At 48.0% G+C, this 225,330-nt stretch overlaps 65 protein-coding genes across 65 annotated transcripts in view; 27 read left to right on the forward strand and 38 right to left on the reverse strand.

Annotated features, from left to right (window-relative positions):
• MYCFIDRAFT_83405 (uncharacterized protein) overlaps positions 1-889 on the reverse strand; it is a gene marked incomplete at both ends in the record, with an annotated part of 2,420 nt that extends 1,531 nt beyond the window's left edge. The window contains 2 exons of the mRNA XM_007924691.1: positions 84-567; positions 617-889. Of these exons, the coding sequence (XP_007922882.1) occupies positions 84-567; positions 617-889 (757 nt within the window). The remainder of the gene's footprint in view (positions 1-83; positions 568-616) is intronic.
• A 1,494-nt stretch (positions 890-2,383) lies between these two features.
• On the forward strand, positions 2,384-3,538 carry MYCFIDRAFT_88750 (uncharacterized protein). Its single transcript, XM_007924787.1, has 3 exons — positions 2,384-2,526; positions 2,585-3,331; positions 3,384-3,538. The coding sequence occupies exons 1-3, from the start codon at positions 2,398-2,400 to the stop codon at positions 3,420-3,422; spliced, it is 915 nt and encodes a 304-aa protein (XP_007922978.1). The 5' UTR covers positions 2,384-2,397; the 3' UTR covers positions 3,423-3,538.
• A 105-nt stretch (positions 3,539-3,643) lies between these two features.
• MYCFIDRAFT_130331 (uncharacterized protein) lies at positions 3,644-5,490 on the reverse strand (the record flags this gene model as incomplete). Its single annotated transcript, XM_007924788.1, has 3 exons — positions 3,644-4,739; positions 4,797-5,357; positions 5,411-5,490. 3 exons carry the CDS (start codon positions 5,488-5,490, stop codon positions 3,644-3,646), a joined length of 1,737 nt encoding a protein of 578 aa, XP_007922979.1.
• Positions 5,491-6,526: 1,036 nt separating this feature from the next.
• On the reverse strand, positions 6,527-8,885 carry MYCFIDRAFT_60209 (uncharacterized protein; the record flags this gene model as incomplete). Its single annotated transcript, XM_007924465.1, has 2 exons — positions 6,527-8,387; positions 8,440-8,885. 2 exons carry the CDS (start codon positions 8,883-8,885, stop codon positions 6,665-6,667), a joined length of 2,169 nt encoding a protein of 722 aa, XP_007922656.1. The 3' UTR covers positions 6,527-6,664.
• Positions 8,886-9,225: 340 nt separating this feature from the next.
• On the forward strand, positions 9,226-10,447 carry MYCFIDRAFT_60212 (uncharacterized protein). Its single transcript, XM_007924466.1, has 3 exons — positions 9,226-9,410; positions 9,466-9,549; positions 9,609-10,447. The coding sequence occupies exons 1-3, from the start codon at positions 9,356-9,358 to the stop codon at positions 10,277-10,279; spliced, it is 810 nt and encodes a 269-aa protein (XP_007922657.1). The 5' UTR covers positions 9,226-9,355; the 3' UTR covers positions 10,280-10,447.
• A 1,044-nt stretch (positions 10,448-11,491) lies between these two features.
• On the reverse strand, positions 11,492-12,580 carry MYCFIDRAFT_65188 (uncharacterized protein; the record flags this gene model as incomplete). Its single annotated transcript, XM_007924508.1, has 1 exon — positions 11,492-12,580. The coding sequence occupies one exon, from the start codon at positions 12,578-12,580 to the stop codon at positions 11,492-11,494; it is 1,089 nt and encodes a 362-aa protein (XP_007922699.1).
• A 474-nt stretch (positions 12,581-13,054) lies between these two features.
• Positions 13,055-14,497, forward strand: MYCFIDRAFT_130638 (uncharacterized protein; the record flags this gene model as incomplete). Its single annotated transcript, XM_007924789.1, has 2 exons — positions 13,055-14,264; positions 14,301-14,497. The coding sequence occupies 2 exons, from the start codon at positions 13,055-13,057 to the stop codon at positions 14,495-14,497; spliced, it is 1,407 nt and encodes a 468-aa protein (XP_007922980.1).
• Positions 14,498-15,335: 838 nt separating this feature from the next.
• MYCFIDRAFT_17742 (uncharacterized protein) lies at positions 15,336-16,073 on the reverse strand (the record flags this gene model as incomplete). The annotated part of the gene is made up of 4 exons (XM_007924128.1): positions 15,336-15,517; positions 15,584-15,683; positions 15,739-15,869; positions 15,929-16,073. Coding segments are annotated over 4 exons (558 nt in total), but the record flags the coding sequence as incomplete, so codon positions are not given.
• Positions 16,074-27,429: 11,356 nt separating this feature from the next.
• On the reverse strand, positions 27,430-28,303 carry MYCFIDRAFT_171268 (uncharacterized protein; the record flags this gene model as incomplete). Its single annotated transcript, XM_007924790.1, has 11 exons — positions 27,430-27,464; positions 27,520-27,635; positions 27,668-27,706; positions 27,739-27,774; positions 27,808-27,849; positions 27,883-27,918; positions 27,952-27,987; positions 28,021-28,056; positions 28,090-28,194; positions 28,228-28,255; positions 28,297-28,303. 11 exons carry the CDS (start codon positions 28,301-28,303, stop codon positions 27,430-27,432), a joined length of 516 nt encoding a protein of 171 aa, XP_007922981.1.
• Positions 28,304-28,340: 37 nt separating this feature from the next.
• Positions 28,341-29,186, forward strand: MYCFIDRAFT_171269 (uncharacterized protein; the record flags this gene model as incomplete). The annotated part of the gene is made up of 4 exons (XM_007924791.1): positions 28,341-28,369; positions 28,398-28,422; positions 28,456-28,642; positions 28,666-29,186. The coding sequence occupies 4 exons, from the start codon at positions 28,341-28,343 to the stop codon at positions 29,184-29,186; spliced, it is 762 nt and encodes a 253-aa protein (XP_007922982.1).
• Positions 29,187-37,763: 8,577 nt separating this feature from the next.
• MYCFIDRAFT_171270 (uncharacterized protein) lies at positions 37,764-49,918 on the reverse strand (the record flags this gene model as incomplete). Its single annotated transcript, XM_007924792.1, has 6 exons — positions 37,764-37,794; positions 37,837-37,898; positions 37,947-37,966; positions 45,557-45,567; positions 49,809-49,832; positions 49,875-49,918. The coding sequence occupies 6 exons, from the start codon at positions 49,916-49,918 to the stop codon at positions 37,764-37,766; spliced, it is 192 nt and encodes a 63-aa protein (XP_007922983.1).
• Positions 49,919-53,727: 3,809 nt separating this feature from the next.
• Positions 53,728-55,178, reverse strand: MYCFIDRAFT_1104 (glycoside hydrolase family 67 protein; the record flags this gene model as incomplete). Its single annotated transcript, XM_007924102.2, has 2 exons — positions 53,728-54,633; positions 54,699-55,178. Coding segments are annotated over 2 exons (1,386 nt in total), but the record flags the coding sequence as incomplete, so codon positions are not given.
• Positions 55,179-55,918: 740 nt separating this feature from the next.
• MYCFIDRAFT_88754 (uncharacterized protein) lies at positions 55,919-57,103 on the forward strand. The gene is made up of 3 exons (XM_007924793.1): positions 55,919-56,141; positions 56,206-56,566; positions 56,628-57,103. The coding sequence occupies exons 1-3, from the start codon at positions 55,934-55,936 to the stop codon at positions 56,938-56,940; spliced, it is 882 nt and encodes a 293-aa protein (XP_007922984.1). The 5' UTR covers positions 55,919-55,933; the 3' UTR covers positions 56,941-57,103.
• A 1,266-nt stretch (positions 57,104-58,369) lies between these two features.
• Positions 58,370-60,699, reverse strand: MYCFIDRAFT_171273 (uncharacterized protein; the record flags this gene model as incomplete). The annotated part of the gene is made up of 21 exons (XM_007924794.1): positions 58,370-58,404; positions 58,442-58,557; positions 58,615-58,632; positions 58,660-58,751; positions 58,778-58,897; positions 58,938-59,028; positions 59,061-59,068; positions 59,118-59,146; positions 59,173-59,259; positions 59,301-59,366; positions 59,427-59,448; positions 59,483-59,563; positions 59,602-59,767; positions 59,803-59,863; positions 59,929-59,963; positions 59,990-60,097; positions 60,147-60,189; positions 60,219-60,378; positions 60,411-60,420; positions 60,452-60,643; positions 60,689-60,699. 21 exons carry the CDS (start codon positions 60,697-60,699, stop codon positions 58,370-58,372), a joined length of 1,551 nt encoding a protein of 516 aa, XP_007922985.1.
• A 1,061-nt stretch (positions 60,700-61,760) lies between these two features.
• On the forward strand, positions 61,761-62,507 carry MYCFIDRAFT_132813 (uncharacterized protein; the record flags this gene model as incomplete). Its single annotated transcript, XM_007924795.1, has 2 exons — positions 61,761-62,043; positions 62,122-62,507. The coding sequence occupies 2 exons, from the start codon at positions 61,761-61,763 to the stop codon at positions 62,505-62,507; spliced, it is 669 nt and encodes a 222-aa protein (XP_007922986.1).
• Positions 62,508-63,048: 541 nt separating this feature from the next.
• On the forward strand, positions 63,049-64,521 carry MYCFIDRAFT_171275 (uncharacterized protein; the record flags this gene model as incomplete). Its single annotated transcript, XM_007924796.1, has 9 exons — positions 63,049-63,085; positions 63,127-63,244; positions 63,274-63,322; positions 63,370-63,475; positions 63,532-63,662; positions 63,724-64,106; positions 64,162-64,252; positions 64,279-64,411; positions 64,445-64,521. 9 exons carry the CDS (start codon positions 63,049-63,051, stop codon positions 64,519-64,521), a joined length of 1,125 nt encoding a protein of 374 aa, XP_007922987.1.
• Positions 64,522-65,290: 769 nt separating this feature from the next.
• MYCFIDRAFT_88756 (uncharacterized protein) lies at positions 65,291-66,527 on the reverse strand. The gene is made up of 2 exons (XM_007924797.1): positions 65,580-66,527; positions 65,291-65,531 (listed from the first exon to the last, which is right to left on the reverse strand). Exon 1 carries the CDS (start codon positions 66,514-66,516, stop codon positions 65,593-65,595), a length of 924 nt encoding a protein of 307 aa, XP_007922988.1. The 5' UTR covers positions 66,517-66,527; the 3' UTR covers positions 65,291-65,531; positions 65,580-65,592.
• Positions 66,528-67,215: 688 nt separating this feature from the next.
• MYCFIDRAFT_202092 (uncharacterized protein) lies at positions 67,216-69,041 on the reverse strand (the record flags this gene model as incomplete). The annotated part of the gene is made up of 4 exons (XM_007924798.1): positions 68,798-69,041; positions 68,679-68,728; positions 68,399-68,622; positions 67,216-68,340 (listed from the first exon to the last, which is right to left on the reverse strand). Exons 1-4 carry the CDS (start codon positions 68,884-68,886, stop codon positions 67,216-67,218), a joined length of 1,488 nt encoding a protein of 495 aa, XP_007922989.1. The 5' UTR covers positions 68,887-69,041.
• A 658-nt stretch (positions 69,042-69,699) lies between these two features.
• MYCFIDRAFT_42664 (uncharacterized protein) lies at positions 69,700-75,564 on the forward strand (the record flags this gene model as incomplete). Its single annotated transcript, XM_007924287.1, has 1 exon — positions 69,700-75,564. The coding sequence occupies one exon, from the start codon at positions 69,700-69,702 to the stop codon at positions 75,562-75,564; it is 5,865 nt and encodes a 1,954-aa protein (XP_007922478.1).
• A 219-nt stretch (positions 75,565-75,783) lies between these two features.
• On the reverse strand, positions 75,784-76,467 carry MYCFIDRAFT_210207 (uncharacterized protein). Its single transcript, XM_007924799.1, has one exon. The coding sequence runs from the start codon at positions 76,247-76,249 to the stop codon at positions 76,031-76,033; it is 219 nt and encodes a 72-aa protein (XP_007922990.1). The 5' UTR covers positions 76,250-76,467; the 3' UTR covers positions 75,784-76,030.
• Positions 76,468-79,463: 2,996 nt separating this feature from the next.
• MYCFIDRAFT_60220 (uncharacterized protein) lies at positions 79,464-81,024 on the reverse strand. The gene has a single exon (XM_007924467.1). The coding sequence runs from the start codon at positions 80,981-80,983 to the stop codon at positions 79,736-79,738; it is 1,248 nt and encodes a 415-aa protein (XP_007922658.1). The 5' UTR covers positions 80,984-81,024; the 3' UTR covers positions 79,464-79,735.
• Positions 81,025-81,233: 209 nt separating this feature from the next.
• MYCFIDRAFT_202095 (uncharacterized protein) lies at positions 81,234-83,966 on the forward strand (the record flags this gene model as incomplete). Its single annotated transcript, XM_007924800.1, has 2 exons — positions 81,234-81,293; positions 81,506-83,966. The coding sequence occupies 2 exons, from the start codon at positions 81,234-81,236 to the stop codon at positions 83,843-83,845; spliced, it is 2,400 nt and encodes a 799-aa protein (XP_007922991.1). The 3' UTR covers positions 83,846-83,966.
• A 7-nt stretch (positions 83,967-83,973) lies between these two features.
• On the reverse strand, positions 83,974-85,139 carry MYCFIDRAFT_42900 (uncharacterized protein; the record flags this gene model as incomplete). Its single annotated transcript, XM_007924294.1, has 2 exons — positions 83,974-84,876; positions 84,933-85,139. The coding sequence occupies 2 exons, from the start codon at positions 85,137-85,139 to the stop codon at positions 83,974-83,976; spliced, it is 1,110 nt and encodes a 369-aa protein (XP_007922485.1).
• Positions 85,140-85,837: 698 nt separating this feature from the next.
• Positions 85,838-87,453, forward strand: MYCFIDRAFT_132716 (uncharacterized protein; the record flags this gene model as incomplete). Its single annotated transcript, XM_007924801.1, has 2 exons — positions 85,838-86,170; positions 86,224-87,453. 2 exons carry the CDS (start codon positions 85,838-85,840, stop codon positions 87,451-87,453), a joined length of 1,563 nt encoding a protein of 520 aa, XP_007922992.1.
• MYCFIDRAFT_60226 (uncharacterized protein) lies at positions 86,785-90,688 on the reverse strand. Its single transcript, XM_007924468.1, has 5 exons — positions 89,580-90,688; positions 88,610-89,210; positions 88,316-88,561; positions 88,224-88,267; positions 86,785-88,164 (listed from the first exon to the last, which is right to left on the reverse strand). The coding sequence occupies exons 1-5, from the start codon at positions 90,678-90,680 to the stop codon at positions 87,538-87,540; spliced, it is 2,619 nt and encodes an 872-aa protein (XP_007922659.1). The 5' UTR covers positions 90,681-90,688; the 3' UTR covers positions 86,785-87,537.
• Positions 90,689-91,065: 377 nt separating this feature from the next.
• MYCFIDRAFT_10740 (glycoside hydrolase family 92 protein) lies at positions 91,066-93,488 on the reverse strand (the record flags this gene model as incomplete). Its single annotated transcript, XM_007924118.1, has 3 exons — positions 91,066-92,903; positions 93,045-93,294; positions 93,369-93,488. Coding segments are annotated over 3 exons (2,208 nt in total), but the record flags the coding sequence as incomplete, so codon positions are not given.
• A 452-nt stretch (positions 93,489-93,940) lies between these two features.
• Positions 93,941-96,430, reverse strand: MYCFIDRAFT_60228 (uncharacterized protein). Its single transcript, XM_007924469.1, has one exon. It carries the CDS (start codon positions 96,349-96,351, stop codon positions 93,997-93,999), a length of 2,355 nt encoding a protein of 784 aa, XP_007922660.1. The 5' UTR covers positions 96,352-96,430; the 3' UTR covers positions 93,941-93,996.
• A 413-nt stretch (positions 96,431-96,843) lies between these two features.
• Positions 96,844-98,718, reverse strand: MYCFIDRAFT_210209 (uncharacterized protein). Its single transcript, XM_007924802.1, has 3 exons — positions 98,593-98,718; positions 97,437-98,353; positions 96,844-97,381 (listed from the first exon to the last, which is right to left on the reverse strand). Exons 2-3 carry the CDS (start codon positions 98,254-98,256, stop codon positions 97,296-97,298), a joined length of 906 nt encoding a protein of 301 aa, XP_007922993.1. The 5' UTR covers positions 98,257-98,353; positions 98,593-98,718; the 3' UTR covers positions 96,844-97,295.
• Positions 98,719-101,331: 2,613 nt separating this feature from the next.
• On the reverse strand, positions 101,332-104,389 carry MYCFIDRAFT_72444 (uncharacterized protein; the record flags this gene model as incomplete). The annotated part of the gene is made up of 3 exons (XM_007924545.1): positions 104,268-104,389; positions 104,067-104,209; positions 101,332-104,010 (listed from the first exon to the last, which is right to left on the reverse strand). Exons 1-3 carry the CDS (start codon positions 104,335-104,337, stop codon positions 101,332-101,334), a joined length of 2,892 nt encoding a protein of 963 aa, XP_007922736.1. The 5' UTR covers positions 104,338-104,389.
• A 202-nt stretch (positions 104,390-104,591) lies between these two features.
• On the forward strand, positions 104,592-110,099 carry MYCFIDRAFT_202100 (uncharacterized protein; the record flags this gene model as incomplete). Its single annotated transcript, XM_007924803.1, has 1 exon — positions 104,592-110,099. Exon 1 carries the CDS (start codon positions 104,886-104,888, stop codon positions 110,097-110,099), a length of 5,214 nt encoding a protein of 1,737 aa, XP_007922994.1. The 5' UTR covers positions 104,592-104,885.
• A 403-nt stretch (positions 110,100-110,502) lies between these two features.
• On the forward strand, positions 110,503-112,059 carry MYCFIDRAFT_108693 (uncharacterized protein; the record flags this gene model as incomplete). Its single annotated transcript, XM_007924804.1, has 2 exons — positions 110,503-111,912; positions 111,949-112,059. Coding segments are annotated over 2 exons (1,521 nt in total), but the record flags the coding sequence as incomplete, so codon positions are not given.
• Positions 112,060-112,313: 254 nt separating this feature from the next.
• MYCFIDRAFT_171287 (uncharacterized protein) lies at positions 112,314-113,986 on the reverse strand (the record flags this gene model as incomplete). The annotated part of the gene is made up of 5 exons (XM_007924805.1): positions 112,314-112,358; positions 112,385-113,337; positions 113,363-113,381; positions 113,417-113,789; positions 113,844-113,986. 5 exons carry the CDS (start codon positions 113,984-113,986, stop codon positions 112,314-112,316), a joined length of 1,533 nt encoding a protein of 510 aa, XP_007922996.1.
• Positions 113,987-114,008: 22 nt separating this feature from the next.
• Positions 114,009-116,354, forward strand: MYCFIDRAFT_206490 (uncharacterized protein; the record flags this gene model as incomplete). Its single annotated transcript, XM_007924806.1, has 5 exons — positions 114,009-114,019; positions 114,065-114,235; positions 114,270-114,528; positions 114,559-114,623; positions 114,653-116,354. The coding sequence occupies 5 exons, from the start codon at positions 114,009-114,011 to the stop codon at positions 116,352-116,354; spliced, it is 2,208 nt and encodes a 735-aa protein (XP_007922997.1).
• A 338-nt stretch (positions 116,355-116,692) lies between these two features.
• Positions 116,693-117,814, reverse strand: MYCFIDRAFT_83433 (uncharacterized protein; the record flags this gene model as incomplete). The annotated part of the gene is made up of 4 exons (XM_007924692.1): positions 116,693-116,703; positions 116,841-117,352; positions 117,408-117,479; positions 117,537-117,814. The coding sequence occupies 4 exons, from the start codon at positions 117,812-117,814 to the stop codon at positions 116,693-116,695; spliced, it is 873 nt and encodes a 290-aa protein (XP_007922883.1).
• A 469-nt stretch (positions 117,815-118,283) lies between these two features.
• MYCFIDRAFT_9581 (uncharacterized protein) lies at positions 118,284-118,753 on the reverse strand (the record flags this gene model as incomplete). The annotated part of the gene is made up of 4 exons (XM_007924116.1): positions 118,284-118,389; positions 118,443-118,563; positions 118,616-118,637; positions 118,679-118,753. Coding segments are annotated over 4 exons (324 nt in total), but the record flags the coding sequence as incomplete, so codon positions are not given.
• A 900-nt stretch (positions 118,754-119,653) lies between these two features.
• On the forward strand, positions 119,654-122,398 carry MYCFIDRAFT_206491 (uncharacterized protein; the record flags this gene model as incomplete). The annotated part of the gene is made up of 8 exons (XM_007924807.1): positions 119,654-120,661; positions 120,698-121,771; positions 121,814-121,842; positions 121,870-121,992; positions 122,049-122,189; positions 122,228-122,299; positions 122,334-122,348; positions 122,374-122,398. The coding sequence occupies 8 exons, from the start codon at positions 119,654-119,656 to the stop codon at positions 122,396-122,398; spliced, it is 2,487 nt and encodes an 828-aa protein (XP_007922998.1).
• A 280-nt stretch (positions 122,399-122,678) lies between these two features.
• MYCFIDRAFT_3920 (uncharacterized protein) lies at positions 122,679-123,518 on the reverse strand (the record flags this gene model as incomplete). Its single annotated transcript, XM_007924105.2, has 1 exon — positions 122,679-123,518. A coding segment is annotated over one exon (840 nt), but the record flags the coding sequence as incomplete, so codon positions are not given.
• Positions 123,519-123,888: 370 nt separating this feature from the next.
• Positions 123,889-125,174, reverse strand: MYCFIDRAFT_60241 (uncharacterized protein). Its single transcript, XM_007924470.1, has 5 exons — positions 125,132-125,174; positions 124,738-124,794; positions 124,566-124,664; positions 124,271-124,504; positions 123,889-124,219 (listed from the first exon to the last, which is right to left on the reverse strand). Exons 1-5 carry the CDS (start codon positions 125,137-125,139, stop codon positions 124,036-124,038), a joined length of 582 nt encoding a protein of 193 aa, XP_007922661.1. The 5' UTR covers positions 125,140-125,174; the 3' UTR covers positions 123,889-124,035.
• Positions 125,175-125,389: 215 nt separating this feature from the next.
• On the forward strand, positions 125,390-126,493 carry MYCFIDRAFT_88767 (uncharacterized protein). The gene is made up of 4 exons (XM_007924808.1): positions 125,390-125,406; positions 125,466-125,523; positions 125,625-125,740; positions 125,843-126,493. The coding sequence occupies exons 2-4, from the start codon at positions 125,484-125,486 to the stop codon at positions 126,167-126,169; spliced, it is 483 nt and encodes a 160-aa protein (XP_007922999.1). The 5' UTR covers positions 125,390-125,406; positions 125,466-125,483; the 3' UTR covers positions 126,170-126,493.
• A 55-nt stretch (positions 126,494-126,548) lies between these two features.
• MYCFIDRAFT_171292 (uncharacterized protein) lies at positions 126,549-128,231 on the forward strand (the record flags this gene model as incomplete). Its single annotated transcript, XM_007924809.1, has 3 exons — positions 126,549-128,085; positions 128,125-128,182; positions 128,216-128,231. 3 exons carry the CDS (start codon positions 126,549-126,551, stop codon positions 128,229-128,231), a joined length of 1,611 nt encoding a protein of 536 aa, XP_007923000.1.
• A 34-nt stretch (positions 128,232-128,265) lies between these two features.
• Positions 128,266-130,965, reverse strand: MYCFIDRAFT_171293 (uncharacterized protein; the record flags this gene model as incomplete). Its single annotated transcript, XM_007924810.1, has 17 exons — positions 128,266-128,349; positions 128,385-128,538; positions 128,599-128,628; positions 128,659-128,772; positions 128,807-128,896; positions 128,925-129,082; positions 129,106-129,165; positions 129,222-129,252; positions 129,285-129,311; positions 129,343-129,357; positions 129,407-130,066; positions 130,098-130,171; positions 130,251-130,363; positions 130,391-130,651; positions 130,689-130,764; positions 130,799-130,912; positions 130,948-130,965. 17 exons carry the CDS (start codon positions 130,963-130,965, stop codon positions 128,266-128,268), a joined length of 2,079 nt encoding a protein of 692 aa, XP_007923001.1.
• Positions 130,966-131,012: 47 nt separating this feature from the next.
• On the forward strand, positions 131,013-132,514 carry MYCFIDRAFT_186010 (uncharacterized protein; the record flags this gene model as incomplete). Its single annotated transcript, XM_007924811.1, has 3 exons — positions 131,013-131,162; positions 131,214-132,135; positions 132,189-132,514. 3 exons carry the CDS (start codon positions 131,013-131,015, stop codon positions 132,512-132,514), a joined length of 1,398 nt encoding a protein of 465 aa, XP_007923002.1.
• A 28,323-nt stretch (positions 132,515-160,837) lies between these two features.
• Positions 160,838-164,725, reverse strand: MYCFIDRAFT_42966 (uncharacterized protein; the record flags this gene model as incomplete). Its single annotated transcript, XM_007924297.1, has 1 exon — positions 160,838-164,725. One exon carries the CDS (start codon positions 164,723-164,725, stop codon positions 160,838-160,840), a length of 3,888 nt encoding a protein of 1,295 aa, XP_007922488.1.
• A 1,506-nt stretch (positions 164,726-166,231) lies between these two features.
• On the forward strand, positions 166,232-167,706 carry MYCFIDRAFT_210212 (uncharacterized protein). The gene is made up of 3 exons (XM_007924812.1): positions 166,232-166,271; positions 166,321-167,196; positions 167,255-167,706. The coding sequence occupies exons 2-3, from the start codon at positions 166,405-166,407 to the stop codon at positions 167,549-167,551; spliced, it is 1,089 nt and encodes a 362-aa protein (XP_007923003.1). The 5' UTR covers positions 166,232-166,271; positions 166,321-166,404; the 3' UTR covers positions 167,552-167,706.
• Positions 167,707-168,528: 822 nt separating this feature from the next.
• Positions 168,529-170,226, reverse strand: MYCFIDRAFT_60252 (uncharacterized protein; the record flags this gene model as incomplete). Its single annotated transcript, XM_007924471.1, has 3 exons — positions 168,529-169,005; positions 169,060-169,846; positions 169,959-170,226. 3 exons carry the CDS (start codon positions 170,224-170,226, stop codon positions 168,618-168,620), a joined length of 1,443 nt encoding a protein of 480 aa, XP_007922662.1. The 3' UTR covers positions 168,529-168,617.
• A 76-nt stretch (positions 170,227-170,302) lies between these two features.
• MYCFIDRAFT_171299 (uncharacterized protein) lies at positions 170,303-170,739 on the forward strand (the record flags this gene model as incomplete). Its single annotated transcript, XM_007924813.1, has 3 exons — positions 170,303-170,628; positions 170,657-170,690; positions 170,719-170,739. 3 exons carry the CDS (start codon positions 170,303-170,305, stop codon positions 170,737-170,739), a joined length of 381 nt encoding a protein of 126 aa, XP_007923004.1.
• Positions 170,740-184,478: 13,739 nt separating this feature from the next.
• MYCFIDRAFT_60255 (uncharacterized protein) lies at positions 184,479-185,560 on the forward strand (the record flags this gene model as incomplete). The annotated part of the gene is made up of 2 exons (XM_007924472.1): positions 184,479-184,574; positions 184,632-185,560. The coding sequence occupies 2 exons, from the start codon at positions 184,479-184,481 to the stop codon at positions 185,286-185,288; spliced, it is 753 nt and encodes a 250-aa protein (XP_007922663.1). The 3' UTR covers positions 185,289-185,560.
• A 683-nt stretch (positions 185,561-186,243) lies between these two features.
• MYCFIDRAFT_16922 (uncharacterized protein) lies at positions 186,244-187,107 on the reverse strand (the record flags this gene model as incomplete). The annotated part of the gene is made up of 4 exons (XM_007924127.1): positions 186,244-186,384; positions 186,434-186,668; positions 186,721-186,922; positions 186,975-187,107. Coding segments are annotated over 4 exons (711 nt in total), but the record flags the coding sequence as incomplete, so codon positions are not given.
• A 2,962-nt stretch (positions 187,108-190,069) lies between these two features.
• Positions 190,070-192,432, forward strand: MYCFIDRAFT_213832 (uncharacterized protein; the record flags this gene model as incomplete). The annotated part of the gene is made up of 4 exons (XM_007924814.1): positions 190,070-190,573; positions 190,627-190,978; positions 191,144-191,311; positions 191,382-192,432. The coding sequence occupies 4 exons, from the start codon at positions 190,070-190,072 to the stop codon at positions 192,095-192,097; spliced, it is 1,740 nt and encodes a 579-aa protein (XP_007923005.1). The 3' UTR covers positions 192,098-192,432.
• A 31-nt stretch (positions 192,433-192,463) lies between these two features.
• MYCFIDRAFT_53414 (uncharacterized protein) lies at positions 192,464-193,694 on the reverse strand. The gene is made up of 4 exons (XM_007924391.1): positions 193,479-193,694; positions 193,321-193,374; positions 192,776-193,272; positions 192,464-192,701 (listed from the first exon to the last, which is right to left on the reverse strand). The coding sequence occupies exons 1-4, from the start codon at positions 193,530-193,532 to the stop codon at positions 192,668-192,670; spliced, it is 639 nt and encodes a 212-aa protein (XP_007922582.1). The 5' UTR covers positions 193,533-193,694; the 3' UTR covers positions 192,464-192,667.
• Positions 193,695-193,868: 174 nt separating this feature from the next.
• Positions 193,869-194,913, forward strand: MYCFIDRAFT_65200 (uncharacterized protein; the record flags this gene model as incomplete). The annotated part of the gene is made up of 2 exons (XM_007924509.1): positions 193,869-193,904; positions 193,960-194,913. The coding sequence occupies 2 exons, from the start codon at positions 193,869-193,871 to the stop codon at positions 194,911-194,913; spliced, it is 990 nt and encodes a 329-aa protein (XP_007922700.1).
• A 104-nt stretch (positions 194,914-195,017) lies between these two features.
• Positions 195,018-196,081, reverse strand: MYCFIDRAFT_210214 (uncharacterized protein). The gene has a single exon (XM_007924815.1). It carries the CDS (start codon positions 195,610-195,612, stop codon positions 195,217-195,219), a length of 396 nt encoding a protein of 131 aa, XP_007923006.1. The 5' UTR covers positions 195,613-196,081; the 3' UTR covers positions 195,018-195,216.
• Positions 196,082-196,608: 527 nt separating this feature from the next.
• On the reverse strand, positions 196,609-198,370 carry MYCFIDRAFT_213835 (dehydrogenase kinase). The gene has a single exon (XM_007924816.1). It carries the CDS (start codon positions 198,084-198,086, stop codon positions 196,665-196,667), a length of 1,422 nt encoding a protein of 473 aa, XP_007923007.1. The 5' UTR covers positions 198,087-198,370; the 3' UTR covers positions 196,609-196,664.
• Positions 198,371-199,024: 654 nt separating this feature from the next.
• MYCFIDRAFT_213836 (uncharacterized protein) lies at positions 199,025-201,565 on the forward strand (the record flags this gene model as incomplete). The annotated part of the gene is made up of 3 exons (XM_007924817.1): positions 199,025-200,045; positions 200,662-200,690; positions 200,884-201,565. The coding sequence occupies 3 exons, from the start codon at positions 199,025-199,027 to the stop codon at positions 200,899-200,901; spliced, it is 1,068 nt and encodes a 355-aa protein (XP_007923008.1). The 3' UTR covers positions 200,902-201,565.
• On the forward strand, positions 200,763-202,638 carry MYCFIDRAFT_213837 (uncharacterized protein; the record flags this gene model as incomplete). The annotated part of the gene is made up of 3 exons (XM_007924818.1): positions 200,763-201,754; positions 202,420-202,487; positions 202,601-202,638. Exons 1-3 carry the CDS (start codon positions 201,345-201,347, stop codon positions 202,636-202,638), a joined length of 516 nt encoding a protein of 171 aa, XP_007923009.1. The 5' UTR covers positions 200,763-201,344.
• A 340-nt stretch (positions 202,639-202,978) lies between these two features.
• MYCFIDRAFT_42802 (uncharacterized protein) lies at positions 202,979-205,087 on the reverse strand (the record flags this gene model as incomplete). Its single annotated transcript, XM_007924291.1, has 3 exons — positions 202,979-203,850; positions 203,998-204,335; positions 204,417-205,087. 3 exons carry the CDS (start codon positions 205,085-205,087, stop codon positions 202,979-202,981), a joined length of 1,881 nt encoding a protein of 626 aa, XP_007922482.1.
• Positions 205,088-205,428: 341 nt separating this feature from the next.
• On the reverse strand, positions 205,429-206,401 carry MYCFIDRAFT_110418 (uncharacterized protein; the record flags this gene model as incomplete). Its single annotated transcript, XM_007924819.2, has 2 exons — positions 205,429-206,111; positions 206,161-206,401. Coding segments are annotated over 2 exons (924 nt in total), but the record flags the coding sequence as incomplete, so codon positions are not given.
• A 368-nt stretch (positions 206,402-206,769) lies between these two features.
• Positions 206,770-208,739, reverse strand: MYCFIDRAFT_171310 (uncharacterized protein; the record flags this gene model as incomplete). The annotated part of the gene is made up of 2 exons (XM_007924820.1): positions 206,770-206,951; positions 206,981-208,739. 2 exons carry the CDS (start codon positions 208,737-208,739, stop codon positions 206,770-206,772), a joined length of 1,941 nt encoding a protein of 646 aa, XP_007923011.1.
• Positions 208,740-209,037: 298 nt separating this feature from the next.
• Positions 209,038-211,080, forward strand: MYCFIDRAFT_42760 (uncharacterized protein; the record flags this gene model as incomplete). Its single annotated transcript, XM_007924290.1, has 2 exons — positions 209,038-210,846; positions 210,904-211,080. 2 exons carry the CDS (start codon positions 209,038-209,040, stop codon positions 211,078-211,080), a joined length of 1,986 nt encoding a protein of 661 aa, XP_007922481.1.
• A 16-nt stretch (positions 211,081-211,096) lies between these two features.
• On the reverse strand, positions 211,097-211,959 carry MYCFIDRAFT_42954 (uncharacterized protein; the record flags this gene model as incomplete). The annotated part of the gene is made up of 2 exons (XM_007924296.1): positions 211,097-211,277; positions 211,361-211,959. The coding sequence occupies 2 exons, from the start codon at positions 211,957-211,959 to the stop codon at positions 211,097-211,099; spliced, it is 780 nt and encodes a 259-aa protein (XP_007922487.1).
• Positions 211,960-212,347: 388 nt separating this feature from the next.
• MYCFIDRAFT_161054 (uncharacterized protein) lies at positions 212,348-213,934 on the forward strand. Its single transcript, XM_007924821.1, has one exon. The coding sequence runs from the start codon at positions 212,431-212,433 to the stop codon at positions 213,889-213,891; it is 1,461 nt and encodes a 486-aa protein (XP_007923012.1). The 5' UTR covers positions 212,348-212,430; the 3' UTR covers positions 213,892-213,934.
• Positions 213,935-215,411: 1,477 nt separating this feature from the next.
• MYCFIDRAFT_83458 (uncharacterized protein) lies at positions 215,412-220,190 on the reverse strand (the record flags this gene model as incomplete). Its single annotated transcript, XM_007924693.1, has 3 exons — positions 215,412-219,827; positions 219,943-220,023; positions 220,104-220,190. Coding segments are annotated over 3 exons (4,584 nt in total), but the record flags the coding sequence as incomplete, so codon positions are not given.
• Positions 220,177-221,122, reverse strand: MYCFIDRAFT_60259 (uncharacterized protein). Its single transcript, XM_007924473.1, has 3 exons — positions 221,018-221,122; positions 220,479-220,888; positions 220,177-220,421 (listed from the first exon to the last, which is right to left on the reverse strand). The coding sequence occupies exons 1-3, from the start codon at positions 221,030-221,032 to the stop codon at positions 220,337-220,339; spliced, it is 510 nt and encodes a 169-aa protein (XP_007922664.1). The 5' UTR covers positions 221,033-221,122; the 3' UTR covers positions 220,177-220,336.
• Positions 221,123-221,298: 176 nt separating this feature from the next.
• Positions 221,299-222,291, forward strand: MYCFIDRAFT_71048 (uncharacterized protein). Its single transcript, XM_007924527.1, has 2 exons — positions 221,299-221,676; positions 221,916-222,291. Exons 1-2 carry the CDS (start codon positions 221,544-221,546, stop codon positions 222,173-222,175), a joined length of 393 nt encoding a protein of 130 aa, XP_007922718.1. The 5' UTR covers positions 221,299-221,543; the 3' UTR covers positions 222,176-222,291.
• Positions 222,292-222,965: 674 nt separating this feature from the next.
• MYCFIDRAFT_171316 (uncharacterized protein) lies at positions 222,966-225,317 on the reverse strand (the record flags this gene model as incomplete). Its single annotated transcript, XM_007924822.1, has 7 exons — positions 222,966-223,215; positions 223,287-223,410; positions 223,447-223,525; positions 223,563-224,457; positions 224,507-225,070; positions 225,122-225,238; positions 225,262-225,317. 7 exons carry the CDS (start codon positions 225,315-225,317, stop codon positions 222,966-222,968), a joined length of 2,085 nt encoding a protein of 694 aa, XP_007923013.1.
• Positions 225,318-225,330: the final 13 nt, after the last annotated feature.

The following is a 225,330-nucleotide window of genomic DNA, read 5'->3' on the forward strand; positions in this document are numbered from 1 at the left end:
CTTTCTGGTCACGCCTACTCTTCTTCGTATCGGCCTTGTCCAGTGGATTGACAGTGGCCGGAGAGGGTGTAGGAGTGGTGTACTACGCCATCCTTTGCCTCTCTTCACAGCACCATTCATATCATTTCCGTTTCTTGACACTTCAGAATTCATCACCGGAGGTGGGTTTGCAAATTCTGATGCTGGATTTCCGGCCGTCTGCTTCTTAGCCTTCTGGCCTCTCCGCACCTTCTTCTTGGCCCCATTCTCTTGCGACACAATATCTTCTGCTACAATTGGGACAGCTCCGGGTAGCGCCGACCCTGTTGCCGCCGCGGAGAGCTTCTGCGCAACATTGGCCTTGACGAGATCTGCTATAAATGGCGAACCAGGACTTGGAAGGTTGGCGGCTGCTTTGGCAAGCATGGCTTTCACAGGGGTTTCCAGTTCGCTCGGCTTCGATGGTCGTCTCTTTTGCTGCACTGGCGATGCTGATCCATAGCTCACGATGGCGGGATCGACGAATGCTGCTTTGGTGGGTGGAGCTTCTGGCAGCTCAGCGACTGGCGGTGGGGCTTGTCGATAGGCCTGCGAAGCGGTTAGCTTGGAAGACACTCTTGTAGGGAGTGAGACTGACATTTTGTGGGATGGGAGCTTGCGCAAATTCCGGTTGTATTCGAGGAGGCGGTGGAGGCTGCTGCGGAGGAGGAATGGCGCTCGTTTGGGTGACTTCCAAGTCCTCAATGGCGGTCGCTTGAAGAGTCCAGGTCTGCCATCGCGTGCCTGAACTTGGAAAGTACACGTTCTGCAGTGTAAGATGGGAGCCGGCGACGATGGATTGCAAGACTCCACAGACAACTTGGCCGTTCTTCAATTTGATCCAGACGGTGCTTCCGACAACGTCACCCATTCTGGCGCGTCCCGTCGAGGCAGTGTTGGTGATATTGATATCGATGCTGTGTCAAACTTTCAAAAGGACACGACTGTCACTATCACGCACCTCTTGGCTTGGCCTCGAGCGTTGTTGGTTTGGTGAAGCTTTCTCAAAATAGACTTGCATGTGATTTAAGCTTTTCCTCGCACAGAACTAAAGTGGGTCCTGCTGCCGACTTCTGTGCTACAACGCGACGCAAATACCACACAGTATCGATACAATGAACGCGTTGTTTGTGACGGAGCGAATCTCCACTCTCGTGGCTCCTGCGCCGGTGACATGGAAAATCTGGCGCGAAGAAGACCGACAAATGTCACAAATGACGGCCGCGGTGAAGGCCAGGACAAAATTTCTACCACCAACCTCTGATCACTTTTTGGCTTCATCTATCAAGTCGGTATACCGAGCTTAGAGCCAGCTCACACCTGCTCATGACGCCAATCATGCTTAGGCAATGGAGTTGTAATACAAATACAATGCCACCTTTAGCAGGAGACTCATCACGTCATCCTGAACCCTCGATTAGTCCTTGATAACTATCCGTGGCTCTCGTTCCTGCCGCCCACCCTTCGGGTAGTTATAAGCTATCTTATAATTTCCACTTTCTCGACAAGTTATAGCACAATATCACTATAAAGCTATTAGACTAGTACATTGGCGCTAGACTAAGCAAACAAGACCTATAGAATATACTAAACACCTCTATATATAATATTAACTACTAGGTAGTATTATAAGTCTACTATATTACTATATTTACTTACTATTTCTAGGCAATAGTAAGGAAACCTATTATATAGATCTAGCACGTTATAAAGAAGGATATTATTAGTAATAACGTATAGTAGATATATAGGAATATCTAGGCCTATAAGCTTACGCCTATAGTAGTATTTAATAAGGGCTATTTACTAAGTAGGCTTTATCTTTACGTTTAGTACTTGTCGCTATATAAGTGTACTACGACTACTACGACGACCTATAGCGCTTAGATATTAGAAACGAAGCTTCTAATAGTTAACGTACTTATTAGTAGACTATTATTTAATATTAGATATATAATCGTTATAGTCTTAGTAGAAGGATATTATCTTGTCTAAAACCGCCTAGATCCGGTTCTCTTCGTACGTATAGGGCGTTATTTTTGCGATAGGGCGACGACTTAGAGTATATATACTAGCGGTATTACGGACTCGAGGTATTATTAGAAATTCGATAGATATATATAGAAGCGATTAGGAAAGCGAAATAGTACATATAATAGTTATACAGTAATATTATAATATAACTTGTCGAGAAAGTGGAAATTATAAGGTGGCTTATAACCACCTCGAAGAGGTAGCGGCAGGGACGGAAGCCACGGCCAGCAGTACAAATACCCATTAGATTCCAGATCATCAGCGATTGATCAATAAGAAGGCTCTTTGTCAACCCAGACACTTTATCTGAATATTCTACAGCATCACATCTTGAAAATAGACACAATGCCAGCTAACAAGATCGAAGAGATCTTCAACGTCAATGGTCTCGTAGCCGTCATCACCGGCGGTGGAAGTGGCCTGGGTCTGTATGCAGCAAGGGCTCTCGACGCCAACGGAGCAAAAGCAGTCTACGTTCGTGCCTTCTCACACCCACTCCAGACCTCATTCGATCAACTAACGCCTGTTCCAGATTATCGGCCGGCGAGAACAAAACCTCAAAGACGCAGCCAAGACGGGCGTAAACGGAACAATCAAACCCATAGTCGGAGACGTCACAGACAAGAACTCTCTCCTCAAAGTCGTCGAACAAGTCCGAAAAGAACAAGGCTTTATAAACCTCCTCTTCGCAAACGCCGGCATCATGGGTCCATTGCATAAACACGTAATCGCAAACGGCAACAAGCCTTCAATCAAAGAATTCCAAGAAGCGATGCTGGCGCCAGATATCAACGAATACACTCAAGCCCAACACGTCAACAACTCCGGAGTCTTCTACACATCCATGGCCTTCCTCGACCTCCTGGACGCAGGCAACAAGCAGAAAAACGTGCCACAAGATTCGCAAATCTTGGTGACTTCGTCCATCGCGGGGTTTAGCAGATTTCTGGCTTCGTCGTTTGCATACAGTACTTCGAAAGCGGCCGTGACACATCTTGTCAAGATGCTGAGTACGACTTTTGCGCGGCTGGGGTTTCGGATTCGTGTTAATCTTATCGCGCCGGGGCTTTATCCTAGTGAAATGACGGAGGGCATGACTTCGAAGTTGGCTCGTCATGCTGGTGTTGAGGGACACGAGGGCGCGCACGAGGGTGCTCATGTTTTGGATCTGGATAGATCTCCTGCTGGGAGGACGGGGAGTGAAGAGGATTTTGCTGGGACTGTGCTGTATATGGTATCAAGAGCGGGTGCGTATTTGAATGGCGAGACTCTGGTCACTGTGAGTGGATTTGCTGTTGCGTGGTTCCGCTTGGTTACTGACCGTTTCGCAGGATGGTGGTCGGCTTGCACAACTACCAGGAGTTTACTAGTGCTTCTGTCGTCTCCTTCTATTGCCATGCAGACATAGAACCGCATCACATATATTCGCATCCACATTTAGCTCGAGCCGTGCGAAATGGAGTGACATCAATCAGTAGTATTACACAAGTCCCTACCACTAGTGAGGCTCATCAATACCTATACATCCCAATATACCCATACCATAACATAACCTCATCAACCAAATCGCTTTCTCATCTTTTCCCCATCTTCACCTCCCCCGTCCCGCACTTCTACTCCGCCTGGGACTCTCCTCACTCCTCGTCGGCACAAACGGAGCCGGAGCCGAATCCTCACTACAACTCCCATCAACAACACTCTTCTCCATCTTCCCACTTGAACTATTCCTGAGCGTCGTACTATCACCCTCGGAATCCTTAACCTCCTCCCCAAACCTCACATGCCGCTGATGCCATTCCGAAGCCTCATAATCATAAGGTTCCTCACTATCCTTGCCATACCACAACGGCTCATTGGCCGCGATTTTCTTAACGTCGAACCACGGCCGCGGCGAAGAGTTCGCGGTGTGGAAAATGTAATCGATTTCTTCGAGACAGCGCAGAGAAGTTTCTGGGTACAGGAAGTAGATTGTAGGGAGGATGACGGCGTTGGTGGAGACGAAGATGAGGTAAGTTTTCCAAGTGGAGGTGGTGAAAGCTATGGGGGCGATGAGGACGACCAGCCAGTTGGCGAGCCAGTTAGCGCCTGTGGAGAGGGCGTTGGCAGGTCCGCGGATTCGGAGAGGGACGATTTCGGCTTGGTAGAGCCAGGACATTCCTTGCCATCCGATGGCCCAGCACATGCAGAAGAGGAAGACGAAAGCTGTGCCGGCGTCGAGGGATGCGCGGCTGTTGATGCGGAGCATGATGGTGAGGATGATCATACAGAAGAGCATTCCTGCTGTGCCGAAAAGGAGGAGGGCTCGGCGGCCGCAAATTCTGTCGATGCACCATACTGCTACGAAGGAGGCGAGGAAGAGACATGTCCCTGCTCCAGCTGCGAGGAGGCGGGATTTCCAGCCTATCCAGAGGTATTGGTTCATGAACATGGCAGCGTAGTATTGTGTCATGAAGTTGATTCCACCCAATTGTTGGCTCAGCTGTAGGACAACTGCGAGCACGACACGGTGGAAGTCGCGGTAATCGCCCATGTGGAAGAGGCTGGGGAAGGATGCTTTGGCCATTTCGACGACGGCGTCTTTGATTTGGAGGAATTCTTGATGGACTTCGTACGTGTCTGAGTGCATGTCGTTCAGTGCGGAGAGGACCTTCAATGCTTCGTTCTCTCTGCCCTGAAGGATGAGCCACCTATGTATCCATGTCAGCGTTTGACGAAACACAAGCTCTGTTGCGGTCAAATCTCACCTCGGAGACTCTGGCATAAACCACACCAGCGCTGCCGCCACGACAATCATGAAGATTTGCAAAGCAAGCGGTACTCTCCAGCTGGCTGAATTAGGATCAAGCCAGGAGAAAGCGAAATCCATCCAGTAAGCTGAGGTAAGGCCAGCCGCAATACTTGCTCCAGCGGTAAGCATCAAAAGTGTCCCTCTGCGGTGAGCTTTTGTGCACTCAGCCTGCCAAGCTGGCATCATGGTACAATTCAACCCAATCCCCAATCCAGCAATCAATCTGCCCACGAGGAATTGACCCCATACAAAAGACGAACATTGTATAACCTCGCCGATCAAGAGCAAAGCCAGGCCAGCGCAGACCAACTTCTTCCGCCCAAGCCCATCGCCAACGAATACGGCGGCCATGGCAGAAATGAAGGCTCCCAGGTTCCATGCTGATATAGTGAGTCCCATGAGATTCGTTGCCAAAATGTTGCCGGGTTTGTCGATGATATCTATGTCCGGAAATTCTCGCATGAAGCCAGGCATTGTGATCCAGCCTCCCATAAGGCCCTGATCATAGCCATACAGGCTGCAACAATAGTCAATGCTGTACTCACAAGGCACCCAAACAGCACGTCTTACAAGAAACATAGAGCCGCTACAACTCCAATGGCGTTCGACAGCGGCTGTCCTCGCAGGCCCAGGTACTCCTGCTTGAACATGAGGTTCTTCGTTGCAGACATGCTTGCGACTCCAATCCAGCTCGGGACGAGTTTTCGAAAAAGTCGTCGTCAGGACTGATCAAGAGCAAGATGTATGTACAGTACGGAAAGAGACAGGCGAGAGAAGGGGAAATGTGCATCCTGCCACCCACCGTTATACTGACAGCATTAGAGTGTGCTCAATGCCAACGGCTCACAGTGATCTTCGCTGTTGACACTGCAGTTGACTGTTGCTCTGCTCTCGGTAGCTGAAAAAGTGACGTCGAGGGCTGAAGAGAAGGTTTTGCTCCAGAAAGCCACTCACAAAAGGGGACGTGATTGTCACAACGCATCCGGATGCACTGTTCGGGTTCCTGCCTTTCCCATCCGTCTCTTTCTATTGGAAGATGCATGTATATAAAGCTGGTAGACAATGTCATGCTGTTCTGTTGCTGGTTGTATGCGCAGGGGCTCCTGTAAGATGTCATCCTGCACGAAAGCTCTCAGCGGGATCGACCCGACCTCGAAATCGGACATGTGAAGCCGGTGCGGTGATTGGAAGCTTTGGGACAGAATGATCCTCCCGAGTCCTCCCCACGTACTGTACAGCTCCGTGTAGTAGTATGGTATGCTCGTTTCTGTACCCTTCCAAACTCCCCAGCCATTGCCAGCTCCATCTACGGAGTGCATTATATGCAATTCCTTCTTCCGTTAGGTAACAATTTGCTTGCCATCGGATGCTGCGAGTGTCGAGCTCAGCTTGTCAAGCACAAAAGAGTTGGATGAATGATGATGCGCGGAGTCAGGTACCAGAGCCGATTGGTGTCGATCTTTAGGAGTGCTTTGACCTGCGTCTCGGCGCGCCAGCCGGACAATCCGCCATCGTGTGGAATGTTGGATAGATAGTGAATAGACGATGCAACAGATTCCCAAAGAAGAGGGTGTTCTGGTGCATGATGATTCAATGCAGGCGGGAAGTCTGAAGCATCGTGCGCAAGCGAGCGATATGACGTGCCAAGACTTACAGGGAAGGGACTGAAGGTATGTAATGCGGTCGGTATTGGCGCCTCTTGTGGGCTGTACGTCTTCTAAACATTCATATATCATGCTGCATAAACATATGTCTGTCCGCGCGTGCGGTACTAAGAAGGAATCAGATGTATAGACAATGACGTGCATCACCAGCAACCGTCTATCAAAAGCCTCGCCTCGCATTTGCCGTGCTCATTAAGGTGATCTTCTGCTTCTTCCTGCCTTTCTTACCACCAGAGGTAGGCTTGACGTTAACATTGAGGCCATCCATGGACTCGGCAAGCGCCTGCTGTTCTGGGCCGTCGAGAAGATCCTTCTCCCAGCCTTGCAACCAGCCATCTTCCTGCTGTCTGAATTGGTCGTCAGTAGGGAGACCCTGAAGATCTGCATCAGAAGAGGCAACAGCACTTGTGCCCCACACTGTTCGATTCACATTGGGCGATGTTGATGGGGACGCCAGCGATGTGAAGCCAGGACGACCAGCATTATTCGGGAAGGGTGGTGATCCTGGAATGGCAACTCCTTCCGCTATGCTTGCTGGCAGCGCAGGAGAGAAGAATGCGTCGTTCTCGGTGATGGAAGGTCTTCTTCGCTGGCGTAGATGTGCCAGCTCCCTCTCCGAAGCTTTCTCGATCCGGATTCGATCTTTCTCCTCCCGTGCTTCCTTTTCGTCGTTGCGCTTTCGTCTTCGCTCAAGCATTGGCCTGAATTCCTCGAGAACCTGCGCACTGACTACATCTCGCCAGTCGCACTCCAGGAAGCCGACCTCACAACCGTATGGGAGGTGTCCGAGGTACTTGACGCGCTTTCTCAAATCATCATCGACGACATGTCCACTGGACACGCGTTCTACACGCGGAAGGATGCTGGACGGGAAAGCATTGTACGTGCCAAATGCGGTCTTCAGTATCCTTATGTCCAGCGGCGAAAGATAGTAGTGTAAAAGTCCATGGTAGAACAGATATTCGTTGGGCTGAGGTTTCTCGAATTGTCGTCGTCGCATCTCGTGCAATGTTCGCGGCACATTAGGGCTGCTTGAAGGTTGTACATCGCCGGGCTCTGTCGTTTCCGCAGATAGACCAGAAGGACCTGCTGCGCTCTGCCTTTGCAGGTACATTTCCGGAACGCCCTCGTCGTTGGCATTAAACTCTATCGGCGGCCTGTCTGGTATAGGCTCTGTTGGCGGATCTGGTTTCTGCGGCTGCGCAGGCGGATTGCCAATACCGGCGACTTTGTCCTTGGATTCTTTAAGCATCCGTATAGCTCTGCCAGTCCACTCCGCGTCTTCCCCGAACATCAGCTCATCTTCCTTTTCCATTTTTTCGATGGCAGCGATAGCCTCGTCGTATTGCTGTATCATGTAATTTTCACTGCCCTTCATTACTCTCGCGTAATCCATCACTTCGGCTGCGAAGTACCAAGGTATTGCCTCTCCTTTCGCGACCACCTCTCCGCTCTCACGAGGCATGGCGAGTGTGCTGCCAGGCTTCCTCTTGACCAATCGTAACACAAAGTCGCCACCTTCACGTGGCTGATCATTCTCCTGGCCGTCGTACCACCGGACAGGTCTGGTCTCTGATACATAGATGCTGTCCCAGCAGATTGGACACTTCTTCCATCGCGCCCTCTTCTCCGGTGGTGGGTTCGTCGCGTCCTCGGAATGCATGTATCTGATCAAGCAGGAAGAGCAGAAGATGTGACCACATTTGGCCATGCGAGGCGCGGTCGGCTCGCCTAGGCAGATCGGGCAAGATGCATTCTGCGTCTTTCCTGAGGCGATAATTTGAAGGACGTTGTTCCAGTCCAGATGCACATCGGCGTCGGCAGCCTGAGCAGAGTAGTCGCCTCTCGGATCGACAATGAAGCGATAGTTGGCATGTATGTATCTGCGCATGTTAGACTCCGGCCTGATCTTCATGTCAAACCAGGCATGCTTACCTGGCCTTGTCTACAGCATGATAGCCACTCCCCATGCCCCATGACGCATTATGCCTCTGCTGTCTCCTGGGCCCATTGTAGCTGTGTCTGTGAAAGCGATCCTGAGCATTCGGCCGCGGTGGCAAAGCAAATTGCATAAGATGCGTGATGCTCTGCTGGCCGCGCCGTCCGTGTGGGTTCTGCATGCTGTATAGCTCCGCATCGGCATCCTCATCCAACGCCTTGAACTTCTTCCCCTGTTTATGCTTCGGCTTGCTAATTTGATTGCTACGCGGTGCTGGAGAAGAGCGCTGTCCTGACGCGCCGCCGAGCCGTTTGCCTGCTGGGGAATCGGAGAAGAACTGCTGCGTCGATGAAAGCGCAGGACTGATCTGGCTCTGCGCAGCGAGCGACTGAGACTTAGACACCGAAGCTGCTGCTTTATTGCTGACGGGAGTGTTGGACATCTCGATTGCTAGGGAAGTAGTTGGCTGTGTTTACGCTCCGATAGCCAGTCAAGGCGTCGGCGGCGTTGCTGCTGGTGCGAGCGCAGCGGATTGTCTGAGCCGAGCGAGGGGCTTCTTGGTATAGTGGGAATTGGTATGCGGTCGTGTAGTCGGTCTCGGTGGTGGTAGACAACCCATAGAGGGAGTCGACGAGCAAGAGAAAGGGAGCGCAGCGATGATGCGAGTGAGTCGACTGAGAGCGTGGCGGGGTGTTGGCGGCCGGGAACTGCCGAGATTCAGGGCATCAAGACATCGTGCTCCAACGCAGCTTCCTCTTTCGATGCCACAACCTTGATGACATATCAGCTACCATTGAGCTAGCACGTGAAGACTCAAAGCTCACTGGACCACGAGCTACACTCAAGGACAGCACGCTTGTGGTCTGACTTTCTCATCACTCGCCACAACCCCGGCAACATCGCAAACTCAAGATGTTGATAACAGAGTCGTACAAAGATGTGCCAACCCAGCATGGCGGCGATATGCGTGAGATGACATTCGACATGCATAACAGCCTGCTCAGAGGCTGATAAAAAGGTAGGTGTCTTCATCTTCCATCCTACCATACCAAACTACCCCAAGGCAAAATTTCCCGGTGTCGTGGTTTTCTCCGAGATCTACCAAGGTAAGTTCCCAGACCGTCCAGTGAAGGGCACAGCTCTAGGTACTGATGAGGCTTCTCAGTGACGGGCCCAGTGCAGCGCTTCGCCCGTCAGATTGCTTCTCATGGCTACATTGTAGCTGCGCCATCCAGCTATCACGAATTCACTGGCCCAGAGCCATTGGCCTATGATGGACCAGGAACTGATAAGGGAAACGACTGGAAAGTGGCCAAGAAGGTGTCCGCTTACGATGAAGATGCCACGCTCTCGATCGACATCCTGGTGGGCTTGGAGACCTGCAATGGGCGCATTGGAGCGACCGGCATGTGCCTTGGTGGTCATCTTGCCTTCCGTGCTGCATTCGACAAGCGTGTTCGAGCCGCAGTCTGCTACTTCGCCACTGACATTCATTCCAAGACTCTCGGAGAGGGCAAGAACGATGACTCTTTGGACCGCGTGAAGGACATCAAGGGTGAACTGGTCATGATCTTCGGAAAGCGTGACACGCACGTCCCGCCAGCTGGCCGAGATCTCATCCGTAAGACGTTGCACGACGCTGGTGTGGTATTCTCATTCTATGAGCCGGCCTGGGCGCAGCATGCATTCATTCGAGACGAGCTAAGCAAAGGCCGCTACGATCCGGCGCTTGCGGGCATATGCTTCGAGATGCTGCTTGAGCTGTTCAATCGAAGCTTGACAGGGGACTTGGGTCCTATGGTGAGCGAGACTGGTGAAGTTGAGGACGTATGCTAGACAAAAAGATGCTCTACTTCTGCGGCGGCAATGTCTTCGAGAACCTCTGGCTACATCTCATGGAAGAGCTTTGATCTGCGAAAACTAGAGCCCAAGTCTCCTGCAAGCACAATTCGCTATGACCATAGGTATGAGCCCTCACAGCAATGCTGAATCACTCGCTTCGCCACATCAAATTAACGATATCGCCTTCCCTGACTTTCAATTTTGCGCGCTTCTCGCTAACCTTGCCTCCCATCACCCTTTATGAACATCCTATACACGTTCACAGTAATGATAAATCCCAGCATAACTCCCACCACGAGCGCGAAGAAGTTTGCGGCACGCTGATAAGAACGCGCACTGAAAGTCTCCTGCGGCTTCCACAGAAGTCAGCAACAAGCCAACGAAGAGAAAGAATCACCATATGCAACTTACAACCACCGTCTCCGCCTCCGACTCCGCACCCACAGATTCCGCGCTCTCATCATCAATTCCCTGCAAGCTGTCAAAACCTCCTACTACCACGGAGTGAAAATAAAATCGCAACATACATCAGCCGTGCGCAAATCCCACTGAGAATGCGAACTATTATAATCACGAAAGACATCTCCATGCAACTTTTCAATTCTGATCCCAGCACCACTGTTCACAGTATTATTGAAGACGTGGTTCGGCGTCTGAGCTGCAGTTGTGCGATCGGTGACAAGGTTGATGTAGTTGACTGTCTGGATGAATGAGATGCAATGGGAGAAGGGGAGATTAGTGTTACGGACGCGTTGCTGTTCGCGGTCGGTCATGATGTCTTTGCGTTCTGGCTTGGTTTTGTTTTCTGAGTTGGTTGAAGGGGTCATGTAGATTGAGAACCGGCAGATGATGGGAAGTCTAGAGAGGTGGAGGGTGATTTTTGAAAGGTGGTTCGGGGAATGTCTCTAATGTATGTAATAAAGACAAGGCTGGCAATGATTGCGCTCAGGTACTGCTAAAGAGGCATTGTTCCAGATTGCGCATCTCGTTGGTTCTCGAGCAATCCTTTCCATCTGCTCGGATGGAAGGTCCTTCGAGAGTCACGCAGACGTCCACTGTATCTCTAATGTACGCGCAGGACCCAGCATGCATCTCGGCCGGCAATACAACGAAATGTGAGGTTGAGGTAAGCATTGCTGCCGCGGCTGCCCTTTCGCCTCCAGCGGTCTGCTCACTGCTCTATGTGCCTCGTATTTTTCTAGCCATTTATTCTTCTTGTGAAGACTGGCTCAGACGTCTAGGGTCACCATTCTTGATCATATGTGTGTGAAGTCTCGCCACTTCAGGCACAATCAAGCTTTCAATCTCAAGGGCTGGCTCGTTTGATTCTCCATCAGCGCCAGGCGTCCTGCTCGTGATGCTCTTACTCCTCCTATTTTGCGGCACTCTGATCCATTTTTCCCCACCGCCCGCAGATACAAACAGAACTTCGTACTTGCGAGTGTTGAGAATGTTCCCAATGACCAGATGGTGTGCGTACTTGTCCAGTGCAGTCTTTGCTTTGATTGAGAGCAGATTTGGGTCTGTCTCAAGTTTGAAGCTGATGATCATTGCTCGCGGTGCCCACTCATCGACCAGCGACTTCAAGAACTTTGGAACAGGGTCGAGATCAATGACCAGAGATTTGCCTTCCATATGTGCGGCCGGCTGGCGTCCGCGAAGCTGCTCATCATGCGGCGCATCGCCATTGAGATCTTTCTTTTGCCAGAAATCTTCCGAAGACTGAATCTTGTGCTCGACCATTCTGTCTGCCGGCACGAAGAAATCCGAGACGGCTGCTGCAAGGTAGAAAAGCGCATTGGCGCCAAGAGGCTGTAGAAGCATTGCAAATTCTCGCAAGAGCCACAAATAGTCATTGACGGTGACGAATGGCAGAAGCAATAGTGTGTTCTCTTTCTTGGCTGTCCGGTACCGCTTCAAGACCGAAGCCATTTCTTGCTGATAGTTATTCTGCACAGTGACCGGACCATCTTCGGAGTAGGACATGTAGTCCAGGAAGCAATTCGTGCTATGGCTGTAATGTCTTGAATATGGAAGCAAGGAGAATTGACGATGCAGGAAGATGACTGCATAACCATTCTCGAGGAAGTATTCGGCACTGGTGGCTCCACGAGTTCCAGCAGAGAAATTGTCGATGAATCTGACAGTCTGATTCTCCAGCGGAACGGTCGTGCCTCCAGATGTCACCAACGCCACTCTTCTGCCTTTATCGACATGCTGTTGTATGAAGGCACGTGTCTGCTGCGAATGCCGGTCCAAGTCGTGCGGCTTGGGGTTCTTATCGAAGTACTCCATTTCTGGCGATCCTCGAGCAAAGTGTCCGTTGGTGAAGAGTGGCATGTGACAGCTTGTCTCTGGGGTGCTATGACTGGTAGCGTGCCTGGCGAGCAAGGGGTTTGTTGTTGTAGTGTGAACGTTGGTCGAGCGATGTCAAGTCGAGCTTTACGCGGAGGCCGATGACATTGGACTTCAGTATAGCAGTCAGCCCGGCTGCATGTGCGCGGGCTGAGCGAGACAGATGATGAACGGGTGTTCCATTACGCCGAAATCGAAGATCGAGACATGTGGGCTGCTTCCGAGACAGATCGCGGTAGAGTGATCGATACTACAGCGATGGACACAGTCTGGCGTTCCTTCTTTAGACCTATCACTCCCTCGGCCGAAGTTCGACCGATCCTCCGCTGCTGCCTGAGGCCTTGCCATCGGCTTGCACTTTCTCGACCTTCGATTGCTGGTATGCAACTGTAGTCCACGTCCACCGTAGCAAAGATGCCGCCAAATCCTGCCAAGGGCGCGACGGAGAAGCCGAAGAGTAACGATCGCAACGAGTATATTCCGTCTTTTATCGCCAAGAAACCCTTCTATATCGACGACAACACTGCCTCCGATGCCGATTACCTCGAGCATCAGCGTCTGCAGTCGCAGAAAGATGGCGATACTCTTGCGAAAGCGGAGTGGTACAACCGTGGATCCAATAAGGGTCCCGCCGCGACCAAATATCGCAAAGGCGCATGTGAAAACTGTGGATCGATGAGCCACAAGGAGAAGGACTGTCTGCAGCGAAAACGAAAAGCCGGAGCAAAGTGGACGGGCAAGGGCATCGCCGCAGACGAGGAAGTAAAAGATGTCAAATTGGGTTGGGATGCGAAGAGAGACCGCTGGAATGGATTCGAGGCAGACGAGTACAAAACGGTGGTAGAGGAGTACCAGGAATTGGAAGAGATGAAGAAGCTCGCGGAAGGAAAGACTGGCGGGGATGGCGATGAGCAGGATGGCGAGGGCGCAAAGTATGAGGAAGAAGCAGATATGGGGCGGAAGGTGGCGACTTCATCAAGAAATCTGCGGTTGCGAGAAGACACAGCCAAGTACCTCGTGAATCTAGATCTCGAAAGCGCCAAATATGATCCCAAGACCAGAAGTATGATCGATTCTGGGGGTGGTGATCCGAGTTCGTTAGACGCAGAAGACGGTTTTTCCAGAGCAAGCGGCGATGCGGCAGAGTTTGAGCGAGCACAGAGGTATGCGTGGGAAACGCAGGAACGCAACGCTCCAGACAAGATTCACATGCAAGCGAACCCAACAGAAGCCCTGCTCATACGAAAACGCAAGGCCGAGGAGGAAGCGCAGAAGACAGAAGCCAAGAGGAAGGCATTGGCAGACAAATATGGCGATCAATCATCGATCTCGAAACCCAAGACTGCTCTTGCGGCTGTGAGCAACGAGCGATACGTAGAATATGACGAGCGGGGCCGGATCAAAGGTGAAGCACAAAAGAAAGAGAAGAGCATGTATCCTGAGGATGTCTTTATTCAAAACCATACATCGGTCTGGGGCAGTTGGTGGAAGGACTTCAAGTGGGGCTACGCATGCTGTCATAGCACAGTGAAGAACTCTTTCTGTACTGGTGAAGAGGGCAAGAAAGCTGCAGAAGAAGCCGAAAATTTCTCGAGAGGACTCAATCTACCGTCAGCTGAGGAGAGTGGAAACGCGAAGCTTATCGACAACGGTGAGGCAGCTACTCGACAAGAGGAGCACGTTCCCAACAGCGTTGACCGGCCAGAGAAGCAAAATCTGGACGAGAGCAGAAGAAGGCTAGAAGAGCTCAAGACTGGCGTGACAGAAGAGCAAATGGAGAAGTGGAGGAGGGAGAAAACAAATCAAAACGACCCTATGGCAAAAATTCTAGGGAAGGATGAATTACTAGAGGTCTAAATTCCTTGCATATCTCGAGTCTCTAGCCAGGCAGTACCGAAGTGCTCGAGCATGTCTGGCTAACTCAATACAATCAATCATAAAGTCTCCCTCCCTTCCTTCCGCACACACACACTCTCTCTCTCTCTAACCCCACGGATTTCAATTTTCAAAGCTGACTTCTCCTCATCATCATCTTCGCAAAACTCTCCCTCTGCGTCGACATCCAAACCGATGCCTGATCTTTCTCCGTCTCGGCGATATCTTGTTGTCGTCTGCTTCGCATCATCTCCTCAAACCTCGCTCCTTGATCTGAAATCCAGGTGTCTGCTTGAGATTTTTGAGCTTGGGCGATGAGATTTTGATGTTGAGGGAATTGAGCTGGAAGGCAAAGGGAAAGGGAAAGTGTTAGTTCGTTAGTTACTGTATCAGGGATAGGAGGGAGGGAGGGATGTATATTTACCGTTGATCGGGGAGGGAGGGTTCATTGTTGGTGGAGTAGGAGGTTTGCTTCGGATTGGGATTTGGAATGATGTAGACGTGGTTGGCGCGTCGCAGGTTGGGATGTCTGAGGAATTGGATGCAGGTGTCATGGCTAGCTAGCTACAGCGCGATTTCCTGTGATATTGGAAGAGAAGGGGAGTAGAAGAGAAGGAAGTCGCAAATGGATTATTTATTTATAAGCCTCGCAAGAAAAAAAAACAAAAGGAAATGTTTGCTAATCTCCTTCACTGACACCAGCACATTCGAAATCTTCTAAGCTGTTCACCGTCATCATTCACGGAATCTCGCTCCACACAGTAGTAGTACCACCCATCTTCTTCTTCGGCGGCTGCAAAACATCCTTGGGAACCTTCTCAGGCATCTGTCTTTCTTCAGCCCATCTCCTAACATCCTCAAAATTCCTGCAGATGTGTTTGGTATTGAAATCTACGAAAGGTTCAGGAGAATGATTTCCGTGCGGTTGCCACCAGATTTGTCCCATGACGCCGATATCGACTGTGCACATGAGTTGCTGGCGTAAGATGTCGAGGCAGTGGGCTAGAAGTGAAGATTAGCTAGCTGGGGGGAATAAGGAATTTTTGATGGATTATGGTGAAGACTGACTGGAGTGTTTTTTGACGATGAAGGGTTCGTTTTTGAAGGCGCCTTGGCCGAGGGATTGGTAGTAAGGATAGTTCCAATGGAGAGTCTGGCGGAGCAGGTTCTGTTGAAGAAGGAGTCGGCATTCAAGTATGTAAATTGGACAAGGGGATACCCACGAGACAGTGCAGGTGATGCAGTCCCTCGATATTAGCGGGATAACCTCCTCCGTATTTTTCTTTGAGTTGCACTTGATCTGAGTCCATACCAATTGACTCGGCGATGTAGGAAGGGATGATAATTGCGTGATCTACAAGATTTGCATGTCAGTAGTTGAACACACTGGGAGACGAAAAAATTCGATCTTACAATCTACCCCTAACTCTTTCCACGCGGCATCGACTTCCGGTCCAGCATCTGCCCGATAGACATTCTCTTTAAGCAAAGAGCCATTGAACTGGACCTCCGTCCACTGGATAGCGAAGTCGCGAAGTATGGGCGAAGGCCTCGAGATGGTCTTGATGATCTCCTGGTTCGTGATCTTGCTGGGTTGAAGATGACTTGCAAGATTGAAACCCAGCAAGAAAGATAAGCAGCAGATGATGAGTACAAAAGCCACTTTCGTTTTCGATTGGCGCAAACGATCGCAACTGCATTTTCGCTTTTCCGAACGCTCGAGATGCGACGTTTCGAGCTCTGAATTCTTCTCCATATCAGCATACACCATAGTCGATGGTCGTGCCCAATCCCACTCCTGTCTTGAAACAACCCGACAAGAAGTCGTTGTTATTGTTATGAAGGCCTTGTTATAGAGGTTCTTGTTGCTAAGAGGTCATTTGGTTGCTAGGTGAAAAGTGGGTCTGTAGATGAAGACTCGAGGAAGCGGCTGATTGGAGGCAGTCCCACTCTGCATGCACCCTCCTAAGTGCGTCTCCAACTCCCTTCATCGTCATCCTCCACGTCCATCCTCGAGGCTGAAGCAGTAAGTAGCAAACAAGCTCCGTCTCACCGCATTCAGTGCAACATCTCGTTTCTCGAACCACCGAGTCGGTCCAGTGATACAAATGTGGCGTACGGTACTGTTGTGCACGTCCGAACCAGGATGAACTTGTCCTACTACACGAACGTCTGGTCTGTTTCGAAGGACCGCCAGGATCGCACGATAGCCCTGCTCTGCACTTGAAAGGTTTTGTTTGCTTGGGCAGCATGGCGGAGCTAAGAGTATAAGTTGGGAGAGTTGACCTCGAGAAGGAATCCACCCATCACCGTCGAAGTCAAGATGAAGGGATTGGGAATTGCGCTGGTATTGACTGGCTCGGCTTTCGCTTTGCCCGTTCTTGTCGTGAGGCGAGGCGATCCTATGCCTGCGACGAATGATGCTTACAGTGAGTACGTGGAAACTCGCAGCAATGATGGATGCTGATATGCATGCTTTAGTCGAATACTACACTGTGAGTATGAAAGTCTTCCGTCGGTTGTATGGAGTACTTACATTGCGGCCATGTTAGTACCAGGATTATGGCAGCTACCAATTGACTGGCTACGGCGATTATCCTTCCTATACTCCACCAGCCAGCACGCCACCAGCAACGAAGGAGGATGCCAAAACGGAGAAGGGAGCGAAAGAGTAAAGATGGAGCAGCTTGGAATCAAGTTCTCGAAGGATTCTTTGTATGCCCTGTACAGATTAGTCTACCACTCCAGGGGGTAAGAGCACCACATAATCCAGAGGGGCAAATTCGATCCCACTTGGCTGTCCCACGATTTTCAGCACATCGCCTTTCTTGACCGCGACTCCATAAAATGTGATCCTGGTCGCAGAGTGTCCGTCGATGTAAATTGAAGGAGTATGTCCAAGCTTCCCCGTGTCAACGATATCCGCAGCTGGACTAAAGCTCATCATCCTGGTCTCCGACGAAGCCCGCACCGCCCTCATCCGAATCGTCGAGCATAACAGAATCTTCCTCTATAGCCTTCTTTGCTCGCATCTTATTAACCTTCGTACCGAAGGATCTTAGAGCCGCATTGCCTAGCTCTTCTTTATCTAGTATCTGATACTCGATCTATACGCTATACGAGTAGTATCGAACTATTCTTACTTTGCGCTTCTAGCCTACCCGATTCTCCCTCGTCTTCGCCTATTTACTCGCTGCTAGGTTCTAGTTAAGGTCGGCTATAAGTAACAAGTTCGCTTCGACTATATTATAGCTACGCTTAGCTATACTTACAGAGCAGACGAGAATGTCTACGCCCGACGTCTAGGACCGATTGAACTCTACGATTAGTTGTAATCGCTAGCTAGCGTCCTTCGGTACCCTTAAGTTAAACAGCTACGACTTTAGACTAGCCTTCTTATACGCCTAGATAGAAGTGTTAGTATATTGCTTTAGCTCTTATTTACGAAGGCAGAGCTTACTAGATTGATAGTGTAAGCTACTGCGTTAGAATAGCTTATTACTACGGCCTTACGGCCCTTATTATCTTTAACGGTGTTAGCCGTCTGCTTCTTAAGCTCCGCGATAATGTCCTTAATACGTAGGCTTTCTATAAGCTCGTTAAGGAAGTAAGTATATAGGTCTATATCGGGCTTAAAAAGCTAGCCGAAAGACTCAATCTCCTTTATAGTAAATTCTATTTCCTACTCCTTAGTAGATACCGGCGCGTAGCCTTTGCGCTCTAGATCATTGTTCCTTACCTTAATAAACTTGTTAAGGGCCTTGCTGCAGTTCTTCCGTACCTAGTCGGTTATTCGAGTCGGCAAGGTAAGGCCGCGCTTATCTTTAGATAGTAGAGGCGATAGGGTAGTTCGAATTCGTGTCCTATAAGAGCCGAGGAAAAACTGCCTCTACGCAACCGCCTTAGCGTTAATCTTTCCTAAACGGATCTTCTAGTTAATGCTCCGCTTTAGCTTTTCTACCTAATCATTCAATTCGTTAATTATATCCTAAGGTAGCTTAATGTTCTTTAGCTTCTTATCTGCATTATCTAATAGTCGCATCTTCTGTTCGGGCTTTGTTACGTTAAACGGCTAGACCGATTTATATGTCCGCAGTATAAGAAAGTGCCTTAATACTAGCATAAGTAAGTTAGCTATTAGGATTTCAGGCTCCTTAATAGAACCCTTTTTCTAATGCTCTCCGCCTAAAGCTTTCTCGTAGCGATTAATTATCCTCTTAAAGCCCTCGCCTAGAGGCTTACTTCTAAACTCGTTCTATGCTTTAAAGTCCTTCTAGTAGTTAGGGTCGGATCGCCCCCTGTTATTACGGCGAGCTAAGGCGTCGAAGACTCTAAACTATTCAATTATCGGCTTCTACGTTCTAGCGATTAGGGTGCCTATTACGAAATACACCGCACATTTCGTGTTATAGTTTACGCTTAGCTTACGAAGCGTACTTATGCTGTTCGTATATATTCTATACTCCTCGTTAGCCTCGTCTACTACGATAGCTCTAACTAGTAGAGTGTTGTAGGCCGCGGTTTTGAAATCAGTCGAGCTATTTGCGTAAGGCCTGCCCTCTTAGGTCCTCCTAAACTATACGGTCGAGACAGAGAAATTCTAGTTCTCGTAGAATACGTAGAAACGACCCTTTAGCACGAATACGAGCTTCTTATACAGACCGAGGGGCGCCTTAGTAATGATTGGATTTTACGTAGAGCCCGGACAGTTAACTCCCTTCCGGTACTTATCTACTTTAGGAGTCGCAACGCGATTAGGCGTAAAGCGCATTACGTCTCCCCTTTTGAAGAGCTTAACACTATCTATTTCCTCTTTCGCATTATCTATATTAGGCGGGTTAAAGTTGTATAGTTCAATGCCTAGCTCCTTAAAGTCCGTATAAGCTAGGAATTTCTTTATAGTATCGGGTTTCAAACCGGCAGTTAGGCACAGAATTATAATGCCCTTACGAAGCCTAAAACTACGCTATAGGTCGCGCTGCTTACATCTATAGGGGATAGAAAACTTATTCGCAGATAGGCATTTCGAATTTTCCGTACCCCGTAGAAGGTGTTTCTCTAGATTATCTGTGAAAAACGAAGATTAAAAGTTGCTCTATAGTTTTGCCGAGACCTATAATGTCGCCTAAGATTCCTCCGGCTTCTCGAGTATACTGCGGTCGGCAGAACATAAGCTAAGCAGCTCCGAACACTTAGTAGGCGTATAGCTTTGTCTTAAAGCCCGGTAGGGCGATAGGTGTTTCGGGATCTACGAAAAGTTCAGGCGACAGACGCAGACAGAGGCAGATGCGTTTAACGTGCTCGTGCGTTATCTGCTCTAGCTCGGCAGTATAACTCTAGTTAAGATCCCCTGCCTAGGTTCGCTTAATACGGTCGAGGAGCTCTTTATAGGTCTAACTTAGAACATAAGGGGTCGCCTCTGTCTACTCCTCTAGGTCGTCCGGCTCCGGAGTGTACGTATCTGCATTAACTATAGGCTAAGCGCGTCTAGCAGTCCTGCTATTCCTTATAGGCTCCGAGTTAGTATTAGAGTCGAGCGGCCTAGTACGAGCATAAGGATCTCGTATACGTTTACTAGCATCTAACCCTCTTCCGTTTCTCGTTAGACTATTATCGAGACCTTTACTCGATCTATATAGTTACATCGACATGTTATCTATAGAACGCTAAGAACCTAAAGGATATAGATAACTTTCTCGGGAAGTGACGATCCTAGGCAAAGCTCCCGGCGCGGCAGTGTCTGTAGTCGACTCTTAACTATTTTCCTTAAGTCCAGAACCTTAAGTATTCTCTTAAGCATTCTCTTAAGCATTCTCTTAACTATTCTCTTGACCATTTTCCTTGAGTCTAGAACCTTGAGCATTCTCTTAAGCATTCTCTTAAGCATTCTCTTAAGCATTCTCTTAAGCATTCTCTTAACTATTTTCCTTGAGTCTAGAACCTTAAGCATTCTCTTTAGGATTCTATTGAGCATTCTCTTAAGGATTCTGTTAAGGATTCTCTTAAGGATTCTCTTAAGGATTCTCTTAAGGATTCTCTTAAGCATTCTCTTAAGCATTCTCTTAAGGATTCTCTTAAGGATTCTCTTAAGCATTCTCTTAAGGCGTAGAAGGCACGGCTAGAGCATTCGGCGCGGTAGTAGTTGCAGTCGACGTATAACTGTTTGTATTAAGTCTAGAACCTTGAGCCTACTATAAAGATACCGGCGTAGGGGCAGGCGGTAACTTAAGATCTCTAAGCTTAACAACCTTCGGTAGAGCTCTACCGAATAGAACAGGGCGCTTATCGTTAGGCGACGGTGTCGATGCCCTCGATAATAGAGGGATACTAAATGCGGCGCTACGTAAGAGTTCGCTAGCTTAGAGACCTAACCGCTGTCGGCGCTGCTTATAACGACGCTCCTATATCTCTAGGCTGAATAGTAGCTTCTCTCTTAGCTATAAGTCTTCCGACTCTACTAAAGCTATAGTAGCTATAGCGATCGGACTGCTCGCATTCGTTTTCCGCTTCTTCTCGATATACCTATTAATATCTCGGCTAAATATCGCGCGAGCCTTATTGTCGAATTTCTTGTTTGCCTACTCGACAAAATCTAGCTCGTATTCTTATAGCTCTAGTTAGTAGCCGATAAACAGCAGTATTTTAACACCCGCGGCGCCGTATCTGCCGGCTGTGCTGTATTTAGTAACGGCAGCTTCGAACTTACCGTTATCGGTGATCTTATTCGTATCGTCCTCGCCTAGGTTTACTACTGCGATTACGATATCTAACTAGTCGGTGATGTGAAACTTAGACCTCAACTAATCCTCTAGGAGGTTATACGACAAATCTAGGTATAACAATCGATAATCACCTTTATAAACAAATTTCTTTAGAGTCGTAGAGGGCGCTTGCCTAAGATATCCTACCTATAGTATCGAAAATAGTTAGCCGAATAGCTATACGATAAGCACTATGTCTAACCGATCGACTACGGCTAGCGTAATAGTATAGGTATTCCTAGCCTAGGGCGTCTAGAGTCTTCTAGTAGATGCAGGGAATGTAGATCCCGGCTGCTGTATTTGCAATTTTCGACTAGTAGCAAAGTCTCGACTACCCTAATCCTAGACGCTGTTTACATCCCCGCCGCTAGGGTTTGCTTCTATTGGAAGGACTTCACTCGCCGCCTTATTGTTTGATATTGTCTTTAATGAGCTCGCTGACAATAGTATAGGTCTTAGGCGGCGGCTAGATAATAGCGTAGGTGTTTAAGTAGGCTCGCGCTTAGGCGTGTCTTTATTAGTCTATTATTGCTTAATGAAGACAGACTATCCTTTGCGGATCTTAGAGTCCGATACACCTAGACTAATAGCGCTGCTTAGGTAGCGGAGGCAAAATTCTACGGCGGCGCGATGCTACTCCTTCTTGTTATTATTATCCTTCTAAGGGCCCTAATTTCTTATATAGCGATTAAGAATTTTCTGTTCGTCCCCTTTTAGGCTCCCGTCCGGGAGACCCTACTAATCGTAGACGTAACGCTTTGCTATACTATTTCCTACTATATAGTCGGAATGATTTGCGGGTAGCGCGTCGTTATTAGGAACAAATAACTATGCGACGAGTGTATCGATTTCGTCCTCTATAAAGTAACGGCGCTAAGGTGTTAGAGCTAGTAGTAGCGGCGTCGCAGCGGGCTCCGCTATAGTAGCGGCGGCCGTAGTATGCGGTTGTTAAAGCGAAGGTATAGTTGTCGCGGTTGTAGCGACCCGGTATTGTTTTAAGTTTCTAAATTAGCGAGGTAAGCTTTCGTCAATTTAGCATCTACGCAAGTAAAGCCGCTGCGAAACCGTTTGCTTAGTGACAGGGGTTCGCATTGCATATGCGCGCTAGCAGGACCGTAATCTATAGTAGCTAGCTGCTCCCTGCCTCTTATTTAATACCGTCCCTTACACTACTAAGAACTATTGCGAATAAATGCTAACTGTAGCTGCAAGTATTTCAGACCTTTAATGTTACTCCTTACCTATTCTAAATACCAAGTCTATATCGCAACTAGGCACTCGATGTTTTACGTATCTATCTTTCGCTATAGTAGTAGTTCTTATAGTACGGTGCTTCCTTAATTGCGCGGTAGACAATCGTACAAGGTCGGCACTACATCCTTTGTCGTAAAACAATACTTTGCGATTATAGATTGCTCTTTTATCCGACACAATGTGATTAAGAACTATATGTCTAATAAATACTAGCCGATCTCCTTTAAAGTCGCAGCCCTCCTCTCGGCACTCGAGATAGTCTAGTCTACGCTGTATAACAAGAAGGTTTATCTGCGTACGGGCTTTATTGTATTTAGTATCTCCTATAACTCCTATCTATAATGGATCTAGATAGGGAGGGTTATAGCGACAGTCCTTTCCTTTACGAGAGCGACCCTTTCTATTGTAACAGTACTTCCGATCTACATTTTCGCTGTAACTCTCTCTTATAATGTAGAATGGATTCCTATAACAATTGTTCCTACATAGGTGTAATTGCTTATAATAATCCTAGACTTCATTAGCTATATATAGGGACAGCCCTATCTGCATTACCTTAGCTATTAGAGCGGTTAGCGAGTGAAACCCGCTATAAATGCATTTCAGGTCGAGGGGCTATATATAGAAGTTATACAGCGAGAAGACTAATCTGTTACCTATAGTCTGCTTAGCGGCTGTCCCGTCCCTCCTAAGTAGTAGCATACAACCAAATTCGTAATAGAAGGTTTGGATCTTTTCGAAGTCGGCCTCTATAATCGTATACTCTCTACGCTATTGCAGATTAAGGCCCAGATTAGTAAAGTATTGCTAGGTAAAGCTTCTACAGCGCTATTGTACGATGTCTTGTAAGAACATCTATGTTATACACTTCGGTATATTAGTTATTATTGCGAAGTCTTCTACGGATATCTCGCGTAGCGCTAATGTGTCAATATGCTTACGTCGCTCGTGCTATAGAGAATGTTCCGTAGGTGCAGTAATTGTAGCGACACTATCCCCCTTAGCCTAATTGGTATACGCCTTTAGATTGGAGCGATAAGCTTACGTAGGTGCAATTGATGCCCGAGCGAGTACTTAAGCGACTATATCGGATAATGCTTGAGTAGACTAACGCCCGCCTATAGTAGTGCGATTACGACTAGGAGCGATAGGCACGCTCGTCGGCACATTTAGTATATTGCTAGCTATAGCAGATATTCTATAAGCAGGTTGAGAGGGGTTTACCGCGGGTTTTCGTATTAGCTTCTACGGCGGGGTTTCCTAGATCTGATCTAGCGAGCTGTATAGAATCTCTAGCAAGGTACTATAGTTAGACGAGGCAATAATACCTAGGATGTTGGGTAGAAGTGCTAATAGGCTCTGTATCTCGTATATTACAAATCTCTTCTGCTTCTTTATAGGAGGTGTCTGCAATTCGCCCTAAATCTCTGCATCGCGTTTCGTACCTCGTGTATCTATATAAGATTGCTACTGTACCTAGCGTAGCATATAAGGCTAGTTATCATTTCGACCTATTATACTAGCTCGTAGTCTACCGCTAGTTTGCTCGGCGTTAATGTTAGCGGTATGCGTATCTTAGAGTAGCTTAGGAGTCGTAGATTCTAGGCTATTATTAGCAACTAGAGCAACTCCCGTAAGATAGATAAGATCCTCTCTCGTTGTTCTTACTCTCCCGTACCTTCGGAGTACTCTTATAGCGGATACAAAATTCGATAGCGAGAATTAGGCGGTATAGTTGCACTTTAAGAGCCTCGTAAGCTCGCTAAGCTATACGTACTTGTCCTTGCATCGCTCTAAGATATCGATAATCGTATATATAAGAGCTATAGCGGGTTTATGTTTTGTTATTAGAGAGGCTACATCGGAGCCCCGATATAACTCTGTATTAGGTCGAGGTAGAGAGACGGGCTCCGTATCGTCTAGCGATCGCTTCGGCTGCTAACCGTAAGCAGATACTAGAGAGTCTCTGCTATGTATACTAATATCGCGGCGTCTGTTATTATAAGGACTTAGTGTATAGGTAATCTAAGAGGGGCTATCTCGCTCTCTAGATATTGTATAGTAAGCAGCTAACGTACTGCCTTAAGGAGCATTAGGATCTTAACGAGTATCAAAGTCTTAACTAGTATTAAAGTCTAGAGGAGCATTAAAGCCTAGAGGAGCTAGCAAATCTTGACCGGCATTAAAGTCTTAACCGGCATTAAAGTCTTAACTAGCATCAAAGTCTAGAGGAGCATTAAAGCCTAGAGGAGCATTAAAGCCTAGAGGAGCTAGCAAATCTTAACCGGCATTAAAGTCTTGACTAGCATTAAAGTCTAGAGGAGCTAGCAAATCTTAACGAGCATCAAAGTCTTAACTAGCTACTAAACGTCGAGGAAGCTGCGAATATCGAGGAGCTAACAAGTCTTAAGGAGCAGTAACGTCTTAGGAGTGCTCTGAATTTTAGTAGCGCTTCGACTGCTAGAGAGGAAGCTGCTCTTTTCTCGCCGGTCTTAGCGCCTACTCTGTTCTAGACGGTCTCGGCGCCTACTGTTTTCTCGACGGCCTCGGCTCCTGCTCTTCCTCTTCCTCGGTATCGAAGCCGTACCATTCTAGGTATTCTTCTGCTACCGCAGTACTAACATTCCTACGAATAGGTGCGCCAAAGTTTATACTGCGTAACTAAGTAGGCTAGGAAGGTTCTAACTCTTAAGCTCGTTGCTTTAGTTCGGTAAATAGAGGTAGCGTATTACCCTATACGTCGATAGCAAGGCTAGTCTTCCGTATATTAGTAAGCGGGTATGCTAACTCCCTAAGTGCTACTAACCTTCTTTCCGCTAGTACGTATGCTTCCCGTCTGTAACGTACGTAACTTTGCAGTAGCTTTCGAAAGTGACTCCTTAAGGTATTTGAGGCTCGCGAACTTATCCTTTAGATCGTCGTAACGTGCTAACTAAATTCCACTGTCGATCTATTGCGCGAGTTCTATTTCTGTAAGTGGGTACTAACCAGCACTAGGAATATGCTGTCCGTAGGCTCTGACTTACTCTCGGAGCTTAGCGATATCCTACGCGAGCTAATAGCTACGGATGAAACGACGTCTCGTTAATCTCCTCTAGCTCGCAAACGGCGTAGAAGTTATTGTCGGTAGTTGCGGTTGTAATCCTCCGAAGGATCAGTTTAGAGATTCGTACCTAGTAATACTGCTAGCGGCGGAGTGTACGAAGTCTAATCACGATTCTGCTTAGTTTGGTATAATCATCCGAGGTGTATCTACTTGCGCTTGCCTTATTGTCTATTGCCGCCGCCGCTATTGCCTCTATTTTTAGATTACTACTAAAAGTCCTACTATTAAACAGCCGCCGCATTCTTCTAGTAAGAATCGCCGGTCGTTAGTAAATACGCCTACTTACTAGTTACTAGGTTATAATATATTAATTAGCGGCGACTACTATAGTATATATTATCGTAGGTCTAACGGCTACGGTATAGGCACATTCGCGACGACTATTAAATAGCAAAGACCGCTTAGTATAGTAGGTATAAATAGAAAGCGCTATTAGTAAAAGACTTAGTATATAACGTCTATTAAACTACCGTTATCTAAGGAATATATACTATATTAATAAGTGCCGTCGTCTATATCGTACGTATTCTAAAGTACTAAGTTAGTAACCTATATAGGCTTAAATTGCAATAGCGGAAATAGCTTAGGTAATAGCGGAGAATAATAGTAACTATTTCTATACTAATTAGTATAGAGACTAGTCGCTATATACTCTATTATACGTTAGGTCGCTACGTCTAGCGTAAATGGGCCCCTTACTAGCGGCGGTCGTTATAGGTAGTAAGGTTATTACTATAGGTAGACTATCTCTTAAACGCGACTACTAATTAATAGTAATACGCCTATATCTAGATTAATCTACGCCTATTATATAGTAAATAAGATACTATCTTTATATCGCTATTAATAATACTAGAGATATTATTATAGCTATACTATCGCCGATAGGCGTATATATTTAGTATAATACTACCTAGTAGTATCGTCTCGATAGGTTAGTAATATTTAGTATAATACTATCTAGTAATATCGTCTCGATAGGCTAATAATAGGCACGCTAGTACTAATATTTCCGCCCTCCTAATCTTTAGCCTTCTAATAGTAGTCGTAAGTAATATTCCTAATAAGACTATAAATTAGAAGATAGCGGTCCTTTAGTATAGTACTAGCAATACTACTAACTTTCTCGTTATTACTATCTTTAATAGGATTGTTACTATCTATAAGCTACTTACTATAAGTCTTTAGCGAGTTAATATTACTATTAAAGCCTTTAGGGTCGAAGAAACGGTTAGTATAGTAGTAATCTACCTACTTCGCGGTTATACTATCGCTTAGAATCTCTTAATTATATAGTTATACTAGGTATAGCGATACGGCTAGTACTACTACTTCTAATAGAAGTACTAGTATATATTAGGGAATTAGTTATTAAGTTATAACTAATATCGTATCTAGTTTAGAAGACCTAAATTAGCCCTCTTCTAAGCTAGTCGATATTGCTTAGTAATAGCCGTTTAAAGGTAGTATAGAAGTTTATAGAAGCGCTTATAATAGTACTATAAAATAGCTATTATAATATAGTAGTATAGCAGTACTATATTCTAGGTATAGGCTGCCCTAAGGTGTGCCTAGTTGCAGTATAGGACGAAATTCTATAAATATTAAAGTTTAGGTATAGGAAAATTAAATAAAATATAGCTAGTATAGAGTAGCTTAATTAATATACACTTTTTAATATTAGTTAATCTAAGATTAAAGCTATAGCAGATAGATTTCAAATTATTGTAAGGATATACTAAAAGTATATCGGGGTTTGTTATTAGAAACGTCGGGCCGCGGCAGTCGCACTGCTACTTGCGCGCTTCCGTTCCCGCCTCCGCTCCCGCTAATACCTTTCTTTCTTTCCTTCTTCCTCGCCCCGAATACTGTCTATACAGCACTAGACTCCTTATGGATCTTACTGAAAGTCGTGCCTAGCACGCTCAAATTATGCCCTGCATATACCCGGCCTAACTCCTCATAGATCTCGCTAATAAAAGAAGTCGTGCCCAGCACGCTCAAATCATGCCCTGCATGTACCGGCCTGACTCCTCATGGATCTCGCTGAAAGTCGTGCCTACTAGCACGCTCAAATCATGCCCTGCATGTACCGGCCTAACTCCTCATGGATCTTACTGAAAGTCGTGCCTAGTACGCTTAAACCATGCCCTGCATGTACTCGGCCTGACTCCTCGTAGATCTCGCTGTTGCTGAAAGTCGTGCCTAGCACGCTTAAACCATGCCCTGCATATACTCGGCCTAACTCCTCATGGATCTTGCTGAAAGTCGTGCCTAGCACGCTCAAACTATGCCCTGCATGTACTCGGCCTAACTCCTTATAGATCTTGCTGAAAGTCGTGCCCAGCACGCTTAAATCATGCCCTGCATATACTCGGCCTGACTCCTTATGGATCTTGCTGAAAGTCGTGCCCAGCACGCTCAAACCATGCCCTGCATGTACTCGGCCTGACTCCTCATGGATCTTGCTGAAAGTCGTGCCTAGCACGCTCAAATTATGCCCTACATATACTCGGCCTGACTCCTCATGGATCTTGCTGAAAGTCGTGCCTAGCACGCTCAAACCATGCCCTGTATATACTCGGCCTAACTCCTCATGGATCTTGCTGAAAGTCGTGCCTAGCACGCTCAAATCATGCCCTGCATATACTCGGCCTAACTCCTCATGGATCTTGCTGAAAGTCGTGCCTAGCACGCTCGAATCATGCCCTGCATGTACCCGCTTGACTCCTCGTGGATCTTGCGTAGGCCGCGCGAATAGCAGGCACCTTCACGCGGTACGCGGTGTGAGTAGCGAAAGCGAAACTGAGACCTGCTAGCTTACACAGCGAACATGGCTTCCGTGTTCACTGAACTTTACTCGGAGTTACATCAGCAAAAATCTCAAAATTCTTGGACCCTCAAAGTTCTTGGACCCTCAACATTCTTGGACCTTCAAAGTTCTTAGACCTTCAAAGTTCTTGGACCCTCAAAATTCTTGGACCCTCAAAGTTCTTGACCCTCAAAGTTCTTAACCCTCAAAATTCTAGACCCTCAAAATTCTAGACCCTCAAAATTCTTGGAGCCTCAAAGTTCTTGGAGCCTCAAAATTCTTGGAGCCTCAAAGTTCTTGGAGCCTCAAAGTTCTTGGAGCCTCAAAATTCTTGGAGCCTCAAAATTCTTGGAGCCTCAAAATTCTTGGAGCCTCAAAATTCTTAGAGCCTCAAAATTCTTGGAGCCTCAAAATTCTTGGACCTTCAAAGTTCTTGGACCCTCAAAGTTCTTGACCCTCAAAATTCTAGACCCTCAAAATTCTAGACCCTCAAAATTCTTGGAGCCTCAAAATTCTTGGACCCTCAAAATCTTGGACCCTCAAAATTCTTGGACCCTCAAAATCTTGGACCCTCAAAATTCTTGGACCCTCAAAATTCTTGGACCCTCAAAATTCTTGGACCCTCAAAATTCTTGGACCCTCAAAATTCTTGGACCCTCAAAATTCTTGGACCCTCAAAATTCTTGGACCCTCAAAATTCTTGGACCCTCAAAATTCTTGGACCCTCAAAATTCTTGACCTTTATGGCCTTGCCTCGTACATTGCTCTGTAATAGAAGACCGAGACTAGTAGGACTAAGGGCACGCAGAGCACATAGAAAAATGAACAAGACCCACTTTTCCCGACCCCTATTACTACCACTTTTCTTTCGCTCTCCTATATCTTATTAACCTTTATACTAGGGGATTCTAGACCCCTATTGCCTAGCTCCTCTTTCACTAATATCTAATGCTCGATCTGTATACTATAGGGGTAATATCGAGCTATTCTTACCAAGCGCTTTTGGTTTTCCTAAGTCGCCTTAGCACTTACCTACTAACCCCTATAATGCCCTAGTTAAGGTCCGCTACAATTATCGGGTTCGCTTAGATTACGTTACGAACACGCCTAGCTATATATATAGAGCAGACGAGAATGTCTACGCCCGACGTCTAGGACCGATTGAACTCTACGATCACTTATAATCGCTAGTTAGTATCCTTCGGCACCCTAGAGTTAAAAAGCTGCGACTTTAGACTAGCCTTCTTATACGCCTAGATAGAAGTGTTAGTATATTGCTTTAGCTCTTATTTACGAAGGCAGAGCTTACTAGATTACTAGTATAAGCTACTGCGTTAGAATAGCTTATCACTACGGCCTTACGGCCCTTATTATCTTTAACGGTGTTAGCCGCCTGCTTCTTAAGCTCCGAGATAATGTCCTTAATACGTAGGCTTTCTATAAGCTCATTAAGGAAGTAAGTATATAGGTCCTTATCGGGCTTAGTTAGCTAGTAGAAACCCTTAATCTCCTTTATCGTAAATTCTATTTCCTACTCCTTAGTAGATAATAGCCCGTAGCCTTTAGCCTTTACGTCCTTGTTCTCTTTGTCGATAAACCTAGTAAGGGCATCGTAGTAGTTCGTCTGCACCTAGTCGCTTATACGAGTCGGTAAGGTAAGGCCGCTTCTGTCTTTAGATAGCAGAGTCGACAGGGTAGTTCTAATTCGTATCCTATAAGAGCTATAGGAATTTGATTCTTCCAAAACCCCTAGTAATGTTTATGTCTAAATCGATCCCCTAGGCAATGTTTCACTCTAGCTTCTGTATCCGTGTAGTTAGTTCATCGATGTTATCTCGACGTAGCTAGGTATTTATAAGGTCCTCCGCTATATCCTCTAAGGGTTACTTCTTCTATTAGGGTTTTGTTGCGTTAGATAGCTAGGCAGATTTGCATATCCGCAGTATAAGAAGGTCCCTCAACACTAGCATAGGTAATTTAGCTATTAGGATTTCAGGTTCCCTAAGGGAATTATTTTCTTTAAGGCTCTCCGCCTAAAACTTACTCGTAGCGACCGATTATCCTCTTAAAGCCCTCGCCTAGACTCTTACCTCTAAACTCGTTGCATGCTTCAACTTCTTTTCCTAGGTAGGAATCTTAGACTCTCCTTATTGCTACAACGACCTAAGATGTCGAAGACTCTAAACTATTTAACTATTAGCCTCTACGTTCTAGCGATTAGGGTGCCTATTACGAAATACACTACACATTTCGTATTACAGTTCCCGCTTAGCTTGTGAAGCGTACTTATACTGTTCGTGTATATTCTAAATTCCTCGTTAGCCTCGTCTACTACGATAGCTCTAACTAGAAGAGTGTTGTAGGTCGCGGTTTTCGAATTAGTCGAGCTATTTGCGTAAGGCCTGCCCTCTTAGGTCCTCCTAAGCTATACGGTCGTAATAGAGAAATTCCAGTTCTCGTAGGATATATAGAAACTACCCTTTAGTACGAATACGAGCTTCTTATATAGACCGAGGGGCGCCTTAGTAATAATTGGATTTTGCGGAGAGCCCGGATAGTTAATTCCTTTCGGGTACTTATCTACCTTAGGAGTACGGACGCGATCAGCCCTAAAGCCTATTACGTCTGCCTTTTAAAGAGCTTAACACTATCCATTTCCTCTTTCGCATTATCTATATTAGGCGGGCCGAAGCCGTACAGTCTAATGCCTAGCTCCTCGAAGTTCGTATAAGTAAGGAATTTCCCTATAGCGTCGGGTTTTAATACGACAGTTAGGCATAGAGCTACAATGCCTCTACGAAGCCTGAAACTACGCTATAGGTCGCGCTGCTCATATCTATAGGGGATAGAGAACTTATTCGCAGATAGGCATTCCGAATTTTCCGTACCCTATAGAAGGTATGCCTCTCTGTTATTTTCTTCTAATCGTAGTCTTCAAGTATATCGGCAATCTGCCTATCGAAAACGAAGACTATAAGTTGCTCTATAGTCTTGCCGAGACCTATAATGTCGCCTAAGATTCCCTAGGCTTCTCGAGTATACTGCGGTCGGCAGAACATAAGCTAAGCAGCTTTAGGCATATACTAGGCGTACAGCTTTACCTCGAAGCCCGGTAGGGGAATACGTATACACAGATATGCGAAAAGATACGGTACTAGTTATAGGCATAGGCAGATATATTTGATGTACGGTCCCTTTATCTGCTCTAGCTCGGTAGTATAACTCTAGTTGAGATCCCCTACCTAGGTTTGCTTAATACGGTCGAGGAGCTCTTTATAGGTCTAACTTAGAATATAAGGGGTCGCCTCTGCCTACTCCTCTAGGTCGTCCGGCTCCGGATTGCCCGTATCTACATTAACCCTAGACCGAGCGCGTCTAGCAGTCCTGCTATTCCTTATAGGCTCCGAGTTAGTATTAGAGTCGAGCGGCCTAGCACGAGCATAACGATCTCGTATACGTTTACCGCTATCTAACCCTCTTCCGTTTCTCGTTAGACTATTATTAAGACCTTTACTTAATCTATATATTTAGATAACTTTCTCGAGGAGCGAAGATCCCGGGTAGAGCTCCCGGCGCGGCAGTGTCTGCAGTCGACTCTTAACTATTTTCCTTAAGTCCGGAACTTTAAGCATTCTTTTAAGGCGTAGAGGTTACGGCTAAAGCATTCGATGCGGCAGTGTTTGCAGTCGACCCTTAACTATTTTCCTTAAGTCTAGAACATTAAGCATTCTCTTAAGCATTCTCTTTAGGATTCTCTTAAGCATTCTCTTTAGGATTCTCTTAAGCATTCTCTTTAGGATTCTATTAAGCATTCTCTTAAGGATTCTATTAAGCATTCTCTTAAGCATTCTCTTAAGTATTCTGTTAAGCATTCTCTTAAGCATTCTCTTAAGCATTCTCTTAAGCATTCTCTTAAGGCGTAGAGGGTACGGCTAGAGCATTCGGCGCGGTAGTAGTTGCAGTCGACGTATAACTGTTTACATTAAGTCTAGAACCTTAAGCCTGCTATAAAGATACCGGCGTAGGGGCAGGCGGTAACTCAAGATCTCTAAGGTCAACAACCTTCGGTAGAACTCTACCGGATAGAATAGGAGGCTTATCGTTAGGCGACGGTATCGATGCCCTCGATTGCGAGCCGGTATACTGCTATCGTAAAGCTTGCGATATCTCTAGATTGAATAGTAGCTTCTCTCTTAGCTATAAGTCTTCCGACTCTACTAAAGCTATAGCAGCTATAGCGATCGGACTGCTCGCATTCGTTTTCCGCTTCTTCTCGATATGCCTATTAATGTCTCGGCTAAATGTCGCGCGAGCCTTGTTATCGAATTTCTTGTTTACCTACTCGATAAAATCTGTCTCGTATTCTTATAGCTCCGCCTCCTAACCGATAAACAGCAGAATTTTAATAGTAGCGGTATCGTATCTGCTATACTTAGAGACGGCGGCTTCGAACTCACCGTTATCGGTAATCTTATTCGTATCGTCCTCGCCTAGGTTTACTACTGCTATTACGATGTCTAACTAGTTAGTAATATGAAACTTAGACTCTAACTAACACTAGAGGCTGTTATGCGACAAATTTGCGTATAGCGATCTACGATTATACAAAGGCATAAATGTCTTAGGAGTCGTGGAAGGCGCTTACCTAAGATTTGCTACCTCTGGCATCGCAAATAGTCTATAGAATAGCTGTGCGACAAGCACTATGTCTAACCGATCGACTACGGCTAGCGTAATAGTATAGGTATTCCCAGCCTAGTACGTCTTGTGTCTTCTAATAGATGCGATAAACATCGATCCTATTTATAGTATTAGGATTTTTCGACTAGTAGCAAAGTCTTAACTACCCTAATCCTATACGCTCTCTATATCCCGCCGCTAGGGGTTGCTTCTATTAGAAGGACTTCACTCGCCGCCTTGTTATTTAATGTTGTCTTTAATACGCTCGCTAGCAATATTGTAGGTCTTAGGCGGCGGCTAGACGATAGCGCAGGTGTTTAAGTAGGCTCGCGCTTAAGTATATCTTTAGGACCTGCCTATTGCTTGATAAAGACAGACTACCCTTTGCGGATATTGAATTACGATATACCTAGACTGACAGCGCTGCTTAGGTAGCGGAGGCAAAATTCTACGGCGGCGCGATGCTGCTCCTTCTTGTTATTATTATCCTTCTAAGGGCCCCAATTTCTTATATAGCGATTGAGGACTTTCGCTTCCTTTATAGGCTTGTTTTGCTAACCTGTAGAATCCTATTAGCTGTAAGCGTATGTAATGCTTTGTCGTGCTATTTCCTACTATGTAGTCGGAATAATTTGCGGGTAGCGCGTCGTTATTAGGAACAAATAACTATACGACGAATATGTCGACATCGTCCTCCGTAAAGTTATAGCGCTTAGCTATTGCAGCTAGTAGCGGCGTAACAGTATCCTGATTAGAGCTACTAACTTGTAAGAAGCTGCGACTAAAAGTTCTTGCCCTACCTAACTTTCACTTCAAATTTTCACTTAAAGTTTCTTCCCCTTACTCAAACCTTTTGCTCAAAGTTTCTTTCCCCTCACTCAAACTTTTTACTTAAAGCTTTTCCCCTTACTCAAAACTTTTACTTAAAATTTTTTCCCCTTACTCAAAACTTTTACTTAAAATTTTTTCCCCTTACTCAAAACTTTTTACTTAAAGCTTTTCCCCTTACTCAAACTTTTTACTTAAAGCTTTTCCCCTCACTTAAAACTTTTTGCTCAAAGCTTTTCCCCTTACTCAAAACTTTTTACTTAAAGCTTTTCCCCTTACTCAAAACTTTTACTTATTATGGTTTTTTTTTTGTTTCGCCTTACTTCAAACTTTTACTCAAAGTTCTTTTTTTTTCGCCTTACTGCTAATAACCACTACGAACAGATCCTTATCACAACTATAAGCATTTTAGACCTTTAATGTTACTCCTCACCCTTTCTAAATACTAAGTCTACCTCGCAATTAGGCTCTCGATGTTTTCTGTATACACTAGTAGTACGTACTGTAAAGTGCTTCCTCAACTGCTCGGTAGACAATCGTACAAGGTTGATACTGTATCCTCTGTCGTATAATAATACTTTGCGATTATATATTGCTCTTTTATCCGACATAATGTAATTAAGAACTATATATCGAATAAATGCTAGCCGATCTCCTTTAAAGCGGCAACCCTCCTCTCGGCACTCGAGGTACGGAGTAGTCTAGTCTATACTATGCAACAATAAGGTTGAATTGCGTATAGACATTATTGCGTTCGTTATCCCCTATGCATAATAGGCCTAGATAGGGAGTGTTATAGCGATAGTCCTTTCCTTTACGAGAGCGACCCTTGCTATTGTGATAGTACTTCCGATCTAAGTTTTCGGGCTGACTCTCTCTGAAAATGTAGAATAGATTGCTATAAGAATTGTTTCTATACAGGTATAAAGAGATATATTGAAAATGCGACAAATACATATTAGATTGGGTAACTATAGCTAGAAAGCATACTACGAATACAGTTGCTACCTGCAGCTTAAAATATGTATAGAGGCTTCCCCGTTAGCTTTCAATAGTAGCATAAAACCAAATTCGTAATAGAAGGTCTAGGAGCGGTTAGCGAGTGTAAACTGCTACAAATGCATCTTAGGTCGAACGCCTATATGTTGAAGTTATAAAACGAGAAAATTCCGGAATTGCTTGTAAAGCGTTTGCCGGCTTCCCGTCCCTTTTGAGTAGTAGTATACAGCCAAATTCGTAACAGAAGGTTTGGATCTTTTCGAAGTCGGCATCTGCAATCGCATGCTTACTACGATATTGCAGATTAAGGCCTAATCTAGAGAGGTGATATCCGAGGTACTATACCTATAGAGCGCGGTACCGGGAGGGATAGACGGGTCGCTAATTCATGTCTTCGCCGAAGAGCGTTACATTATCTGCAGAGGGTACGAAGGGCCTTGCAGTATAACTACGTCGCTCGTACTGTCGAGAATGTTCCGTAGGTGTAGTAATTGTAGCGACACTATCGCCCCTAGCCCGGTCGTAATGCATCTTTTGCTTAGAGTAGTAAGCTTGTATAGATACAATTGATGCCCGAGCGGATGCCCGAGCGGCTGCGCCGAAGGATAGTTAAGCGGACTAATACCCGCCGATAGTAATACGATCGCGGCCGGGAGCGATATACAAGCTCGTTAGCATATCTAGTATATTACCAACTGTAGCAGATGTTCTGTAAGCAGTTCGAAAGGGTTTTACTATAGGCTTTCGTACTAGCCTCCGCGGCGCAGGTTATAGGACTCTAAAGATATAAGGGTTAGTTATAGACTACTCTAAGTTTTTTATTAACGGAGGAACGTAGGTAGCTCTATAGAGAGAGGAAGTATACGGGCCGCTATTATTCTCGTTATGCGGCTAGAATAGGGATAACAGACTCACGTCGTAAAGCCAATCCTAGATAGCGCTATCCTATTTATACTTCTTTGTAGGAGGTATCTGCAATTCGCTATAAGTATCTACATCGCGTTTCCTACCTCGTGCCGTTATATAAGACCACTGCTATTATAAGCGTAGAATGTAAGGCTAGTTATCATTTCGAACCCTTATGCTAGCTTGTAGTCTGCCGCTAACTTGCTCGGCGTATGTATTAGCGATACGTAGTCTCTAGAATAACGGGGGCGGCTAGAATTCTAGACTATTATTAGCAACTAGAGCAACTCCCGTAAGATAGATAGGATCCTCTCTCGTTGTTCTTACTATCCTATACTTTTAGAGTATTTTTATAGCGGATACAAAATTCGATAGCGAGAATTCGGCGGTATAGTTGCACTTCAAGAAGCTCGTAAGCTTACCGAGCTGTATATGCTTATCCTTATATCGCTCTAATATATCGGTGATCGCATATATAAGAGCTATAACGGGATTACGTTTTGTTATTAGAGAGGCTATATCGGAACTAAGATATAACTCTATATCGGGTCGAGTTAGGGAGACGGGTTCTACACCGTCTAGCGATCGCTTCGGCTACTAACCGCGAGCAGATACTAGAGAGGGTCCGTTACGAGGACTGGAGGTGAATAGTAGGCGTCGAGAAAGTTCATCTCGCACCCTAGATATTAGGAGGTAAGCAGCTAACGTACTGCTATAAGGAGTTAGCAAATCTCGACGAGCATTAAAGTCTTAACGAGCTGCTAAAGGTCGAGGAGGCTACAAATCTTAACGAGCATTAAAGTCTTAACGAGCATCAAAGTATTAACGAGCTGCTAAACGTCGGGGAGGCTGCAAATCTTAAGCAGCTAGCAAATCTTAACGAGCATTAAAGTCTTAACGAGCATCGAAGTCTTAACGAGCTCCTAAACGTCGGGGAGGCTACAAATCTTAAGCAGCTAGCAAATCTTGACGAGCATTAAAGTCTTAACTAGCATCAAAGTCTTAACGAGCTCCTAAACGTCGGGGAGGCTGCAAATCTTAAGCAGCTGGCAAATCTTAACGAGTATCAAAGTCTTAACTAGTATCAAAGTCTTAACGAGCTCCTAAACGTCGGGGAGGCTACAAATCTTAAGCAGCTAGCAAATCTTAACGAGCATCAAAGTCTTAAGGAGCTAACAAGTCTTAAGGAGCTAATAAGTCTTAATAAGCTAACAAGTCTTAAGGAGCAGTAGAGTCTTAATAAGCTAACAAGTCTTAAGGAGCAGCAGAGTCTTAGGAGTGCTCTAACTCTTAGTAGCGCTTCGACTGCTAGAGAGGAAGCTACTCTTTTCTCGACGGCCTTAGCGCCTGCTCTTTTCTCGACGGCCTTAACGCCTGCTCTTTTCTCGATAGCCTTAACGCCTGCTCTTTTCTCGACGGCCTCGGTGCCTACTCTTCCTCTTTATCGGTATCGGGGCCGTGCCATTCTAGGTATTCTTCTGCTACCGCAGCACCAACATTCTTATAAATGGGTGCGCTAAAGTTTGTACTATGTAACTAAGTAGGCTAGGAAGGTTCTAACTCTTAAGCTCGTTGCTTTAGTTCGGTGGATAGAGGTAGTGTATTACCCTATACGTCGATAGCAGGGCTAGTCTTCCGTATATTAGTAAGCGGGTATACTAGTTCCCTAAGTGCTACTAACCTTCTTTGCGCTAGTACGTGTGCTTCCCGTCTGTAACGTGCGTAACTTCGCAGTAGCTTTAGAAAGTGACTGCTTTAGAGCCTCAATGTAACGTATAGTATCCTTAAACTAACCGGCCTTGTTCTAGTCATTTCTGTAGTTTGTAGCCTCGCGCTAGTTGCGTTCTAGAATTGGAACATTAAGGCTAAATAACTGTTGCTCGATGTTGTCTACTTGTTGCTTTAGGCGGTCGGCCTTTGCCCTCTAGCGCTCCTTTGTCCGTCGATTGTGTGTAGCTTAGTCTCCTGCCATTACGAGCAGCCGTTAGGGGTTATGCGTAGGGTAGTATTGAAGATCTGTATACAGATGGTGCCTCCCTAAGGTGTGTCTGCATACTAGCAACTCGCGCTAATTAGCTGAACCACTTTTGCCCTAGGCCCGCCCCCTCACTTCGAGTTGCTAGCAACTCCCCTAATAAATTTAATTGAAATGTGCTTCAAATTCAAAAGGGCTTTAGGAATTTAGTAATTTCAACTAAGGTCGCTAGCGACAACTAAATAAAGCTAAAGTTAATATATAGTATAGCTATTACGCTAGGTTCGGGGTATATCTACTTACTCTTATTCTTATTATCTATTACTACTATATCTACCGCTACTATATCTACTACCGCTACCGCTACTAAAGGTCCTACTATTAAATACTCGTTACTATTCTTTTAATAGAAATTAGTAGTCTCTAATAAAAATAGACGCTCTCTTATAACTAAGTTATAATATATTAATTAGCGACTACTATAGTATATACTATTAGAGGCCTAACGGCTACGGCGTATATATATTAGCAGCGACTATTAAGCAACGAAGACCGCTCGGTATAATAGGTATATATAGAAGTTGCTAATAGTAAAGTAGTATAGTATCTAAATGTTAGGACTAAAAAGGTTATACGTAATTAGTATATAACCGGGCTCGAGTAAAGCTAGGGTCTCGATGCCTTAGGCAGGGCTTAGCGCTTAGTAGTAGGCTAACTTGCCTACCTTCCTCCCTCTCCTTTTAGCTCCTTATTAAATACTACCTATACCTACTACTACCCTATCTACCTACTAACATACCCTTCTTATATAGTATTCGATCTACCTTTTAAGGGTAGTAGCTAGATAGTCCTTATTTCAAGCTTTTAGCGGTATAGCTACGAAAACTATCGATTTAACTATATTACGCCTAAAGGATAGGACCTATACGTACTATTCTATTAAAACAACTATACTAATTATTAAGCAAGGCCTTCTATACGGCCTATTATACTAAGTTAATCGCACTAAGCCGATATCTACTAATTCCGCTATATTCGTATCTTAGAGGCTAATAATACATTATTAGTATCGCCCCTTATAATAGCTAGTTTATTACGAAACAATAACCGCGGAGCCGCTAGTAGCGCTCGCCGCTAGCAATAATAACTCTAGCGGCATAGTGCCTACTAAAGTGCCTACTAAAGAGCCTACCGGAGAGCCTACTAAAGGAGAACCTACAATTCTAGGTAACGACCTAGAATTGCCTATTAACGACATTCTTAATAACATTGTTAATCGTCGATATAGCTAACTAGCCTTTAGTCCTTAGCTAGTAGCGAGACTTTAAGAAGCTACCTAAAATAGGCTCGCTACTCTACGTTAAGAATAATAGCTAAAGGACAACCTCCTCGAACTTCGCCGCCTTTAGGAAGCTCTAATAACTAAACTAATAGTAGGGCCTTCCTTACTAACTATTTAAAAGAAGAATACTAAACTTAAGGATTATACTATATTCGATAGCTCTAGTCGAAAACAATATAACGACTATATTCGTAACTGCGAGCTTAACTAGCGTAATATACCGAGAGCGCTACTAGATAACTATTCCTTAGTTGTCTATACTATATAGTATATTAATAGAGACCTAAAACGCACCTAGGACGACTATTTTAATTCCCTCGATAATTAGACCGCTATTTAGTAGCAAACCTATAAAACTATTATACTAGACACCCTTAGAAACCCTATACTAAGGCAACAACATACTTAGGACCTATATCTTCGAGCTAAGCAAAAGACTAATTAATCGGCTCGCTTATTTAAGGCCTATTTAAAGACCCTCGAGGATAACCTTCCGGCTAAGACTAATTCTATATAGATCTCGGAGATACGCCTAAAGCTTAGATAGGAGCTTATCCTCGAATTGGACCGTCGCCGTATATTCGAGCAAGCTAATCTAACGCGCATTTAATTCATAGTCGAAGTGGAAACAGCCGAACGGGCTGTTTAGCTCTAACAACGACTAGAATCGAGGATCCGACTAGCTAGTACTAACCGTAGCAACCGTAGCTACGGAGGAAACTAAGGTTCCTACTAGGACAATAATACTAATAGTAGGAATAGTAATAACGACCGTAGAAGAGGCTATAGCCGGCGGCTATATAGAGGAGGCCGCGATAGGGGCTATAGAAGGGGCTTATATCCCTATAATACTAACCGCTCTACTAATAATAATAATAGCTACGGTAGTCTACTAACCGGATTGAAGTGCTTCAATTGTAATAGTACTAGCTATCTACTAGGCTAATGCGACAAACCTAAGGACTAGGCCCGAATTAACCGTGCTTCCGCTAAATACCGAAAGTACCTCTTAGCGGCTAACGCTACCCCTATAGGCTAACCTTCGAAAAAAGAGTAAGCGCCGCACTAACTATTAGCCTTGTGCGGCGTAAGACTATCGATATTGTGCTAGCTATTACACGTACCTATCTCGTATCGGACTCGCATAGCACTAATTATAAAACTAAGGTTATGCTAGACCTAGGAAATTTAGTTAGTGCCCTTATTAGCTATTACCTAGCTAAGTAATTAGACCTTCGACAACTGCCTAGGACTAACCTGCTAACCCTTGCTTGGTTTAATAACGCTCGGCACTTAACCTATAGGGCCTACTATATTCCTATAGTTCTAAAGGACGACCTCGGAAATAAACGTCTACTAGACTTTACTGCCTACGTAGTAGATATAGATAACCTATATAGGGGAGCTACTATTATTATTAGCAACCCTATTCTTAAGCACTATGCTATCGCTATAGACTTAGGCAGTTAATAATAGCGAGTTAGAATCGCTAGGAAAGAGGATATTAAGTATATCGACGTTAGCGAGTGCCCTAACGATATTAGGGTCCTATTTATTAGCAACCTAATACTAGCCTCCGCCTTAGCCGACCTAATAGTCGACCTATTAGGCGATAACGATAAGCCTGTGCCTCCTAATAGTATAGACCCTAATTAGCTTGCTCGAATACTATAGCCTATTCGAGAGACCTATATTAATATATTTAAATACTACCTAGTATCGACATTGCCTATATTTAAAGAGACTAATTATAAGATTAATATTATAGAGGGCAAAGAGGTCCCCTTTAGGCCCCTCTATAACCTTAGTAAGCGTAAGCTTGCTATATTACGTAAGTACCTAGAGGAAAACCTAGCTAATAGTCGGATACGGTATAGTAATAGCCCTACTAGTGCCCCTATCCTGTTCGTACTAAAGAAGGATAGTAGCCTACGCCTATATATCGATTATCGTAGGCTTAATACTGTTACTATTAAGGACCGCTGCCTACTTCCGCTTATTAATAAGACCCTCGACCGCCTTTCTAGTACCTACTACTATACTATACTAGACATTAAGGATACGTACTATCGTATCCGCATCCGTAAGAGTAATAAATAGAAGACAGCCTTTCGCACTCGTTATAGCTATTTTAAGTACTTAGTTATACTATTTAGGCTAGCTAATACCTCTGCTATATTCTAGTCCTATATTAATCGGGCCCTATTAGGCCTATTAGACTACCTCTATATAGTTTACCTAGACGATATCCTAGTTTATACACATTTACCTAACATTGTAGAGTACTAGGCTACTATACGTAAGGTCCTCGACCGCCTATAAGCCTATAGCTTATACTACAAGCCTTCTAAATGCACCTTTGCTGCTAAGGAGGTAGCCTTCCTTAGCTTCCTCGTATCGACTAAGGGTGTTAAGGCTAATCCTAACCGGATTAAGACTATTACTAAGTAGCTAACACCTACTAGTATTAAGGAGCTTTAATTGTTCCTCGGCTTCGCTAATTTCTATCGTCGCTTTATTAAGAGCTATTTATAGCATGTAATGCCCCTAACTAAGCTTACTAAAACTAAGACTAACCTAACTAGAGAGTTCAAATAGACTAATAGAGCATAAGCCGCTTTTAACGGTTTAAAGCAATGCTTTACTAAAGTCCCCCTACTATACTATTTCGTACTAAGCAAACTAATCCGTATTAAGACTAACGCTTTATAGTTTGCTATTTTAGCTATTATGTCTTAGCAGTCGGACAAAGACTACTATTAGCACCCGATTGCCTTTTTCTTATAAAAAATAATCGATATAGAGCGTCGCTACGAGACCTACGAGTAAGAGCTCTTAGCAATCGTAGAAGCCTTTAAGTACTAGCGCTACTATCTTAATAGTGCATAGCATACTATTTAGGTCTATATAGACTATAACAACCTACGTAGCATTACTAAGGTTATAAGGGTTATAGGTCGATAGGCTAGATAGGCCGTCTACCTCGCTAGGTTCGATTTTAATATATTATATCGGCTAGGCGTAAGTAACCCTACTAATAGCCTATCGAGGCGACCTAATTACGATAGCGAGACTTAGTACATTAATTCATTGTTTCTAACCCTATAGTATAAGATTGCTATAGCCCGTATTATTAATAAGCAAGCGTAGGATAAGCGGACTTCCGGACCCTGCGGCAGCAATAAATACTATAGCAGAGTTGTCGTTCTTCTAGTATACGTTACGCTTGCGCTTTCGCGCGGTCTCTAGCGTCTCTAAGGGCTTATTAGTAGGAGGGACGGCCGGTATACGCTTAGTATCCTTACGTAGAACGTGCAAGTCTATTTCCTTAGCGATGCTATTATATAGGCCTATAACCTTAGCTATATACTTAGTAGTCTCGTATATAGTATCTAGCGTAGCGTTTAGTATACTATATTATCTTTTCTATAAGCTCTCTAATATCGATCGAGCTATCTTCGTAGCAAGCGTCTAGATCGGAGGTATACTCGCTTAGATATTAGTCTATTACCTCTTATAGGCTACTAATCTCGGCTTCGGTAGTATAGCCGATACTACTCCTAAGAACTAATAGCGAATCGGCTAGAACTAAGGCCGCGGTTAGGATTGTATTAGTAGTGTTATATAGGAAATTATCGGCGAGAAGTACTATATTCTACTTGCCCGTTTATAGTGCGACCTAGGCTACTATATAGTTTTATATAGCCGATACTAGTATTATATCTCTAGTAGCCTTTATTTGTATTATAAGATCGTTATAGTTCTTTATATAGTTAGAGAGTATCGCCTAGTTAACTATAAGTTAGAGGCGACCTATAGCGCTACTTAGGGTAAAAGGCGGTAGGGTTAGTAGAGGTAGTAACTTTAGATTAACGCGCTTAAGGCAGCCCGCTATAGTAGCGACTAGCTTATCGTTAGACTCTAGCGGCAGTTACGGTATATCGTAATCGTTACTAGTAGTACGCGTATCGGATATACGTAGTTAAGCGCGTAGTAGCTTCTTAGGCTATTTATTAATATAGTTACTTTACAGCCCGCTATTTTAGCTACGCAGTAGTACGGCCTAAGGTAGAATCTTACCGAAAGTAACAGCGTTAGTAGTGTCGTTCTCTTCTAGCTTAGAGGAATTATCTAGGACTAGGAAAAAAGATACTAAATTCTAAGTCTCGTCGACGTTATACTAATAAGCGCTCTTATTCTAATCTACGAGCGAATTAGTAATATTACCGCTTATTATATTAGGTACGAAGCCGTTAGGGACTAGTCTCTTATCTATTATCTTCTTAGGCTAATTCTTTATAATTTCTACTAATACCGTAAAGCCTACTAGTAGGTTGCTTATAATCTTATCTATATAGGCCTTAAATAGGGCGCTAATATAGTCCTTATCTCTAAAGTACGGCTAGACGATCGCGTCCTAACCGACGGCAATCTTCTTATTAAGACTAAGTATAGGGATTTTCTTAGCTTTAGCCTTAGCGTAGCTTATATAGTTACGATATCCTACTAGTACCTATAGGTAGCTATACGATTTATAGGTAACTATAACGTCCGATATCTTAGCTAGCTCGATAAGATCGGCGGTATAACCTTCTCTTTATAGGGAATAGACGCCGTAGACGTATATATAGCGCTAGTAGTAATCCTCGGTGTCCTAGGTAACTTCGGCCGGTTCGCCGAGCTAGCGGCGTTATAGTAATAGGAGCCCTTAAGCGTTAAATATCGTCGACTAGTAACGCTAAAGCTACTCGTTACTTATTAGACCGGCGACTTTTATATATAATATATATTAATATATAAACGTATTAGTTACTTATTTATACGTTTTCTAGTAGGAAATAGAGAGTAGTTAGTTAGCCTATAATAGGGTCGAATAGGAACTAGTAGGCTAGGGCGTTAGTAAGATTAGCCTTACTGCCTTTATCCTAAGGAATTCTCGTGCTTACCTCGTAGTTAGCGTATCGCTAGCGATAGATAATATCTAAGCTATTATCGGCGTAAGTATATAGAGCTAGTTATCTATTGCCTATAATTGCGATAATATTAGTAAAGGGAAGCGTTTCTCTTATTATCGAGTAGTTTGCTAAGGTATTTAGTATATAGTGCGCTACGCTACTACCCTTTAAGTTAAACTTAAGTGCTAGATTACTAATATATATGCCCTGTCTATTAGGCGTCTAAAGCTTCGATCCTATAGAGTAGACGATATATATACCGAATTTAACGTTACTAAAGTATTTAATGCGAGCGTATAACTACTTATAAGTTATCGGCTTCCGGAATAATAATAAAGAGGAACCTAATGCCTATACTCTCCGCCTTCGCGAAGATATTACGTAGCTAGCGGTTATTAAAGCCGCGATTCTATATAATAAGGATCTCTAGTAGGATTTCCTTAGAATCCTACGTAGGCTTTATACGTTAGCCTATATTAATGCCGTATAACTTTATAGACTATTCTACTTCGTTAATTAACTTTTTAGGAGCAAGTATATCGCCGGTTAGGTTCCTAAGTAGCGTATTGCCTCGATTGCCCTTATAGTTAATTATTAGATCCGACTACTTATTAATCTTCTAAGTCTAGTAAACTTAACGCTCTATAAGTTCTAGGAGCCCTTCTATAGCGTAATAGGTTTCGAATTCGAACTAGAACTATAGCTTACGCGAGGAGTATCTAGGACACGGCCGGATACTATAATTATACTAGTACCTACTAAGAAGCTAAATAGCGTTACGAAGTTAACTAAGGATTACTAGTAGGATCGGCAAGACGGAAGAGTCGTAGACTATTCTCTTTAGTACTAAGAGTTCCGGTAATAGATATAGTATTAGGATTTAGAAATCTAGCTACAAATTTAAGTATAAAGTATAGGCAATCCTTAGTTCGCGCGTATAATTTAGTAGACGGCTAAGCCGATTACGCGATATCGAAGGGCATTCTACTACGCGAAGAAATAATAGCTAGTAGGAGGCTAATCGTTAATATCTTTTAGTACGTAGTATAAGCACCCGCACTAAAACGCTACTAGTAATAGGAAGATACCTCTAAACTTGCTATCTAACGTTAAGAAATCGAGGAGATAGCCGTCGGAATTAAGGGCTCTACGTATATATAATTAAATAAGGTTATACTTAGCTTAAGAATTAGTATAGTCGGGTAGGTCGTACTCGTTTACTAGATACTCTTACTTTTCGATATTGTCTAGCGCGCGAAAGATAGAGTAGTCTAATTTAAGGCTACCGTCTAGAATACGAAAGGAGATAATATCCTTATCGTACTTACGCTCCTAAAGATAGACCCCGTAGTAGTTCGGGTTAGGTTGGTTTAGTTTGCTAAGCCGAAATTCTAGTTTAGTTTAGTTTAGTTTGCTAAGAAACCGGTGTACGGACTGGTTTGCCGGCCACGTGCTAGCTATAGACAAAAACCTATCCTAAAACACGTCTAAACAGCCTAAAACATAGATGCAATCGTGTAGCGTATATAATATAGGGCCCCCGGGCCCGATCCGAGGTCGTCGTATACCGTTATATATCGTCGCAGTTTCCTTAGAAACTAGCTTAGACTAGCGGGGTAAAAAACCAAACCGGAACCAAACCGGAGGGGTACCGCTAAGAAACTAAACTATATATGTTCTATAGTTCGCAAACCGAACTACTACGGGGTCTACCTAAAGAGTAGCGTTAGCGTTATATACTAGCTAGCTAGTAAGATAATATAGTTCGGCTAGGATCTATATACGATTATCGTAATATAATAGCTTTAAATAGAGTAGATATAGCTTTAGACGCGCCTAAATATACTCGACTTGCTAATCGTCGGGCTTATTTAGGCAGAAAACCTATAGTAAGGCGCTATACTAATTAAGTTTAAACGAAGCCTAAAAGATCTACTATACTCTATCGTAGTAACGGTTGCCGTAGAATTCCTTATTGCCTTAAACTCCTAAAAACCGAACCTTAGCTACTAAGGCGTTATACTCTTCCGCTTCTTTAAGCTACTAAATATACGTAGCTTCTAGTACTATCTCCGATTATCCGACGAATCCGCGTACTTTTAATTCGTCGATTATACGCTAATATTTAGTAAATTCGAAGTTGTGCTAGAACTAATACGCCTAAGGTCGAGGACCGGGACCTAGTAGTAAGATCTTAATAATTCTTATTATCGGCGTACCTAGTAGTAGTTTTAATCGCGTTTACTAGAATATAGAGGGGGCTATAGTAGAAGCCGTCTTTAGCGCTAATATAGGATATAGCGATATAGGTTATAGGCGAGAACGCGAGGATACTAGTTAAGGGCGAGATCGTAAAGCTAGTAGAGATTACGACTATAGGAGAGTCGCTTAAGATTATAGTTATAATATAGGTAATAGTAACCTTAGCGGTAAAGCTTGTCGCTATAATAGCGAAGGCAGCTATAGAGACTATAGAGGTAAGGTTAGTTGCTCTAGTAACTTCGGTAATTACGGTAAACGCGGAGATAAAGATAATTGTCTTATTAATAATAAGATTGCTAGTAAAGCTTGTAATGCTAATATACGTTCTATCTACAGGCTATTAGCTAGTAAACGCCTAGCTAGCTCGGAGTCCGATAGTCGAGCGCGTACTTCCTTAAGGGCGTCGTAAAGTGTCTTACGAGCGCCTTTATATCTAACTTTTAACGACTTTAGTATATTTAGGCCTATATCCTCTATAGGATTATACTACTTATAGTATATATAATACGCGTCGCCCTCTACGTAGTCGCGTAGGTAAGCGTAGTTAGGCCGGTAGCGCTAGATATATTCCCGTTTAATAGCGTTAATAGGCTCCTCGCTTTTAGATATAAAATCCTACTTATAGAGATATAGATTCTACGTCTATACTAGGTCGTCGCGCTAGATTATATCGATCTTCTAGAAGATTTAGTAGCTAAGAAGGGAAGACATCCCTTACTAGGTGCCGTCGAATAGGTAGGTAGCTAATATTATACTCTAATTACGCTTAGTTATAAGAGACTCGACGGGGGTTCTTTATCCTACTTTTATAAAGAAATAGATTAGATTCGCCGCTACGATAACTACTAGTATACACACTCACAAGCAGGCAAAAGTCGTATCGCGTAGTAATACGAGTACAAGATTAGAGAGGATTAGCCTCGAGTTCGCGATTAGGCGTCGCTATACTACGTTAAAATATCTATAGGTACGCTAGTATTATACGATCTAGGTTCGTTAGGATAGGCCGTAAGATAGTTCTCTATTTCTATACGATCGGCGTTATTTACTACGTCTAGCTCCTTATTCCCTTAGTCGTTCTACGGCTCGATACTATTAGCCTCTTTATCTATACTATCTCGCTTTATATCCTTTTACTCCTTTTCTAGCTCGCTACTATCGGCTCCTTTATTACCGCTATCTTCTTTCTACTCTTCTTATAGCTCGTTACCGTCGCGATTCTCTTCGGTTATATTCTATTTTATATCTTCTCGAACCTCCTTTTTCTAATATAAAATACAGGGGGACGGGATTCTCTTTTATAATACTAATAGGCCTCGTCGCCTTTATTAGTTAATAATAGTAGTTCGCGTACTACTATTTTAACTAGAAAACCGTTAGCGACTATTAGCTACGCTCTAAAGCCGTCTATCTATATTAGTAGGCTAGACCTCTTTATAATATATACTTTAATATAATTATAAGGAAGTAACGCGTATATAGATACTAGATATAAGACTTAGTAGGTTCGATAGGGAGCTAAGTCTATCTACGTAAATCTAAATAGTTTTATATAGTACGCTAAGCGCTAATAAGCGGGTTAGTATACCTAATGCCTAGGGCTAGTATCTTTTACCTAGGGCGTAGCCCTTTATATTATCCCTATTCTCTCCCTCCTCTTTCTTAGAAATAGAATACTTATTACGCTATTATATTCGACCTTAGATACGTACTTATCTAAGCTTTCTAAAGTAACGCGACTATAGTTTCCTTTCCTATACTAGAGATCTCTACTACTTTCTATTAGGATCGCCTTTCCCTAGACTTTAACTTCTATAGTTTCGTTTACAACTTCTAAGTCGATTACTTTTATCTACTAACTGCCCTCTAAACCGCGCTATAACTGCCCTTTTATAAGCTTTACTTCTAGCTATACCTTTCTATCTTTTATCGACTCTTACTTCTATATTAGCTTCTAGTAGTATTAATATTTTCTTCTTTTCCTTTCTTTTTCTTTTCTTTCTATATCCCCTACTACTACTACTACTACTACTACTACTACTACTACTACTACTACTACTACTACTACTACTACTACTACTACTACTACTACTACTACTACTACTACTACTACTACTACTACTACTACTACTACTACTACTACTACTACTACTACTACTACTACTACTACTACTACTACTACTACTACTACTACTACTACTACTACTACTACTACTACTACTACTACTACTACTACTATAGTAAGGTACTACTCTATCCTCTTACGACTTCCTTTATAAAATTAACTCTTTTAGATAGTTTAGAAACGAATCTGTTATATAGGTTAATATTAAAGTCTCCTAGCCGGTTGAGTAGGACCGGATCCCCTTCGAATAAGTCTAGCATAATAACGTAGTAACTATTTGCGGCGAATTAGTCGGCGATAAGTTAGGCGTTAAGGAATTTATAGCCGATAACATCGGTAAGGATAAGAATTGCGGTAGAGGATTTAGGGCCGACGATATAGGTTAAGACTTTTTGTTTTTTTATATTATTAGATTAAGGTGTTAAAGAGGGTATAGAGGGAGGGTCTTACTATTACCGATGTTCTCGAGCTTTCCTTTCGCCTCGCCCTCGTGCTTAACGCTAATAGTGTAGCATTTTCCTAGTAGGTTAGAAGACATATTAGGGAACTTAGAACTCCTAGTATTATTATTACGGGGGGATGGAGTTGTAGAGGATATATAATAGAGAAAGGTGCAAACAGGACTAGAGCATCTCTAGACATTTAGCGCGTGTTTTCGGTAGAACTAAACCTACGAGCCGCGTAGTATAACGAAAAGAAAAAAATGAACCGTCTTCCCTATTAGCGTAGTGTAAAAGGTAATAACTAAATTCCTATTAAGACCTCGAAATTGTTAATTAGAGCAAGTCGACACCGTCGTATTAGCCTCGTTCTTAAACCTGTTCCGGGCTATCTAAAACAGGAAACCTGTTAGTAGAATTCTTTAGAATCCTTCGATACTATAGACTGTCGCTTTTCTAGTCGGCGTCGTTATATCCTGTTATAGATTTTTCTTCCCCCTAGGTTGTTTACTAGACGTCGCTTATATTAGCTCGACGAAATAATGTTTACGTACGTATCGCTATCGTCGATCCTATCGCCGCTATCGGTGCTATTACTAAGAAGGGTAGTAGTAGGTAGAGCAAGTTTATAGCACGACGGCACAAACTATTACGCACAGCGCAGTTAATTACTTACGTAATACTGCATTGTCGGCGGTCAAATTGGCTTCGGTGACTTTATATACTAAGAAGTTATATAACAGTTATATAACTAAGCTAGCGTTACACAAACTCGGACCGTAAGAGAGAGGTCGCCGATTGACGTCGGCTCGCCGGAGATAGGCGTTAAGATAGCATTAGGTAGGCACGGTCCGTTCGAATGTTGTCTTTTACTTAATGTAAACTGTGTTGTATTCAGAAGAAGGGCTAATTACAGAAAGCCCAAAGATGAAGTGTGCATAGTTGCAGCCTTAGGCATTATGCACGTAATAGCCTATATATATACTCTTTAAGTCACCCCCTTATCGCGTACATATAGCCAAACAAACAAACCAAACAAAGGGGTATTAGGTATAGAAACAACTAGACTACTCTTAGGCTATTATAACAAAGCAATTAAACAAATACAAGCAGTTGAACTAGACAATAAACCTATATCTTCTATCTATTTAGTACTTAGTAGCAGGCTAAGCGGCGCTCTTAATAGTAGCCTTACAATCTACTAAGTTTAACTACTAAACAAAGAGACTATGCTTAAGCTTGTTAAGTAGCTTAGTAAAGCTATTAGCAATTTGGTCGTAAGTGCTAATCTATATAATAGTAACCGTGCTATTAGTAATCTTCTCCCGAATATAGTATACCCTAGCATCTGTATGCTTAGTATAGCTATTAGTTATAGACTTCGCGTTAGTAATAGCAATTGCTAACTCATTGTCCTTATATAGGATAATAGGCTTAATAGAGCCCTTATAACCTATTTCCTCTAATATACGTATTAAGGGTACGGCTTCCTTAGCGGTAGTAGTAAGCTAAACATACTTAGCTTTAGTAGATAACAAAGTAACTAAGGCCTATCGGCTAGACTTGTATAGAAGTAGTCCGCCTACTAGTATAAAGTAGAAGCTACTAGTAGAGCGGCGAGTAACTAGATTATTAGCCTATAAGGCGTTATAGTAACTAGCAAAGTTTAGTTTATAGTTGTACGTGCCTCGAAAGTATATACCGCGGCTAGAAGTGCCGACTAGGTACTTAATTAGCTATAGCAGAGCGTAATAGTGTTCTTTAGTTAGACTAGTAATAAATCGTAACAATAGGCTAGTAGTGTAGCATATATCTAGTCGAGTAATTATTACAGGCTATAGAGCCTCTCTAATGCCTTCCTAGTACTTAGCCTTAAAAGCAGTACTAGCTATATAGCTATTAGGTGCACGCTAAATGCTAGTCTTAACATAGCGTAGTGCTATTAGAGTAGCAGGCGCTATACGGCCCTATATACCGTACTTTTCACTAAGCCGGTTTAGATAGGCGTCCTATATAATATAAATAGTACGGTCCTTGCGGTTGCGAATAATGCGCATACCGAGATAGTAGTAAAGATTACTAAGCTCGCGCATATTAAATCGATCCTTAAGCAACTAAGCGACGGCCTATAGAGCTAATAGACTGTATGCAATAATAATTATATTATCTACGTGGATAACGATAATAGAGTTGCTAATAGTGTGTTTGAATAAACACATATTACTTATTATAGGGATGAAGTTAAGGCTCTTTAGGTACTTGCGGAGCTCTTTATACTGTAGTATAGGCGATTGCTTGAGTCTGTATAGGGCCTTCTTAAGCAGGCAAACTATGCCCTTGCCTCTACTACGATCCTTAAAGCCGTATAGCTGCTTAACGCAGATCTTGTAGTTGTCGCTAATTATAGCGTTTAAGAAGGCAGTAAGAATATCAAACTGCTAAGCCTCCAAATTATAATAGGCAATAAGACTAAACAAGGCTCGGAGAGTAGACGGCTTAGTAACGGCAGTATAGGTGTTATTATAGTCCTTACCCTCAACCTAAGTAAAACCCTTAACAACCTAGCGCGCCTTAAAGCGGCTAACCTCGCTATTAGCATTGCGCTTAATAGTAAACACCTATCTGCTATAGACCACCTTGCGGCTATTTAGAACCTCTAGCTTAGAAATATAGATCTAGGTAATGTTGTCTATAAGTAACTTATACTTAGCCTTATAGGCTTCCTTCTACTATAGCTAGTATAGTAATTCCTTAGCGTCCTTAAAGCTCTTTAGAATAGGAATAGTCTCTTTAGGCTTATTAGACTGTTCGGCAATATAGCAGGAGGCTATAAAGCCCTTTATATAGGCTATCGGCATGTTAGCTAGTTAGCGGCGCGCCTTGCGTTAAACACCGGCATTAGCTAGGTACCTACGTAAGAGGTTACGAGCTAACTTGTTACTTCGGGTCTTGCGCGTAGAACGATTACTAACAGCCTTAGCAGGTCGCTTAAACTTAGGCAACTACCCTAGCTCGCCCTTCTTAGCGTAAGGATCGTACGCTAGTTCTTCCTTAGCTAACTAAAAGCTATCTTTATTACTTAAAGGCGGTTAAACAGCTAGTAGGTTATCGTCGAGTAGCAACGGACTAGCGACCTTATTAGTTACCTCTATATCCTAAGTAGGCTCGTCTAGAGGCTCTTCTTACTAGGCTAGAAGCTGCTAGACTATACTAGCGGCTTCCTATAGTAACGGTGCCTCGTTGCTTGTAGAATTGAATAGAGCCGGCATAATAGACTCGAGTGTAACAAACTCGTTCTTAGCTAGGTTATTAGGATTGGCGTATAGGTTTATGCCCTCTAGAAGCAATAGCTCGCTAGCTGTCTTAATAAACTAGACATCCTTTAATAGAATAACCTTGTGCTAGTCTACCTCCGTTTAGGCCTTTATACATTAAGGATTACGTTCCGCGGTAGTAGTAGCGGAATAGATTAGCACACGTAATACAGTCAAATTTAGGGTTCTTTTACCGACTTCCGATCTACTAATTATATACTACTCCACCTAATCCTTTGCCTAAAGGCCTAAAGCTAAACCGCTGATTTTTATCGTAGATTCCGCTATTAAAACACGATCTCGCTATACCAACGAAGACTAGCATATCTAATACGCAGAGGTTGTAGCGCTGCTATTTCCGAATATAGCGATTCAAAAATCAAGTCTCTACGACGTGTATACGTTAAGTTACACTAATTCAGCCGAGCCTACTTCTGTAGCTATCCGCCTACCTAAACATACCGATTCTTAACATATCGTTTAAGGGTATACGGACCTACGGCGGAGCCTGTGCAATACTTAAACTTTGGAGCTACGTGCTGCTTATAACGTGTTTAAGAGATAAAGTAGTAGTAAAGAGATAGATACTCGAGGCCGAAGGATTAGTTTGCCCTACTAGATTGCGGCGACCGTTTAGGTTAGAATACAGATCAAATAGATACGCGGAGGTTGTAGACAGTACTAGAAAGGTGGACCTCCTACGCTTTGTTAATATATAAGAGCGTCGTTTGTCTAATAGTAAAGCATATAGGGGTAGGTAAACAAGTTAGTCGAGAGCAGCAATTTACGTTTATCGATAATAACTTTAGCATTTCTAAAGCGACTAGCTTATTAAAATAGCGGATATTCTTAATCGCTAAATTATCTAGGTCCCGTCTCTATAAAGTGCTATACTGCGACTAATAGTTGTTAAGCTATATAGCCTATTCGACATAAAATATAGTAGTAGTAACGCAACCTGTACCCGCTAGCAACGGTTTAGCTTTAGGCGCTTCGCTAGAATGAGATCTCGAATAGCGCTAAACCTAATATAGTATAGTATAGAAATGGAAGTTACGAGTAGCACACACACACGAATTTAACTACGAAGCGCCTAAATAGAGGTAGGTGCTAGTTAGGAAGATAAATTATATATTTTCCTAAGTCTACTAAGTCCTTAGCATAGCTAACTAGCTTGCTAACAAGGCCTCTACTATCTATCTTCTTTCTACGAGCAACTCCGTAATTATATGCAATAGTAGTATAGCTATAGGCACGAAGATGCTAAAGACGTAGCTGCTTTCGAGACTAATTAAGCTCCCTAGCTACAATAGTATAGGGGCTAAGACCTTCCAAGGTTCTAGGAGTGATATTAAGGACCTATATAGCAGTAGTGACTGTATACGGCTACAGGGCCTTTAGCAAATTGGCATAAAGCATTATCTTTCTCGCAGTCGTATATACGATATAATTGCTAGAGATGACTCCCGAGCCAAGTTGAGTTCATCCCAACATTGACCACAGCCGCGGAACCGCCTAGATGTCTTCCTAGGTACTTGCCGGTGAAGACATCCTTCGTAAGCGATGTATCATTGTTGAGTCGCAAGTCAAAGTCGGTGATTGTCTTCCACAAGGGCGGCAGGTAAACCAAATGACACTGCTGACCAAGGTATTCTTGTGCTACCTGCAGCTCGATGGCGGTGCTGGTTTTGAGTAGGTTGGCGAAAAGAGGTGACACTGGTTCTCTGACTTGGAAGTCAATAGGACCGAACTTGATCTGAACAACAACGTTGTCATCGAAGTCGCCATCGAGAGGTTTGAAGAAGTCAACGGCCGCTTTGGCTCGATCCGCCTTCCAGTCCGATTCGTTCAATTGGTTATAGACGAAAGCTCTGAACATGAGTACTCCTCCGTGGGGTTTCAGAGCTCGAGCGAACATATTTGCGCCCTCGGCAAGAGTTCGGTTGTAATGCAGTGGACCCGGTTGTCCTTCTGAATTCGCCTTGACCAGATAGCCAGCCATGTCTGGAATACGGTGGTATATCTGATCTGTCACGTTGTGCCAAAAGGCAATGACTTTTTCATCCAGCGGGTCGTACGTATCGGTGACAGTCAGATTTGCGGGTGATGCAAAGTAAAGAGACAAGCCAAGTTGGATGCCATAGGGTCTGAACACATCAGCAATCCGTCCAAGGCCTTCGATGTTGTCTGGTTTCAAGGTTGTGTAATTTGCATTGACATTGTTGACCACCACAGCATTGACACGGATGGAGGCTAGAAGCCGTGCGTATTCTGCTGCTCGTGTGAGATCTGATCTAACATGGCCGTTTTCAAAGAAAATGGACTTTCCCGCGAAACCACGCTCGATTGAGGAGTCCAGCTAGAAGCCGAGAGCAATAATGTTAGCATAGCTTTGGGCAAAAGTAGACTGGTGAAGTTTCTCACGTTGTCCCATTCGTTCGTCCATCGTATTGGGGCTGCCGGGTTCGTGATGTACTCGACATTCGAAAAGTTGCCTTGCGCAAGCATTGACAAGTATTCGAATGCGCCGTATAACGCTCCTCGCTCATTCCGTCCAAGAATGCGAACATGGTGGTCCTGAACGCTGAGTGAGAAGCCATCTTCAATAAGATTGAAATGGGGGTCTTGTCCGTGAAATGTGTTCATATATTGATCGACCGTGCCAACAACAATGCCGGATCCGAGTTCAATCGCTGCTGCATTGGTGGCGACCTTTTTGCCGAATATCTGTAGTAGTCCTCGTTGCAGTTCCTGTCCAGCGGTATACACAGGGCTGCCCTGAGTTCTATTGAGAACAAGGATGCTAGATGGTAAGCTGTTGTGATGGTATTCATGAGGCAGTGGAGCATATCGGAGCCAAGCCTGTAGGCCATCCTCTGCGGCGACCAAGGCAAGCAGAGAGAGCCACCAAAGCATATCCACTGTAGATTTCAGACAGACAGCCACGAATACGAAGCAACAGCAACAGGCTCATCTCTGCCTTTTCATTAAAACAGCAGCCCTACGCAACTCCTGCGGTTGGCAATGCCGATGTTGGCATCGAATTCAGCCTATAGCCATTTCCGGGCGGAGAAGATGGTTCATCACGGCAAACAGCGAGAGTTTTTGGCGATTCCGCCCATTGTAGAGGCAAACGGCGGGAATGTGCAGTAACGGCTAGCGGACATGTTGAGAAAAGAGGAGGAGCATCGGAGTTTTGAGACGCGTGTGGATAATGTCAATACAATGCCCAATATGAAAGTCCTCAACGACGTTTTCGACCCACGAACACGATGGCACTACTTGACAGAGGACAGAGAAGCATTGTGGGCAAGATTCTGCGAGAAGAGATGGGCAGGTCGTTGACGGACCTGGCAAGGTTGCGTGTCTGAGATGCAAGAGCCTGTATAAGGGATGAGATGGGTGATTGAATGAACGAGAACGGCACCATTTGAGGCCACAAGTATATCATATCCCGAAGAGAGCGATCACAGTTTCGAGATGGAAGCTGCGCACATAGCGGGAGAAGTGACTCCACAGCGCCTGCGAAGGAAGGACTTGCATCGTTCTGTCAAACGGCTCCGGGCAGTAGTCGCTATCGGCCTCTTCGTAACCTGCCATTATCCGCAAAGCCTCATTGCTGAACTTTGCCAGCACGCCTTCCAGAGCCGCCTCTCATCATGGCCCATGACGACTTGAACCGACTGGTGATGACGCTGTTGGCACTATCTTCTGGCCTTGAAGGTACACTCGCGAGCCAGATCAGGACCGAAATCGCCAAGATTCCGGCAGCACTGTACAGCGAACGCAACGAGACCGACAAGAGCATCGCAGCATTGAAGAATCAGACGAGAGAAGTCGAAAAGATGATGGAGAATCTGCGCCGAGGTACGATGTCTTCCCATTGATCATCTCGTAGCGGTACATCTTCCCTGACATTCCACTCACATAGAGAACGAGCACCTGAAGGAAGCTTATACACTGCTGGAGATGCCAATGGCTCACGTGCAGCCGGAGCTCCAGACTGCAAACACACCACATGCAGATACAATCTCCGCGAGGGGCTTCAAAGGCGGGTCGTGTCCGCCGAGCGAAGAGCGACGCCCGCCAGAAGCCCGAGCAAGCATCCGCAAGCGATTCTCGACGGGCTTCCACTCGAATGGCGATCACGAGAGTGAATGTAATGATCGCATCTCAGGAGCTCGCGACGAGAACATCCTGCCAACGCCATCTGGTAAAAGAGTATGGGTGGGTGGACTGGCCCGTGAGACGGACGAAGGAGCGCTGAGGGAGTTTTTTGACGACTTTGAGTGGTGGGACAACCGCCCGAGATGCGAACATTGCTAATGTTCTCGGCGCTAACCTCGATTGCAGCGTCTCTATCGCATTCCATACCACAAGTTCGAAAAACAGAATTGCCTTCGTCATCCTTCCCACAGCTGCCGAAGCTTCGCGGGCTGTCCGACAACTCCACAACAAACGCCTTCTCGATCGCATAGTGTCAGTGAAGCATGCGATTCCGAAAACCAACCCTTCCTCTGAAGATGCTGACTGCTCTGACGTGCCCGGGGAAGGCGACTTTCACTTTCGGGGTCGATCTTCTACCAATGCCGTAGAGCTTTTTCCCAGATTGGGGGCGCGATCACAGGACAATCCCGCCAAGCGAGCGAAAATTTCGCCAGCTTGATTGCGAACACTGGAAAGACAATCATGTGATGCGTGAAAGAGCCATAATACAGAGAGCTTAACATGGCTTCCGAGATTATCCACCACTGCAGGCAGAATTGATCTGGCTACGAGATGGTATAGACTTAGACGTAGAATGGCGAGAATTTACCACACTACTCAACATGTTCCTTGGCGTGTAGTCGACTCCAAATTCTCCAATTTCCATGGAGGGACGGTCATCGTAATCTCCTATGACGTAATCTTTGAATTGATCGAATTTTCATCCACAGTCCAAATGCTGGAGTCGATCACTCAACTCGACGATATACGGCATTTGCTGTGTGTGCTGAATGATAAGACGTGCACTGAAGAAAGAGAACCGTAGAATACTGATCTGCTTGTAGGCGGAAACCTTCGAAAAATTCTACGTGTGCCCGACTGGAATGGAACCGTTGTGGCAAAAAAAGAAAAAGAAAATCTTCGAAATTTGGAGGAGGCGGATTTGCTGTGTTTGACAGTTCCGGCTACAAGCAGATTCGAGCCTCCGGAACTGAGTACTGATTAAAAAGTCAGTCAAGGCCTCTGCAAAGGCGATGACTTGTTCTTGTGGTATACAAAAAGAGGTTGTTACATTTGATCAAAAAATGATCTATAGGTTCTATTCTGCCCGGAGTTAGTAAAGCCACGGACTCCTATTCTATTATTCTAACTGACCGGATACCGGGAGTCGAACCCGGCGCTGTCCGGTAACTCTGATTGCTCAATGAAAGCGGACGATGTTAGCTGGCAGGGGGTCAGCATGAGTCCGACTGTTGACATTATCGATGTAATGGGTACTAGGAGACTAACCCGATACACCTGCTCAACGGTTAGCCGTTGCTCATAAGTGAATGGACAGGAAGACGAGCCATATCCGATTGCCTGATTGGCTGGTGATGAGCATGGATGAGCTCTACAATAATATATACATAATACGTTATGCTCATATCGGATATTTTCGGCCCGACTCTGCCCCCGATCCTTTCCCTCACTTGCTCCACTTGTCGACTTCATCGCAACGCCATCAGGTTTTCTTCGATGGTAGAAAGGTCGCTCACATCTGGGAACAGGTCTTGATTGCTAGCCGTCCGGCATCATTCAAAACCATACCAGGGCTGTTTTCACTCATCACCTAAAGGGCTCGCGAATTCTACAACCCTGCAAGTTTCTCTTGCAATCTGGACATCTAGCAGTTCTTGCTCGGGAAAGAAAACTTGTATAAAACTGGAATGGCTCAGAAAGACTTTAAAGAGCTGTCGATCTGCATAGCCGCTCTGCATCTGGTCCACAAGCAGACCGAAAACAATATTCAATCAATTGCATAGCCGGCGCCACCGAGCGCGACGAGAGCAGTCATTGCAAAACCCGGACTTCCTTTATGAATTCAGCGCATTCTCGGCTGTATCGGGCTACTCTTGCTCAGATAGACCGGCTCGATGGACGTCTAGAAAATCCAGGTCCCAGTCTCCTTAGGCTGTGACTCGAAATGTTACGAACTCCAATCAGCATGCTACGACAGGAATGATACTGCAGCAACTTGGGTCCAAAGACGACAGCGGTCTGGCCAAGGAATTCGGGTATTGGACCATCTATCAGGCTTGGTTCTTGCGGCCATGCAGGCAATTCCGAAGTATCTATAGAGTCTCGGCTGCACAAGGTCGATAGGCTTGAGCTCAAAATTCGAATGGCTTCTTAAGACTCCTTGGAAGCTGTGCTCAATATGTGCTTCAGCTTAGGATAGAGTCCTGCTAATGCTAGACCGGGCGAACGTTGTGGAACATGACTGACTTCCTTGGAGCACACCCAGGAGAGACCACATGAGACTTCCCAGAGAAGTATTTCGGGCAAATGAAGGTCAAGGCCGTACCAATGGCAGTCTCCTCCATCGAAGCGGAAGCCATATTACGGATGTCACTCTTGGGACAGCATAATTGCACCTATCGAGTGCTCACAGATGTTCTCCCTCTATAGTGTGACTCGTACAATCGGATCCAGTCTGGACCTCGCGACTGTCGAGATGTTGCACGAGCCGGAATGAGGCTCCAAGTCTGGGAGAGCACAAGTGCATCTATGAAGTGTTTACGGAAGTCCTCCCTCTACGGCGTGATCTGAACAGTTGGAACCGGCGCAAACCTAACGAACGTAGACATATCACACGAGTCGCAAAGCAGGCCCTAAAACTTTTACTAAGTGCATCTCATGGTGTGCCCACGAACGTCTCCCTCCATGGAAAGCACTCGTAAGACTGGATCCAGTTTGAACCTCCCGACTGTGGATATATCATCAGACTCGGAGCCAACTCACCGAACCATTCCACAGGTGCATTGCTAGAGTGCTCACTCTCGCCTCGCTCCCTAAGCTGATACGTCCAGCTGGATCCAGTCCAAACCTCGCCCCCGTGGAAAACTCATACGACTCGGAGCGAAGCAACTGAAGCGTTCCACTATTCTAGCTCTAGGGGTGCACAAGTGACCTCCTGAATGTTCACCTACCTAGGCATAGCTCTTCGAGATCTTGAATACGAAGGAGCTCAGTTCAAACATCGAGTCTTCAGGGACACTACGCGGCCTAGAGCGAGATGGCCGAACCCTCTGATTATACTTCTCCGAGGAGTGTATACGTGCACTTACGAATCGCTCACGCTGATGTCGCTCGCAGAATTTTCGCTAGGATCTGGGTCCTGCTCAAACCTCCGGACCATAGAGACACCACGCGACGTAGAACGAAACCACATCCAGCAAAGATGCCACAGACGGTGAGCGATGCGCAGAGACTCGCCTGGTCTGACATCTAGGCACCTCTCCAACCTGTGTCTGTCTGCTAAAAGCTCAGAATGCTTCACGATATCACACTGAGCACGATAACAGCGAGAGGCACGTAGGTGGACCACAGCGCAATCTTCACTATGGCAATATCGCGCAAAAAGAGGCAGGAATGCGTCGGCAAGACCCGCTAGCGTGATTCTCACGAGGATCTAAAAATTTCCTTTCCTCACACTTCGTTCTACCCTTTGCGCACCACAACACCACCCGGCGCCGACCAAGGTCGCTTTGCCACAACAAGCACGCCAACCCGCCTGTCTACATTCTCTGAACACCCGATCAAGACCGTTTCCTCGAACCGCTCTTAGCACGGCGCTGAGCTAACCGACTTCAGCGGGTTAGAAGACGATGAAGACGACCTCACTCCAGACGACTTACTCGTTCAGGCAGCTCAGGAGCAGACCGCACTTTTGATCGCGATCGACTCCGGCGACACGACAGCACAGACCTGCCAGCTGAACATCCCGGTAGAGATCGACGCGCGAGGAAATACGAAGTACTCCGTCTACTCTGTCCGGCTTGGCAAGACCCTGACCGGCTTGATGGAGCTTAGAAAAATCGACATGACGCCCCAGGACTACCAAATCCTGCACGGGCTGTCGGTGGAGACATTGCACGATGCAATGACGCTGGATGAGCTAAAGCACCAAGTTTCAGCGGATCATCCACCCACCATCGAGCAGCTTCTCGGCGCCTTGCCACCAGTTACAGTTGTATGGCATGCTGGTGACTACCTCATGTTCATCCTGCCAGATCTGGAAGCCGTTTGAGGAGGAAGTCGCAACTTCAGATTCTGACTCTGATTCCATAACTTTAGAGTCTGGCCACACTGTGACTTTCGCATTTGACCACAGGGAATTCCTTTAAGCGGTTCAGCCACACGAGTCGCGAATAGCCTAAGCTCACCTGGAGTCCATCTGCCTCCTCGATACCTTGGAATGTCTAATGGCGCTGAGCGAGCTTGACATGACATACACGCACTACGAAATTCTGCACGGCCTTTCGGTGACTACCTGGCACGAAGCACTGTCGGCCATCATCTTTGATCAGACGAAGCACCTTCTATCAAGTCTTCGACCTCCCACGGTAGCCCAGCTTCTTGCAGAATTGCCATCGGTCGAAGGCGAGTGGCGTGCTGGTGACTACCTGATGTTCATCTTACCCGACACCGACACGGAGAGGAGTGCGAACTTCATGGACCGGTTCGTGAACTCAGAAGGTGATGTCGACGCCGATCAAGATTTGAACACCGATTTCCCCGTGCGTTCGCAGCAACACAGCACAGGCCGGAGGCAGCGGCGAGCGTGAATGGCGTAAGCTCACCTTGTTGTGGATCAGTCAGCACTGCCAAGTGCCAAGGCCTAATTTCCCGTTGATATATGTGGCCTCTGGCTCAGACAGAAGCTTGTTTCCTTTCCTCATGCAATTCTATAGTCAATCAATCAATGACTTGTTCTGCTCAGCTCAATCACAACACACCTACACCTATACCTTGCCTGGCGCCTCCATCGCTCTCGAACGTCAGAGCCAGCAGGGTGTTTTCCGGATATATCAATATCAGCACAAATCTGGGAAGAACATACGGCTGGGAACGTACACAGATGGTGGCCAAGGCGCCTTCTAAGCTAAGGGTGTAATTGGTAACGCAGCTGCCAATCTAGACACCGCGCGCCGAAATTATTTTTCCTTGCAAGATAATGGTAATGATCTTGGTCGGGAACTACAATCGGATGAATGATATAGCTCAGTGAATGAAGTATGTACGTCTTCATATAGCTAGCATCGGTGTTCTGACTGTGTCTGTATGCAGTCCTGTCCTCTTTCCGTTCACTCATATTTCAATTTCCCATTAAGTATTCGGGTATAGCGCTTCCTTAGCCGAAATCGGCCTGTGACTAATCTCACTCGCGGCATTCAAGTTTCAAGCATCACCTTCACCAAACAAACCCACCTTCCAGTCCAACCAATATCTCCCACAATGGGTCAATTCTACGAAATCATCCCGGAAAACATCTACTCATGGATTCTGCAACAACAAATGCTCTGGGTGTCGACTGCCCCGCTGTCAGCAAAGGGCCACATCAATGTCTCACCGAAAGGCGGCCAGTACTTCGGACTCGTCGATCACAAGACTTTCTGGTATATGGATTTGAGTGGGAGTGGCTGTGAGACCATCTCGCATTTGAGAGAAAATGGAAGGATTACGGTCATGTTTAATGAATTTAAGGGGTCGCCTAGGATTGTGAGGTTATGGGGATACGGTGAGAAGATGAAGACGAGAATGGGGAGTTTTTCTTTTGCTGCCAGTACATGTGGCTGACTGATGATCGATTTGCAAGGTCGCATTCTGGAGCGCGAAACGACAGAGTTTAATGACTTTGTCGCACGAGAATCTATCACGACTATTCCCGCCACGAGGTCGATCATTGTTGTGGACGTGCATCAAGTCGGATCGTCGTGCGGCTACAGTGTTCCGTTGTACGAGTTTAAGGATTATAGGAAGACTCTGAACCAGGTGTTTGAGAAGCGAAAGGAGAAGTTTGATGGTGGGAAGAAGGAGGAGTCGATGGAGAGGTATTGGGCTTATAAGAATGCTTGGTCGATGGATGGTTTGCCTGGGATGCAGGCGGGGTTGGAGTGTGGAGTGAGGGAGGGGGTTGAGCCGATTGAGAAGATGGTGAGTTTATATGTTATGTTTTCTGTGGTTGGGGAGAAGCACGACTGACTGACTGTGGGTTGTAGATCGGTCCTTTCGCTCCTGCTGCTCCTTTCGGGCCTAAATCGCTTAAGCTCGGCAACCAGATTCGGTATCAGATGGCTAAGTTGAGCACGACTCGGATCCAGCTCCAGAGCGTGCTGCTGATTGTGCTGCTGGCTTTTGTGATGGGTATGAGTGTTGCGACGTACGGGCCTGGGATAATCGCATGGCAGAGGAGCAAGATGAGCAGAGTAATGATGTGAGGTCAAAAAGTCAATGCAGTCGAAGTGGAGTCTTCCTACTACGGGAAGTCTGTCTTGCTCAGGGGAAAGTAGTTGGTATTTGGCGTTGGACTTGAAGTGTGTATGTCGATGTTCCGATGTTCGATTGCTAAATATTCTACGCTGCAGCGCGTGTGCACGGACCATGGTTCTTTCAAGTTCTGGAGGCCATGCTGATGATGATGAAGCATAACTCCTTGAGACGATAATACGAGATTCATAACTTGCGGAGTGTTCTTTCCAGCATATATAAGAGCAAGGAGTTCAGTGCTACTTCGTTTGTGGTGATGGTAATGGTGATGAAGAGCGCCTATGAAACCTCGGGTTCGAAGAGCTGCTGGAATGAAACGGGCATGTGAATGAAGTCAATCACGGCATACCGGTATCAAGCCAGCCCCTCTGCTCTCACAAGCTGGCATTACTTACTGCCTCTCGCTGGAAGCGCGAATCTGGCGATACTGGTCGATATATTGCGCAAAATATGTTCGGGACCTTTCACCATCCGGCTCGAGCAAATTCGAACGAACGACATACGTATCACCGTGGCGCAGTCGCGTGATGGTCTGGGATTGCGATGGAATCTACGGCTGCGAGAATGCCTCACATAGAACCTTCTCTGCGTCATCCTCCCCGCTTGCCATGCAGCTCAAGTCACGGCCAGAGCTCTAGACAGCTTCGAGCTTCTTCGGGAAGAACCACGGCCAGGGATCATTCGTGCATGAAGCCGACGGCAGCTGCTATAGTCTAGGTTGCACTTTGGCCTTGGCGAGTTCTTTCCGTGGCTGACCATACAGTAGAATACCCTAGCCGACCCGCTGACAGAGGCTTACTGCATGCCTCGATCCCTTGGGAGAGCAACACTGATACGCTCGTCTTCTCCCGCGCTTCTGTTTCTGCTCGCGTACAATCAATCCTTTGCCCACAAATAAACGAACGACATCTCGGCCATGGCAACTATCGAGCCTCCTCACAACACACAATCAGGACTAGAAGTCGATGGTCTATTGAGAGCCCAAAGTCCTGTCAAAGACAAGAAGCCCGCCCTCGAACGACACATATCTCATATCCCTCAAGACGACGAGGAAGACAACGCGGCGGCCGATGATCACTTGAAGCCTGAGGGAGGTTTTGCGAACAGGATCAAGAACAAACTCAAGAAGACCGTCTCGCGCGAATCACGAGGGGACCATTGCGACGAAAAGACTCGTCCAACCTCACCTCGAAAAGGCCATACTCGCTCAAGCTCCGGACTTGAAGTATCGGGTGTGATGCGCTTTGACCCTGATCATGAGGAGCCTGAGGATGAGCATTCCAACAAGCCAAGTCTGATTCGGAAGCTCACCAAGTCACCACGGCAAGACGAGCAAGCACGGAAACCGAAAGCTCCATCGAAACTTGAGCGCACGATTTCTTCCATTCCGCATGACGATTATGACAGCGATGGCGAAGGACCGATTTAAAGGAGCGGAAGCAGAGGTCGAAAATCAGGTAGTTTTGGGCAACGAACGCAATGCAAGCTTCACTTTTTGTCGCATCTGAAAGCGTCGTCGGTCGACATCTCTCTCTCTCTCTCTTGGGCTATCATTTCGTGTATTGATCTCACGCCGTTCATGGACGCCACAGATCGGATGGCAGCAAAGCTTGATATCTGTGGAGAGCAGTCTCGGGGACGGTGTTTTTGAGTGATAGATTTTGTAAGACTGCTAATTGGGGTTCAAGCACCGCTTTATCAAACCCTGACAGAAATCACAGATGAGTGAAGAATTCTCGGCCGAGCTACTATACAGTCTATACCGAGATCCAAGCCCGACTATCTAATATACTTTATAGTTGTAGTAAGCGTTTATTCCGAGTATTAGAATATCTATCTTCTATATAAGCGTTCGTAGTAAAAGAAACAGCTAAAATGCTATCTTAGAGCCTTTTTATATAATATAACTACTCCCTTTAGGATCTTTTCCTTTACCTAGGCCGCATTCTTAGTTACTTAGCGATAGCGAGCTCTTAAACTTAAGCGGGCCGAGGATATAGGTAATATAAATATCTATACGTACTTTTATATACTTAAAAGCTTATAATAGCGATCTACGAATAATACCGCTCGAACTTAGGTTCTTAAGATTAGAGCTCTTAAAAGACATTATAGTTAAAATCTCGTAAAGGGAATAGGAGGACCGGGGAGGCCGATCGTAAGACCTTATACCTAAAGGTACTAGGGAACGACTTTAGTTAACCTCTTTTCTACTAAGAATTTTAGTAAAATAGATAGAATTCAGTAGTAGTAGCTCGATGTCTAGTACCGGTAGAGGTCCCTTTATCTCGACGCTCGAGAAAGAAAAGAAAAGTACGCCCTAGATATATTTCTCTATTAAATTTTGTTTCCTCGTATATACCTAAGTCGTTACTTGAAAACTTGAAACGGGATAGAGAGATTTAAGCAGTAGGAGTAGGAAAGCTGCAGACATTCTTGCCTCATAGATCTGAATTTTAAATAGTAAGAGGCTTTTTCTTTTGCCTTAAAAGAAGTTTGTTGCCGCTTTTTGTCCCTTCCCAGAAGTCCATCCATGATTGTTGAGGCATGATCATCAAGGAAAAGCCCCCTTCGCTCTGCCTTTACGCCTCCCAGCAGCCAGCATGATTGAAAAGTTCTTTCTTTCCCCTACTTTGAAGTCCAGAGTAATGCCGTTTCGTTTGCCAGCCGCTCCAAATACGACTTGTAGAGCAGTGTGTCGCAGTTGCTAATGTGTTCTGTGGTCGCACTCGAAGTCATCTGGGGAAATATTAGAGCTTGAATGTCCTCGCTGTGGGTACCACTTACTACACAACTTCAATTATTCTTCACGGAGATACGCGTTGGCTCGCTTGCGGAAGGCTTGGCGGAAAGCCTGCAGCTTCTCTCTGTCCTGACGCTTCTCTTCAACTTGCTCCACATCCTCAAGACGATAGCGCTTTTCCCTCCTGAGCTGTATGATGTCGAGTGCGCGCCATTTCCGACCCTTCGCTCTGTTTGTAGCCTGAGCCACCAACAAAAGGCCTCTGACAGCGTGGTCCAAAACCTCTGCCCATGAGGACACATCTTCGCGATCCTGTGCCTCGGAGCGCAGCACCTCCAGTACAAAGCTGTCGCTCAAGTACATCCTCCGCAATCCATCAGCACCAAAGAGAGCGCGCAGCGCCTGATCAAATGTCGTTAGGGAGCACGCTCTCAGGCGAATCATGGTGAGGTGCTTCAAATTTGCACCGATCGTCTTCGCAAACGAGCGGGCAATGGGATAGCTTTTAATGTCAAAGCAATTGGAGCCGTATGCGATGGGGGTTGCCTCTGCATTGATTTCCTTGTTGACGAGCAGGAGACTGAATGGGCTTGGCTCTCCACCCACCCACTTTGCTTCTTGTTCTTCCCACTTCAGACCCTTGTGCCACGGCGATTTGTCCGTTCTCTTGAAACCCTTCGTGACACACTTTTGCCGGCTGCGGCGAAAGTCCGACGACCACCAGTTGTGCGTGTCTAGAGTGACGCAGCCTGTCTCTCCCAAGATCAGGACATAGCCGTAGATCCTGACTTTCAACTCAGTGGGAAGATCTGAGAAGCGAAATGGTTGTTCTGGGCAGGCTTTGCTGAAATTCGGAACAATCTCGAGAAGCGTACGTCCTTTGAGCGTGCCATGTGGAACAAGGATCGTGTTGAGGCGGAATTTGTCGTTGTATGCGCCTTCTCGCTCGCAGAATTGCTTCGCAACCTCTTCTGGACTCATCGCTCCTGCTGCTGAGGCGTGTCCGTGTTGAACGTCCAGTCAACGTGAAGCGCGAGCTGCTGCTGTGCTGTCTTACCAGAGGCCGTCGCATGTATGCGGTATGAAGAAGATGAAGTCCGACTTGCAGTGGATAGTCGCGTGTGTTTTTGGTGTTTGTGATGGAGTTCTTGTTGGAAGGTGTGGACGGTTCTTAAATTAGGACGTTTGCGCAGCAGATTGAGTGACGTGTAATGATTCAACGACCAAGTGAGGTAGTTGAGGCATGATATGAAACTTACTTGGGCCCCTCAGTTGAATGCGGTGAGATCGGAAGTCACGCCAGGTGCGTCGTGTATGGCCTGCCCGAGCACATTTCTAAAGTGAAGTTGTTTTCAATGTCCGCAAGGCGGCCGAGGGAAGAAATGCATCGCGCTCTTTTGATACAACATGGCTATCGAATGCAGTAGTAAAGGAAATGTATGCAGATCCCATCCCGCTCACTCCTTTCCCGCTGCGATCCCTATCGCTCAAAACGAAGCAGCCACGAGAAGCACTTTCCTCGCAGACGTGGTGTTGTCGCTCACTGTACACAAAAATGCAATCACCTGTCCTGTCTTCATCGGCTCAGCTTGGTGGAAGCTCGTCACGGCTCGCTGCTGATCCGGCCCTCTATAGCCTGTCGTATATTGCAGCTGGGTCCAATGTCTTTCCATAGTCGTCTTATAGGAGAAGCTCCAGTGGATTCTCGATGACCTTCTTCAACTCTCTCATAAACTCACCGCCAACGGCACCATCCACAACCTTGTGGTCAAAAGAAGCAGTAAGGACGATTTGATCGTCGAACTCAACTGCTTCGGTGCCATCCTCGAGCTCCTTTGGCACTGCAACCTTCTTTACTGCTCCGACGGCGAGGATAGTGGCTTGTGGTGGGTTGATGACGGCGGTAAATCGGTCGATGGCATCATTCATGCCCATGTTCGAGATGGTGATGGTGCCACCCTGGTATTCTTCTGGCTTGAGTTTTCCGTCTCTTGCCCTCTTCCCAAGATCCTTGATTGTAGAAGAGACGGCTTCAAGGCCAGTGCCTGTCACGTTCTTCACAATCGGTGTCATAAGGCCGACTGGGGTGGCAACGGCAACCGAGACATCGACAGCGTTGTGCTGGCGGATGAAGACCTTGCCGTTCTCCTCACGCCATGAGCTGTTGGCGGCTGGGACCTTGCGGGCGGCATATGCGAGAGCCTTGACGAGGAAGTCGTTGACTGAGAGCTTGTACTTGCCATCGGCGGAGGCATTAAGAGCGGCGCGGAGCTTCATGAGCTTGGTGACGGAGACCGAGGATGCCACGAAGTAGTGTGGGTTCTGGTTCATGGATTGTGTCAGGCGGGAGGCGATGGTCTTGCGCATGCTTGTGGCTTCGATATCTTCGTAGGATGCGGCAGCTCCAGCGCCGGCGATTGCAGAGGCACCAGCAGATGGCTTAGCGTTCTCGACGTCCTTTCGTGTGATGCTGCCACCTGGGCCGGTACCCTTGATGTCCTTGAGCGAGACGCCCTTCTCGAGAGCAAGCTTGGCGATCGCTGGACCAACGACCGGGCCACGTTCAAGCACTGGCTGTAATCGCTCACCTGAGGATTCCGATTCGTGTGACTTTGGTGCTTCACTTCCCTTTGATGCTGGTGGTGCGGTGCCGGAGCTAGAGTCTGCTGGCTCCGAAGACTCAGCGGCCTCTTGGCCACCCTGCTTCTTGCTCTCAGATGGAGCCTTGTCACCACCAGCATCCTCGACGGAGAAATCGGCGAAAGCCTCAACATCGCCGGCGTCCTCAACCAAAACGGCAATTGGCTGTATCCATTTCATCAGCATTGCCCGAGCGTGATTTCAGCTGCTCGTTTCCACTCACATTGCCCACTGCCACATCCTTCTCACCCGAATCCTTCAGAATCTTTGCAAGTACACCCTCTTCTTGAAACTCGAAGTCCATCTGTGCCTTGTCGGTCTCAATCTCCACCAGGACATCACCGGGCGAGAGTGTGTCACCAGGCTTCTTCTGCCATGCGCCAATGTTTCCTGCTGTCATCGTTGGCGAGAGCGCCGGCATTGAGATGAGCGTATGTGATGGGTAAGCTGCGCATAGCGTTAGATACCAATGCCTTTTCTCGATTCTCATCGGAATTACGAACATTTGGAGGCATAGTATCTGGCGAGGGCGGAGAGGGCGGGTATTCTGCTTCTGAAGGCGGGCAATGTATCAGCTCTTGTCCCATCCAATGCCTCGTTATATCCATAGAGCACCACTCACGCAACAGTCGGCTGTGATCTGAGCTGTGTCCATGCGCGTCTGGTCGCAGCACCTCTCGAGGCGCGCGAAAGCACCGAAGCGGCTGACATTGTGGTTGATGTGTCCGGGGCCTGAGTTGCTTGTCGGGGTCAGGTAAGGCCAATGTCACGGCAACGACGCTCCAACGCCGCGCAATGAATGCCTGGGGGTGGTCTCAAGGACGATGAGGAGGGAAAGGAGTGATGGGGTCGTTGCGGGCTTTGGTGAGAGACGTTGAACAGCTTTCTCTGAAAATAGTCTACGGAGGGATTGAGCTCAGTCCTCCGCTTTCCGCTTTCCGACCATGCAGTCGCCGGCCGTTCTCTCACTCTCGCTACTCGCAATCGCAATCGCAATCGGACAGCCACATCGCTATTCTATGCTTGTAGCCTAAGCGTAAACTCTCATAGATATCGCGTGGCATTTCGTGGCTGTTTGACTTTTTGACATTGCCCAGGCGTGGCGTGGCTGCTGGCCTAAGGACAAAGCTGTAATGTAGTTGTGTCCCTTGTACCAAAGACTATAGCTTCGACGCCAACTGTGCACACCACCACTACCTGCATCGCATCGCATCGGTTGTTTGTACGATGCTGCGAGCGTAGAATGTAGTGCCTACAGTGCTGATCAGGTGATGCGACTGCCGCCTCATACACAACACTACCTCTGACCACCATTGGAAATTTGGCATGGCCGAGCCAGCGCCAGCACCAGCGCCAGCGGCCTCTTCGGGAATGCCATCCACCCATCACGAGGACAACAGCACATTCGATGCCGACTACTCGGTGGCGATGGAGGACAACTCGGAAGTCGTAGAGCAGAATGAAGATGCTGTTGCACAGAATGGATCTGCATCTCAAGAAGTTGAGGCAGAAGAGTCTGAGGTGATGGTAAAGGAGCATCCTCCGCCAGCTGTCGACAATGATACGCATTCGACGCACCATGCCACCACAACGCCTCCCAGCGAGCCCAATGCACAGAGTGCACCAGCGAGTGCGGTATCGCCGCCTCCGACGAGCACTGCGATCCCAGACTCACCAGCGACTCGTTCCACAGCAGCTACTGCTATCCGCCCACGATCAGATTCTCAATCAACCACTGCGACTACCGCAACCCGCGCATCCACTCGATCGACCAGGAGTAGCATGGTATTTGTCGTTGCTGCATTAGAAAGTATCGCAGCTTCTAAAGATGCACGCAAGCGGAAGGTGCTGGCAGACTCGACACAGCGGGCCCTGTCAGCCATCCGAAGTGCTCAAGGAGATGCTACGCAGATCGACCCAGAAGTTATGTTTGCGCCTCTGAACCTGGCCACCGAGGCTTCAACAGTTTCAGTAGTAACGACAGCTCTGGACTGTATAGGAAAGCTGATTAGCTATTCCTACTTCTCTACGCCAGCTGTGTCGGAGGCGCAGAGCGAATCTGCAGAGGACAGACAAAGGCCGCCGCTTATTGAGAGGGCCATTGACACGATATGCGATTGCTTCCAAGGCGAAGCCACTCCTGCCGAAGTGCAGATGCAGATTATCAAGAGCTTGTTGGCTGCTATTCTCAATGACAAGATTGTGGTACATGGCGCAGGATTGCTTAAGAGCGTACGTCAGACATATAACATCTTCTTGCTGAGTAAAAGCAGTGCCAACCAGCAGATCGCTCAAGGCACTTTGATGCAAATGGTCGGTACGGTCTTCGAGCGTGTCAAGGTCAGACTTGCGAGCAAGGCTTCGCGGTCATCTACAAGTCTCAAGACGAATGGCGCTGAAGCTGCTTCCGATGTGTCGTCCGTTGTGGGAAGTGACGAAACACCATCACTTGCTGGTGCTCCTCAGACGCCAGATATCGAGAGGGATGAACCAAAGATGACTTTGCAGACATTCGAGACACGTAAATCTTTCGACGACACGAGGATAAACGATACCGCTCCAACTATGGTCACGAAGAACAAGAAGGCCAGCAAACGGCCTTCAACTTCCGGTTCTGGTGCCGATGTGCCATCTATCACCGTGCAGGGGGAAGGGAGTGACGCGCTATCCGAAGATGACGAGGAAGATGAAATCTACATCAAAGACGCATTCTTAATCTTCCGCGCCATGTGCAAGCTATCGACCAAGCCATTGCGAATAGAGGATGCGGTCGATATAAAATCGCAGGGAATGCGATCAAAGCTTTTGAGCTTGCACATCGTCCACAGTGTTCTCTTCAACCACTCCGTCATCTTCACATCTCCGCACGCAACCATACGAAGCTCTTCAAACGGTGATCCGACTGGTTTCACGCAGGCGATCAAGCAGTATCTTTGCTTGAGCCTTAGCCGAAACGGTGCGAGCAGTATCAGCAAGGTTTTTGAAGTGGCTTCGGAAATCTTCTGGCTGATGACAAAAAACCTGCGTTCGCAAATGAAGCGAGAATTGGAGGTCTTCTTGAAGGAGATATACATCGCTATACTGGACAAGCGGCAAGCTCCAGGGTGGCAGAAATCATACATCATTCAGCATATTTTCGGTCGCATCGGACAGGATCCTCGAGCGCTGGTAGAGATTTATCTGAATTATGACTGTGACCGCCAAGCTATTGACAATATGTATCAGCGCATGGTAGAGCATGTCAGTCGACTAGCAAGTCAACCGGTACCTGTTAGCGGACTTCAGCAACAAGCTTACCTGGAGAGCGTGGCGAGGCAAAACAGCAGTCTCTCCAATGACTGGCGTGAAAGAGGGACACTCCCACCAAGCTTGACAACTGCGAGCATGACACAACCGCATGAGTCTGAGCAAGCCTTCCCTCAAGAATATGCTATGAAGATGCAAGGACTAGAGGCGTTGGTAGAGACTCTGCGAAGTATGGTGAATTGGGGTCAACAGACACCCGCAGAAGTAGCTGCGAGCACCCTGGCTGACGTTGATGCACGGTTCTCACTGGATGACCAACAGCGAGAAAGCTTAGACACCAGGGCAATGGAATCTGCAGGCCCAAGTGGCGCGTCAACTGACGGCATTCCAATGACACCTCGAGAGTTCGATACACCAGTTGCGGAAGACGATCCAGAAGAGCTTGAAAAGATCAAGCAGCGAAAGACAGCACTCAATGAGGCTATACGCGCGTTCAATTTCAAGCCGAAAAGAGGCATCAAGATGCTCATCGCGAAAGGCTTCATCCTCTCCGAAGATGCACAAGACATTGCGAAATTCTTCTTCAACAACGAGCGTGTGAACAAGAAATCTCTTGGTGAATTCCTTGGAGAGGGTGATGAAGAGAACATCAAGATCATGCACGCTTTTGTAGACCAGATGGATTTCACACGCACCCGATTTGTGGATGCCCTGCGCAGGTTCTTGCAGGCATTTCGTCTCCCAGGCGAGGCTCAGAAGATCGACAGACTGATGCTCAAGTTTGCCGAAAGATACACCACCGGCAACCCGAATGCATTCGCGAATGCCGACACTGCATATGTACTTGCATACAGTGTGATCATGCTCAACACTGATCAACATTCTGCACAGGTGAAGAAACGCATGACTGTTGAAGACTTCATCAAGAACAATCGTGGCATCAATGACAACGCAGACTTGCCTGATGAGTATCTGCAAGGAATCTTTGACGAGATCGCACACAATGAGATCGTGCTAGATACTGAGCGGGAACAGGCTGCTAATCTTGGCCAACTACCACAACAGCCTACTGGACTTGTCGGTACCTTGGCAAATGTCGGCCGTGACCTCCAGAGAGAAGCATATGCGCAGGCAAGTGAAGAAATGAGCAATCGCACAGAACAGCTTTTTAAGAATCTGCTTCGGGCACAGAAACGAGCCGGAGGTGCAGCAGCCGCTGTGAGCAAAGGCAAATTCTTGATTGCCAGCTCCTACAAGCACGTTGGACCCATGTTCGAAGTGACTTGGATGAGCTTTCTGACCGCGCTTTCGGGCTCGGCACAGGAGACCCAAACCCTCGAGACAATACGTCTTTGCATGGAAGGCCAAAAGCTTGCGGTGCGCATTGCATGCCTGTTTGACCTCGAAGACCCAAGACAAGCTTTCGTTTCAAGCTTGAGCAGGAGCACGAACTTGTACAACTTGTCCGAGATGAAGGCCAAGAACATGGAAGCGCTACGAGCCTTGATCGACATTGCTTACAGCGAGGGCAACCACCTGAAAGAGAGCTGGCGAGACATACTCACCTGCATCTCACAGCTTGACCGATTCCAGCTCATCTCGAGCGGTGTCGAGGAAGGCGCGATACCTGACGTGATGCGAGCGCAAGGAGTGCCGCAGAGTCCACAGGTCAACGGAGCTGGACGAAAGAGCTTGCAAGTCAGCAGGCGGCCGACGACTCGGACTACTCCCAGTGGTGCATATCAAGCCGATATTGTTGAAGAGACAAGGGGTGCAGACATGGTCCGCAGTGTCGACCGCATCTTCACGAACACAGCCAACATGTCAGGTGATGCGATTGTGCATTTCGTGCGCGCTCTGACGCAAGTCAGCTGGCAGGAAATCCAATCTTCCGGCCTCTCAGACCAACCACGAACATACAGCTTGAATAAGCTTGTCGAGATCTCAAGCTACAACATGACCCGTGTGAGGTTCGAGTGGACAAATATCTGGCAAATCCTTGGACAGCACTTCATCGATGTCGGATGCCACAACAATACACACGTCGTGCACTTCGCACTCAACAGCTTACGACAGCTCAGTATGCGCTTCATGGAGATTGAGGAGCTCCCCGGTTTCAAGTTCCAGAAGGACTTCCTCAAGCCTTTCGAGCTGATCCTTAGCAATGCCTCACAGGTTGCTGTCAAGGATCTGGTACTGCGCTGCCTCATCCAAATGATACAGGCTCGCGGAGACATGATCCGATCTGGGTGGAGGACCATGTTTGGCGTCTTCACAGTCGCCGCCAAGGAACCATACGAGAGCATTGTCAATCTTGCCTTTGACAATGTAACGCAAGTGTACAATGAGCGATTCGGCGTTGTGGTGTCGCAAGGCGCTTTCGCTGATCTGGTCGTATGCTTGACAGAGTTCAGCAAGAACATGAAGTTCCAGAAGAAGAGTTTGCAAGCCATCGAGACGTTAAAGTCTTCCGTGCCGAAGATGCTCAGAACACCGGAGTGTCCTCTTTCACTGAAAGCACCAGGCTCGAAGGATGCTCCTCAAGCCGAGAACATCCCTAAGCAACCCATTCGCCAGACACAAGAAGAGCAGTACTGGTTGCCTGTACTGTTCGCTTTCCATGATGTGCTCATGACTGGCGAGGATCTCGAGGTCCGCTCACGAGCACTCAATTACCTCTTCGATACCTTGACCAAGTATGGAGGCGACTTTCCAAAAGACTTCTGGGACACTCTTTGGAGACAGCAATTATATCCCATCTTCATGGTGCTGCAAGATCGCAAGGCCATCAGTCACGAAGCCGTTAACCATGAGGAGCTGTCGGTATGGCTGTCGACCACATTGATTCAAGCACTGCGAAATATGATCAGCTTGTTCACACACTTCTTTGAGAGCCTGGAATATATGCTGGATCGCTTCCTGGACCTGCTTGCGCTCTGCATCTGCCAGGAGAATGATACCTTGGCCAGGATTGGCAGCAATTGCCTTCAGCAGCTGATTCTTCAAAATGTCAAGAAATTCACACCACAGCACTGGGAGAAGATCGTTCGCGCATTTGTCGATCTGTTCAACAGGACAGAAGCCAAGGAGCTGTTCTCAGCTGCAACGTCGAGCAATTATTCCAAGGACAATTCGTATTCCCACGAAAGTCCATCGCGACCGAGAGGCATATCGACTGCCGATGATGCTTCGATTGCAGAGAACACGAACGCCTTGAAGATTAACGGTTTGTCCGAGGATGATGACACAGCTACCACGAATGGCGACGGGCACGTTGAGACGTCTTCGTTGTCACTGTCTTCCGACCACGATCGTAGCCCATCACCGGCCCAGACACCTCGCAACAAGCGAACAGAACTTGAAGACTTCAGCAACGTGCAGTCCAAGCAGCAAGCGCCAATTGTCGTGACAGCCGCGCGAAGACGATACTTCAACCAAATCATCACAAAATGCGTCCTTCAGCTCCTGATGATCGAGACGGTATCCGAGCTCTTCAACAACGACGCAGTCTACTCCTCCATCCCATCCCACCTCTTGCTCCGCCTCATGAAGCTCCTCAAAACCTCATACCACTTCGCCAAGCGTTTCAACGAAGACCGCGACCTCCGCACGCGCCTCTTCCGCGAAGGCTTCATGAAACAACCGCCCAACCTCCTCAAACAAGAAAGCGGATCCGCCAGCGTCTACGTGCTCATCCTCCTCCGCATGTACGCCGACCAATCCCCCGAACGCGCCGCTTCCCGCCCCGAAACCGAATCGGCCCTCATCCCCCTCTGCACCGACATCATCGCCTCCTACATCTCGCTCGACGAAGAAACGCAGCAACGCAACATCGTCACCTGGCGTCCCGTCGTCATCGACGTTTTGGAAGGTTATGTCGCGTTCCCTGACGCAGAGTTTGAGAAGCACGTTGAAGTTTTCTCGCCGCTTGCTGTCGGGCTTATGAATCGTGATATGGGGCCGGAATTGCAGAGGGCTGTCCAAGGGCTTTGGCAGAGGGTTTGTGAGGTTCGACTGGGGTTGAGATTGGATGAGGCGCTTTTGCCGGTGCAGACGCCGAGTAGTCCTAGGGCTGTTAATGTTTTTGGGACGAGGAGGGGGAGTCGGGGGTCGGTTGTTAGGGTGGTTGGTGGGAAATCGTAAGGAACTATAAATGCTCGTGGTGAAGGGTAGTAGGTAGTATGTATGGTGTGGGGGTAGAGTTGTTGTGGAAATGCAAATTTTTTTTTGCAAATTTTGATCTTTTTTGCGTTCTTCTATCTTATGTTCGGTCACGGGTCACTCGGTCAGGTCCTTGCTGTGAGGGGGTGTGGCTCAGGCTGCCATTGACGCCAAGACAAACGACATTGGAAGAACTTGACTCTCGCTCCAAATTCCTTTCTTGGGGGGGGGGGGGGGGGGGTTTCCAAAAACGGCCTTCGGATGGGTTTAAAGCCAGGCTGGAACGAGACCAGAGACATTTCTCGAGCCAGACATTCATGGTATATTCTAATTTCCGAGACATGGGCGCGAGGAAAGAAGTCTATTTTTTCTTTCAGGCTGTAATGAATGTAAGTCGTGAGCGAGACATTCCATCAATTGCCGAGACATCTCACTCCCTCTACTCTCATCAGTTCCGACGGGTTTGGTGTGATGGTCGTATTTTCGAGTCATCCAATGTGTCGAAGCGCATGAAGGTTGCTATAGGGAGATGATCGGAGCGGATTCCAGCATAACACTCGCTGTGGCGCGTTCCAGAAGGCAAGTGAAAATAGCTCTTTGAGGCTGCAGATGAGGGTGGTGGTTGTTGTTGTAGTACTGAGGAGATTGGCGAGACGTCGCACAGCATCGTAATAGGAGAGATGTGAGATGTTGTCTCACGTCACATCCGGGACAACGCACGCTTACTTACACCCGAGCTGGTTTTTGCGGCTTGCGGCTTGCAATGGGTGGTACTGTACCGCAGCTTTTATGACATGGAAGGGCTTCGAGAAGTCTTCGAATCTTGACGCGTCTTGAGGAAGTGGTGAGGGGCTGCATTGTTGTGTTGGTGAGGACGGAAAGAGCGGCGGGCTTGACTCGCAGATGTGGTCTCGTTGCCGGCAAGTTGTGTTCGATGAACTGCTATATGCGATTTAGGAGGTATAAGATCTCGGTCGTTTCGCTCGGAGGCAGTACAGTACCGAGGCTGCGGCTCTGACGTGTAGATCGTCAGTGGACAGCACAGCGCGGTGGTGATGCTCTGCGTCGGCATGCTGTATCAACGATTAACACATATGCAGGCGCAGACGATTCTGATGTGTAGCAGCCTTATTGGTCTCTTGAACTGGTTTCAGAATTGAGTTTCCTGTTGACGCGATCTTCCCTGTTCTTATTGAGGAGCACGCGCAGCTGAAGTGCAAGGATCCCTAGGGGTATCGGCGTTGCTATGCATTATTATTCGCGGTAGAGACATCGAGAGGCGTGTCGTTCCGCGCATCACATCGGAAGGTGCTGTAGCATTCATTCATTGTGATGGCACGACCGGCGAAGATGCCGCCGCTCAAGTCCGGTGCAGCGCGAAGGCCATTGTTGTTCGCTGCGTCGCGTGGCTGGCTGTCGAGTGAGATGTCGCAGGCGCGCAGAGGAGTGCTTTGCGGCGGGAGACTCGAGGTTGGGAGCGTTGCTAGACGCCCCGCCCCTTGCACCAATCACATGCGAAGACGGGCAGGATGCGGCGCCACCAAGGCTTGTTTGACTTCACCACTTCTCCATCGCGCAGTCGCAGTCGCCGCAGTCGCTACGCCCAGTGAACGCCTGCCACGCCTGCCACGCCTGCCACGCCTGCCACGCCCGGCGTCCAGCCATTGAGATGCGGGACACGCCAAGTCCGAGCGCTCCTCATTCGCCGCTCGGTGAATGAGAGGGAGGGGAGGGCGGCGTGCTGCGACTGCGAGGCGTGCCAGGCCAGGTTTCAGAAGCGGCTGCCCGCGGCCGTTCTGGTGCGAGGAGCAGCAGGTGCAAGTTCTTTCTTGAATCTCGCCGACGAAATGAGATGGACGCGGCCAGAAGACGTGAGCGTCGGGCTGGCGAGCATGTGACACCACAACTGTGCCTCTCTGGACCCCATTCGCTCGACCGGCTGCTACTTCTTCCTTGCATGCTGCATCTGCAAACTATCTTTCGCTCTACACCCGAACCGTTCCTTTTTAATTATCCGACGACTCTTCTTTCTGCTGGATACTCGTTGCTTCTTCTTTTCCAATCAATCTTCATATGCACAGTGCCGTGTAACCATACACTTTTACCGTCTCTTTCGTTTCGGTGGGTGGCTCGAATTTGTCTTCATGACATCTTGAATCGACGTCAATGAGCCTCTTCGTTGACGGAGATGGACATTTGCGAGGCTGGCTGGCCGCCTTGCTATGCTGCTGGGCCGCGGTAGGCGACGACGAGTACGAATTGGAGAAGAAAAACACAAAAGGTTTGTGGAGCGCGTGGCATGACATTATTCAACACTGACACCGCTCTAGCCAAAATTTCACGCCCAACTATATATAATGATCAACCTACACAACTTGAAATGATGTCGCCGCACGCGTCTAGAAACCATCCAACTTGGGAGCACGCAGGATTCACAGAGGAGGATCGCGTGCGACCAATAACCGAACGACCGCCTTCCATCAAACCATTGGACTTTGGAGACTCTTCGTTGATGGGCAAAGTGTCCCTACATGGCCGAAGGAAGAGCTCGACGACCTTACTCAACTTTCACAACTCCGCAAAACGGAACTCATCCAAGTCATTGGCAAGAACAAGCATAGGCCAACCGACAAATTTCCGTCGCCTCGAGTATACCGAGAAGCAACGTCGTTCGTTGAAGCCACTGCAACTTGAGCCAGTGGTATTGAGAGGAGATGTCCTTGCCATCCCATCCGATCACGACACCGCTGTCCGGCATGACGCCTCGAAGTCTTTAGATGTGGATTACTGTCTGGCCACTGCTGCCAAAAGATCATCCTATCGCGAAACTCGAGAAACACCTTTCGAGAGATGTCAACAAATGAGTGCTACAGCGAAGCGAGATCAATCTCCAACGACCACGAAAGACGAGAAGAGTCTCCAATCAACCCTCTCCACCAAATCCTCTTCCAGCTCAATGTACTCTCTCCGTCGCCAGCCCTTCGAAAGCAGCACTTCCAACACGCCATCCTCATCCCGCCCATCGACCGAAAGAACACGTCTCAAGCGGAAAAGATCCAATCCAACCACCCGCATCCCCTCATCCGAGAGCAACGACCTCGACAAAGAAATTCTCGAACTCAACACAATCGTCGAAGAACGCCGAGCCGAATCCACCCGGCCCCTCAGTCCAGAAGCAACCCAACACGTCCCTGCCATCGCACCCTCAATGACCGTACGCGCAAGATCTGAAACTCTGACAGACATCGGCTCCGCTTTCTCCCGTCCTCTCCACCTCAACACAGATTGTCCGACCACAACCATTGCGGAAACTTTCTCCTCTCCTGTCAAGTCCCGCTTATCAAGACCCTTCACCAACATGCCGGATTCCCATCTAGAGACGGTTGGGGTTGTTATTAGAAGGCCCTCTTCGAGGGTTACGGGCTGGCTTACGAATCTTTGGTCTTCTTCTTCTTCTTCTTCCCACATTCCGGATGAAAATCCCGCGCCTCACCAACAACCTTTCTCCTCCTCCTCATCCTCCTCTGCACATTCCCGTCATCGTGCCCTTTCATCATCCGAAACAACTTCTTCGAGTTCCCTCTACTGCACTTCGTCGATGAGTACGACCACTTCCTACGTGTATTCTAAACCCTCTGTGACTCCGCCTTTCACGGCTTGTACGTCGGAGGAGAGGGAGAGGGAGAAAGTTTGGTTGAATTTGAGTCCGAGTCGGGTTGGGTTGGCGTTGTGAATTGATATTTGATTTGGTTTTTGTACATATATATAGAGATACCCTTAGCATTGACAGGGAGGGAGGGAGGGAGGGATGTATGAGTAGGGAAAGGAGGAGGTGAGGTGTAGGTGAAGAAGATAGATGGAGAGAAAATGATCTCGCGCGTCATTTTGAGGAGAAGAAGAGATATTTCTTTTTCTTTCCCCCCTGTCAAGTTCCGAATATTTTATTTTTTTCCATGTTGCTATCTATGTCTTGCCATCGGTCGGGGTTTGACCATGTTTCTTCTTCTTCTTCTTCTTCTTCTTCTTCTTCAAGTTTCCCTGCCCTTTTCATATACCATACCATACCCATGAGTTGAATCATTCCTTTCCCGTCTCCCCAACCAAAAACTCCTCGCTAAATCTCAAAACTTTTTCCTCAAAGTTTTTTTTCCTCTCACGCCTTCGCATATTCTTGCAAATACGCAGTCAACTTCTCCGCCGCAGCTACAGGCACAGCGTTGTAGTTGCTAATTCTGATTCCACCAACGCTACGATGACCTTTCAGTCCCATCAGACCTTTCGCTTCGGCGCCCTTGAGGAAAGCCTTCTCTGCGTCAGCGTCGCCGCCTTTTACGCGGAAGCAGATGTTCATTCTGCTGCGAATGCTCTTGTCTGGGACGACCTGGTAGACTTTCTCATTCTGGTCCAGCGCTTCGTACAGCATTTTGGCCTTCTGGTTTGACTCGGTCGCTTGGCCGGCGATGCGTGGACCATTCCCGGCTGGGTGGATTTTAAGCAGTCTCTCCATTACTTGGCCTGCGATCCAGACGTCGAAGATGGGGAGAGTGTTGTATAGGCTGTTGTTCTTTGCAATCGTGGGCCAGTCCAATACAACAGGTCCATTGGGCAAACCAAGTCTGCGCAGAAGATCGGGCTTGGCATATTCTGCATGAGGTGGGAGGAAGGCATTGGAGACAATGGCGATGGTGATCCCTGTTGTCCCGATGTTCTTCTGAGCACCTCCAAAAATCGCGGCGTGCTTGCTGACCTCCACAGGTCGTGAGAGGAAGTTGGAACTCATATCTGCCACCAAGTTCTTGCCAGAAGGTGTTGACTGAAACTCGACTCCATCGACCGTCTCGTTATCGCAGTAGTAAGTGAACGCAGGCTCGCCACTGCTATGGCTCCACGTCGACTGCTCTGCAATAACGCCAAATTTTCCATCTCGGTGCTTCCTCGAATCGCTGACAATGTTCACATGATCCTGTCCCACCAACCGGGCAGCTTCTTGCGATGCCTTTAGAGACCAAGATCCGGTCACCAAGTAGTCCAATTTCAGCTGTTCCTTGACGACCAGTGCAAGTTTCGCCTCATCACCACCCACAGCTTTGAGTTGCTTAGCCACCCAGACAGAGACCAAGTTATAGACAACAGCACTGAATTCTCCCGACCCGCCACCTTGCAGGAAAAGAATCTGGTATCCCTCTGGTCCTTCGGATTCAGGGATTTCGAGGAGCTGTCTCAGGGCTTTCTGTGCGTTTGCCAGCACCTCGTTCGCATCGGCACTTCGATGCGAGATTTCGGTGATTCCGATGCCAGTGTCTTTGTAGTTTAGGATGACTTTTGATGCCTCTTCCAAGACTGGAGTTGGCAGCGGCGCCGGGCCTGCTCCGAAGTAGTGGATGTCGTCTCGTGAGGGCATTTTGGATGTGGAACTTGACCGAGTGTTTGGAGGAATTGTCGTGGTTTGTTTGTTGACAAGTTTTCGTCTCTCAATGACTGTGATGAAAGTGGGGCGATGTCGGAGCTTGGCAGATTCTGGTGAAACACGATTACTCCCTCGCGCGCCATTGGCTCCGTATTTACATCATTCTAATCATTTGGCAGGCGCTCTTCCGTGGATATATTGAGGATTCAACGAGCATAGAAACGCCTTGGAGCAGATCGCCGCAATGGCGGCATTGAGAGCCGGTGCAGGGAGAAGTCTGCAACGCCTACTTCGAGCACGCAGCGTGAGCGGGAAACGCGAAGGGAAATGGAAAAGAAAGTCTCCGTGCTAAGAAATGTTCAGAATGGCATCGCATCTTCTCGACAATCGATATTCGCCTCGCGGACCAGCTCGGCAACAGCCACACCAACTCTCACACATCTCCACCACCGCCCGCGGTATGTCTCGACTACTCGACGCACGCGAGCAGAACTACGCGAAGCCTTTCCTTCCCAGCTCGACAATGCGCCTCCAGACTTTCTGAATAAGCCATCGACGGCGCCAACGACCCCTCAGACGCTCACCGAGAAGATCGTGCAAAGATACTCGCAAGGGCTGCCGGACGGAAAGTTCGTCAAGGCGGGCGACTATGTCACGCTTAGTCCGCACCATTGTATGACCCACGACAACTCATGGCCTGTGGCGACCAAGTTCATGAGTATTGGCGCGACCAAAATCCACAACAACAAGCAGATTGTAATGACGCTGGACCATGATGTTCAGAACAAGAGCGAGAACAATCTGAAGAAGTACGAGAAGATTCAGTCGTTTGCAGAGCAGCAGGGAGTCGACTTTTACCCAGCAGGACGTGGTATCGGGCACCAGATCATGGTCGAAGAAGGCTATGCCTGGCCAGGAACTATGGCGGTCGCGAGTGACAGTCATTCGAACATGTACGGAGGTGTGGCTTGTCTTGGTACGCCGGTAGTCCGCACAGATGCTGCTAGTATCTGGGCGACAGGCAAGACGTGGTGGCAGATTCCTCCCATCGCCAAAGTCACTTTTGCGGGTATCCTTCCTGAAGGTGTCACGGGAAAGGATGTGATCGTGGCGCTTGCTGGTCTTTTCAACAATGATGAGGTCCTCAACCACGCCATTGAATTTACTGGTTCAACGGACACCATGCGAAGTCTGCAGGTCGATGACAGACTAGCAATTGCGAACATGACCACTGAGTGGGGAGCTCTGTCGGGACTGTTCCCGATTGACGATGTTCTCAAAGGCTGGTTGCGATACAAGGCCACTGAAGCAAGCATGTACCGAGAGCCGTCGCCCACAGCTAGTCCCACTACTGATAGATTCAACCATGAGAGGCTTGACGAGCTCTTCGCCAACCCATTGAAGGCCGATGCAGGAGCGACATACTCCAAAGAACTCTTTCTGGACTTGTCGACGCTCTGCCCCTACGTTTCCGGCCCGAACTCGGTCAAGGTTGCTACTCCGCTGAACGAGCTGGAGGCGCAAGACATCAAGGTCAACAAGGCTTATCTCGTGTCTTGCACAAACTCTCGACGCAGTGATATCAGCGCTGCTGCTAAGGTGTTCAAGCAGTTGGCTGACAAGGACGGCAAGGTACCCAAGATCGCTGATGGCGTGAAGTTCTACATTGCTGCAGCTTCACTTCCCGAACAGCGCGCTGCAGAAGAGCAAGGCGACTGGCAAGCGCTGCTTGAGGCTGGTGCGGAACCTCTACCGTCTGGATGTGGTCCATGCATTGGTCTTGGAACTGGTCTGCTCGAACCTGGCGAAGTCGGCGTATCCGCAAGTAACAGAAACTTTAAAGGTCGGATGGGAAGTACAGATGCCAAAGCCTACCTTGCAAGTCCGGAGGTCGTTGCTGCTTCTGCACTGCACGGCAAGATTGCTGGCCCCGGCTGGTACGAGAAACCCGAAGGCTGGTCTGGCGTCAGACGTGGTGAGGGTGATGGTGTCGCCGATGAGCACCGCATGATTAGTATTGAAGATGCCCTTGACAAGATCATTGCACAGGCTGAGGAGGCTATCAAGGACGGCGAACAGAGATTGGCACAGGAGGCTGGAGAGGGCACTTCTCAATCGGGCTTTGCTACTCCTCCAGGAGAAAAACGTTCTAGCGGCCTCACTGAGATCCTACCAGGCTTTCCCGACAAAGTAACAGGTGAGATTGTATGGTGCGATGGCGACAATGTCAACACCGATGGCATCTATCCTGGCAAGTACACGTACGACGATGCATTCTCATCAGACCCGGCCAAAATGGCGACCGTGGTCATGGAGAACTTTGACAAGGACTTCGCCAACATCGCCAAGCCAGGTGACATTCTGGTCTCGGGTTTCAATTTTGGCTGCGGATCTTCCAGAGAACAAGCGGCAACCGCAATCCTCGCAAAAGGCATCCCACTAGCTGTTGCCGGCAGTTTCGGCAATATCTTCAGCCGGAACTCGATCAATAATGCTTTGATGGGTGTCGAAGTGCCCAAATTGGTCGAAAGACTTCGAGCGACTTTCAACAACGATACATCTGCTGCAACTGGTCAAGCGGGAAAGGCACCTATCACAGAGCCCAGCAAGAACGCTGACAGCCTCGATTCTCCTCCACCTGCTCCAGTAAGCAAGACTGAGAAGAAGCTCACGATCCGGACTGGCTGGACGTTTACCTGGGATGTCAGAAGAAGTCAAGTTGTCATCCAAGAAGGCGAGGGTGGCGAGACCTGGACACAGAAGGTCGGCGAGCTGCCTCCAAATGTGCAAGACATTATTGCCAAGGGTGGTCTTGAGAAATGGGTCCAGGCTCAAATCTCGAATGCTTTGCAGTAAACATCTCGTCGCATCTTGTCAGCAAGGAATGGGAGGAAAAGTTGAATGATACCCAGGATCAGAGCAGTTCAGTGTACATATAATTACATGTCATGTAAAGTTACCGATACTCACAATCAGCATCAGCATCACTCATTATCACTATCCATCAACTCGGCCAACTCTGCCTCTTCCTCCGCCGTCAGCATACTCCCACCCCCCTTCTTCTCCTCCTCTCCCTCCTTCCCCACCTCCTCCTGAAACCTCCTCATATCCCCCCTCTCCAAACTCCACCTCCTCACCGTCCCATCAATACTAACACTCACAACCTCCTTTTCCTTCTCCCTCTTCACCAAAGCAGTCACCTCCTCAAAATGCCCCTGATACCTACAAACCAACTCCCCACTCGCAATTTCCCAAACCCTGACATCCTCATCCCTACACGCCGTCACCACCAACCCAAGATTTTCAAAAATTACCACATCTCGGACGAAATCTGGGTGTTGGAGGACAGTATCTGCTTCGAAATTCCGGCTCCGCACGAGATGTTTGCAGGTTTTGTCTGCGGAGGCGGTCCAGAGGCCTTCGCCGTCGTGGTCCCAGTGCAGGGCGTAGATGGAGGTTTCGTGGGGACGGAGTGGGGGGTTTTCTTCCGAGGGAGAGAGGAGATCCCAACGGCGGATTTCGCGGTCGCTGCTTGCTGTGACGAGGATGGAAGGGTTTAGGGGATCAAGGGTTAGGGAAGTTAGGGCGGCTTTTGTGGGGTTGGAGAGTTTTTGGAGGAGCTGGCCGGAGGAGATGGACCAGAGGATTATTTTTGCGTCGGCGGAGCCGGATATCAGGATGGGGTCGTTGTTGAGGGTTGTGGTGCAGAGGCATTTTATGAAGTCGGTGTGGGATTCCAGGGTTTTGGTTTTGGAGGGATTGGAGAGGGGGATTGAGTAGATTGTTTTGTCCCAGGAGCCGGCGAAGAGGGTGTTTGTAGTTGGGCAGATTGCGAGGCTGGTTATTGGGGCTTGACTTGCGTTGAAGATGCGTTGGACTTTTTTGTCCTGTTGGAGGTTAATGTCTTGCGGTCAGAATGAAGGGTGGATATCTTCGTACACACTTCCAGGTTTAGGCGCTTCACTTCTCCCGCTGCTTCGGCGACATACACGGCATTGTCGTCTTGAGGATCGGCGATGGCATACAAGATCTTTGACGGAAGCTTGATGGGGTCGCCATGCTTGTTCTTCGATTTGGCTGCTTTTCGTTCCGATGTAGCAAGTGCTTGTGTAGTTTGGAAGTAGTGGCCAGGATCGTTGGACCTCGACATGGTGTTGGATGGAAGATCGGATATACTGAGTGTTCACCAAATTCGAACATTGGTGTTGTCTTGGAGCAAGTCGGGGACAAAGTCAATCTTGCGGCCAAAGTTCTGGAAACGATCTGGCGAAACTCTATGAACTTGCCAAGCAGCGAATCAATTGGCTTGGACAAGCATCTCCTCAACCTTCCTTCTGACATGCACCCATGTCCACCACACCATGGCGTCTGGCACATCTGTTCAATGACAGGTTACACGACAGCCTGAGAACCAACGCCACACAACACGACATCATCGACATGCTCGGTATCAAGACACTGCATGGAGAATGCCCGCTGCCCGCATGCGCACCCGCTTCCTCGGCAAACACGCACAGCTGACGCAGGAATGGTGGCTCTCCGGCAAAAAATCTTGGCTTCTGATTGCACATGCAGTAGCGGCAGCCATGAATGGAGCCGCTGCCCACGCGACGACCGTGCTGTGGGTGGAGCGTACTAAGCGTAGGCGAGGTGTAAGACGTGACCTGATTCTTTTGCAATGCGCTTTCACTTCTCCTCCACCCGCCTTTGCGCAGAAGAATCCCCTCTCGTAGGATGGCATCGCCTACGTCGTCATCGTCCTCGGCGCAGCCAGCACATATTTCGGAAGATGTCACAACCAAGACCAACGTCTCGAGGACGTCGAAAGAGCTGGCAGCGTTTGATCGAATGGTCGATGATGGCGAGGACTTGGACTATCATGGCCATCTCAAGTCGTCGCGGCAGGGGGACCGAGGCTTTACGAAGAATGATCGGCAGGATATGAAGAGGATGGGGAAAGAGCAGGAATTGAGGAGAAACTTCAGAGGCCTGTCGACAATCGCTTTTACTGTCATTCTACAAGGAACGTGGGAAGTGCTGTTGGCGGCGTCTTATCAAGGCATGTACAGTGGTGGGCTGGCGGGCTTGTTCTGGTCATACATTTGGACGTTTATCGGCTTCTCGCTTGTCGTTGTCAGCTTGGCTGAGATGGCGTCAATGGCACCGACTAGTGGAGGACAGGTGAGTTGTTTACGTGCCTATATACTGACGGCTTGTGCTGACTGTGCTTGTAGTATCACTGGGTATCTGAGTTTGCTCCTCCCAAGTATCAGAAACTCCTCTCCTACTTCACCGGTTGGATGTCAACCCTCTCATGGCAGGCAGGAACAGCTTCTGGACCTTTTCTGGTGGGCACGCTCATACAAAGTCTGGCATACATCAACCACCCCGAATATAGCGCGACTAACTGGCAAGGCACTCTCTGCGTGTGGGCCATTACTCTGATCGTACTTCTCGGCAACGTCTATGGAGGAAATGCCATGCCAGTCTTTCAAAATCTGATGCTCATATTGCACGTTTTCGGATTCCTCACCATCATAGTCTGCATCTGGGTCCTGGCACCACGAAACTCCGCAGAAGTGGTCTTCACTCAATTCTACAACGGCGGCAACTGGTCTTCGATGGGCCTCGCTCTTATGGTTGGCCAGATTTCCGCCATCTACGCTTGCATTTGTAGCGATGCTGCGGCACACATGTCAGAAGAGATCAAAGACGCAGGCCGCACAGTCCCGAAAGCGATGATAGGCTCCTACGTCCTAAACGGTGGCCTCGGAATCGTCTTTCTGGTAACATTCCTCTTCAGCGTCGTAGATCTCGAAGGCGCTCTCAACGACGAAACCGGCTACCCATTCCTCTACGTCTTCAAAAACGCCTTCTCCCTCCCCGCCGTCAACGCCCTCGCCTCAATCGTCATAATCCTAATCTTCGCCGGAACCCTCTCCTACAACCTCAGCACATCCCGCCAAACCTGGTCTTTCGCCCGTGACCAAGGCCTCCCCTTCTCGAATTGGCTCGCAAAAGTCAACGTCAACCTCGAAGTCCCCGCGAACTCCGTCATCTTCACCTGCGGCTTTACCATCGTCCTCTCCTTCATCAACTTCGGCTCCGACGTGGCTTTCAACGCCATCATATCCCTAAACCTCGTCTCCCTGATGATCACATATCAGATCTCCATCGCTTGCGTTCTATATCGACGCATCTACCAACCGGAACTTCTCCCCAAAGCGAGATGGAGTTTGGGGAAATGGGGTGTTGCGATTAATTCTGGGGGTTTGGCGTATAGTACTTTTTGCTTCTTTTGGTGTTTCTGGCCGAATGTGTATCAGCCCAGTTTGGTGGATTTCAATTGGAGTGTGTTGATGTTCATTGTTGTGGCGATAATCGCGGCGATTGATTGGGTTCTCAGGGCGCGACATGTGTATAAAGGACCAGTCGTACTTGTCGAGGGATGGAGGGAGCAGTAGTAGTAGTAGTAAGAGGTCTCTCTGTGATGTGTATTATGGATGTTGCATTTCAGCGAGCATTGTACGCATGAGTTCTTTTTTTTTTTAAGTATACACACTCTCCGTAATAGAATTAACCTGCAACCCCCTCTCAGCAAGTTCCGCCCCCTCCAAAAACCTGAGAGGCATCCAAACCAAATGCCCCCGAATCTTATCCAGTTCCTGCCTCACCACCTCCACCGGTTGAAATTCATCAAACACATGTCCAGCTTTCCTCGACCCCTTGGATCCCAGAAACTTATCATACTCCTCAAAAGTCTTGACGTTATCGTCCGGGTCGGCGTGGAAAATGTGGCGAAAGACTTTCGTGTTGATGGTGGCGTTCTGCGTCCACATTTCCCAGAGCGAGTCCGAGAGCGGGTCTTGGATGAATTCGTCCCATTCGTCGTTGTGGTACCAGTCGTTGTCGGCGTCGCCGGGGGGTTGGGCGTTGATGTCGTTTTCGGCGTCGAGGGGGTGGGGTGGTAGGAGGCCGAGATGTTCGCGCCAGAGCATGCGGCGGAGAGTGGCGGCGTGGTGGCCGGCTGTGAATTCTTCGCCGTTCATGCGGGATGGAAGGGGTAGCGTGTCTTCCATGACGATACTGAGCTCGGAATCGTGGAAGCCGATTTGACTTCGGTCGTTGATGTTGGATGAGCCGCAGATGGCGATTCGGTCGTCTGCAATGAGGAGCTGGGGTGGGTTAGCTTGCATAACATAACCAATGCCGATGTCGCCGCGCGCGCACTCACCTTGCTGTGGATGTAAAGCTCTTCTTGCACAAAGTTCTCCAGCTCTTGCTGCCGAGCATCTTCACTCTCCTCATCGTCGCCATCTTTGCTACCATCTTCCTTACGACCGGCATACTGCTCCTCGCTCGGCTTCTTCTGGCCCAGCAAAGCATCATGAGCGATACTGTCCTGACTCTGGACATGATCGTCCATGTTTTGGTGCTGGTGTTCCTCAAATCTTCGCTTCTTGTCTGCGAGTACAGTAGCGTCGTCATTTTCATCTTCTGGATGAATTTTGTCTTTCTCGTCAAGGTCCAAAGACGTTCGTCTTCCTTTGTTGAACAGGGCCTTAAAACCACCTTCCATGGCGGTCTTTCGAGCGCCGACATTGGCGCTACCCTCCAGACTTTCACTTGCATGGACGCCCTCAGGCATGATCTCCTCGGCCTGAGCGCGCTGAACCTCCTGATATGTGACACCGCTCTTCTGCTCCTGTTCTTTGAGCTTAGGTGTCTTGTTGAGACGGTCATAAGAGCGCAGGTTGAAGCAGTACATGTACTGAGTTGGGTCGACGCCTGCAGCCTTTACCTTGCCGAAGATACTTTCGTCTCCACGACAGATTGACTTGTACTGGTAGTCCATGATGGCCCGGGTACCAGCTGCGGCGTTGTCTCGTAGATCACCAGCGAAACCGGGAATAGCAGGAATCACGATGATGACCCGGAACTTTCGGTTCTCCTTGGCCGCTGAGATGATGGCATCCGCAATGGCTCCACCAATTTGGTTGTGAATCGGCGCCTGGTTTGGACCAGTCGCAGTGATGAAGAATTGGTTCTCGATGTAAACATAGTGTTTTGCTTCCCTAATGACCTGGCAGTATGCGTTTTGAATGCTTTGCTCGGCGAGAATACCAGATGACCAATCGGCAGATGATCGTACCAATTGAGCATGAACCGTGCCTTGTGAGGTGACTATACCATGATCGACCTTATCGGAAGGTCCGTAACCCTTGCTCTTCTCAGCCATACCACCTGAAGCAGTAGTTGTGCCCTCCTTCTTCGGATCATTGCCAGTGACTTTGGCGTTCTCTTGATGTTGGGGCTTCAAGTGATCTTTGACAGCTTCTTGCTCGCCGCTGTGATGCGGCATGTGAACTCCATGTTCTCGCAGCTGCTTCTCAAGGCCGTGACCAAACCCATGCTGGTGTTTTGTATAACCATGCTCGTCAACTTCTTCCTGAGCATCTAGAAATTCTTCAGATTCGTCCTCCGCGATTGGCTGCTGTTCTGCGCCGCCCTCAGACGGTGGGTGCTGTCGTGTCTTGCCCTGTCTCGGATTGCCTCGCTTGTTCTGTAGCGGCGATAGTGGATGGCGTACGTAGTCTCCGACCGGATGCTTAGGTCTCTGCACACCGATGAGGTCCTCGTCTTCGCCGGTGCGTCCTGTCAGAGTAAGCCAGTCGTATCTTTCATCGCGCTTGTACTTGTCACGCTTGCAAAAATTCCATCGCAGGACAAAATGCTCGGCGATATCGTAAATGCAAGGTCCAATGACGCCCATAGCCACATCATGCCATGGCATCCTACCATAATCCGCTTTCGAGACCTCATTGCTCTTCCAATCTTGCACACTCTGGAAGTCCATGATGCGATTGTTGTTGAAGTCTTGACCCGGGAACATCTCATTCTGCACACCAGCTGGATGTGCGTCGGCAAGCACATGCTGGCGGTTGTCCCATCGACCGAAGCAAAGATCCAGACCTCCAATGAATGCAAGATCGTAGTCGATTACGATGAACTTTTCATGATGAGCCCAATAGAACGTCATATCAGAAGCATTCTCCAGGACGTTGTGGTCGGGATGTCGCATGAGTCTGATATTGCCATGTCCCGGAGTTCCTTCGGGGCATAGCGCCATCAGAGCCTTCTTGGTATGCTCGGAATTGCATGTCAACGCGTGTTGAACCTCTCGGTAGACGATGACATAGATTTTGACGCCTCTCTCTGCAGCACGCTTGAGCACGTTGTCCAATCGCCATTGCTGGTTGTGGTAGGGTGGTCTTCTCAAGAAGAGTTCCGGGCTCAGCCACCAGTCTTCGATGTAGATGGTTTCCTTGGCTCGCTCCAGTGCCACCGATACGGCATGGAAGTAGTCGCGTCCGTCAATGTACCACTTGATCAGATTGCCATCTCGCTCAGGCGCAAAGCTTTGAAAGCGATGGCGCTCGGCAATCTTTGTTCGCTTGGCATCAGTCCTCTGTTCGTGTTCCTCATCGTGCCGGTGATTTGTGTTGACCAGATTCTGAAACTTTCCCAGGCGATGCTTCAGATGGATGGCAGAGACCTTGGCATCGTGAAGCTTTGTATCTTTCAGCTTTTCACGCAGCTTTGCAAAAGTGCCTCCCTTCTCATGATCCTCGCCATCCAGATGCTTCTTCTGCTCTTCCGCGCTGCCAACATCGGAGGTCTTACCAACCATGCTTGCGGAAGAGCTGGGCCGAAGCAATGTGCAATGTTATCAGAGCGACAGGACGTGGTCGTTTTGATCGCACGGCATAGAGTTTTAGTGACACTGCCAGGATAATTCCTGATGTTCCCTGCAAATTCGGCATCCCCGCCATCGGTGACCTCATAGCGGGGCCAAAAGGATCACCAAGATTGAGTTTCAGCACAAGTTCGGTATCCCAGATCCGAAGAAGAAACTCCACGCACGCACCATGCGATGCGAGCCATTCATTGCCTGGCCTTCTTCCGTTCTTCTTATCTGGACAGCGAGGTTGTACCTGCCTGCAGCAACGACACATATTCCGTGATGAAGGGCTCGGATGTGATGTCCTTCACTCAGAATCCAAAGCCACTGCGGTCATCCCCCACTGCTGTCCCTGCTCCGACATGTCAAACTCAATTCTTTCCGCCGTCAAAATTTGCCCATGTCTCAGCACAGGCTTCTTAACCGCCTTACCATCGACTTTCAACCCCTTCACATACGGCTTCGTAGGGGCGCCAGGCGCAGAAATCGTAAGCGTATGCTCCTCGCCACCGATCCCACCCGTGGCAGCTCCGGAAGGGAATCGAATGGTGAGTTTCTCGAAAAACGGGGCACCGACGATGTACTCATCCGAAGCAGGGTTGACCGGATAGAAGCCCATTGCCGAGAAAATGTACCACGCGCTCATCTGGCCCAAGTCTTCGTTGCCGGAGAGTCCGGCGGCGGTAGCGTTGTAGTTCTGAGCGGCAATATCGCGGACGAGGGTAGCGGTCATGCCAGGATATCCGATTGCCGAGTACAGGTACGGGGCATGGTGCGAAGGCTCGTTGCTATGATCGTTGTGGCCGCCGCCGAAATATTCGTCGAGTTTGCTTCGCATCTTTGCGCGGCTGCCCATTAGCTTGGCAAGGCCTAGGGGATCGTGCATGACATTGAATGTGTAGATCCAGTCATCACCTTCAGCCCAGCCTTGTTCGCTGCCTGCCCACGTGCCGTTGTCATTCTTCGCTTCCATGAACCCGGTCTCGGAATTGTAGATGTTACGGTAATTCATGCTTCGCTTGTGCAGCTCTGCAGCGGTCTTCTCATCACCAGCATGCTGCGCGACGATCGCAGCCGCGTGGTCATCGAACGCATAGTCGAGAGTCCTGCTAGCACTTTCACTCCACCTATCATTTGCGACATAGCCTTTGCTCAGGTACGTCGTCAGTCCTGCTCGTACCTCGTCAGGAGTGTATGCTTCTCGATCGTAATAGAGCAGCTCCGTGTCGTTGATGGGCGGCTCATAGGCATTCTTCTTCACGCCCTCCCAAGCCTTCTTGACATCGAAATCTTTGAATCCTCTGGCAAGTGCATTTGCAAGCACTGCATCAACATGCGTTCCGATCATGATGTTTGTCTCTACCACATTGGCCCACATCGGCAACCGGCCAGCCCAATCATAGATCTTGACGAGAGATCGCATCATAGAATTGACACGCTCTGGCGCGAACATGGTGAGTAAGCTGTGTTCCGCGCGAAACGTGTCCCAGATTGACCAGGACTGGTAATACGAATCTGCTTCCGAATGAACACTATCCGTGTACCCGCTATAATACGTCCTTTTGCCCTGGCCTTTCGAAAATGGCTCCGAGAAATCGGAAGGATATTGCAGAGCATGGAAAAGGCCAGTATACCAAATCGTCCGTTGATCATGATCCCCATCAGTCTTATTGACTCCTTCAATCGTCACTCGTCCAAGCTTCTCAAGCCAAGCGTTCTTCAAATCGTCCACAGCTTGTGCGAAAGTCACCCGTGCCGGCGCCTCAATCTCAAGATTCGCTCTAGCCTGCTCGATACTGACGAAAGAAACCCCCGTCCGGACTTCAACATATCTCGTCCCTTTCGCAAATTTGACATAAGCTCCTAGCACATCTCCTTTCCCCTCGACCTTGCCGTCATGTTTTTGCTCTGCATTCGCAACTCCAAACGACTCAAAAGGCTCCGAGAATCGTGAAACAAAATACCCAGAGAATCCATCGGCACGAAGAGGACCTAGAGCGGAATCTTGTCGTTGCGGATTGCTGCCAGAAATTTCTTGACTTTTTTCATCCACAAAGATACTGCCGGTCCAGTTCTTACGAGTAGCTTGAACGAATACGTAAGGCTGGTCTGAGCCTGCATTGCTGAAATCTACCAGTAGCCGTCCAACGTGGGAAGTAGCTGTCATTGCCACTTTAATGAGACCAGGTCCTGGATTCGCATGCGTGTAGGAAGTCGGCGCAACGGGCACATCTCTTCGAATCCTCCCATTCGCGCCAGCTTGCACAACATCTGGAACATCTCCCGCCCCTCCAGGCACAGGCGAAAAAATACTCTCCGTCAAATTCCAATCCCCTTCAACAGCAACCGCCTCCATCTCCACCTCATAAACATGCGGCGTACTAACCTCATCCCTCTTAAAAAACCTCCTCCCCCTCTTCACAAACCCCGTTTCCACCTCTCCAACCCCAGGGCAAATCACAACCTGTCCAGACTCCCCCATCCAAATCGCAGGCTGATGCGTCGCTTGAAAACCATGGATATATCCATCCATCTCATGATACGGACATTGACTGATAAAATTCTTCACGCATTGAAATCAGCAGTCCACCTCATCATCACACAACCTTGCATTACAACTCAATGTATCTTACTTACCTCCCTCGTCTGCGCCACCCACCTCGTCATACCAAAAGGCATCCCAACACTAGGAATCATGCCTCCATTTCCATTCGGCGTAATCCCAAAGGTTCCGATTTTGGGATTTACGAATTTTAAAACTCCAACGTTATCGTGGTATTGATTTCCCGGTACCGCAGCAGTCGTGGCAGAATCAAAGAAATATGAATGTAGAAAATACACGCTTGAGAAGAACATGATGGCGTAAGATGTCAGACGAAGAAGTCTGGTGGAGGAAGAAGACATTGAATGCATTTTCCTTCTTCTTCTTCTTCTATGATTGGAATGGCCTGCTGTGGTGGTAGAGGAAGGCGAAGGATCATCCGTTGCGGGGAGGTGCAGCAGGGTAACATCGTCGTGGCATCCTGCAGAAGTGGCGTGGCACACAGTGCAAAGATGCGACTGTCTGTCGGCGAATGTGTCGCGATGTGGAGGAGATGGAAGAAATGATGATGAAATTTGGAGAGCGATGATGGAGGATTATCGAGGAAGAAGACGTCTACAGGCAAGATTGTAGAATACAGCGCCGGGATGGCCTTGGCATGGCCTGACAGGGTTCCGTCAGCAATACATTCATCTCAGTACATACAGCAGCAGTATACTGCTTTTAGAACAGCCCGTCCTCTATCTGTTTCAAATCTAAACATCTACAAGCACCACCGTCACAAAGCTGAACCATATTTCTCTCAGGCGGGAGGTCTTTCAGCAGCGCATTACGGTTTCTCAGCCACTCGCTGTTCGATCCGCCTCCAATACGGAGGATGGTGTAGTTGGGTCGCACGGTCTCGCGAGCCTTCTTCAAAGCTGCTTCCGCCGCATCGCCCTCGCCAACGATCATGAGGCCTTTCATTCCCAGCTTTGATGCCACAACGCTCGACAGCATGCCGCTAAACAAGCCAGGATGCTGCTCGATTTCGACTTCGAAGCACGCCACGACTCGTCGACCCATCTTCTCGTATTCCGCGTCATTGAGCAAAGACCCCAAGCGGAACAAGTTCGCAGCACTAACCCCGTTGACGCTTGGCTCGGCATTATCCATTGCATCTTTGGTCCGGATGAGAATGTCAGGTTGATCGGCTGGTGTCGAGAAGAAGCCATACTTCAAATCATCCCAGAACAGCTTGTTTTGGGTCTTCTGTAGAGTTTCGGCGAACTCAAGCCACCGGCTGTCGAACGTGGCCTCATAGAGATCAAGCAATCCGGAAACGAAGAAGGCGTAATCGTCAGCGAATCCTTGAGTTTCTCCGGGCCCTTCGCGATACACTCTCTTGAGAGTGCCGGTTGCCGGATCGAATAAATGCTCTTGTATGCACGTGACCGCTCTGACCGCGCTGGACAAATAACGCGTTGCCTGAGCCGGCGCACTTGATTGCAAGACAGCACTCGTACGCGCAAGACCACCAATAGCTAACCCGTTCCAAGATGTCACGATTTTGTCGTCCAGTGCAGGCCTGGGCCGAGTCTTTTCCCGATGCGCAAGCAGTTTCTGTCTACCATCCAGAATCATTTGTTTCACTTCATCCTCGGGCAGTCCAAGCTCCTTGGCTAGATCCGGAATGTCGTATTGTACGCACAGTGTATTCTGCCCCGCGAGCTCGCCTTGCGCATCAGATCGCTGATCGATGTTGCCCTCAGGACGGACATTCCAGTACTTGGCGCAAATATCGACTTGAGCATCACCCAGCACCTGTTTGAACTCGTCAAAGGTCCAGACATAGTACGCGCCTTCGCGCTTTTCTTTATCGGAGACGGTAGGTGAAGAGTCTGCATCCTCGGCGGAACAAATGCCCCCGAGCGGAGACTGCATTGGGGGGCTCGTCAAATAGGTGGCGATGTCAATGGCAGTTTCCAGGAACAAGGGCGATTTTGTCAATAGATAAGCGTCCAGATACACAGGTAGCAACTGAGCATTATCGTAAAGCATTTTCTCGAAATGCGGCAGGCTCCAGTCCCGTGTGACCGAGTATCTCGCGAATCCGTGGCCAATCTGATCTTTGATACCGCCCTTCGCCATCGCCGCAAGGGTATTCACGGCCATTGCGCGCGCCTCTACGCACTCCTTTTCCCCAACAATCTCGCGCACCACACTTGGATAGGCTGCAACTCTGAGCAGAGGACGAATATGCACCGGAGTCGGGAATTTAGGCGCTCCTCCAAAGCCATGGTGCTTGGGATCGTAACGCATCTTGTAGTGCTGGAAGGCATCATCGAGCAAATCCAGCTCCAGTTCGTCTTCATCGTCTGTGCGACCGTTCTTACCGCCAATGCTGCCTTCTTGCGCAAATTCGCGAAGCTGTCTGGTGATCTCTTTACCACTCTGTCTTACTCTAGCTTCTTGCTCTTTCCAAGTTGTTGCGATCTTGATCAAAATATCCTCAAAGCCTCCCGCTGCCTGCAATCTCTCGCTCTTAGGACCAGGCCAGTATGTGCCTCCAAATACGGGTTCGAGATCGGGAGTGACAAAAACATTCATAGGCCAACCGCCGCCGCCATTGGTAGCCTGGAGAAAGTCCATGTACTGCCTGTCAATGTCCGGACGCTCTTCACGATCAATTTTCACAGGGATGAAATTTTCGTTCAGCAATCGTGAAATACGCGGGTCGTCGAAGCTCTCATGGGCCATGACATGACACCAATGGCATGCGGAATATCCGATAGAGACGAAGAGCAGTCGGTTGGTCTTTCGCGCCAGCTCGAGCGTTTCTGGATTCCACAGTTGCCATGCAGTGGGATTGTCCTTGTGGCTCCTCACATACGGGCTCTTGCTCTCGCCGCAGCGGTTTGTGAGCGAGAGCGCCCTGTCGAGAGCGGGCGGACTGGCCATCGTGGAATATGCGGGTTGATGTCTGGGTGCTATCGAGAAGCGATTTGTGCGACTGGCATAGTTCGACTTCGCAAAGAGCAAGGACCTAGGAAGCGCAAGACCTCTGCTCCCGAGTGTTCGGCGCAATGCAAAGAGCATCCACCAAGATCATTCAGTTATGTAAAAAGAGATGGCTTGACCTACCATCTGTCGCGTGGAAGCGTGAAGAAAATCTCTGCCTCAACGCCGAAGCTGCAGCATTTTCGCTCGCCATTCTGTAGCTTTCCGTAACTCGAGACCGAAAGAATGTGCTTGACGGCTCGCGTGAGGGGGCGCATGACAAGATAACCTTAAAGCGACTGCGCTCCTCATCAGGCTCAACCTGCTTTGTTGACGTGATCTTGTCGTCTGCGAAGACTGAACGATGTTGTTCGTATGGGGGCCATGGAGCGGACTCGCTCTTCTATTGGTTCTTGAGGCAGGGTAGTCCACTGGCCACGGTACCTCATCTCATAGAACCGTAAATTAAATGACCATCACAAGGCTTCAAGGCTTTAATCAAAAGATACGAGCCTCTAGCACGCTACAAACGAGGCCGTCGAATGCATAGGTTGATATACTTACATCTCGCAAGCACAGTGAAGGTAAAGTCTTGGACGCGCGGCGCCATCAGACGCAATCGTGAACCATTTATTTCATTTGGGAGCGTGACTGTCATTGATCGAATCGAAGCTTTGGGAGTGCCACAAACCATCCCTCCCCTACACTGAAAGAGGAAACTATGCACAAAGAAGCAGAGGGGTAATAAAGCCAATGAGCCATCAGGCCTCTCGTCTCATCTCGGTCTCTGTCCAGCAGATGCAGCGAGCTATCCCGGAAGATATGCAAGAGCGCTCTGTCGGGTATGACAGACAGAGAACAGTGGTTAGGAAGGCAAGATGTGCTCTGGGCGCCTCAACGAGTGTAAATGCCGGATTCCGCACTCAAATCAAACGCCACCGATGCACGCATTTCCTGGAAGACCATCGCTCTCGGTCGCGTCGTAAGTTCTGCAAGGGTCCCATGCGGACTGTAGAATGGAGATGCTGTCAAATGCGAGAAATCTATGACGAGCCGCCGTAGTTCCACTGAACAGAAGGCATGCCCTTTGGCTTTGGCACGTTCGTAGCATACTCGCCGGCGTAGTTGCCTGTGAGAAGTCAGTATTCAATCACGGTAGTTCATCTGAGATGGGGAGTTCTTACCTGGGCTCTTGTAGTTGCAGACGGTGAAGTATGGAGAGACGCCGCTTCCGGTGTTGGCAAGACCGTTGGGGCAGTGGTGAGTGGCGCAGGCAACGTGTGTAGTACCCTTCCAAACGATCTGAGAGAAGTGACCCCACTTTTCGAAATCGGTCATGTCTGGATTGTCCTTGCCGTACTGGCTGGCGAAGTATGGCTCTTCACCGTTGTAGAAAAGGTCGGTAATGATAGCGGAAACATTGGCTGGCTCAACGCCAGCAGCAATGTTCTGACCGTAGCCACCGCCGTTGACCTGGGTGTTATGGGCGTAGACGCAGCTCTGGGCAATTAGCAGAGCGGTGTTGTACAGGTCGTCCGACCACTGGACGTCTGGGCAGGAGTGGTTGGCACGGTGCAGGTTGTGGTGGTAGACAACCAGGCCGTTGTAATCGGTTGGGGCAGCACCAGTGCCAGCGTTTGTGGCAGGTGAAGACGGCTGGGAGGATGGGGCACCGTAAGTTGGAGGAGCCTGTTGAGTTGGTGTAGTCGAGGTTGATGGCTGAGGTGTCGGGGTGGGTTCCGGTTGCTGCTGAACAGTCGTGTATGCAACCGATGGGTGCCAGTTGTTGTGGTGGCCGTAATGCTGAGGAGCTGGTGCAGAAGAAGACGAAGACGAAGACGAAGGGGTCGGCTCGGCTGGAGGGGCGTAGCCAGCGAAGACGGTGACAATGTCCGTCACATAGACGACGTCGTAGGCAGTTTGGACGACTGCACGCTTCTCGTTGTTGAATGGGACGGCGAGCGCACCAGCGGCGAAGGCGGCGAGGGCAATTGAGGATCGCATCTTCCAAACGAGTGATGATTGATGACGGGTTGGTGTGGTGTGGAAGTTTGTTGCTTTGTTCGGGGATCGCAGATCCGTGAGACCGTTGGTTTAATGACTGTCGCAAGGTGAATGTTAGCCGCTGTCTTGCCTGCAGACAAAGCTGTCACAAATGAGGGTGATGGTAGTGGTGAAGGAATGTGGTGGAGTGTAGTGCAGTGTGATGCCAGCGTCAGTGCCTGTACTTATGTAGGTAGCGCTGACGGTGCAATGCGACGCTGACTGCCAAGTGAGGGAGGCGGCGGCAATGAGGGCGCCTGTGAAGGTGTTGTCGTCTGATTGCTTGCAGAGACTCACCTGACGATGCTCCTCGCAGAGGGCTGGGCTGGGCGGGTGGAGGGTGCAGTGGTGTGCGACTGCGTGGCGCGTGTTGATATTCTCAGAAAGAACGTGGTGCAGAGACTGGCTGCTGTCGGTGGTGACGGTGTTGTGAGTCGGGGAGAAGTCGCTGAAGAGACGGACGAGGATGGTGGTGGTGGTTTTGATTAGATGCGCAGGGTTGCGTGAGGAAGGAGCCGAACTAAAAGCAGGGGCGGCTGCCCGAAACAGCCGTTGGCGCGCTTGCTCGCACTTGTCACTTGTGACGGTTAGCTTGCTTGGTCTTTGTCGGATTGGCCAGAGGCGTGAAATATGGCTCGGGAGCAGAGAACGGCGGTGTTTGTTCACTTTGTTGCAGCACTTTGTAGTCTATAAATGTCATTGTACGTTGTGAAAGCGGGCATTGCTGCAGATTCGCCTGCCCAGACAATCACTGGAATGCGTGCGCTGACGCCATGTCTTGACTCTTGACATTCGACCTCTTTCTGCGTCGAAACGTTTGTGCGATTACGAGATGCTGTATTCATATGATAGTTCTATACTGCGCTGGCGGTTTCATGGCGCTTCTGGCTTCCGGGTACCTTGCATACCCCCCGCATCGACCAGTAACCGATGAGCGCCACGTAGTAGCGTCACCGTCACTGTCAATCAGGGGTGATGTGATCAGCAGTAGGCCAATCATCCAAGCCGATGAGCCGATGCGCGCGAGCCGATTCTTCGCGCGCATCATCAGAAACGCTGCCACACATTTCTCACACCTGCACCTGCCACAGCCTGCAAGCGGGCAATAATTAGTCGTATCTCGGTATGCCTCCCTCGCCAACCTCATCACGCGGGAAACAGGAAGAGAAATCCGAACGAAAAAGAAGCACGCAACTACCCACAGCGAAGATTGCGTGGGGATGTTTTGTGTCGCAGTCATCCCAGGCGACGATCGCCGCTGAATCACACGTGCGCCGTGTGATCCGTACCAGTGCTCCTGATGAGCTGCTTCGACGTTCCTTCGTGAATAATAATAATAAGAATCAGGGCGAGTCGTCCCGGCGCTAACGTTAAGATAGTTCTACCCTTATACCACGCGACCTGAGAATGGCGTTTCCACGGCGCCTGTTCCGATCGTGGCCATGACGGAAGACAGCGGGGACGAAAAGTCTTCTGCATCTAGGCCTGACGTCGTGTCTCATCAAGGGGAACCCAACAATTTCTGCATGCTGCCGCAAGTCGCACGTCGTTTCACCATTGTGAAGTCCTACTGCTTGTCACACTCAGCGCCGGGCTTGACACGAGTGCGAACGAGGTCTGGGAGGTTCAGCTAAGTAATGCATACTCAATTCTGATTAAGAGCACATCGGAAGCACAACGCGACAGCGCTTCTCTTGTTGACAGCCTGCGACCACAATCACGAACTTCCGAGAGGGTTGTGCGCAGTGCCACCCACCAGAGAAACGGAATCGTGCATTGCAGATGACTTTCTCCGCAAGGAGGCACACGTGTTCGCAGTCCAGACTACTATCACGGTGCATCGAAACAGATCACATCCGTGGGCCAACCACAAGAGGAAATGCATGTTTCGCCACGGACCAGATTTGCTCGCCTCGCCTCGCCTCACCAATATCACCTCAGAGCTCATGCTGTCTTCGCCAGTGGCAGACCAAAGAACACCCTTCTGGGCCATCGCACGAAAATATTGATTTCTGACGTGAATGCAGCGAGACCGTCTCCACCTTGCTGCCATGCGACCGTCGCCAACGCACCCCATCCTCAAGCATGCCTGCGCTGGGAATTGCGGAGGTGCATGCTGTACAGTATGCAGCCATCCTCAGAAACACGCTACATGTGCGACAAAACTTGCACCACCGCTCGAACAACAACCGTATATTCTAGACAACACCGAGGTCTACATACAGCATCCAACTGACGATTTTGCCTAGCCGCCTACTACTACCAACTAGCAACTGTCTAACTTCAATCATCATCAATAATACCCTTCTCATCAACGTGAAGATCTTAGCAACCGCAAAGCAGAGAATCTTAACAACCATCGTCCGTTGACCATAGTTCGGCACTTGTCAACGCTCTGATAGTTCTAAGGTATTGCCAAAAATTTCGTATCATTATGCCGCGGCGTATATAGGAAGCCAAGCCTAGATAGAATAGTGATCTATCCGTAGTTCTTCTACCCGAAGAAGGTGATCGATAGCTCATTTCTTTCTTTTTTTTTCTCGCCAAAAACATGTCTTACTCTTATGATGATCGTGAGTAGATGAGGAAGTCTTGTCTGTGCTCGCCATGCAGAACGGTTAAAGAAAAAAATCCTTCCCAACTTCTCCACGCATCATTCGTGATTCAAACATGTCTCGGATGCTCCAGCAACGCCTTCCAACGCTAGGAGAAAGAAGGAATTTCTACAGTAGTAGTAGTTCAGAAACGAAGAAAAGAGAAACGGAAGTTCCAAGTTTCAGACGTTCCCTTCGCTCTCGCGCGCTTTTGATTGGAGAGGCTTTTCATGTACTATCTAGAAAAACCTCCACCGGTTCACAACCGCGAAAACGAATTCAGCCCTTCATCATCACTGGTATCATCATCACCGTTCCATCACATTCACACTACCTACGCTACCCCTTGAATTCCCTCGGCGCCAAGCCAAAACACGAAATGCCACATGTTCTCCATGTTTCAGCTCCCGCTTTCCACATGGCCCCCAGCATTATTCAGCCTTCACCCCTGCATGACGCTCTGCAGCGCCGCTTTGCCTTGGTCATCGAGTTTCTCGTTCACGAAGCGCCCAATGCGTCCCGAATGCCTCTGATCAGCTTCTCGCAGAGTCGTTCCGACCCAGGCTTTCACATCTTGGACCTCTGGCCAAGGGTCCTGGGTAGGACGCTTGCAGGTGTTTAATTGGGTGAAAGCTGCTCCAAAGCCGAGCTCGTCGACGTCGCGGTCTTCGATGACGTTGTCGTCGGCTGCAGGTGGGAGTGGTGGGTTGATGAGGAGTTTGAGAAGTGCTTCGCAAGTGATAGTCCAGCCGCGTTTGGCGTATCGATCCGCGAACGCTTGCGAGTCGGCTAGTGTGCGAGTGAGAGATATGCATGCAGTCTTGCGATCGTATGGTCGGGCCAGCTTTTGTGTATCTGGAAGGATGATTGAGGTGTAGACGGGCGTGAAGACGTTGTCTTGCACCTTGTCCGATACGGCGATGAAGAAGTCAGCACCGAGTCCCTTGTCTTGAAGAGCCGATACTAAGTGGTAAAAGCGCACGAAGCGCAGAGTGAAGTGCTCGTTCTTGGAGTTCTGAAGGCGATAGAACATGAGCTTGAGTATCTCGACCCAGTAACTCTCCAGCGCCGTCGACGAGAAGTTCTTCACGACTTCTTCGATGAGATCCATGGCATGACCTTCGTAAGCTTTACTGCCGACGAGCTTTTGGAAGATGATGAGAATGGCTTGTGTCTGGTTTGCAGCAGCCATTTGCTCGGCTCCTTTGGGTATCATAGTGGTAAGGAGGCGTGTCAAAGCTGGCACATTGCCTTTGCTTTCCCACATACTTGGAGTGAGCACAGGTGCAACGAGCTGCTGGAAGTTGTTGGAGAGTGTTGGTGAAGTATTGGTCGCAACGATTTGTGCATACAGCTGGAAGATGTATGGTGTGAACTCTTCGACTGAGCCTTGCAAGACTTCCATAAAGACTGGGAACAGACTCTGCTCAATCTTGTCTGGTTGCACTGGTCCACCGAACCGAATCGTTGCACCAATACTTTCGAAGTGGTAATAGCAGAATCCTGGATTTGAAGGGTTGTGTCGAATGACCTTGGTGATGTTGACCAGATTTAAGAGTATGAGGTCGAGAATTTGGTTCAGACCGTCTCGAATGACGATGAGCACTCTCATGACACACTTCATCAAGAATTCATTCTCTTGTACCTTCTCCGGCTTTGTGTCCTGGGTGATGAGTTTGAACAGATGTGTGAGCAGGTCCTTGGACAGCGGAAGAATGCGGTCTTGTGGGATAATTGGCTGCTTCTGGTCGTTGGTTAGGTATAGTGCTCGATCCACGGCAACGGCTGCGTATGTGTAGACGACGTAGTTGGATGAGTTGAGGTGCTGGACTAGCAGAGGAAATGCTGCTTGCCACTGCTGGGCCGAAAGAATGCTTCGGAAAATGTACAGGTACTTGATAGCATCCACCTTGAGTAGAGGTTCGGCATTCGCATTCGTCAGGTCCTCGGCGATATTTGTTTGGAAGAAGTCGATCACGTTGACATGCGGGTTGACGCTCAGCACACCCTTCGCAGCTGTGGCGGCCCCTTTCGCAGCAATGGAGGAGAACAAGTGCACTGCGGTGTCTTTGGACTTCCAATTCGCGCTCCTATCCTTGGCATATTCGGACAGGAAGTGGTTCACATAGCGCGTGACCACATCGGTCACCAGCTTTTCGAATTGCTCCATGAGTTTGCGCAAGAAGTTGGTGGCAGCTCGCCGTCGAGTGTCTTCATCTGAGCCTTCCAGGTCGCGTCGGATGTACTCGATCGGTTCATCTTCGAATGTCTCGATGTCGGACTCTCGTAAGGACAGATTGGGGATAACGACCTTTTCTGTGACTTGACCTAGAACGTCGGCGTTGTTGAAGTTTTCTGCATGCTCTCGTATGCTTGCAACACTTGTCAAGAATTCCAACGCTCGGCTGACGACCAAATCATACTTTGCTTCGGGGCCGATGTTGGTGAGCAGCGTCCATGACGTGCCAATAAATTGTGTCAGGTGCGGTTTGAACTCCTCGTCGTATTTCCTCGTGTACAACACCAAGACCTTGAACACGCCAGCTCTTACATGCTCTAATGGACCTGCTTCGGCATCATCATCCGTGTTCAGCGCAGCGTTTTCGTAGGTGAGGTATTTGTGCAGAAGTCCAGATATGGCACCGAGCGACTCTTCGAATTGCGGGGGCATGTCGTGGGTGGAGAGATCGTAGACGAGCTTCATGATCAGGTCGAGCGTGGCATAGTGTGCCTTGAGCACTTCTGGGTTGCTCTGGTTCTGAGTGATCTGGCTGTCGGTGTGTTGCCATAGCTGCAGGAAGGGAGCGGCGAATTTGGAGAGGACGTGGTTGATCTCGGTGTAAAGCTCGTCTGATCGATAGAGAGGTTCCCATCGCTTGAAGATGGAGTGTGCGACTTGAAGTACGCCATTATTCACAGTGGCATTGTCTGGAGTCAGTCGCGAGACCAAATCGTCCACGAGGGTGTCCCATCGTTCCCAGAAATCGCTGTCTGCAATGACGCTGATAGCATCACCGAGCTGCGCCTGGATAGTGGGTGGGACTCTGACCATGAGCCCAATCAATTCGCTCTTGATAGTCGTGACTTCGCTGTCTGGTAGCTTGTGGCGGCCATCTTCGTCCTGCTTGCCACATCAGCCGTGTCCTCCACCAGAAGTTTGTTCGTCTGTTGACGTGCCACCCAATTTCGCCGCACAAAGTTCTTGAAGAATAATGCGCTCGCGAGTCTCGTCTGTTGAGGGAAAGTGTCGGCGGCGACTATCTGTAGAAGAGCGAGCGAGAACCCTGGTTTCGTCTCTTCGGCCTTGAGCGACTGTTCGGCTGGTCGTCAGTTAGCAGCTTAACATTTCTATTTGAGCAACGGCTTGGTCCTTCTCACCTTGCCGATTCTGTCGAGGATCTAGAGATGCCGAGAGTAAGTCGGCGACAGACTGAAGACTGACCGACATGGCGAGTGTCAGCGCAGTGGCGGAGGGCGTAGGGAAAGAGTGAGAAAGAGTGAATTGTCTCTGTTTGTGGTTGCTTAGAGAAACACAGACAGAGCTTGGACCTGCACGATGGGGGTCAAGCTTTCGTTTCGGCCCGCACACGCGATGCTAATGCGATCGAGGAAAGGATCCCTGGACGTGGAGTCGACCTGGCGCGTTCACATAACGAAGTAACGAAGTCATCCTATTCCTTCACTTTCCCCAGACGTCGAGAGAAAGCCTCATTCACGGCCTGCAAGCCTGAATATCTTCCAGGCATCCGTTCCTTTGACCACTCGAAGCTTCTTGCAGAGGCGCAGTTGGAACTCACGAAAGAAAGGCCAGCAGGCAGCTCAGCCTTCGCCTTCGCGTCCGCCACCTACCTACTAGTAGCTTCTCCCTCATCGAGAATCACCTACGTTAGAGTCCACATCGATCGCCACATCTAGCAACCGCGTGCTACGCAAACATATCAACTTGCTCACGATGAGCTGATCTATCCTCCCCTCGCACGACGAACATCCTAAGTCATGGCGGCTTCCACGAATCTTTCGGCGCTGCGAGCGCAGACGATGCAGGGGGAAGACGAGGAGGCCGTGACAGTGAACACGCGAGCCTTGATCGATAAAGTGCTCGCTCGGTATTCGGGAGAATGGACAACATTGCGTGAACTGATCCAAAATGCTGCCGATGCTCAAGCGCGGAAAGTCAGGATCCAGTTCGAGACACTCCCTTCTGCGACAGTGCCCCTACCGCAGAGTAATGATTCGTCTGAGCTGCTCAAGCACACTCTACTACATCACACGGTCAAGACCTTAATCGTGTCGAACGATGGCGAGCACTTCAAGGAGACCGACTGGCAGCGCTTGAAGCGCATCGCAGAAGGCAATCCAGATGAGACCAAGATCGGTGCTTTTGGTGTAGGCTTCTACTCCGTATTTGCCGATTGTGAATCTCCATTCGTGACATCCGGCAAGGAGACTATGGCCTTTTATTGGAAGAAAGATAGCCTGTTCACACGACGAGGAAAGCTGCCGGACAGCGAAATACAAGGTACTACCTTTCTGCTGGACTACCGGAGTCAGACTACGCCTGTGCCACAGCTACTTAGCTTATGCCAGTTTCTAGCGACCAGTCTCACCTTTGTCGGGCTCGAGTCAATCGAACTGCATCTGGATCAGTGGAACATCCTTACACTTACCAAGAAGATGGCCCCTGCAGCAGCTGTGAAGATTCCAAGCGACGTCAATCCGAAAACGAAAGACGGTCTGATGAAAATCAGCGACGTCGAGTACCAAAGTGCACAAATAGATGCTAGGTGGATGAATGTGGTTGGGTGGAATCGTAAGACGACATCTGCAAGCCTCTCGTCACAGCAGCAACAGCAGAATGAATCTGGCGGTTCCAGCTTAAGAAGCTTCTTCGGCAGGTTCACGAGTGCAGCTACAAACACAACTGTGCGCAAGGCACAACGAGAGGAGGAGGTCTTCCAGCAGACCATTCTAGACGATTTGGCAGGCTCTAGCTCTGCGACTGTATTCCTGCGAGTGAGCACTGTCAACATCTTGACTACTGTCAGCAGGCAATTGTCACAGGAACTGGAGCGAGCTACCAAGAAGCCGCCACCAAAGAAGACCCGCATTTCAATCCTGACATCTTCCTACGATGAATCTACAGCTTCAATGAGCACCTCTGCGGGCAGCTCTTCCAAGAGAGCGACGGATATCTTTGCGTCTGTATTGCCTTCGAAGAGTGGCAAGATCTTCATAGGCTTCCCGACAGCTCAGACGACTGGTCTTCTTGCGCACATTTCCGCTCCAAGTGTCATCCCAACAGTCGAGCGTGAAAGTATAGACTTGAATGCACGATATGTCCGAGACTGGAACATCGAAATGCTGCGCGTAGCTGGTATTGCCTGCCGCATAGCTTACACGGGCGACATGGCCGAGCTCAAGGCAAGAATCGATCGCACCAGAACTGCGGATGGACGCAAGAAGGTCACTATGGAAGACATCACATCAGCCATGCCAGCTGCTGCACATGTGTATCGACAGTACAATTATGCAGAGTCGACGCCATCCTCCAAAGTCGGTCAGTACATTGAAGAAGCCTTCTGGACCTGCAACACACAAGCCAGCATAGATGTTTTGTCGACAAGAGGAGTTCTGCCAAGCCAACAAGTACGTATTGCTACTGAGGAACTCAGCTTTGTGGACGGCATCCCTGTGGTGCCCGACGAATTAATGGAGAAAGGTCACGAATTCATCAGCAAGCTTCGGGACTATGGCCTGCTTTCCGATATCACAACAAGTGACATCAAGAAGGAGCTGGAGGCACAGGCACTTACCGAGAAGCAAGTCCAGGAGCTCGTGAAATGGTCATGTACAAAGGTATCCCGACAAGAGATGGACGCTGGTGCCGTTCAGCTTCTATTTGACGGCACAGTCGCCAGCATCGATGAGCAATTCGTCGGCACGTCCTCAAGTCCAGTGCTGCAACTTGGTCAAATCAGCAATTTTGTCAACGCCGCAAAGATACCATCTGATATGCCTACGCCGCCACAGACGATTCCATTCAGACTTACCAAAGGTCTGTCGCCTTCACAGCTCGAGTCGATCGGCTGGGATGAACTGCAGATCGTTCCATGGGTGCGATGGATCATTGAGAGCGACGGCCAAGGCTTCGGACAGGGGATTAGCTTGACGAATTCGCCTACTGTCGCGTCGCAAGTGCTCCCGGTGGTCTCGAAATCTTGGGAAGCGCTATCGCAGTCATCTAAACAATCTATACAAGAGCTTTTCATCCCCCGCACCGTCATCCCAACGAAGCTTGGCATGCGAAGGCCACCGCAGGCATACTTTGGAAACGTCAAGCTATTTGACGACTTGCCGACCATCACTGGCCTTCAAGGAGTCAAGGAGAAATTCTTGGGCTCGCTAGGTGTGCGAAAGACCGTTGAGCTGAATGTCGTCTTTGACAGGCTCATGGCCAAGTCCGCTCTTGGTTCCACTACCGAGGAAGGCAAATGGAGCCATGTCGACCTTATCAAATATCTGCTCAGCGTCAAGGACGATATACCACCTGAGGATATCAAGCGTCTACAACAAACACCAATCTGCCCTGCCGAGACACTGTCAGCCGACCAAGTCGACAAAGGCAAGTTGTACCGCGTTTCAGATCTGCTTGAGCCCAATGAGGCCATCAGAAAGCTTGGACTTCCTATTCTGCAGTGGCCAGGCCAGTATCGTGCCAATGGCCCTGAAGGCAGATTCTTGCGATTGCTGGGGTTGAAGCCGTTCCCTTCGGTCCCAGACCTTGTCGGCATCCTGGCACAGGCTCCAGCGGGGGGCGCGCTTCAGGAGAGCACTATCAACTACTGGATTGTTCACGAGTACCAGCATGGGTACAACAAGTATCCAGTAGCAGAGATAGACGTCGCATTCCTGCCCGTCCAGCCTTTTGCAGGCGAGGGATCCAATCTTGTTGCCAAGCCCAAGCAGTGTTATGCCAATCCGAAATGTGCTATCCTACGATTTCGCACTTTGAAAGACTACCTGCAAGCACATCACACAACGTTTGGAGTCGCTCTGGATCCGCCAATGGAAGCATGCGTCGAACGCTTGATCAAAGGACCACCAACGAACTTTGAATCAGCCCAAACACTGTTTGGCTACTTCGCCAACCGACTTGGTGAGATAGGACCCAATGGACACTTGGCTGAACGACTAGGCAACGCACCAATAGTGCCGGTCGTTGATCGGAAGCTTGGAGAGAAAGCCGGTCAAGCTCGCTTTGTACCGCCACGCGCAGTATTCCTCGGCCAGAGTGATACGTATGGCGACATTTTCGACTTTGTCAACTTTGGCCCTGAAGCCAACTCGTTCCTCCTGCGTATCGGCGCGAAGCATGAGCCTAGCGCATCTGAGCTTGCAGCTATGCTTGTCCAGCAGCCGGCTCGCCTGCTGGAGACTCTGGGCGCTGAAAAATACCTCATGCTGCTGCGAAAGATTGCGGAGAGTGCTGCCAATCTGAAGAAAGATAAGACACTTTGGAGCCGGCTCAAGAATTCTCCTTGCTTGCTTGCTGTGAAGCGCGTTCGAGCTGGTGAGAAGTATGTTGACGAGAAGCGAGAGCACGATGATGAAGAGGTGACGATTGATGAGTACTCCCTTGCCAGAGCATCAGACATGATTGTCATTGACGACATCGTTCTTTATCGACTTTTCCAAGCCCACCTGCTTGCAGCGCCCGAGGAAGAAGGTCTCGAAAGCTTGTATCAATCACTTGAAACGCCACGGGTGAGCCAGTTGGTCGATAATGATCAGCGAATGGGGTCGCTTCTACGTGACCAGTCCGCTGCTGGCACTTTGAAGAAATTGCTCGTAGAGCGCTGCCGGCTGTTCCTTGACGATCATCGCGCAGACGACATTAGGCATGATGCCACGTGGTTGGAGAAGAACGTTTCCATTCAGGTTGTTGAGTTCCTCCAGATTACGAGAAGACTGAAAGGGTACCGTTTGCACTACACAGAAAAGAAGACCGCTCTACTGCACAGAGAAAGTAAGCGCGATGCCATCCTCTATGTGACTGCTCGATACGATCTTTACGAGGTCAGCCGAGCCATAATGGGCTTGCTTTTGAAGAGGTCCAAGCAGCAGGACTTCCTAGCACTCGAAATGATACTGGAGAGCGACCTTCGTAGACTGAAGACGAAAGGATACAACGTCGACCGGATCTTGCGCCAAAAGGCAGCGGAGTCACGCATCGCAGAGTCAGAGAGACAGAAGCGCGTGGAAGAACAGAGGAGGCTTGCAGAAGCCGAAGCAGCCTCGATGGCACAACAAGCTCCCGCTGCAAGGGCCACCACAGCACCGCCGTTAGATCCCACTCCGGCCTCTCCAGAAAGGGCGCTGTCGATGCCAGGTGCCTTCGATTCGCCGGAACAGAGACCCAGCTCATCAGGTCGCGGCAAGAAGTCGACTGGCTTGTTTGACAGCATCCGAAATCAGCTCGGCTTGACTACTAGCTCACAAGCAAGCAATCAAATGCAGCATCTCCTGGCTGGCGGTCGGCCCTCGATCGATGCGCCCCCACCATACCAGGCTAACGATGCAGTTGGCGGCCGCAGCAGCATCACTCCTGGCACTGAACGCGTGACGTCCTCACGCGACACACAGGCCAATCTCGACTCAGCCATCAAGGCTTGCCGCGAGTACAATTCTTCGTCGGTTTTTAGCCTGCCAGAAACCAAGGAGATCAAGGAGACGCCTTCATACTGCGACAGCAAGCCTGGCCACGATCTGGAATACATTGCAGAGCTCAGCAATGGTGTCAAGCTATACCTGTCGCGCAATCACCCAGACCCGAATGCGTTCTTGCAGAAGTGTCGCGAGGCACTCGCCATGTTTGTCTTCACGCTTTCCGAGGTGGCAAACATTTTCGACTTGCCGCCACAGACGGTGAATGTCTTTCACGATGAGACCGGTGCCAGCATCGCGTTCAACAGCAGCGGATCGATATTCTGCAACTTGCGTTACTTCATGCAGTTGCACATGGGGGGCATGACTACTGCAGAGGGCAAGATCGATGCTCTTGCGTACTGGTGGATCACACTTTGCCACGAACTGGCACACAATCTCGCCCAGGCTCACGACCAACAGCACAGCTATTATACCGAGAGCTTTGCGACGCACTATTTCAAGCGCATGCTGTGGCTTTGCGGGAAAGTCATGACACAAGGTTAGGAATTTGATGGCGAAGACGGCGGCGCAGAGCAGCGCCCTCCCTCGCCTTTCGATACATCGCGCAGGCGGTCGCGCTTCCGGCGGAGGAGCACACTGCGGCGTGTAATGGAGGGAAGCCAGTAATTTAATTTGCATGGCGTAGGAGCTGACATGGTGTTGGCGTTGCTTTGGACGAATTACGATAGGATAGAGGGCTCCACGGCTCAGTCACGAAATGTACTACATGTAGATACCCCTAGAATTGTACATCATTCTGATCGTCCCCGAAGAATGTTGCCTCTCAATATCATCAGTGATTCATGCCTTTCAGCCTGACGTCCACTGTGGCTTCACGATTGTGGACGTGGCGGAGCAAACTTTCCATCTCATCTTTCAACTTCGACGTCGCCTCGCTGCTCCCACCATGTCACTCTATCATGAGGCCGCCGAGATCCTCAATACCGCGAACAAGAGCGGAGGATCGCTGAAGTCTCTGGTGTTCGGCAAGAAGAGCTGGAAGAGCGACCCGAAAGCACTTTTCGCACTCACGGCTGAGACTGCCAAATGGAGCGACATTTTATCCGACGTGCTGGAGAAGAGCGGCGTGCTCAAGGCGGAGAAGACACTGACGCCGACACTGGCCCTTCTGCTCGTCCACGACCTTTTCTTGAGCAAGAAAGGCATCGCCCTGCCGCCATCTCATGGCCTCCATTCAGCCACCAGCCGTCACAAAGTGCGCCTTTCTGCCGAGTTGACGAAAGCAAGACTGCGACGTGGATTCAGCACTCTAGACGGCCTGCGAAAACATGTTGATGCTCAAGCGGCCCGTGGACAGCGGCATGGCAGTGATGGTGGACCTCCTGCTCGCCACCCTCGATGGATGCGGATCAATACTCTGAAGACGACTCTACACGACGAGCTCAACCACGGCACTTTTTCAAACTACACACAAGTCGCAACATTGCAAGAAATCATCCAAGCACATCCCGAACTGCGGGCAGTCCATATCGACAAGCACATCCCAAATCTTCTGGCCGTCGCAAGTCCGGATGATCCGACAACGTTCAAGGCGTACAGGACTGGAAAACTCATCTTGCAGGAGAAGGCTTCCTGCTTTCCGGCATGTCTGCTCGACCCGAGGCCTGGTGACAGCAAAGCCATCGATGCATGTGCGGCACCTGGAAACAAGACCACACATCTGGCTGCCATCTTGGGAGAGAACAGTCGCGTCATTGCATGTGAGAAGGATGCCGAGCGGTCAAAGACGCTGGCCAAAATGGTTCAACTGGCTGGAGCAGATGGTATCGTCGATGTGAAGGCAAAGCAGAACTTCACCACCCTTGATCCGAATTCTGCAGAGTGTGCTGATGTGACTGACCTTCTCCTGGATCCCAGCTGCTCGGGAAGCGGCATTTTTGGAAGAGATGAAGCTTCAATCACAGTCCACTTGCCATCTGCTGCGAATGACGAAGCTGCTCCTAAAGGCAAGAAGCGAAAACGCGGAAGCGAGCGGAAAGCTGAAGCAAACCCCCACGAACAAGATGCCATCGTGGAGGAGACAGTTGACGAGGACCCCGTCGACGCAGCGAAACTCAAAGACCGTCTCCGAAACCTCTCAGCCTTCCAACTCCGTATCGTGCAACACGCAATGTCCTTCCCATCAGCCCGACGCATCACATACTCCACATGCTCCCTGCACGCCGAAGAAAACGAGCACGTCGTCATCAACGCCCTCCTCTCCGACATCGCAGCAGCGCAAGGCTGGAAGGTTTTGAAGCGCGAGCAGCAAGTGGAAGGCATGCGGAAATGGCACAAGAGAGGTTGTGAGGATTTTGTAAAATCCGCGATCGCATCGGAGACGGCTCGGGAGTGTGATGTTGATGTGAAGACTGTGGCGGAAGCTTGTATTCGGTGTGAGAAGGGGGGAGAGGATGGGACGATGGGGTTTTTTGTTGTGGGGTTTGTGAGGAATGGTGAGGGGTGGGAAGATTTCGAGGAGGAGGAGGAGTGGAGTGGTTTTAGTGATGGATGATGAGACATAGACCACCCAATTTGACCATTTTTTTTTCTGGCTGAGCGAGGCTGAATGGTGGCCTACCCGGTATGTTTTGTTTGTGATGGGACACGAGTAAAGGTGATATTTCCTACCCAAGCATACAATAGCTTTCCAAAGTCCGCAGAGCAAAATCCCAGCGTTCTGTACCCCCTAGTGTCCAAGAGAACGAACAAAAGACTCTAGCACCCCACACCTCCAGAACCCACTACTGCTTCATCTTCACCCTCTGAACAACACACTCAAACCCAACTTCCCCAGCAGACCGAGCAGGTTTCGAACTCTGAAATAAAATCTTTCTCCCCAGTTCCCCTTCCCCCTCCTCCTCCTTCACTTCCTCAAACACCGGCTCCCCGGGAATCATCCAACACTCCCTCCCCAACACCTCCAACCTCTTCCTCAACCTTTCCAAATCATTCCTCAACACACTCTCCTCATACCTCTCCCTCTCCCGCACCCACTCCTCGGAAATCAAATCCCCCATTGTCGCCTGACTCGCCTCCAACCCCGATTTCGTCGCTTCCTCTCTCCCCTCCCGATAACGTCTCAGATGGATATGTACGCAAGCCGCACACACGAATTTCTGCGTCGTGATTTTTCGGAGGGCGAATCTTGAAAGTTCGGCTTTGAAGTCTCGCGCACAGTTTTTCCCGCAGGGGGTTGGGGTGTGCGTGAGGATTTTGTGGCCGCAGGGTTGGAGGCGGTGGGTTAGGGCGCCTTGGATGCAGGGTTCGGCTACTTGGACGCTGATGAAGGGAGATGGAGTGGGGGGAGGGGAGTTTGGGGTTTGGAGTTGCTTTGGTGGTGCATTCGGTGTCTTTGGCTGCGAATTCGGGATTGGAGGAAACTTGTTGATAGGTGTGGAAACCGCGGCTTGACTGTGCCTGTGATTCTTATTCTGAATGGCAGGGGACTTGCTCTTACTCATGGAGCTGGGCTTTGGTTTGGAGCTTTTGGTGGGAGGCTGTAATCTGATAGCAGGGCTCTGCGAGAGGCGGCTGTCTTTAGATGGCCTGGTCGGATTGGGGGCCATCGAGGCTGGCGTCCTGGACGAAATGGGCAGCGAAGATCTGTTCGGCATCGGCGTTTTCAGAGTAGTACTGGATCGCCTGCTGCCTGCCAAAGAAGCATTGCTCGGGGTTGATCTACCTGAACCACCAGATTTTCGTGGCCCTGGTACGGGGATGCCAGATTTCCTAGACATGGCTTAAGTTTCTTCTCGAAGGTTGACTGATTGTGGCAGAGGCCAGCTCTGCGCGATGACATTAACACTTGCTATGCAAACGAAAATTGAAGTGTGCATACGCATTACACTCGTCGCTCCTTTTGATTGATCTTTGCCGTTCAAACCAAGAATCGGCTTGCCATAACGGCTTTGTCGCGGCTTGGTGACGCCTGTTCCAAAAAAGGTCTCAGACAATGGCGTTTGTTGCAACAAAGCTTCTGCGAATAGACGCGTCGCTCCAAACAGGTTGCGTTGATTTGTGACGAAGAGTATGCAGGCGCGAATTCCCAAACGGATGAGTTCGATGCTTGAAAGCTTGCAGAAGTCGGCGTTGCGATAGTCTGAACAATATTGAATACGAGTGTATACTCTTGCGCTGATCTTGTATACCCCCGGATTTAAGATGCCGTGCCATCCAACGATCATGGCAGTGCTGATAGAAAGAAGAAGCGACTCCCAGCAGGTTGACGGTGGCAGTTACAAGCACGATGGTAGGTTGGCGGAAAGTCCCGTCTTGCGTTTCGAAGGAGGAAGGAGCAGGTTTGTGGCGCAAAAGGTGAGTGAATAGAAAAGTCGATAAAGTCGGTGTTGATCAAGGCGACAGCATCGACGTTTTCGCTGATACGTCATCTCGATCGACTAGCATGTGAAGATGGTCCGAGCGTTGCTGCCTATTGCCGTAGCAACCGCAAAGTGAATGCCCTCCAGCTGCGGCGCGATAATGATCCGACGCGTCCCCATGGCTTCGACATCACCTAGGACGGATGCATACAAATTTGGTACTCTGATACTCCTTCGGAACTCGAAGAATCCTAGTCCTAGAGCTGTTGCGCATCTCTTACTATTGAAGGCGTTATTCCTTCCAGACTCCCGACGCCAGTTGCATCCTTCGAGTCGCAAATATGGCGCTGAGAGCACAAGACACATCTGGGTACGATGGCAAGATCATCAAGCCTGAACCCATGGACGAAGATGTCGAGATGACGGACAGCCTCTCCATACCTGAAGCGCCTTATGAACGAAGGCCTGCTGCGGGCATTGCAGTCGTGCTGGTAAGCAGTAGCTATGGCGGCTTTCTGTACGAAGCTCGTGGTGTATGCACGCCCGTCATCGAAGGCCGAGCAAATCGTCGCCGCAGTCTCCAGGCCTGTCGATGTCGCTGCAGCATACCGGTAGATGCTTCGTAGCCTGCCTGATGATAGCGTATCTTGAAAGAAAAGGCTCAGCTGAGGGATGATGCTAGGGATGAAAAGCAGCGGCTCGGTCCGTCAGGAGAACCTTGTTCGTTTTGGCCAGGTCCTTGCACGCTGATCACGTATCGTACAACTACCCAGCCCATCGACCTTTCTCTGCGAGTAGGATCAACATGCCGACGGAGCACGACCATCATGGCCCAGCGTCGTACTTACCTACCTCTCTGGACTTCATCAACTTGCCAAATCCCATCCAGCCTGCTCCGCAGCTCCAAAGGCATCCCCTAAACGGCACGCCGCATCTTGAGAAAGCACGGCTTGAGAATGGGTCTAATCAAGATCGAGACCTATTCAAGCTGATCTTGCAATCTCCTTCAGAGAGACCTTCGAAGAGACAGAAATCAAGTACCGAAAACCCTCAGCTCGATCTGCCAAAGCTGCCAGCTCGACACAATGCCAAGCGCCATCGCCTTCCCCCGACACTGTCTGGACTGCATCAGCCGCCACCTGACTCCGGACTTCTACCATCCATCAATACTGAGCAACCAGAAATACCCCCGCCAAGGCTGATTGAAAGCAGTAATCAAAAAAAACCCACAGATGAGCCAGCTCTCGCCCCGCCACTTATTGCCACTGCAAGTGAGGAACAGCCATCGTCGCAAAAGTCTAATCCGAAGACCGAGAGAGGACGGACGAAACGCACACGATGGTCCGATGATGAGACGCGATGTCTGCTGAAAGGAGTCGAGCAATTTGGAATTGGCAGCTGGACCAAGATTCTCAACTGTCCAGAATATACTTTCAACAACCGTACAGCCTTGGATCTGAAAGACCGCTTCCGAGTCTGTTGTCCTGATTCGTACAAGCGCACTAAGATGCCGAACTATGCAAAGAATCGCCGATCCGACAGCGAGGCTAGCAATGTGCCCATACGTGGTCCAGCGCAACGCACGACAACTACCGCCGAGGAAACAGGCATCGAAGCCGTTTCGTCTGCCACGCGTGAGAAGTATGGCGTGAGCGAGCCATTCAAAAAGACTGAACGCAGATCCAGAACTGGTTGGAGCAAAGCGGAAGATGAAGCCTTGTTCCGAGGCTTCAAGAAGTATGGCAATGAATGGGCTGCCATGCGAGATGATCCTGGTCTCGGGTTAGGCCATCGGCAGCGAGCAGATCTACGAGGTCGTATGCGCACGCGTTACCCCCGGGAATATGGCAAACCGGGCCTTGGAACGAAGAAAGCTGAAAAATCCGCTGCATCCGGGACGACGCAAGATGAAGCTGCGAATGAAGTCGGCGTCGCAGAAGAATTTCCCACTTTGGTGTCAACGACATTCTCGGAGACAATTCTCAGCAAAACTGTGCCTGCACCTTTGAAAGCAGCAGAAAGCAAACGACCTCCTCAGCCACGCCTTTTCTCCTTGGACGATCTCTATCTCGGTCCATTTGGTATCGACGATGACGATGTAGACAACGAGCGGATCGTGCTCGATCGAGGGATTTTAGACTGGGTACCAAACGACACCTCGCGCCCTTCAATCTCGGCCTCAGTGGCGGATGGAAATCGCAGTCATGGCATTAATCCTCAAATGACTTTGAAATTACCGAAACCTAACCCTATTATCATACCGAGCAGCAGCAGCAGTAGCAATAACAATGCGACTACTACATCTTTACCCGCGCTTGCGACATTGCTGCCACCGGAGACTGTTGATCCTGATCAGCTTGAGCTGCCGCCGCTTTCGCAGTGGTATGATGAAGGCACTAGGACTGCGGGGATGACTTTGGAGGAGATCTTGAGTTAGGAGCAGAGATCATTTTGAGCTCGACATCATGTCCCTTTCGTTGAATCATGTTGTTACATCGTCAATCATCCATGCCTGAGCGCTCCCGACAAACAAAAGAGAGCCACGTTGTCTCACTGCGAAAGCAAAACCTGTGCCGACCCAGTCTGTTTTCCACCATCCCTTCTCATTCTGCTTCACACTTACCACCTCGCGCTCACGGTCTCGCATTTTCAATTTCCTCTTCAGTCAGCCCTCGGCTCAACTGTCCTGGCTTCAGCTTCCGAAGATCGACTTTGCCGTGAGGAGGCACGCGCTTCGGCTCTCGGGCTGAGCGACGTGGGCCTGGAGTGACTGCCTCAATGGCAGGCTGTGTCGAAGCTCGAGGCAGTTCTGCTACTATGCTTGGTGGAGACTCTGGAACTCGCGGGGCCATCGGCTGCGTAGCCGAATGCTCGGGAGCTGGTAGGTTGAGCGTGGCTGATTTTCGCTCAACAGCAGACTTACCACCACGCTCGGCGCGGAGGACTTCTGCGCTGTCGCGACCATTCTCCAGTGCCTCCAGGATCTTGCGAGTACCTGGGCTCTGCAGCGGTAGCTCACGAGACGCACGACGATGAACCTGAGCTGCTACGAGGACGATTTCATCGCTGCTGCGGTGCTGCTCGTAGAGGATGCCGCTTTCGCTTGAGTGGCGTTCGTGACCTGCTTTGAGGTCTTGTTTGGCTTTGCGACGCTTCAGAGAGGCTGGTACAGAATCGGCACGCATAGCGTTGGAGTCAATCGCCTCGGCGTCAAAACTTGCACTGTTTCTTGCGAAGGCGGTGCGTTTGCGGTTCTCTTCCTCTGTCGACTCGTCCGGGAAACGGTTAGGTGAAGTGTTGCCGTTGAGGGTAGGAGATGAAGCGGAGACTGGGCGGACGGACACGCTCTTCGCGCCGCCGCCTGGATAGTTCGCGGCAGCGCCTAGAACCGTGTCTATAAATCCCTGCTGACGATGGACCGTGAGGCGCAGGTCACTTGGGTGTATGTTAGTCCTGACCATTGCAATGAGATATGCATTTCGGTACTCACTTGTGTTGCTCCAACATCGTAACCTGAAGCTCCTTCTGACGTGATACCTCTTCTTGGACATTGTTGTACTCTCTGCTCGATTGTGAGAAACGCTACCAATGCGCAGCGCATGTATCGATAGTGACTTACTCTCCCAGATCTCTCACCATTTCCTCCACCTTCGCTAGCGAGTTGAGAGGCTTCTGGAGAAGAGCTATACTCTTCGACAGCTCAACTTGCTTCGCGTCCAATTCGTTCAACTTCTCGCTATGGGCATTAGCGTCATCGCCCAATTTCTTGAGCTTGAGCGTGACGTCCGACATCTTCTCGTCGAGCTCCTCGCGCAGACTGGAGATTTGGCGGTCCATGGCGTCGAACTTGCCATCGATTAAGGCGATGATCAAGGTGCCGATGCCCGGTTCTGCCATCTCTGAGTGTGTGATTGATGTTGGAGGTAGAGGTGCGAGGTTGAAGTTCAAATGAGGTGCGAGGTGGAACTTGAAATGGGGTGCTTCAAGTCACCGCGCTAGTCTACCGTGCCTTCCTCTTCCTCGCCATTCTGCATGGGAAATGTAACGGCTCTGCAGCGACCGGTCAGGGTCAGCATCACCGCCAAGTGAAGCATAGGCTACTATACACGGCCGAGTAACTGAGCTGCTATGTACACCGTCTCATTGCACCATGCCAGCATCCTCGTAGCCGTATTCATGGAGAGTGGCGCGAATCACGCGTTCTACTGCCTCGAGCTTCGAGGACCCGAGAAGGGCTTCGTGAGAAGTATTTCATAATGTTCCCCATCTTTTTCGTCCTCTCTTCATCTACGTTTCTGATCTCTTGCTTAGACACCATAACAAATATTCACTGCTGAGGAATCGCTCGTCGCGGCATCCTGTCCACTGGCATGATCATCGGGCGACCGTTTCGCATCTGCGCTTTACGGAAGGCTTCTGTCATTATCGGCGAGCTTTCTGTGCGGATCGTGGTACCAATCGACATGAAGAAGCTGCATTCCATCAGCGCAATTCAACATCAAATTCGAACAGCAAAATATCATACCCAAACGTTGCCGCAGAGCCAAGCATGTATTGTCCTAACGTCCTCATCATGCCATTCGGTCCTGGTCCGTATCGGATGATGTTTGTCGCGCCGAAGATGAAGCCAATGATCAGGCCGACACCTGGATATCATTAGAACCTAGTCCATACCAATAGCTTTTCCATGAAACATACTGGTTCCCATCATGGCACCCATCTTTGCTGCGCGACATTAGCGCCCGTTCATGACCATCCCACCGCGAGTCGATGTATCTTGCCTTTGTCAAAGGTCGAAGGACCTGACATCCCACCTGCTCCTGCTACAGGCGGCATCTTGGGAAATGAACTTATGTTCACAATAACAACGACCTCAGCAACGAGTCTTTGTCGACCTCGAGCTCAGAGACATCGAAGTGCGGGAGAGGGCAAGGTTCATGCAGTTCATCGGAAGCCCTCGTGCGATCGACGCTTGCGATCACGTGATCAGCGTCTTAGTTTCCATCGACGACTTGACCCAAATTGCGAGCCGCCGACTGTACCAGCGCGACGTAGCAGGAGAAGCAGACACTGCAGACGGTGCTAAAGAGGCGGACGATATATGCGATAGCGCCCACGAGCCCGGATCGGCCGTCGCCAGCCTCTGTGAGCGCCCTGCACGGCCTACGCTGAACGGAAACGCCTCACCAACAAGGAGCTGGGCAGAGCGCTGACCGGCAGCTGCACATCGAGAAGAACAACCCCAGCTGCTGTATCTGCGACTCTTATCGGGACCTCCACGGGCATACGATCTTTACTACAGCATCCGCGACGGCAACAGCGACTCCCTGCGCCGTCATACCTCCTCCCGAGCCCTCTGCTAATCCCGCGGCCGAGCACACGACCCTCCGTCAGTGCATGCACCTCACGTCCTCGACCAGACGGCTGAACGATACCACGACCCACTCACAGTGTACTCAGTTGTAATAGCATCTATTTGCGTTCATATTTATTCCCTCGAGGCGCAAACAACACCACGCTGTCGCCAACGTGCCGGACACACGAGTCGAGACGAGATCATAGCAGATCATACCCATACCCATACAGCCAGAAAGGCCACCTGCAACGTGACTTCCTTCACTATTCACATACTTCATCCCACCAATGACGGCCGTCGCACCCGCTCTCAGCTCCTTCCAACCCAGCACCAACTTAGGATGGAGCAGGAGTAACATGAACTCGGATGAAGTCAGCAGAATGTTCACCCCTGGTCCGCGGAAAACTGCACAGCGGCAAAACTCGAGCTCATCCATAGCATCTACAGCATCTTCGAACTCGACCATATCTGCGACATCCACGAATACGAACGGCTCCCTCCAAGCAGGAACGGACGCCTCGAACTGGGCCGCGCGGAAGAAGCCGACTCGAGGGCTGTGGCCGCCAGGAAAGGCAGAGCCAGCCACGGGCATTACAACTGCGCGACCTCAGGCTGTTACATCTGCGACGTCGAGTGCTGCCGCGGCGAACGCAATATCTGCGCTGCACGCGCCTCTGCTGCCGTCGCAGCAAATGGCGAACGGCAATGGTCAGGCGAATGGAGTGCGGGAACAAGTGCAGACTATGCCACCGGCAATACTTCACCTATCGCCTATGAATGGCACTTTCGAGCGAAAGACGATCACTGTTCCATATGCGCCCGACGTATTGCGGATTGGTCGGCAGACGAATCAGAAAACTGTCCCCACACCACTCAATGGGTACTTCGATTCGAAGGTGCTGTCAAGACAACATGCAGAAATATATGCCGATCGACAAGGCCGCATCTTCATTCGCGACGTCAAATCGAGCAATGGCACATTTGTCAATGGCATGCGGCTGAGCCAGGAGAACAAGGAGTCGGAGCCACGAGAACTGCGGGAACAGGACGTTCTGGAGCTCGGCATTGACATTGTCTCAGAAGATCAGAAAACAGTCGTACATCATAAAGTCGCAGCGAAGGTTGAACATGCTGGTATCTACGGGCAAGGACAAGACACCCTTAACTTCGGCGACCTGGATCCAAGTGCTGGCCCAGGTCTCATGGCACCACACCAGCTCAAGAGAAATGGCAGTCAAGGTTCAATTAATGGAAGAGGCTCGATGAGCCAAGTATCAAGCCAAGCAGCAATGAATATGGGCATGCTCAACCAGCCCCAGCACATGAGGAATTGGCTGAATCCGATCACCACTGAGCATATCGTGAGAAAGCTAAACGTAAGTAACTTTGTGACGTAGATTGTTTCAGAATGCTAATTGCTGCAGCACGAAATGAAACTCGCCATGCAGCAATCGCAAGAGATTGCGAGGGCGAGACAAGCTATCGAAAACATGCTTGGCGGCAAGATCGAACAGCCAGCCGTTAAGGACGCAAAGTCAAATTCAGAAAAGTCGAGGCCATCCCCGACCAAGTCCAAGCTGGATCTCAAGGCCCATTTCTATGAGCCTCCTGCTCCACCACCTCAGGCTCCACTTCCAGAGAAACCTGATGTTGCGCGTGCTCTTGCCGATCCCATAATCCAACCACTTTTGCGCAGAAGTGATACTGCTAGGTCATCCTCGGCGAACAGTTCTCCAACCAGGACCGACCATTCCGGAGACATCTTGCGCTTGTGTGAAGAACTCAAACTTGCGAAGGGCGAACTCAGCAATCAGAGCGAGCGCATGAAGAACCTTGAACAGGAGCTCGCACATGAGAGATCAGCCAGAGAAAGCGCGGAGGAGCGGGCACAAAGATTTGAGGAAGGTGGCCGGAAAGACTCACCTACCAATGATGGACACCCAAGCGCTGATAACAGCCCCGGCTCGAACATCCCAGTACCCGAACTGCAAATCCACCTCGACCGATTGCGCATCACCATGGATGAGATGAAGACGCAGATGGAATCTTATCGACAGCGTGCTGAGATTGCAGAACTTGAACGCGACGAAGCACGCCAGACTCTCGCTGAGCTTGTGGAGCAGAAACGCAAGGAGAATGCTGCCAATGCTACGGGAGTCTCTCGGTCTCCTCCTAAATCACCTCGCTCACTATCTAAGCGACCACTACAGCTTGATGGCTCTGGAGAGCTGAATGGACATGCCGTTGCACCTGCTCCGATATCTAGTCCGACTTCGATCAGTCTCATGGAGCATGCTGGTGTCGAGGACGGACAACCAATCACGCCCGACCAGGCCAGACGGCTCATCAAAGACCTTCGTCAACAGGTACTGTCTACAAGTTCCGGATCTGGGGATGGCGATAGTGCTTTGCTATATTACGGTGTCCCATACGGAAGCTTCGCTGCGGTGGTTGTCCTTGGCTATATTGCTATGACTTGGATCAATGGCTGGCCAAAGGTGGAACGCTGACAGGACTTTCGTGCTTCGAAAAATTGAAAGCAACATTCACTACAAGCTTACCACGTGTCGTAACACCCCGACAAACGTGCGAAAAGTCGACACGGTCTCCATAGGAGGCCGCCGCTCTCTGGAGCATTGCAGCAGATGAGACACACACACCTTCAAGCTTCTGCACGGCCAAACAACCTCGTGCTCCCGGCTACCATGCTCAGCCATAGGTGGTTATTCCCGAAGCATCAAAGGACGAAGGCGGGTGTGTCCTAATGTTCGTCAGGACCATCTGCAATTCCCGCCAAAAGGAGGAAACTCAGAGCGGCATGAGAGACGAAGACCTTGGAAAAGGGTCACCGGCGTTGGATCACGGCCGAGCAAAAGTGGTCCCTATATATACGACTCTTGAATGTCGCGAACTGGCGTAATTTTTTTTATTGTAGGCTGGCATGGGGCAATGAGAGCAGGAAGGCGGACGGATTCCAGACCAGCAGGTACGGGCAGCATTGGGAAAGCCGGAGTTGTGCCATTATTGTTTGTTTTGCTATACTTTTATCACACCGACGAGGCCACAGGCGATGACGTCTCCTTTGTTGTACATAGCATAGATCGAAGACTGTGCAGAAACGATGAACAAGTGTAAAAGCTACGACTAGTCTATGGCAAGGGATGAGATTCACTAGCGCGCCAATGCTCACCTAGACTGAAGTAGACATGGCAGATAATAAGCAGCAAAACACTGCTGCTCCCGTAGATTAAGATGGAGTGACTCGTGAACTCTACAATTCGCCCAGGCAAGTTACGAGCATTTCGTCCTGTTTCTGTAGCAGCCTTTTATGCGCAGCCCTCTCTGTTCATGACCAGGAGTCAAGATATCCTCCTGTTTCTGTATCGTGATTCTCTCGTCTGAGTCTCAAGCCAGCGCCTGATCCACTTCCTCTTTCGAATAACCCAAAACATACGCCACATCCAACAGCGACTTACTATTCAACCTCGTAGGCGCAGCCTTCTGTACCTTCGGCTTAGCGTTAAACGCCACCCCCAAACCGGCAGCCTCCATCATAAGCAAATCATTACTCCCATCACCCACAGCCACACAATGCTCCCTCTCCACTCCCTCCCTCCCAGCAATCCCCAAAAGCAACTCCCTCTTCCTCTCCCCATCAACAATAGCCTTCCCCTGCACCAACTCCCCCGTAAAAACTCCCCCCTCCTCCTCCAAAAAATTCGCAAAAGAATACTCCAACCCCAACCTCTCCTTCACCCACTCAGCCAACGGCGTAAACCCCCCAGATAAAACCGCACTCTTCCAACCCTTTCCTCGAAGAAATCTCACTAATTCCTCCCCACCAGGCGTAAAAGTAATCCTTCCCTTCTCCTTTAAATCCTCCCAAATCGTCGTCGGAACACCTTTCAACAACTTGACTCTCGCTCTCAAACTTGCGGAAAAATCTGTATAAGGTTCTTCACCTCGCATCGCAGCTTCGGTAATGCGACTCACAGCTTCGTACCGACCGACCGCTCGAGCGAGTTCGTCGATGACTTCTTGTTGGATTAGTGTGGAATCCATGTCGAACACTATTAGTCCTTTTCGCTGGTGAGCAGTATATAGAGATCCGGGTTGCAGCACGATTTCTATTTTTTGAGAGGTTTGCAAGGTTTGGAGTTCTGGGCTGTCGGTCCAGGTTTTGCATTCGCGGAGGGAGGGGGAGACTGGGCATGGGAGACGGAGTTCTGCTACTCGGGTTTCTTCTAGGAAGCGGGTTACTGGTGAGGTGGGTGCGTCGAGGTTGTTGAAGTGGTGCTGCAGACTGCTGGTGATTTGGTTGAAGATGTTTTGCCATGTTTGAGGATCTGGATTTTCTGTGTGGGCGAAGATGAGGGCTATGAGCTCTGAGGAGGTTGATGTGGTCATTTTGTGTGTTGAGTCTTTTTCTGACTTTGGACTCGCATGTGTAGGAGACAAGTCGTGTTCAATGCATGGATGTTATGGAGGACTCATTGAGGTCGGAACTTTTTTGGTTTAAGGTTCGAGTGGATGACATAACATTGGTAAACGCCTTGGCAGGCACGAGAAAGCACGGCAACAGGGTCAAGAGCACAGACATGAGGAAGGTAACATTAGCAGGGAGGTGTGATTCAGCTGGTATCATTTTCGGAGGCTACATGGAAGCCGCATGTGCTTGAATCCTGCACGCTGAACGCCATGCCTATGCCATTCCCATTCCCTGTCAAATCGTGGTGACGTAGCTTGGATCCGAGTGAAGAGTTTACTCCTCCTCCTCCTCGCCGCCCTCCTCATCGTCACCACCCTTCTCGGCAGCCTTGGCCTTCTTTCTGCGGACACGACCTGGACGTCCTCCACCAAATGGCGAGCTGAGAGCGAAGTCGATGTGCTTCTGAGAGTCGAGACGGACGATGAATGATGGGACGTTGACAATCTGCTTGCCGACACTGATAAAAGGGTTAGTGTGTGTTTGACGGCTGTGGACGTTGACTGCTTACCGGATGTGACGCTGGCGGATCAGGACACGGGCGTGGTGGATGGACTTGGCGAGACCGAGCTTGTAGACGCAAGTCTGAAGACGACGCTCCAAGAAATCCTCAACCTTCAGGGCCAAGACGTAATCGAGCTTCATACGGGACTCGTCAAGCACACCGACACGGACCAGACGACGAATGAGGGCATTTCCTTCGAAGAGGCGCTTTGGGTCCTTCTCGTCGAGGGTGAGCAGCTGACTGAAGTCGGTTTGTCAGAAGTGACCAAGCAAGCCTGTTTTTGGGCAATATCGCGTCTTACCGGGCAGCACGACGAATCTTGGAGAGAGTGAGCTGGACACGCCACACCTCACGCTTGTTGCGGAGACCGTATTCACCGACGATCTTCAACTCGGAGTCACTGTGCGACTATTAGATTCCATTGACTTAAGCAGAGCAAGCTCTAGCTCAGTGGCCATTAGGAGTGTACGCACAGACGAGCGGCCTCAAAGGGACGACGTGGGACCTTGTAGGTCTTGCTGTAAGAGCGTCTGAGACATAGTCAGCATGTGAAGGTCTTCTGGAGAACTGCAGGCTCTGAGGATTTGGCAGTCTTGAAGCCGTGCGATAGCTGTTGTGCGGTGCGATGGTGCAGTATTTTCCTGTTCCAGCAACATTTGGTGTATTTCTTCGTTCCTGCCGTCCTTTGATTCTGCTCTTGCTTTGACATTCCACCAAGATGCCGATGCGTATAAAACTCGTGGTGCTCGCGCGCCAGTGTTCGATTGCAAGAATGCCGCATCGCATCGCACCGCATCGCACCGCATCGCAATTCGCATTGGTCCAGAGACTGCCTTATCCTCGCTGTCGCCGATGATGTTGACTTACGGAGCCATGGCTGTGTTGTCGGATTGCCTTCGTCGAGGTCCTGCTGAGGGAAATCTAAAGCGTTGCACCTGGAGAGATCGAATTCATGTGTGCGCTAACGACGGAGCTATCCGGTCCGCCCTTGCCAAGGCCGAATTCTTGCACCCACGAAAGCCAGCAGCAGTGACTTCGAGATTCAGCAAGCACGTTGTTGCGCACAGAATGTGAGTGCACACTTGAAGATCGGTCCATTGCAGCCAATATACTGACATTACATAGAATATCGACCACTTGACGTATGCGACGAACGCCTCATTCGCTTTGCACCAACGCCGACTGACGAGAGAATTCATAGCCCTCCAATACCGTCACAATGGGTCACGCCGCAGGTCTTCGCGCAGGCACTCGCTATGGTCAGTCACACATGTACAGAAGACAAAAGATGCGGAGCAGTGGTGGAAATGATGGGAATGGTGGAAATGGCAGAGAAACAGCGGCTAATATATTGGAACAGCCTTCTCCCGCGACTTCAAGAAGAAGGGTATGATCCCTCTCGGAACCTACCTCAAGCAGTACAAGGTCGGAGACATCGTCGATGTTGTCGCCAACGGTGCCGTTCAAAAGGGCATGGTACGTAGGATCCCAAAGCCAGACATCACACATGGCTTTTGATGCATATGCGACATGATGCGCCAAGATACGATAGAGAGGCAGGACTAATGAATTACACAGCCATATAAGGTCTACCACGGAAAGACCGGTGTCATCTACAACGTCACGAAGTCCGCTGTCGGTGTCATTCTCTACAGACAAGTCGGCAACCGCTACATCGAGAAGCGCATCAACGTCCGTGTCGAGCATGTCCGCCACTCGCGCTCGCGAGAGGAGTTTCTTACTCGTGTGAAGACCAACGCTGCCAAGAAGAAGCAGGCCAAGGAGACCGGCGAGCGTGTCTATCTCAAGAGACAGGCTGCCGTTCCACGGGACGCACACACTGTCAGCGGAAAGGACAACAAGCCAGAGAACGTTGCACCGATAGCCTACGAGACCACGATCTAGAAAACTGGAGTGGGAATTGTCGGCGTGCTTTTGCAATGGGCGCATATGAGGGTGGGGCATTGGCTTTTGATGACGGGCATTATGAGCAGCGAATGTGGTCCAGAAAGGAATTTCGCATGCTGACCCAAGCCTTTCCGTAGCCAGCGAATTGAACTTGCATGCTTGAAGGACTGTGAATATGTGACTGCACTTTGTTTCTGCTTATGGGCAATAGACCAGACGCCGCGGCCTTTTCCACGCAGCCTGTCAAACAAATCCTTGCAGAAAAGTCACGCGAGTCAGGAGCCAAGACTCTGAACCTCGACTCAACACTTCCACCGCAAGAACACATCACTTCCCATCAAACACAAAGCAGCGCGGACGCGCTTGGCATTCTAGTATGTCGCCATCATCGTCTGCAGCAGCTATACCTTCTCACGTCCGCTCCAGACAGTCCTCGAATACGACTTCCGCACCTGATCCGGCCACAAACGTACTAAAGCCTAGACCATCGTCCAGACCACAGTCTCCAAATACATCATCACCTTCTACAAGGCCTGCACCACATTACACCGTATTTATTCGACTGCCATTTGTGCGAGGTTCTTTCCAGGATCCAGCTCCTTCCAACTGGAATGCCACCAAGGATAAGCAATTATGGAAGCTCATTTCGAAGGCGTCCTCAAACGATTTGGACTGGGAGGGTCTGAGCCATGATTTCGACGTCGAACTTTCGTTCCTGCTCATGCAAGCGGCATGGCTGACAGAAAGGCACATGGAACGTATGCGAAAGCAAGTGGGCAGAATTGGTGGCGTGGCGGCTGGCACGGGCAGTGGCTCTGCAGCAGGCAGTACCGGTGGTGTGAAGATGGAAAGGACTGGTAGTAGAGGTATCTCAAATTTCCAAAATAAAGCTTCAGTTCAGGCTAAGAGGTGCGCAGATTCCAAAATGCCCTCAGGATCCATCACAACCACAGTGCGGCGTGGCAGCTCCTCTCATCCTTCGGCAATAGAGACGGGAGGTCTACCAGTATCCGCAACGCCAACTTCTGGACATCCACCAATATCACGAACGCCTTCTTCAGCTACCGTCACGCAGAGTAAGATTTCTGGCTCGACAGCGAAGCAGCAACCACTTCGCGAGCGAGCACTGCGCGGATCATCTGGCTCTGCGCGTAGGCCAACCAAGGTCTCACCGTCAACACCGAGCTCCCCCAGGAATGACTATTATGAAGACGCTATTGAGCATGAAGAGCCGTCAGAATCGGATTCCGAGGAGGAGCCATCGACATTGTCAAGGAGCCAAGCTTTCCGCCGACCTCTTTTGGCCAAGAAGGCGAAGCCGTCTCTAGCCCCTCTCTCCTCTGATGGGGACGAAGAAGCTGACGATGATGATGACAGCAGCCCGGGTGGTTACTTGCCATTTGCTGGTGCTTCAAAATCAACTAAAAGGGAAGATGTGGCAGCCACGATTCGTGGCTCTCCCAAAGAGACTCCGCAACAACCAGCAGCGCAAATAGCACCTCGTACCGTAAGACCGCCCGCGCGGACTGCAACGACGACGACAGAATCTTCCGCATCATCGGCATCTTCTGCTGCAGTCATCATGCATCGCCAGTTGTCCACAGACTCTGACCAGCCTCGCCGTTCGAGCGCAGACATACCAGCAGGCAGTAGCACTAGTCACCAGCGCCGTGCCTCGGTCGGCTCTATCGCACAAAGACCGCCTGGACCTCTTTCGCCACGGCATCGGGCACAGCTGGCATCGCTCAGCCCACGATCAAATAGGAAAGATGGTTCGGAAGGAAGTCCAAGCATGGGCTCCTCGTTCTCTGACCTTGATGACGCGAGTGTAACACAGAGTGCTCTGGAAGATGCCTTGATGAGCAATATGCGTGCGCAAGGCGGTAGTACCATGAGTATGGCTGGAAGAATGAGTTCGTTAAGAGATGCGCTTGGTAGAAGACATGGATGAGAGACGAAAGCGAGCAGCTGCCAAAAACGCGAGCAGATTTCAGCAGTCGCATCGATCCTGTTTTGATGTACTCCACCATCATCGACTCAGAGCCGAATCCATGCATGATTTCAGGACCCTCGACGCCTTCTTCGCTAGGGTTTCAGTTACTAACTCTCGCAAGAAGTGCTGCTTGGGCTTGGCAAAGATTTGTGTAAAGTACGCAGGCCAAACTACCAGGCTGGACCTGGAATTTGATATTGGATCAGTTCGGCATGCAACCGAAATGACATCTCGCAGTCCTTCAGCAATGGTAGGCTTTCGCTCCAAGACTTCTACATAAACGCACACTGGGCCGCCAGACAAAGTATCCACCACTGTCAAGTCTTGAACGTTGGTTAAATGCTGAGTCGTGAAGATGGAGCTAGAGAGGTATCTCTGTCAATACATCTACACTACTACTTAAAGAGAGAATCGTTGCAGACGAAGGATGCACTGCTGAGCCGGACGCGCCGGTTCCGCAGCCCTAAGGTGCTCTTGCCCTAAGTTGTGTTACAGCAGTGGCTTGCTTGCTGGACGCCAGCCGGATATCTTGGTCCAGAACGAGCACACAGCGAATCTGCCAACAGCAAAGACACTGGTCACGAGATGATTCATCAGAGATTCAGGGCTGAATGAATCTCCAAAATGCAAGCACGCGACACATCCTAAGATCTCGGGATTTTTCCTGCCTTGAGACCGGCCCTACACGGCTCTGGGTTGACCTCGCAATGGCGTCTTTCGCGGCCGAAACACTTCATCATTTTTTCACGTACGCATCACTTCGTAACAGCTCGTATGCGTGGCTTTCTGGCCCTACTCGCTAATCGCCCTAATTCGAGTTTCTGCTTGCCTATAATGGCATCTGTATTATGTGGTCCCGGTGGTGCGGTAACACGTGGTGGGCCCTGTCTACTGCCCGAAGGATTTTGTGCATCAATCTGGATGCATCGGCTCAATTGACTTCCTTGGGAGCGAAGAACGAAAAGGTCCTACAAGTACTCAAGTCGGCGGTTAGGGCAGCCTTCGAAATGCATTGCTCTTATGTGAGAGCGGACCGTCTCTGTTCCGGGTAAGCACAAATAGAGGTCGCATCAGTCTTTCCCAAGCCCTGACGATCAACACCATTTCCTAGCATCCGACATCAACTCCCGAGGGTCTGGGCATACTCTGATACTACCTCACTTGTGTACGATTGCACAGGCCAAGAACATACCTGACAAAACCATCCTGTTCCTCGACCTACGACGACTCTAACTACGCACTCACAACAATCGATCTCAAGTGCAAAGTCCTCCCAGCTTGTGGAGAAACCACACATCCAAACCCGCCAAGAAAAGATGGCAACATCCCTAGAGATCCTCCAACCCCAACCTTCCCTCTCATCACCAATCCACCTCCCACAACGCAGCCCACCCAATCCTCTATCCCAAGACCTCGAAACCCGCTCCCTAAAAATCGCCTCCTCCCTCGCCAACCAAGACTTCACCAACCCCTGTCTCCAAAACTTCATAGTCCCAGACTTCCGCGCAGAAATCGATACCCCAAATTCGCGAATCCCGGTCATCGGTCGAGACATATATATCGCCCAACTGAAAAAAAATCTTAAGAGTGTGAAGCTGGCGGTGGAGATTATGGATGCGAGTGCGAATGTTGATGAGGAGGCTGGGACGGCTAGTGTTTGGTTACTTCTGGGTGTGGGGACAACGGGTGGAAAGGGGGGGATGAAGAGGGAGACGGTGATGGTTTTGAGGTGGAGGAGGGAGATGGAGAGAGGGGGGTGGAGGTGTTGGCAGCAGAGTTGTGTGAGGGGGTTTTCGGGGTTTGGGATTTGAGGGTGCTTTTTCTCAGCAAGTGGAGGTGTTTGGGATGATGTTTGTTTCGAAAATGGAGGATAATCTATGGTGGTGTGAAACTGCTTTGGGCTTGCCCTCCAAAATGCCGTCCTTACTCGACCCGGTCCGTGGGCTTTCGTAGCAGAGGAAGGGTGAAGCTGAGTGCTCAACCGTTGCTGGGCTGATTGATAGGAGCTGAGGCTCGATCGACTAGCTCTCGTAGTACCTAAGGCTCAGAGAAGAGGCAGGGTTGCAATCGTATTAGGACCCCGACTTCTGCTGATCGACCTAGTATCGAGCTCGCAATGCGGAGGAGTAAATGGTCATACTCAGTCACGCTGAGCAGCGACTTCCGGCTCAGAGGGGACACTCGAAGGCCTTGAAGATCTGAACAGAGTCGAATATAGCGAAGACGATTATTCGGATCGGAAGAAGCGTCGATGTTGGTGATTACTACTTTGGTCCTTGTGCTTGCTGTTGACGCTTTCTTGAGAGTTTCTTGGTGAGTGCGACCGCGAGCGAGACTGCTCTTTCGAGGCACTGATATAAGTGGCTCCCATCTGTTGGAGGAACATGTTGCTGCGCTGCGCTGCGCTGTAGTGTGTGTGGGTTTGAGGGATTGAAGCTTTGCAAGGGTGCAAGTGCCAGGGCTTTGACTTCTGCTGATATGCTTACCTCACCGCCGACTTCTGCTTCTTCCTTCTAGCATTACTGCGCAGCTGTGTGTGATTGTGAGTCTGAAGAGCAAGGGAGAATGTCGATCCTCGGAGCGGCTCGTCTGCCACGCGCTGACGCAAATTCACGAAATCTGGGCGCGCTGACGTAGCCGATCGATCCAATGCACCATGATGGGTCTAACGCGTCGTAGTTCTTACAAGAAACAAGGCAGCGTGAGAAGGCCAGACAAACGACCTGTGCTGCTCGCACTGTTGCATACTTCCATCACCATTCAAGCATTTCTACTGCCCTACCGTCCCTGGCCTGTTCATTTGAGGCTTGTCGAGTGTCGGAGTCCACAGAACGACAGAGTTGAGAGATGGTCGGCAAGAGAGCCCTGCCAACGCGAGCTTCCACTCAAAGACAGACATCCTACAATTCCCGGCCTTGGACCAGCCGCAGTACCAATGGAGATGTCGAGAGCGGTAATGCCGAGTATGACGACTCTAATGGCATTGGAAATGGCAATGTACGTTCCAACGGCGATGCGAGACCTCGGCCGAATCTTTGGCGCTTCAAGGACGCAGCAAGAACTGCATTAGAAGACAAGAGGAGAGAAGAGCTGAAGAAGACGATACTGAACAACATCCATCGCGATGATCTAGAACAATTCCGCAAATCCGATGAAGAGCTCAAGGAAATCAAGAACAAGAAGGTGCGAAAGTTCTACGAGCGCCAAAACACTCGCTTAAACGACTGGCTAGAGGTCGACACTATTGTCATGGCGATTGCCGATGATGTCTTAGAGTCCATGGATCCCGATCCTGATCATGACGGAGACCAAGAGCGGCATGGGGGCCTTCAAATCACCTCGGGAAACATTTACGACCATTTGCCTAAGGAGGAGAAAGAGAGGCGTTCAAAAGCAGAGTGGAAAGCGAAGTGGGCCATCAATATCAATGTCCTAGCCAATATTCTTCTGCTGATTGGCAAGATCGTCGCTGCCTTTACGACTGGCTCACTTTCCTTGATTGCGTCGCTAGTAGATTCTACACTGGACCTACTGTGCACGCTCATAGTCTGGACGACCAACAAGCTGGTCCAATGGCGGTTAGACGCCTTGAGCAAACGCTTCCCGGTTGGTCGCAAGCGTCTGGAACCTTTGGGCATTCTGGTCTTCAGCATTATCATGGTCATATCATTTCTGCAGATTTTGAAAGAATCTGTGGAAAAGCTCATGCCGCTGAAAGGCGAACCGGAAAATCTTGGAAATGTTGCGATTGCTGCTCTGGTTGCGACGGTGGTGGTGAAAGGCACCATCTGGTTTGGATGTATGCCGATCAAGACAACTCAAGTTCAGGCTTTGGCACAGGATTGCAAGACCGATGTGAATTTCAACACCTTGTCGTTACTTTTCCCGCTAATTGGATATTATGCCAACATCTGGTGGCTGGATCCGCTAGGCGCAGCATTGCTCTCTCTTTACATTATTTATGATTGGGGTAACTCGGTTTTTCCATAAGCATCTGATAAGCGTTCACGCTAACCATTCCAGCTTCCACCACCTTCGAAAACGTAACGAGACTTTCCGGTCAGGCTGCCGACAACGCAACAATCCAAAAACTCATCGCCCTTGCCTACCGCTTCAGCGACGTGGTGGAAGGTTTCAAGAACGTAACAGCGTACCACGCAGGAGACGGCATTTGGGTCGAATACGACGTTTTAATGGATCCTCAGACGAAGCTGTATCGATCACATGATATTGCTGAGACGCTACAATACTGCTGTGAAGGTTTGGGAGAGGTGGATAGGTGCTTTGTTTCTATCGACTACAGCTCGACCGGTCCATCTGGACATGCCATGGACGCTGAGCGGGTGTAGAATAATTGGAAATGGTCGCTATCGATAGAGGAATGCAAAGTAGCGTGATATATATTGCACAGTCAAAGCTTATGTATATATGCTAATGTATTATCTTAGATTAGTATATGCATTTCGCTGCAGTGCTATGTAATCTATAATGTTATAGCACTTTAGTCTACTAAAGGGTATTAAGCTTTAACTTGCTACCTAGTTAGTAGATCGCGAGATTCCTCTTATATTAAGAAGCTTATTCTACTCTAGTACTAGAAGTAGCCTCGTCCTAGTATATAGTATAGCAAACAGCTTAGGTATAAATTACTATTAGATTAACTTACTTACGAGTATAATACTATAAGATTTACAAATATAAAACAACTAGCCGAGTCCTTATAAGTACTATATCGCGGTAGGAACGAGTAGACGATTTAGTAGATAAGTTGTCGTATAGTTCTACGAAGAGTTACTAAGAGAGATACGACTATATCGGCTTCCTTATCGATAAGAAGCGTAAAAGTTAGAGTATGTTTATAACACTACCCCCCCTTTAATGTCCTTAGTCTCTTAAGAACTTCCTTGTCTATAATACCTATATTCTATACCTATACAATGTATTATACTTCCTATAAGGCGGTACGGGCGCTAGTAATTAAGCGATAGCGATACGAGCGCTTTAACCTTATTAGTTAGAAGCGAGTAGATACTAGCAATACTACGCTACCGTCTTGTCTACTATAGTCTAGAAGAGCTTGCAACCCCTTGCTACGGTTAAAGACCGGTGCGGTAGGTCTTTATAGTTACTAGTATAATTATAAGGGTCGGCGATATTTAATGCTTCGCGTATTATACGTACCTTCTTAATATCGGTTACCTTTCGGAGGTAGGCACGTAGTTATCTAGAGCACGCGTTATAAGGTATATAACTCGTTACTTCTAGAATAGTTACAATAAAGCGTTATAGGCATATACTAATCGTTAGCTATTCCGTAGTATAATAATAAGGACTTTAACTCGAGATAGTAAAAGAGCTGCAATCTCTTACTACTAGAGGTAGAGCACCTTTGCAGTTATTAAGCTTATTAAGCGTTATTAGCTTGTCTACGCAGACCTATGCGATGTTTATTCGGAATCTAATCCTTCGGTAGCGGTAGTAGAGTATATCCTTATATAGACCTCTTTAGGTTGTTATACTAGAAGTCTGCAATAGAGGCGGCTAAGTGCTTCCTTATTTCTTCTTTAGGCTCTAAGGTCGCCTCTTCTAGCGGGTACCCCTTCTATTTAACCTTATACTATATATATTTCGGACCCCTCGCGTTCTTCTCTTTCGCTCCCTTACCCTTATACTTCTCTACTTATATATCTAGTACTTCTTCTACCTCGTAGTTTGTACCTTCGGGTAGGTTAGCATTATCGGAGGTATCGAGTGTCTTATCGGAAGTGTTAGGCGGTACGATAATAGGAGGCAATAGCGGCTCTTCTTATCCGGGCAGAGGGTCGGTTACGGTAGGCTATAACTAATTAGTATTAAAGACATTTTTAACTTTAATAGTATTAGGGAGTTCTAGCCGGTACGCGCTATAGGGCAGAACTTCCTTAACCTTGTAAGGTTCTATAAACTTAAAGTCGAGTTTCTTCGCCGGTCGGGCGGTTTTCTAGTTACAAGTATTAATAAATACTAGATCGCCGACTTAGTAGAAGGCGGGCAAGAAGCGCTTCTTATTTGCGAAGTCTACGTATAACGCTTAGGCCTACTTAATCTCTTAGCGCATATAAGCATATACGGCCTTTATACGAGTAGTAAACGCATCGGCGGCTTATATATCTAGGCGCTATTTATAAGGAAGGACCGTCGGCATTTCTAATACAAGATTAATATCGGTAAAGGATAGATAACGGCCGATATTCGCGAAGAATAGGGTAACTCTAGTCGTCGAGAAAACGTAGTTATTAGCTACGAATTTAGCTAAAGGCAACTAGTCCGCCTAATCGGCTTAATTATATACGTAGAATACGCAGAGATACTGTTCTATAATCTTGTTAGTGTTCTCGGACTATCTATTAGTCTAGGGATAGTACGTAGATAAGAGCTTTCGCTTTAACTCGAGTAGTGCGTATAGTCGCTTCTAGAATAATAATATAAATTGTTTTCCGCGGTCGGAGATAATCTCTTCTAGCTATCTATAGCGACTCTAGATATACCGTAGGAATACGCGAGCGTAGTATTTGGCTTTTATAGACTTAATAGGTATAAGGTAGCGTTCTTTAGTAAGTCGGTATATAATAGTTATAATATTAGTATAGGTAATATTATCGAGGAGGCTAGTTAATTCTAGAAGGTCTATAACAAAGTCGATAGCGATGCTTTACTAAGGAGCGGTTAGCGTCGGCAAAGGATATAGTAGGGACTGCAACGGTCGGTTAAGTATTTAGGTATTATAGCACGTTCGATAGTTGCGGTAGAAGCGGGCGATTATACGAGCTATTTAGGGCTAGATAAAGTTGCGGCTAACTAACTTATATGTCTTCGCTCTACCTAGGTAGCTAGTAGTAGGGCTACTATAGTAGTCCTTAATAATGCGGGTGCGTAGAGGTATATCTTCTCTAGGTATAAAAAGGCTCTAGGTACTATAGCAGTTATAGATATAGATTATACCGTCGAGTGCTTTACAATCGTTACGGTAATACTTTAGCTTTGCTAAGTATAGTACGGAGGGTTAATCGCGTACTAGTTACTCTACTACTTAGCGAGCGGGCTTATCGTAGAGTATACGGATGTCGTCGAGGATGCTCTCTACTTACTTAACTTCTATACTAGCGACGCGAAGGACCTAATAAGGTTTGATTACAACTCGTTGCTAGTGCTATAAACGGGGGTCGCTAGCTTCGGTAGAAAGGTCTTAAGATCTCCGAGTTAAGGCATTAGGTTTAGTGTTAGATTTGCTAGGTTAGTAGATAATCGTAAAGTTGAATTAAGAGAGGTATTCGGCCTAGCGAGCTTGTCGGCGGTTTAGGAGTTTAGTAGATATAAAATACTCTAGATTCTTGTAATTGGAGTAAACCTTTATAGGTATACTATTACCGTCTGCTAGCGAGTCGTTAGTAGCGAGCTTAGGGCGCTATTCTTCGAAGGCCTTTACGATAGCTATTAATTCCTTATTATAGATATCGTAGTTATATTTAGTAGGGGACATCTTCTTAGATAAGTAGGCTACGGGTCGGAGTAGGCTATTACTACCGCGTTGCGATAATACGGCGGCGGTAACGAAGTCGGAGGCGTCGGTCTCGAGGATAGTTTTAAGACTAGGCGTAAAGTAGGCTAGTATTAGCGCCTCTAGGAATAATCGCTTTAGATATTAGAAGGCACTTTTATAGGCCTCTATCTAGATAAACTTAGGTCTATTTCCGTTCTTATCTTTAGCGGTACGAGTAAGGTCCGTAAGTAGAGACGCTATCTTACTAAACTTCTCGATAAAGCGTTAGTAGAAGTTAGCGAAACCTAGGAACGATTAAACGTCCTTAACGTTACGTAGAGTTTCCTATTCTTAGATACATTAGACCTTAATAGGGTCTATTCGGATACCGTCCTTTCCGACTATTAAGCTAAGATATTTAGTCTCTTCGGTATAGAACTCGCATTTGTCGATATCGACTTAAAGGCCTACTTTACGAAGCCGACTTAGGACCTTGCAGACGTGCTATTAGTATCCTTCTAGTATGTCTAAGAATACGAGCATATTGTTAAGGTAGGCGGAGGCGAAATCGTCGAGGTATTCGCGAAGAGCTCCGTTAATCGCGCTCTAAAAGGTAGAGGGTGCGTTATATAGGCCGAATAGTATCGTAAGGCACTCGAATAACCTATATCGTATAGTAAAGGCTGTTTTCTACTTATAGCTAGTAGCGATGCGAATGCGATTAAACGCGGCGATTATATCGAGTTTAGTAAAGAACTTCTTGCTATTAAGCCGGTTAAGCGTGTCTTATACTAGGGGAATAGGGCATCGGTTTTTAATAGTAAGGGCGTTAAGTCCGCGATAGTCGATATAGACTCGAAGTCTACCGCTTAGTTTCTTAACGACGATAACTAGTAAAGGACGGAAACCAATACTACTACTACTACTTGTAGCAATAGTATAGGCTACCGAGGGTAACATAACCTATAGCAATATAGGCAGCTATGTTTAGTAAGATAGGATAACGAGACTGTCGCTTAGGCTAATAACTAGAGCCCTATAACATAGGCATTGTAGAAGTGTAATATAAACAATGTGCTATACGAGGTTAATAATCTATCTACTCTATAGAAGGAGGCCTCTTATATAGGCTTAAAACTGCCCTATAGGTATAGGGCCGGTTACTAGCTAATATCCCTCCCTTTCTTTGTATCTAACTAGACACGTTTCACATTATGCGCGCTTAAAACAAACATATATGCATCTTTAGCGCTCTTAGCTAAGGCTATTCTTAGAACTCCGCAATAATACCCCCGGGGTAGCATTAATCCTAGATGCTATAATTATATAAAAACAACTTCCTAAGCAATACTATACAGACTTACTATTGCTTTAACGCGCCGTAATCCTTACTAGTAATAACCTTATCTGCTAGTCGGCTCTCGAAATCTCCTCCGTATACGTTAAAGCTATTAGTACCGAAGTACTATCCCTCGTAGAAAGCTTAATTAACGAGGAGGTTAGTAGCCTTTTCCGTCGTAGCTTTCTCCTAATCGTATAGATATTCCTTAAGTCCTTCGTTATTAAGCTAGAGGATCTATTTAACTTCGTTCTAAACAACGTAACTTAACTAAGGAATCCTACTAACTAGGGCGTCGGAGATATAGCCGAGGCCTTCGACTAAGATAGCCGTAGGGAAAGCGAATAGTACGAAGGAGTTAGAGGATAGGAGGGCGGTTAGATTGCGGTGCGCTTTAGCAACCTAAGAGACTATTAAGTTCTCGTAGCCCTTAACCTTAGTGCCGTTAATAACGCGAGAGTAGCCTAGGTTAATTAATATACGGTTGCTCTTAGTCTTTAGATTACTATATAGTAGGTATAGCATCTAAATAGAGACCTCGCACTCCTTTAGAGGGTTGAGGATCTACTCCGCTTTACGCCCCTTACTATTAGGCTAACTATCGAATATATAGTCGAGGTCGTCGTCGGTAAGGTGCTTATTAGTAAGCTTACCGATCTTGCTTAGTAGGACTAGGCTACGAGCCTTAAGCTTCTTAACCTAGTTCGTAAAGACCTCGGGCTAATATATACCTTCGATAATAGTAGAGTAGCTAGTCTTATCCTTAGATATAAGGCAAACCTTAATACGTAGGTAATTAGTACCCTCGCTAGCTGCGAGCTTAACTATATCTTATCCGAGACGAGTAGACTCCTTAGAAGGACAGTTTTTATAAGTACCGCTAACCTTAAAGAACTTAGTAGGCTTAGGGACGGAGATAAGCTCGTATACGTAATTAGGTCGAAGGGCGATAGCTAAGAGCTATAGGGTAGGGTACTAGCGGACGATTTAGTTGCTTATACTATAAGTTTAGAGGGCATTACGGCCTTCTTGCTTAGACTTAGGCATCGTACGCATATGCTAAAGGTATATTTCAAACTCCTCCTATATTAGGTCGATAAGGAAAGGAAGATATACTCTACGAGGCTCTTACAACTAACTAAAGACTTAAGGGAAGATAGTATTATTAGTCTAGCGAAAGCGGTCGAAGGAGGTACCTTAGCTAAGGATGCCGGTAACGAACTTGCTCTAGCGATCCGTTAGCGTAAGGGCGCGAGTAATAGTACTAGTAGGGTTGAACGCGTAGAGTCCTAGAGATATCGGGGCGGCAATAGGGCGTCTAGGAAACTAGTTAGTATAGGCCTAATTAGTCTTAAGGGTAGCGAAGGTATCTTAATTAGCGATATTACGTCTAATCTTTAATAGGCGGCTAATAAGGACACTCGTCTTAGCACTAGCATAGAGACTATAGACCTTAGTAGCCTTCTTAATATAGTTAGCATATATAGTAAACCGCTCTTTACCTAGCTTACTAAGGTCGTCGAGCTATTAATAGATAGATAGGGCAGTAGGAGCTTTGCCTATATCGGCTTTAGGAACTATATCGATCTTAGTAATAAGGTGCGCAATAGAGTCGCCCTTATAAGAACTATAGATGTTCTTAGTTAATAGGATCGGCGAGAGGCCCCTATCTCTACGCTCGCTAAAGGAGCCTTCGGAGGAGACATCTTCTAGTAGTATATCTAGCATATTAATATCCGAATTACTATAGTTAGTACTATAGTTAGTACTATAGTCGGTACTAGAAGGAGTGCTATACTTCTTGCTAGCCTTACGGAGGGCCTAGCGAGTATACAATGCCTTCTTACGCGCTGCTTCGGCCTTAGCGCGCTCGTCTTAAACTTCTTAAGGGACCTTATAGTTGCGGGTCGAGCGACGATCTTTAGCCTACATTTCTATAGCGAGCGCAAGACTAGTAGCCGTATCGGCCTCGGTTTCTAGGCGAAGAGCCTTACGTTTAAGGACATTAACGATAGGAGCCTCTTAACCTTTAATAATAAAGCCTATACTATTAATGCGATAGCCCTTCTCTTTTAGTAGATCCTTAGTTATCTATACGTTAAGATCGACCTAGACAATCGCATCGTAGTGCTTCTTCTAGTAGGCTGTCGTAAAGTCGTTAAGCGTAAAGGATAAGTTAAGTAACTACTTGCCTACCTTCTTACTAGCGGTAGATATACGATAGATTATAGTACGGGAAAGATGCTCGGCGCCTTAACGACGGACCTTATACTTATTAACGAACGAAGAGACCTACTTAGTACGCTCTTGTCTACCGTAGGCGAAGTTAATAAGGCTCTTAGGAAGACTACTTAGTCCTCCCTAATGTTCGAAGGCCTAGTCGAGGGTCTTAAAGCGTAAGCGAATCTAGGTACCGGCTATCTCGAGGCTATAGACGATAGGAAAGGCTTATTCGATATCTATATCGTTAAGGACCTCGCGCTTAAAGATACGCTTACCGATAGACTAACGTAAGTTGTTTATGCCGTATATAACTAAGATAGTAGCCTTCTTAATATTCCTATTAATAACGCGTAGTAGGGTACGAGCGTTCTAGATCTTCTCTTAAGGGTCTTTAAGGGCGGTAACGATCTAGAAGCAGTGCTCGAGGCTAGTTATAGCAGCTAAAGCGCTATCGGAGGGGGCTTCGATCGGGACTAGTACGCCTAGGTTTAGGGCTAGTAGGTTGCTACTGCTACTAGCGCCTAGCGGATTTAGGGCGCCGGAAGACATCTTAGTCGACCGGAGCGGAAAGGAGTTAGTAACGAGCTTGCAAAAACGTTCGTAGCTTATTAATAATAATTAAAGGGTTTAGATAGAAGAGGGGGGGGTAGGCGGTAGTAAGTTAGTTAGTATTTAAGTAGAAGAAAGGGCTTAGAAGGCTCGCCTTAAATAGGGTACGAAGGTAGCGTAGTCCGTGTATTCTAGTAAAGCAAACGGATAACGATTATATATAGACCCTAAAAAGTGAAGCTGTATACGAGACTCCTTTATTAGTAAGGCGGCTAAAGTTTAACAATCGATCTAGCTAATTGCTAGTAGCGACTACGCGCCTTTATTAACCTCTAGCTTTCGTAGATTCCTGCGTACTCGAAATGTAACTAGTCAGTTCGAGTACCTAGTAGTAATCTATAGTAGTAAGGCTAGCGGGACTAATAATACCCCCGGGGTAGTATTAGCTTTTCTTTAGAGATGCTCGGCAACTAGGAGCAAATCGCCTAGGCCTAGCGTAGCTTATATTAGCCTATAGCACTGTCGTTGTAGATGCAGTATTACCTTTTATAGTAGCAGGTATATAAACGTAGCCCGTACGTTCTTCTTTCTTCTAGATACTAAGCTTGGCGGCCTAAGGTCCCTATTCTTAGAGGCTATAGGCCTAGGTTGCTACGTCTATCTAAGAGCTAGGAAGGGAGAGGGATCCTCCCTTTCTTAGTGTCCTACGTAACTAATACTAATTAGGGCAGGAACAATCTTCTCTAGCGGAGTATCTTATTATCGTTACTACCTAAGGGCGGTTGCTAGAGACTAGGAAACTAGAGGGAAGTAGTCCTAGAAGGGCGGGAGGTTAGGTTCGGCTAACTTCCGAATACTACCCCTAGGGTATTATTCGGAAGTTATGCCTCGTATAGTTCTTTTCTAAGGAAATATAAAAAGAGTAAAGCTATAGCAATATTAATCGAAGGCAAAAGATAAAAGAGCAAAACAACAGACAAGGTAGAAGCAAAGGAGGGCAATAACTAAGAGCATTAATATCCGTAGGAACTAGGAATAGGTAGTAAGGACTAAAGGCAAAGGGCAGCGCTACATTAATAGCGCGGAGAATAGTTAATAGAGGCAAGGAAAGCAACGTAGTAGAGGCAGGAAAGGATATACGATTATTTAGTCTCGGGGTCGTCTAGCTATAATTCTAGGCGGTCTTTATCGCTAGACTAGTTAGGTTCCTCGGAGTTAGAGTTAGATAGCTAGAAGTCTAGTTTACTATTAGAATCGGAATTAATATCGGAAACGCTCTATATATAGTTAATCCGTATATAACCCTCCCTTTATTCTTAAGTTATTCCTAATAGCTTACTAAGACGAATCTAGGGATAGGCATAGTTCTTAGGCAGAATAGGATCTATAATAGCGGTAGGATCCTCCTCCCGATAGGTATCTAAGGACGGCAGAGGGTCTATAGAGGCACTAACTTCCTCCTCGGTCGGCGGAGGGCGGGTAGGTTCGCGTAACTTAACGATCTTCTTCAGATTAGCCCGAGGGTAAGAGTGCTTTAAGGTAGCACTATCTAGCTCCTAAAGAAGGTATACGGAACCCGAGTAAAGGACCTCCTTTACTCTATAAGGACCCTTCTACTTAAAGGCTAGCTTATAGGAGTAACTATACTCTAGTTCGGACCGGTATAGAAGGACTATATCGCTAACCTTTAGAGGCTCCTAATTAATAGTATTATAGTTATCGAAATACTGCTTAGCCTCTTTACGAAGGCGCCGTTATCGAGCAAGTCCCTCCTAAGAAGTAGTAGTTATATCCTTAAGAGCCTTAGCGCGTAGGGCAAGAAGATCTATCCTAGTACGAACAGACCCCTAATCGTAAACGCCGTGCGTACGGTAGGACAATTTAATAGGAAGAACGGCGTCCCTCCTAATTATAAGTTCCGCTAGTATAAGTCTAGTCGTATCGATAATAGTAGTTCGGTCCGCCTAGAGAAGGGCTAGGACGCGGGTAGAAACGGGAACTAATCTATCGCTACTATTAGTTATCTTAGATAGGGCATCAATTAACGACCGATAGCCGCGCTTAATAATAGCATTCGACTAGGGATAGTATAGGGAGATACGAACGTTCTTCGCCCTATACGAAACAAGTAGCGCTTAAACCTCCTTAGCTATATTGTTCGTAGCGTTGTCTAAGATAACCTCGTAAGGTGTTCCCTAGCGGCAAAACAGATCCTTAAATAGGAAGGTAGCTATATTACGGGCATTAATAGCTCCGTAACCCTTATAGAAATAATAGGCCTCCGGCTACCGAGAAAGACCCTTTCGAATAATATATAGGCTATTATTACGGCTAAGATAGACCCTATCGCTATACTACCGCTCCCTAACTAACTAGGTAGTAGGGATACGTAGCTCTCCTAGACGCTAGTAGCTATTCCTAAAGTTGCACTTAGGACAGCTCTTATAGTAGCGGGAGACATTAGCCTATACGCCGTCCTACTAGTAGCGTCGACGAAGGATATCGAAGGTGCCCTCCGCCGCCCGGTAGCCGAGCTTATCGTAAACGGAGCGAAGGATTTCTTATCGGGCTGCTAGATCGTTAATAATACGCTAGAGCGGTGCATTAATTATAGCCTGTCGCTAAAGGATACGATCCTTAATAAGGAACCTCTAGGAATAGCGAACAACACGACGGTATTAACTCCTTAATAGACTAGGAGCTCTCTTCGTATAGGTAAGGAAGTAGGCGATATTATAGGAGTCGTCGGAGTAGACCCTATTAAGGATATTATCCCTACCTAGTTCGCCCGCCTTAGTATTATCCTAGTCCTCGCCGTTAGTAGTAGGGTCTTCGTTAGGCTAGTTACTAGGTTAGTCGTCGGTAGTAGACCTAGTAATTACCGGTATAGCGTTAATATAGAAGATAGTAAAGAAGGTGCGGTTAATAACCGCGTCGATATCCTCTTCTTTTATTATCTCGGCGATATCTTCTACTATAGCAGGCCTTCTAGAAAGGCTATCCGGTCTAGTATGCTTCTTGCCGGGAACATAGAAGACGTCGAAATTAAACAAATAGATCTAGGCAACTTACCGAGCTATCGTAGAGTTAGGTAGGTCGGAGGCTATATAGTTAAGTTAATAGACTAGCGTCTAAGCGTCGACTTCTAGGCGAAAGAACACTCTAAAGAGCTAAGGTCGGAACTTCTTAAGAGCCTTATAGATACTAAGGCACTCTCGCTTGCTAGCATCGTATCGGGCCTCGATAGGTTTCTATAGACCGGACTCGTACCGGATAGGGTAACGTAAGGAGGGCTCCTTACGATTGTGCTATGTTAGTATCTCGCTATAGCCTTCCCCGCTCGAGTCGATAGCAACAATTAGCAGACCTACGCCTTCCGAGTAGTTAATAGAGGTAAGCGTAGGCGCGCTAATAAGTGCCTTAGTAACCTTGTCCTTAGCGGCTTAGTAAACGGAGGTCTATTTAAACTCTATATCCTTCTTAAGCAAGGCGTATAGAGGCTTGTATACTAACGCAAAGTTTTCGACCTAGATACGGAAGTAGGAGACTACTCTAAGCCAGATCCGGACATCTTTCTAATAAGTAGGGTCGGGCTAGGACATAATCTTTAGGACCCGTATATTGTTAGGATAGCGGCCGTTCTTATTAGTTATAAACCCGACAATGTTTATTCGTTTGTATAAGAGCTAAAGCTTCTCCCTATATACCGTTAGGTTAGCTCGCTCTAGGTCGCAGAGGATACTATCGAGGTTCTAAATGTATTCGAGAAAGAACCTACGGATGCTAGGCTCTACTTCTTTATTATCGTACCTAGTTTTAGGGCCCTTAATGCCGATGTCGTTAAGGAAAGGCATCGCCGCATAGGAGATATAGGCCGCGAGGACTTAGTTTATAATGCGAACGAACTAGGCTACGGAGTTAGTTGCCCCTTATAGAAGGGTAGTTTGTCTATATAGCCTAAGAGGTATCTCGAAACTAGTAAGGTCGCGGCTATTAGGATAGAGAGGGATCTAGTCGTAGCCTAAGAAAACATTAACTAGTAAGGCTACTATATAGTTAGTAAAGGCTTCTAAGAACCTATTAGTCTCCGGAGGAAGATTAGCATCTCTAATCGTAACTGCGTTAAACTTCTAGGCAGCGTTAATTAGCCGATACTTCTTTAGTTCCCTAGGAGCTGTCTTCTTCTAAACTAGGAAGTATAGATTGCGATACGAGGCATAGGAAGGCTCTAAGGTGCTAGCCTTTATACGCTGCCGTATTATATCCTTAACTATACCTCTTAGGCTTAGGTTTAGCTTAAACCCTAGGTAAGCCTAAGGCTTATACTCGATCGTTCGGATCCTCTATAGAGGGGCAACCTCTAGGTTAATCCTGCCTAGATGCGTAAAGTTATATGCTAATACGGCTTCGCGGTTATATAGAAGCTCGTATAGCAAATCTAGTTTAAAATCCGAAAGCTCGATGCTAGGTTTAATATTCGCTAGTCTCTCCGGCGTTAGCCGCGATCCCCTAGGAATAGCGGAGAACTTTTTAGTAATATACCTCTAGTCGTATAGGCTATCCCTAGGTGTTAATATCGCTTCGCGGTTAAGGCACTTTTATCGCTAGTTAGGATTTCCGCTAGGATTAGACCTATCGGTTATATATACGCTACCCTTTACGGGCTTAATCTTATTAGCTACCCTCTTATATAGGGTATATACACTAACCGCTCGTAATACCCGAGCCCTCTCTCTTTAACGTTAGGCCCGGAGATTAGCGTAATAGAACAGCGCGTAAACTTTATTAGAAGTCTCCTTAAGTCGGTAGGTATATAGCTAGTAATCCTAATTTATAATTCCGGCGAAAACGTTAGATTCCTAATAACACTCCCGGGGTAGCATTAGCTCGGCGCTCTAATTAGTTAGTTCGGATTCGGGCTCGGGTAGATCCGCTTCCGGCGGCGATACCTATAATAGTATTATTACCGAGATTCGTATACTAGGTTGTCGTTACTAGGTTGTTATACTCGCTATCGCTTCGAGTATTCGCCTCCTTAGTATAGAGCCTAGAAACTTGCCTTAACGTACGGAGCGGCGCACCTCTAGATATAACCTATTTAAGCTATACTAACTTATAGCGTAGATTGCCGGTCTTATAACCGCGCTATAGCGTTTCCCGAAGAGCGCTTAGAAGTAGCAAGGATATCCTCGTAGGACTTGCAGCTAGTGTTTCCGATATAACTAGTAAATACGACTCGGTTACCCTTCTAGTTAGCGATAGTTCCTTCCTAGGAGCTATCGTCGTAGTTGCGCTAGATACCCCGGGTTATACGAGACTATAGACGACCTAGAATAATTGGCGTGTTCGGGTTAGCGGCAATCTAGAAGGTAAAGGAAAAGCATATACCGAAAGCGTCTACTATAATATTATAGTAGGCACCTACTAGCGTAACCTCCCTATTTACTCCCTATATACTAAGGGAAATATCTCTATTTATTAGCAGTCGGAGCTGTTTAGCCTAGCGCTTACTTATAATAAGTGACTCTAAACTATTATTAAGCATTGCTAGTAACTGCTAACTATAGCTTCCGATAGTAACTTAAATATAGATAGCGGGAACGACGGTAAAGGAACGGGTAACTGCGGAAAGGTCTATATTATTAGGGATAGAGTAAAGTTCCTTAGGTCGAGGAGGTCCTACTCGACCGATTTATTAGCTAGTAAATCGGACAGCCTTAATAGAAACTAAAACCGAAGCAGAGTCGGTATTATTATTATCCCCTCGGCCTATCTCCTTAATCCCCTCTTCGTTAGTATTATCGATAGTCTCCTAGCTCTCGTAGGTTACTAATTCGCCTTCTACTAACTCCTAGGCCCCTAAAAATTTAGGAAGGAACTATAGGGAAGAGACGTCGATATAGTCCTCTCGCCCCTATTTGCGTTAGAGGGCTACAAGGTCTTTTATAAAGGTTGCATCGTTAGGAATCCGGCTCTAGAACAGGTTAGTAGGCAAACCGTATACTAGAAGCTCTCCTATAGACACGTTAGACTTAAGGTCTAGGAACTATAAAGCCTAGAAGAGAGCATTTGCCTTTATATCGTAAGAGTTAGTAGGCCCGGCACTATACTTCTTTATATACCTATTAAAGCGAAAGCTTTTTAGGTCGGCTAACTTTCGTTTGTAGGCCGGCGGGTTAGCTAGGCCTAGGGTACTACTAAGGTCGGTAGTATTATCCTCTATATCGACATCGGGAGTCTCTAGTACCTCTAGAGTAGCTATACTAGCTCGGGTTGTACGGTCTTTAGCTATCTAGAGTGTCTTAGTCTTAGCGACTAATTCTCGCTATTTCTTGGCCTTATTAGCTGCCTGCTTCTTAAGTATCCTAGTAGGGGCTACCGTACTAGGGCGGGTAGGGTTCTACGGGCTCTTACCCTTGCCCTAGGACTAGGTTTAGGACGACTAAGTTTGGGACCTTATAGTAGCGTAGATATCTATACTGTTCTTAGTAACTACGTAAACATTAGTAACTGCGTCCGGGTCCTAAGACACAAAGTTGACTTTAATAGGCTTAGTAGTACTATTACTACTCCGCTCCTTAACCTGTTTTGCCCTAACCTTCTAAGTTTCTCGTTTAGTAATAGCGGCGAGGGTACTATTCCTAGTATCCTTAAACTCGATCTTGCTACTATACTTCTTCTCTAGAAGACTGTTAGGACCAAAGAGGTTATACGTGATTGGTATGTAACCGGGCTCGAGTGAAGCTAGGGTCTCGATACCTTAGGTAGGGCTTAGCGCTTAGTAGTAGGCTAACTTGCCTGCCTTCCTCCCTCTCCTTCTAGCTCCTTATCGAATACTACTCGTAACTACTACCACCCTATCTACCTGCTAATATAACCCTTCTTATATAGTATTCGATCTACCCTTTAAGGGCAGTAGCTAGATAGTCCTTATTTTAAGCTTTTAGCGGTATAGCTACGAACAAGACTAATCTAACTATATTGCGCCCGAAGAACGGGACCTATACGTACTATTCTATCGAAACAACCGTACCAATTATTAAGCAAGGCCTTCTATACGGCCTACTATACTAAGTCAATCGTACTAGACTAATATCTACTAATTCCGCTATATCCGCATCTTAGGGGCTAATAATACATTATTAGTATTACCCCCTACTATAATAGCCGGCTTATTACGAAGCAACAACAACCGTGCTGCCGCTAGCAGCGCTAGCAACGACAACGCTAGTAGTATAGTGCCTACTAAAGGGCCTACTAAAGCACCTACTAGAGTGCCTCCTACCGAAGAGCCTGCTATAGGACCTGCTAAAGAAGAACCTATAATTCTAGGTAACGACCTAGAATTGCCTATCGACGACATTCTTAATAATATTGTTAACCGTCGATATAGCTAACCGGCCTTTAGCCCCTAGCTAGTAGCGAGGCTTTAAGAAGCTACTTAAACTAGGCTTACTACCTTGCGTTAAGAACAACAGCTAAAGGATAATCTTCTCGAGATTCGCCGCCTCTAGGAATCTCTAATAACTACTGCTAAGCTAGCAGCAGGACCTTCTTTACTACCTATCTAAAAGAAGGATGCTAAACTTAAGGACTATACTATATTTAACGGCTCTAGTCGAAAGCAGTATAACGACTACATTCGTAACTGTAAACTCAACTAGCGCAATATACTAAGAGCGCTACTAGACGACTATTCCTTAGTCGTACACGCTATACAGTACATCAATAGCGACCTAAAGCGTATATAGGATAACTATTTCGACTCCCTCGACGACTAGACCGCTATTTAGTAGCAGACCTACAAAACTATTATACTAGATGCCCTTAGAAACCCTATACTAAGGCAACAACATGCTTAGGACCTGTATCTTCGAGCTAAACAGAAGACTAATCAATCGGCTCGCTTATTTAAAGCCTATTTAAAAACCCTTAAAGACGACCTTCCGCCTAAGACTAATTCTATATAGATCTCCGAGATACGCCTAAAACTTAGATAGGAGCTTATCCTCGAATTAGACCGTCGCCGTGTATTCGAACAAGCTAATCTAATACGCATTCAATTTATAGTCGAAGTAGAAATAGCCGAACGAGCTATTTAGCTCTAATAACGACTAGAATTAAGGATCCGACTAACTAGCACTAACCGTAGCAACCGTAGCCGCGGAGGAAACTAAGGTTCCTACTAGGACAACAATGCTGACAGTAGGAACAGTAACAACGACCGTAGAAGAGGCCGTAGCCGGCGGCTATATAGAGGAGGCCGCGATAGGGGCCGTAGAAGGGGCTCGTATCCCTATAGTACTAACCGCTTAACTAACAATAACAGCTATAGCAGTCTACTAACCGGATTGAAGTGCTTTAATTGTAACAGCACTAGCTATCTACTAGGCTAATGCGACAAACCTAAGGACTAGGCCCGAATTAATCGTACTTCCGCTAAATACCGAAAGCACCTCTTAGTAGCTAACGCTACCCCTATAGGCTAACCTTCGAAAAAAGAGTAAGCGCCGCACTAACTATTAGCCTTATGCGGCGTAAGACTATCGATATTGTGCTAGCTATAATACGCTCCTACCTTGTATAGGATACGAAGGGCACTACCTATTAAACTAAGGTTATACTAGATCTAGGAAATTCAGTTAGTGCCCTTATTAGCTATCGCCTAGCTAAGCAATTAGACCTTCGACAACTGCCGAAGACTAACCTGCTAACCCTTGCTTGGTTTAATAACGCTCGGCACTTGACCTATAGGGCCTACTATGTTCCTATAGCTCTAAAGGACGACCTCGGAAATGAGCGCCTACTAGACTTTACTGCCTACGCAGTAGATATAGACAACCTATATAGAGGAGCCGCTATTGTTATTAGCAACCCTGTTCTCAAGTACTACGCTGTAGCTATAGACCTAGGCCTCTAGAAGTAGCGATTTAGAATCGCTAGGAAAGAGGACATTAAATACATTAATGTTAGCGAGTGTCCTAATAATATTAGGGTCCTGTTTATTAGCAACCTAACACTAGCCTCCGCCTTAGCTAATCCGACTGCCGACTTGCTCGGTAGTAATAACGATAAACCTATGCCCCCTAATAATCCTAATTAGCTTGCTCGTATACTAGAGCCTATTCGAGAGACCTATATTAATGTATTCAAACATTATCTAGCATCGACACTGCCTATATTTAAGGAGACGGATTATAAGATTGACATTATAGAGGGCAAGGAGGTTCCTTTTAGCCCCCTCTATAACCTTAGTAAGCGAGAGCTTGCTATATTGCGTAAGTACCTAGAGGAAAACCTAGCTAATAGCCGCATTCGGTATAGTAACAGCCCTACTAGTGCCCCTATCCTGTTCGTACTAAAGAAGGATAGTAGCCTACGCCTATATATCGACTATCGTAGGCTTAATGCTATTACTATTAAAGACCGCTGTCTACTCCCCCTTATTAATAAGACCCTCGATCGCCTTTCTAGGGCTTACTACTACACTACACTAGACATTAAGGATGCGTACTATCGTATCCGCATTCGTAAGGGGGACGAATAGAAAACAGCCTTCCGTACTCGCTATAGCTATTTCGAATACTTAGTTATGCTATTTGGCCTAGCTAATGCCCCTACAATATTCTAGTCCTATATTAATCGAGCCCTTTTAGGCCTATTAGACTATCTCTATATAGTTTACCTAGATAATATCCTAGTTTATATACATTTACCTAATATTGTAGAATACTAGGCCGTAGTGCGTAAGGTCCTCGACCGCCTACGAGCCTATAGACTATATTACAAACCTTCTAAATGTACCTTTGCTACTAAGGAGGTGTTATTCCTTAGCTTCCTCGTATTAACTAAGGGTGTTAAGGCTAATCCTAATCGGATTAAAACAATTACTAAATAGCCTATTCCTACGTTAATTAAGGAACTATAGTCGTTCCTCGGCTTCGCTAATTTCTATCGTCGCTTTATTAAGAGCTATTTACGGCATATAATGCCCCTAACTAAGCTTACTAAAACTAAGGCCAACCTAACTAGAGAGTTCAAATAGACTAATAGAATACAAGCCGCTTTTAACGGCCTAAAGCAACGCTTTACTAATGTCCCCTTATTGCACTATTTCGTGCTAAGCAAGCAGATCCGAATTGAGACTAACGCTTTATAGTTCGCTATATCGGCTATTATGTTATAGCAATTAGATAATAACTATTACTAGCACCCGATTGCCTTCTTTTTACGAAAGATAATCGATATAGAACGTCGATATAAGACCTATAAGCAAGAGCTCTTAGCAATCGTAGAAGCCTTCAAGCATTAGCGCTACTACCTTAATAGTGCTTAGTACACAATTCAGGTCTATACAGACTATAACAACCTCCGTAGTATTACTAAGGTTACTAGGGTTATAGGTCGATAGGCTAGATAGGCCGTCTACCTCGCCGGGTTTGATTTTAATATATTATACCGGCTAGGCGTAAGTAACCCTGCCGATAGCCTATCGAGGCGACCTAATTACGACAGCGAGACCTAACATATCAATTCTTTGTTTCTAACCCTGTAGTATAAGATTGCTATAGCCTATGTTGTTAATAAGCAAGCGTAGGATAAGCGGACTTCCGGACCCCGCGGCGATAACAAATACTATAGCGGAGTTGTCGTTCTTCTAGTGTACGTTAAAAGAAAGGACGTAGATCGCTCGAGCTATAATAACTCGATTAAAGACATTGCTATCTATAGTAATAGCTTATATAGCGATAGCACTATAGAAGAGGTTGCAGTAGTTCCGGCTACTAGTACTATTAGATGTATATAATGCGTACCTCGTTCGATAGCACGGGTACTATTAAACGACCTTGTAAATAGGGATAGTTAATCGTTTATAGATAAGCTGTTGCGTACTTAGTAGAGGGACGCCTTTGCTATCGAGCGTATTAATAAGCTTGTAAGTGGACGGGCGACTCGATCTAGTAAGAGTAACAACTAGTCGATCGACGACAAAGGTTACTTAAAGTTCAAGGGCAGATACTATGTCCCCGCTAAACAATCGATCCGATAAGAGCTTTTAAAGAGGCACTATAATAGTAAGCTCGCTAGTTACTATAGTATAGAGAGGTCGTACGAGTTACTATCGCGTACATACTACTAGCTAAATAGTAAGCGGCATATAAAGGAGTATATACAGACCTGTATAGTATGCTAGCGAGTTAAAGCACTAAAGCACTTACTATTTAGCGAGTTGTCTTTACTCCCTGTTCTAAAGAAGCCTTTTGCAGAGCTTATAATAGACTTTATTACAGGTCTTCCCCCTACTAAGCGAAGAGAAAGCAAAGACGTCTTTAACGCTATACTAGTTATTATAGACCGATTTACTAAGGGTGCTCGCTACATTCCTGCTCGGAAAGACTAGACTGCTATTAATATAGTAGAGGCGCTATAGAGTGACATCTTCTATATCTATTAGGGAACCCCTAAGGGGATAGTCTCCGATAGGGGCTCGATATTCATATCTTACTATTAGAGCGAGATTTGCTTATAGCTGAGACTGAAACATCGGCTGTTAACAGCCTTCTATCTACAGACTAACGGTTAGATAGAGAGGTAGAATGCTACCCTATAGCAGTACCTACGTAGCTATATTAATAAGAACCCCGAGGATTGGGTCAACCTCCTATAGCCTATAGAATTCGTATACAACAATAGTATACATTTATTAACCAAGATCTCGCCCTATATAGCTATAATAGGCTAGAATGCTGCTATACTATAGGACCTACTATCGCTCGAGGCCGAGCGTAAGGAAAGGGAAGCGCGTTAAGTACCCGAAATACTAGCGGCTATTAAGAGGGTTTAGAAGATGCGAGAAATCTATACTAAGATAGCCGAGAAGTTAATAAAGGCTTAAGAGTACTAAAAGACCTACTACGATAGGCGCTATATACTAATAACCTTTAAGCAAGGCGATATAGTTATGCTTAGTATAAAGAACCTCCGTATCCGTAAACACCTATTACCTAATAGTAAAACAAGGCCTAAGCTCGCACTAAGATATATTAGCCTATTTCGCATTCGAGAGGCTAAGGGCATATAGGCCTACTAGTTGTAGCTCCCCCCTTATTATACTATCTATAATACCTTCTATGTATCCCTCCTTAAGCCGTACTATCTACGCGAAGGGGATAAAGCCCCTATAGAACACGAAGATATACTAGCGGATAGTAAGGAGCTATAGTCTATAGAACGTATCCTATAGCATCGTACTAGGCAAGGCAAGAAGGAGTACCTGCTAAGATAGTAAGGCTATTTACCTGAATGGGACTCGTAGGAAGCTGAAGACTCTTTTAAAGATATAACTGAGTTGTTAGATAAGTATTAGACTAGTGTGAAGAACAAGAAGAAGGCTAAGGGCCTATAATGTCGCCTAGGAATAATACTACCCCCGGGGTGCTATTAGCTAACTAATTAGAGGCAAGCGATTGTTAGCAACAAAGGACAATAAGACTATACTAGGCGCGCTACGACGCGTTAACTAATTGCCTACTCTTTTAAGGACTCTACCTCTTTACTAACGCGCCCTATAGGTCCCCCTTTTATTCCTTTATTCTATCGAGGCCTTAAGGCCTAGGCGATCTACGAGGACGGCGCACGCATAAATAGCGATAGTAATGATAACAACGGCGCGGCCGGCGCGGCTATATTAGTAACAGTGTTGCGGAGTGTGTTACTGTTTAAGAAAGGAAGGACATAGCTATATTAGTAACGGTATTACCGAGTATATTATTAGTCGAAGAAGGAAATCGAAAGCAAGGTAAAGTTAGCGCTAAGACGACTAGCGCTGCTATTGTCAACATTACTTACTATTGTCGCTACGCCTATAGATACAACCTTACCTGTACTACGAGCCTAAGGCACCTTTAATTAAAACTTTAATTAAAGCCTTAAGCCTATTAAGGGTTTAATCAAAACTTTAAGGCTAAGTTAAAACTTTGACTAAGTTAAAAGATTAAGCGACTAATAGACTAACTAAGGGCAAAACTATAGAGCTAAGCTAGCCGGGGTCGATCTTGCGGATAATAGGTTACTCCTCGATCTTTCCGACCCTTTAAGCGAGGCGAACCTCTACTACTATACTTATAATAGCCTTTACCTATAGAAACTAGAAGAACTAAGTTTTTTAAAAAGATATAATTAGTTAACACTTAAAGGCTGCCAAACCTAACTAATTTAGGCTAGCGAAACTACGATAGTAAATAATAGCCCTCGTAATAATAAGAACAACCCTCGGAACGGACAAACCCTCGGAGCGGACATTTCTAGGTCTGTTAGAGTAGACGCAAAGAACTCGTACGACATTACTTAGAACGGAGGCAGTGCTATAATACCTCGTACGTCTATCTATTATAGTAGGGAAGACGCGCTCGTATTATAATTAGTCGATAGCCCTTAATTCTTATAGATATATATTACTTTATAGTTTATTATATATAGAGATAGCGTAGTTAGAGTTGTATATTGTATTATTAGAGGTGAAGTTTGACATAGTTACGTAATCGGTAGTTATGCGTTCGATTTAGCGCGGACTAAGCGGCTTATTAGACCTACTAAGTTAGTAGTAATAGAGGTTGAGGCTAGAATAAAGACCGGCTACGAGGGCGCGGCCTTTAGAAGGGAAGCGTATATTAGGACTAAAGAGGTTATACGTGATTAGTATATAACCGGGCTCGAGTGAAGCTAGGGTCTCGATGCCTTAGGCAGGGCTTGGCGCTTAGTAGTAGGCTAACTTGCCTGCCTTCCTCCCTCTCCTTCTAGCTCCTTATCGAATACTACTCGTAACTACTACTACCCTATCTACCTGCTAATATAACCCTTCTTATAAAGACTCCTAAGTTAAGGTAGCTTCGGAGCTCTACGATCCTACTCGAAGTTAATCTTGTCGCCGGTATCGGTATAGTAGAACCGACTATTTACTTGTATAACGAGCTTCCTCTTAAGAAGCTCTTTCTAGATAGGGCAGTCTAATTAAATATGTTTGAAACCGCCGTATATCTAGTACTTGCTATCTAAGTTAGAATAGATCTTCCGTATAGCGTAGACGTTAACTAAAGGGGCCTTAGGGTAGTTAGGATCGGAGACCTAGTAGACTAGTAGCATATCCTTTAGTATACTAGTATTAAGGACCTCCCTAACTCGCTATAGTGCTTTCGTATTAAGGTTGAGCTAGGCTAGGGATTTAGCCAAGTCCGTAACGTCCTAAGAATGCTTAGTAATAGTAGGAGTTACGGTACTAGGACTACTTTGCGATTTAGGAAGAAACTTAGGCCCTCTAGTTCCCGAGATATCGTTCCTTACCTAGGCTAGGTTATTCCGGTCCTCGCCGTAAATGAACTTCTTTACGTTAGCGGAGCTATTAATGTCGTCCTTAATAGCCTCTAGGACCTCTTTATACTTCCTAAAGGTCTTAGGATTAGCTTCGCTAAGCTTATAGCGACGGAAGACCCGCTTAGCCGTAGACTATAGTAACCCTTTAAGGAGTAGCCTCGTTCTCTAAGAATTCTCGAGGTCCTGCTAGTCGATGCCGTCCGCTAACTTAACAAACTCGCGGACGTACTCCTTTAGGTCGTTATCTTCGGTACGCCTCTCTATATAGAGGTTCTTAAGCTACGTACGACTGCCTTTAATGCGACGGCTATCGCGATCCCGATACTCCCTTATAAAGGCCTACTTAAAGACCTCCTAGTCGGCATTAGACTTGTCGTCCTTTTCTAAGTAGCTAACTAGGGTTCTAAGGGTTTAGTAAAGCTTAGTAATAGTAGTCCTCGTAAGGGACCGGACCTTGTACTAGTCCGACTCCTCTTCGAGTCCGTACTCGGCTAAGTTGTCCTTAAAGCGTTCTACGTGCGCCGTAGCGTTCTACCCTTCGAATAGAGGGTTCCTACTACTTCCTAGCTCTAGCGGGCGACGCCTATTCTAACGGAGAAGGTTAGTTTGCCCTTGAATTATCTTTATAACGATATTATAGAGGGCCTCGGGCGTAGAAGGCTCGATAGCCCCTAGTTCGATAGCGCTTATAATAACTAGTCGTCGCCTGATTTCTTCGTTAATAGGGTCTAGTAGGTTATTAGATTCCGAAGATTCCGCTAATTCGTAATGCTCGCTTTCGCTAGAGCTTATTCGATTATTATAAAGTAGTTGAAATAAAATGCTATAGGAAAGTGTTTTTAGTATATATTGTAGGTTTAGTTTGTTTCGATGTTGCTATACGAGAAAATAGTATACTAGGCTGTTTTCTTCTAATATTACCCCCGGGGTAGCATTAGAGTTTAGCCTCCTAGGGGTCGCCTAGATACCCCTAAGAGCTTTAATTTAGTAAATTTAGACAAAAGCCGCTCGGAGGAAGGAACTGCAATCTCTATTCACACCTAGATCCTAGAAACCAGCTACTTTACTAACTATCGTTATCTCTTTTAGCTAGGCGGGGGGCGGGGACTTTCTTTTTCTAGTAGAAGGCTAAGCACTATCCGAACGAGGCAGCGAATCCCGAAACAATCTACCTAGTTAATAGGGGAACTGTCTAGGTATCTAACCTATAATCTAGAAATTGCTATCGTATAGATAGTCTTAGCAAACTAAGTAAGGCCGATAGGTAATTAATCTATCTCCTCCTTAGGCGGGCGGTAGCTTATCTCGAGTAAGCGGTACTAAATAGGTCTTCGACCCGGAGCCGAGTCCTTAGAAGCTAGCTATAGTTATAGACTAGGCCCTAAGCTATAACAGTCCTAAGGGTTTGTAGCTTTTCGGGGTTAAAGCGATGCCCTTATTAAGAGGTTTCTCTACTTGTTGTAACGGCCCCTTAAGATACTTCGGTATCGTCCGTATCGTAGGCTCTTATCGTGCCCTCGCTTCGGTTATAGCTATTCGTGCCTAGAGACTACCTTTAATATACCTAAACCTGTTAGATATAAAGAGATAGCCCTACCTTCGGCTCTAATAAAGGACGGAAACTAATACTACTACTACTACTTATAGCAATAGTATAGGCTACCGAGGGTAACATAACCTATAGCAATATAGGTAGCTATGTTTAGCAAGATAGGATAACGAGACTGTCGCTTAGGCTAATAACTAGAGCCCTGCAACATAGGCATTATAGAAGTGTGACATAAACAATGTGCTATACGAGGTTAATAATCTATCTACTCTATAGAAGGAGGCCTCTTATATAGGCTCAAAACTGCCCTATAGGTATAGGGCCGGTTACTAGCTAATACTAGGGCTGCAGCTAATAAGGAACTAGGCTAGATTATGCCTTTAGCTAGTTGTTCGTCTATCTACTTCTTAATAATATTATTCTTACGGGTCGAGAGTAGGTACGGTCGCTTAAAAGGAGGTTCGGCGCCTTCCTTTAAATAGATCTTATAGTCGATACCTAGACGATACGGCGGCAGTGCGTTAGCAGCGTCACGCGAGAAGGTCTAAAGGTGTCTAATAAGTAATAATAGTACTAAGGCAGGAGGCTACGAGGGTCCTTGTCCTTATATATTGTTATTGCTTTATTATAGTCTTCCGTCGTAATAGTACAAGCTTGCAATTAATCGTTATAGCTATTCTAAGGAGGTGTAAGCTATAATATAATAACGTCTGTATTAGGCCTATAGGCAAGTAGGCTAAGCGCATACGCAGAGATCTCTAGTATCTCGGGATTATCGAGTTAGTAATATTTATATTAAATAGCTAATAATGGCAGTAGTAGCGGTACTACTAGTAGATTCGGTAGGTTCTACTACTAGTCTCGTAAGGCCGGATTGTCTTAAAATAGGCTAGTAGTCTCATCTTCGACGAACAGCCCTAGCGGTAGTCTAAGGATTTTATAAGGGGTAAGGGACGGTATAGGTATATAGTTTAGTAACTAAGATTATACGATGCGACCTGCGTCGTTATATATAGATCTATAGTGCGGAGAACTAAAGGCGATGCGTCCCGTAGCGAAGTATATAAATAGTTAGTATAAGGCGAACTAAGGAAGTCCGAGGATAATATTATACTAGATATCTGTAATAAAGGCGATAACCTATTCGCAATAACTATTAATATTAAGGTTAAGATATATACCGTAAGTAATACGGTTAGCTATAGTCTACCTATTTACAAGACCTAAGAAACGAGACCGGGAGAGAGGTATAAATAGCAATTTAAGCGCGCAAGTAGTAGCAGTCTTAACGAAGATAGAAGTAGCGCCGGGATCGAGGAAGGAACAGGTCTTATAGTTATTATTAACTCTAGATTAGAGGACTATATAAGGCTAGATATCTAGAGTTATAGGATCTCTAGAAGAGACGGAAGTAGCCGATACCGATAATAAAGATGCTAAGGGTAATAATGCTTCCTAGGCTGCCTTTAATACTCGTAATTATTCGACGCTATTATATTGTCTACTAACTTTCTCGCCTAGGCAGCGGACGTACTATTTCCCTACTTAGAATCGGAGTCGTAGTAGCTATAATAATCTTTATTATTAGACGCTTCTACGTCGGCGTCTATACTAGAGGCATTAACTAGAGAGCCGTTATTATTAAAGCCGGTTATTAGGCAGAGGGGGTCCTTCGGTCGGTAGCCTACCTCGCGGTAACGGAAGCAACGATTCTCGCGTTAGTAACGAAGGCGCTTAGGGCTACCTATAGGACTAAGTAGAGGCAGGTTCTAGTACTTCTTAGGTAGCTGCTTGCGGGTAGAGGCGCTATTCGCACTAGTATAAGAGTTATTATTACCGCGCTAGTTGTTGCTATTGCTACTACTACCGTTATTATTAGAGCGGCGGGTACTAGCTAGCTTCTTGTCCTTGTCGCTATTACGAGGGAACTTCCGGTCGAGGTCGCGCTACTCGTCCTTAATCTCGTAGCACTTCTTAACTAATTTCTTAACAGTCTTAGGTATATTGTTCTTTAACTAGGCGTAGTACTTAAGGTTTAGCTTCTGCTTAAGCTAGTAGAACTCGACCTCGGGCGACTACTTAATACGTACGCGGAGGGTCTAGTAACGGTTATAGAACTCCGTAAAGTTCTTACCTTACTACTAAGTGTAGTAGGTTATGTTATTATAAGCCTTGCTATTACGGTTACGCTCGCTATAGTAGTTGTCTAGGAACTCGAGTAGCTCGTCTAAGTCTTCGAAGGGATCCTATAGCGTATCGCTACTAAGCTTAGAAGGGACCTAGGTTTCGATTATCTCCTATAGGTTACCCTTTAGGTAGCTATAGATATATATAAGCAGATCGTCTATACTACGGAACGTTATAATAGCGAGCTTGCTTTCGAGTTGTCGCTTCTAGCGTTGCAGTAGTAAAGAACTCTTATTGCTAAACTTCTTAGAGTTGTCGACAGCCTAATTAGTCTTAAAGGCCTTACCTAAGTTAGGGTCGAACTTAGTTACATCCGTAGCGTTAGTCTTATTAGTGCGGTATAACCGTCCGGAGCGACTAGAATAGCGATTAGGCGTGCGTCTATCGCTCTACTTGTCCTTCTTAGAAGACTTCTTCTTAGACTTGTTCTTCTTTCGACAGTCGTTATTAGTAGACTCGTCGTTAGTAGTACTATCTTTATCGTCGGACGAGGATAAAGAGGAGGATAATAAATTAGGAGGTAAGAGAGAGCGTCTACGACGCTAGCGCCGCTCCTTGTCCTTATTCTTATCCTTGCGAGATAGCAAGCGAGGAGAGCGTAATCGTAAATAGGCACTATTATAGCGACGACGGTCTACCGATCTAGAGCGTAAGGAGTTAAAGTAGATATACTTAGAGCGGTTACGGTTATAGTCGGTTATCTTCTTAATCTTAGCCTCGAGCTCTTTAATCTTACGCTTTAGGTTAGCCTTAGTGCCTTCTAGCTAAGCATTCTAAGACTTATTAACCTTAGCTCGGTTAATCTTAGCGTTACGTTCTACTCGGAGGCGCTTATAAGCTAAGTTTAGTTCCTTAAGCTTTTTACTTGCCGCGGCATACTTAGCTTCGGCCTTCTTAGTCTTCTAGTACTAGTTATCGGCCTAGTCTATGTATTTCTTAGTAACCGTAGTAGCGGGTTCCTTGCTAGCGAGGTCTTTAAGTCGTTCCTTTAATTCGATAACCGCTTTCTCCTTATTAGCGATCTCTTAAGCAAGGTAGGCGGACTTCTCGTTAGACAGGTTATACTGCTTATATATAATGTTAATATAACGGAGAGCCCGGAGGTAGTTATAGTAGATGCTCGTAATTAGGGCGTAGAAAGTCTTTAGGTTATCGTTAACGAGCTTCTCGAAATCGGTAGAGTCGAGCCTATTAATATCCTTAACCTAGAATTTCTTATACTAGAGGGAAGGTACAGTATCGAGATTATCTAGATCCGGGTCCTCGCGCTTAGTATTCTTATCCTCGAGGAGGATATAGTCTTTCTTAGCCTCGGAGTCGGTACTAATCTTCTCGAAGAACTAGGTTAAGTCGATACGATCTAGGTTACCTTCCTTAGCTACTTATTAGACGGCTTAGGCTTCCTTACCTAGTTGCTTCTCTTCTTCGACGATCTAGATAAGCCGATGTCCTTCTCCTAGTATATCCCGGACCTAGTCGGCGTAGCGACCTTGTATCTAGGTATTACCGAACTTAAGGAGATCCTTAGGGAGGATAGACGTACGTACGCTTAAGAGCTTGCTATAGCCGGAGAGTCGAGCTATAGCTATAGGTTAGAGGTACGTCGGAAGTCCGAAGATCTACGAGATTATATAAAGAGAAGAAGAGGAAGAACGAGTGCTATACTAAACGATTTAGTAGGGGAACGAGGGGACTAAGTAACTAAGTAACTGCTAAGCGGCTTAGTAAGGGGTTAAGGGACGGAGAAATCGTATAGTAATCGACTACGAAGGAGATCGTCTAGACTTTAATAGCGGATCCGATTGCTAGGTCCTTAACTACTCGGCGGTTAGAGGTTTTAGTAAACTCGATAGTATTACGTCGGTTGCGAACGTATAGGAAGACGTATAGAAGTAATAGGTATCTATAGTACTAGCGGCTAGCGCGCTCTTCTAAGTTTAGTTATTATATTACAATGCTAGCGAGGCCTCGTATAATCGTAAAGACTTTACGGCGCTTAACGCAGGTTTGTAAAAGCGTAATCTAACGCTCGTACTCGTAACTTATATATTGTAATCGTAAGGAGGTATAGACTCTAAACACCTAAGTGCCGTATAGAAGGCGTTATATCGTAAGAATCGTAGAAGTCGTAAAGTCGGGGTAGATACGTCGCGCGTCTCGCGTAGTATAGTACGCTCGTACTCGTAGTAGTAACTAGATAGAGTACGATAAAGTGTCGCGGTAGGAACGAGTAGACGATTTAGTAGACAAGTTGTCGTATAGTTCTACGAAGAGTTGCTAAGAGAGACACGACTATATCGGCTTCCTTATCGATAAGAAGCGTAAAAGTTAGGGTGTGTTTATAACATACTATATATACTTAACTCTTCTTAACCCCTTATTCCTATATATATACTTTCTATAGATTATCTACCTTACTAATTAACTCCGACTCTACTTTCTCTCTCTAGTACGAATTTCTTTTTATAAAGTAATTTATTCTACTATAACTGTCTTTAAGTCCTTCTACTAGCTAGCCTATTCTAATGCCTAAGACCTTATATAATTTACTCCGTTAGACCTAAATTTTTAAATTTTAATACTTATAGTATAGTAATAATTATTAGTAGTAGCGTCGGTCGTTTAGTTTTTATACGAGATAATATCCTTCCTTAGGCTTTTCTTCCTTCTTATTCTATTTATAACCTAAGAAATTTAAGATTCTAAATTTTTTTTTAGTCTAGGATAAAGAGATTTAGTACTAATAAGAGAACTTGAAGATTTATAAGAAAAGGTTTTTAATAGTAATAGTTCGGTTAGATTAAAGAATATAATAATAATCCCCCTCCTCTAGATTATATTAATATAAAAGGAAATGTATAGCAATACTTCGCTACTTTTATATTACTAGACTAATAAGACTAGAAAATGCTAGCTAGCTAGCTACTATATAAGATTCAAATCGGCTCATCCCTCGGCTCAATCAAAACCTCATTCACAGCCACATACTCAGGCTGTTTGAGCGCAAAAACAATCGCACTCGCCACATCTGACGGCTCCAAAATTTTCGCTCCCGAAGATTTCCCGTAAGCCTCCATCGCTTCGGTATCGGTCGACATGCCCAAAAGTTCCGTGGCCGTATTCCCAGGTTGGATGGATGTGACACGCAAACCTTTGCCCGCGGTCTCGAGGCGAAGGGATTGGAGGGTGGCTTCGACGAAGAATTTGGAGGCCGAGTAGACGCCCAGCCCCGGGAAGACTTTGCGGCCTGCGTCGGAGGAGATGCTGATTATGTGGCCGGTGTGTCTTTGGAGCATGGGTGGGACGGTGGCGGAGAGGCAGTGGAGGAGGCCTTTGCAGTTGACGTCGACGGTGGTGTTCCATTCTTCGGTTTGGGCGTTGGATATCATGGTGAAGTACATTACGCCAGCGCAGGAGACTAAAATGTCGACGGGTCCTAGTTCTTTCTCGGCTGTTTTGAAGAGGTCGTCGACTTGGGATTTATTTGTTACGTCGGTTTGCTTCGTGATGACTTTGCCTTCTCGAACGACAAGACGTCGTTTGAGAGCCTCGAGGGCTTGGGTTCTGCGAGCTGCGAGGACGAGATGACAGCCCTCTACCGCCAGTGCGGCAGCAACGGCAGCGCCAATGCCTGATGAAGCACCTGTGATGACAGCCACACGTCCGGAAAGAATGCTCTTCCTGACCGATAATGCAGATCCGCCTTTAGCAGTGTGACGGAGAGGTGCTCGATTCATCCAGCCTCGTGCGAACCAATGTCTCGCATACGTCTCCAGGAGTACGCTGTCCACCTTCGGTCGTTCGACGATAGCGCGGAAAGGTCTAGTCTGAGCATTATTCAGGACGACTATGTCTCTGAGAAAGCCGACGCTAGGCATGCCACTGCGGAGGATGTCGACGGTGAAAGCGCCATCTCCGCCCTTTGCAGATCCTCGCCTCTCTGTCCAGAGCGCCACCCACTCATCAAATTCCATCGGTGCCGTGGGGTATCCCAATTCTGAAAAGTGCTGGAATACTGTGGCAGCCTCCACAGGATCCGGATCACCGAGGTGAAAGACAAGCTGCTTAGCGTGTGTTTGGTTGCCGAGATGCACGATGGCCTTGCTCACGAAGTCGACCGGAGTCATTTCTGCTCTCCAGCCTTTGACGTCGGGATAGTGTCCCAGATGAATCGACTCCACGAACAAAGCAGTGAGCAGATCCCAGGCATTGGCAGCGCCCGTAGAGCTATGTCCACTGATAGTTCCAGCACGCAAGATCCTGACCGGTAGGCCACGACGTCCGGCTTCAAGCACAAGCTGCTCAGCGGCCCATTTCGTCTGTCCATAGCCATCAGGAATCTTCTCGGGAACTGCATCGACATACAGCATAGCGTCCTCGGGCCACCCGTGGCCACTCTCCGAAGGCGGCAGAACACCGTTGGTAGAGACATACTGTACCGTGGCTCCATTGACACACGCCAGACGCAAGATTTCTCTAGTGCCCTGTACGTTCGTCCCACGTAGGGCGGCGTATGGGTACACGAGGTTCACAGCTGCTGCTGCGTGTACAATGACCTGGACTCGCTTTCCCAAATCTTCAAAAGCTTCAAGCGAGAGACCAAGACGCTTACGAGGTAGGTCACCGGGTAAGATCTCGACTCTTTCCATGATTGAATCTCTCCACAGGCCCGAGTCGATCAAGTTCTTCCGCAGCCTAGCCGTACATCCAGGTTTGTCATGTTCCGAAGGGTCTTGTGATCTTACAAGGCATATGATTTGTGCTGAAGTGCTTTCCAAAAGCTCGTTGAGCAGGAATGCACCAAGAAACCCGGTAGCTCCGGTGAGAAGCACTGTATGTGCATCCTTAAGCGCAGCAATCTTTGATGTCGGAGGCACTTCGATGTCTCGATCTAGTGCAGAGTCTCTACGTAGGGCAGCCGGCAAATCGGACTGTACGGCAGCGATGGAGCCATCTCGGACATCTCGAACAGCGTCCAGATGGCTTTCCAATGTTGCAGGCTCTGCCAGGCGACCGACTGGTATGCGGAATCCAAAGCGTCTGGACAGCTTCGAGGCCAGAGCAGCGAGCGAAAGTGAGTGTCCACCGAGATCGAAGAAGCTGTGCTCAGGTTTGAGAGCTTGCTGAGAGATACCGATCGTAGCGGCCCAGATCTCCGCGATGTCGTTGATGCTTATAGGGTCCTTTGGAGTAGCTGTTCCATTGGTCATCGCAGCCGCCGTTGGAGGTGATGGGAGGCCTTTCAGGTCGACTTTGCCGGAAACGCTGTGTGTAGGAAGCTGATCAAGTTCAACCCACAAGGATGGAATCATATATTGTGCAAGATAAGGCGAGATGATCTTTCGCGCCGTTGGACTATGGCCATGGTCATCGATGTCCACGAGAGGTAGGCTGGCATCGTCCCTGTCAGCAACCAGGTACGCGACGAGTTGTCGATCAAGCCCATCGCCATGTGCTACGACTGCGCAATGCCTGACGCGCAGATATTTTGTTATGGTGTCCTCGACCTTGGCCGGCACAACACTGTACCCCCTCAGCTTGATCATCGCTCCGGTCCGACCAGTAATTTCGAGCAGCCCATTGGCATGCAGAATGGCGAGATCACCAGTCCTGTACATTCGAGCATCCGGGTTGCCAGGATTGAAGGTGTCGGCGAGGAAAGCGTTGGCGGTAGTCTCAGGGCGATTGAGATAGCCACGAGCGAGCAGCGAACCACCTACATACAGCTCGCCACTCACTCCTGCCTCGACTTCTTTGCCTTCTTCATCGAGCACGTGAATGTGCTCAGGTTCCATTGCCCGCCCCACAGGGCAATACGTCGCTTGATCATCGAGCATTTCTCTGATATCGCCGCACGCAATCTCGTGCGTCTCACAAGCACTGTAGCAATTGAGGAGACGGACGCCAGGAAGCGCTTTCAATGCCCGTCGCGCCAGATCTGTTGTAACCACCTCGCCGTTGAGCCATAGAGTACGCAGATCGCCAAGTCTCGACCCAATATCGGGAAAGCGAGACAAGACAGCCGCGAGCAGAGTCGGTGTCATCAACGTTTCGGTGATCTTCTTAGAAGCGAGCATCTCGACCAATGCTACAGGATCGTAAGAAACCTCGTCTGGAATCGTGAGCGTAGTGGCGCCTCGCAGTAGCGGACGTAACATTTCCCACACGAAGAATACGTTGCACGCCACTCGGTCGCCCGGCTGAAGATCAGAAATGCTGAATCTGAGGTTGTACGAGCGCACTGACGCTCGATGAGGATTTGCGATGCCTTTTGGGTTGCCAGTGGTTCCGGAGGAGTATGCCACGAAGGCTAGACGTTCCAGGTCGTCTTCAGCAGAGCTTTCGTGGCCTTGATCATCGACTTTGGGCTCATCGACATTGACATGCCCATTCGTGAGGCCATCACCACAGCCATTTACTTGTTCGGTAGCAGGCTCATCGAGCACAATGAGGGACCTGCCTTCCTTGACCTTGCCAGTGGCAGCCTCGTTGGTGATGATGACCTTCGGATTTGCATCCTCGATCACATCGGCTAGCAGATCGGAAGGGTATGCGAGCTCCAGCACAAGATACGCGCCACCTGCTTGCAATGCTGCCAGGCAGGCTATCACATAGTCAGCACTTCTTGGGAGCAACACACCGACAAGAGCGTCTCGGCCCACGCCAATCTTCCGTAGTCGTTTGGCAAGCTCTTCAACCCGAGTAGCTAGCTCTTCGTATGTATACGTCGCCGACTCATCTTCGAGGGCAACGGCTTCAGGTGTTCTCTGCACCTGTTCTGCGAAGAGGGAACACAAGTCTTTTGATGTGTCAATACGAGACATGTTGGAAGCATAGCTTGCAAAATGACAAACGCAAGCAGGGGAGAGTGCTGTCGAAAATGATCGATAGTGGTGTCAAGTTTGCTGGAGCAAGCAGAACATGTGGTGTGATATGCCACTTATACATTACCATTGGGTGGGATAGACACATTCCTGTGACGCTGTGGCGACAGGGATATGTAGTAGTGTTTGCGATCTGGTCAATGAGCATGGACGTTGAGCGTGCAGTGCAGCTGAGCACTGCGGAGAGGCTCCTTTCCAAGGCAGAGACGCGGGTTGAGTGGTGCAGAGCTGTTGATGTCGGTGACAGCGATGGTGACTTCGGTAAGTATCGCGGAACGGAACGGCTGTGCTTGGCACGGGCGTGGGTCCTTTGGGATGGAGTCTTCCCACAACCTCCACTCTGGGGAGAGCTTTATCAAGTGCGCGAGTCGGCCGAATTACCTGAAAACATATGAAGCCTCTGCGGGATGGGTAGACTGCTGCATGAATGAGGTCGAAATAGAATAAGCCCTGCATGTCCGTGCCGCGACCAAGGCTGTCTCTGAGCCAGTCAAGATGGGCTGTATGGTCACTATGGTGGTTGTGGAGCCTAGCTTCGAAGGCGTGATCGAAGCTGTTGATGATGCCTGCGAGGACACGGTGCATATGTACACTTGTATGTAGTTCCATGCCGGCCTGACAACCCTTCGTCGGACGCGACCTTCTCTTCGCCATCATTTCCCGACGCCTGGTAAAGCCCTCTATTGCCTGGGAGACCCACTGCGACGTGTACGCTCAGTGCTAAAAGATGTCATCGGGAGCGGGACTCGGTCAGAACGCGGCTGCTCTCGAAGCAGTATTGGGCGCCATAGGAAGGGAGCTGGGTCCTCGAAGAGCGGTCGCCGGTAGGGTCGAAGTCGAGCAAAAGAGACAGTACAAGGTAGGAGGGCCAGCGCGCGCGAAGACGCTGCTTCCAGACACGATGGATAGGTCGCGATGGGCCTGAAGCGGATGCGGATTGAGAAGGGAGAAAGAGGTGCCGGGTCGCGCACATGTTGCTTACCCATGTCTCCATGTCTGCACGGGCACATGACATCGCTACCGTTGGATCAGTTCCGTCCGCGCTGTCTGGCCAAAGCCTTGAGCTCAATCGAGAGAAATGATATGTTTGGATTCATTGTGTCGTAAAGGTGAACAGATGAAGATTGGAATGAGAGTGTGATCAAGAACCACTCATGCATGCTGCTGCAGAGCTCCCTCAAGCCTGCCATTCGTGATCATTAAGATGCAGAGCCACATAGAAACCGATGATCGGGCTTGACATAGACCTCAATCATCAATCGCAGACAAATCGTACATTGCCCAAAAGTCTGCAAAATGGGAGATGTTGTTGTCGACATCCAGATATTTCTTGGCGTGTCAGGACTTTTGCATGGAGTCTTCGCTTCCAGGGTTCCTCGGCCTGCTGGAAGAGCTCGCGGCGATATAGCCGAGCGCTCCTCGCCGGTAGCTACATCACCTCTGCGAGTCGATCGCACATGCCGAAGGGGCCGTGGAGACATTGTCTGTAAGCGTATTTTGTAGTTGTCCGGTATCTTCTAGCAATTGACATTCAGATTCCTTCCTATACATCCCACTGGCGAGATCACCACGCACACTTGCAGCAAAAGACAACCCAACCCCACATCCATCCATTCATCATGCCAAAAGCGTTGACCATTGAGCATGTTGAAGGCAAGCCTGGAAAGGTCTACTATCCCCTGAAAGTCATTGAGCAGCCCGAGCCCACGCCGAAAGAAAACGACGTGGTGGTCAAGGTGATATCCGCCGCCCTAAACCATCGCGACCTCTTCATCCGTCAAGCTCTGTACGGCGGAATTGTGTGTGGAGTACCACTTTTGGCAGATGCTTGTGGGACCGTCATCAAGACCGGCGACTCTGCGGAGGCCAAAAAATGGCAAGGGAAGCGTGTCATCGTCAATCCTGGCCAGGGATGGAAAGATGACCCCCGTGGACCTGAGAGTCCCACGGGCTATGCGATCTTGGGTGGGACCAGGTTCAATCCGCGCGGCGCGGCGCAAGAGATGTTGTGCATCGATGCTGGGGAATTAGAAGAGGCGCCGAAACATTTGACGGCGAATGAAGCGGCGGCTCTTCCACTTGCTGGGATCACGGCGTGGAGGGCTACCATGATCAAGAGTGGGAATGCGATGCCGGGCAGAAACGTACTAGTCACAGGAATTGGTGGCGGTGTTGCTGTCATGTCATTGCTTTTGGCTGTTGCGTCTGGTGCGAATGTATATGTCAGCTCTGGCAGTCAAGAGAAGATCGACAAAGCGATAAGTCTTGGGGCAAAGGGAGGCGTTAATTACAAGGAGAAGGATTGGGACAAGAAGCTCAAGGAAATGCTTCCAAAAGACAGTAATAAGCTTGATGCCATCATTGATGGTGCTGGTGGTGATATTGCATTGAAAGGTGCAAAGCTGTTACGAGTGGGTACCATGCGGTCTACATGCCTGGTGAAGAATGCTAACAATCCCGGTTCGTTAGGAAGGAGGCATTATCGCTCAATATGGCATGACCGTGGGCCCTAAGATGGACTGGATCATGCCAGACGTGCTGAAGAATATCGAGCTACGCGGCAGCACAATGGGCTCTCGAAAGGAATTCGCCGATCTCGTCGCTTTCGTGAATGCGAAAGGGCTGAAGCCTCTCGTTTCGCGAGCAGTACAGGGCATCGACAATCTCAAGGACATCGAAACCTTGTTTGACGACATGAATAAGGGTTCGCAGCTGGGCAAACTGGTTATCGAGATATCCCCAGAGGATGCCAAGAGCAAGCTGTGAAGGCGTGCTCCCCCAATCCATGAATGATACAAATTTCCAAAAAAAAAACCCCCATCTCCTGCATTACATTGCGGTTCAGTCTGCCCAGCCATCGTTCACAGGAACGATGTCCGGCCGTTCGAGCAGCCGACGAAGCGAGGACGAGTACCTATTAGCATTGCTTCCTACCGGGATGCACCCCCCACTCACTGCATTGTGAAGCATGTCCTCGCCGGCTCGCCCTCGAATATCCCCGAGCAAAAGCGTGGAGGCAAGTTGCAACTGGCTCATCAAGGAGATATTTATTTATCCCCCATCGTATATCCTGATCCGCACAAGGCGACCCCAGTCCCTTCTCTCCCACTCATCACAAGTCTTCGGCACAACGTTTTGCTTTCTGCACAATCTGCTGACTCCGCGTGAGATGGGCTGACATCTGTAGAATCAAAGAGGTCCCGAACCTATAGAATATATGGTTGCCGAAAATTGCCCGTTGTAGTGCTGCGTTTCACGGCACTGATGTCGAGCAGGGTTCACCGTGGCTTTCTTTCATACCTACTGAACCTTCACCACTTCATCATCACAGCTCTTATCATATACATACATCCATTCGTGTTGATCATCGAGATGGGGGGGTTTTTTTTCTATTCTACCGTTGTTTGCTTTCATGATTCTCCATCGTTGTGGTACGTGGTGACTGCGAGGCGAAGGTCGGACTGCGTTGCGGTCTTGCAAGCGTCTACGATACTTGTTTTGTCGAGCACCTACGTCCGTGAGAGGATTCGAGATGGACGGACTAGAATCGAAGTGCTACGATGACGATGAAGGAAGCCCCTTGGATCTACGACTCTACCGGCGAGATGGATCAATATTTTCGGCAACATGATGCGATGAGACGCAGTAGTTTAGTTGGCCAGGCTTCCAGCCTAGCTGGAAACCTGACCAACTACTGTTCTCTTCAAGCAAGTTGAAAGAATAGTAAGTAAGAGGCGTAGAGAAAGGGGTGAAGTTGGTTCCTTATTTCCTTGCTGTCGTCCAAGACCACGAAAATTCTGCTCGCAGTGTAAGTGAGTATCATCCCAAACTCTCAACGCGCCGCTGTCTCAGAAGCCTCATTTTGAATTCTCTCCAATGCTCGTCTCTCCTCTCCTACCTCACCCACATCCTCATCGGTGATCCCCGTGACTTTCGTAAGAATTTGGGCGGCAAAGATATCACTGCTGACGTTCAGAGCGGTTCGGAATCGATCGATGAACCAGTCAATGGCCACGACGACCGCGTACATTCCCGTGATCGGGATCCCGACAGAGCCAGCGATCATGATGGTCAGGACGAGTGATGAAGAAGGAATTGGCGTGGTCGCAATGGAGGATAATACGGATAATAAGACGATGAGAGTGTAGTCTCCGGCATTGAGTGTTTGGCCTTGGGTCACGGCGAGGAAGACGACAACGACGGGGAAATAGATGGCAGTACTGCTGAACGTCAGCGTCGGGGGTCTTTCAAAACGACACTGTGTCGAGGCCTACCCGTCCATATTTATCAGAGCTCCGAGCGGCGCTGTGAACTTGTATACATTCTGGGGAATTTTGTTCTTCTCCAGACATCGCATGGTGACGGGCAAGGTAGCCGCTGAGCTGGCGGAGCCCCAGGCCGTAATCCAGGCTGGCGAGTGCTTCATCCACCAGGTGAATGGGTTCTTTCTGGTGAAAGCCACGAAAATGATCGGAAGGATGATGAAAAGATGAATGAACATTCCCGCGACCGAGGCACCGATCAATACTCCGAGGTTCTGTCCAATGTCTGCCACGTCGAGAGTGAGCAGATTGGAGAGAATCAGGAAGAAGACACCAATGGGCGCGAGCTTGATGAGGAATTCGATGATGACGAAGACGATTCGGTCGACCTCCTTGATGGCTCGCAGCAGTGACGACTTCTCCTCGGGACCTTTGATCAGACATCCGACGATTACTGCACTGACCAGAACCGCGAGGAGTTGATCCTCGGCAAGAGCTTTGACAACGTTCTGCGGGATGAATGATTCGGCAACCTCGACCACAATGTCGTGGGGTTTATTGCCCGATTGCTCATCGATCGTCTCTTGGGTCTCGGGTGTAATGCCGAGAGTATCCGGGTTGGCCGTCACCATTAGATTTGTCCACACCAGATCGACGAGGATTTGACTGTGGACAACAGCAAGAATTGTGGTGAGAACATAGTACGAGATGGTCCATTTGGCCAGCTTAGAGCCGTTCGCCGTCATGGCCTTGAGGTTCTGCACGGCCAGGATGATGGCCGTGATGATCAGAGGCAGGACTGCGAACATGTCAGCATGTCTCTCATTGCGAGACATGGTGTCCATCCTTCTGAGGCATTGCCTGCGTCCCGCAACGAGCTCTTCACGAACATGCCCCTGCCAAAAACTCACCTGTCGCTCTGAGAGCTCGTAACCACAAGGAACCTGGAATTTCCAGGATGGCTGGCACCGCTTCAGGAATGTCGTCGACGGTCGCAGAAAGCGCCAGACCAATAGCAATGGCGATTAACGCTGCAATGACAATCTGCAAAGCGGAACCGGGAGTCTTCAATGTTCGCCATGTACGCTGTGCGAGGGTTCCTTTCGGCGTGTCCAGTTCTGCGTCGGTTGTGCCTGGATTCAAGGTTGGGGATGATTCGCGCGTGACGCCCTCGTCCATGGCGGCCATGCGCTTCTCATCATTCTGCTCGTGCGGCATTTGAGCCATGGCGGAAGTCGGATGGTGGGTGGAAGAGATGCAACGGGCGCAAAGATTTCAGCATGCCATGCGGCTGAAGCGACCGGTCGACTTATCAAGAATTCCTGATCAGGACTGTTTGCCCAGTCCAAGGCCGAAAGCTGAGGCCGGCGTGAAGGTCGCATACTCACCAAGAGCCATGGCACTGGCAATGTACCCACCCCGCCAAGCACAGACAACGAAGTTTTCGAGAATACATGCCAAGCATCTTGGAATGCGGACGCTCGCTTGTGAACGACCAAGAGCAGGGTGGACTCGGTGGAGGCAGGACGGCTGCCACGAGGCTTGGACGTGCATGGACAAGAATCACGTCGCGTGCGTTGAGTGTTGGGTGAATTACGGCAGTCTACAGACAGCAGCGAGAAGAAACGGGACCCTGTACATGTGTGACGCGTTAGCTCAGTCACATAACAGGCACGTGACTTCTTAGCTTGAAGAATTTTCTACACTGTATTTTAGACTATAGAAGAGATAGAACATAGGCAATTAACGAAGCCAATTCAACCGCCGGCAATGCAGTATTACGTAAGTAATCTACTACGCTATACGTAATAGTTATAAGCCCGGATTTAATCCGCGGTGTTAGAGACTTCTATAGTAGGAAAGAATTTTCTATTCTACGAGACCTTTAACAATCGATAGTCTTAACGGCACTATAAGAAAACAACTATTTAAGCTTCTATAAGCCTCTATAATCGTTTCGAATTTAGTATATCCTTAATAGCCCTCTTATTAGCTAGTCGCCTCGGTAGTAGCAAGCTTATCATCCTTCGTAGACCTAATAATTAGGATCGATAGTTTAAGCAAACTAAGACATACCTAACTAGATATAAGACCTAGGTCCTTACTAACCTATATTCGACTAAGCTAACTAAACTAGTATAACCCCTTCTCCCGGAATTCGATATAGAACAACTTATAAGCAACCCCCTATATTAGGCTAGGGCAAAGCTTACTAAGGAACACTTTAATATAAGGAAGGCGGAGTTTAAACGCTTTAGAATAGCTCGTAATAAGACAATTAAATATCTAGCTACAACTATAGATATTCGCTATTATTTAGAGATTACTAATCCTAATATAGACAACGTAGCACTAACTATACGGCTTATTCTAACTCGATTAAAGAACAAGCTTATGCCTAATACTTAATAGCAAAGGACTGCCCTTAGTAAGGAGCTTTACCGCCTTGTAAATTCTAAGTAGGTAAAGGACCCCGAGCACTAGTATAAGGAATGGCTTGATCTTTATAAGACAATAAAACGCATACAATACCCGGAATTTGACAACTTAGTAACCTACCTATATACTACAGTTACAAATATAGATAAAACCTATAGCAAAGGGCTCTATATAATATACTAGGTAGGGCTATCGGTTAACAACTTCTATCAACTTATTAGTATAGTACGAGAATATGCCCGCAATATGCTAGGTACTTCTACGAAGAAGGGTTTATCTTTTAGTATTATCTACGAAGAAGGTAAAGCTAGTGCTAACGCTGCTCTATAAGCTATAGACGACAACGACAAACCTAATAAGAATAAGGGCCGTAGTAATAGTAGCAACCGTATACTAAAGACCTATACTAAACTTACTAGTATAGGAGAGAAGAAGGTATATAAGAACCGGGGCAAATGTACTATAGTAAACTATCGACTTCGAGAATAGGTTAAAGAGAAGGATAAGGACAATAAGTAGAAAGGAAAGCTAAAGTACTTTAAATCCTACCTACGTAAGAATAAGGGCTTCTACTTAAGACAGGCTAAGTTCTTTAAAGACCTACTAGCTATTAAGATTGCCTAGCAACACTATAGACTTTCGGCTAAAGATAGAGACGATACTAGAATAGGAAATGGATTAGACAAAGTCTCGCTAGCCTGCTTCTTTAAACCTAACACTCTAGACCTATTAGCCTTCGCCTTAGTTACCCTTGCACCAACCACCTATCTATTAATAGCTATAAGGGGCAAGAAATGGAATCCCTTTGTTAGCCTAATATACGATAGTAGGTCTAACTATAACATTGTCAACTGCCCTAGTCGCTTTAACTTTTAGGCAATGTTTATTCCTTCGCGAGCTACTATTACAATAGGAACTAGATATAACAAAGTTATCGCTATTAGAAGGGCATCCTTTACTATTAAGTTAGTAGTAGGTAAACCCCTAACTATTAAGCTAAAAGAGTGCCTCTATGTCCCTAATTTCTATACTAATATTATTAGAGGGGCATATAAGAAGGGTATATTAGCAGGTAGATAGGGTGGTAGTAGGTACGAGTAGTATTCGATAAGGATCTAGAAGGAGAGGGAGGAAGGCAGGCAAGTTGGCCTAACGCTAAGCGCTAAGCCCTACCTAAGGCACCGAGACCCCGGCTTTACTCGGCCTAACTATATGCCAATTACGTATAGCCTCTTTAGCCCTAATATACGCTTCCCTTCTAAAGGCCGCGCCCTCGTAGCCTATCAATTTCGACCTCTATTGCTGCTAACTTAGCAAGTCTAATAGACTGCTTAGCTCGCGCTAAATTGAACACTTAACTACCTAATTATGTAACTATATTAAACCTCACTTTCTAATACAACGTCTAACTCTAACTGCGCTATCCTTATATATAATAAAGTAAAGGGATATAAAGCTATAAGAATTGAGGGCTATTAACTAATTACAATACGAGCGCGCCTTCCCTACTATAATAGGTAGGCGTACGAGGTATTATAGTACTACCTCCGTTCTAAGTAATATCGTTCCGAGTTCTCTACGTCTACTCTAAAAGACCTAGAAATGTCCGCTCCGAGGGTTTGTCCGTTCCGAGGGTTGTTCTTATTATTACGAGGACTATTATTTACTATCGTAGTTTTACTAGCCCTAATTAGTTAGGTTTAGTAGCCTTCAATTGTTAATCTTATCTTATCTTTTAAAAAACATAGCTCGTCTAGTTTCTATAGGTAAAGGCTATTATAAGTACAGTAGTAGAGGTTCGCCTCGCTTAAAGGGTTAGATAGATCGAGGAGTAACCTATTGTCCGCAAGATCGACCCTAGCTAGCTTAGCTCTATAGTTTTGCCCTTAGTTAGTTAGTCTATTAGTCTACTTAATCTTTTAAGCGGCTTAAAGTTTTAACTTAGCCTCAAAGTTTTAATTAAACTTTTAACAGGTTCAAGCTTTAACTTAGTTAGTATAGCGCCTTAGGCTCGCAGTATAGGTAAGGTTATATCTATAGGCGTAGTAACAATAGTAGGTAATGTTAACAATAGCGGCGCTAGTCGTCTTAGCGCTAACTTTACCTCGCTTCTAATCTTCTTCTTTAACTAACAACAACTCGGTAATACCGTTACTAACATAGCTATATCCTTCCTTCCTTAACTAGCGATATACCCCGCAACACTGTTACTAATATAGCCGCGCCGGCCGCGCCGATTGCCTAGGCCTCGAGGCCTCGACGGAATAAGGGAACAAGAGGGGGACCTATAGGGCGCGTTAGTAAAGAGGTAGAGTCCTTAAAAGAGTAGGCAATTAGTTAACGCGTCGTAGCGCGCTTATTAATACTCGGTACGCGTTTACTATAGTAGTATAGTCTTATTGTCCTTTGTTACTAACAATTGCTTGCTTCTAATTAGTTAGCTAATAGTACCCCGGGGGTAGCATTAATCCTAGGCCTTAATAGTAACATTATAAGCTTTTAGCCTTCTTCTTATCCTTTACGCTAGTCTAATACTTATCTAACAACTCGGTTATGTCCTTAAAGGAGTTTTTAGCTTCCTATAAGTCCTATTCTAGTAAATAGCCTTACTATCTTAATAGGTACTCCTTCTTGCCTTGCCTAGTCCGATAGTTTAGGATACGTTCTATAGACTACAGTTCTTCGCTATTAGCTAAGACTTCTTCTAACTTAGTAGGCGCTTTATCGCCTTCGCGTTAGTAGTACGGTTTAAGGAGGGAGATATAGAAGGTATTATAGATAGTGTAATAAGGTAGAAGCTATAACTAGTAGGCCTAGCTATTGCCCTTCGGTTCTCGGATACGGAATAGCCTAATGTATCTTAGTGCGAGCTTAGGCCTTGTTTTGCCGTTAGGTAATAGGTGTTTGCGGATACGGAGGTTCTTAGTACTTAGTATAACTATGTCGCCTTGCTTGAAAGTTATTAGCGTATAGTGTTTGTTATAGTAGGCCTTCTAATATGCCTAGGCCTTTGCTAGTTTGTTAGCTATCTTAGCGTAAATCTCTCGCATCTTTTGAACCCTCTTAATAGCCGCTAGTGTCTTAGGTTAACCCGCTTCCCTTTCCTTACGCTCGGCCTCGAGCGATAGGTCTTGTAGTATAGTAGCGTTCTAGCCTATTATAGCTATATATAGTAATACCTTAGTTAATAAGTAGACACTATTATTATATACGAATTCTATAGGCTATAGGAGGTTAACCTAGTCGTTAGGGTTCTCGTTAATGTAACTGCGTAGGTGCTGCTATAGGGTAGCATTCTGCCTTTTAGTCTAACTATCTGTTTGTAGATAGAATGCTATAGACAGGCGATGCTTGAGTCTTAGCTGTAGGCAAATCTCACTCTAATAGTAAGATATAAATGTCGAGCCCTAGTCGGAGACTATCCCCTTAGGGGTTCCCTAATAGCTATAGAAGATGTTGTTCTATAACGACTTAGCTAGGTTAATAGCCGTCTAATCCTTTCGGGTAGGAATGTAACGAGCGCCCTTAGTAAACCAATCTACGACAACTAGGATAGTATTATATACATCCTTGCTACCCCTACGCTTAGCAGGCGGGAGGCCTGTAATAAAATCCATTGTAAGCTTAGCAAATGGCTTCTTTAGAATAGGGAGTAAAGACAACTCGCCAAATAGTAAGTGCTTTAGTACTTTAACTCGTTAATATACGGCATACGTGTTTACGTAGTCCTTTATGTCCCGCTTACTATTTAGCTAGTAGTATGTACGCGATAGTAGCTCGTGCGACCTCTCTATACTATAGTAACCGGCAAGCTTACTATTATAGTGTCGCTTAAGAAGCTCTTATCGGATCGAATATTTAGCGGGGATATAGTATCTGCCCTTAAACTTTAAATAACCTTTATTATCGATCGACTAGTTATTACTCTTACTAGATCGAGTCTTTCGCCTACTTACAAGCTTATCGATACGTTTAGTAGCAAAGGCGTCCCTCTACTAAGCCCGTAATAGCTTATCTATAAACGATTAACTATCCCTATTTGCAAGGTTATTTAATAGCACCCTCGCTATTAAACGAGGTACGTATTATATACATCTAATAGTACTAGCAGCCGGATTAACTATATTAGTGCTATCGCTGTTACTATATATTGCGATGTCGACTAGGGAGTTATTATAACTTCTCCTATCTATATCCTTAGCCCTTGCCTTAATACGCACTATTAATATAGCAAGAGTATTAATATACTTTAAGCCGTCGCAGAGTCCGGTAAGCCGCTTATCCTACGCGTGCTTATTAACAATACGGGCTATAGCAATCTTATGCTATAGGGTTAGAAACAATAAATTAATAGATTGCTAAGTCCCGCTATCGTAATTAGGTCGCCTCGATAGGCTATTAGCAGGGTTGCTTACGCCTAGCCGATATAATATATTAAAATCAAACCTAGCGAGGTAGACGGCCTATCTAGCCTATCGACCTATAACTCTAGTAACCTTAGTAATGCTACGGAGGTTGTTATAGTCTGTATAGACCTGTATCGTATATTAGGCCCTATCGAGGTAATGCCTCTAATGCTTAAAGGCCTCGACTATAGCTAAGAGCTCTTGCTTGTAGGTCTCGTAGCGACGCTTAGTATCGATTATCTTCCTCGAGAAGAAGGCAATCGGGTGCTAGTAATAGTTATTATCTAATTGCTAGGATATAATAGCCGATATAGCGAACTGTAAAGCGTTAGTCTTAATTCGGATCTACTTGTTTAGCACGAAATAGTATAACAAGGGGACTTTAGTAAAGCGCTACTTTAGACCGTTAAAAGCGGCTTATACTCTATTAGTCTATTTGAACTCTCTAGATAGATTAGCCTTGGTTTTAGTAAGTTCCGTTAGTAGCATTACGTACCGCGAGTAACCTTCGATAAATCGACGGTAGAAGTTAGCAAAACCTAGGAATAATTGAAGCTCTTTAATACTAGTAGGTATTAGCTATTTAGTAATAGTCTTAATTCGATTAGGATTAGCCTTAATACCCTCGGTTAATACGAGGAAGCTAAGGAAGGACACCTCTTTAGTAGCAAAGGTGCATTTAGAAGGCTTGTAATATAGGCTATAGGCCTATAGGCGATCGAGGACCTTTCGTACTATAGCCTAGTGTTCTACAATATTAGGTAAGTGTGTGTAAACTAGGATGTTATCTAGGTAAACTATACAGAGGTGATCTAATAGGCCTAATAGGGCCCGATTAATATAGGACTAGAATATAGTAGGGGTATTAGCTAGCCTAAATAGTATAACTAAGTACTCGAAATAGCTATAGCGAGTACGAAAGGCTGTCTTCTATTTATCGCCCTTACGAATACGGATACGGTAATAGGCGTCCTTAATGTCTAATATAGTATAGTAGTAGGTACTAGAAAGGCGATCGAGGGTCTTATTAATAAGAGGAAGTAGATAGCGATCTTTAATAGTAATAGCATTAAGCCTACGATAATCGATATAGAGGCGTAGGCTACTATCCTTCTTTAGTACGAACAGGATAGGGGTACTAGTAGGGCTATTACTATACCGTATCCGGCTATTAGCTAGGTTTTCCTCTAGGTACTTACGCAATATAGCAAGCTCTCGTTTACTAAGGTTGTAGAGGGGTCTAAAAGGGACCTCTTTACCCTCTATAATATCAATCTTATAATCCGTCTCTTTAAATATAGGCAATGTCGATGCTAAGTAGTGTTTAAACACATTAATGTAGGTCTCTCGAATAGGTTCTAGTATACGCTCAAGCTGTTTAGGATCTATGCCATTAGGGGGCACTAGTTTATCGTTATTACTACTAAGTAGGTCGGCAGTTAGATTAGCTAAGGCGGGAGTTAGGTTGCTAATAAATAGGACCCTAATATTATTAGGACACTCGCTAATATCGATATATTCAATGTCCTCTTTCCTAGCGATTCTAAATCGCTATTATTGACTGCCTAAGTCTATAACTATAGCATAGTACTTAAGAACAGGGTTGCTAATAACAATGTCGGATAGGAGGCTGTCTATATCTACCGCGTAGGCAGTAAAGTTTAGTAGGCGTTTATTTCCGAGGTCGTCCTTTAGAGCTATATAGATATAGTAGGCTCCGTAGGTTAAGTGCCGAGCGTCATTAAACTAAGCAAGGGTTAGCAGGTTAGTCCTAGGCAATTGTCGAAGGTCTAATTACTTAGCTAGGCGATAGCTGATAAGGGCACTAACTGAATTTCCTAGGTCTAGCGTAACCTTAGTTCTATAATTATTGCTATACGAGTCCGATACGAGATAGGTGCGTATAATAGCTAGCACAATGTCGATAGTCTTACGCCGTATAAGGCTAACAGTTAGTGCGGCGCTTACTCTTTTTTCGAAGGACCGATAGGGGTAGCATTAGCGGCTAAAAGGTACTTACAGTGCTTAGCGGTAGCACGGTCGATTCGGGCCTAATCCTTAGGTTTGTCGTATTAGCCTAGTAGATAGCTAGTACTGTTACAGTTAAAGCACTTCAACCCGGTTAGTAGACTACCGTAGCTATTATTATTGTTAGTAGAGCGGTTAGCATTATAGGGATATAAGCCCCTTCTACGGCCCCTATCGCGGCCTCCTCTATATAGCCGTCGGCTACGGCCTCTTCTACGGTCGTTACTATTCCTATTGTTAGCATTGTTATTATAGTAGGAACCTTAGTTTCCTCCGCGGCTACTACGATTGCCGCGGTTAGTGCTAGCTAGTCGGATCCTCGATTCTAGTCGTTATTAGAGCTAAATAGCCCGTTCGGCTGTTTCCACTTCGACTATGAATTAAATACGCGTTAGATTAGCCTATTCGAATATACGACGGCGGTCCAATTTAAGGATAAGCTCCTACCTAAGTTTTAGGCGTATCTTAGAGATCTATATAGAATTAGTCTTAGCCGGGAGATCGTCCTCGAGGGTCTTTAAATAGGCCTTAAATAAACGAGCCGATTAATTAGTCTTTTATTTAGCTCGAAGGTACTAGTCCTAAGCATATTGTTGCCTTAGTATAGGGTTTCTAAGGGTGTCTAGCATAATAGTCTTATAGGTTTGCTACTAAACAGCGGTCTAATTAGTAAGGGAGTCGAAATAGTTATCCTAGGTACGTTTTGGGTCTCTATTAATGTATTGTATAGCATAGACGACTAATAAGTAGTTATCTAGAAGGGCCCTTAGTGCGTTTCGCTAGTTGAGCTTACAATTACGTATGTAATCGTTGTATTGCTTTCGACTAGAGCCGTTAAATACGGTATAGTCCTTAAGTTTAGCATCCTTCTTTTAAGTAGGGACGGGTAGAGGAGGACTTGTTATCGTTGGCTTAGCATTAGTTATTAGGGCTTCCTATAGGCGGCGAATCTCGAGGAGATTATCCTTTAGCTATTGTTCTTAACGTAGGGCAGTAAGCCTATTTTAAGTAGCTTCTTAAAGTCTCGCTACTAGCTAGGGGCTAAAGGCTAGTTAGCTATATCGACGATTGACAATGTTGTTAAGAATGTCGTTAATAGGCAATTCTAGATCATTACCTAGAATTATAGGTTCTTCTTTAGCAGGTCCTATAGTAGGCTCTTCGGTAGGAGGCACTTTAGCAGGTACTTTAGTAGGTACCTTAGTAGGCACTGCGCTACTAGCGTTGTTATTGCTAGCGCTGCTAGCGGCAGCACGGTTATTGTTGCTTCGCAATAAGCCGGCTATTATAATAGGGGGTAACGCTAATAATATATTATTAGCCCCTAAGATACGGATATAGCGGAATTAGTAGGTATTAGTCTAGTACGATTGACTTAGTATAATAGGCCGTATAGAAGGCCTTGCTTAATGATTAGTACGGTTGTTCTTAGTGGAATGGTACGTATAGGTCCCGTCCTTCGGGCGTAATATAGTTAAATCGATAGTTTTCGTAGCTATACCGCTAAAAGCTTAAAATAAGGACTATCTAGCTACTACCCTTAAAGGGTAGATCGAATACTGTATAAGAAGGGTATATTAGCAGGTAGATAGGGTAGTAGTAGGTACGAGTAGTATTCGATAAGGATCTAGAAGGAGAGGGAGGAAGGCAGGTAAGTTAGCCTAACGCTAAGCGCTAAGCCCTGCCTAAGGCACCGAGACCCCGGCTTCACTCGGCCTAACTATATGCCAATTACGTATAGCCTCTTTGGCCCTAATAGGGCAATCTTCTATTACCGTAGGTTTAAGCACAATAAGCTTAATAATATTCTCTACAACCTATAGGGGAAACTACTAGTCCCTCTTATTAGACCTAATAACTATATGCCCTATTTCGATATTACCTATAAAGTAGATAGTAAACCCCCGCTCGAATAGCTAATAGGGGATAAAGGCAAGCTATACCTATACCCCTTCTAACTAGCATAGTCGACAACTATACTATTAGCCTACGTAATAGCTCGTCGCTCCGTACGCCTACTACCGCTAAGGAAGCTTACCCTTAAACAAATATATAAGGTGTTTAGACATCTCGGCTCTAAGAGAGCGTAAGAGCTTGTAGATAGGGTTAATAGAATAATAAGAGATTATATATATAACAATAAGGTACTAAGAACACCGCTTTGTCCTATATATATATAAGTAAAGGGAAAGAGGCTTATTTCTAGGAGACTAAGGCACTATAATGTATTAATACTAACTCTATATAGACATATTGCAGCCGACCTAATACAGCTAGATCTAGCCTACAATAGAGACTAGTACATCTTTTACGTATACGATCTGAATACTAGACTTCATTTTATATAGACTATTAACAATCGCTAGGAATCAACTCTCCTACAATGCTAGAACTAAATAGCTACCTTCGTACGCAGTATTAGCAGAGACATTATATGCCTATTATCTAACAATAAAGGAGGAATTTTAGGCCTTCGCTTTCGGTCCTACTTACGCAATAATTATACTATATAGAGGCTAACAGCCCCGTACACATTAGAATAGGACCTAGCTAAGCGAGCAGGCCGTACTATTATTAAGGTAGCTCGAGCCTTAATAATATATACTAGGTTCCCTCACAACCTATAGCTAGAAGCAGTTTATATAGCTACCTTCCTCGCTAATAGATTACTAAGGTCTCGAACCGCTAACCTACTAATGCGAACACTATATAAGATTAGCACTAGCTATAAGCCAAATGTAGCCTATATCTACTAGTTTAGTGTAAGGGCATATCTAGTAATCTACGGCACAGAGACAGCTAATAGCAATAGCAAAAGGAAGGCTATACTACTAAACACTATAAAAGTAGCCTTACGGACCTATATTAGGTACCTATATAGTTATAAGGGACACTCTATCTATAGGATATAGGTGCCCTCGAGGATAACAGTGCTACGTATAAGAGATGTTGTATTTAACGAAACCAAGTTCTATAACGGCTATAATAACGACCTAGGCGTTGTTATAACTAACTAAGAGCTTGCAGAAGAATATAGTGATCTCGAAGAAGTACAAGCACCCGCCTCGGAGCATTAGTTTAACGAACTTCGAGAAGCCTACGACATACCTCTAGACCTTGTTAGGTTTAGAGCTAAGGGGGTAGATACACTAATAGGGCCTAGTCGACTTATAATAGTTAATAGGCTAACAGATAACCCTATTGGACTAGAACTACTACTACCTTAACTACTAGCACTAGCTAAGCTGCAGCTTGTATAGGTGCCTATATAGAAACGAGACTTTCTAATTAATCTACGCGAAATACTATAACCGCGTAATAATATACTAGATAGATTAATAGAACTAACTATTAATTAGCAACTACAACCTAAGAACGATGCTAGTAATAAAGCCCCTGCTAACGAAGTAGACGCACTAGGTTATATAGATAATATAGACTTCAACTTGCTACGTACTAAGCTAGCTGAATTGCTAATGCTAATTGAAGCCGCTAATATATCTTATCGTTACTCCCTAAACATAGGAGGGCCGTATTATCGAGTTAACAATCTAAACAAACGATAGCGAGCAGCGGCTATCTACCGAGACGGCCGTTACTATATTAGCGACCGAGAACAAGCGAGAAACCTCCTTCTATTTAGCAACCTGTATATAGCAGCAGAGCACGAAGCTAGGTTAATATATAGTAACAGCGCCGATAATAATTAAGCTAGCAGCGATCTACCTAATTCCCTAGAACCGCTACTACTTCTACGCGACGAACATAATTCAAGCCTTATACCGAAGATCTCAGACCTACTAGTAGAGCTACGTAACTAGCGACAGGTACTTAAGAGCCGGTTTAAGGAACAATAGATATATACTGCAAGAGTTGAATTCAATAAGGCCCTAAAGATACGTACCTTTAAATAGGTAGATCTAAATATACTAAATAAGCCTAATCTTCTGCCTCTTACCTAGGTATTCAAATACAAGGGTAATGCTAATGGCCGACTGATTAAGTTTAAGGTAAGAGTATATACGAGAGGGGACCTTTAGAAGAATACACACTTAGACACCTATGCCTTAACACTAGCTGTACGAGTTTTCAGAGCCCTTATAGCTATCGTAGCTAAGTTTGACCTAGAAGCTAAGCAAATAGATACAGTTAATGCCTTCCTTAATACTATGTTCCTATATACGCTATACCTTAGGCCGCCTAATAGATTTAAGTAGAAGGGCAAGGTGCTAAAACTAATCCAAGCACTCTATAGTCTATAGGAGTTACCTCGGCTATAGTACAACTACTTTACTACAACACTAGAAAACAAACTTAGTATGCAACTAGTAGACAATGTAGACTGCCTATACACCGACCTAGACAAACAGGTATTTATCTTCTTCTACGTAGACGATATTGTACTGTTATATTACCGCTAGCATATATAAAAGGCAATAGACCTTAAGCAGAGGTTAATAAAGGAATATAAAATTAGTAACCTAGGAAAGCTCTTATAGTTCCTTAGTATTGAAATTATACACGATAGGTAGAACAGGAAACTATAGCTGTCTTAGAAGGCATATACCGAGAAGATAGCTTAAAGATACAGTGTCGTAATAGCTAGTCGAAGAGCTAAAGCACCCCTACTAACTAGATACGAGCTATATAAGAAACCAACTTCTAGTAAAGATAACTCTACTCGAATTAATCTATTAGCAATCCTAGCCTACTAAAGCCGTATAGGGTTACTTAACTTTGCAGTAGTTTAAACTAGGCCAGATATAGCTAAGGTAGTGTCCTTGTTGTCTAAGGCTCTATAGAACCCGCGGACAGAAGACATAGCAGTAGCAGACTAGTGTATTAGGTACCTGCTAAACACGAAGGACCTATGCTTAGAGTATAACGCAAACGGACTAATAATTACTACTTATTTAAGCTAACAGCTTTATAAATTCTACGGAGCTTCTAACGCATCCTATAGTAACTATAAGGGGACGAGACAGTCGTTAGAGGGATAGATATTTAGCCTATTCAATAGACTAGTTAATTAGAAGGTAGTACGACAGTTAACTGTTACTAAATCTACGACTGAAGCTAAACTGCTAGCTACCTTATATACAGGCTTAGAATTGATCTAGTAGAAGCGTTTCTTTAACAATATTGGCCTTACCTTAGACAGTATTCCTATACTATACTACGACAATATATAGACTATCCGTATTATTAAGGCTAATACTAGCAAACTGGATACGAAGCTCCGCTATATAGATATTCACTAGTGCTAGCTAAGGCAAGAATATAAGGCTAGAAGGATTCAATGCGAATACCTAGCTATATAGGATATACTAGCCGATAGAATAACTAAGCTCTATAGCCCTTAGAACTAGAAGAGGTTTATTAAACAGCTAAGACTAACTAGACTACCTAACCTGACAACTAACTAAGATATACAGTTATAGGGGTATATAAGGAAGCAACTCTTCCTCTAACAACCTCTTCCTCTTTAGTAATACGAAGACAACTCTATATAATAGGTAGTAGGCGCCCCCCCCTATTAATTGTAACTAAGTCGATTAAGTATACCTTTATCGATTGGCGCTAGCAAAAGTGTCTAATACGATAACGACGACTAATTAGAACAAAGGATTTAACCTTACCTTCTAATATAGACTAAACAAATAGTATAGGAAACCTTACTTTCGGGGTACGTTACTATCGCCTATATTATTACTTCGAACGTCACTTCTACTAACTAATAACAAGTCTGCGGCGATTGTATTAGTGCTAGTAATAATAGTGCAGTAGTCTTAGCTAAGGGTAGCGTCCTTAGTTAAGTTACTTATCCTAATTTATTAAATCTGTTTAACTAATATATATCTTACCTAATCCTTTATCTAATTAAATAGACGCTACCTATGCGATTAATATAATAACCGATAGTAATAATGTAATAGGCTTAGTTTAGCTAAACTAACTTTACTATACGATACGAGTACTTAGATAAGGCTTAATAGTGTCGGTCTGTGCTTAGACTACGTAGGAAGACAACAGTTCCTAGTAATAGGGACTATATATAAAGGTGTATATATAGTCCGGATTATATAACGATATCCTTCTAGGGTAATCGGGGTATAAAATAAGACTCTCTTATATATAGTGTAGATTTAAACTATTTTTTTAGTGTTTTAATAAAGCACTATATAAGGAGTTAAAAGGATTAATTTTCTTTTGTTTGCATATAAAGAAGCATTAACTACCTTGCCTAAAACCCTTTTATATAAGCTAAGGGGGTGTGTAACGCGTTAGCTTAGTTATATAATAGGTACGTAACTTCTTAGCTTGAAGAATTTTCTACACTATATTTTAGACTATAGAAGAGATAGAACATAGGCAATCAACGAAGCCAATTCAACCGCCGGCAATGCAGTATTACGTAAGTAATCCACTGCGCTGTGCGTGATAACATGTACTGTATTCTGAGTAGTTTTACGTCATCACCAAAGTCTTGGCGTGCCTTCACATGCGCCAGTGCATATCCGGTGCTTTCTGCGCTTCCATGTCTCTGCAGTATTCATCATGGCAGAAGAGTTCCCGGAGATCCAAGGCGGCGGATCGCTGATTCTGGCATGGCAAGTGCGGAATAAAAAAGTCCTGGTCGTTGGCGGCGGCGAGGTGAGCGACATTGTTCTCCCACTGGATGCGTCCATGCCGAAGTGCTGATATTGATAGGTAGCGGCCGGCCGCATCCTGAATCTCCTCAATGCCGATGCTCGAGTCGTAGTCGTATCGCCGAGAGACGGCCTCCATCCAGAAGTCGCATATCGCATCGAACAGCAGCAGGTGGAATACCATGACAGGCTCTTCGAGCCTTCGGACCTGCATGACAAGGACATTACCATGGTCATGACGGCCATTGATGATCCGCAAGCAAGTTCGCGCATATGGAGATTATGCAAAGAAAAGAGACTGCCTGCCAACATCGCAGACGTGCCTCCCGAATGCGATTTCTACTTTGGCAGTGTCCACCGCGATGGCCCACTTCAAATCATGGTCAGCACAAACGGCAATGGCCCGAAAATGGCCAATCTTGTGAGGAGAAGGATAGCCGGCAGTCTGCCACCGAACATGGGCGATGCGATCAAAAAGGTCGGCCAGCTGCGACGGAAGTTGAGAGAAGTCGCACCACTGCCTGAGGAAGGTCCAAAGAGAATGCAATGGATGAGCAAGGTGTGCGTCAAGTGGACACTGGAAGATCTATGCGACATGGAAGAGGAGGATATGGAGAAGTTGTTGCGATACTATGCGCCAGATGAGATTCCAAGTCTGTCCGATATTCGAGGGCCATGGCAGTTCGACGGCAGCTTTGGCTGGGCCTGTGTTGTGTGAAACGATTCCTTGTACGCGGATGAACGACTCAGAATTCGCTACGAACTCCCATCCACGCTGCCCCGAGGTGCGTATTTCACCATCCTACAGCAGAGTTGCTAAAGGGAGCGCCGACATTTCAAACACAGCCGGCCAGTCTCAGTGAGAGAAAGAGGTGATCCTGAGCACGACCAAGACTACTCACTGGAGCTTGGCAGTGCGCGTGGATGGGCTTCTCGGTAACAGCTCATTATTCAGAGATGGCACCATTCTGCTAATTGCACACTTCGTTCAAATTTGTTATGCACTCTCGACGCAGTTTTCGATATGATAGGCCGAATTCTTTGCTGATGGCTCTCTCTCTCTCTCTCTCTCTCTCTCTCTCTCTCTCTCTCTCTCTCTCTCTCTCTCTCTCTCTCTCTCTCTCTCTGCCTATCTGCGGAGATGCATGCTGATAAGAAGTATCCAAGTAGATAGAGCTGTTGAAGCTCCGAATCGGGCAATTATATACTTCACCTCTCTCCAACAGCGATGCGATCCACGAGTCTCACCCTCCAAAATTCTCGTCAATGGTCAACATCTCGAATCCTTCACGTTGATGTCCGCATTAGCCGCCGTGACGACAAAAATAAAAAACTCTTCGCGTCCACAGCCATCTTGACTCTACAAATATGCCGCAGTGCATCCATCATATTCATCAGCAGCTTCATCAAGTGTCCGAGTCCGAGTCAGAGTCCGATCCTGACTCAGATTTGTCGCGCTTAGATTTCTTGCCGTCCTCGTCACTGCCGCCATCACTTTCTTCGTCGCTTGTCGGTGGAGGGGACGGATTTCGCCTCTTCATCTTGGAGCGAGGCGTCTTCTTGTCGTCTTTCTTCGCGGACGACTTTCTGGGCGTCGATTTAGCCGACTTGTCATGAAACAGTTTCGCGAACTTGTCATCAGCCCGCTCCATATTTCTCTCCGCTCTTCCAATATCGTCCGTGCCGTGTGTGTCGAAGAGATACTTGTCGAACTCTTCGCTGGCCTTCTCGACTTGCTTCAAGTGCTCCACCGTCAATGTGTTCTTTTTCTGGAAAGCCGCCAGCGCTGCCGCTGTCCGCACAGCGTTGTGAATCTGGGGCAATTGTTGGTTACGTTCCTTCAAATGATAAGTCCATTCTTACCTGTCTTCCGTTCCATGGGCGTCGGTTGTCATCCTTCTCCATCGCGCGGTAGGCTTTTCGTACCCACTTGAGCAAAACGTTCACATCGAAATTGAGCGTTGGTTTGTTCTCTCGGAGACGATTGAGGTTGACTTTCCAGATTTCTTCGGTCTGCAGCTTGTTAAGTTCTTTGTAATACAGCATCATGTGAATGCGACTCTTGAAGGCTTCATCGAAGAAACCCACTTTGTTCGTCCTTCGATGGCATTAGAAAGACTTCCGAAAGGCCCTGGCTACCCTGAACTTACGTTAAGAACAGAATTCCACTGTAGTATTCGAGTGATCTCAAGAACACCGAGACTACCGCGTTGCGCTTCAAATCGGTGCCATCACGTGCAGCAAGGAATACATCAGCTTCGTCGAGGAGCATGACGCAATTCCAACGGTATGCAAGGCTGAAGGCTTCAGAGAGACTGTCCTGTACTTCTCTGGGCGTTTTCCCGATATCACCTGGCAAGCGACGTTAGAGTACATGTGAGACGACTTGGTTGAAGATGCTTACCACACGTCAGTGCGTATAATGGTCGTCCGGTGTATTCTGCGACGCACTCCGCTGTACTGGTCTTACCAACGCCTGGTACACCATGAAGAAGGATAACCAAGCCTTTGCCCTTACCTCGGACAAGATCTTCTCGTGTACGATTGCTTTCAGTCTGCTTCTTGTCGTAGACCTCAGGCCCGTGCTCTTCCACTAGACTTCGCACGATCTCCTTGTAGTCTTCAGGCAAGACCAAGCTGTTGAAGGGCTCTTGTGACTTCTTGGTGTCCTCGATCTTATCGATGTCGAGTGCGTCTGCGAGTTATCAATATCAAATATGTGTTCTGCGCCGTCGTCACTATCGACTTACGCCATTTGCGATTCTTTAGCACGAACCCATATATCTCCCTTGGAAATAAGACACCATACTGTTCTTTGAGCTGTTGTTGATTGGAGTAGCGCCAGCGTTTGATATCTTTGGAATCAGAATGGAATTTCTCCTCCAGTTGACCGTCGACGAGACGGTCATCATAGAGAACTGTACTGCTCTCCACCACAAGTGGGCAGACTTTATCGGAGCATTTACAACGCTGTCGACATGTTTCGGTGGTCTCACGAAAGTCAGCATCTTGGGAATCCAGTAAGCCGAGTTGAGGCTTCTCGTACGAATCCGACGCAAGCTGGTAAAACTTGTCGAGGTCGATAATTACTTCACTGTCAATCTGCGCCACAGGTCAGCACATACAGGACTTCCGAACATAGTTCCTACTGCTTACATGCTCTGGGGAGGAGTCTAGACTCATCCCTTCGTAGTCCTTGTGTATGATTTTGGTTGGTTCGACGAGCTTCGAGTATTCTTGACCGCGTCTAGTGAGCTCTTCAACCAGATTGGAAGGTGTTTTGACGAGGTCCACAACTCCAGTCAAGTCTTTATCGTTGCCCAATTCCAAGGCATATTCAATGGGGTACACAGGTAAAGACGTTACTGGTTTCATGCCCTCGAATGGTCGTATGACATGTTCAGCTTGCATAGGTCCAACTTCCAGTCCATCGAAAGCAAGATTGAAGCAGTCTACCACAAATTTGGAGGGTGTAGTGTCCTGCCCAGAATGAGCCTTATCCTTGTCCTTGTTATAATCGAGTGCCGAAGGCGGTTCGTTGCGAAGTGCAGGTCGCCCCCCTCGCACCTTGACCACCTTCGATGCCTGATGAGAAGATGGGTCATAGATTGTATCGCCGGGGGCAAACAGTTTCCACAGGTCGTCAAAACTGACTCTCGCGATGCTACCATCTGCTGTTTTCCTGGAGCGGAATTGTTTGTAAACGCAAATTTCCTTATGCAAGAACGTGTCCATAAATTGCAGCAAAGCCCTGATGTGCTTTGAGCCTTCCAACATTCCTTCACGTGTAGAGTCTTCTGCCATTGTGTCACTTTCGCCACACCTAGCATCACTCGCTATTGCGCCGGTCATTTCGGTCGAATTGACACGATTTGAAAGTCCAGAATCTGGTGCAACATGTTCGGCCAGCTTCTCGTCCATGTTGAGCAATTCCTTTCGAAGGTCGTCTTCATATGCGAGCAGCACTTTGAATGGCCTAATGTGGGTCTCCGTGGCTCTTGGTGCCCACTCTTTGCCCATGATTCTTTCTAAGGCCTCGATAATGAACGAAGAGTTGATACGGATGCGATGTACACTTTTCGAAATGGGGTCCTGCTGATCGGACTTCTCCGCGACATTATCTTGATGGCGTGTAGCTCTGGCAGATTCGAAAATGCTGTCCGTACTACGTCCAGGCAATTCAGCCATTGGCTCTGCAAGAATCTCCATGAAAGGCACGGCACCCTTGGTAACAGGGCATTCGATGAAATCCACAAGTGACCTCCAGCTTGGTTCAATACTCCAGCTTTTTCCATCGGTTTTCGCTTCACCATCATCTTGGGTAGCGTGAGATGTAGTGGCATCATTCGATGATGTCGCATCAGCTGCACCAGCAGAGAGCTTTCTCAAAGATGTAACTTGTTCTTCTAATTCCTTGATGCGGGCTTCAACAAGGACAAAGTAGGAAAGGGTCTGCCTGCTGCGCTTCTGTGAATCCTTCTGTCCGTCCTCGAGCGCTTTTGATGTGATTCCCCAGTATATGTTCTCCTTGAGACTGGCTTTGAGCTCGTACATGTCTTCATTCTCATCCTCAGGATCTAAGAGACGACCTTGCGCGGCATCAGGGTCGGCGTTGGCGGCGTTGGTGGAGGGGGTGGCATTGGTACCGTCTCTATTCTCGTTCTTCGAGCCTTCGAAATTCTGAGCGTGGGTCTCTCTGCTTTCATTGTGGTGATGTGAAGTCTGGTCACCGGCAGTGATAGGGAATGGATGCTTCTCTGCCTCATCCTCTACACTGTTTGTGGTCGTTGCTCCGGTCAATGTGCTGTCCGTTGCGTTGGACGAGCCGGCCGATACAGCACTATCTTCCGAAGACGTCGAACTCATGGCGAAGGTCGCTGGAATGAAAGTAAAGTCAAGAGAGTAGTTCCACAAGCCTTTTGAAAGGCCAGTACTGTAATCTCAGCCTCTCACGGAACGGCTGAAGCTCGAATCAAGTAGCTCGTGATTGGTTCTCAGATGTGTAGCCGCGCAACAGAGGCCGCAGCAAGCAGGTTTCCGAGTCCGCAGAACTATTGGCCCCATCATTCTGGATTGGTGCCGCGCACACGCCCTGGTAGCAAGTCTGCCTCGAGATGTGCTTCGCTAAAGCTCTTGCCAGGGAGAATGTACGGTCTGGCCAATGAGGGTGCATATCGAGACACCATAAGGCTGAGTAGGTGGCCGAAACAGGCGAAGCTGGGAATATTGGCGAGTGCAGAAGGCAAACAAGGCAGCCTCTGAATGTTATCAGCTGGCCTTGGCATTACGTTAGCGCATCTCTATAAGGCAGGTCGGAGCCTTACTTTTCATGAGGCTTGCATGCTGTGCCGTGCCGCAGTATGATCTAGATTCTGCTGTGCCGTATGCCCTCGCACCTCTTGCAATACAGTAAACGTACTCGCTGTGTATGTACAGCTTGGTCTTCTTCCTGGGCTCCGCGGCATCAACTTTTGTGAGAAGGGTGCTACGACTTCTTCAATGGCGGTCTCAGCAACTTCTAAGTCAAAGCCAGAGCTGCAAGTGGTTACCGAAGAGGTCAGCTTTATCGAGATCCACCTTCCGAGCGTGGACCCGGGCTTCAAGAACATCAAGCCCTATTATCAGCCGCTCAAAGACCGATTCATCCAGGATCCTGATACCAGTATTGACATAGAAGATACTGAAGATCTGAAGCGTGGGAAAATCAAATTTCTGGAGACCCTCACAGAGTGGAACGTAAAGTCTCGATCAATTGACGGCAAGGACAGCGGGGTATATCTGAAGAATGAAGAGAAGCATTCCTGGGAAGATGTGATAAATACTCTAGAGAGCGCTTTGACGCGATATCAGACCTTGGAAAGCAAAGGCTTCCGCGGGAAGCTGCGGCATTATCTGCGGAAATGCCGTGATTTGAAAGGTCCTGTTGAGAGCTGGATCAGATTGTTGCCGACAGAGTCATGGCAAGGCTCCTTGCTATGTGGGGGACTGAAGGTCGTCGTTGGTGTATGTTGGTGCGGCCGTTGTCATTGCTGACGCTGACCCGACGCTCGTACCAGGTAGCTGCGCAGCTCGATGATGTTCGCGAGGAGATCAACGATATGGTCGAACAAGTTCCGATCGCAATCCAAACTGCACTGCATCTCAAGATGGTGTATGCAACTAAACAGTTGGACAAATATTCTGGAAGGCTGGTCCTGGCAACCATGGAGTGCATGCAACAGGCTCTTGAATACTTCATGCAGCATCCTGCGAAGAAATTCATTCGCGCGGCCTTCAAAGGCAAGGACTATGGCAAATACCTGTCCGAATCGGTGAAGGACTTCCAGACTCTGTGGGCCACAATGGACAGGATAGCCATGAATGAGCTGCACGCCAGCTTCAAAGCAAAGTCAGACAGGGATGATACAGGTATGGTCTCCAGACACACCATAGTAAGCCAACTGACGAAGTTCAGCGCATGCCGAAGTCATCGAGAAAAATGACCAGCTCCTGAAACGGGTTGATGAGCGTGAGTCGTATTGCTCCCATCTTGAGGCCACGGACTGACTTAGCTAGTCTCTCTGGAGTTGATAGAGACCAAGACGCAAGGAGCGGAGGTGATGAATTCGATGAAGTCCCTTCTTCGCGATGCCACCAAGCGACACAGACAGGACAGGCGACTGAAAGCCGAACGAGAAAAACGTCGCGTCAAGAATGAGGCGACGCGAAGAATGAATGAACAAGTGACGGACATGTGGAAAGGTCAGAAGTTTCCTGGCACGACGCCACACTTTGACGAGGAAACTTTCCATTTTTGCTGATGACGCTCCAGATATGCTCTCACTGGCAATAGAGTGGGATGCCGAACTTGCAATCACAGATCTGGCACAATGTCTTCGCATTGGGCGCTCCATGTCCTCGGATGTTGAGAGCCGCACAGCTTTCATCCTGAGTTCAGCTGAAGTCACCAAATGGATAGAGGACGATACCGACCAGCGTCTCGTGGTGAATGCGCGAGAGGGTCGGGCTGACGTGACCAATTCCACGGTATCGTTCTTCTCTTCATTACTGCTGAGTTCCTTGAACGAGCGAGCCACAGGCGTCAGCCTGTATTGGTTCTGCGGCCAGCACCACCGCGAAGATCCCAAGACCATGGTCGTCGATTTGCTCGGTCAGCTCTTGCATCAAGGTCTGAAGCACGTCGTTGCAACGAAATTGCCCAATCTGTGCCAGGTTCTCGATTCAAACAATATCGCAGACAGTTTCGACACCGTGACCGCTCTGTTCTTCGGCTGCCTAGCTATGCAGCTGCAAGAGACAGCCGTATACTGCATACTGGACTCTTTGTCTCTATACGAGGACAGGAGAAGAGTGGATGACCTTGTGCACTTCGTAACGGACTTTTGTCAGGTCACTGGGCGACATCCCTTGAAACTCCTGGCCACCAGTCCGGTTCAGTGCACCTACTTGACAGCGTCAAGTGATCTTCCTCCTTTCTCGATGCTCTGGGTGCCCAAAGCTATCCCGCGCAACCGAATCACATCTTGAGTCTCGGTGTAACAATGAGCACCACAGTGCGGTGTCGACCTGAGCTTCGACGCATCTTTCAGTCACTAAGGCACGCTGGGTTCGCCAGGAGAATTCTTGTATCAAGTTGAGTTGCCAGCATACAGGTGTTGAGAACGGCCGCAGTTCCAATTCCAGCGACGAGAACGACGTGGGAATCCCGGCTGTAGCAAAGATGTCGGGAGTCATGACCAGACGCTGATATCGATCGTGGGAAGAAGGCTCTCAGCGCCATGCTGGTAATGATCTAACTTGTGAATGAAGAGGACTTCCTGCATTTTGAAGAAATTCGTAGTCAGTCCTCATGAGCCCACAAGCAACTTACCACTGCCACTAGTGATGTTGGCTGAGATCGGAAACATTTTCGATTCAAAAAGAAGTGGCATAGTATACAAGACCGCTTCGGAGCCGCAAGAACGCCCGGCTACGCAGCTACATCACCGACGCATATTCCAAGCGCCGTACAGTCGAGATGCATTGTATCAGTAAGACAACATTATCCTCCTTAGCTCTCATCCATCGTATCCAGTCTTAGCCGTCAAGCACCACCCATTAGTTCTTTGGTGGGTACTTCTTGAAGAAGTATCTGTGCGTTAATAAGGTTAGCAGGGATTCACTGTGAGAGCTTACCCGTGTGACGTCGGAGCAAAGGAAACTTACTGCGAGACATAGTAATCGCCCACTGCAAAGAGACCGACTGCACCCGCCCAAGCACCAACGACGTTCCATGTCAGGGTGTTGGATTTGTGCATTCTGTATGCGCCAGTTCCAAGAAGAGCACCAAGAGCAGCGATAACCACAGCATTGCCTACCACGACTGGGTTGTTCTTGTTCTTCTCAGCCCAGTCTTCGGCCTTCTTGCCGTCCTTCTTCGCCTGCTGCCATTCCTCCTTTGCCTTGCCCTTGACCTGTTCGTACTTCTTCTCGCTCTTCTGGCTGAATGTCTTGGATTCTGACTTGAAGTCCTTTCCGAGCTGCTTTGCGCTTGCCTCAGCCCGGTGCATGAAGTCGTGTGCCTCCTTCGCTGCTTGATCTGCCTTTTGCTCTGCTTCCCTTCGTGCCTCCTCGGCGCGTTCTTCGGCCAGCTGTTGATCGGCGTAGCTAGTTGTGGAAGGCAGAGACTGAACGTGATCGTTGACAGAGTTGAGAGACTCGAGCTGTCATTTTTGTTAGAGTGGATCGCGCACCGTGAAATCAGCACCTACCGAGTGAACACCGCTATCTTCGTGCATTATCTCTGGCACTGCGTCTGGAATCCTTTTGCATCCGGTTAGTCATTCTTGGTGCCGCGATCCTTGGTCGTTCCTTACTTCTGTACATACTGTCAGTATGACCATGACAGATGGTGACCCGGCATACATACCTCCTCATCGCTCTGCTTTGGGCCCTTGGCCGCGATTTCTGCGTAAGAAGCCATAATACTGTCTGTTTCGCTATTGGGTCGCTGGAGAAATTCAAGCTGGAAATCTGAAGACACTGGCGGACTGAGTCAATGCCTGAAGCGAAGTATGATCCAAGAGGTGATGTTGTTGGTGAGAGTGCGTACTGGTATGCGAGCAATGAAGAAACTGGTCAGAAGATGGGAGGAAGAGCGCAAAGTTGGCAGGAGCTTGTGATGCTTGCCTCGTCTGGAAACGGATGCAAGTGTGACGCAAAGGTGGCCCGAGCTCTTTGATGCGGCTCTGCTTGACACCGACGATCAACACGCGACTTGACTGGGAGCAAAGACATCGAAGCAGACACAGAAGGAGACATGTCTGGCGGGTGGAACACGATTGAGAGCGACGCCGTGGGTCCGTCCAGCATCGCCAACATTGATGAACATTTACTGATACTTTTCCAAGGGCGTCTTCACATATCTGATCGAGTCGCTGGGCGTCAAGAAAGTGCAATTCGAGGAGCTCATATCGCTAGATGCAGACTCATTACAGCAACTGAACCCGATCGGAGTCATCTTCCTGTTCAAATACCCCACCGACGAGAAGCCGAAGCGAGATGCACCACTTGATGGCGAGTTCGACTACGCAGCATTAGAAGGACAGTCAGATGAAGGCGGCCCGGTATGGTTTGCAGCACAGACGATCCAGAATGCATGCGGAACTCAAGCACTCCTTAGTGTGCTGCTCAACAAGGATGGTTCGTCAGAAGACGGTGGCGTAGAGATTGGTCCAAACTTGAAGGACTTCAAGGAATTCACATCCGCTTTCCCACCAGACCTGCGTGGCGAGGCGCTCTCGAATTCAGACCTGATCCGCGAGACACACAACTCATTCGCCCGCTCCTCGCCCTTTGTATCAGATGAGACTCGCATGGCGACTGCAGATGACGACGTCTACCACTTTATTGCTTATACAAGCATCAATAGCACTCTCTACGAGCTCGACGGATTACAGCCAGCCCCAATACGACACGGCGATGCCGGCGCTTGTCCTCCGGAAATCTTTGCAGATGCCGTCATTCCAGTCCTCCAACGACGAATCGAACGCTACCCACAGACCGAGATCAGATTCAACCTTCTAGCCATGTGCGAGGACTTGAGGTCGAGGGCAAGAGAAGTGGGCGACTCGGAATGGCTAGCACGAGAAGAGCAGAAGCGAAGAGACTGGCAATGGGAGAACGCACTGCGGAGACACAACTTCGTCGGCTTCATCGGAGAGGTCATGAAGGGTGTCACAGCGCAGAAGGTGAAGGACGGCAGCTATGATAAGTGGATCGAGGATGCAAAGGCAGCAACTAAAAAGCGCGTGGATGATCGGCAGAGAAAGGGACAAGGCGCTGACGAAATGGACGTCTCGTAGCTGCTCCAAGCATTATCTGCTTGTAGAGTGGCGGAAGATCTCCGCACGGGCAAGTCATGTACGATGAATGAGAAGCGACAATGAGAGTGGGAGGGAAACACTTTCACAAACAAAAGACAGTGGCAACGTGTGCCTGCATAATGGTATCAAACGAACTCCGAAACTCCAGCATGGTCAGTCTGGTATCAAACAATCTCCCAAAATCCAACATAGTCAGTCTGGTATCGAACAATCTCCCAAAATCCAAAATCTGTCAATCTGGCCCCAAAAACCACAGCCGCTAAATCATGCTTGCAGAAACGACTACAACTTAGCCACCTTCTGAGCCGCAGCCTTCTCCGCCTTCTCCGCCTCCTCATCCTCCTTCCACTCCTTCTCCGCCCTCACCATCCTCTCCCTCTCCTCCCTTTCATACTCCGGCGACCCGGGCACCGGGTTCCCACTATCGGGATACTTCTCCAAACCCTTCCAATCCTCCTTATTCAACAACTCCACCACATCATCATACTGATCCTCCCGAAAAACAATCTCCCTCTGCCTCCCCTTATCATCCCTAAACCCAGCGATGGTCGGAAGACTACAACTCGTCGGAACAGGCGGAGGATTTCCATGTCCCCTCTTCCTCACCATCGCCCCAGGCCTCCTACCCACAGTACCATTCCGCCCCGCAGGCCTAGCCTCCCAAGCCGGCTGCAACATCCCATACGGCCTCGGAACCCTCGGATCATCATAATACCCCGGCGGCGGAGTCGGAGGTCTACCTTCTCCCCCCCTCCCCCCCTCCCTTCCTCGCCGCCCTCCGGCTCCCTCCACGCAGCATCATCCCTCCCCCGAGTCCACATAGCACTACACTTCCACGTATTCGGATCCGTAAACCTAGCATTCTCCGGATACGTCGAAAACTCCTCGGTACAAACCCTTCCACCATTCCCCACCGGACGCGCCTCGTCGAACAGCCCACCAGAGCATTGCTCTTTATTGTAGAAATGTGCCATTTCGAGGCGCCCGAGGTCGAAAATTCCTATGTGGTAGCAGTAAGTGGGACCCCGAGGGTTGGTGCAGCATTGGCCGGAGGTGGGTGTGAAGGGGCAGCAGTAGTGGGTGAGGGATTTTTCGCAGTTGTTGTTGCCGTGCTGGAAGAAGCAGATTTGTTTTGTGGAGAGGGTGGGGGTGAGGAGGGTGAAGAGGGTGAGGAGGAGGAGGAGGTGGAGGGTGGGTGAGAGCATGGTTGTCGATGGGGTGGGACGGTTGAGTGGTACTGGTGTGGAGTTGGTGGTGGAGATGACTCGCTTTGATGTGGCTCAATGGTTCTGAAAGCCTGATGGTCGAATGGGTAGCACGGTTGATGTGGTGCGGCAGTCAAGAAGACTCGCTCTGATGTCGCTCAATGGTTCTGGAAGCCTGATTGTCGAATGGGTGGCACAGTACGTGTCCCTTATGATGAGTTGTTGATCGACTAGACTTGCTTTGGTGCCCAGCAATACTTGATCGTGTCGATTGTGTTGCTCCAGGAGAGATGCAATAGGTGGACGAGGAGGCATTTACTTATAGGCAATGGAACAGACACTGCGAATGACCTGCCAGCACATCAACATATTGTCTACTAGTCTCATGGTCGTGAAGGCAAGCAAACTTGGAGCATGCATCAGGTCATGCTCTGCACGCAGCGGAATCAGTGCCAGCGAGGGAATCATTGAGGCCCTGAATATCTGTTTGTTCCTGCTATATGACCCTCCGTCGCGTGTTCAAGTTCATTTGATTTTGCCCACACCTCTAAGAGACAGGTAGACATCTGTTCCCCATCCCCACAGACTCTGTACTGCTATGCCACCACCAAAGTATTCAGCGTACGCTCGACCGAGCGGCAGTCCATAGCCAAGACCAGCCAGACTGCTTCCGCCGGCTGCACCGCCACTGATCGTGTCGAGCGCATCCATCCCTGCTGAGCCTCCGCTCACCTTGTTCATGATTTCATCCTCGTTGAATGTCGTAAAGCCATATTCCCACAGCTTTGCTTCGTTCTCAGGACTGATGCCACCACCACGATCGCGAATTCTGATTGTTACGCCAGGAGTCGCATTGTCGAGCGGTCGGATGTTTGCCGAATGAGCACTTTCAGGACCATTTGAGCCCGAAGCGTGATCCACACTGCCCTGATGGTAGTTGCTGATCACACCGCCAGGCATGCTTTTGACTTCGCTAATCTCTGTGTGCGTCTTTGATTTTGCATGCGCAGTCTGATGCTCGGATGCTGGAGCTGGAGCTGGGGCGATGGTAACCTCGATGGGCTCCTTCTCAGTGTTGGCCTCAATCGTGGCTCTGAAGCTATTTTTGAGCAACTCTGTCAAGATATACTCAACGTGCATGGGAATGTGTGCAATGGCGGTCTCAGGGCTTCCAATGATGTTGACCGATGGCCGGACGCCGTACTTGAGCTCACAGATTTCTCCCACAGTGTGCTCGCACGAGCGAACAATGTCTGCCGGCTTCATAGCAGTATCAATGAGGCCAATATAAGATGAATCGCTGAAATCTGGCGCGGGCTCAGACGAAAGCTCGGCATGCGGCTGGCTGCTGAAGTGCAAGGCGATGTGTTGTTCTGCGATCAGACGTGTGCCGATGCGGGCGCGCAAATGCTCGTCCAGGAAACGCGTGATGTCCGTCTTGCCAATATACTTCCTGGCCTCGAGAAAGCCTCTTGCCAGAATAGCAATGGTATTGTGGTGAGTCTGGACCAGGTCTGCCATGACCTCGGTGAAAGTGATTTCATCATCTATGCTCTCGATCCTCCTTTCTGCGTAGGGCAATAAAGTCGACAAGGAATGCACGTAATTGCTGTGTATCTTGGATACATGCGGATTGGCGATGACGATGTATGGCAGAGACCTCAAGCTTTGTATGCGGTGTGCCAGGCGAGAAGGCAGGATATCGAGGGTGAAGTTTGCACTGTTGAGCAGCGCGTCTTCGCTAAGCGGTGGTCGGCCATGTTTGCACAAGTCGGCGAGGGTGAGGGGGTGCAAAGGCTTTGCGGCCAGTCTGGCGATGTCTCGATCCGTTACCGTGGCTGTCTGGATGTGTCGCGTGCCTGTTGGGCACGCGCGGCGAATGCGGCTGACGGCATTATTGGTGGTGCTGCTCCGGGTGGGAATTGCTACAGCACTTCGGCTGAGCATAATCTCGAGTGTTACCGTTGAAGCATTGATGTGTAGGCGTGGTGGTGGCTACGCGTACGTGAGACTCGACGGCGATGGCGCAGTTGCTATGTCGATGAGTGAGTCAAGCGTGTTTGGAGGCTCTGGGCCCTCGAAGTGGCACAGGGTTCTGCCATGTGTGCTGCAGAACGAGAATAGAACGAGGCCTCTCTTCACTGTGAACGGCTGGAGAAGCATGGCATCGGCTGGGAGTCTGTTGACGACTACTGATACCATGCACAGGAGTGACAGGACGACTCTCGAACACGAAAACGGAAAGACTCATATTTCAATGCTGGCCAGGATGCCGGGTGGATGGACGAGCCGTCTCGGCCAAGAGACATGCACTGCACCGTTCATGGACGCAACGTGATAGAAGTAGCAGACATGCTTCGTCGATCAGATTCATGGAATTCACAATTAAATGATGATGAGAGAAAGACTGAATTGTCATGGCAAATGTGCTCGTGCACCGAAGCAGAAACAGCACGAGCACGAGCACGCGCGCCTTCCGTGCGTGGATCATGTGTCCTCGCGCCAGAGTGGGGCGCGCCTCCCTCGACTCGAGTCCGCTCTCGGACTCTTTGAATATGGCGTGGCATTATTATTGAGCGATTCTGCCGCACAACAACGCGAGCGTGTGCTGTAGAATATGACCAACTATCGAGGAGACTTTGCTTGACGCTTGCTCCGAATCCCCTTTCCAGGCATCGTCGTTGCCTCGTCGGTGACAATCATCCTGCAGGTGCCGTGCCATCCTGGAGCGCGTCTTGCGCCCGCCAGCAAGGTTGACGAACAGCCGCTTGCGACGACACCGAGAACCACCAGCCATCGTCGCTTCTTCCACTCCCACCACATACACCACGACGCCTGCCCGGCCCGGCATAGTGGTCTCTGCCCGCATCTGGAGCGCCACAGACATGGAGACCATGACCGCCAACTACGCCAGTATACCGCATACATCGCAGCCTTCGCGTTTCCCGGATGCATCATCATCGCGCATGACGAACCCCACGTCAAAAGCGACGCGTACAGCGCACAACCACACGCCCGCCGACATCCCGTATTCCACGGCGCAATCATTCGAGGCACCTGCAAGCCAGGAATCCATCATCAGTGTACAGAGTAGTGTTGGAAGCAGTAGAGCACCACACTTGCAGGGGAGCGAGGGCAACCTGTCGCAACTCACCAACTACACCGACTTAACATCTCCGTCTTCCGGCGAACCGTTCAAGCATACAATTGATTCTGGAGAGGACGCGGCACCGTCAAACACGTGGGACAAGTCACATATCAGTCGCGACGGAACGCCTGAGGATGGCACGCGAAACATGGTTGATATCGCGTTAGCAAGTCCCATGAGCATAACGTCACCAGCTGTGACGAATGGCGCGAAGAGAACAGCCAGCGGACACGTCAAAAATACCCCCAGCCTTTCCAGCACCCCATACACTGCTATGATCCAAGGATCTGGATCGCGAAGAGAATCCGTATCATCAACCAGTAGTCGCGCTGGGGAAATGGCCGCCAACCTCAAAGCACGACTCGGCTATGCAATGGCCAAAGTACAGCACGGCTGGGAGCACAAGTCGCTGCAGGAAGTAGAGCAGCTCGCTGCAGAGAAAGCGGGAATTAATCGATACAGCATGCCCTCTCTCGATCAGCCCCGGCCAGGCACCAGCGGTCTCAGCAATGGTACTGCAGGCCTTTCCATGTACGACAACAACTACGGCAGAGGCAATCTCGAGATAGAGCAACCGCCCTCGAAACGACACTCTGCTAATTATTCACATCTGCTTCCGCTTTCCCAATCGATACAGACATCATTAGGACCCGCTCCACGCCTTCAACCCGCACCAGATATCCGACCTACGTCCAGCTCTGGAGCTATATATCACCCCGGACTCGGTAAGGCCGTCCCTCATTCTTACAGAGGATCTGGTATGTCACCTCCACATACTCCCCTCAGTGTCGTCCAACCACGACGCCCAGCGACTATTCGAACGGAGACTCAAACTGCCGAGGCCGAAAGGGAAGCTTTACAATCGCTGCTCCAGCTTGGCTCGCCGCACACCTCGCAGATGCCTCGTAGCCAAACGGCGACAACCTCCAGCCAAGGCCAGGCGTCGCCAACCAAGACAGACTTGACCCCGAGAAGAGTTACGTTCGCGAGAAGCGAAAGTGCGAGCTCGACTAGCAGTGGTGTGGCGGCCATGATGGAGAACCGGACTCTCGCCGCTCAGAGGCTCGAGGAACGTTGAGTTCGACAGTGCTTTGAACATCTTGAACATGAGCATTACTTACCTTTGCATCCATTGCTTGTGCGAGAACGGATGATACCCAGCTCTGATTGCAGATCGATGCATTTCAACGCTTGTTATTTGTAAAATCAAGGGATTTGTGGCGTAAGGTTTCTGGGGGTTGGTTGGCAGTGACATTGATTCGAGGAGAGCAGGCCACCACCTTGTGCATATGGCCCCTAACGACTTGTATACGACCACAACATAGTCAACATCGTCTTCATACCCAGTTTCATTGCTTGATTCGGACTCCTCAGCGTCGTCGAATGGACCTCGAATCTCAACGGTAAGCGGAACCAAATGTAGAGATGCTGATGTCATTCTTAGCCTCTTGTCTGTTGCTGCGCGAGATGACTATCCCCTAAACGAATTCCATGGTTAAGTCCGACGAACCGCTGTATAAGAACTAAGCGACCTGGTTGGTTGAATCTGCTTTGTACAAGGTAGCACGGACGTATTCTGTATAAGAACTCCACCAGATACCCGACGAACGCTGAGCAGGTAGGAGGTTTTTCAGGGGATGCCGCGTCGCGATGGAAGTTTTCCATCCTACAACCAGGAGCAATATTGCGCAGCCAAGGAGACTGGACTGGGAAGTTTTGCTATCACCAAGGCGCCATTGTTTCGCGATGCCTTGGCTGGAGTCCGCTACTACTGGCCGTTGCGCTCGTTTTCCTGGGGAATTCCCAATTGTCCGCAAATCATCACAATAAAGTCCTTTGAGTACAAGTTGCCCAGATACCCGGTCGGACGCCCAGTCTTTAGTCTCGCCGTTTCACCCACGTGGGGGCAAGGAAGTCGCCGGGCTTAAACTTCGGGTCTCAAGAAATCAGGCTGAGCCTCCCCAAACCACACGCCAAGACCAACACAAAACTTTCCACATAAAACCTCATGTCTACACTGCAACAAAATCGCAAAATCGCACACTTCTCCCATCATCATGTCCCTCCTCACCCTAGCCTTCGCCTTCGCCGCCACCCTCACCAACGCCCTGGACCCCTCCTGCACCTACACAACCACCACCCGCCACTCCATCCCCAACGTCCTTTTCAACTGGGGCCAAGCCTGGAGAGGCAACTGGACGGCCTGGAACGAAACCGTGCTCCCCAACGTCGCCTTCTACACAGACCGCATCCCCATCCCTTTCAACTCCCAAATTTCTGAACCTTGGGATACCCAATTCATCCCCATCACCAACGCCTCCACTTTACGAGCGTTCATCGAGAGAACACGCGAGGGATTCGATCGTTATGGCTTTGTGCAGCAATTTCATTTCGTCGAGCCGGGGGGAGGCAAGTTGGTTACACGCTGGACGCTGAATGCTACTGTGGGGGCGAAGAGTAGTAGTCCGTAAGTGTATGCGAGGCCGAGTTTTCACGAGGCCGAGTTTTGTGGTTTTTTGGTTTTTTTTTTTTTTTGGTGCTGATGATTTCTAATTTTTTTTTTGCTTTCTTTTGCCTAGGGTTTTAAAACAAGGCGATTTCATTTCTTACAACGGAACGGATATTTTGATCTTCGACGATTGTTCGGGCAGGATTTCCCAGGTGATTACCGCGCAGGATTTGTTGAATAATTTGTATCAAATGGGGGTCAATATTGGGCATAGACCTGATGTTTTGAGGAAGGGGGAGGGGGGGCATGGAATTGAGTGAGTGAGTAGGGTTGGGGTGGAAATTTTTGATTGATTTTTTTTTTTTTGAGAGAGAGAGGGGGGAATGTGGGGATTTGTTCGAGGGAGGGAGGGAGCTGCACTGATACTGACATGGATGATGGCGCTGGAGTCAAGGCTGTATGTAACAGGGCTTAGTTAAGTTGTTGTATCTTACATACCTCAAGTATAAATGGTTTGATCTTGAGAGCAAGCCTAGTAGTGTGAAAATTTCCAGATCGTCTCGAAGGCTGAGAACTAAACGCGAAGTGCTCCTTCGAAATAGGATTAGAGTCAGATCGTTTCTGTCTTGTATTGAGATCAGTATTGATGCTGCTCACCTGGCCAATCCTCTCGTCCTCGATAGGTACCTTCTACATTTCCCACAACTCCGAACAACAAGCATTCATGCTCGAATGGCGAGGCAGGTAGCTCGTAAGTCTATCTGCCTTAAGCCTGCCATGGTTCTGGAACCTTCGCAGCACCTTAGGAAGCTACTTTCATTAGAACCCTTTGTATCTTACAATCTCATGCTTCCTCGTTTCCAGCTCCGACATGTCTTGTGGTCCAAACACGAACCCTCTAGCGAGCCCAAAATATGCCAGCAGCTGGAATTGCAAGTTGCAGGCGAGTGATTGAACGTCTCATTCTTCTTATGTTTTGGCTCTCAGAGTGGTCGATCATAGCGGTCAGCGAAGATAATAAAGTGACCAAACCAGACTGTCACCTCAATGAGGACGGCGCCCGTATTGCATGAACCATCTAATATATTCTTACATCTCAGCATTCCTTGTACTGGATCTATTTGCGAAGCGGGACACCACCGAGGCCCTGTGACAAAATCGTCTCCACATGCCGGGTATCTCTATACTCATCACAACTTCTCCGAACGCCTCGCTCATTACCACAACATACGTGCTCAAACTTCACTTCTTGCCTGAATCCTCCCTCAGGGACACAATGCGATTAAGGATGACACGGTCTGCAGTGGAATCCTGGTCTTCAGCAAAGAATGCCGTCCGAAGTCCCTGGAAGCGGACAGAGGAATTGTCCGCCGTACCCTTAGCCTCGCCCTCCGTGTTTGGCCATGGTGCACGGGCCTTGACTTCTCGGAAGCCCACTTCAATGAGGGCGTTCTGGTAGACGACCTCTGAATCTGGGTTGATGTTGTCGTAATAGCCACCGGTCTTCCAGTCGAGGGAGTTAGGCTTGTCGGTCTTGAACAGCTGGTTATAGATGCGGCACTCGGCCTTGACAGGGCTGTTGTGCGCCTTGGACTCTCCGACCCAATGGATGCGTGCTTTGCCAGCCGGTACTTCCTTTCCGTACTCAGCACGAATCTCAGTGACCTTACCATTCTCGTCTTTGCTGAAGTCGACGACCTTAATTGGGAACTCAGCGTTGAGCAGGCCGACTGACTGACCAGGCGACAGGCGGAAGAAATCCGGGTCATCTACTTCTCGGAAGTCGTCTCTCTCAATGTAGATGGTCTTGGTGAATGGAACCTTGTGACTGCCCTTCTCCTTATCCTTCGGGTCAAATGGCACATCACGCTCCTCCACATAGTCGTCCGGCAGATTCGTGAAGGTCACCTTGATTGGGTCAAGGACCAGCATGAGTCGAGGAACAGTTCTCTCAAGATACTGTCTCATGACAGCATCAAGCGTGTGGGTAGCGGTGTTTGCATTAGCCTTGGTTACACCGAGATCAAGCACGAACTTCTTGAGAGCACCAGGAGGTACACCACGACGTCGAAGAGCTACGAGAGTAAAGAGACGCGGATCGTTCCAGTCGCGAACTGCAGGCGGAATCTTACGGCCAGTGCCATTAGTCACCACTTTGCTGGCCTCTTCGGTCGTCTCTGGGTCCTCATCGCCTTCATCCTCAAGCTGCATCTCGTCCACCCCATCAGCAGCCTCGTCGACTGGATCAGGAGCATCGCCACCGACCGTGGTACCGTTGACGAGCATTGCGATTCTTCGCTTGGACAGAATTGTGCCTTCCACATTCAGTCTGCCATATTCTCTCTGCATGGGACCTTTCTCGTCTGACGAGGGAAGCTTGTGGTCGAGTGCTTCTAGCAGCCAGTTGTATGCAGGTCGTAGTGTCTCAAACTCGACCGTGCAGAGACTGTGCGTAATGCCTTCGAAAGAATCACACAAGCAGTGCGTGAACTCGTATGTTGGGTAGATCCGCCACTTGTTGCCTGTCCGGTGGTGATAATTCTCCTTCTTGATTCTGTATGCCGCTACATCCCACAGGGCTGGGTTGTTTGCCAACGCTCTGAGCTTAGCCTTCTCTTTCTTAGTCTCCGCTGTGTCGTCCTCCTTCACCTCATACTCTTCCGCCTTCGTTCCCAAGTACTGCTTCATCCGAAGATGTACCTCTCCTGCTTGGTATTTGCCATCTCTCATAGCTCTGAACTCTTCCAGGTTCCTCTCCACCGGAGCACTCCAATCCTTGCATACGCTCCGAGGGCCATGATCCTTTCCACCACGAGCCTCCTTCACCGCTGCCGCCGAGCAGAAACACACGTATGCCTTACCTCGTTTAATCAACTCTTCGGCCAGCTGATACAGTTGGTCGAACTCATCACTGGAATGCGTGATCTTGGCAGGCTCGAAGCCGAGCCAGCTGACCATATCCTTGATACTGGTAAAGAACTGCTCTTCCTCCTTCGCCGGGTTGGTGTCGTCGAATCGCAGGTTGCACTTGCCACCGTAGCTCTTTGCAAAGCCGAAATTGACCGTGATGGCTTTGGCATGTCCGATGTGCAAATAGCCATTGGGCTCGGGAGGGAATCGAGTCACGACGTCCTGCACTGGCTTCTCGCTGTACACACCCTTCAGCCAGCCCTGCTTAAATGGATCTGCCGGCTCAGCAGATTTTGCAGAGGCTGCACCTGCTCCCGATCCAGTGGCCGGTGCCTGAGCCTTTGCTGCCTCTTTTGCTTTCTTTGCAGCTTCTTTCTTAGCTGCCTTCTCCGCGGCCCGCTTGGAGATTTTGGGCTCTCCGTCTGGCGCCGCTTCCGCCATTGTGTCGCTCTTCCTCCTCTTTATTTTGTAGAGATCGTGAAGTGCTTTCTGTTAGCCTGTTACCCGGAAGTCGAGTGGGTGGTCAAGAAGAGGTCGAATGGGAGCAATAATTGTGAGTCGGAGGTTTCGATGACTGCAATTGCAATTGTTTTGGAATTTCACTTTCGGCCCCCACTTCCGCTTCAGGTCACTCTTCAAACTGCGGGGTCGTTTCACATGCTTAGCTCACAAAGAACACGTCTGAGTGCAATATTTGATGGTCGGATTACATTGCTGGGCGAAGCGTATGTTGAAACGAGCCTTCCGAAATCCGACACGTTCACTCCGCAACTACAAATTCATCATTCGTAACTATATCCCAGCCACTCGCTCCTCACATCCATAACCTCTCTCACTCTTCTATCCTTCCCCATTTCACTCAAGTATCCAAAACTAATCCAATCCTCCAACGTCACGTTTGGAGTAGGCAGCGAATGCAACATCGTCTGACCCCCGCTCACAGCATCCTTCCCAAACACCCTATTCTCCCTATCCCTATCCTGCCACAAGGTCCAAAGCCTATCGATCTGCGCATGCAAAAGAAAGAACACGGGGTCAGCAGGACTAGCAAAAATATTCTCCATCTGAGCTCCGACACTCCGATGTCCAGCAGCGTGGAGACCAATGCCAGGAGCGTCTACTGCAGAAGGATCCATCGCTTTGCGAAAAGCTGTAATGTTTGGTGCCGCTAAAGCTTGGTCGATGCGAGTCTGATTGAGAAGGCTACGGGATATATCGTCGTCGAGACTTCGTGTGAGGCAGAAATCGTCGCGAGTCCAGACGGCTTCTGGTGGAGGGCCCCTGAGTGCATCGAAGACATCGTCGACACGATATGGGACACGATAGGCTGTGAAGGGACCGCTGTGGATACAGCCTTCAGTGTCTGATGGATCAAGGGCCCCATTGCTACCAAGAGAGAATTCAGAGCCGTCGAAAAGAATGCTCTTATCGAGCGGGCGGTCAAAATATTTCGGCCAGTCCCAGTCTCAGATGGTCAGCCACGAGATAGATGGTTGGTTAGTCAAGGCACATACAAGGTTGCATCCCTTTGTAATCACACTTGATCTGCAAAGCATCTTCGTAGATGTGCACGTATGCCCGATGCCACGCGAGGAAGTACCCATTCAAATGGACATGCCAAGTATGGTTAATGTGCACCACCAGAAAATCATCGAAATGGCTTGGGCTGTTGTATTTGGAGTCGAGGACTGATGGAGAATGCATGAGGCAGTTCACTGCATCGGTGTATGATTTGCGCTCTTGAGGCGTAAGAGCAGACCTTATCAGGATCAGCTGGTTGCGTTGAAACGGGCGACTGCGGATCCTACCATTCCTTTCGGATTCTTGTTAATCCCTGCGCGAAGCTTGATAGCCATAGGGACGCATGTAGCACAATATTAAGAAGCAATCGCATGTCTTCGGGCTCACAGTGATGAACATGTTGTGGTTTGGGTACCGCAATGATCACAATACTTGTGATGGTCGCCAATATGCTACTGTTGCATCAACCGCATGGGTGCCCTGGGAAAGCATATCGCAGGACCAGGTCACCAGGGCCGTGGTTCTAGCTTTGAATGACGAATTCTAGCTACTAGCTACTAGGTACCCCAAACTCCTCGCTACGCTATTAACGCTGGACTGCTTCATATGCTGCTCTTCCAATGGGGCGTGATTGGGTGATATTGATGCCTGGTCAGCCAAGATTCTGGCGTGCTTTCAATCTCTGAAGGTCGTAATGCGGATCTTTCCAATCTGAAGGTAAGTGGGCCAGTCCACAGGTACCATGAGTGAAGATACGGCTTGGAGAAGTCGTTTGTTCTGTGAACTCTTGGTCTGTGGATAAATCCGTAGCACTGGCTTCTGTCGGATAGGAAGCTCGTTCCATGGTCTCTGCGCTTGACGAGGATATGATGCGACTCAGCTTGTCAGTGACAATTGTGCTCGATGTCTCTACATCTGAGTCAAAGAACGTCTCGAGGGGAGTCAATGCGCTGCTTGTTGATGTAGCCTCTACGTGGGGTGTGAGGTCCTCGAAAGCGCTTCTTCCTAGGAAGATCTCATCGACTGGTTGCAAAGGAGCCGTCTCGTCCATCTCGGGCATCAACGGAATGTCATAATGAGATCTCGAACGAGTGTGCATTATTCCAGTTGTGGTGCCTTCAACGCTGTTCGAGACAACCGCCGCGCGTAAACTAAGCCAGAATGCCAGAGCGCTCAGAGCGAAGACAGCGATGTTGCGCCTATCCTGAGCCAGGAGAAAGATGTAATTCTTCAAAAGCAGCGCTAGTGGAATATCCTTCGGACGGTACACTTGTGGCAGGTCTATTCGTGCTGGTTGCAGTTGAGGGTCAGAGTGCACCGGCATATCCACTTGAACTTCTTGACCGGTCGGCGGCAAATGCTGCATCATGCGTCGCTCCTCTGGGGCCACCCACTTCTGTTCCTCGTGTGCGATTCGGACTTGTTCTTCAACCAATGCGCGTATCCTCGCCTCCTCATCCTCCTCTTGCAATCTCCGCTCCGCATCCTCTTCCCCTCTTCTCGCGTCTAGCCTTTTCCGAAGATCGTCGTTGATCCAGGGCAGAATCTCAACATCCACTCGCTCCATCTCTGACCATCCGGCGGCCCATGCTGGAGCTTTCATCAGCCCATTTGCAGCAAATACCTTGATGCTCCATTTACGGCCGCCAGTGCTAACAACTGAATTGACTGTCCTCAAATGGTGATGGCATGTCTCGCAAAGGTTGCTGTCAGAGCCCTCCACACTAGATCCAACACCAGAGTCCGCAGAGGAAGTGGAGCTTATGGAATCTCGTGCCCTGAAATGTCCGCACTTGGTGATACGCTCTTTCTTTAGCTCCAATGCTTCCAGCAACCGCTCTTCCAACAGTTCATATTCCTCGCGGGGATGCGGGATGAGGATACCGCGTTGAATGATAGTCTCGGATGTTTTTGAGCGCAAGAGCTGCAAGTCTTCCAGAATGTTGGCGGGTAAAATGTCTCGCATGCTTTCGTAGCTCCATCGCAGCTTCACCGGTAAGAGGGTGATGTGGAGGAGCACCAGTGGATAGTCTTTCTTTTCTTCTTCGATATCTTCTTCCTGCAAGCGCTTCGGCCTCGGACTGCCTTTGACACTCGATGTCGTTGACCTTGGCGTTCGTGCCCGTGGTGGAGAGAGGACTGATCGTCGCAAGTTCCTCACTGACGGCGTTGGCGAGGACATCTGCATGCGCCTTACAGATTCTGGTCGTCGAAAAGTGGGGCGCATTGATGGTGGGGTGTAAGGCTTATGCATCACGCCGCGCTCATAGTCGGTCTCGAAGGCAGATTCTGGTAGCGACGAGATGGAGGTGGACGTGAAGGCTGACTGGCGTCTCTCATCGTCGGCGTCTCCATGCTGTCCGGCAAGGTATGTGCTGTCGGCATCATCGTCTGCTTCGTCACCTGGGCTGAGCTGTGATGCGAGTGCGAGTGTGTCGAAATGATGTTCTTGACTCAGGTCCTTCTTGGTCTTGTCACCTTCTGGATCTGGGCTTGGAATGCCACTGTCCGCAGCGTCGGCATCTTCATCTTCGTATATAGCGAACTGCTGAGCCTTGGTCGGCCGAGCCATGACAGCACACAAGCAGTACGTCTAATAACGATGCATCCGCCGCTTCCAAAGTCCTCTGAATATGGTCGCCGAAACGTCTGTCCCGCCGCGATTTCCCTTCGAAGTGTTGGTTGTATCAAGGATTCAAGGGTCTAGCCTGTTGTCAGGACGATGGCGCTAATCGCGAGAACGGACCTCATTCCGCGACCAATCATATCACCTCCTCGAGAGAACGCGCTTTCACGCGAACGCGTCTCCCAATTGAAGCACTAAAGCACTTCGTTGTCATCCACAATCACACATGCCGACATAGAGAGACATGGCGACCGCCGAAGCTGAGATCAACACGTTCTTTGCTGCTCCGGACAGCACACTGCCACAAGATGTAATGACCGAACTGCTGCACATCATGCAGCTAATGTCCTTGACGCCAGAAGACCTGTTCTACAAGTGGGATAGCTATGTCATTACCATGGGCGCCGACACCACAAAGCTCGACTTCAAGACCGTACGAGACTTCAAAAAGACATTGCAGGATGCGTTGGAGCAAGATTCACGCAAAAAGCTCAACACCAAGAACGAGTCGAAGAGGACAGCAGCCACACCACGAGCAGGTGGAGGGGGCGGAGATGTATTCGGCATGCTCGATGGCATCGTTTCGAATACACCCGCTTCGAGATCATCTGCTGCCAAGAGGAGAAGCGATTTTGCTACGCCGGCATCAAAAGCCGTCAGAAGTGGTCTGCACAGCTCGCCCGCGGACAACAAGACACCCGTGGCCAAGGCTGGCCCATCGGTTGCCTTCGAAGATCGCACGAATGCCGGTGAGGTTGTGGAAGCTCTCAATACACATCTTCCAGCAGCTTCAGTCCCTGAGATGCCTTCTACGGAACCTCGGGTGAAGCTGAAGGCGGCCGTGGACTTGCCCAAATTCTCCTACAAGCCTATGGCCATGAAGCTATCAGAAGCTTCTGAGATCTTAGACGACAGGATTGACAGCTTTGTGGATCTTCTCCAAAAAGACAAGAATCTCGAGGACAGCGCGTTTGGCAACCCAGCCGCTCAATCAGCAAATGAGATTATTGCCGTAGGCCGAATAGCGTGTGATCAGCCGATCGGGAAACTCAATGCTCAGAGCTTAGCACTTGAGACGAGCAGGCGTATGGGAGCAGGCATGCGAGTGCCTTTGAGAATGGCAGATGGTGCGAGCTACGACTTCTTCCCCGGCAAGATCGTGGCTCTCAAAGGCACGAATGTTAGCGGAGAGTACTTCGCTGCCACAGAAGTGATACCCATGCCCATACTGCCCTCTGCTGCATCGCGCGTTGAAGACATCGAAGTCCACAACGATCGACTTGTAGGCACAGATGGCGAGAGCCGACCACTGAGCATGCTTGTGGCGAGCGGACCGTATACAACTGAGAACGATCTTTCTTTCGCGCCGCTATACACCCTGCTTGAGAAAGCGGAACGTGAGAGGACAGATGTGGTGGTCCTTATTGGGCCATTCCTGGACCTCGAGCACCCAGTGATTGCATCGGGCGACTTTGAGGACCACCTGCCTTCAGGTGCCAAGATTGAACCTGATCAGGCGACCTTGACTGACGTTTTCCGTGTCCTCATCAGTGGAGCCATCCAGAAGCTGGCACAGGCCGTCCCTACAATTACAATAATCATGGTTCCTTCAATGCGAGACGCCATCTCAAAACACGTCGCCTGGCCTCAAGATCGTGTGCCGAAACCACCTCTCGGTCTACCTCGACAGGTCCAATTCGTTGCAAATCCAATGGCGCTCTCCATAAACGAAATGGTCGTTGGTATGAGTAGTCAAGATGTCTTGTCGGAAATTCGCAGCGGCAATGTCTATCACAAGGTAGATGGCGACATGATGGGGCGATTAGCAGGACATGTTATTGAGCAGAGTCACTACTTTCCTGTATTCCCGCCACAAGCTAGAGAAGACTTGCCCAAACCGACCGGGATTGAAGGAGAAATACCCGAACCGGGAGGCGAAGAGCGATACGCCATGGGAGCTAATATTGACCTTGCTTACTACAAGTTGGGCGAGTTCTGGTTAGCACGACCTGATGTGCTTATACTGCCGTCCACTTTGATGCCTTTCGCGAGAGTGAGTGCAATCTTTACTTATAACATTACCGATAGTTTCGCTGACTTGTGCCACCAGTTCATCGAAGGCGTGCTTTGCATCAATCCAGGATCGCTGAGCAAAAGACGCGGACCTGGCACCTTTGCTGCTTTGAGCGTTTTCCCTCGCACACTCACGGATGAGGATCGCTCTTCAGAAGAATTTGCAGCACATAGTTTACATGAGCGGGCACGTGTTGAGATTACTCGGATATAGGCATGGTAATGGTACATCATCTGGAACTCCCAACAAATCTCCTCATGCCGACAGTCTGAACATTTTTGCCCTTCTTTCCCTTGCTGCTCGCTTGCAATGGATTCTGCTTCTCCCACAGCTCATCCTCCTTGAAAGCTTCTATCGCAGCCTCTAGAATCCAGTCTGAGTTCTTGAGATATAGCTCGGCAACATCATATCTGAGAGCACAAGGAACACTTGTCAGTCGAGATGGAGATCAGTGGACTAAATACAACGTGTTACGAGATGGAGAAGAACTTACTCCGCAACCTTAGTCGCCACCTGGAACCTCCTCAATTTGTTCTTTCGGGTCTCCTCCTCTTCACCCTCGATCGGCCGTGCTGAGAGCGACACCCCTCCTTTATAATACTCCCCGGGTATCAGGATCGTCTTCCTCGCTTTCAGGAGATGGTCAGAATAGATATTGTTCGTCTTTCTCAGGACGTTGATGGGAACTCCATAAGCCAATGCCAATGACAGCATGTTATCTTCCGGCCTCACGAAATGCAAGACATCCTCTGCAGGCTGTGACTTTTCAGGTCGCGGCTGAACGGCCTGATGTTCTGAATATGCCGGAAGCTCGTCAGCGTTGAGCATTGGTGGTGGGGGGAATCGATTATCAAGCGTCGAATATGCCGGCGGATCTCTAAGGCCTTGAGGCAGGGGCGAAGGCTCTGTTGCGATTTGGCAATAGGGACAGTATGTTTCGTATCTCCTGTTCTGGTTTAGACATCGCGCGCATATTGATCGACCGCAGCATGTCAGGTGGCGGCCAGGCAGTAGTGGTTTCTCAGACATGGGATCTGATGCATTTCCGAAGACCGATGCGCAAGTTGCGCACCCATGAATTTCCCTCTTCATGATGGGAGACTGTTATCGTGATGATTTCACATGTTTCGGCGCTTGGGGGTGTCGATGGAAGTGAATGACGTCTGACGGTCGGCATGCCGGAATGCGAGATTAGCTTCGCGCACGGGTCTCTGTGTGGCGATCGTGTCGTGCTTTGTCCGATCATCTCACGTCTTCATTCTCCCTTCAAACACTTCTGCAACGCCATTTTCCTGATTGACCCCATCCGCTCCTTCCCATTGAAACATTGAACATCCGCAGCTTCTCTCCAGCGCATCACGACCACCGACCACCACGACCGACGCCTTCCGCCCCGCTGACTCCCGCCTCGACCAACTTCCGTCTCCTGATCCTGTGAGGATACGCGCGCTCAGCAACGCTGTACACCCTCACACCACACCGCACTTGGACTGAATAGCGAATTCTTGGAGGCGCCACTTGGCGCTTGCACCTGCAATCATACCACCACCACCCTTCGACAGCATGGCCAACGCGACGGCGTACTTCGATCTGCCCCCTCTTCCGTCATACACATTGAAGACGCTTCCTCCTCTCATATCATGGATTCCTGATGCCTATTTGACCTTGGCTCTTCCCATCATCGCATATTGGGGAGTGTCATTGTTCTTTCACGCCATTGACGAGCTGGACCTCTTCCCACAATACCGACTTCACACCCCCGCAGAGGTTTTGAAGAGAAATCATGTTAGCAGATGGGACGTATTCAAGGACGTAATCATACAACAAGTCATTCAGACACTCTTTGGCATCGCAATCACGTTTTTGGATCCGGAGCCTACATATGGAAAAGAGGATTACGACGTGGCGTGGTGGGCGCAGAATGTGCGGCTTGCGCAAAGAGTTGTACCGCTAGCTTTGGCAACACTCGGACTGGACGCGAAGACGATAGCCGGTAATCTCGTCTCGTCCCATCACATGCTAGCTGGTGTCGTTGCCGGTGGGGTGTATCCAGAGCTTACCCAGGAGCTGTCGCTCATGGGAGAGACCGTAACTGCGCCTGCTTTCGCTCATTGGGAGCTGCAGGCAGCAAAGATGATCTACCACCTTGGAATACCTGTGATGCAATTTGTCTTCGCTATCTGCATTGTCGATACCTGGCAGTATTTCCTTCACCGAGCTATGCACATGAACAAGTACCTCTACACCACTTTCCACAGCAGGCATCACAGGCTCTACGTACCATATGCATACGGCGCTCTGTACAATCATCCATTTGAAGGATTTCTTCTGGATACTCTGGGAACTGGACTTGCGTATCTTCTCTCTGGAATGACTGTCAGGCAGAGCATGTGGTTCTTCACTATGTCCACGATCAAGACTGTTGACGACCACTGTGGTTATAAGTTCCCCTGGGACCCTCTGCAGCACCTCACTAGCAACAACGCTGCGTACCATGACGTGCACCATCAAAGCTGGGGAATCAAGACCAACTTCTCGCAGCCCTTCTTCACGTTCTGGGATGGTCTTCTGGGTACAAAGTGGACAGGCGGCGATGTCACCGCAAGATACGAGAGGCAGAAGATTGCAGCGCAGAAGAAAATGGATGCAGATATTGCAAGCAGCACTTCTTCGAGCGGCACTTCAACGCCTTTCGCCAAGGACCCGTATAAGAAGGATGTTTCCGGCGCATCATCTACGGCACGATCTGCGCAAGCGGTACTTGAGCCTAATATTCCCGCCGGCAAGCCAACGCGTCAAGCAATCGGATCGAGACAGCAGATACTGGACGATCCGGCAGCTGACGGAATCAGCGTGCTAGCTGAAGAGTCAGCAGAGGAAATGAGGGCACAAGAATCGTTACGACGAAGTCCACGTAAACGGACAACTAATTCAGGCTTGAAGGGGCTAGCCGACAGAGTAGGAGAGTCTCTGCAGGGCAAAAATACAGGTGTGCTGGGCGTTGATTCCAGGAGCATGAGGTAATTTTTACACTAAAGTAATGCTAATACTGAAATGTGATCATACCAACGACAGACTCATGTAACAAGCCTTCGTTCTCAATGCTTCCGACATTATGGCGCGAGAGTCTCAAATGATGTGCCATTTGACCAGCAATGCACAACGATCAGAAGAAATCTGATTCGGGGTCTTATCGATTTTTGTTATCAGGTTGTTGCCGCGTTCACCCTCTACACACCATACCATGGGCCTGTTTTAGCGCCATAACCGACGTGAGCTCATTCGGATCCGAAGCGCCCACAACAACTTCATACCGTTCGTTACATGTCATCAAGCCAACAAGCATCTGTCAATTTCTTCCTCTCGACGGCCGCATCGTATCGCCACACTCAGCCTCATCGCTAGGTTACTTACGCGAACCACCCAGATGGCGCCCTCAATTCAAAATCCTGTAAGGCAAACTATAACCTCCCAATCCTCTAGCTTGCTTGGGCAATCAGAACGTATCAGCGGAGCGAGAAAGGCTAAAGGGTATGTCGAGGATAGGTGACCTTGGTAGGTGTCAAAGGAGAGATGTCGAGAGATTTTCTGGGCTACGAATCTGGTTGGTTATATAAAGTCGATGCGAGCGAGTGGACGACGAATATGGCTGCGCTGCTTGACTTCTCACGAGATTCGACTGACGATCACTCCCGCAGACACGCGCTATATACGTAGGATGTACTCGTCGGACATGACTTCTAACGGCGAGTTTGTCCTCCGACGACTGGGCAGGAGACATTGTTGTTTTATTAGCGTAACGGAGCGCATCTGTGTTGGCCTGAAGAGACAGACGATGATACTACGCTGAATGTTATGAGCTCGCAATTCACATTATTGCTATATATATCTATCTATCAAGATTCGCGCACCGTTCAGGATTGAAGGAAATTTTTGCAGCTGAATGGAGCTGCTCTTATTTCACACTACCTAAGCTCTCCCCTTCGCCTGATGACTTTTCGCTCGCATAGGGATGGATGCTTTTGCAGGAAAAGAACCCTCTCGCTGTCGGGGCCGTACGAACTTCACGATCTTTGGGACTGGGTTGTATTTTCTGATCACGTACGTATGCCAGCACTGAGTCACGAAGGAGGCAGGCAAACGAAGGCAGGTGGTTAGTAACAACAGGAAATGAACCATGATATCTCGAAACGTGTTCCTACGCCTACTCATCCATCACATTTCACGACCTCAAACTCTCAATTCTTTGGGTTCGCTTCCACCCCCGCGCTCCCCCCTAAGATTCTCCTGGACTGAACTGAAAGAAGAAAAGCAAGCGGGTATCAATATATCCGCCGTCGCCTTAAACAAGAGAAGAAAAAAAAACAAAACATTCCACTCGTAGCTTCGCCCAATATTGCCAAGCATCTGCGTGCGTGGTTGTTGGAGGAGTGGTGTGAATCTACTACGTGGTATACACGTAAATGGGTTTGGGTAATTTGCGCGCCTGCTGTATGCAAAGCAAAGCCTTGACGCTCCGTCTGCACAGCGATGACATATGGACCTCAGTAGTACTCGTTCGAGACGCAGTCATCGTAGTTGGCCTCGATGTTTGCTGGGGCTTCGTCGTCGTCAACCTCGATCGTCTTCAATTCTTTTCTAGGACGAAGAGAAGTCCATGCCTCCGTCGTCAAAGTTCTCGTCTGAGAACAACATTCGTGTGCCTTCAAAAGACAGAGTTCGCGATGAGCGACGTGCCATACGAGTCGACCGGGTGTACTGGTTTTGTAATGGAATTTTGCGAAAGCCGAAGCCCTCAATTTTTCCCAAATGGTGAGGTCGTTGCCCTGTTTGCGCAGCCACTCGAAGATAGTCGGATCACGCTTGGTAGTTGTTGGCATAATGGATTCGTATTTTTCCCGAAGCTGCAGGATGAGCTCGTTGAACGTATGCTTTTTCTGCTGGGTTATCCAAAGGTCGCGAACCTCTGACAGACGATCCCGCAGAGCCTTTAGTTCTTTTTTTATCAGATCTCGAGCCTCCCTTGGCGCCAGTTCCTGACCAGATGAAGTTGCCATGTCGTCATCATTTGCGGCAGAAAGGAAAGTCTCGTTGTAGAACTTAGCGAGGCTGAGGTCTTCGGCATCTGCGGCAGGGCGGAGAATATCTTGCACACGACTGAGGGAAGCTTCTGCCATTGGATGTATGACTTGGTGAAACACGTCGTCGATAATGTTGCCCTTGATCTTGAAGTCGTGCACTGGATACACATCTTCATCGTCGCTGGTATCAACTTTTGTGAATTCCCAGTGGGCTGGAGTGGGGAGGTTGGTCGGCAGCTTTATTTTCTTCTTAAATTCTTCCAAATCAGACACGGCGAAGTCGTATCCTTGCTTGTCTGCGTCGACAAGATAGTCATGTAGATGGACCAGATACAACGCCTTCCTAGATCGAATACCGCCTTCCAGATAGATTAATCGTTCGTGCAGCTTGGTAACGACACCAAGAAGATTAAATCTCATACGCGTCTCCGCCATATCTGCGAGCCATTTGAGCCATTGCGAGTCCGACCTCGGCTGCTTCACATAATCACAGAGCAACTTGGGATCTTTCTTAATGCCAAAAAAATCGATAGGAGGAGGGTCCCATGGCGCGGGATGGTTGCGAAACGGGCGAACCAGTCTCGGTTCCCAGCAGAGCCAGAAGGTGTCACCGTCGTAGTCGCCACCTTGGAGAAGTTCGGCCAAAGGTCGCTTGCCTTTTGCAGAAAGGATGACCACGTTTGGCAAGTGTGCAAGCTCCGGCTTGAAAACAGCTTTCACTTTTTGCATGTCCCATGGAGCCATAGCAGGGTTCCGAGCTATCAAACATTCCATTTCGTGAAGAATTGACCAAGGCATACCGGTGATTTTGTCGCAAAACGTTCGTGCAAAGTTGACGTGAATCTCGCCAGGGGCCAGGCAATTCAAGGGGTCTGCTAAGGCTACGCCGAGTAACGTGGTTGACCGACTCAAAGGTATCTTGAAGTTCTTTTTCTTCGTGTCTAGAACCGTCTTCACCATCGTCCGAACTTCGCTGGCGAGGAATGCTTCTTGGCTCGGCACCAGGCCAGACTCCAGCATCTGTACAATGCGCTCTTCGCGAGAGACGGGGAACCCCGCGACTTTCGAAATGTCACCAGTGCGGTTGCGCTCCTCCCAGAGCTCATGTCGCCGATGCATCCAGTGACGAAGCGGCATTGGGCTTGGGCTCTTAAGAGCTGTCTCTAGCTTGTCCATGTCGTTATGTATTTGCTCCCGCACGAGCTCAATGAGGTCTTGTTTTGGTACACCTCTATCAACGAGAATCGACAGAAATCCGATGTGAAGAATCGATTGCCTAACATCGGAATTGGCCTTCACAACGTTCAGGGTCAAGCCATGAGAGTCCAGATCACGCAGAGATCCGTGTTTCACCTTGATCTGCGAACTGGATATCCTAATCAATGGTCCGGGAGGCTTGACATCCGAAGATGGAGGAGGCGGCCCCGGCCATCTGTACCAGATCCCCTTCGCCATGCCTAGCCCGAACCGAGCTTGCAAAGCAGTCTTCAGGTCGGTATCTCCTCCCAGCGCGTGAGTTGCTTTCCACATCACCCAGGGATGAATATCACAGCATCCATCATTCATTACTCGGTTGGAGACCTGCGGTTCGTAGAACCGTGATGCTAGAGCAGGATCAAGGAAAGTGTTATCGGCGGCATCTGTCGATGCAAGCTGGTCTCCTACAATTTGAACGTCTTCGCACGCAAAGGTGAAGACGGGTGTAGTAGAAGATGCTGCTAACTCGAGTCTTGAATAGACCTTGCGTGCGGCCTGCTGTGAATTGTAGTCGTACGGTATCACGTACGAAAGCACGTCTGTCATCGAGAACCGATTATCGACAGCAAGGAACATGAGTCGACAGGTTCCAACTTTGGTTACCTCAGGGTCGACCTTCTTCTTCCGCTTGTGAGCTTGCGTTAAGTAGAGGAACCATTTCCGACCCAGGAAATGCTGAAACTGAAGCGCCATGTCGTAAAACCTTTTGTTGAGGTTCTTGCCCTTGAGCTCTACCGGCGGCTTGTTGAGATTCGGGATGTCAACATACAAAACGTTTTGGTTGCCGATCTTCCGCTGAAGAGCACAATCGTCTCCTCGATTAGGCGGCTGTAGGGTCAAATCAAACAAACTTCCAGATCGAGATTTAGCATACTCAAGTTTGGCATTCAAGGTGGCCTTTTCCCAATTTGTTGACTGGTCCGCGCGGAAACCTTGCGTGAATGGCTTGCCCGAGACAGAAGCCAGTCTGTACAGCGTCTCCAGGTTCCTTGGATAGCACTGCTTGTCAAGCTGTTCCGGCGAAAGTATTCCCGCTTGCAGCACTCTCTGCGCTTCCCATTGGAGTTCGAACGACAGCTCGGTGAAGCTGGCGGGAATTTTCAGCTGAGCGAAATCTTTCGCAGGCGAGAAACGCTGTGTCGTGACTTTTGGAAGAGGACGGAAGACGGGGTGTTGCTCAACTTCATCATCGCTTGGCGTGATCAGTTGGCGATTTTGCTCTAGCCTGGGACGCTTCGATGAAGATGCTCTCCCATCAATGGTGTATCCAGGTTGATCGGTCAGGCAAGCATCGGCATCTGCTAGGAGGATGTCAGCGCGAGCCTGCAAGAAGTCCGCTTGGCTGGTGTCTATCGAGGAGCCCCACAATTGTGAGCTTCGTGTTGAAGTTGACGGTGCATGAGAAGCTCGTGGGATTCTCCGGACGGTGTCTTGCGAGGATTCGAGTTTCTGCACAGCCGCTATCAGACTTCTCGCCTCGCTTGGTGCAAGTGAAGAACCGTAGTGGGTCGATTCGCGCTTCCTGTCCTCTTCCGAGTCGGTCGTTTGATCTGACCCTACCTCAGCCTCCGATCCGGTCTGCTTGGCGCTGTAGTAATTCTCATCGTCCGAAGTCAGATCAGTAGCGGCGGTCAGCTGGGTTCCCGACTGGGTGGATTGGGTGAAAATGGGTGGTGCTCCGAAGGACTTGGTTGCATCTGTGGCGAAGGAGGTGTCGACGGGCGCGGACTTGGCTTCTAAGAGCGCCTTTTTCGTGACGGCGAAGTGATTCTTGATGGGCGGAGGGTCTGCATGTCGCGACGAGGATGGAGCGGCAGAGAGCGCTTTGCTGGACTGGGCATTGGCAGTCTGCTTCACTGGAGCTTCTGTGTGCCTGGAGGTCGCGATGTTCGCGGCTCTGGTGGTTCGTGAGGGTGAAGGAGGGTCGGGCCTGGCGGACTCATCGACAGTGGGCAAAGAGCGAGGCGGGCGGGGTGTGGGGAGGACAGAATGCTTGGCGGTGCCTCGGTGCGGTGTGGTGGTGCGCACATCCTCCAGACGCTCATTGATCAGCTCCAATCTGGCCTTCTCGCTTGTTTGACTGTTCGGCGTGCCCAGCAGACTCCGAAAGAAGTTGGCCTCCGCGCGCTGGAGCTGCAGTGGGTTTCGGAAGTACAGGAACCGGTACAGCTGGTCCAGGCGCTTGTACAGCTTCTCAATGTCTGGCGAGGGGGGAGGATGTGGTGTTGCGCGAGGCCATCTCAGGTGAGCATCGCCACAGAATCGCGCCAACTGCTCGTCGAGCTCCTTCGCGTTGGGTCCATGGCCAATGCCACGCTCAGCCTCAGGCACACGCACCCCCTCAGGCACAGCCTTGGGCTCGGGCACGGGCACGGGCATTGACTCGCGTGGAGAAGGCTCCATTTCGGAGCTCTTGCGTTTTCGCGCCATGTACCATGCCACTGCCAAACAACTCTCACCCTCTCTGGAGAGTCGGAGACATGCAGACCGCACTTTCTGAATGATGAGCGCAAATGCTTCACTCAGCTGCAGCGTCAACATCACAAACAAAGATGCTAGTGGCGCAGGGATAGCTGCTTCGCTTCGCCCGGCCCGGCAGACGCCCCATGCCGCTCCGCTGCGCTGTTGCCTGAAGTCACATCACGAATCACGGTCGCCATCACGTGCCACTTGGGCGACGCGCGTGTTGCAAATTCACATGCATCTATTCTCGTCAACAGCAGAGCAGAGCACGCACAGTAGTATGATCCAGCGTCTGAATATGTCCGAGGGCTAGAACGCTTAAGCTTGACCAGGCAAAAGTCGATTTCAATACCACCTGTAATCCATGATTATCCGCAGTCCAGAACCACAGCAATGGCGATAGGCACATGCTTTGCTGACGGCTGACAAACTCACATTCTTGCTAGTCTGCCAGCGAATAGTCACCCGTCCGGTCTGGCCGATCGTGGAAGTGGAACGATGTGCAGTGCTGTCTGATGCATGCTGAGATTCGGAAAAGTCATCAATGCCCAAGTCATGTCTAGCGTTAATTTCTGGTCCGGAGCTCCACATGGTGGCCGCATATCAAGCACTGCTTCCCATGTAATCCCCAATCCTCCCCCATCTTCACCTTCCACCCTCGTCTGCCCTTAGACCTTGACCTCCTTGAGACCGTGCTTCCATACCGTCACGAATGGCGTGACACCATCCTCACGGTAGTTGAGCAGGACGACCCTGAACAAATTAGTACGCGCCGCTCAACCAAAGAATCGTGCTTCCTGCACTACTCACATTCCATCCGGGTTCATCGACTCGCCGATGAAGAACTCGTAATCCTTGAAGTTGGCAACGATCTTCTTGGCAAAGCCTTGTGCGCCCTTCTCGAATTCCTTGATGGCCTCCTCGTCGGCACCATTCTCCTTCAGCTTCTCCTTGACAGTCTTCATGTATCCCTTGAGGTAGCTGAGGTAGCCCTTCTTGTCGAATGCCGTCTCATTGAGACGGAAAGAGTGGACGATATCGATCACAGTCTGTGCAGCATCATCGGCACCCTCCTCGGCCTCCTCGGCGGAAGCGTTGGCACCAGTGTTGACGTCGACCGGACCGATGGTGATTTTGCTGCAGTTAGCCTCGTATGCGACACCGTCGACCTCCTTGAGGTCGTAGGAGTCAGAGATGATCTCGTCACCGGTGATGATGTCCTGCGGCAAGTTGCATCAGTTGAGGCGCTCCAAGTAATCAACCTGGGGAATCATTTTGTCTTCTAAAGCGGGGCGGCGGTCTGGTCTGCGTGAAGAGCCAAGAAGGCTTCGTTGCTACGGGAGACTCACGTTGTAGATAATCATGTTTGCGGTGTTGGGGAGAGACGGAGCCGGACCAACAAGGCGGGCAGTCAGGTCGAGGGTGTAAGGAATGGCAGCTGGTGATTATTGTCGGGTGGTGGGAAGCTGGGAACTCGAGAAAAATAGTGGACACAACAGGTGGAGATGGAGGGGAATTCGTCTCGCAATGACCCTGGCCTCAGGCAGCCCAGAATCTCTTGGCACGCACGGCGAACTTTTGAGATTTCCACCCGCGCATTGCATGCAAGATTTGCTCGACCACAGCTGCACGTCTACAACCACCAGCTCGCCGTTCATTCACAGGTATGTCGATATCGCCGTGACTCCGTCAAGAGCCAGGGTCTGCGCTCATTGTATGCGATACAATGACACCGCAGCGCCTCGTCACTTCGAGCTGAAGAACCCTCTCGCGACCGGCAGGGCACTCTTCGCGCTCATGGGCTCTTGCTAATATGCTGAAAAAGGACACTCCCAGCCGCATCGCCGCTGAGAATCCACCGCCAACACCGTCACCATGGTCAAGACTTCCGTCCTCAACGATGCGCTCAACGCCATCAACAACGCCGAGAAGACCGGCAAGCGCCAGGTCCTGATCCGCCCATCCTCCAAGGTCATCGTCAAGTTCCTCCAGGTCATGCAGAAGCACGGTAAGTCGTATCGCAATTGCCTTCAAATCAGCGCAAGAGGAGGCACTGGCGAGAACGTGGCGGCGGAAAGCACACACCGGGTTGATAACTAGGCAATGGTCTCAAAAGCTCCACGACCAACGCCCTTTAAGTGCTCGGGAGATTGAGATTTATTGGCAAGGATCTTACATGTCCTCGGAATTTCTGGCTGAAGAGGCACTTTTAAATGTTTGCGACAATCACTGACTTGCTCTACTCAGGCTACATCGGCGAGTTCGAGGAGGTCGATGACCACCGCAACGGCAAGATTGTCATTCAGCTCAACGGCCGTCTCAACAAGACTGGTGTCATCTCTCCACGCTACAATGTCCAGCTCAATGACCTCGAGAAGTGGGTCGTCAGACTGCTTCCATCACGTCAGTTCGGCTACATCGTCCTCACCACCTCCGCCGGTATCATGGACCACGAGGAGGCTAGGAGAAAGCACGTCGCCGGCAAGATCATCGGTTTCTTCTACTAGATGCAGAGTCATTACTTGTGGAGGATCTGATGTTGGCATGATGTGAGGATTTCATGAGCATAGCGCGGCGCATTTGTCTGTAGCTGCACGCATCAAAAGTTCATGTCATTACACACACAATCTTCTCAACAACTGATTGCTCAAGATCTAAGTTCTGGTGGCACCCATCTCACTACCTGTCCAGCTCTACCTCTACGACATTCCCTCGAAACTCGCCCATACGTCCAGCACATGCGACAAACAACTTTGTCTCGTCCTTGCTCAACGCACACGCCCGAATTCGACCACACATTAACATACGTATTCCCCTTCCCATCAAAACAAAAACTCATCACAAGACCAACCCAACTCCTACACCACCAAAAAATCTCCACCTTCCCTATTATCATCCACCTGAACCCTTCTTTCTTCTCTTCTCCTTAAGACTAGGTAGGTAAATGTATATACATATATCTCTTAAAATCCCCCTCCTCCTAAACCCCTTTAATATTTCCCTCGATTTAGAGTAAAAGAGTCAAGTACAGTAGAAAGAAAAGAAAAGAAAAGAAAGAAAAAAACCTAAGAGAAAAATTTCAGTTATCGTATTACTATAACGTTTTACTTTAAAAATTTTTATACTACTACTACGACTACTTTTTTTTAGTAAGTTATAATTCGAATCGATACGAAAAGAAATTTTTCGGATTCGAATACTTACTCTTACTCTACTTCTTTTTTTTCGAGGATTAGGATTTTAGTAGGTAAGAGAAGAGAAGATGAAAAAAGAGTAAGGGAGATTTTAGAACTTGGCTTATGTCTGCGAAGGGGGAGGGAAAGGATCTAGGGTGAGCTGAGATGAGTGGAATGGAGTGTGGATCTGGAGATGTGATGGTGTTTGGGTTGATGGAGGAGGAGATGCTGTGAAGATGATGGGGATGTAGAGGGCAGGAGGGGAAGGGGTGGAGTTTGAAGGGCAAGGCGTGGAAGTGAAGTCTTGGAAATGGCGAGGAGGTTGGGTTTTCGGGAGGGAAGGAGATGTCGTGTGTTGTATGTGGGATTTTCTTTTAAGTTTTCATTTGTAGGGTTCATGTCTTACGGTTCTTTTTTTTTTCAGGGTAGTGTCGCGCAGTACTGCAAAGAGTACTCAATCAAGACCACGACGCGATCAGGACTCGAATAAGATGTTGTGCTCGACATTGCAGGAAACTCGTACTTGCTCAGAAGACATGAGAGCAGTTTCTTCAAGAGGAGAGAAGCTATTGAGAAGCCTTAAACAAGTACCAATTTTTCACCCGTCCATTCTGTGTTTGAATTTTTCATGCCTCCGCTCGCTCGCTGCCTTGGATATGTGAGAAATTTCCACTCAGACCTCTAAGACCTTTCGAAGAGGCAGCGGAGGACGAACCACCACTGGATCACTGTTTCCAATCTTGATCGTCATAGTCCTTGGCTCCACTTTCCTCTTCACCTTGGCGTCAGATTCATCATCGGAGTCGTCTTCACCAGAGTCAGATCCAAAGTCTTCAGGCAATCTGTGTACGGCTGTCCAGTCGTTGCCAGTATTGCCCTCCCTGGCATTACGATTCTGCTGCGTGTCAACGGCATACAGCGTTGCGATTCTGGCGACGTCTCCTTCAGTGATTCTTGCTTCGTTCTTGCTGCCGCCCATGATGATTTCGGAGCCATCTCGACGTTTCAGAACCCAATGTCGTTGTGTCGAGTCCATGCTCGCCATTCCGGAGTCGTAGATCATGATGCCTGATTCAAAGGTCAGCACTGCATCATCGATGGTATCAAAAGTCTTGTACTCACTGTCAAGATCAAAAGTGTGAGACCATTCAGTACGCTGCATCCTGGTTTTATATAGAATGTCACCATCGAAGTCGAACTGATCCGCTCTAAGAAAGTCTGCCAGCTCTGGAAAGTACTTCTCCGCAAAAGTCCAGCTCGAGCAAACTCTGGCCATTTTCTGATCTTTTGAAGCACCTGACATGCCAGCCTGCGCAAAGAGCCCAAACTCATCGGCATCGACTTCGTTGCGAACTTCAAAGTAGCCTCTGACGTATCGACAAGTGAAAACGAGGCTTTGATCGCGGTCAGGTCGCTGGTGTTCGTGATGCAGTCCCATGGCATGTCCTAGCACATCGATTAGTACAAATTCATAATACAGCTGGAAAAGCTCATTCTGAGCGCAGTTTACCGAGTTCATGGGTGAGATCTCGACTGGCCGAATCGAAGCCTCTATCGGGATGCGTTGGCTCATATGCGCAAAAGCGTAATTGGTGTCTCCATGGTCGGTCAGGCTCGTCATCGGCAATATACTCGTAACCAAGCGTCGTTGATGTCTCGCACTCCGGGCTGTCATTAAAGTCATCGTCGCCGTCTTTGGTTTCATCAGATATCACCAGAGTATCCTTTCGGACTCTCCCAGAAAGGCAAAGACAGTCTGGCTTGAGCTGACCATCCTCGTCTCTTGGACATCCAGGATCCGGCTCAATGGACAGAGAAGATACTTGTCCTTGCGGATTCATCATGGCTGCGGCCCACGCTGCCTGTGCCACCTCCATTAAAGGTCCAAGGTTTCTCGCTGATCTCGCGTTGTCGTAGCAGTATCGCACAGGTCGCTTTGGTGGGCTACTGCAAGTCCTAGGCCATGGATAAATGTAGGGAAGCTGCATGACACCGGCGCTTGGGAGTTCAGGGATGGAGAGCCAGCGCTTAAAGAAGCTGCCCGATGTTTCATTGAGCTCCTCGTGCCAGATTGTTACATTGCTCGCCGATGATGGTCCGTGGAACCCTGGTGCTGCTCTCTGCAAAGGTGAATGAGCCAGCGCGACTACAGCCGCGCAACACACAAGTAAGGCCATTTGGAAGTTCATAGTGAAGATTGGTATCGGAAGCTGTCGAGTAACTGCGCTTCAGGGAGGTGTGGCAGGCTGCTTGCCTCGAGGTCGAGGTCTACCGCACTGGTGTCCGGCTATAGTAAGTGGTCGCTCTTTTGAAAAGTATGGCTTCGGTGGGATTGCACCTAGCGAGGAAGAAGTTTCGATGAACTGGTAGCTGGTGGTGCGCTGGCGCTTCAGGCTTGTGAGGTGTCTGCCTGTGACGGCTTGTGCATGGCTCGTGTCATTTGTGTCCAGGTGACTGCCGGTCTGCTGCGCATGATCGTGCTGGTC

Source organism: Pseudocercospora fijiensis, assembly GCF_000340215.1.
Source record: "Pseudocercospora fijiensis CIRAD86 unplaced genomic scaffold MYCFIscaffold_2, whole genome shotgun sequence".
Lineage (NCBI taxonomy): Eukaryota > Fungi > Ascomycota > Dothideomycetes > Mycosphaerellales > Mycosphaerellaceae > Pseudocercospora > Pseudocercospora fijiensis.

Excerpts from the sequence above, each read along its gene's own strand:
- MYCFIDRAFT_88756 (XM_007924797.1), bottom strand. The coding sequence starts at position 66,516 with ATGAGTCCAGAAGAGGTTGCGAAGCAATTCTGCGAGCGAGAAGGCGCA.
- MYCFIDRAFT_60212 (XM_007924466.1), top strand. The coding sequence starts at position 9,356 with ATGTTGATAACAGAGTCGTACAAAGATGTGCCAACCCAGCATGGCGGC. Across the intron at positions 9,411-9,465 it reads CCAGCATGGCGGCGATATGC|GTGTCTTCATCTTCCATCCT; the intron begins GTGAGATGACAT and ends ATAAAAAGGTAG. Across the intron at positions 9,550-9,608 it reads TTTCTCCGAGATCTACCAAG|TGACGGGCCCAGTGCAGCGC; the intron begins GTAAGTTCCCAG and ends GAGGCTTCTCAG.
- MYCFIDRAFT_161054 (XM_007924821.1), top strand. The coding sequence starts at position 212,431 with ATGGCCAACGCGACGGCGTACTTCGATCTGCCCCCTCTTCCGTCATAC.
- MYCFIDRAFT_88754 (XM_007924793.1), top strand. The coding sequence starts at position 55,934 with ATGGCCCATGACGACTTGAACCGACTGGTGATGACGCTGTTGGCACTA. Across the intron at positions 56,142-56,205 it reads GATGGAGAATCTGCGCCGAG|AGAACGAGCACCTGAAGGAA; the intron begins GTACGATGTCTT and ends CCACTCACATAG. Across the intron at positions 56,567-56,627 it reads TTTTTTGACGACTTTGAGTG|CGTCTCTATCGCATTCCATA; the intron begins GTGGGACAACCG and ends CCTCGATTGCAG.
- MYCFIDRAFT_210209 (XM_007924802.1), bottom strand. The coding sequence starts at position 98,256 with ATGCGATCCTCAATTGCCCTCGCCGCCTTCGCCGCTGGTGCGCTCGCC. Across the intron at positions 97,382-97,436 it reads CTGCAACTACAAGAGCCCAG|GCAACTACGCCGGCGAGTAT; the intron begins GTAAGAACTCCC and ends GACTTCTCACAG.
- MYCFIDRAFT_60226 (XM_007924468.1), bottom strand. The coding sequence starts at position 90,680 with ATGGTTGGTAAGACCTCCGATGTTGGCAGCGCGGAAGAGCAGAAGAAG. Across the intron at positions 89,211-89,579 it reads AGCATCCGGTCGGAGACTAC|GGTTACGGACCTTCCGATAA; the intron begins GTACGCCATCCA and ends GAGAAGAGCAAG. Across the intron at positions 88,268-88,315 it reads TGCCGGTCGTAAGGAAGATG|AGCTGGAGAACTTTGTGCAA; the intron begins GTAGCAAAGATG and ends CTCGGCAGCAAG.
- MYCFIDRAFT_60228 (XM_007924469.1), bottom strand. The coding sequence starts at position 96,351 with ATGCTCTTTGCATTGCGCCGAACACTCGGGAGCAGAGGTCTTGCGCTT.
- MYCFIDRAFT_213835 (XM_007924816.1), bottom strand. The coding sequence starts at position 198,086 with ATGCTCAGCCGAAGTGCTGTAGCAATTCCCACCCGGAGCAGCACCACC.
- MYCFIDRAFT_210207 (XM_007924799.1), bottom strand. The coding sequence starts at position 76,249 with ATGCTGTGCGACGTCTCGCCAATCTCCTCAGTACTACAACAACAACCA.
- MYCFIDRAFT_60241 (XM_007924470.1), bottom strand. Across the intron at positions 124,505-124,565 it reads AAGATTCGTCGTGCTGCCCG|TCAGCTGCTCACCCTCGACG; the intron begins GTAAGACGCGAT and ends AACCGACTTCAG. Across the intron at positions 124,220-124,270 it reads ATCCGCCAGCGTCACATCCG|TGTCGGCAAGCAGATTGTCA; the intron begins GTAAGCAGTCAA and ends CCCTTTTATCAG.
- MYCFIDRAFT_210214 (XM_007924815.1), bottom strand. The coding sequence starts at position 195,612 with ATGTTGCAGCCGGCTTGGGAGGCTAGGCCTGCGGGGCGGAATGGTACT.
- MYCFIDRAFT_210212 (XM_007924812.1), top strand. The coding sequence starts at position 166,405 with ATGCCAAAAGCGTTGACCATTGAGCATGTTGAAGGCAAGCCTGGAAAG. Across the intron at positions 167,197-167,254 it reads AAGGTGCAAAGCTGTTACGA|GAAGGAGGCATTATCGCTCA; the intron begins GTGGGTACCATG and ends CCGGTTCGTTAG.
- MYCFIDRAFT_71048 (XM_007924527.1), top strand. The coding sequence starts at position 221,544 with ATGGTCAAGACTTCCGTCCTCAACGATGCGCTCAACGCCATCAACAAC. Across the intron at positions 221,677-221,915 it reads CCAGGTCATGCAGAAGCACG|GCTACATCGGCGAGTTCGAG; the intron begins GTAAGTCGTATC and ends TGCTCTACTCAG.
- MYCFIDRAFT_88750 (XM_007924787.1), top strand. The coding sequence starts at position 2,398 with ATGCCAGCTAACAAGATCGAAGAGATCTTCAACGTCAATGGTCTCGTA. Across the intron at positions 2,527-2,584 it reads ACGGAGCAAAAGCAGTCTAC|ATTATCGGCCGGCGAGAACA; the intron begins GTTCGTGCCTTC and ends CGCCTGTTCCAG. Across the intron at positions 3,332-3,383 it reads ATGGCGAGACTCTGGTCACT|GATGGTGGTCGGCTTGCACA; the intron begins GTGAGTGGATTT and ends ACCGTTTCGCAG.
- MYCFIDRAFT_60220 (XM_007924467.1), bottom strand. The coding sequence starts at position 80,983 with ATGCCCTCACGAGACGACATCCACTACTTCGGAGCAGGCCCGGCGCCG.
- MYCFIDRAFT_53414 (XM_007924391.1), bottom strand. The coding sequence starts at position 193,532 with ATGGCTTCTTACGCAGAAATCGCGGCCAAGGGCCCAAAGCAGAGCGAT. Across the intron at positions 193,273-193,320 it reads AAGATAGCGGTGTTCACTCG|CTCGAGTCTCTCAACTCTGT; the intron begins GTAGGTGCTGAT and ends CAAAAATGACAG. Across the intron at positions 192,702-192,775 it reads GGCGATTACTATGTCTCGCA|ATACTTCTTCAAGAAGTACC; the intron begins GTAAGTTTCCTT and ends ATTAACGCACAG.
- MYCFIDRAFT_60259 (XM_007924473.1), bottom strand. Across the intron at positions 220,422-220,478 it reads TCGATGAACCCGGATGGAAT|GGTCGTCCTGCTCAACTACC; the intron begins GTGAGTAGTGCA and ends TAATTTGTTCAG.
- MYCFIDRAFT_88767 (XM_007924808.1), top strand. The coding sequence starts at position 125,484 with ATGGGTCACGCCGCAGGTCTTCGCGCAGGCACTCGCTATG. Across the intron at positions 125,524-125,624 it reads TCGCGCAGGCACTCGCTATG|CCTTCTCCCGCGACTTCAAG; the intron begins GTCAGTCACACA and ends ATATTGGAACAG. Across the intron at positions 125,741-125,842 it reads GTGCCGTTCAAAAGGGCATG|CCATATAAGGTCTACCACGG; the intron begins GTACGTAGGATC and ends TGAATTACACAG.